At 39.7% G+C, this 218,093-nt stretch overlaps 2 protein-coding genes across 2 annotated transcripts; both read left to right on the top strand.

Annotated features, from left to right (window-relative positions):
* The first annotated feature begins 2,581 nt into the window (after positions 1 to 2,581).
* Positions 2,582 to 106,002, top strand: MRPS28 (mitochondrial ribosomal protein S28). Its single transcript, XM_068525343.1, has 3 exons — positions 2,582 to 2,819; positions 20,410 to 20,591; positions 105,520 to 106,002. The coding sequence occupies exons 1-3, from the start codon at positions 2,604 to 2,606 to the stop codon at positions 105,686 to 105,688; spliced, it is 567 nt and encodes a 188-aa protein (XP_068381444.1). The 5' UTR covers positions 2,582 to 2,603; the 3' UTR covers positions 105,689 to 106,002.
* LOC137751138 (cytochrome c) lies at positions 98,976 to 99,514 on the top strand. The gene has a single exon (XM_068525574.1). It carries the CDS (start codon positions 99,044 to 99,046, stop codon positions 99,359 to 99,361), a length of 318 nt encoding a protein of 105 aa, XP_068381675.1. The 5' UTR covers positions 98,976 to 99,043; the 3' UTR covers positions 99,362 to 99,514.
* Positions 106,003 to 218,093: the final 112,091 nt, after the last annotated feature.

The raw sequence follows: 218,093 nt of genomic DNA, 5'->3' as shown, positions 1-218,093 counted from the left end.
GCCTGCATGTGCCTATCACCGGCCAGGATTTCACTTAAATAAAACGCTACTTGGTGACTTTCACTTTAACCCGCTTCATCTCAATGTGCTTTGAAGTTTTCCCCTTGGTTTCTAGAATTATTTCTTTTCTCATTTTCCAGTTTGACTATTCTCTGGTATTCTCTTCTTCCAACTCCTTAAATGTTATTGCCTATCTCTAGTCATCTTCTACCCAATCTCCTTAATGATTGTATTCATCTCTGTGGTTGAAATGACTGTCTTTACAGTAATACTCATATCTTTCCGGTGTATCACTAGCCCTATCTTTATTCCAGGTTTTCATGCATGTTTGAGAGGCATGAACTTCTAAATCACCTTCTGGTCACCTCCACCTAGCCACTAATAGCCACTATTTATTGAGCTTTTAGTAGCTGTTGGGCATTTCACACCCATTTCCTTTAATTCCTCACTCAAGGATGTGGTGCTGTCACCATTTTATAGATGAAATCACAGCCAGCAGACATGGAGCCAGAACTTGAATTATTTTTTTATTCACTTGTCATCTGCCATTACTAATATTTTTAAAAAGCATACTAACAATTTGCAAGCTATATGGGAAAAAAGAAACTTGTGTTTTTAATAAATCAAGAAGGAAAGTGTGGTTCAAGGCATAGAGCAGGATCAGAAGTGCCATGATGTTGAAATACTGCCATTAGGGTTGTTTTTACAATTGGCACTGATACAGGCAAGGACAGTGTGCAGATTCACTCAGTCCTTCACCCTCTCTCTCATTTGATGATTCTGATGCTCTACCGAAGGCAGAGAACTAGGCATACTTGAAGTCAGCTGATGCAAACTTACTCTTATCCATTAAAAACATCAGGATTTGTCCCCAAATCCGTTACCACAATACTGAAGGAATGTATCATCTGGCTGAGGTAGGACACGAAGATAATACATCTACTGAATTTTAGAGCTGGGATATTAGTAATCCCATTTGTTCTGTAGATGCTGATTTAGTTAAGTTTACAAAACACTTCCTTAAATTTAAGACAGAGGCTAATAACTTGGTTTTACGTGAGGAAACCAAATCAGCAACATTCAATTGGCTTGCCTGCTATCAGTACTGGAGGTCGAACCAGAACTAAGAACACTGGTCAACACTCTTTACAATTTACCACACTTTTTCCTGAAGGGAAACAGAAGTAGCAAAAGCCATAAAAAGTAATGCAAAAATATCTTCGGCAAGACTTCATTAATGGTCAAGGGAAAGAAACGGTTTATGTACCAAAAGGGAGAACTCACCTGGAGTAGAATTTATCTTAAGCTCTCCACCGAATTTAAGGACTGCAGAACAGGTGGCTAGTAATAAGTTGTGTGTGATTCATACAGTCATGCACCTAAGTCATGCATTCTAAGGTTAGTGCAGTTCTAGGGTTCTCTCTACTGTCTACGCAATTGATGAGAACATCAGAGTTTTAAAATCCACAGTCAAAAGCATTATTGGGAATTCCCTGGTGGTCCAGTGGTTAGGACTCTGCGCTTTCACTGCTGAGGGCATGGGTTCAATCCCTGCTCGGGGAACTAAGACCCCGCAAGCTGCGCAGCGCAGCCAAAAAAAAAAAAAAAAAAAAAGTCTCAGTCAAAAGCATTATTAAATTAGGGGCTGTGGTCATACATAAAAATTCCTTCTGTCCAAGTACTTGCAAATGAGCCGGAAAAGTGCTTGCTACCTCCCTCCAGATAAATAACTGCGCATTAATATAAAAATGCTGGGTAGAAGTTGGGTGGACAGCTTAATTCATGAACACTTCAAGCACGGAGTTAGGCTCGGTTTTGAAGAAGATGGGCAAATTCTGGCAATTAACATGGGACGGGTAGGGAGAAATGCGTGAGAGTGGGCCTCTGGTGGTGTATGTTTTGGCATTACGAAATTCCTTAATTCCCTAGGAGAAGGGATTGTAGCTAAGAAGTGACCAAAAATGTCTCAAGTTAATATTTTTGTACCGTGGATGGGTTGACCACAGGATAGGCGAAGAAAGACAAACTTAGATCCGGGATTTCACAAATGTTTGAGCCCTACCATGTGCCCGCTGTCAGGGATTCAACAGCAAAATTCCTGCCCTCAGAGTTTACAAACCGAGAGAGCAGACGCTAAACAAAATTACTACTAAGTAAACTACGTGGCATCTTGTCTGGGATTCCAATTCTAAATAAGATAGTCAAGGAGAACCTCGCATTTGAGCAAAGACCTGAAGAGCGGTGGCGAGCAGAGAGCCTTGGGGCCATCTGGGGCACACACGCAGGCGGCGGGGCCAGCAAGAGTCGCCTTACCAGAATTTACAGCAGCATGAGGCCCAAAGGGCTCCCGCGAGGGCGAAATTGCTCCGAGTCAAAACCCTTTCCATGCAAAACTTAGCGGGTCGCTGCTAGTAGGGGACTTCTAACCACCTTTAGTCCCCCAATTTTAGCTTAAGTCTCTCTCAACCCACACTTCCCCCTTACACCGATTAGGCCACGCCCGCCGGTCCGCAGTGCTCCGCAAGTGGGCGGGCCTCTCATTGCTCCGCCCCGTGACCTGCACGTTCGCGGAGAAGCCAAAGGTCAGAGGTTGTGGAGCCGTCATGGCGGCGCTGTGCCGGACCCGTGCCGTGACTGCCGACAGTCATTTTCTGCGAGTGCTTCTCTTCTTTCGGCCCTGTCGAGACGCAGGCACTGAAAGTGGCTCCGGAAGCGAGAGTTCTGATTCCACGGAGCCTAGGCCGCGCCTAGGCGGCTTCGCGAACTCTTTGAAGCGGCACTCAGAACTGCAGCGGAAGGCGGAGCTCGAGCGGATGAGAGTGAGTTGCGGGAGCTAAGCCAGCGACGCGTTGGCGGGCGGGGCCCGCCGTTGTAGGTGGAGCCGGGAGCCGGGACGGAGCCCGGCGTAAGGGGTGGGCCCGGCAAGGTGGGTGGGACCGAGAGGCAGGGCGGGGCCCGGCGTAGGGAGTAGAGTGGGGGGCGGTGGTGTGGCTTGTCCCATCTGCTGGCTACTTAGAACAGAGCGTGTGGTGGTGTTTTTCCTCCGTTTGTTGTACTTTTGTACAGCATCTACATGCTGGGCGTGCGCTGTCCACACTCCTTGGCACGCGTCTTCCTCAGGCGAGTGCTGGAAGGGAAACCAGCAGCGAGCGTTGCCAGTGACGCGCCTAGGGCGACTCTTGGGACTCCGAGTAAAGTTGGATCCACTGAGAGAGGCAGGGCCCTCTGCTCCTCTTGTTCTACCCAGCAGCTGCAGTGTGGACCTTAGTGTCTGGCGTACCAGGCTGATCATAAATATTTCTTAATTCAGTTGGAGAGGTGAATCAGAGAATTACTGTCACTATGAACTTGAGCAAGTAATGTAACCTGTCGATGCTTCACTTTCCTTTTCTGTAAATGACCTTTTTTTTAAAAATCCATCTGTCCGAGGCAATAATTTTGTAAAACGCGATAGAATTACTAGATAAATAAAATGGAAGAAATAGGCGTAAATACAAGTCAGATTTTTTGAGTCAGCGGACATGAAATTGGATGTCTGGCAATATTAAACTGTATAAAAATAAACTGTCTCAATTTCTGTACTCATCGCTTTGGGAACCAGTAGCAAACAGTTTACCGATGGATAGTGTCGTGGGTTATAGAAAACTGCCCAGCATCTAGCACAGTGCTTGACTCTTAGTGGGCACTCCGTAAGTGTTTGCCCAAGGCGTGAATGAATGAATAGAACAGAAAGTGCACACTTGAACTTCAGGACAATCTGAGCAGTCTTTGAATTGAGATCTTTGTGTGACTGCTCGCAAACGGTTGTATAAGTGAGGGTAGGGCAGGCTTGAGCATGTGAGTTAAATGTGCTACTCCAGAGTAATAACTGAGCAAAAACAATTGTCAGAGTAATAAGAAAACTGAAGATACCACATTAGCTTTATTTTAGTGTTTATTGGAAGTTTCCAGTACTTTTGTGACATATTTATCATGAGGAATATGAGTAGTTGTTAGGTATTGATGTAAAGATTCAACTTTGTGAAAAATCTTTCACTTTACTCTTTGAAGTTTCTGGAACTATTTAATTGAAGAGTATCCTGAGATTACAAGATGAATAAAGTTCGTCTTTATTGTGTGATCAGGATTTTTGAAAAAAAATTGTAAAGTATAAAAATAATATTGCAAAAGGGGCATGTAAATAGCACTGAAGGTTACTATGGGAAATATAAAAGCCCCCTTTTTCTTTTCCTCACTTTCTCAAAGCTGGAAGGTGTATTTTTATAAATGCATACTGCTAGAGATTTTATGTATGCATATATGAATATAAGCTAATTATATATATATATATACTTAAAAACGTACAAGTTTTGAACTACATTATTAATGTTTAAGAATGTAAGCTCTGGATTCAGACAGACTTGGTCTGAATTCTAATTCTTCTGTCATTTACTGGCTGTGTTTCCTTGGAAAGTTACTTGATATCCGTATATCTTCTTTTCCTTTTTTTATAAAAGGAAACCCTGTCATGGAATTATTATGAGATTAAATGAATTCATTATTTAAACACTTAGCACAAGTACCTGATAATAAGCATTCAGTATATTTTCATTGCTGCCGCTGAAAATTGCTATTCTCGCTTAAGTGTAACTTTGACTATTTTTCCTTATCATTACATATGTATAATGTAGTGTACTTACTGCTGTCCCTAGGTATGCACGGGGGTTTGGTGCCAGGACCCTCTGCCATACCAAAATCCCTGGATGCTCAAGTCCCTTATATAAACGGTGCAGGTAACCCTCTGCGGCTCCCGCATCCGTGAATACAGAGGTCTGACTGTATATCTCATTGAAAAAGTACTTGTTTGGTATTCCATGGTGTGGATATAGCATAATTTATTTAACCAGGCCTTCACTAATGAGCTTCTAGGTTGTTTCTGGGTTTTTTTTCCCTTAATACAGACAATGGTACAGTGAGCATTTTACATTTTTTTTGCTTATTTATGGGATATATACTAGGTCAATGTGTACACACAATTTGAGTTTTGATACATACAGACTGCACCACACTTCCACTTACAGTGCATGACAGTGCCTGTTTCCTCACCCACTTATACGTGTGGGGTATTATAAGTGGATTTTCTTGGTAGTGGGCAGTCAAAACAAAATACAAAAATTGGGAACTGGAGTTGTTTATCTCTCACCTCTGATACCAGTTTGTAATTTTTATCAAAATAACTGCATGTTCACATTTTTTGACTTAAGAAGTAAATGCTATCAATTTGAACTCATAAAATACACTTATACCATCAAAATACTACACTTAATGTTATATATATTGGGGTTCTATGTAAGATTTAATTTGTAACATGGTTTCTGCTTAAAAAAATGTTTTTAGAAGGTAAACAGTTTGCTGTTCCCTAAACAAAGCATTATTTCTTTACCTTTGCTCTTTCCCCTAGAATTAGCTTCCCTGCCTGCAAATTCCATAGTAAAAATCACCTCTTCTTTTAGGCCTTTGTCATTTCACCAACCAGGTGAAACTCCTTCTGAATGTCTTGGGGCTTTGTTTTATGCTACCTTTATTTTACACACACAACTCTTAAGTTATATTAGAGCCATTTGTGAACTTGTTTTATCCCATCTCCTAGATTGTAATTCTTGAAGGTCGGGGTAGTTTTTTATTTACCCTTTTCATTCCTTGCATAATGCCTTACACATTAGTAGGGATTTAATATATATTTGTTGATATGAATTGGAATAAGATTTACACAGTTTGATGTCTGAATAACTATAAATGAGAAATAACATCTCGTGTTATTGGATTAAAATATACATATACATAGGAATGAAAGTTGACATCCTACCCATTGGTTTAATTCTTACTCTCAAAGTGCAGACATGTATCTATATGTGCACCTCAGAAATAAGTGATATTCAGTAAGAGCCAAGCAAGTTATCCTTAAAAGGGACTTTCCCCTGCCGGCAGGAATTTAATCAAGGACAGTTCATCATGAATTCCCTATCCTAAAATTTCAGTGAGGTTACCAGTTAAAGGAATCTCAAGTTTAAATGACCTGAAAGGCCATTTACTCATCCATGCTCACTTATCCATTATCTTTTCCTTGATTCATTAGCTATAAGATTGGTTTATGCATGTATCTCTTTAAGTGTTTGTTTATTTTTCTTTAGGATGGGACCAAGTCCTTTTCATTTTTGTAACCAACGTAACACATACTTATGAATACAGGACCTGGTAGATGTTTGCTAAATACATTTTTAAAGTCAAATACCTTTTCTCTCTTTTTTTTTTTTTTTACTATTTTAAAAACTTTAACCGTTTTATGTCACTTAGACGATAGAGATTTGTAGAACCTGTTAAGCCGATGGGGAGCTATAGTATAGTGAAAGGTCCACCTTATAGCCACAGGGTGGCAATAGTTGAGCAAAGAATTGGTTTTCTGCTTTTTGAATATTACTGTTTCTTAACAGTAGAGGGGGGCATATTACTTTTCAGCACATTGAAAAAATGGTTTGCAAGAGTTTTTGAGGCTACACAGAATGTTTTATTTTTTTAAGATGGAGAATAACATTGTTCTAGCTTATTTATGTGGAATACTGATGTTATACTTTATAGTTTCATTTTAGCAATATATTAGACAGATTTTATGTAAATATTTTTAAATGTTATTTTTTACTTTTTCATGAATATTTCTTATTGGCACTTTTTATTTCAAAATGCTGGAATATTCCAGAAGATAGAATATTTAAATCAGCTATTTTGTCCTTTCAGAATACTGGAAAAATCCAAAAAATAGCTTACTTGAAGGATTTGTTTCAATTCTCTTATTTTTAGTATAAGTTTTAAGTCTTCTAAATTCGTAAAATAGCAATGTTATACAGCTTTATTTAACCCTTTGTTTTCTCACTAGTTTTATATTGACAACTTAAAAAATTACACCAATGTTTTAAAAACTAATATGTAAAGGAATGATGAAAAATATTTCTGGTTTTAACCATGGTGCTCCCTGGTTTTTACATTAGAGACTTTTAGGAGAGTTATCTCTAACTGATAAATAAAACCTTCTGAAATGTCTAGTTTCACAGTAGAGTCTAACATTTTCAAAGCAGGTTTAGAGGAAATGACCAGCTAATATAAAAACAATGAAAGAGTGTATTGAGGTAGATATAAATCTCTAGGGAAAGTAGGTTTTTTTTATCAACAGCTATAATATACCTATAAATAATACTGTACATTTCCTACAAAGAAATGATGAATATATTCTGTATGTATTTTGTTTTGTGGGTGGTCATATGCTCTGATCATACGCAATCAGACTCTTCGGACTTCTCAAGTCAGCGTTAGCTTTCACTAGTTGTATATCTTTCTTAACTCTTATTTTTGCTCAGACATCTCACTCCCTTCTTTTAATGTGTTTGGATTTTGCTTTATTTTGTCTTTTCTTTTAAAGGTTATATTAAGATTTTCTCTTTTGATTAATTTTTCTAACGTGATTACAACTCTTAAGTTTGTTTTTATCTATAGGCATTAAATAACAGGAAATAAAGGAAACTATCACATTTGAGTGGAGCCTGGTTTGTAGGGATTTGGGAATAAAATTAAACCATGACGATTCAGTTTGTATTTTCCCTGTCTTTGTAAATCATTGGGCACTCTGCTGTTGGCAACTGGCGAACAAGGAATGATAGACTCCCAGTCCAGGAGTCAGTGACTCAACAAGTCCTCTGGCCTGTGGCCAGCTACCTAGGTGGAGATGGTCAGGTCCTCCCAAAGGAGATAAGTGCACACTGGAGCAGTGTTTATCCCAGAGAAATGAAAACTTATGTTCATATAAAAACTTGTACAGAAATGTTCATAGCAGCTTTATTTGTAAGAGCCCAAAACGGGAAATAGCCCAGATGTCCTTCAACTGCTCAGTGGTTAACAAACTGTGGTATATCTCTCGTATGGAATACTACTCAGCAATAAAGAGGGACCGGTGGTTGATACAGGCAGCAACTTGAATAACTCTCAAGGGAATTATGCTGAATGAAAAAAGCGAGTCCCAAAGGGTTGCCTATTGTGTGGTTCCATTTATGTGACATTCTTGAAGTGACAAAATTACAGAGATAGGGAACAGATCAGTGGTTGCTAAGAGTTAGGATAGGGCAGAAGGGAGATGGGGAGTTATAAAAGGAAACACAAGGGATCCTTGTGGTGATGGAACTTCCTATAACTTGACTGCGACGGTGTATACATGAACCTTCACATATTGTATAGAACTAAATACACACACACAAATGATTATATCTAAAACTGGTGAAATCTGAATACTATCTGTGTATTATATCAATGTCACTTTCCTGGTTGTAATATTATACTATATGGTTTTACAAGATGTTACCATTGGGAGAGCTGAGTAAAGGGTGCAGGAGCTCCCCATGTGTTGTTTCTTACGATTGCATGTGAATCTACAATGGTCTCAAAATAGAAAGTTTAATTTTTTTTTGAAAAGGATCATTTCACTAGTCTGTCAGGCCCAGTACTAGTAAGACCAGTGAATTCCATAAGCATGAGCCCATTATCCCATTATCCCATAATTTGCTGTAAAATGATTTCTTTGGTTAGAAGCAATGCTGTTTGGAATACCGTGACAATGAATATGAGAGTCTATAAGTTCATGGATGGTGGTTTTGGTAGAAGCTTTGTGGGCAGGGAAGGCAAACCCATATTCAGAATAAGTGTCTATTCCAGTGACAATATATCACTGTCCTTTCCATTTTGAATGGTCCAGTGTAATCAGCCTGCCACCAGGTGGCTGGCTGATCCTCCCAGGGAATGATGCTGTATTGAAAGCTTAGTATTGGTTTCTGCCATGGCAGATTGGTCTTTTAGCAGTGGCTGTAGCCAGATCACTACTCACAGGGTGAGTGGAAGTCAGTATTCCTGAATCCATGCATAACCTCCATCTCACAAAAATTCAGGGGCTTGCACCTGGTAAAATGCCGTCGGTCAGTGTTCTGGGACATGTGAGATACCTCCCCTACCCCTAAGACGGAAGCAATCCCTGCTGTCGTGGCAGCTTTGTTCTTGAACTCACTGGGGAGGTGAGCAGGAGTGGCTGGGGAAAGAGGTTGACTGACCTCCACATGACTAGTTATCTTATCCCTTGATTATTAAGATTCTTTTCTGCAGAAGAAATTATTCACATTTATTTTCTCACTCTGTGTCCTATCTCAGTCTGTGTCCTATATTCTATCTTCCTATCTCTTTCCCAGACCTTCTTGTTATCTATTTCCCAATCATGTTCCTGCTAGATCCCTGGCCATCCAGCAAAATCATTAGTCACTTCACACAAATCAATATAGATCCTCACCGTAGGCCATCTCTCTTTCCAGGCAAAATGATCATTCAAGTATACTGCTCAAAGTCCTTTACTGCTGTCATTCAAAGGTAGTCTAGCTCTGCACTACACTTCACCTAGGGAGGTCTGTCAAAGTCTCATTCTACGTGTATATACTGCCACTGCCACATCTGCTGGGTTGTAAAACTCAAGTAGTAGAAGAGCTTACCTGATAGCCTAGACCTTTTGCAGAGCCTTATATTGTTCTGGGCACCACTCAAAACTGGCAGCTTTTTGGGTTACTTGGTAAAAGAGTTGAAGAAGCGTGTCCAAATGAGGTATTTGTTGCCTACAGAATTCAAAGAGACCCTCTAGGCATTGAGCTTCTTTCTTAGCAGTAAGAAAGGATATCTTGACGTAGCCCAGACCATTGGCTCCCTAGGGATTTCACTAAGGCCCAGTGTTTTTGTGGGATTTATTTCCCACCCACGGGCATATATGGGTCTTACCATGTGTCAGGAGGAGTTGCAGCTTTCTGCTTCCAGATCGAATCAGCATATGAAATGGAGCAGCATGCTGTCCAGTGGAATGGAGTGGCAATCAAAGTCTTTGTAGACTAGACTGTGGCATAGAGCTAGAGAATTAATGTAACCTGGAGGTATATAGTCTTTACTAGCAGGTCTAGAAAAGAACGCATTTGTTAGATAATTATTGCACACCAGGTGCTGGAGGAAATTTGATTTGCTCCAGCCATGAAATGACATCTGGAATAGCTGAAATTGGAGTTACCACTTGATTAAGTTTATGATAATAAAGTGTCATTTTCTAAGACCTGTCTGCTTTCTGCAAGGCCTCATAGGCAAGTTGAATGGGCGTGTGGTAGGCATCACCACGCTGCATCTTCCAGGTCCTTGATAGTGGCACTAATTGCTGCAATGCCTCTAGGAATGTGGTATTTATTGCCTTTGATTTACTTGCTTGGTAGGTAGGGGAAGTTCTACTACCTACCAGACAAATTCATCTTTTACTTGGCCTTCTGTACCTTAATAGCCTTCACTCTACAGATCAGGTAACCAGTGTGGGGATCCTGTCGGTTGCTGAGTATACCTATTGCAATTGTGCCTTCTGGAACTAGGGAGAGAACTATAGAGCAGGTTCATGGGATAGAGCTGAGCTAAAACTCCATTTATCACGTGATCTCCATAAGCCCCTGTTCTGACTGGCATTGAGTTGGTTCTTGAAGAGTTAGTGTCAGTTCAGATAATCCCTGAAAGGTCTGATGATTTCTCCTTCCTCAGTGAACAGTCATTCTGGTAAATAACCACAGCTCCTTTTGGGAAAGCTAGAAGGAAGATTGGTGATATAAATTTTTGGTTTGGTAGCGGGATCTTCCCTCAAGGGGACACAACCTCCTCTTCATTCAGAAGGCTTGGTGTCTGAGAATTGCTTCAACTTTGGGAATTGGTTGAGGGGCCTTGATATTCATATGTGGTGTTCAAGTCAGACTTCTGTTCTCTAGAACTGGAGTTTTCCCATCTATTTTATTTCTAAGGACACCATAACCAACCAGCCAACACCAAAGAGCTCTACAGGTCAGATTAGTTGGATTGCTTTTAGGCTCTGCTGCATTATGATAACCATGCCCACCATGTTGTTGGCTAGTAAGTGCTGGCTTGACTCCTGCCACATGATCTCCATTGAATTCAGGGAGCTCTTGTTGGCAGCAGTTCTCACTGTCAGTCCTGGCCTACAGAGAATCGCTACCACACAGCTTTCAGGAATGCTGGTGCTCCCTTCACACAGGTATTTCTCTTAACCCTGGTGAACTGAGTATCTTATAGATCCTCTTGGGGGCCATAGTAAGGAGTGGTGAACAGATCATAAACAATAAATCCACTCCAGCATTCCATTCTCTTCAAGCCTTTGGATACCTTTCTTTGTGGTATACTAAGGAAGTTCTGGTATTTCAGCTTCATCTAGTATAGTCTATCACTCTCAGCCATTTAAGCTAATATATTGTATCTGAATCTCTGCTTAGTGAGCCTATATTGGTAAATTTGGGTCAAGGCAACACTGTCTTCCTCTCACCCTGATCCGGTCTCCTTAGGATCCATTCCCACATATATCCTCAGTTTCTGTTGATATGAATTAGCAAAATCATGCAAATCACTCTGGTTATCCAGCCTCCTCTCGTAACTATGTTTCTCCCTATCCGGCATAATTATTCTCCTGCTACTATGATATACCTCTATTATAAAGGTTTCTAAACTTTTTTTGATAATGCCCCTTCATTAAGAAATTTTTGAACACATGTTCCAATATTTACTTTATTTATTTATTTATTTATTTTATTTATTTTTGGCTTTGTTGGGTCTTCGTCGCCGTGTGCAGGCTTTCTCTAGTTGCAGCGAGCCGGGGCTTCTCTTCGTTGCGGTGCGCGGGCTTCTCATTGTGGTGGCTTCTCTGGTTGCAGAGCATGGACTCTAGGCACACGGGCTTTAGTAGCTGTGGCACGTGGACTTCAGTAGTTGTGGCTCGCGGGCTGTAGAGCGCAAGCTCAGTAGCTGTGGCACACGGGCTTAGTTGCTCCGTGGCATGTGGGATCTTCCCGGACCAGGGCTCGAACCCGTGTCCCCTCCATTGGCAGGTGGATTCTTAACCACTGCGCCACCAGGGAAGCCCCAATATTTACTTTAAAAAGATTTATGTACTACAGTACTACAGTACTATTTGTTATATACATTTTAAAGCATTCACAAAAAACAACAGTTTAAAGGGTGAAGTAAAAAACCATCACTAGAAGTTCCAGAAGTTTCTTCTTTTGTTCTCTGGGTTATCATGGAGATAACTGTTCTTTCATATTACTTGCCTTCTTTCCTTCAGCCTGCTCTCTAGATCTGTATTCCTTGGTCCCAAGTCTCCTGCATCTTTCTGTGCACGGTCTCCCTTTAAGCTTCTCACAAGTGTTTCTTGCTTTCTTCCTCGATTTCTCTTGATAACACTACTTCTCAGATGGGTCTGAGAAGAAAAGGAGTCGTTTTGGTTCTTGCTTCTCTACCATTTCAGACCACTGTTGTGTTAGAAATATTTAAGGAAAGATTCCTTGATAGAAATCTTCTCAATTCTTTTGAGTTTTTTTCTTCAGCATTTGACTCACAGCTTTTCCCTTTTCCCCTTCTTACTTGCCATCTTCATGGACTTCAGCATGTACATCGATGGCTTTACTAACACTTGGGCAACAGAGATGCACATCGTATTCTAAGTATCATATTCCTAGACCTTCACTTCTACTTTCTGATACTTGCAGATATACCATAATTTGTATGTATGCAAATTCATTATCACTTGGAACGATATCTTCAAGTTCTCAAACTCCTGAGCCCTCTTGGACCACAGTTTTACCCTCTTCACCTTCTCTGTTTCCTGAATCACACCTTTATCTACCAGTCTACCAACTTTTTTTCTGGGTCTACCTTTCTTTATACTCAGTCTGGAACTACTTGGTAGCCGTTCTATCTTGGAATCTCACTCCCTTAATCTTTTGTCTTGCCTTCCATCCTAGATCTCCCTAAATGCAACTGCCATTGCTCCTATACCTGGCCTGCCGTGTGCTCCTGAGTCTGCCTTGTGCAGGGTTTTTCAGTCTTGGCACTGGTGACACTTTGGACCAGATAATTCTTTGCTGTGGGGGCTGCCCTGTGCGTTGTAGGGTGTTTAACAGCATCCCCGGCCCCTACCCAGTGCATTCCAGTAACATCCCCAGTCATGGGAATCAGACATGTCTTCAGGCACTGCCAGATGTCCCCAGGACAGAGGGGGGATTTGGGGGGTGGGGAGAGGGAGGGCAGGCAAAATTGTTCTGTTTGAAAACTACTAGGATTATCCATAAAACTTGGTGGTGACTGCGTCTATAAGAAATTGATTAATTTTTTGTTTAAAGCTACATTTTAAGAGGTGTTTGCCCTGTCAGAGGCACAGTTTGAGAGCTTTACATATAGTCATGTGTTTATTGAATCCTCACAACAACCCTGTAAAATAGGTATAATTATTAACCCCATTTTATAGGTGAGTAAACAGCAGCACAGAGAGTCTAAGTGCACTGCGCCAACCACAGAGCTGGTAAGTGGTACCGCCAGGACCTGAACCATGTGGTCTGACTTCAGAGCCTTTAGGCGCCCGCCCTCCTACTCCAGGCTTTACTAATTGCTCGTACCTTGCCAAAAACCTGTCATTTCGATTCTTTTCTTTCCTGATGGGCTAAGTCACCTATTGCTGCGTAACCAACCCTCCTAACTTATTTCTTTAGACAATTTATTCAATTATTATTATGTTTTTTAGAGAAGAGAAAAAAAGTTTATCGTATTTATTTTGCCAGGGCAATAAATGCCTTATTATTAGGTATTGTGCACTTGGCCTTTCTGCCAGGTGTTCTGTGCTTGACAGAAAATTGCCTTCCCTGCCTGTATTCTTTTAATTATTCCCTTTGTTTTCAGCCTCTCTTATCATTCCAGCTTTCTACAATTCCTGGCCTGACGGAGTCCAGCACCTTTATGGGATTCTTCAGAATAGACTGACTTATTTTCATACTGCATGTGTTTTTAGCTGCAGTTTCCTTCACTCTGCTTCACTAGTTAACCACCCTTCTACATGTCTTCAGTCCATTAAAAAGTTGTTGAAATCTCTTATATACTTTTTGTCTCCATTTTCTTCTCTTTAATACTGAGGGTTTGTAATTTTTTCGTTCATTCTTTACCATCATTGAATGGAATTTCAGGAGGGAGAGAGAGAAATGTAAGTACTCACTCTGCCATCTTGAACCACTAATCCATTAATTTTACTAAAAGAGCATTGTTATGAGCATAACATTTACCGGGTAGGGTTGAGGAAACTGAAGTTGTTGCAGCACAATTAATAGAAGGGAGTCTTTTTTTTTTTTTTGTAATACATAAACATTTATTTCATTCTGATATCTTTTTTTTTTTTAACATCTTTATTGGAGTATAATCGCTTTGCATTGGTGTGTTAGTTTCTGCTTTATAACGAGGTGAATCAGCTATACATATACATATATCCCCATATCTCCTCCCTCTTGCATCTCCCTCCCACCCTCCCTATCCCACCCTTCCTATCCCACCCTTCTAGGTGGTCACAAAGCACCGAGCTGATCTCCCTGTGCTATGCGGCTGCTTCCCACTAGCTATCTATTCTACATTTGGTAGTGTATATATGTCCATGCCACTTTCTCACTTCGCTCCTGCTTACCTTTCCCCTTCCCCATGTCCTCAAGTCCATTCTCTACATCTGCGTCTTTATTCCTGTCCTGCCCCTAGGTTCATCAAAACCTTTTTTTTTTTTTTTTTTTTAGATTCCATATATATGTGTTAGCATACGGTATTTGTTTTTCTCTTTCTGACTTACTTCACACTGTATGACAGACTCTAGGTCCATCCACCTCACTACAAATAACTCAATTTCCTTTCTTTTTATGGCTGAGTAATATTCTATTGTATATATGTGCCACATCTTCTTTATCCATTCATCTGTCGATGGACACTTAGGTTGCTTCCATGTCCTGGCTATTGCAAATAGAGCTGCAGTGAACATTGTGGTACATGACTGTTTTTGAATTATGGTTTTCTCAGGGTGTATGCCCAGTAGTGGGATTGCTGGGTCGTATGGTAGTTCTATTTTTAGTTTTTTAAGGAACCTCCTTACTGTTCTCCATAATGGCTGTATCAATTTACATTCCCACCAACAGTGCAAGAGGGTTCCCTTTTCTCCACACCCTCTCCAGCATTTATTGTTTGTAGATTTTTTGATGATGGCCATTCTGACTGGTGTGAGGTGATACCTCGTTGTAGTTTTTTTTTATATAAATTTATTTTATTTTTGTTTATTTTTGGCTGCGTTGGGTCTTTGTTGCTGTGCGTGGGCTTCCTCTAGCTGCGGAGAGCTGGGGCTACTCTTTGTTGTGGTGCGTGGGCTTCTCACTGCGGTGGCTTCTCTTGCTGCGGAGCACGGGCTCTAGAGCACAGGCTCGGTAGTTGCGGTGCACGGGCTTAGTTGTTCCGCGGCATTCGGGATCTTCCTGGACCAGGGCTTGGACCAGTGTCTCCTGCACTGGCAGGCGGATTCTTAACCACTGCGCCACCAGGGAAGCCCCGTCATTGTAGTTTTGATTTGCATTTCTCTAATGATTAGTGATGTTGAGCATCCTTTCACGTGTTTGTTGGCAATCTGTATATAGAAGGGAGTCATTTTTAAGTTACTTGTCAGAGAAGACACATGATGAAATGTTTTTCTTGCTAACTAATATGAAGTAAAGTACATATAGCGTTTCATTATTTTTGTTATTGTTTATGTTTAAAAAGGGACTGGGTAGGATTTGTCTTCCCTTTTCAATAGTTTATTACTTTAAAAAAACATTTTTATATTTTAGAATATTTAGGAATTCCTACTACTCAACTTGGTAGGTATCCAGTCTTTTTATTTACAATTGAGAAGACAGATCTACAGAGGTTAAAAGACTTATTACTCAAGATTTTTTAGTTATTTAGTGGCTGAGTTGGTCATAGAACCCAGATTTCCTAAATATTTCTATTATTCTACTGTACTGTGTCCTTACTTTTAAGTTTTAAAATAATGTTTCTCTCTACTTTCCACCTTTTGAGGCAGTTGTATTTAAATCACTGTTCAGCCTATCATGTGGCTGTGAGTAGCAGGTATGGTAATCATGTGTGAAATGAGGTGGTTGGACTCGCTGATATCTTGTGTTTCCTTTAGTGCTAGTAGCCTCTGATTCCAAGCTATATATTAAATGTCTTCATATGCATTATGGTTTTTTTTAAGTTTATTTCTTTTTTTTAAATCAATTAATTAATTAACTTATTTTTGGCTGTGTTGGGTCTTCGTTGCCGTGTGTGGGCTTTCTCTAGTTGTGGCGAGTGGGGGCTACTCTTCGTTGCGGTGCGCGGGCTTCTCATTGCGGTGGCTTCTCTTGTTGCAGAGCATGGGCTCTAGGCGTGCGGGCTTCAGTAGTTGTGGCACACAGGTTTAGTTGCTCCGCGGCATGTGGGATCTTCCCGGACCAGGGCTCAGACTCGTGTCCCCTGCATTGGCAGGTGGGTTCTTAACCACTGTGCCACCAAGGAAGTCCCTGCATGATAGTTTTATACATACATACATATGTACATAGGCTTTATATATTAAAAAATTTTAAGTACTGCATATTCTTTGTGTTCTAGATTTTCTAATATAAATAATATAAAGAAAAAAGTTCTATATGTAAATTTTTACAGTTAGCATTTGATATATTTCTTTTGAGGAATTTGTATCTATATAATATTACTGTAAACATGTGTAAATTTATGTAAGTATGTATATGAATATGTGCACCGTGGGAGTTCCCTGGTGGTCTAGTGGTTAGGATTTAGTGCTTTCACTGCCGTGGCCTGGGTTCAATACCTGGTCGGGGAACTGAGATCCCATAAGTCATGTGGTGTGGCAAAAAAAAAAAAAAAAAAAGTGCACCATTATTTTTAACTACCTACCAGATAGACAGTGTTCCCTAAAATTTTATGGGTATCAGAAACCTAATAAGTGTGAAACTAACTTACTCTCTTACTTCTGCTGCACTGCTCTCCCACCTCGTCAGTGGCTCCCCTTTTCCCTTGCTTTCTACAGCCAATTGGGTATCAAGTGTTTGCTGTACTATTTGGTAAATAGCTCTGTATCCCTTCTTCTGTATTCCTATGGCCACTGCTTCAGTGTAGGCCCTTTATCATCTCTGTCCTAGTTACTGGAGGAGCTTCTCAACAGTTTGCCCCCTTTCCATTTTTTCCCCCCCTTTCTCTGGTCCATTTTGCATACTGCTGCCAACGTTTTTTTTTTAAAAACAAAGAACAAGTACTGTCACCCCATTAATGAAAAACTTCTTTTAATTTCCCACGGCTTATAGGATAATGTCTAACCCACTTAGCCTTTGGTATAGGACTCTTTACAACCTGAATGAGGGTAGCAATTGTTTTCAGCAATTTTTGGACCCTAATGTCTTGTCGCGTTCGTTTAACTGTTTCATATATTTTCATATCAGGGCTAGAATGGAGTCTGGGGTACATGACAGGCACTCAGTATTCAACACATATTGGATGAACGAATGGATGAAAGTGGAACTATTCCCTATATCTGTAATTCATTTACCTTCCCCTGTTCTATCTGGACAGTGCTATTCAACTTTCAGGCTTCAAAGGGAAAAAACAGTACAGCAGAGTAACAGGAATACTTAGGAAATCTGAGATTTACGACCAATTCTTAAAGGAAGCAGTCAACCCTAAGGCACCTGCTTTACCTATGACAACTTTATGAATGAACTTTGTAGCAACATTTTCCATAACCAGGATTAGACACTGAGGTCTATGATACACCCAGAAGGTGACAGTGTGCCTGGAGTCTTTGCAGTCTGCAATAGCATGAGAGGGGCTAACAGTGTTGGTTGTCATCATGGGTTGTGCTACATTTATTATTTTTAGAAGCCATTTGACAAGTAAATGGGGAATCCAGAGATGATTCTAGACCATGTTTTTTGAAGGAGGGCTTTGTCTAATTATTTGTTATAGTTTCCAAAAAGGTGTAGCAAGCATACAGTTTAAAAGCAAATTCAGGTATTGATCAAGGTGTCTTATACTTGTGGTAAAATCATTTCACTCACTGAAAACACATTGACTTCCATTGTAAAATATAACAAAGTGAAGGCAAAAATAATGGAACAAAAAGCAATAACATTCTATTTTACTTGATTTTAAAATCTCCTTTAAAAATAATTATTCATAATTTTATAAAATTTATAATGTAGTAAATATTTCACAACACATTTACTAAAAATCTCAAGAGATCTTATTAAATAGTCAAGAACACTCTATTTTCTAAAACCTAGAGGGAAATACCATTTACTATCATACTAATCTCAGCCCTTCACAGTTGTAAAGGATATTGTTGTTTTAGGAAGAGGCCCTAGTGATGGCTGAATTATCTTCAATAAATATTCAAGTATTTGATCTACTATTGTATCTTCCTCTCATCTTCTGCTGTTTTAATGACACCATGGCTTTAATTGAAAGTCTACCTGCCCCCTGTCCCCCCCCCCCCCAAAAAAAAAAACAGATGAAGAAGAAGAAGAATAGATATCAACCACAGAAGTGGAGTAATGGGAAAGCAGGTTATAGGGGAAAATGAGAAGGACCTTCCCAGGTTGTAAGCAGAATGAGACCCCCAAGTTGGTAACCTGTCTGGTCTTGCCTGGAACAGTGCTCTTCCCAGCTGCTCTGGATGGTGTAGTGGTTCCCAGCAGAGGGTTATAGTAGCTGCACTTGTCTCTGACAGCGTACTTCGTATTACTCTCTTTGCATCAAGAGGACAATTCATAGCTGTTTCTGTGTTGAGCCTGTAAGATGTGTTTCATGCTTGGCTGTCTGCAAAAGAACTATTTTAAAGGTTCTTGTTTAAGGAATTAAATATTATACTGTGTAGAATCATAAAACTAGTATTATGGCTCAAAGTGTAATATTCCTAGCTACCTTTTCAGCTTTATTTGGCATCTAGGTCTACTGACTTGTCTTTGGTTTAGATCAACCCTTATGTGCTAAGGATTCCTTCCCATTGGGTTTCAACCGACTGAAACAAATCTATCACCATACCCTCCCTCGAACATCTAAGGGACTTGGCATCTGTCAAATGATTTGACTTTCTTTTTCTTGAAGCAAAGGTCATAAACTTTTGGTTCATAGGTCAAAATGTGCTCTGATTTATAAAATGAAGACTTTTTTTCAATGTATAAACACTTAAAATTGGAAATTTTACGTTAATACATGGATTTCTGACTTTTCTTGGAAAATCAAAAGATGTGGCAACACTGGACTTGAATTGCAACTGCAGCTAGAGCTGAGCAGTAGCTATATTTTTAGTTTGGCATGTATTCTTCTGCTTAGTAAGCTCCTGGCTGGGCATTTGATTATTTTGTAATCCTTGGAGTATCCCATGCATTAACATTGTCATAAATATGGTTTTGTAGTTTTTAAAGTAAGTGTATTATCAAACACTTAGTAATTCTCCCTTAAATGACAAATGTAAAATTCATTCCAGATACAGGATATACGTAGGCAGATCAGATTGTTAATATTCTTCTGTGATGAGCTCTCACAAACAGAAACTCAGCTTCCCTTAGTTTGATCCGAAGTGCGCACACACCACACCACACACAAATTAAAGATGAGTAGAAGGCACAAATCTGTATTCGTGGATTTCTGAAAAAGCGTGTGTTTGGAAAAAATTTTGGTAAGTTAAAAAAAAAAAAGAAGTAATCGGCTTGCATTATATGTTCAGCCCTACCTCAAGTAAATTCAGTACGTCAAACGACTCCTAGAAAGTGAGTAGCACAAAACAATTAAAGCTGTCTTTCCTTTAAAATTTTACTTTAGGAAAAAGAAGAAAATTATAATGTTAAAATACAACATTAAAATGATAAAGTCAAGTCATTTGAAAATATTACGTAACAAGAGCGCCTGTTCAGACTGCTAGTTAAAGGACCCTTAATCATTTTTATCTTAATGCTCACTTAAATTTGTATTAAAGCATAGTCACTTTCATTAAACCAGTATTCGAAGGCATTTTTTTTTTTTTGCAGATGGTCAGTACTAGGAATGAAGCCAGTTGCCTTCTTGGATGCCCTCCTCGCACACTCACCTCCCTACCCCCTCCTGGCCCCAGGCCTGAGGCTTTGTCTAAGGGCGCTCCTTATCCCGCTCACATTCCAGATTCCGCCCTGGGCCACCACATGTGCGCCATCCCCCACCAAGCACAGATGCCTGCTTTTCCCTGGCTCCTCTTCAAGAAGGAAAGGAAGGAAAAGGAAGTTGAAGAGCGTCCCAGGCTTTTTAAAGCAAAATTCCATTTCAGCATTTTTATTATTGCTACAAACGTAAATATACAGCAAATTGACTTTTAAAAATTTCCCCTATAAGACATTACTGTACCTACCATATTATACCTTAGCATTGAATTATATGCATATAAATATCTCTTTTCATATTTAGGGCTCTCCAAAAGATGTGGAATCCTTCGCTTCTATGCTGAGACATTCTCCTCTTACACAGATGGGACCTGCCAAGGATAAACTAGTCATTGGACGAATCTTTCATATTGTGGAGAATGATCTTTATATAGATTTTGGTGGCAAGTTTCCTTGTGTATGTAAAAGACCGGAAGTGGATGGAGAGTAAGTAGAATCATTTCTAAGTGCTTTAAGCGTGTGCATAAAAGTTGAAATACCTCAAAAGTATTACTGGATTTTAATTGGTGACTTTTTGAAAAGACAGAAAATATGTTTATTTCTCTTCATCATGCTAGTTAGTCAAGTTAGGCCAAGTTCATGTCATGTCATATTAGTCAAGTTAGGCCAGATCCATGTCTTCTCAAAGCAGTGAGAGCAGTTTCGGGGAAGATTTGAATGTCCATCCTGATAATAAACCATTTCATGCCATAAAATTAAAACCAGCTTTGGTTAATTTGGTTAATACGTGCTGCTCAGGCCATTTTACGTGTAACTTTTTTGCCTCTTCTTTTCCACAGTCTCCATCTGCTTCTCAGAGAAACCTCTGCTTTCTGTTTCTTCATGTTCATTTCTCTTACTTTAGCAAATTCTGATGCTTTATCATTTTCTTTTCTTACTATTTTGCATCTGCTCTCTGGAATATAATTTTTCCTTAACAGAATTCATTCTGTTTCTGGTCTGTGTAGATAAAGATAATTAATATAAATATGCCTTATGAAAACCACTAAGGTGGGAGACCTGGGAGTAGAATATAAAGAGTGAAAAGAGAGGTGGAACTAAGACTCTGAGATTGGAAAACAGTAGTCGTCAAGATAGAAATGAATTTTTTCCACCAATTTTTAATGTACCCATTTTTTTTAGATTTTAATATTTCTGGTACCAGGATGCATCTTATAGTTGATGCAATTTAATTGGCAATTTAAAAATTCTTAATAGTACATAAATTATGGTGACTCATAATCAGTGGCATCTTAGATAAGATGAATTACAGTGATTAAGAAGTTTGTGATGTTTAAGAATGAGTCAGACCGTAGATATGAGTAAGGAAAGAGTCTACTCTAGCTCTAAGGGAGCAGTTACAAGAATGGGTTGCCTCTTTCCTGAGAGCTCTGGATACCTAAAGGTCTTCTTGATAACTGGGCTCACCCAGTTAGGAGACAGGAGCTCCTTCTACCTGAATCTGAATAGGACCTGACAAACTCAACTGAATACACATGTTCTCAGATCAGTGATATGTGAGTAGATACTTAACAGCCAGCTCTCCAATAAATAAAAGGCCTTGATTTGCCGATTTCTGTGGTATGAAATAGTTCCACCACGGCCAATGTTAAGTTACCTGTGTGATGTCATTGAATGTGGAGTTGGAAATATGAGTGCACAGTCAGCTTTCACAAGCTGGTGCAGTCTGGCTCCAGCACACCTACTGCAGGTAGTCAGAAGCTAAACAGTGTCTCAGCAAGGTGAGTGATGTAAACCAGTGATACCTGGAAGAGAAAATGGGTTCTGTGCTACGTGGCATGAGAGGTAATGGCTAGGTCTTGACTTGCCCTGGTATATTAAATAACATACAAACTTAGTCAAAAATAGTAAAACCTAAAGAAATTTCTAAGTAAGACGTGTCCATCTAGATTTTAATACCGTAATCTATGGCTACTGTGTAATGGGGTATTGAAGGGATTAAATTAGACAATGTATGTAAAGATTTAGAACAGTGATTGGTATATAGTAAACAGATGCTACTATTATTATTCTTTAAATCCTGATGATTTAGGGTTTTTGTGACCTAATGATGACATCCCTCAAGAATTTCTATTGAGGGTTTATGTACCAGGCAAGTTGTGAAGATATGTGGTCCTAAAATTATCCTTCAAGAGAGGCAACCTAAACTCTTTCATACTGTCAGCAGGAGCTGTAGCAGGTCATTTTTCATTAATAGAAAATATATCAGTAATTTGAAAATGAAGTACTGCTTTGTTTTATATAAAGAAATCCTCTCCTCTCTTCCCTACAATTGATAAGCTTTACATCATGCTGCCATGGGTGCCTCCCAGTTGCAGTGGCCATCCTTATTCTTACAAGCTGACCTAACATGCAGCCAGAACATCAGGTATTAGCTTTATAAAGAGATGTATTTTACATATAACTCTGCTGAATTATGGATATTTCACCTGCTCAGTCAAATTTATTATAAATCGCAAATGCCAGTGGTATACATGTTTCTTTATATTTGTGGATGGAATTTTGTTTGTGATATTTCTTTCACGGATATTTATTTCTTTGTGGATATTCTTTTATCTAAACGTTCTTCCCCCGTTTTATGTTATATTCTTGAGCATAAAATTTCAGAATGCTTTAGGTGTCTAGAATTTCTGATTTGATTCTTATGCCTTATTAACTAGATCACAGAATTTTAAATATCAGTCTTTTTGACTAGATATTTCTCTAATCAGTTCTATAATATGATTTGAATTTATTTTATGTGTAGTATAGCTCTAAATGGTTAAATACTGGAATCTGTTGCAACATTAATTAATTTTAATTAATTTAATTAAATTTCAGTTTAATGAATTGAAAAATTAAATTAACTGTTCATTGAAAACTATGCACGTACCACATAAGCACACATCCTATTAACAGAAATTACTATATGGTTGAAACCCCTATCTCCACATGTACTCTCCTCCCAGTGAAGCAGCCTATTTAACAGAAGTGTTTGTGGGGGGAGAGCAGTGGCTCATAATAATTTTGCAAATAAATTCTCTAGTATAGGGGGCAGTCACTGTATTAAAGTCTTTTTTTTTTTTTCCTTAGGAGAATTAAATGCCTATATCTCTTTGTTCTCTAGTTATCTGCCATAGTTACCTTCACTGCTTCCATCTACCTGCCCAGTATCCAATCACTCTCACCAGGAATTCCCACTTAAACTCACAAAATCAATATATTCATGATTGAGGATCATGAAAAGGGAGGAGCCATACTGGCGCAGGAATTGATTTGTTCGTTCGTTCGTTCATTCATTCATTCTTTCATTTATTCAACAAACGCTTACCGGACCTCTTCAATTTGGCAGGCACTGTTGTAAGGGCTGGTAAAGAAGACAGACTAGCTCTCTGCTCTCATAAAGTTGGGGGAACTTAGTCTATTGGGGGAATGAGGAACAGATAGTAAACTAGTGCACAAATCAATTTTAGAAATTGATAATTAAATGAGTAAGAAGGGGTAATATGGTGACAGGATGCCTGGCGAGTAGAAGATAACAGTAGTCAGAGAAGGCCTTTGACCTCTACTTCTATTGCTAAAAGTCTAAAATGCCACCAGATTGCTTCTTTTTAAAAAAGGTGATAAACAACTGATAAGAATCCTAAATTGTTTTGGTTAACTGAATAGTCTAATTAGCTAAGTTACAGCCTTTTAATAAGTTCTGTAACTTTTTTGTTTTAATATTTTTGATTATTGTTTAAAAGAACCAAGTTTTCAGTCTTTGACCCAAGAAACTATAGAGTTATGCAGAAGGACTTCAGAGATTGCCCTGGGAGTAGAGAGGGGAGTTAGGCCCTAGTTCAGAGCAGCTCTACATTCATTGTTTTATATGCTACAGTTCTGGGAGTGTTTTGTTTAAGGTGTTGCGGGGGAGTGGTGGTGAGTATTTGTATCACAAAAAAAAAAGTTTGAAAAACACTTTTAAAAGAAAAATTAAGTCTAGAAAGATGTTATATTAATAGTAACAGTTAGAATATAAACTATAGTATTTAAGCATGAAAGGTAGTATTGTGATCTACTTTGAGTGAGTTGCAAAATAGAAATATTATAATTACATTCAGAAATTTTGGAGGTGTGGATGGGACCTAACTCTTACAGTACCAACCTCAAAAGTTTTAACCATTATATGTTTTTTGTTTTTTTTTTTTTAATTAATTTATTTATTTTTGTCTGTGTTGGGTCTTCGTTTCTGTGCGAGGGCTTTCTCCAGTTGCAGCGAGCGGGGGCCACTCTTCATCGCGGTGCGCGGGCCTCTCACTATCACGGCCTCTCTTGTTGCGGAGCACAGGCTCCAGACGCGCAGGCTCAGCAATTGTGGCTCACGGGCCTAGTTGCTCCGCGGCATGTGGGATCTTCCCAGACCAGGGCTCGAACCCGTGTCCCCTGCATTGGCAGGCAGATTCTCAACCACTGCGCCACCAGGGAAGCCCCCATTATATGTTTTTAAATATCAGTTTATGACTTGGAATCAGAAGTCAAATTATGACAAACCATAGTGACGCCGGTATTAATTTCTTTGGCAGTTGTCATTGAATTAACTGACTTGCTAAGTTAATCAAGATTCTCTTCTATAAAACCCACTGACTCATACCAGCACTTAGACAGTTAGGAATTAGTAGTCCTCTACTATAACTGGGAACTTTTGCTTCTTTCATTTGAGGTATGTGTTTAGCAGAAGCTAGTTGTGTTTATTCCAAAACCCATTTGTATTATTGCTAGGTAATTTATTTGATTATTGCATAAATTAATAAAATATGAGCACAGAAAGGGTTTTTGTTCTTATGCAAGCTAATTTTAATGTTTTAGAAAGGCTCCATAAAGGATAGTTTTTTTTTTTAATGAAATTGCTATTGAATTAGTTTGAGCAAGTAAACCATAAAGATGCGGGGCGGGGGGCGGGAATCATAAAAATCTGGAAGGAATTGCTTTCCAAATGTCTTTTCTGTCCCTGCATTACTTTAAAGTGACTGACTCTGGCAATTGCAGACATTGCAGTCTAGGTATTGTTTATTTAAGGAGATCAGTGCAGAGCTCCAGTGAGTGAGCCTCTACTTAGCAAGAAAACCTGGCTCTGTGTCAGAATGTTTGCATTAATTGCTAAGTTAATATCTTTAGAGTATATGTGTATACTTTTTTTTTTTAATTAATTAATTAATTAATTTATGGCCGTGTTGGGTCTTCGTTTCTGTGCAAGGGCTTTCTCTAGTTGCGGCGAGCGGGGGCCACTCTTCATCGCGGTGCGCGGGCCTCTCACTATCGCGGCCTCTCTTGTTGCGGAGCACAGGCTCCAGACGCGCAGGCTCAGCAGCTGTGGCTCATGGGCCCCGTTGCTCCGCGGCATGTGGGATCTTCCCAGACCAGGGCTCGAACCCGTGTCCCCTGCATTAGCAGGCAGACTCTCAACCACTGCGCCACTAGGGAAGCCCCTGTGTATACTTTTTTAATGAGTCCTCACTTTGACCTACTTTTCCATGAACCAACCTATGAGTCAGAGGGCTTCTACTGTGACTTAAATATATAAAGCACTTTTCCCTTTCGACATTTTTGTGTGTGTGTTATTAATACAACACACAATTTCACAAAATTTGTCCTAGAGTGGATTAAGATCATTTCCTTTCTATATCTGATAATCCCAATAGCCAATTTTTTCAAAACTTATGTTGGCACTTTATGTACATTGTCTGATTTATTCTGCACAAGAAGCATAGAAAGTAGAAGATATTTTCCCCATTTTCCAAATGAAGAAAATGAGTCTCTGAGCATAAATAAGGTGGTGCAGCCATACAATTATAGTTCACAAGGCAGGGATTCAGTCCTAGGGCTGTGTGTATCCATCACCCAGGAATGTTCTTTCACTGTACTGTGCTACTCTCTAAATCCTACAACATATAGCTACTGAAGTGTCATAAAAACGTCCTAAAATAGCCTCACATATGAACCAGGTTTATACCAGGAACCCTGAAAACAGTATGGTGGTGAAGCTCTAGAGGGGTCTGTTAAAGACTGGTAGGTAGCCTGTTCTAATATCCTGGGTTATGGTGTCCATGGTATAGTATATTTGAATAGTATTACCACCAATAAGCTAATGACCAGAGGGCCCAGGCTTTGTTTCATAATGGATGTGAATCATAGTCGTGGTGAGACCTGTAGTCACAGGAACTGGTTAATGTCTGACGATGATTAGTAGCTTAGAGTCAGGATGCCTCTTGTTATTTGGGAATAATATATTTCAAAAAAGTTTATTTTACAAATAGTAGAAAGTTGACCCTATGCATGTAACACTTAATTTTTAATTGATTCATTTTGTAAAATATGTCATTTATTTTCTTGAACCTTGTTAGCCCTAAAGTTGTTTAACCTGTTTTTTGTCTTTGTTTTGAGGACCCAAGGTCATAATTATAAACATTAATTCCTGTATTGTATCTCAACTCAAATATATAGAATTATTGTTTCTCAGCTACATAACCCGCCAGTTCTGTAGTTTTTGTGTTTCACCTTTGGGTGTCATCTTTCTTATTCTACTGTTGTATCTGTGTCTGCATTTTTAGCTTTCTTAGACTTCCTAATTTTCCTCTCATATCTGATGCCTGAGAAATTGGTCACCAAAATTGTGCTTAAAATAAGAACAACTAGAGTTTGAGTAAGGACCTCACGGCCTCTTACGTAAGTAAAGTGTATGTACTCTAGTACATGATCTTCAACATATATTTTGACCGCTCCTAAACTCCCCTGCTTAATTCTCATTGGGTTCTGTGGAGACTTGGTGTCACCAGCTAACTGACTTCCTGATAAGTGAAGTGTAACCACGTCGGGGTCTTGCCTGTGTTGACTGCCTGTTCACTGATGCCCGTGATAGATAGGGGTTGTCACGTATCAGAAAAGTGTTTGCTGAACCAATCAAGGTGCTGAGTGTCTTGGACAAGAACAGTTGTCGTGGTTGAGACTTTAACACCTCCAGTGGGAACGGTAGCGAAAATAAGATAGTATTATTGGATCTCAAATACTACTTGAGATGGTGCCAATTCTTACAGTGAATTTGTAAGTAAATGAGTAAATCTCTTAAGAATATTGTTAAGTGCAAAGTATTGCTTTACGGCATTGATTAGTTTGGTTGGCTTGGAATGTACCTGTCGTGCATTTTACCAGTCTCAAGAACTAAGCCGCTGATTTTATTAATCTTATTTTTAAGTAAACTGCGCCATGGTACAATTTTTCACTGAGTCAGCAAACACTTAATGAGCAGCTCTTGTGTGCCACCTCTGCGTTTTATGCTAGAGATGTACAGATGAAAGACAATCCCTGCTTTCAGGGAGTTAGTGATTCAGTCGGGGGATAGAGAAGTAAACCGATATACATAGTACCGTATGAGTTCTATTTCCTGTGTCCTACAGGAACAGAGAAGAGGGCATCGATGATGGAGTCAGCTTGTGTCAGAGACGGTTTCCCAAAGGAGCTAACAGCTGAACTGAGTTGTAAAGGATGGGTAGGAGATACAAAGTGCAGAAAATGGGAGGGAGCTGTACTTGACAGAGTTTTCAGTGAGAGAGAGCCCGGCTCTTCCGGGAACTCAAGTGGCTTAGTTGGCTTAAGTTTAGGAGGAGTGAGGGGGAAGAGTAGGGAGATGGGCAGGAGCCAGATCTTCAAGGGGTTTATATACCATTCTAGAACATTGGGTCTTTATTCTGAAAGTGGTAAAGACACATTAAAGTATTCTAACAGGTAACATGGACCACACTTGTGTTTCAGTGAGATCATTCTGGCTGTGGTATGGTGTGGAGTATGTATTAGAAGAATGAAACCGGAGTTAGGGAGGCCAGTAAGGAAGCTTCTGGAAAGAAATGATAAGAATGTGAATTAAGTCTAGGGGCCAGGAAAGGAGACTTTTATTAATAATTTAGGAGATAGAAGAAACAGGTCTTGGTAACTGGGTAATGGTGGCTTGTGAATCAGAGGGAAAAGTTTCTGATGGTGTTTGATTTCAGACATGAATGACTAGTAGATAGTAAATTGAGTTGTATTGGGGAGGTGGAGAAGGGAAATGTATTATATTGATACTTTTGCCTGCTTCAAAAATAAAAATTAAAATGCCCAGATTTAGATTAGTTTGATTCTCCTTTTCCCACTCCTGGTTATAATACTTCTGATTAGCATCAGTTAAGGAACATTCCTCTTTTTCACTGAAATATAAAATCCCTGTGGTTAAACCATGCATATCTTTTTGGTTAAAGAGTCTTATTCTCTAAATCTTTTTATTTCATTATGTTATATTTAATTTTGATTTTTTTTAAGAATTGTATACCTTTCTATAAAATCCTAAAGTTCAGTTTTACAAAGTCCATTGATTTCTTAATGTTTCATGAAGATTGCCTCTCTTAAAGCATTATTTCTACGCTCAACATCTCTCTCAACACACATGATTGACAGCTCTGAAAATCGAAGGGTTTCAAAACAAGCATGATTGGCAGTTCTAAGGTAACTAGCACATGCACTGAATATTATTTGGACTTTTGTTTGACACTAAGGTGGAATAAACAAGCTAATTTCCCAGTCTTTGTTTCTATTTCAGGTTGTGTGATGTATAGGGTCACATAAAGAGTGGGATGGATACTAAATGTTTCAAAAACTAAAGTTTTCAAGGAGTATTGGTGGGGGAAAAAGAAAATAAGAATTTGAATTAAGTAGTTCTTTTTATTCCAGAGGACATGATTAAAAAGTATGCATGTTTTTAAATAGATTGGTGATTGAAAATCATTTTATTAGGTTTTCCTTAACAGATCTCTGATTATTATTATTTATTTATTTATTTATTTATTTTTAGGATAAAGGAGCATCTGCTGTATTTAACTTTTTAATAAGAAATCTTAAGAATATTATAAATATTCTTATAAATACTATAAATCTTAAGAAAATTATAAAATATCTCAGGAATGATATGAGTTCATGAAACACATGTAATTCAGACTGAATAACATTAGACGAAAAAAGGGGGGGGGGATCATAGATACAGAGAGCAGATTGGTAGTTGTCAGAGGTGAGGTTGTGGGGTGGGTGGAATGGTGAAGGGGGTCAAAAAGTACAAATTTCCAGTTATAAAATAAATAAGTCCTGGAGATAAAATGTACAGCATGGTTACTACAGTAATAATACTGTGTTGCATATTTGAAAGTTGCTAAGAGAGTAGATCTTAAAAAGTTCTCATCACAAGAAAAACATTTCTTTTGTAGCTGTTTATGGTGATGGATGTTAATTAAACTTATGGTGATTATTTCATAATATACACAAATATTGAATCATTATGTTGTACCCTTGAAACTAATCTAATGTCAAATGTCAATTATACCTCAATAAAAAAATTTTTTTTTAATGAATAGCATTAAAGTTTCCCACCCACCCTCCCCACTGGGATATATGGCATAGCAGTGCTCTTTTGGATTGATTTTTTTCTATTAGATTCTACTTTGATTGATGTACAAAATTGATTTACTTTATGTGGCATATTCACATACATACAGCTATATTAACCCAGAGATTGTGTAAATTTACATGTCTAGTAAGTTTGCCGTATATGCCTTCCCAGGACTGTAAAGGTTAAAAGTGAATCTGGAAACTACTATGGTGGCTGCTTGTTAAGAAATGCAAGCAATTAAGTGTTCCCACAAAAGCTTTGAAGTTAATATCTTAATAGGACAATGAGGAGAAAAAGTCAAGGCTGCACTCCTACAATTGATTCAGGCTGTAGTTCTATTGACTTAAAAGTAGATTTTAGAAAAATTAAAAGTTATCTTAATAGAAATTGTGAGTTCTATTTTAGTATGCAGAATTTCGTATTAATTTAGATTGCCACTTGATAACATCTAGAGACTTTCAGGGACCCAGAATTTCAACATGTACTTTGTGATTAGTAATAAGAACAATAATAGCTAACATTTGTTGAACACTCTGTGCTAGGCACTTTGCTAAGAGATTTGCCTCTGTTTTTTAAAAATCTTTTTATTAATCTAAGGTAGATACTGTTAGAATCCTCATTAAAAAGCACTGAAGAAACGAAGGCTTGTAGAGATTTTAAGTAAATTACCCAAGGTCAGCAGCTAGTAAATAAGCAGACTGGTGAGAATGTTAGCTCTAAGTCCATATTGTCAGCCTCCACTTTATATATACTCATCAAACACACTTCCAGAGTGAGTGTGTATGTGTGACTTGCTAATTTTCTCAGCAAATATTTATTGGGTATCTTAATTACAGTGTGCTGAATGCAGTTTAGAAGAACTGTATGGCATCTTTAGGAGGAAAGATGCATAGAGCCCAGTAACACAGAGGAATATATGAGTAAATGCCTAAATGAATGGTGTGGTTAAGCACAGAAGTGTTCAAAGGAGAACTGGAGAAGCGAGAGTTGAAATGGTTTCGTGAACAAAAAAAGAGGGCTTCTCAAGGAGATGGAACTTTGGCTAGATTCTGAAGGGGAGGGGGAGGGGCACTGGGAGATGGATAATGAGAGAACAGTGGTGGGGGAGATGGCATGAGCAATGGCACAGAATTGAGAATGAGCTTGGGGGGATTGTATTACAATCTACATCTGTGTAACATATTACTCCAAAACTTAGTGGATTAAAACAATAAACATGTATTATCTCACACAATTGCTGTGGGTCAGGAATCCATGGGTGTCTTCACAGGACAGTCCTGGCTCACGGTTTCTTATGAGCTTCAGTTAAGATATTGGCCAGGCTGCAATCATCTGAAGGCTTGACTGGGGCTGCAGAATTTGCTTCCAAGGTGGCTCCTCACTTGCCTGGCAAGTTAGTGCTGGCTGTGGACAGGAGGCCTCAGGCCTCATCACATGACCTCTCCATGGGCTGCTTGAGTGTCCTCATGACATAGCTGTTAGCTTTCCCCTGCGTGAATAATCTAAGAGCTTGAGGTCGTTGTGATGTCTTTTATGACCTAGTCACACATTGTCACTTCTGCCGTATTCTGTTTTTTAGAAACAAGTCGCTAAGCCTAGCCCATACTCAATGGGAGAGGAGTTAGTCCCCACCTTTTAGAGGGAGGTATATACATAATATGTGTACATATTTTAAAACCACCATGGGTCAAGAGCCCATGGCTTCGATGAAGTTTTAAGGAGTAATGAAATATTTGCTTTGCTAGACAGACAAGGATCCTTATAGAAAATTCTGAATTCAAGCTGAAAAATTGTGATGGTGGAGATACAAAGGAGTTGTATTTGGGGATTGGTGTTTTTGAACAATGACACTGGTAGTGATGTGTGAGATGGAATGGATGGGCAAGGCCAGTTCTGAGACTATCATAGTAATCCAGATAGTGGCTTACTAGGGGCTGGCCTAGAGTGAGAAGAGATGGGAAAGGAAAGCTTGGAGAGACTGTTTAAAGAAATGACTGATAGGCTTTGGTGACTGGGGCTTGAGGTTTCCAGCCCAGTGAGTAGAAGAATGGAGGTCACAGCAAAAGGGAAGTTGGGTGGAGTTGCTGTTCATAGGGCAGGACATGGAGCTCAGGTTTTTAAATTAATTTATTATTATTTTTTTTTAATTAATTAATTTATTTTTGGCTGCGTTGGGTCTTTGTTGCTGCAAGTGGGCTTTCTCTAGTTGCAGAGAGCAGGGGCTACTCCTCATTGCGGTGCGCAGGCCTCTCATTGCGGTGGCTTCTCTTGTTGCAGAGCACAGGCTCTAGGCGCGTGGGCTTCAGTAGTTGTGGTTCCCGGGCTCTGGAGTGCAGACTTAGTAGTTGTGGCGCACGGGCTTAGTTGCTCCGCAGCATGTGGGATCTTCCCGGACCAGGGCTCGAACCCGTGTCCCCTGCATTGGCAGGCAGATTCTTAACTGCTGTGCCACCAGGGAAGCCCGGAGCTCAGTTTTAGACATGTGGTTATTCTGTAGATGTTTGGCCATGTGAAAGTGGATTTATGAGAAATTAGGCTGTAGAATAACAGTAGACCTGAAATTAGCAACTTCATATTGGGCTCTAAGTTTCTATATCTTCTGATTTTATCAGCAAAACACACGACAAAACAAAAAAGAAAGGCAACAGCATCAGTGCAGATTTGTGTTTGTGCCATGTTAAGTGAGAGTGATTTTTTTTTTTTTCCCCAAAAAGAAATCTTGTGGTGTTCGGGTTCAAGCATCCTGTTGGAGCTGAATAGCTTTGTTTCTAAAAGTGAAATGCAAATGTAGAAATAGCAGATGGGATCCTTTCAGAGAGGTAACATATCTTGCCAGGTGTATTCAATATAGGTTCATATTATATGACTTCAACCAGAGTTCTGAAAATTCTTTCATTCATTTCTAGTAGATTCTTCATTACTTTACCTTTTTCAATCTCAGTTCTCTTGTTCCTGTCTTCCACCTCCTTAGCAGATCACCTTATCTTCTTCTTTATTAAGTTCATACATTAGTTTAATCTGTATGAAATTGCTGGTTTTTTAAAGTAAAAAATAGTTGAATATCTGAAATTTCAAATGCTTCAACCTACTCCCTGGCTTTCCTATTGTCTACCTTAAATTTTCTCTGTATCATCTTGTCTAGATTCTGTAAAATTTGAAACATTTTACCCTTCAAGCTGTTATTCTGTTCCTCCCTGTCCCCCAAATTGCCCTTACTTTCTACATTTCCATTTCTTCCTCAGTTTAGCCCACCTGACTCTGCCCTCACCATTGTACTAATTGAAAGCACCCTCTTAAATTCATCAGTGACCTTCTGGTCCCCTGCCCAGTCGTTTTTGCTCAAGCTCTCTGTAATATTCAGCACTCTTCGTTGGCTGTTCCCTTTTCTGAAATTGTCATATACCTTCTTTTTCTTGGTTCTCCTTCTATTTCCCTGTTGTTTTTCTACACTCCTCTAAAAGTGCTTTATAAAATTTTTGAGGATGAAATGGTAGGAAGGAGATACATTCTTGGAATGTGCAGGGAAGTTGAGCGGGGCAAGTATCAGGAAGAACATGGGCCCGGAGGGCAAGAGGCCTTGGTTCTAATCCTACATCAGTCAGTGTGTACAGTGAAAGTTCCTTTACCCAAGAGTCTAAACTTAGGCTAATTTAACCAAGAGAATTGTTCAAAAAGGAGTGCTTTCGAGCTCCCCTATTAAAAAACCCCAGCATTATAATAATTGAAAAATACTTTATAAGCCTGTAAATGACACTTACGTCTTCGTTTATATGTATCCCTTCTTCTTTTATTTGGTAAATTCAGTTTCAACATAGTCCTGTACTTGAAAATATGATGCTTTGCTTTTAGCTTGTTTTAATTTTTAAGAAAAGATTTTTCCATAAGTATACTACAGTTAGATTTCTTCTAAATTTTTAATTCAGAACCTTAATTTTGGACCTAAAATAGAATACTTTGTGTTTCTTTTAAAAATGCAGATTAGCTATTAAATAGGTATAATTAGATCCTTAATTAGTACTGATTGAGCATATTATAATGTTCATGTGGATTTTATGCTATTGCCTGTGTCATTTTTGAATTTACTAAGCAAATGATTCTTTCCTTGATGTATTTTCCTTGAAAGCATTTTCTTTTATATACAGTACTTTTTTGAAAATGTGGTTATCAATTATTGTTATGATATATAATGGAGAGAGCTGTACTTCTTTCAGTGTGGAATATATGTTATTTGGCTTCCAAAAAATATATTGCTGTGAACGTACATATTTTGAGACTTAACATTTTTGAGTTAACCTTACCTCAAAACTTCTACTTTATTCACCATCCATTTAGTTTTGGCCTTTACATTAATTTTTTATTTACTAGAAAGATATATGCCAAACTATTTTTGAAAGTTAACAACTACACATCAACTCTTGAGATCTCAGTCTTTTCCAGGAACTAAGTATCTTTTCTTAATTGCAATTGCCAATATTTTAGCCTGTTTGCTGAATGTAATTTATTTAGAAACTTTAATTTTGAATTTTGCTTGTTTTTCAAGTACTGCACCTTCAGCATGAATTTTTTAACGTTGTTTCATTTATTTCACTGAAGGAAACGAAACATTCTGACGTTTGAAGGAAAACGTTCCAAACGTGGCATCTAACGCTTAGTATATGCTAGCTTGTGGTATAAAATCTGTGTGTGTTAGTAATGGTGCTGATGATGTTGGTGATGGCTAACAGCAACAGCCACTTCCTAATTTTTAGCACTGTTAGGACATTCTCCCTCTAAAGCGGTGTTAAGTCACTTTAAGAAAATAAACATATGCTATTTCTTTTGGCAAAAATAATTTAAAATATCTGGCATAGTGCCTTGCAGATTATAAGTTCACCATAAATATTCATTGCTTACTTTTTTGATAGACAGGAGTCACAAAAGCATTTAGCTAACAGTAGGTATTGCAATTATTGGTTGACGTATACTGTTATTAGTTGCCCTTTGGTGTTATAAAGGAAAAAAATTGCCTTCAATGAAGAGTATTAAGTATTCCTGTTTCAGCAGAGAACTGAGATCATCCTAATTTTAAGAAGAAAAATAAAATTAATGTTGAATTAATGAGAATTTATTACCTTCCAGAATGAAAATTAGGATGTACTTGTTCTTGTCTTCATAGTTGTCTAACATTATCATAATAGCCAACGATTATTAGCTTTAGCTCTTGTTATGTTGAGTCACTTTTCTAAGCACCGTAGTGGTTTAAGCTCATTGGTCCTGAAATGAGAATTCCTGAATTTGAATCCTGGCTGTACTACTTATTAATTGTGTGATCTTGGGCAAGTTGCTTAACTTCATGGAGCCTCAATTTTGTTGCCTTCAAAATAGATGAATGAAATGATTACTGCAAATGGCTTGCGTGAGAAATAAGGTCATCATCGTCATCATCATCATGAACAGCTGACATTACCTTTTCTACGTGTCAAACAGATAACGATACCTTACTTACGTATCTTACTATCTACTTACTATCTACTTTACAGAGGAAGAAAAGTGAGCCCCAGAGAATTAAGTGACTTTCCAAATCATTTAGACTTGTGTCAGTTACACTTAGCAGAGAACTTGAAGACTTACGGATTAAACATATAGAGGCTTATTTTTCTTGCATAAGAATCCTGGCTGCTGGAGCTTCCGGGGTTGCTTCAGCAGCTTGACAACATTAGGGCTGCCTTCTCCTTGCGTCACAGGTACAATAAAGCTGCTGATTCTCCCGGGCTACATGTCTGTGTTCAAGAGAGGAAGAGAGTGGGGGAGGGTACAGTCAGCTTCTCTGTCCCTTTTATCAGGAAAACAAAAGCTTTTTTAGAAATCTCTTCCAGACTTCAGCCTACGTTTCCTTGATCAGACCTGTGTAAGATGGCTCCTCCCTAACTGCAGAGAAAGCTCTGAAAACCAGCGTTTAATCTTTTCGTTGTGGAGGCTGCAGGGGAGGAGTAATTCCCCTCCCGTTAACCTAACCAGAGGGCCCTGCTGCTTTGCCTAAGATCCAGTAACTCTTCAGTGGCAGAGCTGAGATTCTAACCCAGGTGTATCTTGCTCCAAAGCCTGTTTCTCCTACCCTGCCTCTCAAAGAATCAAGACCCCATCACAAACATTTTGAATAACCATTTTCCAACTTATGTATGCAGGCACAGTTTTTCTTCTTGAAATTTTGTATTTTTCAGAATAAAAATTTATTTACCTTTTTAGGCTGGCTGAATTTTGAAGGTATAGGTTATGTGTCCCTCCCTATCTTAAAATAAAAATATAAACCAAAAATTAGTGACTGAATGCTTTTTCTATTAGAAATGATTACCAAGATATGTTTATTTCAGGGAATTTCTGATAACATTTTTCAGCTTTCTATAGTAAAAAAACATAATACATCATTAAGGTAGTGAGGTTTTGCCTCTTTCCGTTCTAATTATTATGTTTTAACTCATGGTAAATGAGTTTGTTCTATGCTCATTTCCTAAGGGGTGGTTATCCACTGATTTCATTTTCTGGAATAAAGTTATGTCACAATTCTTGGAAACTGCATATTTATTTTTTTGTTTTGTTTTTTCAGAGATGGGGGTGGGATGAGGAGTGGGTGAAATGAAGGTCATAATCCAAAGTCTCTATTCAGCCCTCAAATATATAACTGTAACTTACTCTTATTTTGTCTTTTTAATATTTGAGATAAGTTACATTGAATTTTCTAGAGAAAAGAAGGATAAGATACAGTAACATTTTGAGCTAGGCAACATTGTCCACATTTTGTAGGCAAGCAGACTAAGCCTAGAGAAGTTAGGAAACTTCTGCAGTCAGTGAACTAGTGCACGGTAGGTTTGGATTGGAGCCCAACCTGTTGCTCCATGCATTGAGAGGATAGAATCCTCAGCAGTCTGTTCACTTAGGACAGATCGTTCTGTTTCTTTTAAAATATTTAAATGACATGTTTATCAAATAAAACATGGTAGGTATCACTTTTTACATTTGAACAACTTTTTGTTGCAATAAGCTTTTGTAAAATAATCAAGAAACATTATTAAGTATAAGCCATAGTTTAACTTAAGCCATACCTTTTGATTTCTGTTGTACCAAATCACTTTACCAGAGATGTTATCAAGTAATATTTGTCTCATGTAAGCTAAATTCACCCACATTGTCAATGGTAAACCATCACTGACTAATAAACAAGTGAACTGTTCCCGTATTGACCTTTATAGTCTGAATTGCAAAGTATGTCTTTTTAACTAATGACGTTGTGATGTGGTCCGTCTACATTTCTGTGTACATTTCTCTCTTTTCAGGTTCATTTTTTTGAATTGGATAATTAACTAAGCAAAATATTTCGAGTTGCATTTTTTTTAACTTATTTATTTATTTATTTATGGCTGTGTTGGGTCTTCGTTTCTGTGCGAGGGCTTTCTCTAGTTGTGGCAAGCGGGGGCCACTCTTCATCACGGTGCGCGGGCCTCTCACTATAGCGGCCTCTCTTGTTGCGGAGCACAGGCTCCAGACGGGCAGGCTCAGTAATTGTGGCTCACGGGCCCAGTTGCTCCGCGGCATGTGGGATCCTCCCAGACCAGGGCTCGAACCCGTGTCCCCTGCATTGGCAGGCAGGCTCTCAACCACTGTGCCACCAGGGAAGCCCTCGAGTTGCATTTTTTATTATTAAAAAAGGAAAGTAGAAAAAAGAAGTATTTATATACATCTATAATCGTAAATATCATCAAATACTGTGTTCTTTTACATTAAAAATTTATGGGTTACTGAAAATGCATAAATTTCAATTTATGCAAGTATTCTTTCCCACTTTTCTATATACTCTTTTGTTTATTATAAAAAATATGCTACTGACCAAACCAAATCCAATTAATTCTGTTGGTTTCTTCATTTTAGATTAAAACTTTAATTCATTTATTTATTCTATTGATATATATTGATCACCACAATGTCAAAGCTAATATTCTTCAGTGATCAAGCCAAATTACTAAAATTACACTTATGTTGGAATTTCTGTTATTAATTTTTTCTTTTTGTTTCAACTTGTAAAAGTAATGCAGTCTCATAAAAAAGCTACGGGAAATTCCCTAAGTAGGAAAATTTTACATCTTCATAGGTCCAATTTTGTAACTATGTATGGTGATGGATGTTAACTAGACTTCTTGTGGTGATCATTTCGCAGTATATACAAATATCGAATCATAATGTTGTTCACCTGAAACTAATATAACATTATATGCCAATTATAACTCAATAAAAAAAAAGTACTGCTAAAACTCTAAAAACAAAAGAAACAACAACAAAAAGAAAACCTTCATAGATCCACCAGTCATTTTGGTGAATTTCCTTTCAGTCTTTTCATCTAGACACAGGTTTTCGTTTTGGTTGTATATGGTTTTAATCTCCCTATGTAATTTTGAATCACGAGTTTCTCAATTTTGTAACATAGCCTTTTTCGTTATGAAGGATGCTTTATATATCACTAAATATAACACAGTTTCTTTAAGCAATCCTGTTTATTAGACATCTAGGTTGTTTCTACTGTTTTAACTCTTATAAGTGGCACAGCCATGAACATCTTTGAGGGTAAGACTTCTAGGACTATTTCCTGAAGAAAGATTAAGTGGAATAACTAGGCTTAAAGGTTATTGATATTTTTCAGGCTTATACAAACAGATTGAACATTTCATAGGTTTTTTATTAATAGTATTTCCTTTTTTGTAAATTGTTAGTTTCTTTGCTTCGCTTATTTATCTTTTTGGGATTATGGTGTCTTCCTGATCTATGTATATGAGCTCTTGGTATAATTAAGGTTGTTCTTCTTTTTATTTAAAAAATATCATTTTATTACAAAAGTAATTAAAGCTTATTGCAAAATACAATAAATTCACATAAATTAACAGAAATAAAGATCATCTAGTGAAAACATAATGTAAAAAAATTTCTTAACAAGAAATCATATTTTTGAATACTATTTTATAACTAGGTTTTCCCTCCAAATAGTTAGGTGTCTAAATATGTCCTTATATATAGAATATATAGTATTCTATTACTGTAATTAATTTAACTATTTATATATATTAATGTTGTTCCCAGTTTTCACTATTTTTATAAACACTTCAGAGACAATTCTGTGCATAAATCTTGATATGATTATTGGATTATTTCCTTGAAATAAATTCTTTGGAATGGGAAGACTGGAAAGGATGTATATTCCTTTAAAATTTATACATATTTCCCATTTGCCACAAAAAAACTATTTGTCCCTAACACTAGTTGTTATCATTTTATTTTTCATGTTTGCCAGTCTAATAGACAAAAATACTGTCATTGTTTTAATTTGCATTTCTGATGACTAGCAATGGTTAACATCTTGCCATTTATTTAATTCTGAAATGAGTGTTGTATTCCAGTTTCATTGGCCTGTTCCAGTTGCTCATTAGTCTTTGGATTTATCACTTTTTTATTAATTTATACCCTTTGTCATGCTGTTAAAACTATTTACTGCCAGTTTATTGTTGGTTACATTTGCCATACAACATTTTTCTATTATCATATAATTGATTTTGCATATTTTTTCTTTTATAGTTTCTAGTTTGGTTGTCATGCGTAGAAAACCCATTCCCTCCAAGGAAATATTGGCATATGTTTCCTTCTAGTATTTTATAGTTTTACATTTCAGTCTTTTTTTTAAACTATTTAAAATTTATTTTGGAATAAGTCAGGACTCCTACTACCCCACCCCAACCGTAATGATTACTAATAGGCACTGAGCTCATATTACCTTCTTTTGTTGTTCTTAAGACACATTTATTTGAATTTTAACCTCTCTTACTTCCTTGAAATCACTATTGTCCAGATGACACTTGTGACATAGTTGTCATTGCCTGCCCATATGCAAAATTAGTCTTGACTGTTTGTATTATTAACTTATGTTTTGAGCTATGTTCTTGATAGACTGTAAACCACAATGTATTGTGTCATTCTCAGCATTTTTTTTTTCTTTAGTAAAATAGAATAGGAGATATTAGAATGCACTGCATATAGCAAGACTAATTATAGCTTTTAGGAAACTTATTTCAGTTATGTGTTAATGTGTGTGTAGAAGGTAATCTCTTTATGGGGGTGCTGGGTTGTGATGGAAACCATGTTTCTTACTTTGTCAGCCATCGTTGTCCAGAGATTGTAATGGTGAGGATAAAGGCATTTATGGAAGATTATAACCACTGCTGACAAGAAAAGACAAAGTGGCTGGTGCTGGAATGGGATAAAAGCTCAGATTTCTGTGCACCTGGATCTTCTGAGGATCTTCACTCTCTCTTCTGCTCCTAATTATACTTTCCCCCTGGCCACTTGTCTACCTGCTGCTGTTCCCAATGTTGCGGACTTTCTCCTTGGCAGAAACACCCAAGGGAGTTAGTCGTGCTTGGCCAAATTTTCTTTTAAGCTCTGCTTCACACTTAGTAGTGATAGATACTAACTTGCCTTGCCTTCCTATATAGGAAGCACACCCGATATGTAGAAGCAAAGCCCCTCACTATCCAGAATATACAGTTTACCGCATAGTTTGTAAAGTTGTTCCCAAATTGTTTACCACAAACCCATTGGACAATAACTCTTTATCATCTTTACTATATGGTTGTAGAAGCTGGCTTTCATTTTCTTTTCCAAATCAGCGTATTACCTTTACTTTGCCCTGTGAATATCCATCAGTTTTCCATCTTAAAGATAGTTTTTCTTCCTTCTAATGACTGAAAGTTTGAGCTATCACTTGATTAGATAAATTCTAATTTGGTTTTTGAGAAAATATACTTTGTCCTTTTTAACTCATGTTTAAGGTTTCCCACTATTTTAGAGTGTTTGACATGTATCTATAACCCATGTATAATATCTTCATTTGGTTTAAATGATACAGGGAATATTTACTGCATGGTAACCCTTTTTAAAAATAGCAACTTAAAGCTATCTTTCTGTGTTGTGAACTCTGCATTTGAATTTCATGTGCTAATAGTATGTGGTTTTTAAAAAACATATTTATCAATACTTGGATTTTTTTCTTCAGTTACCTATTAGCAGAAAATAAGGAGTTTGTATTCACAATCTGTTTAATTATTATGATTTTTAAAAGCAAGAACTTTCTGATGGATGGGAATATAAAATGCTGTAGCCACTTTGGAAAATAGTTTGGTAGTTCCTTAAATACTTAAACAGAGTTACCACATGACCCAGCAATTCCACTCCCAGGTATATAACCAGAAGAAATGAAAACATATGTCTACTCAAAAACTTATAAACAAATGTTCAAAACAGTATTATTCATAATAGCCAAAAAGTGGAAAGAACCCAAATGCCCACCAACTGATGAAATGATAAACAAAATGTGTGTATGTATGTGTGTGTGTGTGTGTGCGTGTGTATGAATATTATTCAGCCATAAAAAGTAATGAAGATACAACTTGCATGAACTTTGAAAACATTATGCTAAGTGAAAGAAGCCAGTCACAAAAGACTACATATTGTATAATTACATGTACATGAAATGTCCAGAACAGGCAAATATATTTAGAGGTAGAAAGTAGATTAGTCATTGCCTAGGGTTGGGAAAATGAGGGGAGGGGCTTAAGGAGTTGATGGTTAGGGTCTGTAGAGTTTCTTTTTGGAGTGATGACGATGTTTAAGAATTGATTGTGATAATGGATGCACAGCTCTTTTTAGTGAGTACAGTACACTTTAAAGCCACTGAAGTGCTTACTTTAAATAGGTGAATTTTATGGTATGTGAATTATATTTTACTTTTTTAATAGAGTCATCTTCATTATGATTCATGATTACATTAGAAACTGACATGGATCTCTTTAATAATAATAAAAAAATCTAGGTTTTCATAGGCTTCTGCTTTCTTTTCATTCAGTTATGTAGTTAGAAAATCCAGTATTTACTTGAGAAGGGTGGAAAAGTCCAAGTAATATCTTAGAGGCGTTACGACAAGTGTTGACCTCATAAGTACTCTGCAAGGGCCTCTGGGAGCCCAGGTCAAAAGACCGTATTGTCTTATGAGAATTGCCCGTACTCAGTGTCTTCTGGAATTCCTTATAAATTTCAGTGGGCACCTGGCCAACAGAACATTCCATTGCCCTACTGGTTTTCAAGGTGTGGTTCTGGGGCTACACGTTAGAATTTGCATTTCTAACCTCCTGTTCCCCTTTGATTTACCCTAACGGGCAATTTTTAAAAGGAGTCACGTTGTACCCAAAGTTAGATTTTCATGCTGGCCATGCTTTTTTTTATAAAAATAGTGTATTACTCACTTGGCCAACTCTCCCTGCCAGGTAAAGGACCCAAAAGCCTTATGTCACCTGCCAAAAAGCTAGGTGAGGCTCCTCCTCTCTCCCCAAATCAAGTTATTTGGAATCCCGAGCAAATGCAATTGCAGAACAGTAGTCTTTCCCGAAAAAGAAATGGCAGAGTAAGGGAGTCAGGACACTCAGTTTCTGTTTTGGTTTGTGAACTTGAGCAAGTCATGCATGGTCTTTGGTGCTCAGTCCCATCGTCTTGTAGATCTTTTTACAGCCTTACCAACTCTAAAATCTATGATTTTAATTTGGGGGGAAATGATCTGATTACAGCTGTCAACAAATAGGCATTTGTGCTCTTATTCATGGTTTCCCAAATTGCAGGCATGCTGATTTTGTAGGCCTAATCCCACTGCCCTCCTCTCCCTTATCATGGCTTCTAAAGGAAAGTCCATTGTTTGTTTATATTAAAGGCGGCATTTTCCCAAAGTTACTATGCAGTGCAGTTCACCTCATTTCTTAGCCCAAACAATACATGTGGTGCCACGGAGTCTACTGTCAAATAGCTTTAGTTGCTCCTTTATAAAACAAGCTAAGAGTAGCCCTTGTCACTGCCATGTTAGTCAGAGTATCTCAGCAAATAACCAGAGACTTTATTTATAGCAATGTATGTTTTGGATTTATAACATTTTATCTGTTATAGACATAGTATATTATTTGCTTGGTTACTTTATAATTGTGATAGTTTCATGCCACCCACCGTAGGTTGTTCTGCAGTGGTTATTCTAACCACAAATTAAGGAGTTATTTTTCTGCGGTTCAGTTATACACAAGAATTATATTGCAAGAGTTGCTGGAGCCCAAGTTCTATAAACAGTTTTTTTGGAAGAAGTCTTTGTCTAACAGACTGACTAGATTGCTGGTACTCAGAACATTAGAGGACGGAATTTAGATGAATAAAATGTAACTTGTCAATAAAATTGTTGAATATTGTGCTATAAAATGTCAGGTGAGAATTTGCCAACTGCTGTCTGTGTTGGTATATGGCAGCAGTCTTTTCAGTAGGACAGAACTGTAGGAATTTTCCTGTGCCTAGAACAGTGATGGTTTATACTTTGGGGGTCATAGGCCCGCTTGAGAATATAGTGAAATCACATTGTGTGTCTAGGAAAGTTCACACACGTGTATACATACACACATTTTGCATGTAATAGTACAGGGTTCACAGATTCCCCCAACACATTCATTAACCTTTAGGGACCCATGAACCTAGGTTAAAAATCCATGATCTGGAAGTCTGGGAGCAAGGTAGACTTTATCTTCTGGGGTCACTAATGGTGATAATTTGGAGGTGGAGCCATATGTTCTTCATGGCAGTGTATAAGGCACGCTGGATTTGTTGAAATGTAGAGGCTCTTGCTATGATAAGCGTCATAGGAATGGCATCACACGTGCCTGGCTCTTTGGTTTACTGCTGTGTCCAAACATGTATAATAGTAGGTGCTCGGTAAATATTTATTGAATGAATGAAGAGGTCCAAGGAGAAATGTGTTCTGTGGAAGAAGAGCTGACTCCTGTTTCCAGATTTCACTGTATCTTGTTTCTACCCTTTCTTAATAGCTGATAGTTCAGAAGCAAAATAAGACAAAATGAGAATGCATCTAGTAACATTACAGAGGATGCATTTGAGCACAAATTTAGTTTTCCTGTTTACTTCTCACCTTGCATAACCATAATTTGTTTTTCTTTTGTTGGAGATGACCAAATTTTTCCCTCGCTCTGTCTTTTCCATTTCAGACATTACTTTAGTAATTAGAGAAAAGGCAGGATTCATAAAAAGTTTTTGTACTGTTTCTAGTTATTTTGAAAACCTATAGGATTTCTTGAAATATACTTTTGGCTAAATTTTTAGTTTTATAAATAATGGAAATTTTGCTGTGTGAGATTTTAGTCCAGATTTTTAAGTTCTCTTTCTATATATTTAAAAAAATAATGGCCCAAAGGTAGGCTAAATATTTGCTTTCTTTTTTGAAATTCAAATAGGTATCTAAGATTTCTGAGTTTTTTCTGCTTCCCTAGTGAATGACTTCAAAAGACAATCCTTCCCATATAAATGCCTTCTTTTCCCTTACATAGGTTCAGTACATCATCCTCAGTCACCTTTTGAGAAGTAAATGAAGTTACATTGACGTTTATACATAAATTACCCTGTTGTTTTTGTTGTTTTGTACCGGAACTAAGAAAGAGAGCTCTTAAATTGATTGACTTAATATAAAAGTCTGGTTCATAGTCTAAGTGATAGGAATAACTTCTAAACAGGAAGCTAATGTTTAATGACCATTTGCTATGATCCAGGCAAATGCTTTACGTGTATTAACTCATTAACCTTACAGTATTATTATTCCTATTTTATAGTGTCGGCAGCTGAGCAGAGAGAGGTTGAGTAACTTGTCCAAGGCCCTGTGTCACTCACTTACTCATTAGTAATTTGCAGAACCTGGATTCAAACATTTGGAGTCTGACTGCAGAGCCTATGCTCTTAACCACCTCTAGACTGCCTCTTAAACTCTACAATCAAGAATGGATAAATGCCGGAGGTAGTCAAGGAAGGCTTCACAAAGGAGATCATATTTGAATTGATTCCTAAAGAATGAGTAGAAGGTCCTTAAGTAGAGAAGAAGGCAGAATATATGGATGCCTAGTAATATGAAAGGGTTGTGTGTTGTGAATAAGGCTGGGAAGGGAAAGTCGCAGGGGATGAGACTAGAAGGAGATTGAACTCAGATTGTGAATTGACTTGTATTCCGTTCAGAGAGTCTTGGACTTTCCATAACACAAACCCAGAGATTGATTTTGGGCTGGTTACTTTAGAATCAAGAGGGGAGTTTGTTAAAAAGGCAAATTCCTAAGCCCCATTCTAGGAGATTCTGATTTAGAAAGGTTAGGATGAGGGGTAGGAATCTAAGTGGTTCTGATGTACAGACATGCTTGGGACCTCTGCTGCTGGGAAGAACTATTAGCGGTTTATAAGCAGGGGTGTGACAAGGACAAGATTTTGCTTTAAAATGGAAATTATTGAAGCTAGTACAAAATATATTGGACACTTAGAGGCAGAAGGGTCAATTTAGGAGGCTATTCTAAAAATTCAGAAAAGAGATAGTAAGATCTTGAATTAAGGGTCTTCCCTGGTGGCACAGTGGTTAAGAATCTGCCTGCCAAGGCAGAGAACATGGGTTCGAGCCCTGGTCCGGGAAGATCCCACATGCCGCGGAGCAACTAAGCATGTGCACTACAACTACTGAGCCTGTGCTCCAGAGCCCGCAAGCCACAACTGCTGAGCCTGTGCAGCTACTAAAGCCTATGTGCCTAGAGTCTGTGCTCCGCAACAAGAGAAGCTGCCGCAATGAGAAGCCCGCGCACCGCAACAAAGAGTGGCCCCCGCTCACCTCAGTTAGAGAAAAAGCCCACATGCAGCAACGAAGACCCAACGCAGCCATAAATAAATAAACAAGCAAACAAAGATCTTGAATTAAAACTATGGTATTGTAGATGGAATTGAGGGTACTGATTAAAAAGATAATTCAGAGTAAGAATCGATAGATAAATAAGCAGGAAGGAGACAGAGAAGAGATAGAGGATTATGCCAGGATTTATAGGCTGAGCAAATGGGTGGACAGCTATGCTTTACCTGAGAGATGAGCAGATCATTTTGCTATACTAACTTTTACTTATTTAAATATCTGTGCAGTCAACATGATATAAATAGTATGTATCAAATTATGTGAGTTGAGGCCAGGCAGACTGTTTAGTATAGGCAACACAAACTCAAAATATTTAGTAAAGGCTCCAGGGAGAAGGAGCTTAGCAGTTCTGTCAGTAGTCTCTCTCTCCTAGCCAAATGCAGAGAAACTGGAGGGTCAAGTTCAAACATGACCTGTCAGCTTCTTGGGGCAGTGCTGGCCACACTTCTGTCTGCTGTACACTCTTTTGTTACTTGAGGAAATCTGCCCTCCACCTCTTTGTCTGAGCCCGATTGGTATCCCATCCCCCTACCCAAGACCTCAGGCAGTGTCTTCAACCTTGATTATCCAACTTGACACCTGCCTCCCGGGCACAGAGCGATACGAAATTCCATCAGAAAGCATGTTGCTCTTGCACAGCACTTGTTTCTTGCTTATGCTGAGTGCCTTTTACAGTTTCCAACACAACAGCACCTTTAGCTACCCCTGACCACCCAAGCAGTGGTCTGTGGGCAGCCATGTTGAAGCAGTGTGGCCTTTTCCACCTGATTAGACCGGAGTAGGCACCTACACCAAGCTGGAATCAAACCAAGTTCTATCCCCTGGATTTTGGAATTGTGAACAAGGGAAAGATAATTAGTCTCTTCACATATCTGGGGCTTTAACTTGTAAATTCAAAGGCTTTGAGTAGCCATATTTTATGCCATGCAGACTGGAGAACACAGAAAGCTGGTTCAGAGGAAGAGAGAATTATGCAGACGTGTGGAGTGAAGACAGGTGAGAATCATGAGAGGGTTCACTGCCTGAGTCTCTCATGGCTTCTCAAAGTTTCTCGACCAGCCCTTCTTGAAGTCTGCTCCAGGGTTTCTGAAGGCACCCCTATATCCTTATAATGAATTCATTTTTTCTCTTTCTTCTTAAGCTAGTTTAAGTTAATTTCTGTTTTGGGGGGCTAAGAGTCAGTATCTACACATCAAATGCTTCTTGTTCTCGTTCTCTTTCTTGGTTTTTAAAAGATATGCTACCAGGATGTGCTGTCAGGCACACTAGGCTACCATATTTGAAAGTATTTGGCTTTCAGACAACATCCTTGGATTCAGTGATTCAAAATACAGATCAGGCCTTCATATTTTCAGTTCAGCATATGCATTTGGATTGAACATTACCAGAATTAGCCATTTAAAGTGGGAAACACAGTGGTGTGGGTTCCAACACAAGTTTTTAAATCCAAGTACATATCCAGTATATCTCTAAACACTTATACTTCAGGGTTCTGGTTTTTAGTGTTCTTTTCCTAACTTTTTTCAAATAATTCTTTGATTCTTGCCAAGTTTTATAGCCAGTTTTTGAATATAGAGAAAAATGGAATTTATTCAGTATCTTAGTCTCTTCGGGCTGCTGTAACAAAAATACCATACATGAGGTGCCTTGAACAGCAAACCTTTATTTCTCACAGCCCTGGAGACTGGGAAGGCACATAATCTAGGCACTAGCAGATTTGGTGTTTGATGAGGATCTGCTTCCTGGTTCATAGCAGCCGTCTTCACGTTTTGTTCTCACATGGCAGAAGGTTCAGGGGAGCTCTTTGGGGTCTCTCTTATTTTTTATTTATTTATTTAATTAATTGATTTTTTTTTTGGCTGCATTGGGTCTTTGTTGCTGTGGGCGGGCTTTCTCTAGTTGCAGCGAGCGGGGGGCGAGCGGGGGCTACTCTTCTTTGCGGTGCGCGGGCTTCTCATTGTGGTGGCTTCTCTCGTTGCGGAGCGTGATCTCTAGGCGTGCGGGCTTCAGTAGTTGTGGCTCACGGGCTCTAGAGCACAGGCTCAGTAGTCGTGGCGCACGGGCTTAGTTGCTCCGCGGCATGTGGGATCTTCCAGGACCAGGGCTCGAACCCGTGTCACCTGCATTGGCAGGTGGATTCTTTACCACTGCGCCACCAGGGAAGTCCCTGGGGTCTCTTTTAGAAGGTCACTAACCCCGTTCATGAGGGCTCTGTCTATCCTTGTGACCTAATCACCTCCCAAAGGCCCCATCTCCAAATACCATCATCTTGGGCATTAGGATTTAACATATGAATTTTGGGGGTACCATAAACATTCTTTCTATAGTGTTCAGGAATCAAGGGTGCTTTAAATGCATGTATGCAATTTGTCAAAAGTTTTTTTTTTTAAAGGACATTTACATTGGACTCAAAGAATCATAAATGTATATCTTCAAGATGGAAAATTTTAAGATGCCAAACTAACTCAAACAGATAATACCTTGGGATAGCCTAGTCAAGGAAGCTTCCTAATAAATATAAAGTAAGATAGAGCATAATTTATTTTATTTTATTTTATTTTGGTGGGGAAGTGTACCATGGTTTATTAATCAGTGTCCTGTTGATGGGCATCTGGATTGTTTCCAGACTTTTTTAAAAAAACTTTTTATTTTATATTGGAGTATAGGTGATTAACAAGTTGTGATAGTTTCAGGTGCACAGCAAAGGGACTCAGCCATACACATACATGTACCCATTCTCCCCCAAACTCCCCTCCCATCCAGGCTGCCACATAACATTGAGCAGAGTTCCCTGTGCTATACAGTAGTCCTTGTTGGTTATCCATTTTAAATACAGCAGTGTGTACATGTCGATCCCAAACTCCCTGACTGTCCCTTCCCCCCATCCTTCCCCCCGCCAACCATAAGTTCTTTCTCTCAAGTCTGTGAGTCTGCTTCTGTTTTGTAAATAAGTTCATTTGTATCATTTCTTTTTAGATTCTGCATATAAGGGATATCGTATATTTCTCTTTCTCTGTCTGACTTACTTCACTCAGTATGACAGTCTCTAGGTCCATCCGTGTTGCTGCAAGTGGCATTATTTCATTCTTTTTAACGGCTAATATTCCATTGTATATATGTACCACGTCTTCTTTATCCATTCCTCTGTCAATGGACATTTGCTTCCATGTCTTGGCTATTGTAAACAGTGCTGCAGTGAACATTGGGGTGCACTTATTGTTTTGACCAAGAACATAATTTATTTTAATGAAAACATATTGGTCACATTTTTATAGTTAGCATACATGATTATACTGTGCTAATCAAGTATTTTTCTTATGAATTATAAAAAACTAAAGCCAAACAAACTGCAGGCTGTTAAATAAATTAGTTTACAAGAATTAAAGTGCTTTATTAGTATATATTATGTTGTTATATAGTACAATTGAACCACTTGGCTAATTTATATATTTTCATGTTATTTTCTAAGTTCCATTATTTCTTCTTTGAGGCATGAGTTGTATAAAAGTGTATTTTAAATTTCCAAACAAGTAAGAATGTTTTCTTATTAATTTCTAGCAAAGTTGTATTGTGACCAGAGGAAAAATACCAAATTTTTGAAATTTGTTAATACTTCCTTTTTAAGCCCAGTATTTGGTCAATTTTTGTAAATGTTCCATTTTCAAAACAGTTTTAATGGTGGATTTGTCTTTTCTGCTAGTAATCCTTTAAATTTTTACTGTATATAACTTGAGACTGTTTTACCTCTTTCATACAAATTTAGAATTTTCCTATCTTCTAGGTAATTTTCTCCTTTTTTCCCATTATGTAGTGACCCTTTGTGTCTATAGAAATGTTAAAAGAAGCTAAAGTTTTGCAAAACCCAGCTCCAGTGCTCTGTTTATTCTTTGAGTTCCAGCTCTTTTTTCTTTTTCTGCCTTTCTATAATCAGTTCTAAATTGCTGACTCAGTGATACAATTAAAGAAAACATTTTTTGGTATTTTAACCACTGTGTTTATTTCTTTTTAGCAGGAGCTTTGGTCAGTTTACTTATCCTAACATACCGCTGGATATGGAAGTCTGTTACCTTTATTTTTAATTTAATTGTAATCAAGGTCATTCATGAATATTTGTCTATGTTTATACAAGTTTAGATTTTGAAGAATAAATTAAATCAGAGACATATGGAATGAATTTTTAAATAAGTGCAAAATTTTACTTAAACTTCTGACATGGTTCTTGCTTGGTATTGATGTTCCATTGACCAGTACCAAGAGAGATTTAAATGTGGGGAGGCATTCTGAAAGTTATTGAAATGGGGGACATTTTTTTCTTTTTGTGATCATTTATATGCTTAAAGCATCCTCAAGGCAGTTATTTTTCATTAAGTAACTTCTCTGCATTCTCAGAATCATTGCAGATATAATTAACATGTAAGATTAAATTCATAAGCATGAAACTAATTATGGTTGTGTGGTAATGAAAGCAGTTAAACAGAGCATTTTACTTTTTGACTCCTACTAGACTAGAAGTAGTCAGCAAATGCCTGTTCTTCAAAAAGGATATACCTTAAACATTTTAATTAATTGTATATTGTCATTTATGAGGCTACTGTGGGTATATGGTTTGATTCTGTACCAGAATCTTCTATTGAAAGGACTTCTTTCCTTTGCTAAGTGTAAGAATAAGGATAGTACTACTTAGCAAGTTGTTACAGATGCTTTCATAGGAATATTAATGAAACGGTACAGTGTAGTGTTTATGAGCACGAGATGGGAAGTCATATTGCCTGGGTTTACTTATTTAACAGTGTAATCTTAAGCAAGTTACTTAATGCTCTGTCCTTTAATTTCTTCACTGTAAAAATAATAGTACCTTAGATAAGTCACTTAGAAGAGTATCTGGACCCAAGAATAGCAAGCACTTAATTAAAATTGCTATTGTTTTCCCTCTTAGGAATAATTTTTTTTTTTTTGTATCTTTATCTTTTTTTTTTTAAACATCTTTATTGGAGTATAATTGCTTTAGGAATAATTATTAGGCTGTACATTGATGTAGATTTTGGGAAAAATTCAAATCATATACCTTTTTTTTAAAAATTTATTTATTTTTATTTATTTATTTATTTTTGCTGTGTTGGGTCTTCATTTCTGTGCGAGGGCTTTCTCTAGTTGCGGCAAGTGGGGGCCACTCTTCATCGCGGTGCGCAGGCCTCTCACTATCGCGGCCTCTCCTGTTGCGGAGCACAGGCTCCAGACGCGCAGGCTCAGTAGTTGTGGTTCACGGGCCCAGTTGCTCCGCGTCATGTGGGATCTTCCCAGACCAGGGCTCGAACCCGTGTCCGCTGCATTGGCAGGCAGATTCTCAACCACTGCGCCACCAGGGAAGCCCCATCTACCTTTTTTAAAGTTTTAATATTAATAAGCTTGTGTGTCTTATATATAGCTTATGTCACATGTATACCATCCATGAAGCTTGAATTTATTTACTAGAGACCACTACAGACAGCCTCTGGGTATGTGAAATATCCTCCTGGACTCAAGGATTAGCGATCTCAATCATCTGGTAAGAATTTTCTCTAGAGTCCTGAAAAAGCAGTTCTCTCTCTGTAGGAGTGGTAATGGAGTTTGTGATGTTAGTACTAGTTAGAGAATTATAGTAGTGGTTCTAATAGCAATAGGAGCTAGCGCTTAGTATAGGCAGTATTTATTGAGTATTCACATAGTACCAGGTCCTGTCCTAGGTGCTTTACATGTAGTTTATCTTCACAGCAACCAATGAAGTGTAGGTACTATTAATATATCAATAATTATTTTTTGGATAGAGAAATGGAGGGACATCCCACTTTACAGATGCAGAAATTAAGATTTGGAGGGGTTATACAAAGTCACACAGCTAGTAATTGGCAGAACCAGAATTTGAACACAGTCCTATCCCAAAACATGTACATAAACGCAGATGCATTTCTGCCAGGATGTTCTTGGCCCAGGGCAATGACATTTCATTCATCTTTGGCACTTGTCCCTTACTTTAGCTAGGTTTCTTGGCCAGTTACCAAGCAAACCAATCGTAAGCCTATGGTACTGTCTATTCATAGTCTCCAATGAATTGTCTTAGAATTCTGTTTTATCCCCGGGTTGGGTTCTTTATTGTTATACTCCCATTACCTTGGGAAGCAGGCATAAAGATAGATGTGTATATACTTGGGACAATATGCTGTTAATATACAAGCAAAGAAATGCTCACTGCCAGCCTGGCTGATGCCTCGGATCCCTACCTGGATCTTGCCTCCTCACCTGCTCTTTGGCCCTCTATTCCTGTGGTCTCTAGTGAGTCCTGGCCTGCATTACTTTAGTTCCGTACTGTGAGCCAGTCCCAATTTCTCTTTGCGCCTAACATAAGCTTTTGAAAAAGAAATATGAGAAATGTGACAGAAAGCAAAACTCCAAAAGACCGGTAATGCAATCAATAAGTATATTAATATCAAACCAATGGTGATTTTTCTACTCTTTTCTAGGCGCTCTAAATAATGCTTTCTTTGTATTTTAATGCAAAAATCACTTTATTTGGGCAAGTTGGGGTAGGAGGAGTTTAAGCAAGTGACTTTCCAGTTCTCTCTTGACCTGTTCTGTGCCTACGGAGACAACTGCTGGCCACAGGGAAGAGTGTGGAGCATTCTTCCGCCTTCACTTCCTCAGCTCTTTAGCCCCCATTGAGCTGTGAACAGTGGCTGAGGACAAAAGCTGTATACACTGTACAAACAGAGCACCAAAGCAGCAGTACACTGAGTCATTCTTCGCTCTGTGTGAGAACTGAGGGGGACTCTATTCATTTCCTTTGTGCTGGTGTCTGTCAACAGCGCTGTTTGAGGCAAGGCCTATTGTGCTGGCCAGTGTTTCTTATTGACCTAAGTCTGTGCCTGCTATGTTCCCAGGGTCGAAGTTGCGAGTGAGAGAATGTTTGAAAAGGGGTAATCATAGGCTAAATGCATTTTGCTGCATTGTCATCTGACCTATTAAATCTAAACTGTGGTCTCCGTTAATGCAAACAGGTAATTATATAGTCACAGCTGCAGCTATTGACATCTGGTTACCACCCCCATAGGAAAAAAATATGTGTTTTTTGTCTGTGTCTAGGTTCTTATATGCTGGACATTAATGATTTTTAACTGAAAACAGATAATGGATTAGGAGGACTAAAAGAGCTGCAAGGTGGGTGCTTTAAAATAGCCTCTGCCACAGCTGTTTGCATATATTTTCCTTTGATGACACAGTGCATTCCCATGACTCCAGGCTGAGTAATCTCCATTCACTTTTAGTTTTTCAGGTGTGAAAGGTAAAGATAATTTTTATGTTTCCATCCCATACGATTCCATCATACTAAGTCACTTTGAAAGGTCTACCTCTGATAACTTCATCTTGATTGCTTGCCTACTGGTTTTATCCATTGTGTTTCACTGTCCTGATACCCTGGTATAGGACAGTATTTGCAAGAGGTCCACGTTCCCCAGTCGGTACGATTCTAAATACAAGTACCTTGGAGTGAATTGAGGCTTTATGGCTATTAATTATGTTAATAAGTGCTGTCTTTTCGAGTTCCTTTCAGTATTCACAGGAGCCAAAGTTATGAATAAATCAGTCCTGGTACATCACATCCTCAATGTCCTTTGGAGACAAAATACGTTTATATTAGTAGAAGAAAAAATGTTAAGAAATATGTTCCCACCAACCATGAAGATCCATTTACCACGAGAGCACTCTATACCTGTATTTCATTCACCTCCATAATTCATTATTTAACAGTATTTTTAAAAGCCTAGTAGGTGATTGACTCTGTGGTAGGTATTGGGTTACAATTTAAAAATAAAAATCTGGTGTCTTGGTTTTTCTGATTCACACTATTACTAGTAGCATTATGAAGTCTATCAGGACGGAACTGAGGCAGGAGACAGAGTAAAACAGTTTTAAGACGTTGTAACTTTGAGGTTTTTCTAATGCTTTGACATTTCCTGTCTCCTAAATGTTTTGCTGCAGTATGTCTCTAAGTGGGTAGTTACAAATCCCGTTGGGACCTTGAGGGGAAAGCACTCAGGATGCCTAAGCGCTTGGATTATGCTGCCTTTTGAGCCAGAGTGCTGTGGACTGGGCTCAACCCATGCCTCGTTGCTGTGCACGGCTCCGAGTGTGTTAGGGCTGGGTGCAGCGCGATGTTTGAGATTGCGGTGGTTATTCAGAGGATAGAAATTCGTCACGACCTCCTGTATCCTGGTACTGGAGATATAATGATGAATAATAGAAAACTCTTAGAGTCAGGGAACTCAGATTAAATGCCTTCTTTTTTTTTTTTTTTTACCATCCTCAATACAAGCACAGTTTTAAAAAAAAATGGCATTGTGATTGAATTTAATAGAATAAATGATACAATAAAAAATCAAATACTAAATATATTCTGCATTTGAAAACGTGGGGCAAAAATGAAGAAGTAATCTTTTTACTTTAAAAATTATATTTCCTGTTAATGTTCCTAAGTAAAGTTGGTATATTCTACATGGAACAACACTATGTGAAATTAAAATATTTACTAAAATGCATGCTGGTCACTATCTTAACTCTCAGAAATGAAAACTATTTTCAAATTCTGGCGATGAAATTTTTGTTTTACAAATAATAATTTAAAAAATTTTACTACTGTTTCATATATAGAATTATTTTGACAGATACCAAGTGTAATCACTTCAAAAGGCTTTTCATATTTGTAAGAAATAACAAACCATATGCCATCTTGTAGAAGCCTTGATTTGGAAAGAACTTGGCTCTTGGCCAGCAATTAATTAAGCCACTCTTTTGTTTGACCATATTGTGGTGTTGTATAGGTGTGAAATTTTCTGTCTTCACCAAATAGGAATATTCCTGTGTACCCATGATAGGTATTAGGGAAAGCAGTCAACTTTTGCTGTTATTTTCCTACAGAGTAATGGGAATTATAAGTACAAGTAACTGAAGCACAAGAAGAATTGGGAAAACTATTGGGATAAAATGGGAATATGAATTTGGTACTGGATAGCTGAAAAGTGACTCCTGTCACTTTGGTCCCTTTAAAATTGCCTCATTGTTATCAGGAAGGTGGAAGCTGAACATCTGTAGATGTCTATTGCTACGGAATATAGAATGAGAGAAGATTACTTAATTATCTGTTGTGTGTAGTGGGTTACCCTGTTGTCAAAAAGAGAAAATAATTAGCCTGACCAATCAATTTCCTGCATTTCTCCTGAATCCAATTCAGATATTCTTAAACTATCTTCAAATACAGATCTTCTCTGATATCAGTTTGTAGGGGCTCAGTTAGGTTACTCAGTCTTCCTCTCATCATGCGACTTCACTTGCTTCATTAGAGCAGAATTAACTTTTTATTCAGGATATAGTAGTTAAACAGAGTTATGGGCTTGGGTCTAAAGATTGCAATCAGGGAAGGCTGGCCTCAACAGAGAGCTTCCTTTCACCCATTTTGACCATTGTCACTGCTTCCCCTCATTCATCCTCATTGCTGTTGATCTTAGCAAGAGACCCAGAGACACTATTGCTTTGCTTACAAATAAGGTTTTATGTTTGATCTTTTTCATTTTGTAAAAGATAAAGCACCTAAGTCTTAAAAGGGTGCTTTCTTTTTTTAATGAACAGCAGTGGCTCTGGGAGTTTCAAAAGCTCTATAATGTTTTGTTCATATGGTAAAAAGGATTCACAACAGACATTGTGATCCGAATACTTGTTTTCTTTCTCTTAATGGAAAATTATTTCCCTGAGGTTAAACATGATTAAACTGTAGAAGTCTTCTGCACTTTACTCCAAACCCTAACAAATAAAACCAAACTCCACATATATTTTGGAGTGGCTTCCTGAACCCTAGCCTTAGATACTGAGTTTCTCCTTTACGGTAAGTACTGGTAGCAATTTACTGTACCGTGGTTACCTGCACACACCCACCCACGCACCCTGCTGTGCACTGCTACAGTCTGGCACTTATCTTTATCTTTGGGAAGAGTGAAAGCATATGAAAGTGCTTCGCAAATAATTGTAGGTGGGTGCAGTACAGAGAGGGTTAACCATCCCGCATTTTCAGTGGCTTAATTAAGCTCTGGCAAAGAGCCAGGATCAGTAGAAAATGGGACAACCGCAGAAACCAGTGGGTTTCAGCATCTTGGCAAGGTCTGGAGCATTCAGCAGCAGTCTGTGCTTGTGCCTACCTGTTGTGGGAAAGTGAGAGGCTGTCCAGACAAGGGACAAAAGCAGCCAGGCATTTTCCCATCCAGCTTTCCTTTTGTATTTGTCTCTTTAAAAAGGAGGCAAGAGTACCTGTGATCCAGCAGACTGTAGTGGTTCACTGCACTGTGCTTTGCACCGTGTAAGGAGGGGCTAGTTTAAACCCCCTGAGGGAAGCCCTGTCACCTCTCTGAGGCTGCACCGTGTGGAAAGCAGTCTTCCCTGTAAAACAGGATGTTGTCAGGACTTGAGGTTTGGGAATGATCCATGGGGAGATTTGGCAATGTTGAGAAGTTTCAATCAGTCAATGTTTATTTAGCCTCAGTGCTTTTTCAAGAAAAGAAAGTACTAGAGTTTTATTGTAGTTGTTATTGATAACATTAATATTGATCATAAGATTATGAACCTTTGAAATAAAATATCATTATCAATGTGTATTATTTTAAAAAACATACCCTAGTTTTGTGAAGTGTACAGATCTACACTTTATCAAGGATTGTAATTAAATACTTTCTACTTCTCTTTTTAGCTAAAATACATTGATTTGCTATTTGAATGGTTCATAACTCTTTTAGGACTAAAGCTTCTAATCTTTCCTTTATACCAAAAACCCATATTGTAAATGTGCTTGAATTTCTTTCTGCCAAAAAAATTTTCTGGGCAAAATTATTTCAGATAGGGGAAACCACTTTGCATTAGAAACCTCCTTCTGTCCCATTTATTTAGAATTGTACCGTTTCATCTTTCAGGGTGAAACCCAACTTTAGAAAACTAACTATAACAAAAATATAACAAAGTCTTGTATATCTTAGAGAAAGCTGTGTTGTCTTTTTACTTAGAAAAGCCAATTTTCCTATAATTATTAAAAATAGGTTTTTCAGCAATAAAAATAAAGTATTGATACATGCTAAAAAATTTAAAAATAATAAAATAAAATTAAAATTAAAATAGGTAGAATACACCCCTGGGAGTAACAATTCTATTTTTTTTCATTTTCTATAGTCTTTGTATATTAATAACAGTATTTTGGAGCTGATTTGGTTTTACAATTAAAGTCAGATTAACAATAGAATGTCATTAGTTCAATAATCTTTGCTGCAGTTAAAATAACATAATCCTGTACACTGTAATGTTTTATAAGCTCACATGTGAAAACAGGAAAGAATTTCATTTTAAAATCTGTTGTGTAGCTCCAGCTGTTAAAGGGCTACTGCCATTGTCTCTATACCACACATTTATTTTGGTACTCATTCATAGATAGGCTTGTATTACTTATTTAACTCTCCAAACTAGATTGTAACCCCATATCTATCTTTAAGGCAGTGTTGTACAAAGGCTTAGAGTGAGCCCTTATTAACTGCAATTGTGTAATTTGCTTGATTCAAGTGAGTTGAGCAGATCAAAACTAGTTTGGGTATACTTGGGGGTTAAACTTGAAACATTTCTTACAAGATCTAAGAAAAATTCACCCTGACTTTTTATACCAGCAGAATCCAGTGTCTGTAGTTTTGAGCACACGTCAACGTTTGTGAGTGTTTTAGCTGTGTGGACAGAGTGAAGCAGCGGGGCAGCTGCCATTCTCTACATCAATTTGTGTTGATACACACCCATCAGCAAAGTCTCTGAACTCCCTTTTTTTTTTTTTTTTTTTTTTTGTAAATGTCTTTAAAAACTTGTTGGTGTACCAATCAAAATTAGTTAGCAATAAAAATCATTTTTAAAATAGCCTTTGAGTTCCTCTGAATCTCAACATTTTCTCCTTCACTCACGGATCTCTTTTCATATTATGCTGTCTGGGGGAGATTTGCAAAAGTGATGATAACATGTTTCTCTTCTAGCTCTTGCTTTGAAAATATTGCAAAAGATAAAGACATTGTAATTCAGCATGGATGAACCCTAAAAACATTATGCTAAGTGAAAGAAGCCAGTCGCAAAAGACCACATATTGTGTCATTCTCTTTATATGAAACGTCCAGAATAGGCAAATCCACAGAGACAGAAGGTAGATTTGTCATTGCGAGGGGCCAGGAGAGGGGGAAATGGGGAGTTTCTGCTAATGAGTGCAGGGTTTCTCTTTGGGGTGATAAAAATGTTTTAAAATTAGGTGTGACTGTAGTGGCACTAAATGAATATACTCTGTGAATATATTGAAAATCTGAATATACTCTGTGAATACACTAAAAATCACTGAATTGTATACTTTAAATGGGTAAATTTTATGATATGTAAATTATAGCTCAAAAGCTGTTTTAAAAAGCTGTAATAATGGGAAATATTGTAGATAAAAAATTTATTAATATTCTATGCTTATAGTTAACCTCTCCCAAAGTACCCCACTGTAGCATAGTAAATATAAGTTGTATGTGATCTAAACCATTAGCCTAGCTTGTAATAATACTCACAATATAGCAGTTAATCTGTACAGTCGTGAAAGTTGACCATTTAAAAGACTTTTTGTGTTCTTGGACCACATCATTATCAGCAGAGTTAAAATGCATTCATTCAGCAAATATTTGTTGACTTTCTACTATATTCCAGGTACGGTGCTACACGTTAAAAACACAGAGATGACCAGAGCATAGTTCTTGCCCTCCAGAGTCTCACCATTAGGAGCGTGGACAGGCAACAGCAAAAGCATACCTAACGTGTGTCAGTGTCATCACACTCGACATCCTAGAGTGGGTTTTGGGAATGCTGTGTCTGCGTTAAAGCACTTGGGAAGTTTCTTTTGAGAATAGGGGTTTGGTCTAATTGGAGGAAAAAGACAACGGGCCAGAGAGATGAAGGCTTCTAGGCAGAGCGAATGAATGGCTCATGCCAAAGCCCAGGGGACAAAGCAAAAACAAAACAAGCCCAGACAATTCAAGAACTGCAAGTGGCCCAGGTCTCATCTGAGGTCAGAGTTCATGTGGTGGGAGCTGCCACATGAGGCCAGCTGCGCCAGGAAGGCAGGCAAAGGTCCTAGTACCAAGGGCCTGATAGGCTTTGCTAAATTCTCAAAAGAACAGCTCTTAAAAACTGTTCATTTGTTATAAATTTGTTAATTTATAATCACAATTTAAGTGCAGAAAGGAAGTATTCAGTTCAGCCTTTCATTTTTTAGACCAAGGGCCAGAGAACTTTGTTCAAACTAGGACTGACAGCTAGAACTCTTTGAGTCCCGTTCCAACAGGTTTGGTCCTATATCACTTGCCTTTGGAAAATCAGAGGCTGAAAGGTTTAGTAACCCTCAGTAAATGTTAGCTATTCTTAATGTTCAGCAACATTTCTAACACTGTCCAGTAATAACTAAGAAGTACTGAAAAAGTGTCATCTTTACACATAGAAAGTCAACTTTACCCATAGAACAAATGTTTCGACCAAAACCTTTGTTTTGAAATTTGATTAGAAGCATAGATTTATAAAGTATATGACTGTTTTTGTTTTAAGCCACTAAGTTTTGGAGTAGTATCTTACATAGAAAAAGATGACTGGCAGAGATTCTAGTACCTGAAAATAGAATACTGATACAAAAGTAACCTAGAAGTGTGACTTTGGCTTTGGGACCAGGCAGTGGATGGAAGCTGTATGAACCTTGCCATGTTAGCAGGAGCCTAACGGGCATCAAGGAGACTGTCAGTGAGGGATTAGATGTTACTGGAAGTTGAAGGAAAGGGTATCTTTGTCGTAAAGTGGAGGAAATTTGGCCACATAATCACAACAATGTGGAAACTTGAAAATGTACCTAATGAACTAGATGACCTAGATAAGGAGCTTGCCAGGCAGAGGTTGAAGTTGCCCCCTGGCTTCTTCTACCCTTTATAATAAAATAAGAAGAGAGGAGAGATAAGCTAAAATACAAGATGCTAACTGTAAAATCAGCCAGGACTTGCTGGGCTCAAAAATAAATTTATTTTCTCATTCTTTGCCTCTCCAGATAGTAGATGATTCTAAAATTAAGAAATGGCTTATGGGCAAAGGTGAAATCCAAGGGTGCTGTCAGGGAAACATGGTCTAAAGATGAAGTCAAAGATGTCACTGTAAAACCCTTTATCCAGACCTCAGAATGATTTAATAAGGAGGTATCTTATACACCCTTTCAAACAGACAAAAGGCCCTCTTAAAATCTAAAGGGTGTGCCTCACTGATCTTCTTTCATTAAATAGATTAAATAGACCTTCTAATATTCTTAAGGACATTATTCGGTAACAGTTTTAGAGAAGGGCTTATCTCAACAAGATTTGTGGGTGTGACTTTGCTTTGGTCTAATGGAGTGAATTCCAGTATTACTCAGAAAACTCACAAAATTTTTAAGAGAATTGTATTGGAGAAGACACTGTTAGCTGTGACTAAAAGGGACAGAGACTGTCTAAAATGAAGAGGTATTTGGACTCCTGGATTTCCAAGGGGAGGAAGCAGGCTGAGAAGACTACTATTCCACTGCAAATGCAGGCTACCTTTTATGAAAAAGGAAACATAGTTCAGAGGATGGAACCAAGAACCCAGAGGGCAGAGAAGAGCCCTAGAGAGTCATTCCCAGTTAGTGGGACTAAGCCTTAATCAAGCAACTGGCAAGATTGACTGGATTTCGGAGTTGTTATGGGCCAGAACCTGCTATGTGCCTCCTTTTTCCCCCCTTTTTAGGACAGAGGGTCTAGAGCAGTTATCTTATGCCTGTCCCACCAGTGTATGTTGGGTGTTTATGTATAGAGGCATGTACTTTGTTTTTTTAGTTTATAGGGCTTCATATCAAGGGGAATGGCAATAAAGGATCTGTTCCCATGGAACCACACTAAAGGTGTCTCATTTGCACCTGGACTTGATTTAGATCATGAGATCTTGGACTTTGAGCCTTAGCCTGATGCCACCTTAGTAAATGAGACTTTGTGGAGATCTTGGGAGGAGGGAATGTGTGTATTTTGTTTGTGAGGGGAATGTAAATAATTTGTGGGCAGCATCAGCCTGTGGTGATTTTTAAACATATCCACAAATTCTCTGGTGCTCCTCCAATCTAGAGGTGGAGTCTTAATTCCCTTCCTTTTGAATATAGGCTTGCCTTACAGTACTCACTTTTCACAGATGGAATGCGGTGGAAGTGACTGAGGAAGTGGCATGATTTCTGAGGCTAGGTCGTAAGACGATTCTACCTCGCTTTCTCTTTCGGAATTTAGCCGCTGTGCTGTGAGGGATCCCAGACCGCATGGAAAGGCCAAAGGTAGGTAGTATTCTGGGTGACAGTCCCAGCTGAGGCCCCAGCCACATCCAGTGTCATGTGCCATGCCTGTGTCTGAGGAAGCGATGTGGGGAACCCTGGGTGAGAACTGCTAGCTAGTTTGGGGCTGGTAAGTTGCTTGGTCAGAGTGGTTATGAGTTTTGTCTTGTTTGGCAGTTAATCTTTTTTTTTTTCTTTTTTCAATCCTTTAATTGAAGAATACCATTCATAAAGAAAAGTGTACCGATCCTATGTATACAGCTCAATTATCCCGAAGTGAACACACATATGTAACCATCACCCAGTTTAAGAAATAGGAAACTACTAGGGACTTCCTTGGCGGTCCAGTGGTTAGGACCCTGTGCTTGCACTGCAGGGGGCCCGGGTTCGATCCCTGGTCTGGGAACTAAGATCCTGCGTGCCAGCATGGCGTGGCCAAAAAGAAAAAAAAAAAGAAATAGGAAACCACTGGTACCTCAGGTGCCTCACATGTGCCCGCTCCCAGTCACTACCTCCTCTCTCCTTTACACAGGTCATCCCCATCCTGACATCCAATGCCAGAGATTAATTTGGCTGCTTTCTACCTTTATTTAAGTGGAATCATAGAGTAGGTGTTTTTTTTGGTCTGGCTTCTTTTGCTAGCCTGTTGAGATGACCATATTCCTGTGTGTGACAGTAGTGTATGCATTTTTGTCACTGGACAGCAGTGTACTAATGGAATTGAAACCTTACTGTCCTCTGCGGCAGCAGGAGAATTACGCACACCGCTTGTGTCATGAAATATGCAAGCGGAGTGGCATTGTATTTTTTTAAAGCAAGAGAAAACGGCTGCAGCCTGCTGAGTGCAAGCAGCTGCTGCTTGATGTCTTCCACTGTGAGAGCACCTTTCTGACAGGTTCTCAGGCTCAAGTCTGAGGTCAGAACAGGATTAGGACAGGAACCCACTTTGCACTGACAGCTGCTCCGTTAGTCAGTGCACTGACTTCAGCTCCATGGCTTCCAAGGAATGTTTAATTAATTTTCTCGCTACCAAAAGTTATCTCGGAGAAAGCTGTAATCATGTGTTTTAACTGGTTTTTTTTTTTTTTTTTTTTGTAATCGGTTATCATTTTCTCCCAAATCCGATGAAATTTTTGTCCCTAAAGCTCTTGGATGCTTTACCTAACACAAATTTATCAAATGTATCCAATTGTGAATGTTACTATCCAGTCTTCTCTTTATTATTATCCAGGAATAGATCATTTGCCTTGCAGACCTAGGCAGCTCTCAAGAGACACCCAGTCATCCATCGTATTGAACAGCTGGTTCCCTGTAGCAGAGAAACTGCTCATGGGAAATAAGGAACTCTGTTGAGGGTGTGGGACCCTTCCTATGTGGAGGACCCAGATCCAAGGATGTAGGAAGAGCTGAGCTAGTGAGGACAGGGGTACATCTGCTGTTGCTCTTTCTCCGATGGTGGCTTTGTTATGTGGAGATGAAATTCCAGACCATTTGGATCTTGGCACCAGAATGCTTCATAGGAAGAACATTTCTACCTCTGCACGAAAGCTAATGTCATTCTCTTGCCAGATAGAATACAGTGACGTTTCTGTTCCCAGTGGAAATACGTTTGTTCCTATTCTCTGTTTATTTGGTACACAGCTCATTGATGATGAGCTTAATTTTGGAAGGCCAGGGTAGGAAGAGAAAGAAAATAGGCTTACTAGAAAGTTAGTTTCTTTCTAATATACCATGTTAAATCCATCATGATGATACCCCTCGATCTATATGAATAAAATTGTTTCTATCTATCTAGCTATGATCTAGAAACCACTGAGAATATTCCAGCAAGTTTTGAAAGGGGGTGTTTTTGAATGGTTTGATTTAAAATATGGACAATGTAATACATAAAATTCACTTAGGGGAATAGGCAGTTATTTTCCAAAGTTGATAAAATAGGTTCTGTGAGATCTGTATTACTACCAAAAGTTCAATATCTTATGTACCAAGATGTTTTCAGCACTTGGAATTCTTCAGCTGCATTTAACAGAAAGACCAACTTTAACTGTCTTAAACAATAAGGAAATTTATTAACTAAAATAACAAGGAATTCAGAGGTAGGACAGTTGTAATTTAGTTGTGATAAGTGCCCTGGGTCCTCCTCTTTGTAATTCTCTAGTCTAGACTAGCCCTCCTCTCCATATAGGTTTGTCCTCAGGCTGATCCCTTTATGGTTGCAAAATAGTGGTGACAATGCCAGGTATCATGTCCAGAATTGACAACTTAAAGATGTAGGAAAGGGGGTATCTCTTTCTTGTGTCTCTTTTTTTTGTTTGTTTGTTTGTTTATTTATTGGCTACGTTGGGTCTTTGTTGCTGCATGTGGGCTTTCTCTAGTTGCGGCGAGCGGGGGCTACTCTTCGTTGCGGTGCACGGGCTTTGGGTGGGGGCTACTCGGCTTCTCATTGAGGTGGCTTCTCTTGTTGCAGAGCACGGGCTCTAGGCACGCGGGCTTCAGTAGTTGTGGCGTGTGGGCTCAGTAGTTGTGGCTCGTGGGCTCTAGAGCGCAGGCTCAGTAGTTGTGGCGCACGGGCTTGGTTGCTCCGTGGCATGTGGGAGCTTCCCGGACCAGGGCTCGAATCTGTGTCCCCTGCATTGGCAGGCGGATTCTTAACCACTGCGCCACCAGGGAAGTCCCCTTGTGTCTCTTTTAAGAGTAAGAAAACTTTCCCAGAAATTCCCCTGCAGATATTCGTCTGTATATTACTAGTTGGAATTTCATCACATGCCAAGATACAAAGCAATCATTGACAGGGGGAGAGACCACCATGACTGATTCAGACTTGTCAGGATCTGCTAGTCTGGCTGCAAAATTTGCAGGATTCACTGCAAAGGGAAAATGTGATGCCCAAGCCAGGGGCAAGGAAATTAATCTTCCCTTCCCATGGTCCCACAACCCTAATTCACCATGGAGGGCAACCCCAGGAGATTGCTGCCTGTGTGCCAGGATGTACAGGGGAATTATGCCCTAATGTCCTGAGGCACATTGTATATAAAGAATTAACTTCTATACATGTAGCTGATTCACTTTGTTATACAGCAGAAACTAACACAACATTGTAAAGCAGTTATACTCCAATAAAGATGTTAAAAAAGAATTAACTTCTTATGATCCCTGGGAGAATTGATAAAATAGTCATTCAAACCATTGTCTGTAGGGCTTCTGTCTCTGGCTGAAGCCCAGTTGAGAAAGGCTGCTAGAGGGTCCACTGAAGACCAACGGCTTTGTTACTGTTTCATCCAAACTACCTAAAAGTAAAGATCAACACCAAAATATTAGATAAGCAAATGTCCTATTGGTAATATAAGAGTATTGTATGAAATATGAAAACCTTTTTAGTTGTACCCTTGGGGTGAAGGAGTGAGATCTAAAAGATGAAATATGGAAATACTAGTCAAACTTTATGGTCACATCCAGTATTTTATTTTTAGCTGGTGATTCTGTTAAGCCAGCCTCCCTTGCATCCCGGAGACTTGGTGTTTATTGGCAAATCGTTTTCCCATCAACAAAGTCACAAAAAATGATTTTCTGTCATGTGAGGGGAGCAACAATTACTATGAACCAACCTTCAAGTAGGTATATTATGCCAAGAACTATAATATACATATTATGCTATATAATATTTGGTCATAAGAGATACCTGGGAAGGTATAATTCAAGATAGTATTTAGTGAAATATAATCATGGTGACAGCACCAGTCCCTTTAAGTGTTAAAATTTAGAGCTCTGTTTTTGCTTCCAAGGTTCAGGCAAACCACTACTTTATGCTGTATGATTGATGTAATTGTCTTTACTCCACTAATAATTGTCAGACACATCCCATGCTACTTGATTTCCCACTCTCTACCAACTCATGATAACAAAATAAATACCAGCTACCAAAACCTAGACCAAAGTGTCACAAGAAAAGAGAACTACAGACAATATCTCATGAACTTGGATGTAAAAATCCTTAGTGAAAGGCTAGGCGTCCAAATGTAATTTTTTTAAAGGAGTAATACGTCCTGACTCAAGTAGAGTTTTTTCTGGGAATGTAAGTTCACTCAGTGTAATTTATCATATTAATAGAATAATATTATCAGACACAGAGCATTTGACAAAATTCAACACACATTCATTAATTAACATTCAGCAAACTAGGAATAGAAGGGAACTTCTTCAACCTAATACAGGCATCTGTGAAAAACCTACAACTGAGATCAAACTTAATGGTGAAAGGCTCAGTATTTTCTAAGATCAGAAGTAAGACACGGACATCCATGGATGTCCCCTTTTCACCACTTTTTTTTTAAAGTAATTTTATTTTTTTTAATATTTATTTAATTTATCTATTTTTATTTTTGGCTGCCATCGGGTCTTTGTTGAGGCACGTGGGGTCTTCATTGTGACACGCGGGATCTTTCGTTTTGGCAAGCGGGCTCTTCGTTGCAGCGCATGGGCTTCTCTCTAGTTATGGCGTGCCGGCTCCAGAGCGCGTGGGCTCTCTAGTTGAGGCACGCAGGCTCAGTAGTTGCGGCGTGGGCTTAGCTGCCCCACGGCACGTGGGATCTTAGTTCCCCAACCAGGGATTGAACCCGTGTCCCCTGCACTGGAAGGTGGATTCTTTACCACTGGACCGCCAGGGAAGTCCCCATTTTCACCCCTTCTATTCAACATTATACTGCAGGTCCTAGCCAGAGTAGTAAAGCAAGACATACAGGTTGGAAAGGAAGAAGTGAAACTGTCTTTATTTGCAAAACTCACAGTCATACATGTGGAAAACCCAAAGGAATCAGCAAAAACCTAGTAGTACTAAAAGTAAACTTAGCAAAGTTGCAGGATATAAGATCAGTATACAAAAACCAGTGTATTTCTGTATACTAAGAAATAAACAATTAGAAAATGAAATTTTTAAAACTTTATTTACAATAGCATAAAAATGTCTAGGAATAAATTTAATGAAAGATGGATATACAAAACCTCCATACCAAAACACAAAAGATCACAACAGGAAATTCAAGAAGACCTACATAAATGGAGGCATCAGTATTGCAAATTAATCTATCGATTCAATGCAATCTCAAAGTCCTAGCAGACTTTTATGAAGAAATTGATGAGATGATTTTTAAATTTATTTGAAAAGGCAAAAGAACTAAAATAACCAAAACAATCTTGATTGCTTCTTATCTGATTTCAGTACTTATTATAAAGTTACAGTAATGAACACAGTATGGTACTGACATAAGAAGAGACATATAGATCAAAGTTTGAAAGGGTTTGTTGGTTGGTTTTCATGGAGATCTTGCACATGTTTTATGTTTATTCCTAGATATTTGATCTTTTTGTTGTTGTTGCTAGTGATATCTTTTCATCTACTATGTCTTCATACTAATTTTTGTTTGTATCTATGACGACTGCTTGATTTTTGTGTGTTAATTTTGTATCTAGTCACTTTACTAAATTTATAGTTTGTAATACTTATTACTTTGATTATTTTAGGTTTTCCACAGCATAACCATCACTGTGAACAATGAAAATGTGTCACCCCCTTCCAATTTTTATGTTTTTCTGTTTCTTTTTGTTTTCTAAATACATTGGCTACATTGGCACTTCTTGTTATTAAAGTACAAGAGTACCAAGTTGCAGGTTTTCTTTTTTGTCTATTAAGCTGATTTTTTTTTTTTTTAGAGCTCCTGACTTATTTATTTATTTATTTATTTATTTATTGGCTGTATTGGGTCTTCGTTTCTATGCGAGGGCTTTTTCTAGTTGTGGCAAGCGGGGGCCACTCTTCATCGCGGTGTGCAGGCCTCTCACTGTCGCGGCCTCCCTTGTTGTGGGGCACAGGCTCCAGACGCGCAGGCTCAGTAGTTGTGGCTCACGGGCCTAGTTGCTCCGCGGCATGTGGGATTCTTCCCAGACCAGGGCTCGAACCCGTGTCCCCTGCATTGGCAGGCAGATTCTCAACCACCGCGCCACCAGGGAAGCCCTATTAAGCTGATTTTTTAATACTTAGAGAGCATTCTGAAATTTTAAATTGAAATGATGCCTTTTAAGAAAAGCTTCTAATTTTAATTAGAAAGTAATCATTTTGTAGATCTATGATTAGTGACTTGCTGATACATTTTTTTTCTTTTCTGTAAAAGTAACTGGAAAATTTAGAAATTGTGTAAGAACAAAGAAAGAAGAAAATGAATCCTGTCATTTGCAAGTGGTCATTGGAAATATAATGGTGTGTAGCATTCTAGGGATTTGTTTCCCAAGTAGGATATCTTGAACAGAGAAGGTGTATTTTAATATGTATTGAATGATATTTTTAAAAGCTAGCTATAATTTTGGCAAATTGGTTCTCTTCCTATAAGATTTTGAACCTTGGAGTAAATATTAAATTGGATTTCTGTCAAAAAAAAGTAAGACTCTTTTGGCTAGGAGGATTGTTTGTATTTTCATTAGTAGGAAAGAGCTTATGTTCCAATATCTATTTCTTCTTCACTTCAAGCAAACACATATTAAGAGAGTAATCCAAGAATGCCACAGTGTAGTATATCAAAACATGACTATTGTCATAGAATTTCCTAAGTTTTTTTTCAGGTGGAAGCAAGGGTGAGATGAGCCCAGAAGAGAGGTAACAGATTATTCCCATAGTCAAGGTGTGATTTAACTTTGACTTAACGATTTAACTTTGGACAGTGGTATTGGGTATATAAGGGAAAGAATGGGCTCATGAAATATTTAGAAAATAGTAAGCCGTGGAATTGATATTTAAAATGGAGCATTGGGGTCAAAAAGGCTTTTTAGATTTCTACTTTAAGAACCTTGGATAAGAAAAATTTGGTCTTGAAATTGTGTTAGACCTTTTTGGATTGGTCCCTAACAAAAATTAGATTTAGTAGTTTTAGGAAGATTTCTCACTAATCTCTTTCACTCTCATTGTAAAGTGCGGCTTTACAGTATGTACCTTGTAGTGTTGTTTGAAGGACTTAATAAGTTAATATTAAGAATATTGACTTATTAAGAATATTGTACTGGGCACATATTAAGTGCTCAGTAAATGTTAGCTGTTTTTCTTCTGATTTGCACAGGATTACTTGTATGGACTTGCTTTTTCTTTTATTCTCTCCCACCTTTTTAGACTGTATAGTTTCTTTCTATATAATTTTGAAAAATTTGAAGTCATTCATTATATTGACAATTAATGGGGTATTATATTTATTCAGGTAACATAGAAGTAAAGGAGGAAAGCTCTGGAGCTGCACATGTCCATTGAGTTGATTCCTTGACATGAAAGCAATATTTAAATCTGGAGAAAAGTTGGATAGCCAGTAGAGGAGAATGTAACTTTTAAGAACATGCCACAATGGAAATGTAAACTGCTGTAAAAATACAGCATTCTTGTAAAAGAGTAAAGGAATGGTTAACTTTGTTAAGTATATCTTAATAAAACCTCTTTTTAACTGAAAAACTATGGGACATAAAACAGCTACCTGAATGTCCACCACCTAGAATTAACAAAACACTGGTTTTGGTGGTGGTGGTTGTTCTTCTTGTTATTGTTTTACTTCAGATTTCTTTTTAATCAAGGAAACAAATCAATAGGTTAAAAAAAATTGAAGCCCCCTCTTGTGTAGTTGGGTGAAGCTAACTGAGACAAACCCAGGCAAACCCCAGAATTCTAATGGCTTACCACTATTTCTCACTCATATAACACTGCCATGTCACTGTTCCTGGGTAATGGCTGGCGATGTAAAGACCCAGACTCCTTCCATTTTATGGCTCCACCATCTGCAGCACGTGTTCCAAGGTCACAGTGCTCATGTGGATCAAGCTGATGGAAAAGGAAAGAGAAACTGTGGAAGCCATTCCCGTTGATTAAGTTCCTTGGTCTTTGTGTGACCAGCCTCATTTCTGCTCATATTCCTTCCATTGGTGAGAAAATGTCACATGACCCCACCTCGACGTAAAGGTGCCGGGAATATAATCCTTGGCCTCCCAGCAACAGCATGAAGAGGGTTCAGAAATCTGTGGTGAATAGCCAGTTTTCTCTGGTATATTTACTTTGTTTAACTCCCCCATACCATTTACCTTTCTCTCCAGGGGTAACTATCATCTTGAATATATAACATATAATATATACTTTTTAATATTTTTACTCTATGTGTAAGTAGCCATAAAGAATATATGATATTGCTTTTTGTGTGTATTTTTAAACATGTTATTTTATTTTAAAAATGTTTTATTTTATATCATCTTGTAACATTTTGACTCAACGCTGTATTTTTGACATCTGTCCAAGAATCTACATTGAGATCTAGTTCATTCACTTTATCTGCTATATAGATTCTACTCTATAGATATACCTCAATTATTGTTTATACTTTTCCCTATTGATGAAACTTCAGGTGGTTTCTAGTTTTTAATATTATAAATATTATGAGTATTAGCATTCTTATCTATATCTCCAGAGACAAATGCATTTGTTTCCTTATATTATCTGAAAGCTTAATCATTGGATTGAAGACTGTATATACCTTTTCTGTATTATTAAAATATTAAAGTATTATTAAAATACTGCCAAATTGCTTTCTAACATTATTATTCCATTTTAAATTCAAAGCTTATGGTGGTTCCCATTTTCCCTCATATTCATCAAACTTTGGGGTTTTTTTTTTAGACTTTATTTTATTTTGACAGTCTAATAGATGATATATTTTTATTTGCTTTTTCCTCATCACTATAAAGTGACGTTGAACATCTTTTTAAAATATTGACCAATCAGGTTTCCTTTCCTATGGGTTGACTGTTCATATTCTTCATCCATTTTTCTATTTGACTTTTTTTCCTACTGATTTATGTATTTTTATATATTCTAGATATTCTTTCTTATATATGTTACAGATTACCTCTTTTCAAAATGTCTTATGTTGTACCTTTTTCACAGTGACTTTTGTCACTCAAGGGTTTTAAATTTTCGTATAGTCAGCTCTGCCCATCTTTTCCTTCAGGAATGGCTCTCGCAGTCTTAAAACACAGCCTACACATTCTTTGCACATTCTTCCCATCAAGGAGGGTCTGTATCCCCCCCCCTTGAATCTGGGCTATATGATTCCTTGAACAATAGATTAGCAGAGGTGACATTGTGCCAGTTTTGGGGCCCAGGCTTTAGGAAACTTATAACTTGCAATTCCTGTCTCGTGGGATGTTTTTGAAATACAACCACCATCCTGTGAGGAAGCCCAAGCCCCGCACAAAGTTACATGTGGACGACAACGAGCAGTCAGTTGTAACTTGCCATCTCTGTGAGTGAGCCGTCTGGGAAGTGTCCCAGCCCAGTCACCCCAGCAGACACGGTGTGGAGCAGAGGTGCGCTATCCCTGCTGAGTACTGCCGAAATTTCAGATTCTTGAGCAAAATAAATGATTGTGGTTATTCGAAGCCACTGTTTTAGGATAATTTGTTATCCAGCTGTAATAGTTGTATTCTGTGTGTCTTATCTGGAAAAGCCTTTTCTACCCTGAGGTCAAAAAGATATTTCCACTGTTTCTGTGCAATGTATTCAAAGCTTGATTTTTCACACTTAGTTTCTGTAATATATCGGTAACATTGTTTTTATTGTGATAGTATACATATAACATAAAATTTACCATTTTAATCATTTAAAAGTATCCAATTGGATGGCATTTAGTATGTTCACATTGTAATGCAACCATCATCACTGTTTATTTCCAGAACATTTTCATCACCCTAAAAGGAAACCCTGTATCTATTATACAGCTTATTTTTGTGTATGGTTTGATATGGAGATATACGTAATTTTTTTTTCCAGGTGTAAACCAATTTTCCCAATACATTTTATTGAATGGCCCTTCCTCTTTCTTACAAGATTAAAATGTTTTCTCTATTATATACTAAGTTCCCTATGTATGCTTAGGTTTGTTTCAGGACAATTTATTCTTCTCAGTTCTCTTGCTGAGGGATTTTAGGAAAGTAAATTTATATTTATAAACACACTGCCTTTTGGGTAGGCTTCTTTCCGACATCCCTTTAGTAGTTCTCTCTGTACAGTTAGGTATATATATTTTTCTTTAATACAATAACAGATCTCTGAATGGCTTTCCATGTAAGCAGGATGCTAGGACTTTCCAAAATTACATACTGGCTTTGTTGAAACTTATCATATGTTTTGTATAAAGTCATATGTTCCTATGCCAATCAATCTAACTATATTATTAATAAACACCCCTTGTTGATAGTAATAGTTAGTTGATTTGAAATTTTGTATTTGACAAGATTGTAGCTTTAAATAGGATTAATCTTAAGTATACGTATCTTACTACTCTTCCACACTGACCTAAGCAAGTGTGGTCATGCCCTATTCTTGGGTTCCTTCTGTAGATAATGGTAACCTCTAAAGAAATTTGAAGCAGGTAAGGACTAGCTACTTCCTTTAACATCATTATCAAGTTATAATGAAAGCAAATCTCAGACCCAATTCTGCTGCACATAAAGACACACATAGAGAGGTTTGTTAACTAAGTATTAACAAGCAGGCACAGGGCAGGACTTGGAACAGGAGGAAATCCCTGTTCTCAGTCCTCCGAGGGGCTCTGCCCAACACCTTGCAGTAAAGGGGTCACTTAAAGGGGAATTCTGTCTCCTTCATACCAGCAGCAGGCAATCAGAATCCTCCACGTTTCAGGCTGATAGAGGAGTGTTTGATTTAAAGGAGGGCATCGTCCATCAAGGAAAAGTATCCATGCCCAGTTGGTTCCGAGGCTTTTTTCGTGAAAGGATGGAACAAGTTGTTAAAATACTCTTTAGCCAGCCCGTATTTCTTGAATGCTTTTTATTTCACAAATGGGAGCCCATTTTTAATATTCATCATGCTAGTTATGGGCCACTGTATTCACCAGTGAAACCTTTTCTGACATTCAGTAGGGTGATTAGCAAAAAGTCAGTTGTCCACTGAAATACAGATAATAGAGGCACTTATAGGGGCCACCTTTAGAATATGGATTTTTATTATGACTACAATTGACCATCCCCTGAAATGTATGTAAGTATATTTTAAATATTTCAAAGTAAATTGCAGACATCATGATCAAGTATGGTATACAATATTTTTATTAAAGTAAAAATGTTTTCTAAAAAGGAAATATAAATATCAGTTCTGCTTATAAACTCTATCTAGACTTTTAATCCATATTAAATGTATTCAAAGAGGGCCATTTTAATGAAACAGAAACACTCTTACAAATGTTAGTTCCCATCAAATTATTGTCAGTCTCAAATTCAGTTGTACCCTGGGATGATTCTCAGATTATTTTGAAGCTTTATAACAGTGTTAATGTTAGAAAAATCAGTTGTTGTTTGTAACTCTTAAATTTTTGGACACAAATCTTTAAGATTCTTTATTGCTTAATTTATTAAAATGAAAGTAGAAATCAGTACTGTTTATGTAATAGTGAGGATTTGCCTCTGTGCATAGAATGCTGAAGAATCTAAAATTTTAAATATCAAAAACAATGTAATATCTCATAAAGAAAACAATTTGGAAACAGAATGCGTTATTGGTAGAAATTAGTTGTATTCATCCTTTCCTTGTTCTCGTAGCTATTGTCGCACAGCACACTCTACAGCAGTATGACAGGCAGGCAGCTGCCTACACAGCCATTGCCAGTACTAGAGATTTTTCTAGGCCTTTAGCACTCTTCTTTCATCTGTAAGGACAGGCAAGGCAGCTGTCTTTATGTATTGGTGTAGCGTTGGTTGGCATGGTTTGCTAAGGCAGCTGCTAGCCTGACTTCACAGCTGGGGAAATAGCACTTGGAATTAACAACAAAATTTAACAGAAGTATGAAAAAGACAATTGGCGGGGGCTGGGTGGGGGGGGGGGTGGGTGGGTCTTTTAATCTTAGATCTTGGCCAATTCAAATGGAATAGGGCTATTGATTTCTCCTAAAAATATAGATAATTAATGGAAGGATATTGAAGTAGTTTTCATTGAGTTTCCTGCTAGCCTTTTATTTCCCCCCCAAATCTCCCCTTCCTGAGTTATTTAGGACAGGGACATACAACTGTTTGTGTTATTCAAAAGTAGGCCACATATTCAAAATTCCTTTTATCTGTAGACAGCACATGAGATTTTATCTTATATTAGCCATAGTTATTGATAACTTGTTAGAAACTTTAAAAATATTTATTAATTTTTTTAGTATTTTTAAAACAATCTCAAGACCAGTCTAATTAACTTCAGGTGATAAAAGTGTACAAATAGTGGCCTAGTGTTGCCCAGAGATGCGTTTTGATGAAGTCAGTGAACATGCTGGTATTCTTGAGAACTCTTGGATAAATTCACATTGACCCGTAACAACTCTGACTTCCAGGCTTCTGGTACTGGTCCTCTCAGCTTTGTTCACAGAAATTTCATGAAAGAAACTAGTGTCACAGAACCAGATGGATACAAGTATTGCCTGGAATTGGTTATTTAGCCAGAAATTTGGGGATAATTCCGGGATTTTGAGACTCATCTTCAAAATCCCAGAGATGTCGTGCCTTCACTTTGAGCAGAGTCAGTTCTTGAACCTGAGCCATCCTGAGATAGCTGCAAAGCATAGTTCATGCTGGTGACAATTTGTGGCTCTCTTGAAATTGTGACTTTATTTTTACCCATCTTCCAAATGTGTTGCTTCCTGAAGTGCAGCCTGGCCTGGCCAGGGAGAGTCGGTGCAGTCTCTGTCACCATAGCTCTACCCGCTTTCCTACAGGATTAAAATGCAGTCCCTGAACATCCTCAAGCAAATCAGAAATGTTCTCATTTTTACCCCAAAATTTTAAGTTCACTATTCTCAGACACCTTGTCCCCTCAGTAAGAAACTCTGTGTGCACTAGGGGGTCTACGTTGAGTCTCAGACCTCCAGGAGCTTTAGCTGATGTAGCTTACTTACTAACTTCTTCAACAAATTTCCTTGCCACCTGACCACATTAAACTAAGTTCAATAAACATACTACGCTTTTCCTTCTTCCATAGCAATGGTCAAAGTAATTAGCATGAGCATGAATATGAAAAACACTTTTCATCTTAATCCCTTTCTCCCTACTGTACAATACTCAAGTTATAAATTCTTAGGATGGATGGTACAATGGAAGATATATGAATCTATCTTCTCTTTAGATCTGAATAAATTGTTGACGGTTTTCTCTTTCTTTTGCAAGTAACAATGAACTTAACTTTTCAACATTTAAAACCAAACTTTCCAAATTCATTTCCAGCTCATCAGTTCATGCTAGCTAGTTTGACTTAAAGAAAAATTTGAGCCTAAAATCTTGGAAGAGCTGTATTTCAAGCTCCTGTTGATTTAGGAGGGCTAAGAGCAGGAGGTTTGACTGGGTGACTTCTCAGAGAGCTTCAAGAATGTAAATTTTATACTATATTTAGTTTGTTTTGTTCTGCAGATAGCTTTCTTAATCAATAATGGCTTAGTGTGGGGAACTGAGTGTTGAAAGTCTCTGGCTTTAAGATTGTACAAATGCAACAACAAGGACCTACTGTATAGCACAGGGAACTAAATTCAATATATTGTAATAACCTATAATGGAAAATAATCTTGAAAAGAACATATGTGTGTGTGTGTGTTTGTGTGTGTGTATATAAACTGAATATATACATAACTGAATATATATATAACTGAATATATATATATAACTGAATCACTTTGCTGTACACCTGAAACTAACACAACATTGTAAATCAACTATACTTCAATTAAAAAAAAATATTGTACAAACTCAATATTTTATATACAGAGAATAATAGAGGATGTGGAGAATAATAGTTACATCTTTGTGCTATTTGGACCATCTTTCTTCAGTTGGTGATCTGGAAGAATAGAGGGAGCAATGGATCAAGATGTTATACTACCACATCTGGAATTTAGGAAGAGCTGGAATATTTGAGGATTTTCATGTATTTCGCCAAATGATTAAATTTATAAAGTAACAGCCAAAGATTATGTCTTACCTCTTCTAAAGACACATATTTTTCTAATGTCCTACTAATCTGATTTAACATTTTAATTTTATATTTAAGCATAGGATTATATCACTGATTTCTCTATTAGTGGGGGGAAGGGATTATACATACTTACAAATGATAGCTTCTTTTCAGGTATTTCAATACCTAGGTCCAAATAATAATGAAATATAATCAATGTTATATGCTTCATTGCTTTCTTCATGTGTGAGAAAACTTTCAACAATTCTTTCTACCCCAAGGGTACTATAGATTGCTTGTACTGTCAATACTTTTCTCCATTTCTTTTGTCCAGTACAATACACCTCCTTGTCCCTTTTTTTGAGAGTGGTGGTAGAATTTCACCTGTCATTTAAAATGTAGATGATGCATTGTTTGGGAAAGTTGGCTTTGAAAAAAGTAGTTTAAATCTGAGTGAATTATCACCTAGGTTGTGTGTGTACCTAGACCAGCAACCTGATACTGTGGGAAAGCTATACACCACCTTTGGAGACGGTGAAAAAAGAAAGATTCTGCTGTATAGTTTCTTTTGCTGTGACATAAAGGCAGGGCTTCTTAATCACTTGCCTGTTGTTCTTTCCAAATTTATAGTATATACCCCATCCTGCAAGACTGCTGTCAAGGCAAAATTTATAAGAGAAACTTTAAAAATCATTTATCTAGAATAAGACTCCTGTAATGACAGCTCTTCAGAACAGAGCAGAGAACCTGAAAGTAATGTGGAATTCTAAAAACAGTGGCCACAAAACCTCTGTAAAAACCTGGTCTCTTCTTAATACCTTTCTGCCCAATATGTAATCCCTTAATTTCACCCCAAATGTAAAGAATCAGAATATCTGGGGATGAGGCCCAGAAATCAGCCTTCAACACGTCCCCCAACTACTTCAAGCGCTAACTCAAAATGAATGTTTGTATACTTCCAACCCTCTTAAAGAGCTTCACCAGGCCTCATTAACCTATATTTCTTAATAAGAGTTTTTGGTTTCTCAGCTAAGAAGATCAGAAGTGGTTTACTTCTAAAACCATGTGGGAAATTGAGACAAGTACCAAGTCATCTTAATGATGACTGAGACCAGGCTGGGCTTTTTGTTTGTTTTTGTTTGTGTTTTTGTTTTTTGTTTTATTTCTTATTACAACATTGCTTGTACAATAAAATTTAAAATGCAGTTATAGTCTCAGTGACCTAAAAAAGGCAAGGAATTACGTGTATTGTAGGCAACTCTGACTAGCTATACTTTTTGCTTTAAAATCACCATGCAGGCAAAGTATTTAAAAAATAACAATGGGCTGATAGATGACATGGAAAATGTTTGATTGCATGACTGCATCATGATGAGACTTTAGGAATCAATATGCCTCTCAGCAAGCAATGACTTTGTCAAAGGAGTATTGACCCGCTTTGAAATGTGTAAGAATGTGGTGTGACCACAAAAGATGTTTTTTTCAATGTGAGCAAAATCACTTTGAAGGGAAGGATGAAAATCATTCGTGAAACCAGGTAGCTGAATCCAGTCTTAAGGAATTTGTAGGGAAACTCTGCCCCGATCTTTCAGTAAGTATCTCTGAAACTGTGATTGCTGGTGCCTGTCTATAGAAACTGTAAGCGGAAGCAGTAGTCACCACAGACATCCTGCCACCTCTCTCCCCCTTTCCACAGGCAGAGAATCCTCCATTCATAGATTTTACGTTAAATGTTTGGTTTCACTTACTTAATATTTGTGAATGTATATAAAGATTAATTTTGTTTCTTTTTCATTTATTTATGTGATCAAATCAAAGTTCCTTGAACAGGAAACCTATTTATATCACTGAACTTTTAGTTCAGCTTCCCTAGAAATCAGGTTATGACTTGATAGTCTACTGTGCATTTTTGACAGATTTGCAAAAAAAAAAAAATTGTCCAGTTATCTATAAATCCTCTTACGTCAAACAGTTGGTTTGGATCTAACTTGTGTTAACAAATGGACTTTGCCAGTGTCTTGAGGAGAGGGGAGACACTGGTAACAAGTAAGGTATCTTTGATCTGGTGGTGTCACTGCTGAAACTTCAACCATAAGGTGTCCCATAATTTCAGCATTCGGTCAATCTACTTCTCTTGACCCTATAACGTGGTAAAAAGAGCACAGACTGGAGTCAGAGAGATCAGGGTCTGAACCCCCGCTCTACTGTTTACTAGCTGTGTGACTTTGGGAAAGTTTTTTCACTTGGAAAATGATGATAGTAACACCTACCTCTAAAGTTGTTTGTGTGAGAATAAATGAAATAACATGTAAAGTACAAGAAGTACAGTGCGTGGCAAATAACAAGACTTAGTTAAATTCCACTTAAAATAAAGTCCAGTGTTCAGCATAGGCCTTTGTTTCTGTGGCACACCCTCCACCTGCGTCTTGGTGATACGGCATTCACATTTCACTTGATAGACAAGCATTCCTCTGCAGTATGTTTATTCAGTAATTAAACCAGAAGGAATCTGTATATCCTTTAAAAGTTGTATTATTTGTTGACAGGTCTTCACATATCTAGATAACTGTTCTGCCTTTAATTTTATTTATGAACATATTTGGTCATATACTAGTGAACATAAAGAAGAGATGGACCAGTTAGCTTCTAGAATAATACCACTTTAAAAATATCACATGAAAACCCTGCTTGTGTACAGTGAGGGGAAATCCAGATCACAAAGCAGGACACTTTTTATTGCTTTTCCAGTGATGGTTTTTAAATACCATGTAGTAAAGTGGTGTCAATTAACAGAGTACAGCTCTGTCTGTCTCATTTATTTAACAGCTGCTTTGCAAACACTTTTTTTTTGGTGGCCATTTTAAGCAGATAATTTTATTTTTTTCAAAAGAAATACATAGGTTACTGTAGCAGAATCACAAACAAGCTATGTAATTTAAAACTGGTTTATAGAATGTATCGCAGAAAAAGAATGATATAGCTCAAAGGATAAAGTCCACACTTTGTCTGCTTTCAGAGTTCATAGATCTTCTCTTTGTAGCTTCCTGGCTCCTGTGCAAGATGTCAGAGGAGAGTGAACAGATTAAATGGAAAGTAGTAGAGAATTCCTTTTATCCTTTTAGAATAAAACTGGAAAGTGATTTCCTTATTAATCCAGTTTTGTAGTATAAGGTAAGACAGGTAAAAAATGCTCTCCATATTATCTTTGACTTAAAGAATAGAAAACTTCATTATTTTCCATTTATTCCATTTCTACCAATCAGTACACACACACACACATAAAATTACAGTTGTTTCTTGTTTATGTTGCTTCATTGTTTTAATCTACTAAAAGTTAGAGATACATTTCACATGGACTGGTCTTTCAGGCTATGAAATCAGTGTCAGCTCTAACTATCTTCATTAAACTTTTTGAGCTACAATTGGGTGATTGCCAACTACTACTTAAAGTGATAAATCTAAGAGATTTTTCCATTCTCAATCTTAAATTATTGTAGTGATTCCCTCTTCCTGTTTGTCTCTTGCTACAGCTTTCATGTGAAATTTTACATGATTCTCAATGGAACAGTTTTTGAAAACCTGGGAAAATGTTAATGTATCTTTGAGAAGAAATGAATTACCCTTTATTTATTTAATGATAATAAATTAAAATTTTCCATCAATTCTAAGAAGAAATAATTCAGGGACTTTTTTCTGGTTTAAAACTAAGGGCATGTTTATTATAAAATAGAGAAATTTATTATTATACCACCATGAGAGAATACTATTGTTAACATTTTTTATTTTTCCTAAGCATGCATACATTTTTAAAAGGTGGATTACCATTATATATCATATTTTATAACCTGCTATTTTCACTTAACTATGTAGTGAAATTTTTTATTATATATTCTCTTAAACTTCATTTTTCTTGGTTGTATAGTACTCCTTGAAGAGTTGTATCATAATTTATTTAACAGAGCCTCTATAATTGGATGTTTATCTGTTTCTAAATTGTTTCTATTTTAAATAAAGCTACAGTAAACATCTGGGTGCCCATCTCTTCTCACTTGTTTTGGATAAAATCCGAAAAGTGAAATTGCTGGGCCAATTGGTATAAACACTCATACTGCCAAATTGCTCTCTAGAAAGGTAGTACTCATTTAAAATGCCAGCTATTCCATTCCTTTGCAAAAATGTGTAGTCTGTTTTCAAATATTAACCATACTGATAGCAAAAGTATCTAGGTTTAATTTGCATCTATTTGATCACTAATGAGATTGAGCCTTTTTTTTTTTTCTTTTGTTTAGGGAGCAGATAGAAATTGTGGGTCTATAATATGTAATTTTCCTCTGGTCAATTCCTAGTCATATTCTTTGTGCATTTGTCTCTTGGTGCACCTTAATTTCTTTTACCTCTTTAAGCCCAAATATTGATTTGAGGTGAAGGTAAACATAATATAAAAGTCTTTCTTTGGCATGAAACACCAAAATGTAATATTCTTATGGAAATAATAGCTTTTGTTGTAAACTTTCTACAGGGAACATATAGTTTACAAGTTTTTTATTCTCCTGAGTATATTACCGTTTTTTAGTTTTTATTTGGATTTTTCACTCTCTCTATATAAGTAAAGTTCTCGAATATTCTCAGAATTGGATAACTTCTTTTTATTAATATACCTTTAAGGATCTTCATCTTTAAAGTCAATACTCTTCAGATGATCACAAGTCTAAGCTCATAGGGAATCAGGATTTGGACTTAATGTGTTTTCAGGATTTGGATTTAAAGTAATAATAGTAGATGGCAGATGTAGTTGTTTGTCACTTTAAACAAACAAACAAATAAAAGGGAAGAGGACGGGAATGAAAGACCGTTTCCTTACCAGCAATCACATAGTTTATTGTCTAGGAAATTAAAAAGAAGAAGAAAACAGAAAGTAAGAGAAAGAAAAAAGAAAAGAGCCAGTTTTGTGTACTGTCGAGCACACAGATGTTCCTCTTGGCAGCCTCACAGTACTAGTCAGGATCGGGGTTTGTGCAGACATAGAATGTGAGGCTTCTTTGTTGGAGACAAAGTGTTGCCTGTGGTGGGAATTGCTGCAGTGATGGGAAAGTATCGTAATGTATTGTTGGACCTCTGTGATTTTCAATAGAGACAGTACATTAAAGTAGCTTTGTGGGCAGTGGATTGTTTGAGCCAAGCCTGGCTAATAACACACTCATCTTGGCAAACTCTATTGAAAAGGTAGAGCTGGCATAGTTTTGTGGTCGTGGAGCCTGTCCCATACTTGGGCATCAGAATTACTTTTGCAAGCACTAGTTTGATCTGACAAGAGAGTTTGTGACTGTAAAGTTAGAACTGTAACCAACTTTTCAAATGGAACTATTTCTTTTTTTGATAATTACTAATAAACTAGTCTACTTCGGAATTGTTATAGAAAATATCTTTTTAATTGAGTTGTTTCTCCTCCACCCACTCGTTCATTTGGGATGAGATTTTGTTATAAAACAGAAGATGCACGATTTACATGTTTTACATTTTAGCAATCTCTTTGTGTATAGCTAGAGTGTGTTTTTGTTTAAATATAAATACTATATTGTGAAATGGTTAAACCATATGTTTAAATCTAATCACTAGAAAGCAAAGGTGAGTATTTAATTTGCCTGCCACTATTATCTGTCCTGATTTTCCTTACAGTTTACTTGAAGTAGAACAATTACCCTAGATGTTAACTGTATTTTAAGGTTAACATTTAAACTTGAAGGATTGATAATTGAATTTTTTGTTGTTCCTTCCTTCCCCCCTTTTATGTTAAATATAATATTGGATGAATTTTTATGGCCTTTTAATTGCTTGTATAAAATCTGAACAAGAAGGGAAAGGAGATTTTTTTTTTACGTAGTAAAGACTGGTACCTTTAAGAAACCCCTAACTAGACAGGGTTGTTGAATGAGAGATTGAACTAGTATGTTCATGGAGGTTCATGGAGATTGAACTAGTATGTTCATAGAGCTTGTCAGACCATATATACCTAGTCAACTGTCTCTTTTGAAAGAAAAAAGTGAGACCCAGAGCAATTAACCTGGAATATTCTCTTTGTTAATGAGGTGTCAGAACCTGATTATAACCCTCCTAATTCTCACATCTAAGTTCTCTCTTATACATCCTTTAGTCTCCTCAAATCAAAGAACCTTCATTTACTACTATTGAAGGATTCATCAGCTATGTTCCTTACCTTCAAGAAACATAGGCATACACTCATTAAAACTTACTGATAACAAAAGACTTAAATAGTTCAAGAGAATAGTAGAAGCTGTATCTCAGAGCACTACTTTAACGGCCAAAGGAACTGTGCAAACAATAACTATTCTTGAAACTCAGTAAAAGGATATATGTCTTCAGGCTGGGGGAGTCCAAGGAAGACCTATTTCATAGAGGTTGGGTTTTGAGGTAGGTCTGGATTTTCTTGTCTACCTCACTGTTGAACTCCCACTCATTCTATAAAATTTAACATAACCGTCAGCTCTTCTCCTTATGGTTTCCTGACATTTTTTTCCCTAATAGAATTCTTTGTGTTTACATATACTACCTCTAGTATAGTATTCCACATTTCACTGTAATTATCTCCCCTGCTAGACTCTTAACTCCTTGAGATCACAGATTTATTCTTCATATCCTGAATATCTCATTGTTATATAGTGGCAATAAATGTGTGTTTCAAATAAATTTAACATTTGCTTGTACTCACACAAGTAGGAATTCATAATAACACATTGTTATGGACTGGACTGTGTCCACTCAAAGTTCATATGTTGAAGCCCTAACCCCCATTATGACTATATGGGATATAAGGAGGTAATAAAGGTTAAGTGAGGTCATAAGGGTGGGGACCTAATCCACTGGGATTGGTGTCCTTATAAAAGGAAGAAGAGACATGAGAGTACTCTCTTGCTGTGTGCGCACTGAGGAGGGGCCGTGTGAGGACATAGTGAGAGGGCAGCAGTCTGCAAGCTGGGAGAGAGTCTCTTCCAGAAGCCAAATCAGCCAGAACCTTGATCTTGAACTGCAGATCCCTAGCCTCCAGAACTATGAGAAAATGAATTTCTGATGTTTAAGACACCCAGTTTTGTTATAGCTGCCCAAGCACACTAATACACTTATATAAACCAGCAAATGTAGGAGTAGACATTGCTTTAGGAAATTTCAAGTCTTGCCTCCCCAGATTGCACCACGCATCTTTGAAAACTTTGTCAACTGCTGTCTGTCTTCATAAAGATCCAACTCTATTTCCAAGGCAGTTTGCCACCCCAGAGGACGTTACAGCCAGGCTCTGCCAATTATAACAGGAAGTAGGTGGTTCTACACGTGCATAAATTGTTTGTTAAAACAAGAAGAATGCAAGCAGTATATTAAAAGGTTCAGCCCAGCTCTACTGTGATCCTGGATGAATTATAACCAAGACACACAGTATTATCGGTAGGATTAAATCCAGCTGCTTTGATCCTGGAATTTGGTGTGCCAGCACAGCTATATCTCACTGCAACACCCTTGCCCATGGATAAGTGTCGTAATTAGCACTTCAATCCTCCCCACCCAGAGTCTTTCCATCATCATTTCCTACAGTTCGTTTTCCAGAGAGTAGCCAGAGTGATCTTAAAAACAGAAATTTGATCATGCATTTCTCCAAAGTAAACCCCAAACCTTTTCTATTGGGGTCTGAAGCACTATGGGTGGCCTGCCTCCTCCCTTCCTCTCTGCCCTCTCACTCCTCCCAGTGTCCCTGTCACCCAGTGCTCTCCAGCCAAGCTGGCCTTCTCTTGCTTCTTTAAACATGCCAACTTGTTCCTTTGAGTATTTGAACTAACTGTGCCTCTGCCTGAAATGCCCTGCCCCCATCTTTACACAGCTGGCTCCTTTTTTGTCATTCAGAGCTCCACTTAAATGTCACTTCTTCAGAGATGCCTCCCTTCACCACCCAGTCAGATGTCACCCCTGTCTGTCATATCACCTTATTTAAATTTTCTGCACAGCACTTCCTCCTACCTGATTTGTTTGTTTATTGTCTTTTCCTCTCTACCACAATGTAAGCTCTCTGAGTGCTGGAACCCTGTCTTTCTTGTACATTGGTTACTCCAGCACCTAGAACAGTGCCTGCCACAGGTGGGCCTTTAAGAAATATTTGTTGAATAAATGAATGAATGAAGCAATGAAGCAATGAAAAACTGACAGGTTGGAACCCCAGACCCAGGGCAAGCACTCATGCTGGGCCCACCTTTCTCAGGGCTCATATTCTGTTCCTGTATCCTTCGTCACGGGGGTCCTACTTTCAACAGAAAGGCCCTCTAGGTCTAGAAACACATTTGGTCAAGAGTCCAGCTGCTTATCCAGTCGATTAGCAATCGACAGCCATCTAAAGTTAAACCCAATCTCTTTGAACGGGAGATCTTTGAAAACTTTTTTGTCAACTTCTGTCCATCCCCAACAGGAATCAACCGCCTGCCAAGTCAGTTTGCCAGCCCCAGTAAGCCTTACAGCCAGACCTACATTGATTGTGACAGAACTAGTTATATGCCTGAAAAATTTCTTTGTTAAATCCAGGCCTGTCCTGACTAGACTTTCACTGAGCATTTCCTAAGTCCTGTATGTACATTCTCTTGTACAGTCTTCTCAGCAATCCTAGGAGGTAGGTACTATGGTGATTCCCATTTTACAATAAAGGTAACCTTGCTCAAGATTACATAATGGTCATAGAGTTGTTCGCATAAAACGAGTAAATTGGGGAACAGAATTGTTCTTAAACACTGTCAGTTTGTTATCCATGGTCCTAGTTATCACTAAACAATAAACCAATAAACCATGGCTTTCTTTAGCTATTAATATGACATGATATATGCTTTTTGAACAGAATTGTGCTGTTCATTCACCCTTTTCTGGCAAGTTTAAAAGCTCTAGGATCTTGAGCTTTTTTTCCGCATTTTGTAGGCACTGATTTAGGAAGTCCATTTACATGGGCAAGGAAAGCTATATACAGATAACCTCTATAAAGTAGAATTTGAGAGGGGAAATGAATGCTCATCAAAGTTGAGTTTCTTAATCCCTTTTTAGTAGTGAAGGAAAAAATTTTAATCACTATTCTTCCCTGTTTTGCTTTACTTTAAAAGCATAAGAATTTATTCAGAGACGCTAATATTAGTCAAAATGCTATCCTAACACAGTTCTTTTGGAATTTTAGTATTTTTTGAATCTTGTTTCTGGGTAGTAAAAGCCTTGAAATAATATCATTATCTAATCCCAAGGAAATAGCCACAACCTCCTACTAAATAAAAATAAAAGCAAAAAGAAAAAAAAAAAAGCTCTTATTTACAATTTTTAATCACAAAGAGATGCTCTGATTTTGATTCGGAGACTCCAGAGTGTGTAATATTTCTTTTTTTTTGTTTTGCAGAATTTTATTCCAAAGATATTTGACTCTTAACAGTATTTTACTCTCTATTAGCATTTAGAATAAAGTCACCCTAGAGATACCAATCTGCTCCGAAACAATTTCTTTTCTCAAATCAGAGGCAAAAAAAATCATCAGCTGGCTGAGCAGAAGCCCCCTGGTCACTGTGCAGTCGCGCTCCTGTACTGATAGGAGTGACCCAGCGATCGGGGAGCACTGGCAGCATTCTGTAACACTCTGTCAACATGTAGGCTGCTGCTCAGGATTTGAAGTAAATCAGTGTGGCCTTGAGATTGGAGCCCAGGTAAGCTGCACGTATGTCTAGTGGTGGAATGCACTGTGGTCAAATGTAGACTCCCAGTGTACAACTCCAGTTGCAGAAGTTTTGTGTAGCACATGAGAATGTATATTCACGGTAGTCTTCCACCAGTGTTTATCAGGTGCCTATTATTTCTAGTGCAGTGCAGTGCTACAGAGTGCAAGTTCAAGAGTATCACATTAACATAGATTTATTAAAGAGAGCACCGTAAGTAACAGAAAGAGGTAGCTATATTTGACCTGTCACTTTTCTCATTTGTATCCAAGCAGAGGGTGATTTAGAAATGGCCTACCTAGGGAAGTGACAAATAGAAGGGGTAAAGCATCTGTTTTTCCTGGTCAATTAACTGTGTATTCTATCTGAAACAAAATTTAGTTTGTCATCTAGCCAGCAGTCGTGTCAGGAATCATCTTTAGCTTCAGATTTGAGCTAGATGAATAAGTTAATCGTGCCTAGTGGATCTTGCTATCCAGAAATAAGTCAAGGCACCAACATGGTCTGAAAGAGTTAAGTGCTGAAAGGTAAACTAAAAAGTGATCGGATTTTAACTTTCTTACTGCCTATCTGACCTACTGTCTGACTGTTTGGCTGCTCTTTTTTTAACTTGCTTTCCAGCTTTCATGTTTCCTGAATGGTGGAAGACCTAATAAGCATTCTGAGTCATAGAATCATAAAATTTTAGAAATGGGAGGAATCTTAGAAGTCATCTGATTCAGCCCTTACTGAATTCCAACTCCATCACTGCCACAGTGCTCATCCGTCTTGAAAATTCCCTGTGATTTCTTCCATGAATGCCCAAAACACCCAGTTCCTCTTCCAGCCAACTCTGTTAGAAGTTCTTCCTCATATTAAGCTGAAATCTGCTAAATCTGGCATTCTGTAACTTCTAACCATTTTTCTTATTTCTGCTTTTTGGAGGCATACAAAGTAGATGCACAAAATAAATATTGTGACCTCTTTAATAATATCATTATCTAATCCTTGCCTTTCAAATTCTTCTGACAGGTATAAGGTCCTTTTTCTACTTTTTTTTCAACCTGTTAACTGCTCTCCTTCCCTTAATTTTTCATTCATATAATACAAGATTCTTTCACTGTCTTCTTTCCAAACAGGTGACAATTCCCTAGAGTGGTCAGAAAAGTGCAAGGAGATCGGGATTATTATGTGGGAAATGTGGAATCATATACTTGTACTAATTCAGCCTAAATTACATTAACTTTGGGGGGAATAAAATCACATTGGTGACTCTTATTGAGCTTTCAGCGATCTAAAAGCACCTTATCACGTGAAATGCCTTTAAACGACTTGCTTTTCTGAACTTATGTAGTCAGTTTTCTGTTTTTTTTTTTAATTTCACAGAACTTCTCTAGGCTTCATTGCCCTCAGTTTTAAAAGGGCATGAACCAGAGTGTTTAATGCATATACCCAGATTTGGGGGTGCAGAGGACAAATATCAACCCGGGACTGTAAAGTGCCAAGTCGCAAGCTCTATTCCAAGCCCTAAGGGTCTCTCTTAAAACCAACGTGAGGGCTTCCCTGGTGGCGCAGTGGTTGAGAACCTGCCCGCTAATGCGGGGGACACGGGTTCGAGCCCTGGTCTGGGAAGATCCCACATGCCGCGGAGCAACTAGGCCCGTGAGCCACAACTACTGAGCCTGCGCGCCTGGAGCCTGTGCTCCACAACAAGAGAGGCCGTGACAGTGAGAGGCCCGCGCACCGCAATGAAGAGTGGCCCCCGCTCGCCGCAGCTAGAGAAAGCCCTCGCACAGAAACGAAGACCCAACACAGCCAAAAATAAATTAAAAAAAAAAAAAAAAAAAAAAAGAATTGCAACATTATTTAAAAAAAAAAAACAAAAAACAACCAACCTGACTTCAGCCTTGTCAGCATGTGATAGGAGTCTTTGTGCTCCATTCCCTGCTTCCACTACCCCCGCCCTAACCGCCCCCCCCCCCCCCGCCCCCCGCCAACCCCAGACACTGAGTCTTGTCCTGCAGAGGAGGCCGTTTGAAACACTCTGGATTGCATGAAACCTGCAGGCATGTATTTGATTCTTTTATGAAAGGTTTTTCTCTCTGACTCTTGCCAGCCCACAGAGGCTACTGAGGTAACAATCTCTTAAGTATTTGGCTTTCCAAAAGAGATCTGGTAAAGTCTCATGTCTTATTGAAAGGGCACAGAAATCAGGACTGACCTGCTAAAGTAGTCCTACCTCCCACCGAGGGAATTGATGGAAAATGGGTTTTCACTCCATTGTTGCCTCCATGGGTTGGGAGGGAGCAGGATAGTTTCTCTCTTTCTTGTTGGTACCCCCTTACCCCAGTTGAGCAGGTGTTTGTTGAAAATTCAGTAATACTTATTTAATAAGTAACTAATTCAGAGAGACAGAAACAAGATTAAAAGAAAAAAGGAAACTCTGAAAATGGGTTGGTAACAGTGAATTTAGAAGTCTTCTGTTCTCTTAATGTAGTCAAAACTACAGGAGTTAGGAATCTGGAGACAGTTTCTGCCATTGAAGGACATTATTAAGGACATTTTAGGGATGGGATCGGGAGATGACATCTGCCATAAGATAATTTTCAAGCTAAATTTGACAGTTGTTGTATATGCCAGCAAGTGTTAGGTTTTCAAGAGCCATGGAAGTGATTTTGAAAATCTTTTGGTCATGAAAATATATCCTTAACTGCAATAATCCTTATATGGCCAACCTAAAATGATCCAGCCCTTTGTATAGATGGAAATACATATTAATCTCTTCAGTTTTCATAATAGAAAAACAACTTTGCTCATCTCATATTTGATATTTAAAATGTGCAGTTCTAACTTTGACCTTCTATATAATGTCTGTACTGCATGCACGTGTTAGGGAAATTAAAGCTTGAATTGAGCAAGATTCAGCTTGGCCCCCAAACTGCCATGAACCATTCATTTGGAGTTTGATTGAGACAGAGACTCAGAGAATGTAACTTATGAACACTTTAACCAGTACTTTTTGAACTAGGCCCATTTGAGGAGTTTTTCCCCAAATATGCATGAATCTCCAGCTCTACCCTATTGATTTTGAGGGAGTAGGTCTGGGTTGGACCCCAGGCATCAGTATTTTTTTAAAAAGAAAACACTGTAAAAAGCTTCCATAGGCAATTGATTGTGTTTTGCCTCTCTGCTCTTGACTCCCTGCAGACTCACCAAGTCTGTCCTTATAAAGTAACCCCTGGATTTTATTACCCTCCTCCCTCAGCCCCAAATTCAGACTTAAAGAACACCTTCAATGAGTTTTGTTTTCCTTTTGTTTCTTTTATATATATTGACGGTCGCTGTCAGACTTATCCATTTGAACAGTATTCTAGTTATCTTTAATAAAATTATATTTGAAGTTACTATCCTTTCAGTTATCTATTATACTTTATATAAGTATCAACGTAGTGAATTTCATAATAGCTACTATTTATTGAGTTCGTATATATGTGACAGGCACTTTCCATACCTTATGATGTGTTAGGCATCAAAGCAGCCTTGCCAGGTGTTACGTATTGCTTTACAGATAAGTAAGCCGTCCATACGAGGTAAGTTTCTTGTACTCAGTCACAGTCAACTCTAGACCTTTCCATAACTTTTTAAAATTCACATCTTTATTGGAGTATAAATGCTCCACAATGCTGCATTAGTTTCCTCTGTACAACAAAGCGAATCAGCTATATGTATACACATATCCCCATATCCCCTCCCTCTTGAGCCTCCCTCCTACCCTCCCTATCCCATCCCTCTAGGTCATCACAGAGCATCCAGTTGATCTCCTTGTGCTATGCAGCTGCTTCCCACTAGCCATCCATTTTACATTCGGCATTGTACATATGTCAGTGCTACTCTCTCACTTCATCCCAGCTTCCCCTTCCCCCGCGTGCCTTCAAGTCCATTCTCTAAGTCTGTGTCTTTATTCCTCCCCTGCCACTAGGTTCATCAGTACCGCTTTTTTAGATTCCACATATATGCGTTAGCATACGGTATTTGTTTTTCTCTTTCTGACTTACTTCACTCTGTATGACAGATTCTAGGTCCATCCACTTCACTACAAATAACTCAATTTCATTCCTTTTTATGGCTGAGTAATATTCCATTGTATATATATGCCACATCTTCTTCATCCATTCATATGTTGATGGACACTTAGGTTGCTTCCATGTCCTGGCTATTGTAAACAGTGCTACAGTGAACATTGTGGTACATGACTCTTTTTCAATTATGGTTTTCTCAGGGTATATGCCCAGTAGTGGGATTGCTGGGTCATATGATAGTTCTGTTTTTCGTTTTTTAAGGAACCTCCATACTGTTCTCCATAGTGGCTGTATCAATTTACATTCCCACCAACAGTGCAAGAGGGTTCCCTCTTCTCCACACCCTCTCCAGCATTTATTGTTTGTAGATTTTTTGATGATGGCCATTCTGACTGGTGTGAGGTGATAACCTCGTTGTAGTTTTGATTTGCATTTCTCTAATGATTAGTGACATTGAGCATCCTTTCATGTGTTTGTTGGCAATCTGTGTATCTTCTTTGGAGAAATGTCTATTTAGGTCTTCTGCCCATTTTTGGATTGGGTTGTTTGTTTTTTTGATATTGAGCTGCATGTGCTGCTTGTATATTTCGGAGATTAATCCTTTGTCAGTTGCTTCGTTTGCAAATATTTTCTCCCATTCTGAGGGTTGTCTTTTCATCTTGTTTATAGTTTCCTTTGCTGTATAAAAGCTCTTAAGTTTCATTAGGTCCCATTTGTTTATTTTTGTTTTTATTTCCCTTACTCTAGGAGGTGGGTCAAAAAGGATCTTGCTGTGATTTATGTCAAAGAGTGTTCTGTCTATGTTTTCCTCTAAGGGTTTTATAGTGTCCAGCATCGCATTTAGGTCTTTAATCCATTTTGAGTTTATTTTTGTGTGTGGTGTTAGGGAGTATTCTAACTCATTCTTTTACATGTAGCTGTCCAGTTTTCCCAGCACCACTTACTGAAGAGGCTGTCTTTTCTCCATTGTATATTCTTGCCTCCTTTGTCAAAGATAAGGTGACCATATCTGTGTGGGTTTATCTCTGGGCTTTCTATCCTGTACCATTGATCTATATTTCTGTTTTCGTGCCAGTACCATACTGTCTTGATTACTTTGTAGCTTTGTAGTATAGTCTGAAGTCTGGGAGCCTGATTCCTCCAGCTCCGTTTTTCTTTCTTAAGATTGCTTTGGCTATTTGGGGCCTTTTGTGTTTCCATACAAATTGTAAAATTTCTTCTTCTAGTTCTGTGAAAAATGCCATTGGTAATTTGATAGGGATTGCATTGAATCTGTAGATTGCTGTGGGTAGCATAGTCATTTTCACAATGTTGATTCTTCCAATCCAGGAACATGGTATATCTGTCCATCTGTTTATGTTATCTTTGATTTCTTTCATCAATGTTTTATACTTTTCTGAATACAGGTCTTTTGCCTCCTTAGGTAGGTTTATTCCTAGGTATTTCATTCTTTTTATTGTGATGGTAAATGGGATTGTTTCCTTAATTTCTCTTTCTGATCTTTCGTTGTTAGTATATAGGAATGCAAGAGATTTCTGTGCATTAATTTTGTATCCTGCAGCCTTACTAAATTCATTGATTAGTCCTAGTAGTTTTCTGGTGGCATCTTTTAAGATTTTCTATGTACAGTATCATGTCACTGGCAAACGGTGACAGTTTTACTTCTTCTTTTCCAATTTGTATTCCTTTTATTTCTTTTTCTTCTCTAATTGCTGTGGCTAGGACTTCCAATACTATGTTGAACAATAGTGGTGAGAGTGGACATCCTTTTCTTGTTCCTGATCTTAGAGGAAATGGTTTCAGTTTTTCACCATTGAGAATGATATTTGCTGTGGGTTTGTCATACATGGCCTTTATTATGTTGAGGTAGGTTCCCTCTGTGCCCACTTTCTGGAGAGTTTTTATCAGAAATGGGTGTTGAATTTTGTCAAAAGCTTTTTCTGCATCTATTGAGATGATCATATTGTTTTTATTCTTTAACTTGCTAATATGGTGTATCACATTGTTTTGCATTTATTGAAGAATACTTGCATCCCTGGGATAAATCCCACTTGATCGTGGTGTATGATCCTTTTAATATGTTGTTGGATTCTGTTTGCTAATATTTTGTTGAGGATTTTTGCGTCTCTGTTCATCAGTGATATTGGTCTATAATTTTCTTCTTTTGTGATATCTTTGTCTGGTTTTGGTATCAGGCTGATGGTGGCCTCGTAGAATGAATTTGGGAGTGTTCCTCCCTCCGCAATTTTTTGGAAGAGTTTCAGAAGGATAGGTGTTAACTCTTCTCTAAACGTTTGAAAGAATTTGCCTGTGAAACCGTCTGGTCCTGGACTTTTTGTTTGTTGGAAGATTTTTAATTACAGTTTCAATTTCATTACCTGTGATTGATTTGTTTATATTTTCTAATTCTTCCTGGTTCAATCTTGGAAGGTTGTACTTTTCCAAGAATTTGTCCATTTCTTCCAGGTTGTCTATTTGATTGGCATATAGTTGCTTGTAGTAGTCCCTTATGATCTTTTGTATTTCTGCAGTGTCAGTTGTAATCTCTCCTTTTTCATTTCTAATTTTACTGATTTGAGTCCTCTCCCTTTTTTTCTTGATGAGTCTGGCTAAAGGTTTATCAATTTTGTTTATCTTCTCAGAGAACCAACTTTTAGTTTTATTGATCTTTGCTCTTGTTTTCTTCATTTCTATTTCATTTATCTCTGCTCTGATCTTTATGATTTCTTTACTTGTGCTAACTTTGGGTTTTCTTTGTTCTTCTTGTTCTAGTTGTTTTAGGTGTAAGTTTAGATTGTTTATTTGAAATTTTTCTTGTTTCTTGAGGTGAGCTTGAATTGCTATGAACTTCCCTCTTAGAACTGCTTTTGCTGCGTCCCATAGGTTTTGGATTGTCTGGTTTTCATTGTCATTTGTTTCTAGGTATTTTTTAATTTCTTCTTTGATTTCTTCAGTGATCTCTTGGTTATTTAGCAATGCACTGTTTAGCCTCCATTTATTTGGGTTTTTTACTGTTTTTTTTACTGTTTTTTCCCTGTAATTGATTTCTAATCTCATAGCACTGTTGTTGGAAAAGATGCTTGATACGATTTCAGTTTTCTTAAATTTTCCAAGCCTTGATTTGTGACCCAAGATGTCATCTATTCTGGAGAACGTTCCATGTGCACTTGAGAAGAAAGTGTTTTCTTCCGCTTTTGGGTGGGATGTCCTAAAAATATCAATTAAGTCTGTCTGGTCTATTGTGTCATTTAAAGCTTGTGTTTCCATATTTATTTTCTAACTGGATGATCTGTCTGTTGGTGTAAGTGGGATGTTCAAGTCCCCCACTATTATTGTGTTACTGTCGATTTCTCCTTTTATGGCTGTTAGCATTTGCCTTATGTATTGAGGTGCTCCTATGTTGGGCGCATAAATATTTATAATTGTTATGTCTTCTTCTTGGATTGATCCCTTGATCATTGTGCAGTGTCCTTCCTTATCTCTTGTAACAGTCTTTATTTTAAAGTCTATTTTATCTGATATGAGTATTGCTACTCCAGCTTTCTTGTGATTTCCATTTGCATGGAATATCTTTTTCCATCCCCTCACTTTCAGTCTGTATGTATCCCTAGGCCTGAAGTGGGTTTCTTGTAGACAGCGTATATAAGGGTCTCCTTTTTTTATCCATTCAGCCAGTCTGTGTCTTTTGGTTGGAACATTTAATCCATTTACATTCAAGGTAATTATTGATATGTATGTTCCTATTACCATTTTCTTAATTGATTTGGTTTCGTTTTTGTAGGTCTTTTCTTTCTCTTGTGTTTCCCACTTAGAGAAGTTCCTTTAGCATTTGTTGTAAAGCTGGTTTGGTGGTGCTGAATACTCGTAGTTTTTGCTTGCCTGTAAAGCTTTTGATTTCTCCATCGAACCTGAATGAGATCCTTGCCGGGTAGAGAATCTTAGTTGTAGGTTTTTCCCTTTCATCACTTTAAATATGTCCTGCCACTCCCTTCTGGCTTGCAGAGTTTCTGCTGAAAGATCAGCTGTTAACCTTATGGGGATTCCCTTGTAGGTAATGTGTTGCTTTTCCTTGCTGCTTTTAATAGTTTTTCTTTGTATTTAATTTTTGATAGCTTGATGAATATGTGCCTCAGCGTGTTTCTCTTTGGGTTTATCCTGTAAGGGACTCTCTGCACTTCCTGGACTTGATCGACTATTTCCTTTCTCATGTTAGGGAGTTTTTTGACTATAATCTCTTCAAATATTTTCTCAGACCCTTTCTTTTTCTCTTCTTCTTCTGGGACCCCTATAATTCGAATGTTGGTGTGTTTAATGTTGTCCCAGAGGTCTCTGAGACTGTCCTCAGTTCTTTTCATTCTTTTTTCTTTATTTTGCTCCCCGGCAGTTATTTCCACCATTTTATCTTGCAGCTCACTTATCCATTCTTCTGCCTCAGTTATTCTGCTATTGATTCCTTCTCGAGTATTTTTAATTTCAGTTACTGTGTTGTTCATCACTGTTTGTTTGCTCTTTAGTTCTTCTAGATCCTTGTTAAACGTTTCTTGTATTTTCTCCATTCTGTTTCCAAGATTTTGGATCATCTTTATTATCATTACTCTGAATTCTTTTTCACGTAGGTTGCCTATTTCGTCTTCATTTATTTGGTCTTGTAGGTTTCTACCTTGCTTTTCGTCTGTAACATTTTTTTGTCATTTTTTATTTTTATTTTTTATTTTTGATGGGTGGGGCTGTATTCCTGTCTTAGTGGTTGTTTGGCCTGAGGCATCCAGCAGTGGAGTTTGCAGGCAGTTGGATAGAGTCAGGTTTTGGTGGTGAGATGAGGACCTCCGGGAGGCCTCATTCTGATGAATATTCCCTGGGGTCTGAGGTTCTCTGTTAGTCTGTTGGACTTGGTGTCCCACCACAGGAGCTCGGGCCCAACCTCTGGCCTGGGAACCAAGATCCCGCATGCCACGTGGTGTGGCAAAAAAAAAAAAAAAAAAGAAAAAAGGAGCAGTACCATAACAGAGAATAAAAAATAAAATTAAATTAGGAAGATAAAAAATATATTAGGAAAAATAAAAATATAATTGAAACAACTGCAACAAGGTAAACAAAACCACAACAGAGAAAAGAAAAAAAAAAGACCTTGGCTGTGGGGGCAGAGTTTAGGTGGGGTTGGCTCTTAGGCAGGGGCGGGGTTTAGGGTGGGGTGGGACCTAGGTGGGGGTGGGGTTGACGTTTGAGCGTGGGGCGGGGCCTCTGCTTAGGACCTATGCGGAAGGGGAGAGGTAGCACGTCCAAAGGGGGGCCTACATAGTGTGGAGTTACAGAGTTTGGAGGTAAGGCCCTGGGTGAGGGTGTGTGGGTGGGGTTTAGGCCCAGAGCGGTCGGAGGGTGTCTCAGAGGGTGTCTCCAAGTGTAGAGGTAGGGCCCTGGGTGGGGGTGTAGGGGCGGGGCTTGGCCTCTGCACCAGGAGGGAGACTCCGAGGGCAGAGGATTAGGCCCAGGAACCCAACAGGTCTCCCCGGTGCCTAAGTGGACAGGGGAAGCATTGGCCGTGTTCCCTTCTGTTCCTCCATGCCCCCCCTCCCTTACTGTCCCCCCCAGGGTCTCCCCTGTTGTTGCTGGGCCCCTAAGCATGGGTGGGTCCTGCTGGGTGTAGGAACTCCCTTCCCCCAGCCGCCCCTCAGGGGTGCCGATCCGTAGGTCTGACCTTTATTTTTGCTCCCCCTTCCCTCCCTCCCACTCCCTCAGGACCCACGCATTTGGAGGGGGCCTCGGTGGGCAGAGGGTCAGGCCTGGGGTCTCAGCAGGCTCCCAGGGGCCCAAGTGGGTGGGGGAAGCCTGACCACGCTCCCTTTTGATCCTCTGCCCTCCCAGTGTTCCCCCAGTTTCCCCCTTCAGGCATGGGACCCTTTCCCCTCCCCCAGCCTCCCCTCAGGGCACCAGTCTCATCCTGCCTCCACTTGTCCTCCCCCCCACGCCCCACATTCTACCCTGTCGCTAGGGGTTCCTCCCGTCCCCTTAGGTGTCCGTGGTCCCCCACTGGTGCCTGGTAGGTGCCCTAGTTGTGCGGAGACGCGAATTCTGCGTCCTCCTAGTCCGCCGTCTTGACTCCACCCCTCTATAACTTTTTAAAGCCCATATTCCTTCCTCTGTTCCACACTAACAAAACTTATCTCTGGCAATAAATGTGTATATTTTCTTTTCTCATAAAACAAAACTTGTATACCACAAAATGTATCCTTTGCTTAGATGCTGTAATTCTGGCTCCAACTTTGATCTAATGTTAGTCATCAGCGTATCTCAGGTGCCTGAAAGCATTTATTCCTTATGTTTCCTTTGGAGTTTTTGGCCCCTCTAAATATAAATATGTGTATATTCTTTTTTATGATATATGTATATTCTGACCAGCAACAAACATTTTGGTTTTTTTAAAAATAAATATAGGCTTGATATAGTTATTAGGTTATAGGGTTTTCCTTTCCCTAATTTCTTGACAAATCTTATTTTGTTAACTCTAAGAAAAAGTTATAACTATCATTATTGATGCTATATGTAATATATTACATTATATACATATTCCACATTATTAAAAAGTGAAATTATTTATTGGACATTTAAAAATGCTCCATTTTCACATTTCATAAAACAAATCAATGTTTGAACAAGAGACAAAACTTCCGTTTGTGGCACAAAATACTTAACTGGCAGGGCAAGGTTAAAAAGAATTTGGTTTAAGGGAAAAACAAAATCATACGTTTATAGTAGAGTTGCAGAAAAAGATTAAAATTCTTATCCATGATGATAGCAATTTGAGGAAATACATTTTAGTATTATGAACATTTTAAACTTTAACGAGTTGAATTACTGGAGAGCTACAGAACTTTATGAGCACTCTCTACCTTTATGTTGTTGACCATGGCTGCTGTGCTTGATAAGACAGTATAGATAGTATGTGGTGAGTCAGTCTTGACAGGCATCTTACAGATTGAACAGAAAGAAGCAATAGACTAGAAACACTGTCAAGGAAACACAGTGATGGTACTTTGAAAAAGGGAGACAAATCTGAAATACACCACAGAGTTGCATATAAAAGTTCATTTGTTAGTTGAATATTTAAGACTATAATAATATTTTATATATCTAATAAAATGTCTTAAAATTTTGCATTTTGTATGTATATTTAATCAATTTTGCACTTAATAGCTCTCTATACTATATCTGTTTTCAAACACTTAAAATTGTATAAAAGTAGAATAAAATCACAGAACTCCAAAAGACCTTAGGTCTCTACTAACATTGTGCTTTTCAGAGATGAGGAAATTGATGCCCAGACAGTTCATTTAAAGAAGAACAAAGTACATATATTCCCTCATGCTCACATGCAAATGCTCTCCCTCACACACACACACACACACACACGGACAAAGTATGGGCTTCACGTAGAGATCAGCGTTACTGTGAACATTTGTATGAATTAGAAAAGACAAATAGGTGGTAATTGAACCATTAGAAACATTTTAGCTTTCTCTCTTCAGAAAACAAAATTTTACTTCTAAAGTCTTAAAACTTTAACGAATTGTAAGAAAATCAGAAAAAGTTCTAAACTATTTTAACTTACTGGGATGAAAACATAGATGGTTAATGATTTCAAGAGAACTATTTTTAAAACCTCTGAGAACTATGATTACAGCAAGACAGCTAAATTGACTAGCAAAGTCAGAATTCCTTACAAGATTCTCTTTGGGTACTGAGGTTCAATCCAAGCCTTGTATTTGTCGGCTTTGTATTATTTAATATACGTATATCAAAGAACTAGTCAGAGAGACTGTCTCTATTTTAAGTCTACGAGAACCGTCACCAGCATGCACTGACAGATGTTAAAGAATGTCTGTGGAAAGAATGTCAAAAACCTCTCCAAAGGAAAGTCTTTAAACCATGTCCTTAATACAGAAATGCAAAACCAGATTTAATTGCCCTTTTCCTAAACAGCTCAGACATGCAGGCTCATTTACTGCAGCATATGGTCTGCGAAAATGCACAGTGGAAGAGAGCAGTGATGGTGAAGGCTGGCATTGAATCCATTTAGGCTGGAGTTCACAAAGATCAGTCGGAGGCAAGCACTTGAAGTTAAAGAAACACACCAAGCAGTGAAAACACAGGCTATTTTCATTTTGAACATGCTCACTGGAGACATCCTATTTGCTTTCAAGACAGCAGTATTCAATGTTTTATAATATGAAATACAGCATTTCTGAAAAACTAATATCCAAAGTTTTTTTTTCTAATTAAAAAAGGTATGAAAAATAGACAACCTTGCATTAAGCCATGGAGACCTTTTTCTGATAATTTATTATCTGTTACCACTGAAAGTAGCCATTTTTCTAGTGGGAAACAGTTAAAACAATGAGTTGGGTGGCAGCAACATGGTTTACATTTTATTTCAAAGGGAAGACATTATGAGACCATACGAAGTGGTAACTTCTTATCACTCCTAAAGCGATTAAGCTTACAGTTCTTGCAAGAAGTCAGAGGTAACTGAGAACTTAAGAAAAGGAAGAGGAGAAAAAAAATCTGTGAATCCTCTTATACAGCTTTGTGGTGTTGGCAAGTGACTTCCATGTATCTTAATTTTCTATCTGTAACATGGAAGAAGCTATCTTTACAGAGAATTTTGTTTTAACCTCTAAATATCTAAAAGACAGTTCAGTTGCTGTGTGTCTAGTACAGTGTCACACAGATTTGAGGAAAAATACAAAAAATAACAGAAAGGAAAGAAACATTTGAGGACTTAGGAATGGCAAACATGGATCTGATCGTTTATTATTGCTGGAATCTAATTAGTAATAGCTATTTATTATAACAAATTTCAGAGTTCTATTTTTCCTGTAAAACTAGCCTTTCTTCCAGTGTTATATATTGTAGGGACAAGTATGCTTACTATTTTTATTGTCAATTTGAAATTGTCTATAACTGCACTAAATGGCTATTTAAATTTAATTCAAATTAAATAAAATTTGAAAATTTGGTTCCTCACTCACATTAGTCATATTTCAAGTGCTCAATGACCACCTTATATGGAATGTTTCTGTCATTACAGAAAGTTATGTTGGGCAACAGTGTTTTGGTATTATTGGTATTTTAGTTAAGTTTTTATCAATGCATTTCATTGAAAGGTGAGAAGATAAATCATATATTTTTAGATAGCAGGTGTAGAGGAGATGGATCTCCTCCCAATGCAAACAATGAGCCAAAGTTTAAGCTGTAAAGAAGATACATTTAACCCATGTAGCAAGACACAAAAATGAAATGGTGGTATTGTTATGGCAGTGTGATTTTCTGAAATAGTGAGCAACTCTTGCTAACATTGTCGACAAAGTCAGTCTTCCATTAGTTTACACAGTAATCACATTCTTGGAAATTTAGTGTATACTTAAACTCTTATTTTTGAAAAACCAACTCTTTGTATTTAGCAGACAGAGTTTTAGGCTTAGATAATTATAAGCAGGTTTTTCACCCACAGCAATGTCTAGCACAGATCCAGGACAACTCTGTTGTATGGAAGAGTTCTGTGCATTACAGAATGTCTCCATCCCATCCACCCCTACTAAATGTCAACCTCATCATTGTGACAACCATACAGTACTTCTGAACATTTCCAACACGTTTTGGTATAATTATTTGCTATAAACAAACATTTATGGTATAAATATTCAAGATGGTGGGACCCATTCAGCTTCTTAAGAGTCATCTCAAGCCTGTTCCTTTGTTGGATACATTTTATTGATTTATCTTTTTATTCCATGGTTATTTTATTTATTTATTTTTTAATTGAAGTATAGTTAATTTACAGTGTTGTATTAGTTTCTGGTATACAGCAAAGTGATCCAGTTATACATGTATATATATTCTTTTTCATATTCTTTTCCATTATAGTTTGTTACAAGGCATTGAATATAGTTCCCTGTGCTATACAGCAGGACCTTGTTTATTTATTTTACATACCGTAGTTTGCATCTGCTAATCCCAAATTCCTGATTTATCCCTCCCCCCTTACCCCCCTTTTCCATATTTTTTAAAGTGAAAATATTATGCTTCTCTGGACCTAATTCTCTTTTTAACACCTGTCCTTAATCATTCCTAATAGTTTTAAACTTAAGGAAGTGACCAGGGTAATGAAAGAAAAATTCCTTCTTTACATATGCCATGGACTTTTGTCTTATATCCATTAGAAAATGAGGCCGTGGTAGAGGTTGGGTCTACCGCTTACCAACTGTGTGGCTGTGAGCAGTGGCCCAGTGAGCTTGTTCATTGAAGTCCTAGGTTTCATTAAGAAACACATTGGGGGATTAGAGAGTGGGACGTTCGGCTTGCGAGCGGGAACGGCTTAGTCGTACACGGAGAAAGAACGATTTAAAAATGTGTGATGTTGAGAAGGGCAAGAAGATTTTTGTTCAGAAGTGTGCCCAGTGCCATACTGTGGAAAAGGGAGGCAAGCACAAGACTGGGCCAAATCTCCATGGTCTGTTTGGGCGAAAGACAGGTCAGGCTGTCGGATTCTCTTACACAGATGCCAACAAGAACAAAGGCATCACCTGGGGAGAGGAGACGCTGATGGAGTATTTGGAGAATCCCAAGAAGTACATCCCTGGAACAAAAATGATCTTCGCTGGCATTAAGAAGAAGGGAGAAAGGGCAGACTTGATAGCTTATCTCAAAAAAGCTACTAATGAGTAATAGTTGGCCACTGCCTTATTTATTATGGAACAAATGTCTCATGACTTTTTATGTGTACCATATTTAAATTGATCTCATACACTAGAATTCAGATCATGAATAGCTGATGTAATATTTCTGTCCTGATTTAAATAAGATTGGCTTGTGGCTAAATGAATATGGTCAGCTTTTTGAATTTTGATAGTAATTCTGGTTCAGCAAGTACTATCACTGTTTTCCCCTTCCAAAGAGATGATTAAACTTGAATACGGAATGTTAAACTTTTCAGGGATATGGTGAATGCCTTCTCAAACCCTATAGGAGATTGGTTTTATATTTAGATTTCTATAACTGGTTATATTAATATATTTAAATATTGAGAAGCTCCCTTCACTGTCTCATAGACCAGCAAGATTCACCTGTGTTTCAAGTTGTGTTCATTCACCTGTTAAGGCAAGGGCTGAAGATACGCTGACAATGTCCACTTTATCTTTTTGGTCTTAACTATGCCAATTTAATTAAAATTCTCCATCTAAAAAAAAAAAAAGAAACACATTGGGAATTAAACAACAGACATAATTATCACAAGGCCATGTTGTTGTGTAGATGGAATGAGAACCCATTTCTTTTACCTCAAGAAATATAAACAGACTTAAAATCTAGCACAAAACTTTTTAATCTTATAGGTCTGTAGATGACCTTCAGGTAATCTGTGAACTTCTTAAAATTGTAGCAAAATTATGGGTATTTGTGCACTTTTAGAAGGAAAAGTCCATTGATGTAATCAAAGGAATGAGGAAAAACTAATTAAAATTTAAAAATAATAAAACCTCATTATAGGAAGAAGACATAGAGGAGATAGTGTCTGGTATATAAAGAAGGGGGATGGTTGATTAGGTTAGAAGTTAAGTCTACTATTGAAATGGTAATTTTTTTTTAATTTTTGAATTTTATTTATTTTTTTTATACAGCAGGTTCTTATTAGTCATCAGTTTTATACACATCAGTGTATACATGTCAATCCCAATCTCCCAGTTCATCACACCACCACCATCCCCACCCCCCCGACGGCTTTCCCCACTTGGTGTCCATACGTTTGTTCTCTACATCTGTGTCTCAACTTCTGCCCTGTAAACCGGTTCATCTGTACCATTTTTCTAGGTTCCACATACATGCGTTAATATACGATATTTGTTTTTCTCTTTCTGACTTACTTCACTCTGTATGACAGTCTCTAGGTCCATCCACGTCTCTACAAATGACCCAATTTCATTCCTTGTTATGGCTGAGTAATATTCCATTGTATATATGTACCACATCTTCTTTATCCATTCATCTGTTGATGGGCATTTAGGTTGCTTCCATGACCTGGCTATTGTAAATAGTGCTGCAGTGAACATTGGGGTGCATGTGTCTTTTTGAATTATGGTTTTCTCTGGGTATATGCCCAGTAGTGGGATTGCTGCATCATATGGTAATTCTATTTTTAGTTTTTTAAGGAACCTCCATACTGTTCTCCACAGTGGCTGTATCAATTTACATTCCCACCAACAGTGCAAGAGGGTTCCCTTTTCTCCACACCCTCTCCAGCATGAAATGGTAAATTTTAAAGGAAGCTAAACAATGCTTCTTGGAAGAAAAAATAATGAACCTATTGAAATGATCATCTTCCCCTTCCAAGAAATAGTATGTGCTAAAAATAGATTCATTGACGGCTTAACTCCATCAAGAATTAAGGAAGAGTGATAGGAGATAGGTAAAATTAGACAGCTCTACCTGCCCCTCAATCCTCAGTGTTCCTTGAACCACTGTCAAAAAGAATACTAGAATAGATAAGTCACTATGACTGACAATATATTCTACTTGTTTTCATTTATATTGTGGTTAATGCTGGGAAGTGTGGACTGTTAAATGTGTAGTTTTCTGAATTTTACTTGCTTTTGTTCAGTGCTATTTTGCCTCACATCTTCAAAGGAAATTCAGCATTCATTTCAAAAGAAATTGTTTTCTTTTTTGTAGGACATTTATAATGTATTTATATATATTGCATGTTATATATATTATATAACACATTTTAAGAGAGGAATGCTTATACCATTAAAATAAGTAAGATTTGAATCAAAGCAAATTATTGAAAGAAAACCCACCCCCAAAACATACCTTCTACAGAAATCCTTCATTGGTTTAATTATTACTTGGAATTATATCTGGGACTGCTCTTGTACTCCCCATCACGCCAAGGCTGAAGCATCAGGTGTCACCGGCTTTGTTTTGATGGTGATGGTGGTGGTGGTGGTGGTGATTGATGATGGTAGCTAACATTTATTGAGCATTTATAAGGGCTTGGCAGGTGTTAACTCATTTCATGCTCATAGGAACCTAGAAGGCATAATTATTCCCATTTTACAAATGAGGAAACTGAAACAGAGTCAGAGTTGCATATTTATGGATAGAGCTGGGCACACATCTGGCCATCTGGCTCCAGAGTCTAGAGTCTTGACCACCACATTGCCTCTTCTGGATATTTATACGTAGGCCCAAATCTTTGAATAAATAGACCATTTAAGAACTGCATGAACAAGCTGGGGAAAGAGTTTACTGGCATTTTCATTTTAAATCTTGTTATGTGGAACAATGGAAACCCACATGGGAAGACTAAGTGGTATTAAGTGATTGTCAAAGACTGCAGTACTGAAGGTTCACCTCAAATTTCATTGGCAGAAATGGAGTTCTCAGAAATACATTAGTTATTTCTTTACTTTTCCCTTTAATAAAGTGTTTCAAAGTTAAAGCGCGGATAAACTCCACATTAATTGTATGGCTGCTATTCCTGTTGAGTGAGGACTTTGCTAACCTTTCCATGTCCCGGGTCTCCCAGAAAGGACAGTCTGTGTCTGGGAGAGGCAGCCCCACCCCAGCTGTCAGTAGGCTTTGTTCAAGGGACTGTTGTTAGGTGCCTTTCTCCATTATATATTGTCATTGCCTGACCTTTTTTTTTTTTTTTTTTTTTTTTTTGATCTGTTTAAATTACTCACCCTAAAGTCTGTTGGCTTTTTCATCACTTATAGAAAACATCTGTTACCCTCAAAGGCTGTTAATGGTGGCCACAAAGTCCTGTCAGAGGTCCTCATTTTACTGGCCCTTTGTATGTGTGTAGGATGCTGTGTCTTGTACACAATAAAGGTAATTCTAGGCCAGATTTTTCTCAAATGCTGATCAGAGAAGACTGCATCCAAATCACCTGGGGAGCTTGTTAAAAAGGGAAATTCCCAAGTCCCACCCTACATTTGCCAGCTCACTCTCTGGGGTTGCTTCCCTCATTTGCATTTTTAATAAGCACCCCAGGTGCTTCTGATGTACTGGAAAGTGAAAAACCACTGTTCAAAAGGCTACGTTAAATGAAATGTATACATCTCAGTACTGTAAGAGAGGCAGATGTGATTAAAGCCCTGCCCGTAACGAGCCTGTAGTCTGCTAGGGAAGATGACACATAGAAATAATGCACAGTGAAAATTAAGTACCATAAAAGTAGAAACAGCTACTTCCAGGTAGCAGAAGTCAGAGAATCTTCTAGAGGTTTTTTTGTTTAGTGCAAGGTATGTACATGTGGGTGATTCTTCATTCATTTAGCACATGTAAAGTCCTGCAGTTCATTTTTCATCTCCTTTACCAACTCACTGGATAACTTCTAGAATTTGCATAATTTTTAGAGATGAAGACAAAACTTTCATATTATTAAAGGCTACTACACCTAAAAGAAGTTTTCCTTTCCATAAACTACCAAGCATACTGTGCACTCATGGTATTTCTGATTTTATTTTTTAACAGGAGATTGCTAGCATTTTATGACACAGAACCATCTACACTGAGAGCTTCCCCTTCAGTGAGACTGTGCCCAGAAATTGTGTCCCAAGTGTTTGTGAATGTTCATCCCTTTTCATAAAAAGTCACTGTTCCCTTTCATCGTGGTTGTTTATAGGCCAGATATGAATAATGGAAGGAGAAGAGAACTAACTTTATTAACTACTGTGCACCAGGCACTGTGCCAGGCAAACTTCAGAGAGGTTAAGTAAATGAGCCAGGCCACACAGCTGCTAAAGCCAAGAGAATGGAAAGCCTAGGTAGTCGGTGAGGTGGTGGCTTTTGCCAGCAAGCGTCTTGTTAACTTATTGACAAACATTTGAGTACCTGCTGCATTGGCACTGGAAGGATACAGAGAGAAATACAGTGCCAGATCTTGGGGAGTATTCGATCTAATGAGAAATCAGAGATTTACACAGTTAATCAATACAGGTGAGTGAAGGGCACTGACATTTGCACTTACTGGGCTATGTGTTTTCAATATATAATATTATCCCATTTAACCATCCCAGCAAACCTGCCAAGTGGTCGAAGTCTGTTATATAGATGAGGGAATTGTGGTTCAGAGAAAGCAAGTTACCCAAGGTTACCCAACTCGTAAGTAGCAGGGCTCAGATTTGCATCCAAGTCTGTGACTGCAAAACCTCTGTCTTCCTTGGGAACTCCAGTGACAGAATCTGCATTCTGATAAGGGGAATGTGGAGGCTCTCAGGAGCTGCCTTTGATGCATTCTACCTGGATACTTAGGAATCAATAGGATTTATTTAGAAGGAAAGTCCAAGCAGTGCTACAACAGAAGCAAAGGTGCAGAGGAGTAGAAGTGTGTGGGAATGGACGTTAGGCCATTTCCCCGTAAGCAGAGCAGATATGGAACCATCGTGAGAGGCGGACTAGGAAGGTGGGCTCCGGGAAGACCAGGTCCTACCTCAAGCTTTAGCTAAGGATGATGAGACCTGAAGGGCTAAGCTCAAGAAATATCTGTTAAAAAATGAACAAAACTTGGTAACTAATTGGATGTTGCAGGGTGGGGGGCAGGGAAGGGGGTCAACGTGAATCAAAGCTGATTAAATGAATCACTGGAGTAGTGCTGTAAGGACAAATGAAAGAATACATTAGAACACAGGTTACAGCTCCAAGTAATGCAGAAAATAGTGTTCAGCTTTACCTTGTCTGTGAACTTAGCTTGTTTTTCCAGTGGTTAATTCATACGGAGTGTGTTCTATAATTGCTGTTTTCTAAGACTATAAAGCTATGCCTTAATAGTCTAGGATATCTCTTTAATTTTTTTAAACAAAGACAGAAAGTAAGGTCTATGCCGTCAGATACACACTCCCATGTACATATATGTAAACATGCATATAAAAGGACTAGGAAATGTGACTGACATCATGATTTTACAAATTTTACAAAAGGACATTTCCTTCTGTAACCAGAAAGAAAAATAACTTAAAAAAAAAAAGCCAAATAGCCTAAATGTTTACTTGATGGACCACTTATAAATTCCTCCAGAATACCTAGTCAAACATTGTTCATTATATGGTCTACTAAAATCATTTTCCAGTGACTTTTTTGGAGAACTCTGTTTCTTCATTTTCTGTTTATATAAAATTGTTTTAATTTTAATTTTAAGACTAACTTAGAGTACTCGAGGTATATATTTTTAGATTTTTAAAGATTTGTGGTTTTCATTCAGTAGCCATATTTTCACTCTCCCGTACCTTTTCATAATGTTGATGTTAAATTCTTAAAATAATTGGTCAAGGAAGAAAGACAGATGAGTATCAGTTTTCATTTGGTATTGTGAAATACTTGAATAATTTTTTTGACCAAACTGAGCCATCATGCATGTTATGGCCAGCATTATACTTTAGTTACAGTTCAATCAATCCCCAGTACTAAGTACTTTGCACTTAGACTGTTTTCCATTTTGTTTTTGTAAAATTTCTTTTACTTTAAAAGAAGATTTTAATTTTAGAAGACAAAATGTTTCTGAAAACATTTTTTCCCCTTGATACTTTCTGACTTTAAAAATAACTGACATTAAAATAAATGTCAGTTTCAAGAACCAACTTGTTTGAATTTCAGTTTGGAATACGTTTTTATTTAGGTTATAAAATCTTTAAAGGCAGCTTTAAGATGAAAATTCTGATACAACTAAATTACTTTTCTGTCAAAAACAACTATTTCTCATATACTAGTGTTAATTTTGTTATCTTGAGCCAACACAAATTAAAAATTAGAATTTGGGTTTTACTTTAAAGTAGTTGTTCATTTAGTGATATTCAGAATTAATGGAATTTTTTTTTCTCACTGTTTAGGAAATACCAGAAAGGAACCAGAGTCCGGCTGCGGCTGTTAGATCTTGAACTTACATCTAGGTTCTTGGGAGCAACAACAGATACAACTATCCTAGAGGCTGACGCAATTCTGTTAGGAATCCAGGAGAGTAAAGACTCAAAATCAAAAGAAGAACATCGTGAAAAATAAATGAACTTTGCTTAGTGTATTCACTCCTTTTTTGTTGAACCCAGGTATTCATCACGATTGCCATTAGACAATTATGAATAAATGATTGGAGAAGACATAGTAAATGCAAGCTATAATTATAGCTCTTATTTGTCAGAATTTTCTTTAGGTGTATCTCTCCTCCCCCTGTTTTTATACCCATTCTTTCCTTTGATTGGAATAGTGTAAACTGTACTTAGATACTCTGTCATTCAATACATATGTTTTGAGTGTACTCTTTGTGCGTGGCACTGTTCTAAATACTAAAGAAACAGCAGTAAACAAATTAGACAAAATTGCTTGCCTAGTAGAGCTTACCTTTGGCTGGGGGAAATTGATAACAAATAAGTAAAATATTGATATATAGTATGTTAGACAGGGATGTGTGCTGAAGACAGAAATAGAGCAGGAAGGGCAGAGGATCTGAGTAGACATTTTTCCAAAGAAGACATACAGATGGCCAAGAGGTACATGAAAAGGTGCTCAATGTCAGGGAAACGTGTCAAAACCACGAGATACCACCCCACACCTGTTGGAATGGCTGTAATGAAAAGGCAAGAAATAGCAAGTGTTGGCGAGGATGTGGAGTTTTAAAAGGGAACCCTTGTGCACTGTTTGTAGGAATGTCAGTTGGTGCAGCCACTATGGCAAACAGTATGGGGGTTCCTCAAACAATTAGAATTAGCACATGATCCAGCAATTCCACTTATGGGTATTTCCAAAGAAAATGAAAACATTAACTCAAAAATATATGCACCCCCATGTTCATTGCAGCATTATTTACAATAGCCAAGGTATGGAAGCAACCTAAGTGTCCATCAATGGATTAATGGATAAGGAAACTGTGACACACACACACACACACACACACACACACACACACACACAATGGAATATTATTCAGCCATTAAAAAATAAGGAAATCTTGCCATTTTTGACAGCATGGATTGACCTTGAAGGCATTGTGCAATGTGAAATAAGTCAGAGAAAGATAAATGACCGTAAGATCTCACTTATATGTGGAATCTAAGAAAAAGAGCTCATGGATTCAGGGAAGAGATTGGTAGTTCCAGGGCAGGGGTTGGTGGTGGGGAGAGGGGGCAAAATGTGTGAGAGGGGTTAAAAAGTACAAACTTCCAGCTATAAGATACATAAGCCATGAGGATGTAATGTACAGCATGGTGACTATAGTTAATAATACTCTATCGTATATTTGAAAGTCGCTAAGAGAGTAGATCTTAAAAGTTCTCATTACAAGGAAGAAAATTTTAAACTATGTATAGGGATGGATATTAACTAGACTTATTGTGGTGATCATTTCCCAATATACACAAATATCAAATCATTCTGTACACCTGAAACTAATGTATTTCAATTATATCTCAATTAAAAAAAATAAAGCAAAGAATGGGTTTATGAGGTATCAGAGTGATAGATTGAAATTTAGGTTGTGCTGTCAATAGAAAGCCTCAGAAGAATTTACTTTTTTTTTTTTTTGATGTAAAAGATTTTATTTTTCCACTGATACGGTATTTAGAAAAAGCTCTTTAAAGAGCTTTTTTTTTTAATTGAAATATAATTGACATATAATGGTATATTAGTTTCAGGTATATAACAGAATGATTCAATATTTATATATATTACAAAATGATCACCACAGTAAGTCTAGTTAACATCCATCACTGTATGTAGTTACCAGGAATTCACTTGAATAATAACTGAAGGATTGAAGGAGCTAGTCCCATGAGTCCCTGGGAAAGAGTATTCTAACAGAGGGAACAGCTACTACAAAGGACCAGATTGTGCTTGTCCCATTTAAGGGGCTTGCGAGGAAGCCATCGTAACTGAGCATAAGAGGAATAGGAGATGAACCTGAAGAAGTGAGGGAGGTCTTGTTGGTCCTGGTATGAACTTTGGCGTTTATTTACTCTGATTGGGGTGGAGGGTCTTTGCAGGATTCTCAGCAGAGGAAGGGTATAATCTGACTGACAATTTCACTGGATCCCTTACTAGCTGGGTAGACTGAAGACGAACAAGGGCAGCAGCAGCAAAATGTTAGGAGACTTTGCAGCAATCCAGGCGAGAGATGCTGGTAGCTTGGACCAGTGGAGTAGCAGTGGAGGTGGTGAGAAGTGATTGCAATCTGGGTATATTTCGAAGGTAGAGACCGTGGTATTTCCTAACGTATTGGATATGGAGTGTGTGATAAAGAGAGGAGTGAGGGATGACTCCAAGGTTTTTGGCCTGTGCAACTAGAAGAATTGAATTGCCTTTAATTGGAAAGGGGAGAGCAGGTTTGAGGGGGACTATGAGGGCTCCGTTTTGGACTCGTTAAATTTGAGACGCCTATTAACAATTTAAGTGGAGATGTTCTGCACGCAGTTGGATACGTGGATCTGGAATTCATGGGAGAGGTCCTGATGTAATATAAAAACTTGCAAATCATAAACATTTTATCATACTTCACAAATTATGTGGGTCAAGCACCCCAGAACAAAGATGACCCATTAGACGAGTCCTGTATTAAGTAGGAATGGCCCGTCTCTGGTACTCCCACCAAGCTCCATCATCGGAGATTCTCAGTGTATCACCTCAGCGTGAACACTGTTGGTGGATCGTGAAGGTACAGCAGCTAGAGGCTGTCTACGACATACCCTCCACAAATCAAGACTCTCACTCTTTTTTAAACCACTTTATTGAGGTATGACATGTAAAAAGCTGTACACACTTAATATATACAATTCAAGGAGTTTGAGGAGAAGTCTACAGCCATGAAACCATCACACCATCAAGACATAGACACATCCATCACCTCCCAAAGGTTCCTCCCACCCCCTTTATTTATTTATTTTTTTTTTTGAGGGAGACCTGAATAGTGTGTTTTTATGCCTACCACAGTTGCCAAGCATGCAAGAGTCAATGTATAAAAACTACAGTTCTGATTTGTCTTTTGGTTTTCTGAGCAAGAATATAAACTTGAAATAAGTGAATTATCAGTCATGACAGGTTTATCATATCTTTGTAGGTGTCTAATTTTATTTGAAATATAGATGTGTCATAAGTTTCTCAGCCCTTCCCAATTTCGTTTTTATTTGACCTAAGATTTAATTAATTAATGTGGCCAACTCTTTAGTTTTCCATTATGTAGAGAGCTACGGTGGTGTAGATTACCCTAATTATTCGTATTTAGCTTTAGAATATATACCCTCCAGAGAGTAGGCATAGAGGGAACTTACCTCAACATAATAAAGGCCATATATGACAAACCCACAGCCAGCATCATTCTCAATGGCGAAAAACTGAAAGCATTTCCACTAAGGTCAGGAACAAGACAAGGTTGCCCACTCTCACCACTATTATTCAACATAGTTTTGGAAGTTTTAGCCACAGCAATCAGAGAAGAAAAAGAAATAAAAGGAATCCAAATCAGAAAAGAAGAAGTAAAACTGTCAGTGTTTGCAGATGACATGAGACTATACGTAGAGAATCCTAAAGATGCTACCAGAAAACTGCTAGAGTTAATCAATGAATTTGGTAAAGTAGCAGGATACAAAATTAGTGCACAGAAATCTTTTGTATTCCTATACACTAATGATAAAAAATCTGAAAGAGAAGCTAAGGAAACACTCCCATTTACCACTGCAACAAAAAGAATAAACTACCTAGGAATAAACCTACCTAAGGAGACAAAAGACCTGTATGCAGAAAACTATAAGACACTGATGAAAGAAATTAAAGATGATACAAACAGATGGAGAGATATACCATGTTCTTGGACTGGAAGAATCAACATTGTGAAAATGACTCTACTACCCAAAGCAATCTACAGATTCAATGCAATCCCTATCAAACTACCAATGGCATTTTTCACAGAACTAGAACAAAAAATTTCACAATTTGTATGGAAACACAAAAGATCCCGAATAGCCAAAGCAATCTTGAGAAAGAAAAACGGAGCTGGAGGAATCAGGCTCCTGGACTTCAGACTATACTACAAAGCTACAGTAATCAAGACAGTATGGTACTGGCACAAAAACAGAAATATAGATCAATGGAACAGGATAGAAAGCCCAGAGATAAACCCATGCACATATGGTCACCTTATCTTTGATAAAGGAGGCAAGAATATAGAATGGAGAAAAGACAGCCTCTTCAATAAGTGGTGCTGGGAAAACTGGACAGCTACATGTAAAAGAATGAAATTAGAACACTCCCTAACACCATACACAAAAATAAACTCAAAATGGATTAAAGACCTAAATGTAAGGCCAGACACTACTAAACTCTTAGAGGAAAACATAGGCAGAACACTCTATGACGTAAATCACAGCAAGATCCTTTTTGACCCACCTCCTAGAGAGATGGAAATAAAAACAAAAATAAACAAATGGGACCTAATGAAACTTAAGAGCTTTGGCACAGCAAAGGAAACTATAAACATGATGAAAAGACAACCCTCAGAATGGAAGAAAATATTTGCAAACAAAGCAACTGACAAAGGATTAATCTCCAAAATATACAAGCAGCTCATGCAGCTCAGTATCAAAAAAACAAACAACCCAATCCAAAAATGGGCAGAAGACCTAAATACATTTCTCCAAAGAAGATATACAGATTGCCAACAAACACATGAAATGATGCTCAACATCACTAATCATTAGAGAAATGCAAATCAAAACTACAGTGAGATATCACCTCACACCAGTCAGAATGGCCATCATCAAAAAATCTATAAACAATAAATGCTGGAGAGGGTGTGGAGAAAAGGGAACCCTCATGCACTGTTGGTGGGTATGTAAATTGATACAGCCACTATGGAGAACAGTATGGAGGTTCCTTAAAAAACGAAAAATAGAATTACCATACGACCCAGCAATCCCACTACTGGGCATATACCCTGAGAAAACCATAATTCAAAAATAGTCATGTACCACAATGCTCATTGCAGCACAGTTTACAATAGCCAGGACATGGAAGCAACCTAAGTGTCCATCGACAGATGAATGGATGAAGAAGATGTGGCACATATATACAATGGAATATTACTCAGCCATAAAAAGAAACAAAATTGAGTTACTTGCAATGAGGTGGGTGGACCTAGAGACTGTCATACAGAGTGAAGTAAGTCAGAAAGAGAAAAACAAATACCATATGTTAATACATATATATGGAATCTAAAAAAAAAAAAAAAAAAAAGGTTCTGAAGAACCTAGGGGCAGGACAAGAATAAAGATGCAGATGTAGAGAATGGACTTGGGACACAGGCTGGGGGAAGGGTAAGCTGGGACGAAGTGAGAGAGTGGCATGGACATATATACACTACCAAATGTAAAATAGATAGCTAGTTGGAAGCAGCTGCATAGCACAGGGAGATCAGCTCGGTGCCTTGTGTCCCCCTAGAGGGGTGGGATAGGGAGGGTGGGAGGGAGACGCAAGGGGGAGGGGTTATGGGGATATATGTATACATATAGCTGATTCACTTTGTTATACCGCAGAAACTAACACACCATTGTAAAGCAATTATACTCCAATAAAGATGTTAAAAAATAAAAATAAATAAAAAAGTATATATATTTTTCGATGAAGCAAATCCTTTTTTTAAAATTGTGGTAAAATATACCTAATGTACGATTATCATTTTAACCATTTTTAAGTGTGCAATCCAGTGGCTTTTAAGTATTGATACATGCTCATTGTTGTGCAACCATGACCACTATTGATCACCAGAACTTTTTCATCATCTCAAACTGAAACTCTCTATCCATTAAGCAATAACTCCCTGTTTCTCTCTGCCCTCATCCCCCATAACCATCATTCTATTGTACTTTTCTGTCTATAAATTTGACTACTCTAGGTAGTATTGTACAATAAGTGAAATCATACAATATTAATCCGTTCATGTCTGGTTTATCCCACTTAGCATAAATGTTTTCAAAGTTCATCCATGTTGCAGCATGTATCAATTTCATTCCTTTCTAAAGCTGAATAATATTCATTGTACGTATATACCACATTTGTTTATCCATTCATCTATCAATGGACATTGAGTTGTTTCCAGGTTTTGGCTGCTGTGAATAATGCTGCTGTGAACGTTGTGCTAGAATGTATTTTTTTAACTTACAATTGAATGAGTCTGTGACCTAAACAACTTATGGCATGCAAGAAAAATATGCTATCCCATAATAAGTAATGGGCTGATTCAAGATAAGCTGGTTCATTGTACAGCATCTTCACAGATTCCTTTCTTGCACTCCTTTCAGGTGTTTGATGAAATCCATAACCACTCCCAGTGCTTTGCCAAAAAGAACTGGCCTCTTTCTGTATTTGCTGATTTGCCCTTTTCCACGCAAATGTTCTTTCTATTTCCATGGTGTTTCAAACAACCAGGAAAGACTTTAGAAATCATCTAGGCCAGGAATTTAAAACATTTATGGGCACAGAAACCCTTATTTAAATAAAATTTTACTTAGTGTGAAAGATTGAATTATTGATCTCAGTTCTTCCCTTCAGTGTAGTAATACTGTAAATGCATACTCTCAGCGTGGTCTTATGATGATGAATTATACTTTCCTATGCCTTGACTTTGGACTTGGGCATATGACTTGCTTTGGCCAGTGGGATCTTAGTGACAGTGAACAGAGGCTGAAACATGCTTTAGTGTTTGGCCTTGCTCTGTGGCACAGATCTTCAGAGCAGAGCCAAGCCTAATGGACCCACAGCCTGAAACAGAGCCATCCCAGACTTGTAGACCAGTGAGGGAAGTGAAAGCTTATTGTAAACCACTGACATTTTTGTGGCTGTTTGTTAAGCAGCAATAGCTAACTGATACAGAAATTAGTACCTAGAAGTGGCATTGGTCCTGGGATTGGGTGGTAGGCAGCAGGAAAATTGTTATGGGGGACTAGAAAAATAGCAGCCTGTGTTAAGTAGTAGCAAGACATTTGGTAAAGCTGTCACCTGAGGTAACTTAGAAGATAGAAAACGTACCTAATTAACAGAGACATTTGGGCAAACAATTTCGAGGCAGAATGTTGGAAGCATAAGCTGCATTTAATAAGGTACTACAAGAAATAGTTGAATTCAGGAAAAATTTTATCAAACCAAGGGTGTAGACATTAAAACATTGCTCAAGCAAAAGTGAAATCCACAGTGTTGACATGACCTCAGGGTTAAGACCAAATCTAGAATGTAGCTAAAACATTTTGAAAGGACTTTTGAAAGGACTAAAATATGTCTAGCAGATTCTTTCAGATGGACAGAAGAACTCACAGAAATCATAAGGGCAAAGTGTCACAGAAGCCTGAATGTACCCAAAGTGAAGTAATTAAGTTTAGAGAGATAAAGGCTTACCTCAAAAAAAAAAAAAAAAAAAAAAAAAAAATTGTGGGTGTGCCTTTTGCATATGAAGTTTATTGGAATCAAATAAGCAGAAAGCTCAAAAAGTTTTTTGGGGAGATATACGTTTTGACAGAAGTGCTTCCAGTCTAGACTAAAAGAGACTGAAACTGTTCAAGAGATAAAAAGATTTCATGAACCCCAACTCCTACAGCCAGGAAGGGGTCTTTAAAAATGGCTTAGCTGATATGTTCTTATGTTCTTCTTTTGTTCTCTTCACAAGGTGGCAAGGAGTATGACAGAACAGAAAGAACCTCTTGAGAAGCCAGGAACAGTGGAGAAAGATGGACTTGAGAGCCAACCCTGTGAGGCAGAATAGGGGTCTAATCGAGGAACACCCCTTACCTTAAGATGGGATTCCCATAACATTTACCTAGTAGGATTTTAAAATTGCTGTGGTCCAGTGATTGCTGTGTGCCCTCTATTCTTTACCTTTTCAAATTGGAGTATTTATTGCAGTCATCATGTTCCACCATTACACATTAGGTGTTATAGTAATTATATATTGCTAAGTAAAAAATTACCCCAAAATTTAGCAGTTTAAAACAACACACATTTATTATGTCACAGTTTCTGTGGGTCAGGACCCCAGGCACAACTTAACTGGGTCCTCTGATTCTGAGTCTGTCACAGGCCTTCATTCAAGTTGTCAGCCAGGGATGGGGTCTCATCTGAAGGTTTGACTGGGGAAGGGTCCTCTCCCAAGCTCACTTACATGGTTGGCAGGATTCAGTTTTCTGAGGGCTCCTATATAGAAGGCCTTAACTCCTTGGTGGCTTTTGAGTGGCAGTCACCCTCAGAGCTTCCTCTACATGGCACCTTGCTTCAACAAAGTCATCAAGATAAAAAGAGATCCATCTGCTGGCAAGATGGAAGTCACCGTCTTATGTGACCTAATCACAAAAGTGACATCCCCTTAAAGTTGCCATATTCTATTGGTTTGAAGCAAGTTACTCAAGGGAAGAGGATAACTCAAGGCTATGAATGCCAAGAGGTGGGGACCACTGGAGTCATTTTAGAAGCTGCTTGCCTTAGGTATGTGGAAGGCAGATAATTTTCTATTTAGTTTATAGGTCTCTGGGTCAAGAGTAGCAGGGTCTGGACTTCATAGAGATGACAAGATCCTGGATTTTTTGCAGATACCATAATTGGCTAAGGCTTAGGGGAGGGGGCGGTCATCGGACAGAAGTGAATAAGTTTTTCATGTGAGTAGGATGTGAATAGTTGTAACCAAGAGGACAGATAGATTGGATTATTCACCCCAATTCTTCACTCCCCTGTAGTAGAACTCTTGCTATAGTCTCATGATGGATAGGGTGTAGAACACTTGCTATTGGGGAACTTGTTTCTATAATTGATATAAGCTAAAGATATAAGGAAGTTCAGGAAACATTTAGACGAATCTATGAATGGTAAAACCAGACTTGAGTAATAAAGGAAACCAGGGAGTTTGAAATGAATCCCAAAACTTCTGAGGCCAACATTAATGGAATACTAAGAGACTTTGAAACCACAGGCTGGTTAGACCATTGGGCTGACCCAGTATTGCATTTCTTATATTCATATCATTTGGTTTTAAAAATAAATACACATTTTAGTATAAATTCCTAAGGGAAACTTGTAGTTTATTTGAAAAGACTGTAACTTCCCCGCATGTTTCTTTTAAACTAATTACAAAGAACTCAGAGATGCTCTAAGCCAAAGGATGTAGGAAACTCTATGAATGAAAGTGTGTGATTTTATGTTCTCACACCTGCGTTCTATGTGTGGGAAATGGAAAACAGGATTTTGAACATAGGATCTTAGCCTCCAGGTAAGAAATTATATGGGACCCTGAAATCATCCTGTGGACAGATGAAATCTTTAGAAACCAAAAAGTGGCTCAGATTACTACCATTTGCTTCACAAAATTGCCTGCTTGAATAAACAATCCAACTTTTTTTTTTTTTTTTTTTTTTTTTACCATACTCTATAAGTCTCAAATCATTATGGTTTGGGAAAAATGCACATGAGACTGTGATAGCAATAATTACTTCAAATGAATAAAAGAAAGCAAGATATTGTGTTTTTTTTCCAGGCAACATTTAAATGCAGAATCCTTCATTTTTAGATGCAGTAAATACCACAGAAGCCAGTAGATAAAAATGATGTCCTAACTCCCAAAACCATACCAAAGCAGTGGGAATTCCACTCAGGCGGGCAGCTGAGACAAGGATTGTGGGTAAATGCTGCAAGCCTGTCGGTGGGAAATAATGGTACGTCTGAGTTATGTTGCTGCATAACTATCTTTTAGATATATTTAGTGATGACCAATGCACTAGTACATTTCCAAACTAGAACCACAAAATAGATTACAATTTAAGGTAATCCCATGCCCGTAATTTTGTTTTTTAAAAATATTTTGGTCCATTAGCCATTTCTATCTTTGTTAACACCTCTCCCTTCCCACTCATCCTCTGGTGCAGGTGTTAACAAAATTTGAAATGACTGATGGCCCAGAAAAAGTCCCGGAAAATCTACCAAGTGGATATTATAATCAGCCTCCACATCTTCTAACTTAAATGTTCCTTGACAGGTGTGGAGCAAGAACTAGAAAAAACAGAAAAGACATTCTTCCACAAAGAGCAAGAAGGAAAGTGATTATAAAGTGGGATCCTCTGGTAAACCACAAATTAAAGTCTTACTCATGTGAGGTGAATTAACTTTGCAGTGGCTGTCTTCTAAATAATTCTCTAAGCCTAGGAAGTAATCCGTCATGGCTGTTTACGGTGCGGATTGGATGACCACTTGAGTCTGTAATGTTTAGGGAAGACTCTACAAAGTTTCCATGGTTATTCAGGGAAACAGACTCTGAACTCACCTATAACAAAGAACTTGAGCTCATTAGACAAGACTTGCTCATCCTTATAGGACCCTAGGGTATGTTTTGGCTTATGTCCCTAATGCCCTGTCCCAAGACAGAGACCAGCTTCTGCTTTCATCAGAGTGTTCCTTCACACAGCACCTCAAGCATATCTAGAGAGCGCCAAGTCAAGGTCCAGGGAAGCAAGGCCCAAAGAAAGTTAGGTGTCCTCTCTCCCCTGTGTCAGGGCCTGCTTGTCAGGTTTATTTCCCATTCCAAAGCCATCTTCCTCCCGGTGAAAGACAGAGACTGTCCACAGAAATATGCCTCTTCCCTGGAGCCTGGACAGGATTTGCATATTGGGATAAAACACTGTAATCTTCACATCTGTTGCAGAGCGATATAGAGAGGCATGGTCATTACCTAATGTTCTCCAAACCTCATGGCTTCATCTGTGGTGACCTGCCTCCACTTTCCACCACAAAATCTCTATGCAGTTGTAATAGGGAAGACTCCATATTGGATCCATTTCTTTTACTTTAGCCTTTGTATTCTATTGCTTTTACTACAAGTTAATCACTAAAGATATGTTGCCTCTGGCTTAAAGTATACACAATGGCCCATCTCTGGGAACCCTGCCTCCCGTGCCTGAGTGTTAAGCGAAAAAACTTTTTTTAGCTCAGAGGAGACATCCTGATCAGGCCCACCTGTGAATGGCTGCAGGGAAAGAAGAAATTAACACATCCTCTTCAGAGTCTGGCCAGAAAGAGGAAATAGTTGCAAAAAACTTATCGCCTCTTTTTGCTTTACCTCCTCACCTCCCCCTCTTTGTTCTATAAAAGAAACTAGCATCCAAACCCCAGGCAAGATGGTTCTTTGGGACACTAGTCCACCATCGTCTTGGTCTGCTGGCTTTCCAGATAAAGTCACTATTCCTTGCCCCAATAACTCACCTCTCAATTTATCAGCCTGTCATGTGATGAGCAGTACGAGCTTGAACTCGGAAACACAGTGAGTTCATACTAGCATTAGCAAAGGTGCCAAGACACCACATATTCCTTATGCTGTTTCTACTGCTCTCAATTTTCTCCCTATCATCTCTCCATCAATATACATTCAACACAAATTGCTTTCCCCAGTATAAGCCAGGTTTAGTACTTAAAAATAAATTTAGAGATATATGGAAAACATAATCTACTATTTTTCTGACTAACCATTTCTAATGGTGTGTTCACATGGTTGACATTTATTAGAAAAATATTCTTTAAAAATTTCATTGATCAAAAATATGGTAAACTCTTGCTTAATCAGAGAGATGTCAGTTGCTAGGGAAAATGTAAATGTCTACACAACAAAATCTTGCCTACAAAACTGTAAAATGGATTACTCAGTCTCCTGCCCCCAAAAACATTTCCTGCTTTTTAAAATAGAGAATACTGAACAGGATTTAAAGTTTCCCTTTATGACTCAGGGCCACCATTATGGAAAACAATTTCATAATGATGTGATTTCCCAGGGATTATTAAGGTGGGTCGAGTTGCCAGTTCCTACTGAGTGGCCCAGGACCATTGCACTCATTGAAGTTTTTTATCGTGTTACCTATCACCTCCCTTGCTATCAGCTGATACTCTTTACTTATGTCAATTTACCTGCTTCTTCTAGGAATCCCCATGCTGCTCTTAATCTAAATTTGGGAGATTTCGATTATACACTAAATGACTCTCAATGACTATCCGTCAGTTCTTCTATTTGTTTTAAACATTTTTGCCCCCTCCTTTCTCTGCTGTCAGCTGTCACTTTTATTGGTGTCAGTGTGTTTTTCTGTTTCTAACTTAGATGCTTGTTTTGCAGTAGCCTGGAAGAGGGTTGAGAGCAATTTTGTAGGATTGTAGAAATGTGCATACATTTTGTGATGTCTATTTTCTATCTGAAGCCTTTTAATCCATTTTTTCCAGAACCACAGCTCTGTTTTAGACGCTAAAAACTGTCATCAGTCTATCATTGAAATGACAGATTTTAGAAGAAAAGAGAAAACAAATAAGAAAATAATTGACTAGGTTTTAAATCAATTTTGAGTGTCCTGATACAATTTCCCAGGCCTGAAGTATCTGAGTAAAGAAGTGGATGGAAGAATGGTTGGATTAATTATTTCTACTTTGAAGCCTATTAGTACTTTGTAGATTTATCTCTTAGAGAGTTATTTACACTTTCTTAATAAACTGTTAATATGTCCAAGATAGGGATTAGGTTTCACTCCTTGTCATGTCTTCTGTGCCCAACACAGTGTCAGACACAGAGAAAATATTCATCTACATCTGTTTAATGTAATTTAGTTGATTCAGTGGCCATCACTCTACAAAATCCTCCATCAACAGAGAAAGTTTAGGTGTTCTGCAAACTCTGCCCCCCAAGGTGGGAAGCAGATAGTTTTAGCAATAAGACTGGTACACATAATCCCCTGGATTCCCGTCCATTTTTCTCTTCCCCACCCCTACTCCACCTCCACTGCCACCCCGTGCTTTCTGAGCCACCTCTTGGTTTTAGAGGCTTTGAACAGAAGCTCTGAAAGGTGATGCTATATGAACAGATTTTGGGTGTCCATCTGAGTCTGGTTCACATCTCCTGGTAATTTTCTAGCAAAAAGCTGGTTGCTGGGCCCATGTCTCCATGTTTAGCATTTTGCTGGCCTGCAGGGCAAGGACAGAGAAGGTGACTGTGTGTGTGACTTGAAAGGATGTCTCATTATTTCATGTTAACTGGGCTCTTTTACTTCTGCACTGGCACAAACATTAGAGTATTCACTATATTCATTGCAACCAGGGAAGAATTTCTTGAGTCTAAAGGTTGTGGGACGTTTGAGGAGACAGAAAAGGAGAAGGCCCAGAATTCATTCTCTCTTGGAGCATTCTGGTGCGTTCATGAATTGCATGCAGGTCTGGTAGACCTTCAATGTCCACTGCTTTCCTGCCTCCGAGTACTTTTCCCTCCATCACTCAGAGATGCTGTTTACCCAAGAGTTGACAGGCAGCTTTTTCCTCAAGGATGCTGGAAAGATGGTTCCATTGAAGCTAAGCATTTGGCTCCCTGTTCGATACCACAAAAAGTGGACAAGGATGCCTCTTAATCAAGTTTGTCCTCACAAAGAGATAATCTCTGCCCTTTGGTTTGAGAACCACTCCTATGCCCCCATTCTCATAGTAAACAATGGCTTGTTAAACTTTTCTCCGTGTCTATACACAAAACAATGTCACTCAAGCAGAGTGAATAATTGCATGGTCTACACAGTATAACTTCCATCTGTTCCATCTGTGTTTCTTCTAGCCCAAGTCCCACAGATTAAGCTATGACATAACAGGTGAAATATTTCTATTATTTACCTAAAAATGAAAATGCAAGCAGTGGGAGCTATGAAAGAGGCCTGGCTAGACTCAGACTTCTGACATCAGACAGTCTTCTTACATATACTCTCACAGGCAAGTTCTAGGGATTTATTTGTTTATTTACCTATCAGGACTTAAGAACAGATAAGTTGAACTGCTCTTTTTCTGTGTCCATTCCAAGTTGTAGTTAAAACAAAACAAAACAGCAATGACAATAAAAAAACATTTTTTAAGCGACTGTGTATAGTTTTTTGGCACTAATATAAGCTGTATGCTGGAAGGTACTCATTTTTCTGACCTCAGGTTCAACTCTATGAGTCTGATCCCCCAGGGAATAGATAAGAGAGGGCACCTTGTTTTTGTGGACTTGAAAGTGACTTTAACTATAAGTACATAACTTCTGGATGGATATTCTGGCCCATCAGGCTTTAAAAAAACTTGTTTTGATGTTGAGTTGTATGAGCTGTTTATATATATGTTGGATACTCACAAGCCAATTGAAAAATGGGCAGAAGACCTGAATAGACATTCTTCCAAAGAGGAAATTCAGGTGGCCAACAGACACATGAAAAGATGCTCAACATTGCTAATTATCAGGGAAATGCAAATCAAAACCACAATGAGATATCACCTCACACCTGTCAGAATGGCCATCATCAAAAAGAACACAAATAACAAACGTTGGCAAGGATGTGGAGAAAGGGGAACCCTCGAATGCTGTTGGTGAGAATGTAAATTGGTGCAGCTACTGTGAAAAACAGTAAGGAGGTTTCTCAAAAAACTAAAAATAGAACTACCATATGACCCAGCAATTCCGCTCTGGTGTATATATCCAAGAAAAAAACAAAAAAACATTAATTCAAAAAGATACATACCCCTCAATGTTCATAGTAGTATCATGTACAATAGCCAAGCTATGGAAGCAGGCTAAGTGTCCATCAACAGATGAATGGATAAAGAAGATGTGGCACATATATACAATGGAATACTACTCAGCCGTACAAAGAATGAAATTTTGCCATTTGCAGCAACATGGATGGACTTGGAGGGCAAGTCCCCTCATCCCCACAGTGTGTAGCCTCTGCCTGGAAATTCAGTGTCCAGCCAACCTCTATCTCCTCGCCTCTCTCATCCCACTTCCTGCCTCCCTGTCATTCAAGCCTCAGACTGTCTGGCTTAACTAGCCTTCCAGGTAGGCAGGACTCACCTATGGGCATTTCCATGGTAGTAGGTTCTTAAAAGAAACAAACAGAAGAAGCAGCAAACAGTAATATATTCTCCAAGCAGGTAGTGTATTTTCAAATTTTCTTATGACTTGTTGGATTCCTTTCCAGCTTTTCATGATCTTTTCACTTTGGTTTGCACATGTTTTGATATCCTCAAAATAGCTTATCTTGAAATCTTGCCTTCCATTTTGTAGAGAACCCAGAAGGAGAATGGTGCCTTTCTGAAAAGCCAAATAACTATGTGTCTTGTTGTAACAAACAGAATCGTTATTTGGGAGCAAAGTATCACCATAGTTAAATGCTCTCCAGTTGCCTGCTCCACCACCAGAGTATAAACAGATATTTTATGGTCTGTATTTACCTCTTTAAAATGCAGCTCTTTAAAACACACACACACACACACACACACACACACACACACACACACACACACGAAAGAATTAAGAGGTTCTCGTCTCTAACTTTGGACAATTAGTAGTATTTCCTCCCTGTTTAGGGAGACAAAAGGGGATTAGAACCTGGCCTGTCACTCCGGAAACTTGATCAGTTGTCTGGACTTCATGGAAGCCCGCCTGGACTGCGTGGTGGAGGTCCCCATTCCTGGGAGAATTCCTACTCCCCAGAGGCTTTCAGTGAGGAATACTCAACAATGAGAAACAAGTAGAAAAGCTTAAACATCTCAATGAGCAGAATCCAGTATGGGGATCATCTCTGACAGTACCTAAGTCTTCTACATCCTCGGAACAACAGCACGACACTTGGACTTTCCAGGGCTTCCTTGAAAGATAGTGTGGTCATCACATTCCACCTGGTACTACTGTGGAGACCGGGGCGCAAGGATGAACAAAGCCAATACAGTCCTGGCCCCCTGGAGCTTAACTTCAGTGGGGAAACAGATATTGTACACATACTCTCAAAAATAAATATATAAGCAGAAATTTGGTAAGTTCCAGAAAGAAAAAGTTCTGTTTGCATGGGAAGGTAACTGGGTGACTTGGTTTAGATTGGAGGAGTCAGGAAAAGCCTCAGCAAGGATGGGGGAAACTGCGTGCAAGCACATATATGAAGACCCAAGGGCATGTGAGAGCTCGGCGAGATGCAGAGACAGAGACATCAATGGGCAGAAGTGTCAGGATCATTATGGGGCGAGTATTTTTTCAGGAGAAAATCAACAGTGATGGTTTTACAAACCTGACAACCTTGAAACAGCTTCTTTGAAGATTAAAAAAACCCACAAAATTTTAACAATTAATGCAGTAAAATTACCACTTGGTTAAGGGTGATCTAAAAATATTCGTGTGAGCTGTATTCATTAGTTCAACCCTATGTAAGAGAAAAGGCAACAACAGTGGCTGAAACTACAGAGAGGTTTCTTGTTCTCAGTGGCTGGTTGTTTGGTAGCTCAAGGTCTCTGTGATTCTTGGCCTTTTCCTCATGACTACAAGGTAGCTGCTTATGCTCCAGCTGCAGTCACTATCTCAACTCTCCAGGCAGGGACAGGAGTGACGTGTACATCAGGAAAGCAAAACTTCGGATGGTGCTCGTCAGTAGACATCACATAAATTTTTTTTAGTGTCATGTGGCTTCTCCAAGTTGCCAGAGAAGACTGGAAGTATTTTTAATCTGGGCATCAAAATTGGGTTCTATAATTAAGGAAAAAAGGGAATATGGATGTTGGATGGGCCATTAGTTGCCTTTGCAACCTACAGTTTTTTAGCCTACTCTGTAGGTGGAAATCCTTTTTTCTACACCCATGCAAAATTTGTCACATGTATTTCAATGAGTTATGACTTTGGGGCATGTGTTCATCATCTTCTCTATGACCCCTGACAGTCTGAAGGAGTCTTTTGCAGTATTAACTGGACTTCAGCCAAAATGAATCTTCTCCAACGAATCATTCGATTAACCTTTGTGTTTAACACAAATTTTTTCCCTTTAGGGTTGTATTTTGTCCAGTTCCCTAAAACCAGAGCATCAGATCTGCTCTACTCCCCTGTTAGAGGCAGACAGACATGTGTTGGCTTCTGCAGCCTGTCTGCTGTAGTTTGGGAGTGAAAGAAAACCAAGAAATAAACTTTCTGAGTGGTTTAATCAATCCAAGATGCATGCTATTCAGATCATCTGTTGCTTTTGTATTTTAAAACTCTAGATTAGCTTTGCCCATCAGTATTTTCTGAGATCTTTGTTAAATTGAACATTCTCCTGGGTTGAACTTGAGGAACCAAGGAAATGATTGGGTCTGAGTGATGGAAGGCTCCAATAGGTATCTGGGACACCACGACTTATATCCTCATGGTCTCATGTGTTATTTCAGCCAGTGTTGGGGTGACAAGTCTATGTAGGTTTTGGTACATTTTTTTTTTAAACATCTTTATTGAAGTATAATTGCTTTACAATGGTGTGTTAGTTTCTGCTTTATAACAAAGTGAATCAGTTATACATATACATATGTTCCCATATCTCTTCCCTCTTGCATCTCCCTCCCTCCCACCCTCCCCATCCCACCCCTCTAGGTGGTCACAAAGCACCGAGTTGATCTCTCTGTGCTATGCGGCTGCTTCCCACTAGCTAGCTATTTTACATTTGGTAGTGTATATATGTCCATGACACTCTCTCACCCTGTCACATCTCACCCCTCCCCCTCCCCATATCCTCAAGTCCATTCTCTAGTAGGTCTGTGTCTTTATTCCCATCTTGCCACTAGGTTCTTCATGGCCTTTTTTTTTTTTTTTTTTCCTTAGATTCTATATATACGTGTTAGCATACTGTATTTGTTTTTCTCTTTCTGACTTACTTCACTCTGTATGACAGACTCTAACTCCATCCACCTCACTACAAATAACTCCATTTCGTTTCCTTTTATGGCTGAGTAATATTCCATTGTATATATGTGCCACATCTTCTTTATCCATTCATCCAATGATGGACACTTAGGTTGCTTCCATGTCCTGGCTATTGTAAACAGAGCTGCAATGAACATTTTGGTACATGACTCTTTTTGAACTATGGTTTTCTCAGGGTATATGCCCAGTAGTGGGATTGCTTGGTCATATGGTAGTTCGATTTTTAGTTTTTTAAGGAACCTCCATACTGTTCTCCATAGTGGCTGTATCAATTTACATTCCCAGGTTTTGGTACATTTTGTGCTGACAATGCCCCTTAAGCACATAACCACATGTGGTGGCCAGCCTATATGTTGGCCCTTGATTATCTCCACCTTCTGGTATCTCAGTCTGGTATAGTTCTTCCCCACATTGTATCAGAATTGGTCTGTGTGGCCAATAACATAGATACTATTGGCTAGGTCATAGAAGACATCATAGCTTCTGCCTTATTCTCTCTCTTGGAACTCTCATTCTGGGAGAAGCTAGCTGCCATGCTGTAAGGACACTCAGGCAGCCCTCTGGAGAGACCCACGTGACGAGTAAATAAAGCCTACTGCCAACAGCCAGTGAAGAACTGAGATCTTCTGCCATCAGCTGTGAGAGTGAGCCTTCTTGGAAGCAGATCCCCCAGCCCTCATTAAGCCTTACGATGACACAAGCCTGGGTCAACATCTTGAGTGACACTGAGCTATAATTACCCAGCTGCTCCTATATTCCTGACTCACAGAAACTATGAAATAATAATTGTTTGTGGTTTAAAGCCACTAACTTTGCGGCTTATCTATTATGCGGCAATAGGTGTTATATCACATATTTTTGCTTTCTACCCTGGGGCACCGCAGATACTGATGACTGTTGGTTTGGCCCAAGCGTACACATAGATCAAGAAGTTAACACTCCCGATGATGATCTTTGACTAAAGAGATGGGAACTGATGGACCTGCTTCCTATCTTTCAAGAGGACGATTCAGGAAGGCATTAAGTGGGTTTCTCAGGTGGTCCCTGAGAAGAATCAAGCCCTGTTTCCCACAGTCGTGTGTTCCCCTCCTTTGTTGTCTTACTTTCCCTGATCCCTCTCTCCTCCTTCCTAGGATCACCTCCCAAATGACCTATCTGCACACAAGCCCTGGTGTCAAGCTCTTCCTTCAGGGAAACCCAAGCTAAGACGAGGAGAGTGTGAATAAATACCACATGCCCCCCGAGCTGTTCTAAATGAGAACGTGAACGTTTGACTTAATGGATGAGAGCAGCAGCCTAGCCTAGCTTGAATGGAATATACAAATAAGGAGCTTATTTCATTGGAGGACTTCTTTAGCAGTATAATGATAAACTCTTGTTTCTTTTTCTTCACTTTAAAAAAAAATGGAGCATTTTAGATGATGTCAGCTTTGAAAAGTTCCTAATTAGACATTTACATGTCAAGGGCCCTTATAAACCCTTTCTCTTGGCATTAATGAGGAATAAACTAGCTCCTGAGGCAAAAAAGCTACATTGTACATATTGCATTCCTCAGTCCTCAAAACAAGAGAGCTCATTCTCAATAGGCATGATTGCCAAGTTCAGGCACAGTTAAGAAGTTTCTTAGGGCTTTGGTGTCTACAAAGGGAGTACCTCCAGCCTACCAGCCTACACGGTGGTCTGCTGGAAGAGCAAGGGCTCACTGGGAAAGTATTTTCCTAAGGATAAAGAATTCACACTTCTTTTGCTGTGGGGTTGGGGGGTGGGGTATCTTTCTTGGTCTCTGTCCACATACAATCATTCTGTATATGGCATGTTTTGGGGTGACAGTGGAATGAGTTTTGTCGATCTCACACCAGCATGGAGCTCCAAGACAGTGAGAGACAAAGGTGGGTCTTTTAACGTATGTTTTGGTCCATTTGTCTCTTTTCCATGAAAAGAATTGTCATCATGAACAAGGATTTCTTTTTCTTAACCAGAAGAATTCTTTTGCATTGACCTAATTTTATGAACCATCTGAAGTCTAAAGGACTACCGTAAAGCCATTTGACTTCCAAAATGAAGGGAACTGTAATGGTTGGGTTCCTTTGGCTATGACACCATTCTTTACCTGAGAGATGGTCAACAAAAGGAGGACAGAGCATCATTCCGAGTCCAAGTCCCTTTCCAACTGATTCAGACCCAGGCTTCTATAGCACCCATTTACTTTTCATAGCCCTAACCCACCTTACAAATTCAAATTCAGATCTGTGATAAAGCTAACAGCTCTTCTGGCCAGGGGCAAAATTTTACTATAAATTTGGGCTTCAACATGAAGATTACAGAATGAGAGAAAATCAAGTGTAATGGGACTGAAATAGGGACCACAATGGAGGACAGTGGACTTTGGAATTAGAGGAACTGAAATCCTGGTGAAGGGGTATCGGTCATTCGTTCAACATTTATAGAGTGCCACTAAGTGCCCAACATTGTGCTGAACTGGGAAGGTGAGGAAGGCACAGATGCTACCCTCAAGGAACCCGGCCTTTTAGGAAAATAAATGAGATTTTTGTTGGTATCACTTTTGAAATTTTTCCAATGGGATGTTTGCAGACAAGGGTGCTAGGTAAAGTCAGACATTGATGCAATAATGACAGTGCCCATGATTCCTGTTTCCAACCTCCTCTTTCCTGGTGGAATAACTTTACAAGACAATGTAATTGAAAGCTTCTTGTAACGTGCTTGACAAATGTTAAGTTTCCACCAATCTAAGTGCATATAAGAGCTTAAGTTCCCCAACTTCAAGTTATTTTCCCTCACGACACAAAAGCCTAGTTTCCCTGAACTTGCTCTCTCCTCCATATCATTCAGTGTTTTCATCATGACCCCCACCTTCACGTGTTCCTTCTGAGGGCAGGGGAGAGAGGGCTGCCCTGCAGCTTGTCGGTGAACTGAGCCCCATTGAAAGCTGATCCTTTTGACCACAGTATCAAAGCAATCCAGCTGCAGATTAAGGAAACAGAAGGCTCTGAAGCTTTGATTTAAGAGTCAGGTCATGGAGCTCTTTGAAGAGCTTGAGCCTCTGGAGAAAAAAAAAGTGTGAGGCAAGTTCCAAATGCACATGCATCATATTTAGATAGAAGAGGTGGGAATGTAAAATAAAGTGACGTAAACAACAAGGTCATACTGTATAGCACAAGGAACTACATTCAATATTCTGTGACAAACCATAATGGAAAAGATTATGAAAATGAATATATATATGTATAACTGAGTCACTTTGCTGTACAGAAGAAATTAACACAACACTGTAAATCAACTATACTTAAATAAAAATTTTAAAAAGTAAAAAAAAAAATAAAGTGACAGATTCTTTAGCAAATATAACAGAGCATACATATCTTAATGAGCGTTATATCCTTCAATCCAAGTTACCATGGTAGACAAAATACTCATTTCAACTCTGTTGCTATTGCTCAAAGCAATTTCCTTTCAGAAGTGCTTGCAAAGTTGGCAGAGTATCCTTTTGAATATCATCAGTAGAAGGCATTTAATCCTTTGAGAGAGGATTTAATTTTTTGTTAAAGAGTCAAAAGCCATTTAGAGCCAAATATGATGGGAAAAAGCTAGTGATTAAGCTGAGTAGTATTGTGTGTGACTATAAAATAACAAGGCTGATTCTGGTGCATGGGCTGAAGCTAATTCTGAGGCAATTCCACAAAAGCACCCAAAATGTATTTTTGTAACAAGTTTGCTAGAGCTGCCATAACAAAATAACACAGATTGGGTAGCTTAAATAACAGAAATTCACTTTCTCAGAGTTCTGGAGGCTGGAAGTCCAAGATCAAGGTGTTGGCAGGTTTGGTTTCTCCTGAGGCCTCCTCTCTTCTTGGCTTGTAGATGGTCATCTTCCTGCTGTGTCCTCCCACAGTCTTTCCTCTGAGCATGCATCCCCGGTGTATCTTTGTGCATCTAGATTTCTTCTTCTTACAAGGGCATTAGTCAGATTAGATTAGGGCCCACCCTAACAGCCTCCTTTAACTTAATCACCTCTTTCAAGACCCTATCTCCAAATACAGTTACATTCAGAGGTATGCGGGATTAGGGCTTCAGCATTTGAACTCTGGGAAAACACAATTCAGCCCTTAACAACATTCATCACCGACTTCATCCAAGTGCTCTAATCTGAAAGACAGTGTCATTTTTACATGTAAGTACTGGCATGCTTGTTAAAACTAATTACGTCCATCTATGGATGAGTGGATAAACAAAATGTGGTATATACATACAATGGAATATTATTCAGCCTTTAAAAGGAATGAAATTCTGACACATGTTACAACATGGATGAAACTTGGTCATTATGCTCAGTGAAATAAGCCAGACACAAATATTGTACGATTCCACTTCTGTGAGGTTCCTAGTCAAATACATAGAGGCAGAGAATAGAACAGTGGTCACCAGAGGCTGGGAGGAGGGGAGGATGGGGAGCTATTGCTTAATGGGTAGAGTTTCAGTCTGGGAGGATGGAAAAGTTCTGGAGATGGATGGTAGTGATCGTTACACACAAGGTACTTAATGACACTGACCCACACTTAAAAATAGTTAAAATGTTAAATTTTATTCTTTAGTTCTTCTAGGTCTTTGTTAAACATTTCTTGTATCTTCTCTATCTGCGCCTCCATTCTTTTCCTGAGATCTTGGATCATCTTTACTATTATTACTCTGAATTCTTTTTTGGGTAGATAGATTTTATGATATTATATATATATTTCCGCACAATAAAAAAAATGTTTTTAAGTGATTACTCTGTAGTTGTTGGTCAAGAAATAGAGCCAAGGTTCTCCAATAAATGTGGCTTAATGCCCAGTGGCCACTGTTTCAATGGCCTATCTATTGAAACAAAAGATAAATGTAAAAATCTAGGGGCATAGATAGCCCAGGAACCCAGGGAAGTTGAATTATTATAATTTAGGGTGCCATGCTTTATTTATTTCTGAGCAATAGTTGTCTCAATCACGTATAGTAATAGCAGTTTGGTAACCTCTATGTCTAACTTAATAAACAGTGCCGTGAGGGTCCACATGGACCTTCCTACCAGGAGTGGGCCATGTCCCAGGGTTGGTGTACAATATTTCTGCCCCTGCCCAGGACCTAATCTAGTTAAACCATAAAACACATTAAGTCTGGTTTCCAATTCCCTTTCTGTCCTCCTCATCCATCGGCTGAAATCTTATTTCCCCTTCCCACTGGGCAGTAAAGTGCCTTCCGTAGTTAAGGTTTGAATCCCTAATCCTCTTGCCATTGATTACCTATCCCACCCCCAGGCTGGCCATCCAGGAAGCCAGGCGTAAGCAACTAGAATTATCCTGACTTTCACCTCTTGCTCTGTCCCATCAAAGCTTCCAGTGATCTAATAACAGGTTTTCAGAGGGGCTGGGGATCGTGGAAAGAAACACTCTCTACTATAAAACACACAGTGATTTGTAAAAGGATTAAATTGTGGAAAAAATGCATTGATTTCATCCATCACTTAGGAGGAAAACAAATTCACACTAAGATGTAAATGACCGAAGGATTTACTGGCAGAAGGAGGCAATTCTTTAGGCCAGTGTTATAGCCGTCATTTCGTGTCCTTCTTGGCCACTCTGGGTCCTGGGGAATCATTTTTCTTTTCCAGGCATTGAGGTCAAAGAGGAATTTTATTAGAACGTGGCAGCCATTAGTTCCTAGCTCTTTCCCACAATCAACCCATCCTACAGAAATGTCATTAGAAAGAGAACAGGAAATCATTGCTTCTGTTGTCCATTTGCTTGACCAAGGTAAGCCTTCTCAATTGGATTCTTCTTCTTTCACATATGGAGAAACATTATTAGGTCCCTGATCAATCTGGCCTCCCTGGACTTGTTTTTTTAAATAAGTGAAAATTGTACCAAAGTGACATTTCACTGACATATTAGCCTGAACCAAAATTGCTCTATTAAAGGAATGATTCTAGCTTTGTAAAAAACGTTTAAGTTACTTCTAGTTACGAGTGAAACTTTCTAAAATACGATTCTCTGTAAAGTGGAGCTTATTTGCTCTTCTTGAAAGGAGTCTAATGTTTGAAGTGTCAGAGGCATTGTTACACAACAATTCCATCCTGAAGAAGGTCTCATGGTATCAGACCCTGAAGATGACTTTAAGCTTCACTTTATGGTATGTGCCAAATAATGAATATCAAGTTATGTCTTCTAAAATGTAAAACTATTCTATGGCAGCAACAAGGGCATCACTTTTGTTCTCTCCTTGTTACTCCTACCCCATTTCCACTAATATCAATGCATTAGCCAATATCTAAGCATTTGTTACTGTAGAAGGTACCACAGTGTCCCTCTCTCCAGTTTTATTAAGATATAATTTACATACATCACTGTGTAAGTTTAAGGTACACAGCATAGTGGTTTGACTCAGATACACCATGAAATGATCATCACAATACGTTTAGTTAATATCCGTTACTTCATATGGATACAATTAAAAACCAAGAAGAAAACGAAAAAATTTTTCCTTGTGATGAGAACTCTTAGGATACACTTTCTTAACAATTTTCATATATATCATTCAGCAGTGTTAACTATAGTCATCATGTCGTACACGACATCCCTAGTACTTATTTATCTTATAACTGGAAATTTGGACCCACAGCTTTGAATTCTGGAGCTGTGCTGAATCACTGGTGCTATGGACAAAACTGTGTCCCCTCACCCCAAATTTATACGTTGAAGCCCTAACCCCCAATTTGAGTGTATCAGGAGATAGGGTTTTTAGGAAGTAATTAAGGTTAAATGAGGTCCTACGGGTGGGTCTGACAGGACTGTGGCCTTATAAGAAGAGGAAAAGAGAGTCGTTATGATGGAATCAGTCAGACCTGACACTTACTAACTGTGCAGCTTGGGCAGCTTTCTGAACCTCCAGAAGCTTGTTTTACCATTCACAGGATAGGTTGTCCTGAGTAAATAAGATGATAATAAATGCACGTGGTGGGTACCAAGTAAGTGGAGTTGCTCTGTGCTTGTTAGGAGGTGCAGAGTCTGGGTCCTCTCATAGGTGGGGAGCAGCGGTTTACTCAGGCCCACCAGCTGTGCCCTGTTCCTGAGGTTATCACAGAAGTTAGAAAGCCCACATATCACACCGCCGTGAGTGGTGACCCCTTTAGCCCTCAAGAGTGAGTGATGCTGAGAGGGGCAAGGACCTCTGGTCTTTCCCAAGAGCTCAAGCTCCCTCTCCTGAAGCAGAATGAAGGCGATGGTGAAAGAAGCCATTTTTCAGTGGCTGCTGCTGAACAGACCGAGAAATGTTTGGCAATATACTAATTCCTGGACGGGGAGAAGTAGTTTAGTCTAGGCCAGGGCCAGCTTGGGTTGATCAGTGTGCGCTCCTGTTCAGACAGTTTGGAGTGAAATGACTTTAGAAGTAGTGGTTAGTATCTAAGCGAATTGGGTGAAAAGTCCCCTTTGAGGTACACATTAAATAAAAGGGAGAGGCTAATACTTAACCAAAATGAATTTAGTTATCTCTCGAGGTCTGCCCTAAACGACTATGTCGGGTTCTCTCCCCAGGGTTTCATCTTGGCCTCTGGGTTTCAGACGAGTTGCACCAGGCTAGGAGGTTGCAGGGCATCTGGTGTGGGCCAGGAGCCCTTGGGGCGCCCCGGGAGGAGACTGGAGACCTGGGGGAACCTCGCGAGGGGATGGAGGCCATGGGGAACCTCGGGAGGGGATCAGAGGCCACGCGGGGGCCTGGGAAGGGACGGAGGCCATGGGGGAGCCCCAGGAGGGGATCGGAACAGCGGGGGCGCCCCGGTAGGGGATCGGAGGTCGCCAGCCGCCGAGAGCTGCGCAGGGCTTTGGGGCTGTGAAAGAGCAGCGGTTGCTGGCCGGCCCCGCGCCCCGGCTCGGCAGTCGCGGCCGCCCCCCACACGCGGGATCACAGGGGAACTGACGTTTCATTTACCGACTGAGCGACTCTGAAAAAGGCCCCTGTGCCCAATTACCGCGGCGCGCCGTCTGCTCGGCGGCGGGCTGAGCCGGGCGGGCGCGGGCGCCCCGCGCGGCGGGGGAGGGGTAACCTTTCCCGGGAGCCGCCGGCAGCGGGATGGTGGTGTGAAAAACAGCAGCCACAATGCGGAGTCGTCACCCCGTCACCCCTGACGGCATGGGAAAGCGCCGGCTCCGCCGCGGCCGCCCCCGCCCGCCCGCTCGCCGCCCCCGGGCACGGCCGCCAAAGGATGCTTGTCTTCCTCCCGCCTCGGAGTTCAAGCGCCCATCATTTCTCAGGACCTTTTTCCTTTCCCTTCTCTCTCTCTCTCCCTCTCTCGCTCTTTTTCTTTTCTTTTTAAAGGAATGTGCCAGTGGCATTTGCGAGTACAGAAAAGTTAACAAACGAGGCTTGGTTTTCAATTTCTCCCGCCCTGGTCCCCGGGCTCGCACTATGCAGTTCCCGGGGGCGGCCGCTGCACCAGCACGACCTCGCCGCGACCCGACCGGTTCCCGGCCTGCGCTCGGCCTCCTGACGCCCGTGCTCAGATCGAGCTTGGTCAGAGTCAGTTCTCAGCAGTTAGAGGCAATATCTGAGTCTCCAGCTTTATTGATTTGTACCGAATGCTTTCATAGTCATAAGGAAGAGCTGCATTCCACCAGTCCCTTTGCACGTAGGCGGGAGGCACCCTAGTCACCAGATCGGTTAACCTGTTTACCAGACACCTGACAGGAAGGTGGCCTGGGGAAGGGGACAGGACAATGGCCTGTACGTCAGGAGCCTTGGGTTCTGTTTCCAGCTTTACCGCAGACTTCACCACCTCTGCTCCCGGTGCCTCGCTTTCTTCATTGAGAGAGCCTGGATAAAGCCGCTTTGAGAAAGCTCCATGGAGGATTAGCGAGATAATATCTGTGTAGAGCTCTGCGGTTCTTGAAGGAAAATGCTGTGTAAATACAACTCGCTGAGCTTGTTATAATCATCACCATCCTCGTTGCTGTTAATCTTGACTTCCCTTCCTTGTCAGTTTCGGCATCGTTACATAACCCGGTGTGGATAAGCGTGCACCTGCGTGCCTGTGTGTGTGTTTGGGGAGATGGAGTGGGATCTGGGTTCAAGATAAACGTTGACCCCCTAAAAACCAGTAAAGCCAGGTAAACAACAGGCTGGGAAATCCCTAAAGCTTGACAGATGAAAGTAATGTCTCAGTTGCATCTCAGCCGGTCCCTATTTCACATGTTTCTGTCTTTCTGTGCTACATTCATTTTCAGAAGGCTCCACTGAATGAACAAGAGCATCAAAATGAAAGTTAAGGTTTTGTTTCGTTTTTTTTTCTTTCTTTCTTTTTGCTTGCTTGTTTGTCCATATGCAGTGGACAGGTCCATTTTTAAAAGATTGTAGGAGACATGAGCAGAATTTAAGAGATAAATAATTGCACTGAGTGAAACATTCACCGTACATTACCTTATTCCTTGTGGGCAATGAGGAGTTAACCTGTTCTCTCTGTCCAGTGCTAAAAGCTTAGTGTTGGGCCGGGGACAACGAGACCCTCTTATCCGGAGAGTATTCCACTAAGCCTGGGAGAGCCTCTGGCAGGACATTCAGTAGTTACCTTGCTTTCAGCCACCCTGCACTCCTGTAACCCAGTGTCCTCCCACTCACACCCCAAGGCCCCCACATCAAAGTGGCCAGGGGTAAGGTAGAAACTCCTGGGCTGATAGTGCTTCTGGAGTATTTTCCTCCTATGGTCAGCGTGGCTGGTGCTTGCATTTTTATTTATTTATTTTAATAGATACAGGCTGATAAATCTGTTAATGACAGAAACTGCTACACTTCAAATAAAAACGTTGTGTTCTAGATTGGGGTAGGGTATTAAAAGGTACAAATTACTATGTATAAAACAAAATAGCTACAAGGATATATTGTACAGCACAGGGAATATAGCCAATATTTTATAATAATGGTAATGGAGTATAATCTTTAAAAATTGGAATCACTGTGTTGTACCCCTGAAACATATAATACTGTAAATCAACTATACCTCAATAAAAAAGGAGAAAAGAACTTTGTATTCTAAAGATTTAGGCTGAAAGGGTTGTTGACTTTTGCACAGGATTTTACCCTCCTAAAAATCAAATAAATCAACTTAATGCCTCCTATGTAACAGATGGAACTATAGACACCTGACAAGAAACACATATCTCCTTTTACTCTATTACATGTTCTTGAGGGGCCACATGATTAGCAGTAACTTTCATTTTTAAAAAGTCTAAGTTGGGTTCAGATCCCTGAGTCCCACGTGGCAGAGACAGGCATCATGAAGCATCCAGCCCATTAGTGCACTCATGAAGCCCTTCCGTGTATGAAAACTAAACATTCAGGGAAATCACTAAATATACTATTGCCATAAACAGATACCACTCTGTCCATAGCATCTGATTTACAAACAAAGCAAAACAAAACACCTCAAATGAAATTGCAGGTAAGTGCAAGACCCATAAATTATTATGAGTTTACCGAATTGATCAGAAAAGTTAAAAGATGTAATTTCTGCGTCTGGTTCTGCCCCTTGTGTTACTGGCCTTGCATAAGTCACTTCACTGCTCTTTTCCCGTTACTGAATGTGAGAAAGCAGGACTGGTCCAAATAATGCTGGTGGTGATGAGGACGAAATGCTTTATGTTCTCTTATAAGGAAATGCTCTCACTCAAACAATGACTCCTACCTGAACATAAAAGTTCTCATCAAATTAGAAAGCACTTAAAAAAAAAAAAAAAAATGAAGCTCAAGAAGGCCACACACTAAAGATTATATACCTTAATATTAGGATTTTTCCATAGCCTTCCACTCAGAGCCTATTTGCTTTTTCTTGAGGTACAATTCTAATGGTATTGGGTTTTTGGTTCTCTACCTCACAATAGACAATTAGAATGGGGAAGATAGGATACTGGCTGTAACTGATAACCTGAAAGAAAGTTTAAAGTCCAAAAGAGAAGTGACAAGTAATTTAAAAAACAAATAGTCATCTGGAGCCTTTGTGAGTGTGCCCAAGCTTTTCAACACAAAATATCTGGAAGTCATCAGTATACATCAATATAAATGAAGATAATTATGAACTTTAATCATTAAGACAAGGTGAAATGATGCTTATTGCACTCTGTTTAGAAAGGCAGGGATGTAGATAGTAACTTTTATAAAGGTTTTTATTTAAAATAGAAAGTTTCAGCACTTGAAAGAATAGGCTTCAGTTTGTTGTGAAACGTATTGTACAAGCAGAATTCCTTACTCCTCAAGAATGTTAGACAAACGAAGCATTGCAATGGGAAAAACTAATAGCACCTTAGTTTTACAGATTATTCCAATGGATGCCCTCCCGTTAAACTCAGATTACAAGGGGTGGTTGGTTCAGTGCTGATTACAGGAAAGATTATCATTTACTAAATAATTCAGCTCACATCCTCTTTTCCTCTGGTTTTCCATCCAAGAAGCATCAAGGCCTGGTTTTTCTTAGTTTGTGAGATCCTGATCCAGAGGCAGTTGGCTAAAGATCATGAGTTCTAGGCATGTTAGATTTGGGTCACCACATTGTCTATGTAAGTCATTATGGGTTGGGGTGCAGTTTGATAAAATCACAGAAAATATCTGGGAAATGAAAACTCAGAACTGACCACAAGAATTACACAGAAAGATATACTAGCGGTACATGGAGCACATCAGACCACTACTGGTAATGGTCCAATAATTATGAAAAAAAGAAGATCTGGGTTTCTCTAGAGAACTCAAAAAGAAGGAAACAAGATCATAAGAACTTGGTTCCTCCTGAGCCATACAAAGAGGAAAAGAACTTATGTAAATGGAAATAGAGCTTCAGACATGAAATTCGGATATTACGATTCCGTTTGGCTTAATTTTAAGGATAACTAATGCTTGTTTTCAAAACTGATTTCGAAAAACTTGAGTTTGCAAAAACCTGGAAAAATTTTCATCTGTCATGTAATTTAAAAGGGGAAAAAAGCTCACAGCTTGCCCTAGAGTAATAATCACAAAGTTACCTTAGTAGATTTGGTAATGGCAAGGGTTTCTTTCCTTTCCTTAAAGAAAGATGAGGCAAACCACAACATGTAATCACTGGAAAAAGAGTTATGTGCTTTCCCTCTAGTAGATACTGTCTATTTCAAAACACACTCAATGTTAAGTCCTCATCACAAGAAAAAAATTTTTGTAACTCTGTATGATAACGAATCTTAACTAGACTTACTGTGGTGATCATTTTGCAATATATACAAACATTGAATCATGTTATACACCTGAAACTAATATAATGTAAATGTCAGTTATACCTCAATAAGACAAACAAATAAAAATCCAGTGAGAAAGATATTTATTATCTTTTTTTAGATGAGGAAGCTAAAGCTTAAAAAGGTAAGGTAAATTGCCCTTGTACACATGGGTAGTAAAAGTGATGGAGTTGCTCTTCAAACCCAGGTCTGCGTTTTCTTTTTCTTTTTTTTAACTGAAGTATAGTTGATTTACAGTGTTGTGTTAGTTTCAGGTGTACAGCTGATTCAGTTTTACATATATATTCTTTTACAGATTCTTTTCCTTTATAGGTTCTTACAAAATATTAAGTATAGTTCCCTGTGCTATACAGTAGGTCCTAGTTAGTTATCTATTTTATATATAATAGTGTGTATATTTTAATCCCAAACTCCTAATTTATCCCTCCCCCCCCTTCCCCTTTGGTAAACCATAAAGTTGTTTTCTATGTCTGTGGGTCTATTTCTGTTTTGTAGTTTCATTTGTATCTTTTTTTTTTAGATTCCACATACAGCGATATTATATGATATTTGTCTTTGTCTGACTTACTTTACTTAGTATGATAATCTCTAGGTCCATCCACGTTGCTGCAAAGGGTATTATTTCATTCTTTTTTATGGCTGAGTAACAGGTCTCCATTTTTCTAAAGGCTGTGTTCTTCCATGTGCCTTCCCGAACAAGTGAAACTCCATTTGCTTGTACTGGCACCCAAGTCTTTAGGCATCTACAAATATATGGACTATGTTTTGAGATTCAATATAAATGAAGTGTCAGAAATTTGGAATTCTTTTTTCCCTCTTTTTTCAATAAAGACTCAAACTTTTCAAAGTAAATATCAATCTAGAGATTTTGTCAGATTCTGCACCTCCTTTGTTATTGCTAAGTTGCTTAAAATGCAGTTAGAGACGCCTGATGAACATAAGTGCAAGTTAAGAGATGTGTTCTTTCTGCAACTCAGAGAGAGGGGAATAGTCCTATGTAATCGGACGAGGGGCTGGTATTGTATTCTGACACAGAAAAAGGATTTGGAGCCTTTTGTAGTTGTGTACTTTCTACCCCTTTGTTTAGCGGTTTGAGAAATTCTGAGACGTACAATAAGGTAATAACACAAAGTTTAGGTTTGTGGAAAAGAAAATTAGGAAGCACTTAACCCATGGTAACAAATTTCCTTTTTTTTCTTATTTTTTAAATTTACGTTCCCCATGATTTCTTTCCAGATAATAGTGTTTGTTCCTCAGTGAGCTAACATTTTAACTATTCAAACTTTAAAAAATAAATAGGGAGAAGGTGGCAGCCTCTGGGAGGTCTCATGCCAGTGGGGGGCTCCTCAGAACTACCACTGCCAGTGTCTTTGTCCCCGCAGTGGGCCACAGCTGCCCCAAGCCTCTGCAGGAGACCCTCCAATAGCAGCAGGAACACTGTGACCAGACTCATGTCAACCGAAGTCAACTGACCAGGAACAAAGAGTTTTCACGACCCTCCTCAGACCCTTCCTGGTGCCCAGATATCTGCCGTTGTTAGTCACATCCTGAACTTAACCCCCTCCTGCTTCCCCCTTCCCTCCCATAAAAGAAGCTTGATTTCTTTCCCAGATTAAGAGGGTTCTTTAAGACATTAGTCCGCCATCTTCTCGGTTTGCTGGCTTTCCAAATAAAGTCACTTTTCCTTGCCCACCCCTCCCCCCCAAATAAATAAAATATAAATAGGAATACAGTTCTCTTCCTACCTCTCTCCCCTTCCAGTGTTGGTGGGTGGAGAGGGCAATCAGAAAATAGCTTAAACGTTTTATTTAATATAATGTTCATATTTTTAAAAAATTTGTAATGTTAAAACCTCAAGAGCCAGGCATAAGACATACATGAAACAGTACATTTTAAAAGGTTTCCTTTGAAATAAGAGAATTTCTGGGTTCAGGGCTCAAGGTTTCCATGTATTCTACAAGAATCCAGCCAAAGATAGATGCATTTGTCCTGTTTACATCTTTCTAAATGAAACTGAACTGTGTCTTAAGTAGCAGGATAAGAGAATTTACATAACTTGGTGTCCAAATATGCATCTTGGAGTTGAACATTCCAGAATGAATTTACCTTGGAACTATTATTGAAGGGGGATCAAGTAACGCCCCTCTCCATTTTTCTCACTTTTACCCTCCAAAGCGAAAGAGAGAAGGTAGGATTAGAATATGTATAGGGTCCATAAGCCCAATAGATGGTTTTTGGTAGCCAGTTCTGAGATGACTTTCTAGAAAATTGTAGCTAAGAAGCTGCCAATTATAGAAGTTGTTGGTCTTACAGCAGAAGGACCCCAGTCGGCTTACTTTAGAGGATCCTCTGAATGTGAGGGAGCTGACGAATACGATTTAGAAGCAGATTTAAAACATGGAAACGAAGGGGAGGAGAGAAGATGGCGGAAGAGTAAGACGCGGAGATCACCTTCCTTCCCACAGATACAGTAGAAATACATCTACACGTGGAACTGCTCCTACAGAACACCCACTGAACGCTGGCAGAAAACGTCCGAGCTCCAAAAAGGCAAGAAACTCCCCCCGTACTTGGGTAGGGCAAGAGAAAAAGGAAATAACAGAGACAAAAGAATAGGGACGGCACCTGCACCAGTGGGAGGGAGCTGCGAAGGAGGAAAGATTTCCACGCACTAGGAAGCCCCTTCGCGGGCGGAGACTGCGGGTGGCAGAGGGGGGAAGCTTCGGAGCCACGGAGGAGAGCGCAGCCACAGGGGTGCGGAGGGCAAAGCGGAGAGGCTCCCGCACGGAGGAGTGGTGCCGACCAGCACTCTCCAGCCCGAGAGGCTTGTCTGCTCCCCCGCCGGGGCGGGCGGGGGCTGGGAGCTGAGGCTCGGGCTTCGGTCGGATTGCAGGGAGAGGACTGGGGCTGGCGGCGTGAACACAGCCTGAAGGGGTTAGTGCACCACAGCTAGCCGGGAGGGAGCCCGGGAAAAAGTCTGCAGCTGCCGAAGAGGCAAGAGACTTTTTCTCCCCTCTTTGTTTCCTGGTGCGCGAGGAGAGGGGATTCAGAGCGCCGCCTAAACGAACTCCAGAGAAGGGAGCGAGCCGCGGCGATCAGCGCGGACCCCAGAGACGGGCGTGAGACGCTGGGGCTGCTGCTGCCGCCTCCAAAAAGCCTGTGTGTGAGCACAGGTCACTCTCCACACCGCCCCTCCCGGGAGCCGGTGCAGCCCGCCACTGCCAGGGTCCCATGATCCAGGGACAAATTCCCCGGGAGAACGCACTGCGCGCCTCGGGCTGGTGCAACGTCACGCCGGCCTCTGACGCCGCAGGCTCGCCCCGCCTCCTCCGTACCCCTCCCTCCCCGCGGCCTGAGTGAGCCAGCGCCCCCGAAGCAGCGGCTCCTTTAACCCCGTTCTGTCTGGGCGGGGAATAGACGCCCTCAGGCGACCTACACGCAGAGGCGGGTCCAAATCCAAAGCTGAACCCCAGGAGCTGTGCGAACAGGGAAGAGAAGGGGAAATCTCTCCCAGCAGCCTCAGAAGCAGCGGATTAAAACTCCACAAACAACTTGATGTGCCTGCATCTGTTGAATACCTGAATAGACAACGAATCATCCCAAATTCAGGAGGTGGACTTTGGGAGCAGGATATATTAATTTTTCCCCTTTTCCTTTTTTTTTTGTGAGTGTATATGTATATGCTTCTGGGTGAGATTTTGTCTGTATAGCTTTGCTTTACAATAGCTTTATTTTACTTCACTATATTATAGCCTCTTTCTTTCTTTCTTTCTTTCTATTTTTTCTCCCTTTTACTCTGAGCCGTGTGGACGAAAGGCCCTTGGTGCTCCAGCCAGGCATCAGGGCCGTGCCTCTGAGGTGGGAGAGCCAACTTCAGGACACTGGTCCACAAGAGACCTCCCAGCTCCACGTAATACCAAACGGCAAAAATCTCTCAGAGATCTCCATCTCAACATCAAGACCCAGCATCACTCAATGACCAGCAAGCTACAGTGCTGAACACCCTATGCCAAACAACTAGCAAGACAGGAACACAGCCCCATCCATTAGCAGAGAGACTGCCTAAAATCATAATAAGGCCACAGACACCCCAAAATACACCACCAGACGTGGATGTGCCCACCAGAAAGACAAGATCCAGCCTCATCCACCAGAGCTCAGGCACTAGTTCCCTCCACCAGGAAGCCTACACAACCCACTGAACCAACCTTAGCCACTGGGGACAGATACCAAAAACAACGGGAACTACAAACCTGCAGTCTGTGAAAAGGAGACCCCAAACACAGTAAGATAAGCAAAATGAGACGACAGAAAAACACACAGCAGATGAAGGAGCAGGGTCAAAGCACACCAGACTTAACAAATGAAGAGGAAATAGGTAGTCTACCTGAAAAAGAATTCAGAATAATGATAGTAAGGATGATCCAAAATCTTGGAAATAGAATAGACAAAATGCAAGAAACATTTAACAAGGACGTAGAAGAACTAAAGAGGAACCAAGCAATGATGAAAAACACAATAAATGAAATTAAAAATACTCTAGATGGGATCAATAGCAGAATAACTGAGGCAGAGGAAAGGATAAGTGACCTGGAAGATAAAATGGTGGAAATACCTACTACAGAGCAGGATAAAGAGAAAAGAATGAAAAGAACTGAGGACAGTCTCAGAGACCTCTGGGACAACATTAAACGCACCAACATTCGAATGATAGGGGTCCCAGAAGAAGAAGAGAAAAAGAAAGGGACTGAGAAAATATTTGAAGAGATTATAGTTGAAAACTTCCCTAATATGGGAAAGGAAATAGTTAATCAAGTCCTGGAAGCACAGAGAGTCCCATACAGGATAAACCCAAGGAGAAACACGCCAAGACACATATTAATCAAACTGTCAAAAATTAAATATAAGGAAAACATATTAAAGGCAGCAAGGGAAAAACAACAAACAACACACAAGGGAATCCCCATAAGGTTAACATCTGATCTTTCAGCAGAAACTCTGCAAGCCAGAAGGGAGTGGCAGGATATACTTAAAGTGATGAAGGAGAAAAACCTACAACCAAGATTACTCTACCCAGCAAGGATCTCATTCAGATTCGATGGAGAAATTAAAACCTTTACAGACAAGCAAAAGCTGAGAGAGTTCAGCACCACCAAACCAGCTTTACAACAAATGCTAAAGGAACTTCTCTAGGCAAGAAACACAAGAGAAGGAAAACACCTACAATAACAAACCCAAAACATTTAAGAAAATGGGAATAGGAACATACATATCGATAATTACCTTGAATGTAAATGGATTAAATGCTCCCACCAAAAGACACAGGCTGGCTGAATGGATACAAAAACAAGACCCATATATATGCTGTCTACAAGAGACCCACTTCAGCCCTAGAGACACATACAGACTGAAAGTGAGGGGATGGAAGAAGATATTCCATGCAAATGGAAATCAAAAGAAAGCTGGAGTAGCAATTCTCATATCAGACAAAATAGACTTTAAAATAAAGACTATTACAAGAGACAAAGAAGGACACTATATAATGATCAAGGGATCGATCCAAGAGGAAGCTATAACAATTGTAAATATTTATGCACCCAACATAGGAGCACCTCAATACATAAGGCAAATACTAACAGCCATAAAAGGGGAAATCGACAGCAACACAATCATAGTAGGGGACTTTAACACCCCACTTTCACCAATGGACAGATCATCCAAAATGAAAATAAATAAGGAAACACAAGCTTCAAATGATACATTAAACAAGATGGACTTAATTGATATTTATAGGACATTCCACCCAAAAACAACAGAATACACATTTTTCTCAAGTGCTCATGGAACATTCTCCAGGATAGATCATATCTTGGGTCACAAATCAAGCCTTGGTAAATTTAAGAAAATTGAAATCGTATCAAGTATCTTTTCCGACCACAACGCTATGAGACTAGATATCAATTACAGGAAAAGATCTGTGAAAAATACAAACACATGGAGGCTACACAATACACTACTTAATAACGAAGTGATTACTGAAGAAATCAAAGGGGAAATCAAAAAATACCTAGAAACAAATGACAATGGAGATACGACGACCCAAAACCTATGGAACGCAGCAAAAGCAGTGCTAAGAGGGAAGTTTATAGCAATACAAGCCTACCTCAAGAAACAGGAAACATCTCGAATAAACAACCTAACCTTGCACCTGAAGCAATTAGAGAAAGAAGAACAAAAAAGCCCCAAAGCCAGCAGAAGGAAAGAAATTATAAAGATCAGGTCAGAAATAAATGAAAAAGAAATGAAGGAAACAATAGCAAAAATCAATGAAACTAAAAGCTGGTTCTTTGAGAAGATAAACAAAATTGATAAACCATTAGCCAGACTCATCAAGAGAAAAAGGGAGAAGACTCAGATCAATAGAATTAGAAATGAAAAAGGAGAAGTAACCACTGACACTGCAGAAATACAAAAGATCATGAGAGATTACTACAAGCAACTCTATGCCAATAAAATGGACAACCTGGAAGAAATGGACAGATTCTTAGAAATGCACGAACTGCCGAGACTGAACCAGGAAGAAATAGAAAATATGAACAGACCAATCACAAGCACTGAAATTGAAACTGTGATTAAAAACCTTCCAACAAACAAAAGCCCAGGACCAGATGGCTTCACAGGTGAATTCTATCAAACATTTAGAGACGAGCTAACACCTATCCTTCTCAAACTCTTCCAAAATATTGCAGAGGGAGGAACACTCCCAAACTCATTCTACGAGGCCACCATCACCCTGATACCAAAACCAGACAAAGATGTCACAAAGAAAGAATACTACAGGCCAATATCACTGATGAACATAGATGCAAAAATCCTCAACAAAATACTAGCAAACAGAATCCAACAGCACATTAAAAGGATCATACACCATGATCAAGTGGGGTTTATCCCAGGAATGCAAGGATTCTTCAATATACGCAAATCAATCAACGTGATACACCATATTAACAAATTGAAGGAGAAGAACCATATGATCATCTCAATAGATGCAGAGAAAGCTTTCGACAAAATTCAACACCCATTTATGATAAAAGCCCTGCAGAAAGTAGGCATAGAGGGAACTTTCCTCCACATAATAAAGGCCATATATGACAAACCCACAGCCAACATTGTCCTCAATGGTGAAAAACTGAAACCATTTCCACTAAGATCAGGAACAAGACAAGGTTGCCCACTCTCACCACTATGATTCAACATAGTTTTGGAAGTGTTAGCCACAGCAATCAGAGAAGACAAAGAGATAAAAGGAATCCAAATCGGAAAAGAAGAAGTAAAGCTGTCACTATTTGCAGATGACATGATACTATACATAGAGAATCCTAAAGATGCTACCAGAAAACTAGAGCTAATCAATGAATTTGGTAAAGTAGCAGGATACAAAATAAATGCACAGAAATCTCTTGCATTTCTATACACTAATGACGAAAAATCTGAAAGTGAAATTAAGAAAACACTCCCATTTACCATTGCAACAAAAAGAATAAAATATCTAGGAATAAACCTGCCTAAGGAGACAAAAGACCTGTATGCAGAAAATTATAAGACACTGATGAAAGAAATGAAAGATGATACAAATAGATGGAGAGATATACCATGTTCCTGGATTGGAAGAATCAACATTGTGAAAATGACTCTACTACCCAAAGCAATCTACAGATTCAATGCAATCCCTATCAAACTACCACTGGCATTTTTCACAGAACTAGAACAAAAAATTTCACAATTTGTATGGAAACACCAAAGACCCCGAATAGCCAAAGCAATCTTGAGAATGAAAAATGGAGCTGGGGGAATCAGGCTCCCTGACTTCAGACTATATTACAAAGCTTCAGTAATCAAGACAGTTTGGTACTGGCACAAAAACAGAAATATAGATCAATGGAACAGGATAGAAAGCCCAGAGATAAACCCACGCACATATGGTCACCTTATCTTTGATAAAGGAGGCAAGCATATACAGTGGAGAAAAGACAGCCTCTTCAATAAGTGGTGCTGGGAAAATTGGACAGGTGCATGTAAAAGTATGAAATTAGAACACTCCCTGACACCATGCACAAAAATAAACTCAAAATGGATTAAAGACCTAAGTGTAAGGGCAGACACTATCAAACTCTTAGAGGAAAACGTAGGCAGAACACTCTATGACATACATCACAGCAAGATTCTTTTTGACCCAGCTCCCAGAGAAATGGAAATAAGAACACAAATAAACAAATGGGACCTAATGAAACTTAAAAGCTTTTGCACAGCAAAGGAAACCATAAACAAGACCAAAAGACAACCATCAGAATGGGAGAAAATATTTGCAAATGAAGCAACTGACGAAGGATTAATCTCCAAGATTTACAAGCAGCTCATGCAGCTCAATAACAAAAAAAACCAACAACCCAATCCAAAAATGGGCAGAAGACCTAAATAGACATTTCTCCAAAGAAGATATACAGATGGCCTACAGACACATGAAAGAATGCTCAACATCATTAATCATTAGAGAAATGCAAATCAAAACTACAATGAGATATCATCTCACACCGGTCAGAATGGCCATCATCAAAAAATCTAGAAACAATAAATGCTGGAGAGGGTGTGGAGGAAAGGGAACACTCTTGCACTGTTGGTGGGAATGTAAATTGATACAGCCACTATGGAGAACAGTATGGAGGTTCCTTAAAAAAACTAAAAATAGAACTACCATACGACCCAGCGATCCCACTACTGGGCATATACCCTGAGAAAACCATAGGTCAAAAAGAGTCATGTACCAAAATGCTCACTGCAGCTCTATTTACAATAGCCAGGACATGGAAGCAACCTAAATGTCCATCGACAGATGAATGGATAAAGAAGATGTGGCACATATATACAATGGAATATTACTCAGCCATAAAAAGAAATGAAATGGAGGTATTTGTAATGAGGTGGATGGAGTTAGAGTCTGTCATACAGAGTGAAGTAAGTCAGAAAGAGAAAAACAAATACAGTATGCTAACACATATATACGGAATCTAAGGGAAAAAAAAAAAAAAAAAAAAGGCCATGAAGAACCTAGTGGCAAGACGGGAATAAAGACACAGACCTACCAGAGAATGGACTTGAGGATATGGGGAGGGGGTGGGGTGAGATGTGACAGGGTAAGAGAGTGTCATGGACACATATACACTACCAAATGTAAAATAGATAACTAGTGGGAAGCAGCCGCATAGCACAGGGAGATCAGCTCGGTGCTTTGTGACCACCTAGAGGGGTGGGATGGGGAGGGTGGGAGGCAGGGAGATGCAAGAGGGAAGAGAAATGGGAACATATTGTATATGTATAACTGATTCACTTTGTTATAAAGCAGAGGCTAACACACCATTGTAAGGCAATTATACTTCAAAAAGATGTAAAAAAAAAAAAAAATGGATACATGTTTTTACTGCTCATTTCCCTACATCTTAAAGTTGGAGCCTCCAGGACTCAGTCCTTATACCTTTTATCTGCTTATGTACACTCACTGCCCAAGTGATCTCATATGGTCTTACGGCTTTAATCCCAAGTCTGGATTTTTAGCCTGAGCCCTTCCAGAGCACCAGACTTTTAAATATATGTATGTATATGTGTGTATATTTACTCAACATCTACTCCATTATGATGTCTGATCAGAATTGTAAAGCATAGTTGTGAACGTCTGATCCCTTTACCTCCAACCTCCCACCTTCTGTCCCCACTTCATTGGGCCACTCGCTCAGGTCAGAGATCCTGGAATCACCCTTGACTCCTCTCTTTTTTATGTCCATCCCATTTCTGATTTCACAGTAAATCCTTTTGGCTCTACCTTCAAAACATATCCAGACTCCAACCACTTACCACTTCTGCTTCTATCATCTTGGCCCAATCCGCCATCATCTGTCGCCTGAATTACTGCAATATCTTCCTAACTGGTCACCCTGTTTCTACCCCTGCTCCCTTAACAGCCTATTCTCAACAATGAAGCCAGAGTGATCATTTAAAAACTAAAGTCAAATCCTGTCATGCCTCTGCTGAAAATGCGCCATCTCACTCCATGTAAATCTTGGTGTCCCTAGAATGGCCTAGAAGGCCCTACAAAGTCTGCCCTGTCACTACTCCCTTAGCTCCCGAACCTCACTCCTACTATTTTCTCCATCAATCCCTCCATTCCAGCCACTCTGAACTTGCAGTTCCTTAAACTCACCAAGGCCACTGCCCTCAGGGCCTTTACACTCCTCAGTCCCTCTGCCTGGAAAGATTTCCCACCCCTGCCGACTGAGATATCCATAAGCCTTCCTCCCTCATCTCTTCAAATACTAACTTCTCAGAGTCCCACTGTGATCACCATAATTTAAAATTTCAGGGAATTCCCTGGCAGTCCAGTGGTTAGGACTCCACGCTCTCACTGCCGAGGGCCCAGGTTTTATGACTGGTCAGGGAGCTAGGATCCCACAAGCCATGCAGCATGCAGCAAAAAAATAAAATAAAATAAAATAATTCAGCCCCTGCCCCACACTCCCCATCCCCTTCCCTGTGTTAGTTCTCTCTTGACCTTCTGTTATATCATATACTTATTTACTTTGTTTATTGTCTATCTCCTCCCCACCCCAACCTTAGAATATAAGCTGCATGAGGGCAGGGATTTTTTTTCTACTTTGTTTTATTCACTGTTGTATCTCCAGTGCTTAGAACAGTGCTTGGTACATAGTAGGTGCTCATTAAGTATTTGTTGAATGAATGGATGAATGTTTTAGGACCAGTAAACTCTCCAGCTGGGCACCAGCACTTCATGGCAGTTCTGTAATTTCTCTCAATACTCCTCCTCAAAATCAGATTACTCAGAAAGACCTCTTAGGCTAAACTTGTTGTGATAGTAGAGATGAGATTTGTCTAGGGAAACAGTGATTATAACACATATTTGCAAAGGGTCTGGCACTGAAACATTCTGTGGACACTATGATCATCTTCTGTTCAACAAATATTTAATAGGTATCTATTATGTACCTTGGTGCATATAGAAAAGAAAATAAAGAGACCCTGCCTTTCTAGAAGCTTATTTTTAGTAGGATTATCACTATCTATAATACTATATGAGGAGATAAACACCAAAAAAGTCATAACAACACAGAGCTCTTAGGATAGAGCGGATGGAGAAAATATCTTCGATAGCAGTGGTCATGAAAAGCTTTATGTAAGAGTAGATATTTGAGATGGGTCTTGAAGCACAGTTCGGATTTGACAAGCAGAGACAGATACTGGGATACAGAGAAGCTATTCATTGAATTCGTGAAAGTTTACCATCCTTAGAAGGTTTTTCTTTGGTAGGGGAGGGAGTAGTTCTGTTATGTTTTCACCATTTTTGCTTTATCCTAAGTTCAGTTTGGCCAAAATGGGGTTATCTCTCCTGCAGAGAAGGCTTTTTAGGAAAAGGAGTAGGGTTCCTTTTAATAACATTAAGTATAAAGTAATACTTGGACATTCAGAAATTCAATTCAACAAATATTTATGCGGTGCCTATTTGTACCAGGCTCCGTATGGAAGAGGGGCCTTGAGGGAGGTAGGAGGAAAAGGAGGGTGGGCTAGGAGCCACAGGATTGGACAGGCTGCCTTTAGAAGAGGGAGTGACCTTTCGTAGAGTTGTGAGGGTGCAAGACGTATGGGAGGCAATTAAAGTGCAAATGCATGGTGTGGAAGGAGAGATAAGGAAGGCAGACTGCTTTTCCAAGAACTATGCTGGTGTCGGGAGAAAAGAAAATTAAGACACTAGTAGCCGAAGGAGTTAGCTGGATTCATTGCTGGCATTTTTCTGGAAGCATTTCATATATATATGAAACACACATATATATACGTATATACATCTGTCTGTTTATCTATCTATCCATCCACCTACCTGTCTGTCTGTCTGTCTATCTACCTACCTACCTATCCATCAAGGAAGACAGGGGATGGAAGGAGAGTGAGGAGGAGGAATGGAAAATGCAGTGTCTTAGAATATCTGATCTTAGAGATGTCTTACCTTCCCCTGAATTTAATTCAAGTCAAAGCAGGTCAGAGCAATGAAAAAATTTACCAGATGCTACAACTATATAAGAGTTGTTTTCACCCTTTCCCTGTGGAAGCATCATCAGAGTGTTTTAAGACTGGAAGGGGTACTAGGGACCATCTAGTCCAATCTCCTTCTCGTAAGTGGGAAAACTGAGACCAGAGAGAAGTGACTTTTCCAAAGTCAAATAGCCAGCTTGCTGGAGTGGCCTCCTGGTTTCTGGTCCTAACCCGCTGCTGTTTCCCTTCACTGTGCCCAAAACCTGTAAGCCTCATTTCTTATTTTTCCAAGCGATAATAATTTTGCCTTCTACTTCATAAAGTATATATTTTTATTTTGATGTTCATAAAGATCCTGTGATTTTACATAATTCCAACATATTGCTGCATTAGAACCCAGTTAGAGAAGGCTCACTCTACACAAGACATCGCTTCTGCAGAGTTGTCACTTGGTGATCCGGGTCCTTATTCTCTACCCGAAAATAAAGAATTCTTCTCTACTTAGTGAGATTTCAGTTTTCATTAAGGCCTAATCTTGCTTCTTATGAGAGAAAGAGAGCCTCCTCCTCTCTCTATGGGGCGATTTGTTCCCGAAACATTCTCTCACCTCAATGAGAAGCCCACGCACCGCAACGAAGAGTAGCCCCCGCTCACCACAACTAGAGAAAACCTGCGTGCAGCAAAGAAGACCCAACACGGCCAAAAATAAATAAATAAATACATACATTACCCAAAAAAAAGAAACCCTCAAAAGCAACATTGATAGAGAACAAGCTAGTGGTTATTAGCCGGGAGAAGGAAGGGGGGAGGGGCAATATAGGGGTAGGTGATTTAGAGGGACAAACTATTATGTATAAAGTCAATAAGCTACAAGGATATACTGTACAACACAGGGAATATAGCCAACATTTTATAATAACTGTAAATGGAGTATAACCTTTAAAAATTGTGAATCACTATGTTGTGCACCTGTAACGTTTAGAGTACTGTATATCAACTATACTTCAATTTAAAAAAAAAGATTTTTGCCTGTTTAAAAAGCAAAGCAACATTGACCTGGATGTAATTTTGATTCTGCCAAGGCAAGTAAGGCTTTAAGGACTTGGAGATGAGATATTCCACTTCACTTCACCCTGTTTTCCAAGACGACACAACTGAGACCCAGTAACTTGTTCAAGGTCACTTGGCTAATTCATACCAGAACGAGGACTAGACCGTGGGCCATCAGAGTATTTTCACTGAATCTCCCCTTGGAATTCTATGGTCAAGTGTTGGTTGGAGGCACCCTGAGGACACAGCACTAACTGCCTGTGGTCCAGGCACGAGGTCGAGGAGGTGGGGCCTGCTGAAGAGCCCATCCTTGCTCTGACTTCATGAAGCAGGAAGACTTCCTCCTTAGGACTAGAATCTGAGCTGCTCCTTCTTTTGAATTTTGAATCCCTGCCTTTTTCCTTTTAAAGAAAAGAGAACAGGAGCTGGCTGTGTGCCTGTTCCGTGCTGTGTTAGGTGTCAAACCCATCGCCAAGAGTAAACAGCTACAGTAGGTGAAGTGGGGTTAAAATAGTCCAGGCAAATCCCCACACCCCGGCACTTTTAATGGTTGAACAGAAACGTAGAATGGAAAACACGTTGCCTAATGCTATATTAACTGCCTAATGCTTTATCTATAGACTGGATGCTTATCGTTTCATCTAAGCGTGGAAGATAAGTGTCTCTGAGCACAGAGTACAGCCTGTGCCCGGACACTCAAAGGCCAGTTACTACTAAAGATTATGTAAAAAGGCTGTTGGAGCTCAAAAAAGAAAAAAAAAAAATCAAATCAGAGTTCCGTTTGTTCCTGTTGTCAGACTGAGATAGCAGCCAACGAAAGACGGAAGGAAAGAAAGCTTAACACCCTGTCAGATAGCACATGGGTGCATCGGTGAGAGCCAGACCGCTTCAGCTTTTATTTAGCATGAACCACGCTACTGTCAGCATTGGTACCTGAGGAACAGGTGCTCTCACCAGCCTGTGCGTGGCTGGATTGGGCAACTGCTGTGAGTTTTCCAGATTCATGCTTTTCCAGTGCTGAACTTCTACAATATCTTCCTAATTGGTCTCCCAGCGTCCAATCTTGACACCCTCTCTAATCCGTCTTCCACTCTGCAGGCAGAGCTACCTTTTCAATTAGGAGGATGGGATTACCAAATGCCCACTGCTATATATAAACAAGATAACCAACAAGGACATACTGTATAGCACAGGGAACTATACTCAAGATTTTGTAATAGCCCATAAGGGAAAAGAATCCGAAAAAGAATATATACGTGTATATATATGTATAACTGAATCATTGTGCTGTACACCTGAAACTAATACAACATTGTAAATCAACTTTAATTTTGAAAAAGTGTAATTTAATCAGTTTAAAACATCAGTGGCTTTTTACTGCTCCTAGGAGAAAACCCAGACTCTTTAACATGACTTGCAGAGCCCTCCGTAAGGCCAATCCTGCCTTCCTCTCCATCCTCACCCCTCACCCTGCCGTGTCATCCCCCTTGTCGTAGGCGTGTCCGCCACCCTGGCACCCTCTCCTGTTCTCAAATGCCCCATTCTTTACTGCTTCTGAGACTTCAGCAGGCACTTTTCTTTGCCTGGAAGCCACTCCCACCTCCTGGTTTAAATAATTCTTTATATCCTTTAATTCCTGAGAAAGAATTTCTCCCACCCCCTGGCTAGGTCTGTTATATGCTCTCTTAGCACTTAAACTTTTTCTTTATGCATTTATGAAGCATTTATGTAGCACTTATGAAATTTATAATTAAATAGTTGATTGGTATTTGCTTAATATAGGTCTCTTCTAAGAGACGATATATACTCATAGCGAGAGCTTATACTCTTTGTCTACAGCATCAGGGGCAAGATTCTGGGTACACAGTAGCTCACAGACTTTGTTGAATGAATGGGAAGACATATTCCGCCTTGCCACCGCTAGTCAATGTACTTCTTGAGGTCAGGAGACCCCTTCTACCCTGGGCCTAGCACAGGACCCAGTATATCAGAAGGGCTGAAGAGATTTTCCTCAATGAATTTTAAGTCAACAGGTTACTGATTTGGAAGTATAACTCTTAAAAGTTTCTCCTTGAGAGCTGCTTATATCTTAGGACATCCAACTTAATAAATGGAATCTCATGGTGACTTTGAAAAAATTACTGGTTCAACCTGATCTGTTGGTGCCAGTTCTTAAATTTGTCTGTTTTGCTGGTGTAGCTCTTTATTTGTGTTTGCATGGTTAATATGGACGGGGGGAGCATGTCAGGGGAGGAGGAGAGCTGAGAAAGGGCACAGGAAGACCTTCACAAGGTAACTTGGCTGCTGCACAATTCTCTTCCTCCCCTCTAGCTCCTCCCACCTCCCCCCTCCTCAAGCCTCTAGGACTTCCCTTCACTTTCTACTTAGAGCAGAAGCTACTCACTAAGAAGGTATATCAAGATGAAGCTCTAACTTACTTATTTCCACTTGGTTGGATTTTCATCCAATATTCTCTTCTTTCTTCCTTTTCATTTCTTCATCTTTGCCTTCATCCTATTGTCTCAGAATAAGTGGCATTTTATTCTTTTCCAAAATTTATTCTCTGTCTCCATCTTAATCCCAGCTCTCCTGTCTCCCTTAAGACTTTGATCTCTTTATTGTGACTTACCTCTTTTATTTTCAGTTTCTCCCTCTCCACTGGTCCCCCTTCATTGCCTGTACACGCACTCTGTTCTCAAAAATCCCTCAAGCCTTTACTTTTATCACGATTCTTTTTCCCACCTCCAATTACTCTTCTATCTTGATTTCTTGTTTTACAAGCAAATTCCTCGAGTTGTCCACACTTAGAACTGCTGCTTTCTTTACCCCTGCTACTTTTATACTCATTGCACTATTGTTTCTGACGTCTCTACTTTAATAAAAAAAAAAGTAAAACAGAAGGTCCATAGTGACCTCCAAATAGCTACATTTAATAAACACGTGTGTGCATGATATTGTTGTATACCTTGTGTAAGGGATCATATTGGGTATACAATGAGGTAGAGACATCATTCTGGCCCTCTTGGAGCCCAGAGGCAGAGGAGCTAATAAAGATTTACAATACAAGAAATAACTGCTTTATGGAAGTACCCACAGAGTGTGATGAAATCAGGAGGCAGTCTACCTAGAGGAGATGATAAGTGATTCATTAAGAAGTCAGTCCTTGGGGCAGCAGGAGGGATAAATTGGGAGATTGGGATTGACATATACACACTACTATATATAAAAGACAACTAGTAAGAACCTACTATGTAGCACAGGGAACTCTGCTCAATACTCTGTAGTGACCTATATGGGAAAAGAATCTAAAAAAGAGTGGATATATGCCTATGTATAACCGATTCAGTTTGCTGTACAGCAGAAACTAACACAACATTGTAAATCAACCGTACTCCAATAAAAACTAATTAAAAAAAAGAAAAATCAGTCCTTCAGCTGAGAGTTGTTAAGAAGAAAAGGAGATTGATAAGGTTGAAAATTCTAAGTGCTTTAAGGGAGGAGAGCACAGACACAATGATACAGGAAAGCAAGAGAACTTCCAAGGGGTGGAGACAAAAGAGGTGGTCAAGGAATTCTTGAAGGAGGTGATCCTTGATCTGGAATTCTGAAACATGGATCTGATGTGGACATCTTGGAAGTCAGATGGCTAAAAACCACGAAGGAGTCCATGTCTAAAAGACTGCGATATGGAAGGCCAGAACGAATGTCATCTCCAAGTGGGAAGGCTCCATTGGTTTGAAGGAATCAGGGGTAGAAAGGCAACAACATCTGTACAAATGGCCTTTCCAGGGGTTTATCAATTAGGTTGTCTCTACCTTTAATCACATGTAGTAAGTGTTTTTAGATGGGGAGCTCTAAATTCCCTTCCCTTGCAAACTGTCTCCATCTGCTGCATGTGATTTAATCTGCCCTAAATGAGGGAGGAACAATGTAACCAAACAGGTCTTTTTCCCTCTCTTGTTTCTGTGTATTTTACTCATAAAAAGAACCATTTAGTATACCTTTTCCCTGCTCTATTTCTTAAACTCTCCCTCGCCTCTCCCCTTCGGGTCTGTTGGCAGAGAGAAAGGGAACAATATTTCATTTGTGAGTGAAGAGAGGACACGCGATAGAACGGTTTAGAAATAGAAACAATGCCCCCCAAATAAAGGACTTGTTCTTGGCTTCTCCCTCTCTACACCCCACAGAGTTTTTTTGAGCGGTGTCAGGACACTTGGCCTTCATCCACTGACCCAGGGAGCCAGGAATGGTTTCTGTTGAGTGGTTTTAAAGTTTTGGTCAATGTTACTATCCATTAGAACATTACACATTAAAAAGCAGGATTGCCCTAGGATCCAAATACAGAAAGCTGACATAAGAGTAAAACCGAGAAGGGAAAAATAATTTGGATTTTTGATCAAGAGTGGGAGCCTTGCTGGGTTTTTTTTAGACATATTGTGACCACTCTGGGATCAGTAAGGAAAACATTATCGAGTGTTGAGTGAGGCCTAATGCCTGTGGGGAGTACACAAAGGACAAGGGCCTGCCTTGGGCTGGCAGCCGCAGATAAACAAGACAAAACAATAAACAGTGGAGGTGAACCAGGCAGAGAAGGAAGAATTTAATAACCTAGGGCTCTTTTGCCAGAAGAGAATGGCTCCCTTCACAGGCACCTGCCAACTCCTTTTTAGCCAAGCACTAGAAATAGTGGGGAAGGAAGGCCAAAATATCTTCTTTATGCCTTAAAAGCCTCATCCAGACCACGCAGTTTACTGGCTTCATGAAAAACATTTCATTGTGTGTCACGTAACATGCTGTTTGAATGAACTAAAAGCTCTGCAAATACCTTATAAATGTAATTTAATTTCTCTGATAATCTAAATGAGGGCAATACCATTTGTCCTCAACATAGCTGCAGACTTTGCTAGGTCAGGGACTGAGTCACTTGGCCTTGTGTGTGTGCTTATGTGTAATTGAGATGTAATTAACACATATTAACAGATACAAATCTTTGGTGCTCAATTTGATGAGTTTAGCAATTGTGTACGCTCATGTCATGTGACCACCACTCAAAACAAGATATAGAACACTTCCATTATTCCAGAAAGTTCCCTCGTGCCCCTTTTCAGCCTTTCCTCATGCCCCCATCCTCAACAAAACAACCACTTTGTGATTTCTGTCATCCTAGGTTAGTTTTGCCTCCTCTTGGATTTTATAGAATGGAATCAGATGGCATGTAGCCTCTTGTATCTGGCTTCTTTCCCTTATTATGATGTTTTTGAGAGTCATCCACATGGTGTGTGTATTCGTAGTTTGTTCTTTTGTGAGTAGGTAGTATTCTATTGTATGACTATATCAAAATGTATTCATTCTCCTGTTGATGAACATTTGGGTTGATGGACATACCTCTTATCAGGAAGGCTCTTTTTGTGGACATATGTTTTCGTTTCCATCAGGAAATACCTAAGAGTGAAATTGCTGGTTCATAGGGTAGATATAAATTATGTCACAAGAAACTTCCAGTCTTTCAAAGTAATTGCAATGTTTTACATTGCCACTAGCAAGGCATGAGAGTTTCAGGTATTCTATATCCTCAACGATACATATTATCAGTCTTTTTTGTTTTAGCATTTTATTGGGTGTGAAATGGTATCTCATTGTGGTTTTAACTTACATTTCCCTGTTGTGCATTTTTACATGTTTTTATTGGACAGTTGTATTTTTTATTTTGTAAAGTGTCTTTTCAAATCTTTTGCCCCCTTTTAAAGTGGATAGTTTGCCTTTTCATTGATAATTTGTAGGAGTGATTATATATTGTAGCTATGTCTTTTATCAGCTACATGTATGCAATTACTTTTGCATTTCTGTGGCTTGTCTGTTAATCTTCTTTTCTTTTGTTTTTTTTTTTTTTGGTGGCACCACATGGCATGCAGTATCTTAATTCCCCAACCAGAGATCGAACCTGTGCCCCCCTGCAGTGGAAGCACGGGTTCTTAACCACTGGACCGCCAGGGAAGTCCCTGTTAATTTTCTTAATGCTGCAGAAAATGTTAATTTCAGTGTAGTAGTCTGATTTATCATTTTTTTATGGTTAGTGCTTTTTGTATTCAGTCTAAGAAATCTTTGTCCACCTCAAAGTTGTAAAGATAGTCTATGTTTTCTTCTAGATGCTTTATGATTCTAAGTTTTATGTTTAGGTCTATGATGGATTGCAAATTAATTTTTGTGTCTGAAATGAAATAGACATCGAATTTTTGCCAATATTCAACTGTTCCAACAACATTTATTTAAGAAGACTTTCCTTTCCCCATTGGATTAACTTGGCATCTTAATTTGGAAAACAATTGACCACATATATGTGGATCTATTTCTGGACTCTGTTCTGTTTCACTGTTCTCTTTGCCTATTCCTATGTTATCATTTATGTGTTTTTTTCTAAATTCAGAACTGCAGCTGCTCACATTTCCCACACGCCAAACCCAAGCATAGGGCCATTAACAGTATCTTACATTTGTCTAGGGCTTGATACTTTTCAAAGCTTTTCCTATACTTAACAATAGTATGTTAGTATATTAGTAGCATTAATGGCTATTAAATGCTTATTATGTGCTAGTATTTCTTTCTGCTCCTCCTATACATTTTCCTTTAATCCTTATGAACCCTTTTACATAGTATTATCTCCACTTTATTGATGAAGAAACTGAGGTGTAGAGTAGTTGAACTACTCTACCTTACCTAATATTACATAGCCAGTAAGTTCTATATCTGGATTCCAAACCAGTTCGATGGTCTTAAGAGTTCTTGCTACTACCCTCTACCGGCGGTACAATAAGGTATTGTAATCTACTTTTAGCCAAAATGTGCTCCTTGTAGACAATTTAGAAAGTATATTGTTTTCAGGTAATATCTTAACTGTATTTTTACATATTTGGCAAGTGCTTGTGCTGTCGTTTCCATCCGTACACTGGTAGAAACCTTTGAATTGGTGGGCAATACCTATTAGATGGGAAATCTAATTGCTTATTAAGTAGCAAAGAATAAACAGAGCAGCAAATAGGAATTGATGAAAAGTGGGAACTGTCTACATTTCTCACTAATCTAGCTGATGGTGTTGAGTTGGAATGGCTTCCGTGAGTGTCCTTACTTAGCCTGGCTTGGTCCCTATTTCCAGTGCCCCGCACCACCGGTTGGTGGTTCAGTGGGCCCAACAAAATGAGTAAATTCTCTGAGCTCCCCCTTGCTTTCTTGGGTTCATAAATGACTCTGGTGAGGTGGGAGGTGGGGATCGACTCTCAAGTTTTAGTAAAAAAACAAAAAGCAAATAGAGCACCACAGACATTTTCAAGAGGAGCTTTCTGCAGTTACTGAAAGCATTACAGTTAAGAGCTTGCCTCCTTGCGTTCTTTGTAAGTTTGGTTGCCTAGAGAAACAGTTTGGCTTCCTTGGGGTTCATCGCCTTGAATAAACAGGAGCTCTGGTGGGATGGCTCACACCGCTTAATCAATCCCAGCAGCCAAGGAGGGCAGGGGTCAAGTGCACAGGAGGAGAAAAACCAATCTGGTCAAACTAGTTTGACTTTTTAAAGGAACCTGAATCATATATTTCTTTTCACTTTGATAACATTTCTGAACTGTCGTTTAAATGCCATCTTAGACTGAGGAAAGTCTTCTGAGCTATCTATCAGATTGGAAAAAAGTAGACCAGATACTGGTTTAGAATTTCTTCAGCAACAGTGACAACAGCTGGATTTCCATTCATTCATTCATCCCTAAATCAACAGGAATTTTTAATGAACTGGCTTGTGGTAAATGCTGCCTGGTGAATATTTATTATCTCTGCATTATTGTCCAAGTTATTTTCTTCTGTTCTTAGAGAAACAACAGGTAGCAATAACAGTTGTAATTCAGTTGCAGGATAAAGGAAGGGCATGCCAGTTAGGAGGTTTCAACTATAAAGTATACCTAGGAAGCAGAATATAATTATTCTTCTGGTTCTATTTCAACATTGAATTACCTTAGAATAGTATCCCATAGACTTTGATAACATATTTGCTTTTATAAATCTTCAATATTTTTTCACCAAGTAGATTGTTACAGTATCTTTTGGGTAAATTTGAGTACATTACAATAATTCATTTTTTTTGTGACATGATGAGTACTTGAGGGTGTTACAAGGTATTTGCAGACACTTTATTTTTTAGTTTAAATATTAACAGTATTCTCAGTTTCATAAGCTGCTCAACTGTGTATGTGAATGTAAACTTGACTGATAAAGATACCTGACTTTTTTTTGGCCGGGGGGAGGCAAAAGTGATATTAAAATTTCTGCAAAGTTTCTCTTAAGTTTCATCAAATAACAGCATGCCAGGTCCGTCGGACAGCATTACTGGTTTGTGGAAGTGGCCCAACCCACTCATATCGGCTCTCAGTCATTTCCCAAAATACTTTTCGGTTTCTAGTTAAAGTACTGTTGCTGTGCCAGGGCCCTGAATTAAGGCAGATATCTGAGGCCAGGACCAAGGACTGCCAAGGCTAGGCTGGGAATGGAACAAAGGGAGAGACAGACCCGGGAGCTGGCAGGACCTCGGAGTGCTTAGAAACTAGCAGTTAAAGATGGAGCCTGGGGAACAACAGTGATTTCAGCGAACACGCAAATGCAGAGGTGCCCCTGGCCATGCATGTCAGGAGAACAGTCAGGAGGCACTAGCTGTCAGGGGCCCTGGAAGTGGAACCAATTTCCTCCTCTGCCAGGAAGCCTTTCCTATGCGTCTCACAGTGTCTGAGGCTGCTCCCACCGTGTGCTGAGCAGGCAGCCACGTGGGAGATGGCCAGCGAGTTCACCTCCAGAGAAGGGACATATATGGACCTGCCTGGGTCGCAGGGGGCAGATCTAGGTGGGCAGTGGCATAAGTCTTCTTGTTCCTGGCTCTGGCTCCTTCCAACAGACTAAGATGCTGCTTCTGTTCTGGGAAGCTTTTCTGGCACAATGGTGCCCCTCATCTTCTTCCAGCTCTAAGTAGATTAGTTAGTTACAAGGCAGGAAGTTGAATAGCTTCAGGCTTTAGTCTCCTGGTTATTCTGGGGCTGTTTGATGTTAGCCCTTCTTTCAGACGCGGGCTTTGAAAAGAGCTTATTCTTTTTCTGGGACAGAGAAAATGACCAGGACACAGCAATATTTTAAGTTCCAAGGACCCTCACATCTGTTTGCTCTCAGGCATTCTGTGTACAAATATATATGAAGATTTAAAAAATTTTTTTCTTTCTTTATTCTCTCTCTGTAATGTATTTTTGTTTCTTCTGTTCCCTCTTAGCTCATTTTTATTCCATTAGGTTATAATTGGGTTGATACTTCAAGTATGCTTATTCGGCCTGAGGGGCAAATACAGGATTAAAAACACAGGCAGAGCCTGAGAGCCACCATAATTGTTTACTTATTTACTACTTAACACATAATATCAGGCTTGTTACTGTACTTCCCAGCAGCTGGAGTGATATATCCTCAACCTCTACCATAAAACTTACTGCTTGCTGCCTAATGGGCAAATCCAGTCTCAACTGTAGAATCTTAAAAAAAGGAAAAGTGCAAATTTAATGCTTTGAAGAGTATCCAACTAAAGTAATAAAATCTTACTTAGGACGAATTCTTAGGGGATCTGTTTTACTAAAAAGAGAACAAACTTCATAATCGGCATGTCAATTGTACTTAAATGGTATATCAAAGAAAATCACAACATTAAAAACTTCATGCTTTTACTTGTTTTACAAGTTCAGTTTTATATAATTCATTTGCTTAGTAAATTCCTTTTTCATCCATAATACAAAAATAAAAATCATTTCTGTTTCTATCCACATTATATTTAATCTGATTATAAATGTAATTGTGTCATTAGTTCCTGTATGTGTACTGTACCCATTATCAATCAAGGTTGCCTTTACTAATAGGTATAATGATATTTTTGCGGATGATCACACCCTCCTGAATATCAATTGAATCTTTTTGTTGTCCACAAAAGATACATGCAGCCCTAGGACCTTGGCTTGGCTGCTAGAGGCCGTAGAATGTGTCGCTCACACAAGCTTGAATTTGATATTGCCTTTTGTAGAGATGATGGGTTTATTATAGTTCTGAGTTTGATCACCTCTGTTGTGTGACATTTCCCTTGAACTTTCAGAGAGTGCCAGTCTTTGTTCAGTGGGGGACCAGCCTGTCACTCTGTGGCTCAAATCGGAATAAGACATTTTAGAAGGAGAAGGAAGAAAAATCACACAAGGATGAGGATTCAGAAAAGAAGGAGTAACTTGTGGGTTTGGGGCAATGTACCTGCCTTGGTGTGTTCTAGGGTAACCTTGAAAGTCCACCACAAAAGCGTGTTTCCCCAAAGCCTCCAAAGAAGCCTCAAAGCACAATCAATTTCCCTCTTATCCAGAGAGACTATTACGTCTTTCTAAGGAGGCAGCATATGGGAGCTGCTGGGAAGGCCTTCCAGTCCAATTAAAAGGCAGATAGATCAGAGAACACAGAACTCCTGAAGCTGTCTGATCTTTTGCCTATGATTTGTCTCAAGTGCAATTGACAGCCCCGACTTGCAATTATGATGCAGAGACTGGTATAGCTGGAGACTGGTCCAACAGAGAGGGAAGGTTTGACCATTTACACGCAGTTCATTATTAAGGGCTGTCAGATGTCAGAATGGGAATTGGTAATACTGTGGTTAAACGCCCACCACATGTCTAATTTGAGTTGTGCCCACTACCTCCAGCACCACTTCAAATTAAGTCCACATTAATGTCTGATGACTCACAGCTGTGCAGCATACAACTCTGTGAGCTCCGGGGGGTGGGAGGATTTGCATATCAGTTAGTGCCAGATAATGATTATGAAAGATGTGCATCTCTCTTTGTTGGAATAGGCACCGTATAAGCCAAAGCCATAGCTATTATTATTATTTAAAAGCAACATCATGCTTAAGACAATGTTGATCTGTAAATTAGCTTCTCGGTGCAATTAATCCAGTTTAAAAAAGGCAATTCCAGGGGAAACAATATACATGTTGCCAGTGGATGCCAAATAGGCCCCAAAGAGATCAGAGTATGGCCAAATGAGAATCGAAGCACGCCTGTCTCTATAATAATGAGAGTTTATATTTGGGGCTGCCAAAATACTTTTTTTTTTGGACGATGATAGTTTTGAATGTACTGTTCCAAGTCAGCCCCTGAGCGGCGGCCTTGGTGCCCACCTGCCCAGCATTTGGTTAAGGGAGTTCTCTGGGGGTCTTCCACTGTGCCAGTGATCTCACAGCAGGCTTCCACCCATCCAGACAGGCAGACAGCAGGTGTCACTCGGCTCAGAGAGGCACTCTGAGGGTGTCCATGGACTTCGGAAGCTTTGAGAGTGATGGCTGATTTCCAGCAATCCAGAGGGCTGTCTGGGGAACCCCTCATGCAGAAATATTTTGGGGTCCTGGGCATACATATGGTTGTGTGATATGTGGTCAGCGGTAAGCGGGAGGGAATGGAACTTGGTGGTGGCAGCAGGAAGCCACAGGGGCTTGTTGGCATTCCTGCCCTTGGCCATTCCGTGGGCTGGCTTGCAAGCAATGCCCAGTTTAGAGCAAAGCTAGGGTTAGGCACTCTTTCTTAAGAAAAATAAGCCCTTCTGAGAAGACCAAAATGTAAATTCTTTATTTACAAAAAGGATGGTATAGGCTCTTTACTTTCATCGGAAACTATACCGTCTCACCATTTATACTCAAATCGGCATGAGATCATTTCATAGAAACAAACCAAAGCTTAAAAAGAAAATCATGCTCACTCTTGGTACCAGAGGTGATTTGGTTTCTGTTTTGTTTGACTGAAAACCAAAAAGATATTTTGAAAGAGAGATTAGGGCAAAATAGAACTCTGACAAGATTTAAGCATCTTCAACACTGACCAAAGAAGCATTTAGGAAACCCAAGTGGATGTGAGTGTGTCACATGCTTGAGTTTGCTGCTAAACAGACAGCAGGGGCTGTGGATCAGAGACCTCACTTGGGGCCAAGAGACTATCTGACTGTTTCCATCGCAGTGCCTAAAAAAAGCCTGCATGGTGAAGGGGGTGGGTGGCCCTTTCAGCGGGAGCAGGGGCCAAGGGCAGGCCACGGCCTGGTCATTCTGGCTGGTGTTCTCTTTCTGTCCTCCAAGTGGGTGATTAGGAAGCCCAAACATAACGATCTGTTATGGACGGAGATCACAGTGTCTGCGGTTTCCAGAAGCTGCTGCTGACATTGTCTTGACAAGAACTCCAGCTCAGGGGTCACTTGAGTTGGAGCTGTGGGCTTTGTGTCCTGAGAAAACTCCAGACCCAGGGACCGGGGGGCATAAGGCAGAGTGTGAGGTGGCTTCCTTTCATCAGGTTTTTGTGTCTGAGCTGGACTGGTGCTGCTCTGTTCATCACTTATTTAAAGCAGAGTTATTTTCTGCGGGTGCCCAGAGACTTGGTCGTGACTGTGGAAACTGCAATGCTCCCTAAATAACAGCCAGGCGTAATGGCTGTACAGTAATAATTCTGCCATTGGGGGCCTTTCTGAACTCTACTGCGGGTGGTATGACTAACGCTTTTATGATGGCACATCTGTTTGCAAGGTCTTTTTTCTCTTTGGTCTAGTCCTCTGATTCCTGTTTTCGGAAACAATGAACAGCCCCACCTTTCTGCTTTGATTTCAGTTTCTCTACATTTCAAAAGCATAAGTTTGATGAGTTTTTCTATAGTCAATGTCACACTTCCTAATGGGCTGGGTGGTAAGTGCCGTCAAACGATTGGGATAGGGGCTTTCCTGGTGGCGCAGTGGTTGAGAATCTGCCTGCCAATGCAGGGGACACGGGTTCGAGCCCTGGTCTGGGAGGATCCCACGTGCCGCGGAGCAACTAGGCCCGTGAGCCACAACTACTGAGCCTGCGCGTCTAGAGCCTGTGCTCCGCAACAAGAGAGGCCGCGACAGTGAGAGGCCCGCGCACCGCGATGAAGAGTGGCCCCCGCTTGCCGCAACTGGAGAAAGCCCTCGCACAGAATCGAAGACCCAACACAGCCATAAATAAATTAAAAAAAAAAAAAAAAAAATGATTGGGATAGAAATTACATTTGTGTCGTAATGTCTACCCGGTCTTATGAAAAGGGTTGCATGCTTGAGAAAGTATAAATGTTCTCTCAAGATGATACAAGCTGATACTTCCACTAAGGGAAAAGGTGGTCTCCAGGAGACGCAGAATGTTCCAGGCAGGTTTGCTCTGTCTGCTCGACGTGGTTCTAGCCCGGGTGGGAACTAGTTCTCTGGTCCTGAAGAATGAAGTATGCTGAGGCACTGTTGGAGTTTCATTCCCTTAGTGGGTAGGGACGGAGCCCAGGCCTCACCATTCCCTCCTTTACTCGTTGGATGGCCTGGAGGAAGTTCCTTTTAACTCTTTAGCATCTCAGTAACTTCGCTGGCAAAGTAGGGGAAATAATAACAACTTCATAAGTTTGTTGCGAGAAGCCAGTGACGCAGTACATATAAAGCACTAGCCCAGTACCAAACACATGGCAAGATCTCAACTCATGTTGCCCTTCTTTCTTCTGTCTTTTTTTCTATGACTTCACATTACAGGTATCTTAATGACAATACCTTTCATTTTAGTTATTACACAACAGTTTTCAAAACAGTTTCATACAGATGATTTTTGATAATGTACTTCTTAATTTTTTAGCACACAGGACAGTTTTGATGATTTATATAACTATCTGTTTCATATCTGTCTTCTCCTTAGAATATACTAGCTCTTGGAAGACAGGGGCCATGCCCGCCTTGTTCACTTCAGTATCCTTGGTTTCTCCCATCACCTGACATAGAGGACACACTCAACATTTGTTGGATAAATACATTAATCCTTATGAACACCCAGACTCACATGTGAATGTGGGAGAGGGAGTCCCATTGGCAAGGTAGGTAGTTGGTGGGCAAAAGTTTGTATTTGTCCTTTCTCCCAGGACCCCTGATTCCTGCTCTAATACTCACCCAATAATCCTATAGCTTTTCAGTAGGTGTGATTTCCCTGGCAGGATTTCCCTGGCATGGCCTTGTCCAGGACTTGGATACCTGAAGTGAGATCAGGTTGGATGAGAGAGGAGAGCAAGGATGAATAGTGTAAAGTCCGTTAAACCAGAAGCCTTGTAATTTCTACTTGAAAAAACTTGGGACAAATTCACCATGAACCTTAAATATCAGCCTCATCTGGGTCATGTCTTCTTTAGGCTCCACCTCTGCTGCATTCTCTCTCATGTCAGGTTTTGTGAATGTGATATTTCCTTTAACTTTTCTATCCTCCACTGCTACACTCTCCCTCCTTTGCCTGCCTGATTCTTGTTTATTCAGATCTCAGCCTAGAGGCTACTTTATGTACCATATAAGTTTAGGTTAGATACTGGTTTAAGTGCTTCCAAATCTTGTATTTCACCATCAGTAAATGTTATCATGTTACACTGTAATTTCCTTATTTCTCTGCGTCACTCTCAAACCCATCCTAAGAGGGGAAAAAACTATCTATCAGGACCCAGCACAATGCCTAGCGTAAAATAGATGCTCAAAAAATATTTGTTGACTGAAAGTAGAAAGCAGAAAGGAAAAGTCCCATATAATCTCCTCTCCCCCCTTGATAACCACTTTTATTATTGACAAGGCAGGTCAAATCACCAACTTAAGGACAGTATAGCTGGGTGGGTCACCTAGACACTTACCATACAGATACATGAAGATTAGAGGAAATATTTTAAAATAATTTAAGACAGCAGGCTTTTGATCCCATTTGCAAAATAAGCCCCTTACCGATCTTCCCCGTTGTGGACTGGCTTTTTGAAAATGAGTTGATCGAAGTTGGTTTGCCTGTCTTGAATTCCTTATTGCGCCTACATTCATTATTTGGGTTTCCGGTGTCTCCATCACTTTGGCTCCATTTATAAAAGGAAATGAGCCACACCCTCTGGGATATCTACAGCTTTCTCTGGTCTCCAGCCCAGGTGGGCAGCACAACACACGTGCACCAGGTCTTAGAAAGGATATTTAGGAGCCTTTCAGTTAAATGAAGTGTGAGAACTTCCAGGGTTTCTGGGATCTAAGCAACCAGGAACAATTCCTCACTGTTTTCAACTAAGACAAACAGAAAAAAAAAAGTAGGGGAGGAGGAAAAAACTCTGGTCTCTGATAAATAACCTTTCCATGTGAAGTGCACAGCAGTCTGACATAAGTAATTAGCTGTCAGGTGCTGGGCTTTGCTGGCAGAGGCCAATTTTCAGATTAGTGTTAATTGCAGGGGCCCCCCCCCCATGGCCTTTGCTCCCGCCCCCTCACCCCTTCAGTGGACTGCCTTCCCCAGCTTGCTGCCAGTTTGACTGGAGCCTGGGGTCATGGATCTGGCAGGGTGGAATCAATTACTGGCCAATGAAGATTTTCCCACAGGTCTGGGCTTGGGAGAGGAGGGCTATTCCTGCTGCCTAGACAGCTGGCCTGACTGTCCACTGGGAAAGGAGCCTGCAGAGGGAGAGAGGGGCCACGTTCAGCGATCAACCGCCGACAGCCCATACGTTATTGACAGGATTTCGCGGAGGTGACGTTGCTACTTCTGCTGGTCGCTGGTCCTCTCTCTCTCTCCTGGTTTTGTGTCTGCACCGACTACTGGTTTATCCCGACATCTTGCTGTCCTGAGGAAAGCACAGACCCAGAAGTATTCCAATCCAATTTGTTAATGGGTCTCAACTCAAGAGGAAAAAGAAAAATGAAGATGGCATGGTGTTATTATAGTCTAATGGCAACATTTGGACATGTTATTTGAGTAATTAAAAAAAGTTAAAACTTTTTAATTATTAGGGTTGTGATTTGTATAATTTTGGTTCAGCTGGGGTTCCCACATATGATTCATAATAAGACCTCGATTTTATTGTCACTTCCAAAATTTCAAGTCATTTTGGACTTTAGTCAACCTAGCATGCATTTGGGGACTGCATTTGAAAATCTACCCCCCAGGTTTTCTGCTTAGTAATAATAATAAAACCTACATAAAGATGTTTTGCTCTCAGTTGCCTGCTGTGGTCTATGCCTTTAGCTGAAATTTTGAGCGAGAAGAACCATTTGGATGCTGGAAAACTGTGCCTTATCTTTTTTCTTCTGCCTGTGATTCTTTATTATGCATGTTAATTCAAACAAATACTCCAGCATCGTTTTAACAGTATTTTTGATCTTTCGAAAGCCAAGAGTTTATATTAGATAATGTGCCCAAATCCATTTGTCAATGATGTATACATTTCAGAGAAATTTCGGTTTTTGAAAGATGCATTTAACTATTCAACTTATCATAAAAAGGAATTAAAACAAGTACACTGAAAGAGTGATATAAAAACTAGTGCCACACTATAAAAAATGAAAATATTTATACATAAAAATATTTTCTTAATAACATCTTATTTAATTTCCCTTTTACTGTTTTTCTTTTTCTTTTAGGAAACTAACTTTCAGACTGAATTCTCTCTCTCTCACTCTCTCTCTCTGTTTTGTATTTAAAACTTCTATGGATCTTAGAGGGAGTTGAGCTGCATAATTGAAATAGTCTTTTATTACAATGACTCAGTTCAAGATTACACAATAATCTTGTTTATTAATAAATGAGCATGGGTCAGAAAAGTCAAAAAAAGATGTGAGATGTTGCAGTTAAACAGGTCCATACTCCTTGGGTGACAACTTTTAGACACTAGGCCTAAAAGGTCTCTCGGAAACATAAAAATTGGGATGAGAAATACAAGTCTGAGATCCACTGGGCCATACACCCTGTAATCAAAGGAACAGGATCCTGGGAGAACTCCCCTTTCTCCCGATCAGGATGAGTGGGTCCCTTCCCTGCTCTTTGCCCTGGAGGAAGACTGGAGGAGGGGGCATAGGAGGTAGAGTTAGGAACCCAGAATCCTCCCTCCTATTCTGAGCATGCAGCTGACTTGGGAGGGCTAACAGGTGACTTCTATTAAGCCACACCTGTGACAACATTGAAGGATCCTAAATTCCACAATGAAGGGTTTGTGAGCAAAGTCTTATTGTGCAACGTCCTGGTTAACTGCTGTGGAATCTTGAGTCTCTGGTAACTGAAATTGACAGTGAAGTCAACACTTGTTTTTTAAGAGCCGCTACTAAATTATTCTGCCTGCTTTTCAGCATGCAGCAGTGTTGTATTAATCAGGATATTTTCCTATTTTATTTTTGTCTTCCAAATCCAGCACATGGAAGGCTATCAATAAATGTTTGGTAAATCTTTTAAAAAAGAGGGAAGCTCTTTTTTAAAGAGGGATGAATTGGGAGACTGGGATTGACATATACACACTACTATAGATGAAATAGATAACTAATAAGAACCTACTGTACAGCACAGGGAACTCTACTCAATACTCTGTAATGACCTCTATGGGAAAAAAATCTAAAAAAGAGTGAATAGATGGATATGCATAACTGATTCACTTTGCTGTACAGCAGAAACGAACGCAACATTGTAAATCAACTATACTTCAAGAAAAATTAATTTTAAAAAAAAGGGAGAAAGAGTGGAGCGAGAAGACAAAATGACATCAGAAGGTAGAACTCACATGCTCAAGAATTATGGAACGCTGCAATAACTGCATGTGTAGAGTAAGTCATCATCAAGATTGAGTGTCTTCATGGTCCTTGTACTCCTAGTACTGCCATTAGACATAGACATAGAACTTAAGCCTAGCTCAGAAAGATCCATCACAGATGTAGTGATTCAAAAAAATAATAATAATAAAGTTAACCATCAGTTGTATAACTAATTATGATTTGTTTCTATGACTTTGTGAGACTTTTCATATAAATTGAATGGGTACAAATTACCCCATGACCTTAAGACTCAAGAAATATCACATTTATTTTCATGACTAAGTTAAAATAAATAGATGAAGTTTAGCCCTGTAACAATCTAGTTGGACATACCTCCAGTTTCAGTTATTGTTTTAGGGTTCTCAGTTCCTCTCCTTGAGATCTTACAAGGTTTCTAGGGCTTTTGCAATCCAGGGAAGAAATGGGGAAGGGCCTCTAGTCTTCAGCTTAACATGCTTGCTGAAGAGAAGCTCATAACTGAAGTTCCTTCATCTTCTCAAAGGAAAATGACTCCTTCAGTGTGAGGCCAAGGGAGAGTCTCAGACAATAATCACAGCCCCCAAAGCCACAGAGCCTGGTGTTGGAGTCTCAGACACTCATCTCCTCTGGGAGAGGGCCTGCCACCTCCTGGGAGCAACGTTTGAGGTGGGCCCAGGGTCCATCAAGCTACTCATTGGACAACTTCTTTACATTTCAAATGATGGGGTGATATAAAGAGACATCTCCACCACCACCACCCCCACCCTTTCTGGGATCAAGGGCTGTTACTTACAGAAAACATACTAACCTCTTCCTCAGAAGAGGAGGTAAAGTCCTTGAGCGATGTTTATTCTTCTTGATATCCTGTAACTTAAATAGTATGACGTAAAGTTAACACCACTTAAATACCATGATATAAAGTCAATACATCTTATGTTTCAAGATAAAGGGAGAAAAGAGAGAAAAAACCCCAAAGGTATGTATACGTATTCATAACAAAACAAGGAGGAAATACTCATGAAAATTACAGTCCTCATTTCTGAAACTGGTCACCTAGTCATGCTGGTGTTTATAACTACCTTCTTCTACTACCCATTCTGTATTCTCTTTACCTTCAGCAAGCACCTTGGCTGGTCATGGTTCTTTACGAGGTGGAGTGACCCAAACCTTCATTCATGATGGTTCTGGGCCAGTAGTAGTCTCGCCTGGATCGGGCTGTTGTAGTTTTCCATTGACTTTAATCACAGGGCAGGATAATACTGAGAAGTCCCAGGGGATCTCCTATATTCCAGATAGACTCTTCCTCACCTCTGTTGTGGAGTAGCAGTCCCCTTTCCTCTTAGTGGCCAGGACCAGTCACACCAGCCAGCACACTAACTCCCTTCTTTGCCTGTTGATTCAGAGGCACAAGGAGCCCAAAGCGGTGGGGCTGCAGTCTTAACTTCCAGTTCAATAAAATCATTGTTGTGTCTCCTGGTGGAAGCATTCTTCCCTTTAGAGCTAAAACCTATAGGCCAGCAGAGCCTAAGGCCATGGGAACAGGAAGCAAATATTTGGCTAGTGGGTCATTAGGGGTAAGAGTGAGTGGTGCTACTCCCAGTTCCACCCTTTGATTCTTGGACCCATGAATCCTGGCTATGGGACAGAACAATATACTCGATGCTGATTCCGAGCACACACAGCCTTCTGCAGAACCTCGCCCCAGCCCTACAAGTTACTGCTACCTAGCTGGTGCTGTAACTGAGTCTTCAAAAGGCCTTTCCACTGTGTCTGGGCCTGCTCGGCCCCTATCACATATACACCACTTCCATTTGGTGATGGAGTGCTGCTGTGCATGCCCAATTTGATGGCTTAATGGGTCAGATAACACCCAGTCCACAATGGGCAGCTCAGGTTGCCTGGTAACTTGGTGGCCCATGGTTAAGCGTTGAGTCTCTATGAAGGCCCAGTAGGAGGCCAAGATCCATTTCTCCAAAGGAGAGTAGTTATCTGCAGAGGATGGCAGGGATTTGCTCCAAAATCCTAAGGACCTGCACTGAGATTCACCTGTAGGGACCTCTCAAGGGCCCTAAACAGCCTCCTGTCTGCCGCTGACATTTCAAGCACCATTGGATCTGCCGGTTCATATGGCCCAAGTGGCAGGGCAGCTTGCACAATGGCCTGGACCTTTTGCAGAGCCTTCTCTTGTTCTGGACCTCACTCAAAAGTAAGACATTTTTGGATCACTTGGTAAGGGGGCTAGAGTAACACACTCAAATGGGGGGAATATGCTGCCTCCATATCCCAAGAGCCCCACGAGACTTTGAGCCTCTTTTCTGGTTGTAGGAGGGACCAGATGCAACCACTTATCCTTCACCTTAGAACGGTTATCTTGACCTGCCCACACCACTAGACCCTTAAGAATTTCACTGAGGTGGAAGGCCCTTGAAATTCTGTCTAATTTATTTTCTACCCTCTGACACACAAATGTCTAACCCATAAGTCTTACAGTAGTTGCTACATCTTGCTCACTAGGTCCAATCAGCATAATTTCATCAATACAATGAGCCAATGTGTACCTTGAGGGAGGGAGATCCCTGTGAACTAGATTATGGCATAGGGCTGGAAAGTTGATATGACCCTGAGGTGGGACAGTGAAGGTGTATTGCTAGCCTTACCAGATGAAAGCAAATTGCTTTTGGTGGGCCTTATGGACAGGTATAGAGGGAAAAGAACTTCCCAGGTCAATAGCTGCATACTAGATACCAGGGGATGTGTTAATTAGCTTAAGCAATGAAACCACATCTCTTACAGCAGCTGCAATCACCTGGAGTCATCACCTGGTTGAGCTTATGATAATCAACAGTTACTGCCCAAGATCCATCTGTCTTCTGCATTGGTCAAACAGGTGAGTTGCATGGGGATGTGGTGGAAATTGTTACCCTCTTATCTTTCAAGTCCTTAATGGTGGCACTAATTTCTACAATCCCTCCAGTAATGTGGCATTGCTTTTGGTTTACTATTTTCCTAGGTAGAGGCTGTACTAGTGGCTTCCACTTGCATTTCGCACTATTATAGCCCACAGATCAGGGAACCAATGTGAGGATTCTGCTAGCAGCTAAGTGTGACTATTCCAGTTATGCATTCCAGAACTCAGGAAATAACCAAGGATGGGTTCAGGGACACACCAGGCCCACTGTGAGACAGACCTGAGCTAACATTCCATCAACCACCTGACCTCCATAAGCTCCTATTCTGACTGGTGGACCACAGTGCCATTTTGGGTCTCTTGGAATTTGTGTCAGTTCAGAGCCAGTGTATAGTTCCTGAAAGTTCTGATTACTTCCTTTTCCTCAATGCAGAGTAATCCTGATAAGACTGTAGGTCCCTTTGGGGAAGGCTGGGAGAAAGATGGACAGTATTCATTTTGGGCAGTGTACTGGGGTCCTTTCTTAAGGGGACCTGGCCTCTCCTTCATTCAAGGGATTCTGGGTCTCTATACTGGCTCAAGTCTTGGAACTGACTGAGGGCTGTGACCCTCAGTTTTTATGATTCAGGTTAGACTTTTGTTTACTTGACTAGAACTGTTCTGCTTACATGGATTGAGTAAGAATTTGGTAGGCTTCTGTATTAGTTAGGGTTCTCCAGAAAAGCAGAACCAATAGGGCAGTGTGGTCACATGGAAAGAGGGTCTTCAGCACATCCTGGAGATACCCTTGGCTTGCATGTGACATGCATGCTGGGCGTGAGGGAGTCCACACGGGGCCTGTTGTGGGAGGGTGAGATGGCCGTGCAGCAAAGACTGGGCAGGGCCAGGGACGGCAGGGCTGGAGGAGCAGATGGAGGATGGGGCAGAAACTCAGAGGGGTCAATCACCAACGAAAGCCAAGGGGAGGACAAGTCAGCGGGGAGAGGCCCCATGCCCTGAATGGGCTGATCAAGAATAGACTGCGAGTTTATCAGCCGCAGGATGCTAGCGACAGACACCAGCTGAATGCTCAGGGACCACTCAAGCCAAAGATTCCCCAGTGGAGTTCAGAAGAGCCAGTCTGCAGCTGGTCCAGAGAACAGCAGGCCAGTCCTCAGACCCAGACCCCGGCCTCCATGAGGTCACTGGGCTGCTCGGAACACCTAGCCACCTTCTGGAGAGGATTGAGGGAGGAGAAGTATAAAGGGAGAGGCTGAGCATCCCCTAATGAACTGTCTAAGCGTATTGCATCGGATTAAAGCTTAAGACAGAGAATTAGTTGTTGTTTTCTCACAGCCTAGTTGGTGGGCCCAAATCAAATCAAATGCAGAGCAAAAAATAAGCTAATTTTCTCTGCATATCTGAGTTGCAGCGTGAGTACATCTGCAGTCCCTCTATGCCTGTGACTGTTTTCTCTCAGTAACTGAAATCCTCTAAGCTGTGACCGGGCACATCCACATTGGTTGGGAAAGGAGGAAGCACTGCTGTGGGACCGTGAGCATGGCCTTCACCTCTCGGGGCCTCGCTTTCCTCATTTGTAAAATGACAGCATGGGTTAAGATGTTCTGTAATGGTTTTTCCAACCCCCAAATTCTATAACCAAATAAGAAAAGAAAAATATGTTCATGGTACTCTGTGGACTATGTTAGTGCTTTCCAAACCTTTCCGCCGCAGTTTTCTAGTGGCAGAGAAGAGAGAGCTTGCACCTCCCAGGATCGTCCTGGGTACGGCTTAGAGTAGCCTGCTGAGGTGTTTCCAGAAAATTCCATGTAGTCCTGTGTCTTACCTTTAAAAATTCATATAACTTTTGTATTATGTTTCATAATATATTTGTGTTTGTTTTAATATAAAATCAACGCTTTAAACTACTTACCATTGACCAGAACTGATGGACAGGAAGATATACCACGTTTATCTTGTAGCTTCAACTACTCACTGGTTCACTGCTCATAGCTTTCAAGCACTGGTCCAAGTGCTCCTGGGGAGCACTGATTAGAAGTCCAGGATGGGAGCACCATGAGGATTGACTTAGGCTGGCACAGTGTCCAATGTAGAAGTTCTAGATCTAGTGACCAGGTCTTCAATTTCCTCATGTCAAACAGAGAGTCCTAATCAAAACCACCATGAGGTATCACCTCACACCCACCCGCATGGCCACTATCAAAAGAACAGAAAATAACAAGTGTTGACGAGGATGTGGAGACGTTGGAAGCCTTGTGCGCTTTTGGTGGGAATATAAAAGGATGCAGCCGCTATGAAGAATATTATGGAGGTTCTTCAAACAACTAAAAAGAGAACTACCATATGACCCAGCAATCTTATCTCTGGATTTATAGCCTAAAGAACTCAAAGCATGATTTTAAAGAGATAGTTACACACCTATGTTCATTGCAACGTTATTCACGATAGCCAAGAGGTTGGAAACAACCCAAATGTCCATCAACATACGAATGGAATAGAAAATGTAGTATATACATACAATGGAACATTATGTAGCCTTAAAAAAGATGGAAATCCTATCACATGTACAACACTGATGAACCTTGAAGATGTTATGCTAAGTGAAATAAGCCAGTCACAAAAGGACAAATGCTTATACGATACTACTTATGTGAAGTATCTAAAGTAGTCAAAATCATAGAGACAGAAAGAAAAAACGTAGTTGTCCAGGGCCAGTGGGAGGTGGGAAGGCAGAATTAGGAGGGCATAGAGTGTCAGTGTTGTAAGATTAAAAAGTTCTAGAGATCTGTTGCACAACAATATGAATTGTACTTCTGTACACTTAAACATGGTTAAGATGTCAGATTTAAGTTTTGTGTTTTTGATCACAATAAAAAAAAATAGTGACCTTATTTAGGTGGTAGGGTTTTCTTTGAAAAAAGAGCAAGCAGAGATACTGGTCCACCAAATGTCAAGGTGAAATATTCTTACAGCCCAAAGCTGCTTTCCTTCCCCACTCCCTCCATCCCTGTGAAGCCAGAGGACGTGGTCTTCCTCCCTTTGAATGTTATAAGTATGCGCGTGCTGTCAACGGAGGCCGGGTTAATGACTTGTGGAAAATTTACTGCCAATTTTGCCATTTCCATTTTCCAATTTCCTTATTTTTGTTGATTAAATTCCAATCACTTTAAAAGATATTGAGGATGAATAAGAATGTATCAAATCTTCCAGAATTCTTTTGGGTAGTGTCAATGCGTTTATTAGGGACGTTAGGGAATAAATGGATGCGTGTGCACACACACACACACACACACCCCGACACTCACATCCACTCTCCTATGCCCTTTCCACGGCCCCAGTCTCACCCCACAGCAAACATGATGAATTCACATCCTGAGGCGGGTGTACCACCAACAAAATCTGACCGGAGGAAACAATTTCAATTCAATCAGAGGCCTCCTGCGGTTGAAGTTTACAAGGAGCGCTGCCAAAGCTCACTCTCTTGGCGGACAAACTGTGCAGACTTCGGGCCTGCTGGGAGGGTGAGGCGTTCCTTACTTTCAAAAGAGGGTCGATCCAAGATGTTTGTATTATTTCAATACTGTTTTTCCTATGGAGCCCGGGATTGGCGGGGTGGTGGTGGGGAGTTCTTTCCTTGTTCCTGATATTTTCCAGAGATCAAAATGAAAACACAATGCGCTAAGAGTAATCAGCAAGCCTTCAGAAGAATTGCATGTACTTTTGATTTCTATAAAACCCACACAACACTTCTGTAACCTTTCATTCTGTGCAGAGGTACACAACCCCGCCGGAGATTTAGATCCCAGCACAGATATCAGCTTCCTAATCCTTCCGCATTCTTAGCAGGTATCTTGGAGGATGTCAACACCAGTTAGTGTTTATCCTGAATCATAGGCATTTGATTCTCTACCAGACGGGGTCCTGAGAAGTTAATAGCAGTCAATTGCTAATCTTCGGGAAGTTTCTGTGTGAGAGCGACAACGTGGGCCCAGACACATTTATAAGACATTAGGCTCTATGCTTAGTACTAAGCATACAGAATTGTAACAGCAAGGTTCCAGTCTAGATGGGGAGATGGACAAGCAGAGATTGACAATACAGGGTGGTAAATGCCCAGAGAGGCGATGTCTGTTCTGTTTTCTTTGGTAGCAAGGAACAGAGTGCCACTTCAATATCTCATATAAGGACAAAAGGAATCACAGAGAACCAGGAACAGTTTTACCTGTGGGCCTCTGGGAAGTTGGAACGCCGTGTGAAAACGGGAAAGAGGTGCAGGATCCCAGGCAGCTTTCGTAACCCCGTTACTCAGAGACACCTGTTGGGGTGACTCAGTTCCTCTCCACTTCTCCCACTTCTGTTCCATAATTTCATTTTACTCCTGTATCTTTTCCCTACCACGTGGCTCCTACTTATGCATCAGGGCTGCTTACTGATAACTTCCTCTGACTGCCTCAGGAGATCTGAATACCTCTTCTTTCAGCTTCTTCCCCCTGACACCAAGTGCCCAATGTGGTGCTCCTTGTCTAATAAAATCACCTCATCTCTGTGGGGTACTGTTTTTATTCCAGCCCACATATAGACCACCTATAGATCAAGTCTCCTTGATCCGAGGCTTCTGTGCTCCTGTCCACTGTGGCCAAGGGCTGAGCATCCCGCATGATTAGCTTTGTGTGAGAGGCACATGGGGCAACGCCCCACAGGGAGCTCCTGGGCAGGCAATTGGAGGGGACTGTCATCAAAGCAATCACTGTGGACATGGGCATAAACCCCCAGGGCTGTGGGCACACAGAGGAGGACGACCAATCAGCCAGTAGGCTCAGAAAAGGCTTCGCACAAGAGGCTACCTCTAAGCTGAACTTGAAGGGGGAGAGGAAGTTTCTCCAGTGGGGGCCCCTGGGGTGATGGGGATGGAGGTGGAATAACAGCATCCTTGACAGAAGAAACTTTAGTTTAAAGGTCCCAAGTGGGGTGTGTATGTGTGTGTGTTGCTATTCTAGTTTGTTTGGTTTTGGGTTTTTTAATTGAAGTGTAATTGACTAACAATGTTATATTAGTTTCAGGTGTGCAGCATAGTGATTTGATATTTTTATACATTACAAAATGATCACCATGATACACTTAGTTGCCATCTTTCACTATACAAAGTTATTACAATAGTATTGACTATATTCCCTTTGCTGTGCATTACATCCCAGTGACATTTATTTTATAACTGGGAGTTTGTATCTCTTAATCTCCCTTATCTATTTCACTCATTCCCCCTCCTCCCTCCCCTCTGGCAACCACCTATGTGGTCTCTGTATCTAGGAGTCTGTTTCTGTTTTGTTATGTTTGTTCATTTGTTTAGTTTTTTAGATTCTACCTATAAGTGAAATCGTATTGTATTTAACTTTCTCTGTTTGACTTATTTCACTTAGCATAATACCCTCTAGGTCCACCCATATTGTTGCGAATGGCAAGATTTCATTCTTTTTTATGGCTGAGTAATATTCTATTGTGTGTGTGTGTGTGTGTGTGTGTGTGTGTGTGTGTGTGTATCTCACATTTTCTTTACCCATTCATCTATCAATGGACACTTACGTTGCTTGCGTATCTGGCCATTGTAAATAATACTGCAATGAACACAGGGGGTGCATATATCTTTTTGAATCAGTGTTTTTATTTTCTGCGGAAAAATACCCAGAAGTGGGATTGCTGAACTGTACAGTAGTTCTATTTTTAATTTTTTGAGGAATCTCCAAAATGTTTACCATAGTGACTGCACCAATTTACATGCCCACCAATGGTGTATGAGGTTCCCTTCTTTCCACATTCTCACCAACACTTGTTATTTCTTGTCTTTTTGATGATAGCTAATCTGACAGGTGTGAGGTGATATCTCATTGTGGTTTTGATTTGCATTTCCCTGATGATTAGTGATGTTGACCATCTTTTTGTATGCCTGTTGGCCATGTGTATGTCTTCTTTGGAAAAATGTCCATTCAGGTCCTCTCCCTATTTTTAAATTAGGTTGATTTTTTTTTCTATTGAGTTGTATGAGTTCTTTGTATATTTGGATATTAACCCCTTATCAGATATATCATTTGCAAATATCTTCTCCCATTCAGTAGGCTGCCTTTTTTGTTCTGTTGATAGTTTCCTTCACTGTGGAAAAGCTTTTTAGTTTGATGTAGTCCCATTTGTTTAGTTTTGCTTTTGTTTCCCTTGCCTAAGGTGACATATCCAAGAAAATGTTGCTAAGACCCAACGTCAAAGAGCTTACTGACTATATTTTCTTCCAGGACTTTTGTGGTTTTAAGTCTTACATTTAAGTCTTCAATCCATTTTGAGTTTAGTTTTGTATGTGGTGCGAGAAAGTAGTCCAATTTGATTCTTTTGCATGTAGCTGTCCAATTTCCCAACACCACTTATTGAAGAGGCTGTCTTTTCCCCATTGTATATTCTTGCTTCCTCTGTAATTGACCACATAAGTGTGGGTGTATTTCTGGGCTTTCTATTCTGTTCCACTGATCTATGTATCTGTTTTTATGCCAGTACCCTACTGTTTTGATTACTGTAGCTATGTAGTATAGCTTGAAATCAGGGTATGTGATACCTCCAGCTTTGTCCTTTCTCAAGATTACTTTGGTTATTCAGGGTCTTTTGTACTTCCGTACAAATTTTAGAATTATTTTTTTCTAGTTCTGTGAAAAATGTCCTTGGTATTTTGATAGGAATTGCACTGAATCTGTAGATTGCCCTGGTAGTACGATAATTTTAACAATATTAATCTTCCAATCCATAAGCATGGTATGTTTCCCCATTTGTTTGTGTTGTCTTCAATTTCTTTCATCAATGTCTTACAGCTTTCTGAGTGCTGATATTTTAGTCTCTTATAGGCAACATGTATATGGATTTTGGATTTTTATCCATTCAGTGACTCTATGCCTTTCCATTTACTTTAAAGTAATTATTGATAGGTATGTACTTATTGCCATTTTGTTAATTGTTTTTCTTGGTTTTGTACATCTTTTTTGTTCTTTTCCTCTTCCTTTGTTATTTTTCCTTGTGATCTGATGACTTCTTTAATGTTATGTTTGGATTCCTTTCTCTTTTTTGTAAGTGTATCTTTATAGATTTTTGATTTGTGCTTACCATGAGGTTCATATATAACAAACCATATATATCCCATATATATATATATACACACACACACACGACTATTTTAAGTTGATGATGTCTTAAGTTCAAATGCATTCCAACAACCCTGCATTTTTACTCCTTCCCCCCTCTATCTTTAGTGTTTTTGACATCATATTTTACATCTTTTTTTTTGTTTTGTGTTTATCTTAACTACTTATTGTAGATATAGATGATTTTACTACTTTTGTCTTTTAAACTTCCTGCTAGCTTTATAAGTGGTTGATCTATTACCTTTACTGTATTTTTGCCTTTACCAATGAGGGTTTTCTTTTCATAATTTTCATATTTCTAGCTGTGATCTTTTCTTTTTTGCTTAGTGAAGTCCCTTTAACATTTCTTATAAAACTGGTTTAGTAGTGTTGAACTCTTTTAGCTTTTGATTGTCTGTAAAACTTTCGATCTCTCCACCAAATATGAACGAAAGCCTTGCCATGTAGTGTATTCTTGGCTGTAGGTTTTTCCCTTTTGTCACTTTAAATATACTGTGCCACTCCTTTCTACCCTGCAACGTTTCTGCTGAAAAGTCAGCTGATAGTCTTATGGGGGTTCTCTTGTATATAACTAGCTGCTTTTCCTTTGCTGCTTGTTTAAGATTCTCTCTTTACCTTTAATTTTTGCCATTTTAATTATAATGTGTCTCGGTGTGGACCTCTTTGGTCTCTGTGCTTCTTGGACCTGGATGTCTGTTTCCTTTCCCAGGTTAGGGAAGTTTTCAGCTATTATTTCTTTAGCTAAGAAGAAATAACTTCTCTGCCCCTTTCCCTCTCTCTTCTTCTTTTGGCACCCCTATAATGTGAATGTTAGTATGCTTCATGTTGTTTCACAGGTCTCTTAAACGATCCTCAATTTAAAAAATTCTTTTTTATTTTTTCTATTCAGCTTGGGTGATTTCTACTACTCTGTCTTCCAGTTCATTCCTCTGTACTATCTAATCTTGATAGTTGATTCCTTCAAGTGTATTTTTTATTTTACCTATTGTATACTTCAGCTCTGTTTGGTTCTTCTTTATATTTTCTAACTTTTTGTTAAACTCTAAACTTTTTGTTCATCCATTCTCCTGAGTTCATTGAGCATCTTTATTACCATTACCTGGAACTTTATTGAGTAGACTGCTTATCTCTACTCTGCTTAGTTCTTCTGGGGTTTTGTCTTATTCCTTTGGAACATATTCCTCTGTCTCCTCATTTTGCCTAATTCTCTGTGTCTATTCCTATGAATTGGGTAGGTCAGTTATGTTTCCCATCTTGGAGAAGTGGCTTTATGTAGGAGACATCCTATAGGGCCCAGCAGCACACTCCCCTCTGGTCATCAGAATGATATGGTCTAGGGGTTCCGTATATGTGGACTGCATGGGCCCTTCTGTTGTGGGCAGGTTAACTACTATGGGTGTGCTGGTAGGCAGGGCTGGCCCCCAGCCTTGTTGGCTGCCAGGCCCTGCCTTGAGTGGTAGCTGCTGGCCGCCGGTGGGTGGGTCTGTGTCGCAGCATAGCTGGCTGTGTGGCCTGGGGGGGGGTCCCAGGGCTGATACTAGCCCACTGGTGGGTGGGGTTGAGCCCTGGCACAGCTGGCTGTGTGGTCTGAGGGTCCTGGGGCTGGCTCGCTGGTGGACGGGAGAGCCTCCAGGGCTAATAGGCTAGAGGGAGGACTCCAAAATGGTGCTTGCCAACACCAGTGTCTTTGTGGTAGTACGAGCTCCTCAAATTTCTGTCGCCAGCATGTATGTCCCCAGGGTGAGCTCCAGTTGTCTCCTGCCTCTCCAGGAGTCTCTCCAAGATCAGCAAATGGGTCTGACCCAGGCTCCTTTCAAATTACTGCCTCTGCACTGGGTCTCAGATCATGTGAGATTTTGTGTGTGCCGTACAAGAACAGAATCTTTGTTTCCTACCGCCCTCCAGATCTCCTGTATGTAAGCCCTGCTAGCCTTCAAGGCCAGACCTTCTGGGGGTGTTTCTTCCTGGTGCAGGACCCCAGGGCTGGGGAGCCCAACGTAGGGCTTAGATCCTTTGCTCCTTGGTTAGAACCTCTGCAATTGTGATTATCCTCCCGCTTGTGCATTGTCTACCCTGGGGTTGTGGATCTTGACTATACTGCATCTCTGCCCTTCCTACCCATCTTGTTCTGGTTCCTTCTTTATATCTTAAGTTGTAAAAGTTTTTTCTGCTAGTGTTCAGGTTGTCCTCATTGTTAGTTATTCTGTAAATAGTTATAATTTTGGTATGCCCATGGGAGGAGGTGAGCTCAGGGTCTTGGCCATCATCTTGGCCATCTCCCTGTTTTGGTTTGGTATTAACTCCAGCTGAGAATCTCTGCCTTTACTTTGTGAAATTAGTCACCTAATTGGATTTATTATGTTTACTGACACATTTGGATTTGTTCCTACCTATTATTCTGTAATCTCTATTTTACATCTATTTGGATTTTTTCAGATATAATAAAGGAAAAAAAATTCTGATTATACAGCTGCCCCTCAGTATCCATGGAGGACTGGTTCCAGGACTTGCTTTGGATACCAAAATCCTCTGATACTCAAGCCCCATAGTTGGCCCTCCATATCTGTGTGTTCCATATCCATGGGTTCAACCATCTATGGGTCATAAACATAGTACACAGAGGGCCAGCTGTACTTTGTCCCTATCCCTATCTTCACTTTGCAATGTGCCATCATTTACTAGAAATCACCCTGGAACAAAACGAAGATTATAACAAGCCATGATGTAAGTGGGGGAAACCCTGGGGTCTGAATAGGCATTAAGAAATTAACTTGTAATACGGAAGTGAAAGGCTTGGACTTTTGGTTTTAAAAGCACAAACATTAATCTTTTATTTTTATCAAAGTTATACATATGCATAGTTAAAAAGTCAACTAGGTCTATAAGGCTTTGTTAAGAGAAACACCAGTCTCCTACCCCCAAAGCAAGCACTCTCCTCTTCCAGCTGACTCTTTCTGTGTTTGCCTCATATCTCCAAATAACGTGAGCACAGCTACACCTTGATTCTCCCTTCAGTTTTATGTATATTATACGTTAACGTCCTATTACAGAAGGTGAGAATTTAGTTCTCTTTTCTCCCCCCTACTCCATCATCCCACAGATGCATTTCTGACTTTCGCATGCCCACCCTCTCACAGTGGCTACATTGCAATATAACAAGCATGTGTGCCATTCATAGTGGAGCCATTTACCTCTGATTAATTTTCCATATAATTTCTTATTTTCCCTGGATTACCAGTGTTCTGTTTTTCTCCTTTGCTTAGTTAAAAATTTTTTTTGGAATGCATTTAGGAATTCAACCACACAGTCGTCATCATTTATCTAATTGCTTCCCCAAATGTTTATTCACATTAGGTATTCTATTGAGTTCAACGTCTTGAAGAAGTTTCTCCTGGAGCCTGACCTGCTCCCATCTAGATGGTGCCCTCTGTGACTGGTGCTCAGTGATCATCCCAGATCTGCCTTCATCCAGAATCCCCATCTCCTTTCTGTGTTGCAGATCCTATTTCCCATCTCCCATTTTTCCCTTTTTTCTCATTTTGCTCTCTTGCTCCACTACGTTTTCTAGTAGCTTCCTGAGAAAAGATGAGTGGGAGGTAACTTTTAGTGTTGTATTAGTCAGCTTGGGTTCCCATAACAAAATATCACAGACTGGGGGGCTTAAACAACAGAAACTCATTTTCTGATCATTCTGGAGACTAAAAGTCCCATATCAAGGTGCTGGCACACTCTGTTCCTGGGGAGAGCTCTCTTCCTGGTTTGTAGGCAGCCACCTTCTTGCTAAAGAAGAGCTGAAGATGTGGTTTTATCTAGCCTTTACTTATATGAAACCTTTTGGAAATAAAGGGCACCCTTCTGTCTTATGGACATTGCAAACTTGCTGTAGCATTCTTTGCTCACTCTGAGTGTTTTCCTTTTGTTTTTTAATAAAGGAGAATCAGTTTTCTGCTATATGATCTACGTCACATGAAAAATTAGAAAGGAAATCCACTCTGTGCTTTCTCTTTATAGGTCATCTCACTTAATCCTCACACCACTCTATAAGTATTATAACTATTATCTTTTTACAGACAAAGGAACTGAGCCTCAGAGAGGTCAAATTAGTTGCTTAAGATCACACAGCTAGTTGGCGCCATAACCAAGTATGAAGCCAGATCTGTTTGTCTCTCAAGGTCCATTGATGCTCTGGTTCATCTTCCCCCACACAGCTAGAAAGGATAAACTAGGACCATTGCTATATGTTTATGTCCCTAATCCTTTTAATTCTCATTTTTTCAATATCTTCCTTCTGAACTCTTCTGTTTTGAAGCTTGATCTTATCTAGAAATTAATATTAAGTTGCTTATCCATACCCTTTAACCATTATCAGATAGGCTTTTAATACAGTGTTTTTCAAGCTAAAGGTCCTAACTTATTAGTGGGTTATGAAATAAATATAAGGATTGAAAATAGCATTTAAAAAATGATATTGTAATAGAATAAGAAGTATTCCTGTTCCTTTGAATATTTATATGAATATTCATTGCATGCAGAAAGGGATAAACACTGTTATACACGTGTATATTTGTATTCTGGGTTATGAAGTAAAGTGTTCTTCGTATTCCGGGTCATGATCAGAAAAAGATTCCTGACTCATTCCACATTGCCTTTCACAAATAGTCCAAGCCATTTTTTAGTATATATATTTTAAAACATATTTTGAACAAAATATACAATTTGCATGGGATGAAAAACCATCATGATCTGCCCCCTGCCACCCTATTGGCAGCCATTTTGTCCATAAACACTTTATATTTTAGACATACCGAATTAATTTTACAAAACGATATTATTGACTTGTATATCCAATAAAATGCACTCATCCTAAGTCATAGCACAGCACTTCCATCATCCTTAAAAGTTCCCTGTGCACCTGCTCTCCAATCCCAGCCCCAGGCCACCACTGAACTGCTTTTCTATAGCAGTGAGGTAGTCTTGTCTTTTCTAGAGTTTCATATATATGATATAACATATGTAATCTTTGTGTCTTTGTTCACTTAGCATAGTGCTTTTGAGACAACAATGTTCTTACAGGTATCTGTAGGCCATTCTTTTTACGGATAGGTAGTAGTATTCCATTGTATGACTATAGCAGAATTTATCTGTTCACCTGAAGGTAAATGTTTGGTGTGTCTCTAGTTTTTGCTTATTATTAATAAAGCTGCTATGAACATTTTGGTAAAATCTTTTGTGTGATCATTTTGAAGTGGGGTAAATACCTCAGAGTATAATTGCTACATTGTGGTACATCTAGGTTTAACTCTATAAGAAATTAACAACTTGTTTTTCAAAGTGATTATATTACTTTATATTTCCACTTGCAATGCCTGAGTGTTCTAGCTGCTCCATATTCGTGGTTATGTCAAATTTTTAATTTTAGCTATTCTAATAGGTGTGTGGTGTATCTCATTGTGGCTTTAACTTGCATTTCTTTGATGACCAGGAATGCTGAGCATCTTTTCATGTACTTATTGGCCGTTTGTTTATTTTCATTTGTGAAGTGTCTGTTCAAATCTTTTGCCCATTTTTTCCTAGGGTGCGTTGCCTTTTTATTACTGAATTGTGTTTGTATATTCTGAATAGAAATTCTTTGTTGGATACGTGCATTGTAAACATTTCCTTCTCATCTTTGGTTTGTCAATTCATTTTCTGAATGATGTATTTTAAAGAAAAAATACTTTGAATTTTCATAAACATATCAATTTAATTTATACATTGATAAGTGTATCCATTTTTTATCGTTAGTGCTTTTTATATCCTCAGAAATCTTTGCCTATCCCAAGATCATGAAGGTTTACTTGCATGTTTTCTTTGAGACATTTTACAGCTTTAGATATCACATTTAGGTCTCTGATCCATTTCAAGTTAGTTTTTGTGTATGATAGGAGTTATTGATCGAGGTTAATTTTCCCCCCATGTGTAGTTGTTCCAGCACCATTTACTGAAAAGTCTGTCTTTATCTCCATTGAACTATCTTTTGCACGTTTGTCAAAAATCAATTTTTCGTACGTGTGTGCATCTATTTCTGGACTTTCTCTTCTATTCCAATGGAAATAGACAATATTCTATATGTCTATCCTTACACTAGCACTACTCTGTCTTGATTACTGTAGATTTATAGTAAGGCTTGAAATCAAGTAGTGTAAATCCCCTAATTTTGTTCTTCTTTTTCAGATTTGTTTTGGCCATTCTAGGACCTTTCCATTTCCATATACATTTTAGAATCTATTTGTCGTTTTCTACCATAGACTTGCTGGGGTTTAGACGGTAATAATTGATCTGTAACTACAAATCAATCAGGGGAAAGTTTATATCTTATCAATATTGATCATTCAGTTCGTGAACAGGGTATATCTCTTGATTAATTTAGCTCTCTCCTTTCTCTTAGGAATGTTTTATAGTTTTCAGAATAAAATATTGCACTTATATTATTAGATTTGTCCCTAAATTTTTAATGTTTCTCTACACTATTATAAATTTTAAAACTTCACTTTCCAATTTTTAAAATAGACTTTATATTTTAGAGCAGTTTTAGGTTCACAGCAACTGAGAGGAAGGCACAGAGATTTCCTGTATATCCCCTTCCCCTACATATGCACAGCCTCCCCGCTACCAAAATCCCACACCACTAGTAAGATAACAACATACAAGGTCGATATTAAAAATCAATTGCATTTTTTTATTGGCAAAAAAATAATTGACATGATCCATGAAAGAAATAATTTATAAGCTGGACTCTATTAAAATTGAACACTTCTGCTCTGAGAAAAACATTGTCAAGAGAATGAGAAAACAAGCCACCAGGACCACTGATTCTAGTAAACTAGATTCTAGATACTACTATCTTAGTAGTGGTGTGTTTACTAGAATCAGTGAATCAACATTGACACACTATTATTACCCAAAGTCCACAGTTTACATTATGGTTCACTACTGGTGTTGTACAGCCTATAGGTTTTGACAAATGTACAATGACATGTATTCACCTTTATTGCATCATGCAGAGTAGTTGCACTGTCCTAAAAATCCTTTGCCTTTACTTATTCATCCCTCCCTCCCTCCTTAGTCCCTAGCAACTACTAATCATTTTACTATTGCCATAGTTTTGCCTTTTCCAGAATGTCATATAGTTGGAATCACACAGTATATAGCCTTTTACAGATTGGCTCTTAACTTAGTGATATGGAGTTAAGTTTCCTGCATGTCTTTTCATGGCTTGATAGCTCATTTCTTTTTCAGCACTGATTAATATTCCACTGTCTGGATGTACTACAGTTTATTTATCCATTCACTTATTGAACGACATCTTGGTTGCTTCCAAGTTTTCACAATCAGGAACAGAGCTGTTATAAATATCCATGTGCAGGTTTGTGTGGAGATAAGTTTTCAACCTATTTGGATAATACAAATATGCATAATTGCTCATCATATGATAAGAGTATGTTTAGTTTTGTAAGATACTGCCCAATTGTCTTCCAAAGTGGCTGTATCATTTTACATTCCTATCAGCAATGAATGAGAGTTCTAGTTGCTCCTCATCCTCACTGGCATTTGGTATTGTCAGTATTTTGAATTTTGGCCATTCTAATAGATGTGTAGTGGTATCTCATTGTTGCTTTAATTCATAATTCCCTAATGATGTAGGATGTTGTACATCTTTTCATTTGCTTATTTGACATCTGTATATCTTCTTTGGTGAGGTGTCTGTTCAGATTTTAAAATCCGGTTGTTTATTTACATATTGTTGAGTTTTAAGGGTTCTTTGAATATTTTTGATAACAGTCTTTTATCATATATGTGTTCTGTTAATATTTTCTCCCAGGCTGGTGGCTCGTTTTCTCATTCTCTTGACAGTGTTTTTCTCAGAGCAGTAGTGTTCAATTTTAATAGAGTCCAGCTTATCAATTATTTCTTTCATGGATCATGCCAATTTTTTTTTGCCAATAAAAAAAATGCAATTAATTTTTAATATCGACCTTGTATGTTTTTATCTTACTATACAGTTGACCCTTGAACAACATGGTGATTAGGGGTGTTGACCCACCACGAAATCCCAAATCCACATAAACTTATAGTCAGCCCTCCTTATACTCCATTCCTCCATATCTGTGGTTCTGCATCTGTGGATTCAACCAACTGGGGATCGTGTAGTAATTGTAGTATTTATCAATACTTTGAAAAACCAAAACTCTGTGTAAGCAACATGTGCAGTTCAAACCTGTGTTGTTCAAGGATTAACTTTACTCCCTTATTAGTTCTTTTACTATTTATTGTATTAGCAATTTTTTTGGTAGAATCCTTAGAATTCTATAAAACACAATCATGTCATATGTAAATAGAGATACTTTGGCTTCTTTCTTTACAATCTGTACACTTTTTTTTCTTACCTTGTTGCACTGGCTAGAACTTACAGTACAAAATTGAATGGAAGTGGTGAAAGCAGATATCCTTGCATTATTTTGAATCTTAGGGAAAAAACATTTAGTCTTTCACCATTAAATATGATGTTAGCTCTAGATTTTCTCAACACTATATCAGGTTGAGAAAGTTCCCTTCTATTCCTAGTTTTTTTGTGATTTTCTTTTTATTATGAAAAGATGTTGAATTTTTTCAGGTGCTCTTTCTGTATCTGTTGAGATGATTATATTGTTTATCTTGTTTAGTTTGTTCATATAGTGAATTATATTGACTGATTTCCAAATGCTAAAACAGCCTGGCATTGCTAAAAAAAGAGTCCCAGTTGATCAGGAGGTATTATCCTTTTTCTGTGTTGCTGGATTCAATTTGCTAATATTTTGTTAAGGATGTTTGTGTCTATATTTATGAGAGTATTAATCTATAACTTTTTTATGTGATATAGGTCTAGTTTTGGTCTCAGGGTAATCTTGAACTCATAAAATGAGTTTTAAAATGTTGCCTCCTCTTTTATTTTCTGAAAGAGTTTGTATACAATGGGTATTATTTCTTGCTTAGATGTTTGGTAGAATTCACTGGTGAAGTTGTCTGGACCTGGAGTTTTATTTTTGTGGAAATTTTGAAATATTAATTCAGTTTCTTTATTTGATGTAGGTCATTTCAGATTAACTGATTCTTCTTTAGTGAGCTGTGATAGTTTGTGTCTTTCAAGGACTTTGTCTATTTCATCTAAGTTGTGAAATTTATGGGTATGACATTGTTCATAATATGCTGTTATTGTCCTTTTAATGTCTGTAGGATCTGCTCGCATCTTCATTTCGGACATTGGTAATTTGTGTTATCTCCCTTCTTTTCCCTGTTTTCAATTTTACTGATCATTTCAAAAAATATGCTTTTGATTTTATTGTTTTCTCTATTGCTTTCATGTTTTCTATTTCATCAGTTTCTGCTGTTACATTTATTATTTTGTCCCCTTCATGATTTGGATTTATTTGCTCTTTTCTTTAAAAAAGTTTTTAATGTGGAAAGTTAGATCACTGATTTGAGATTGTTCTCTTTTTCTAATGTAAACATTTAATGCTATAAAATTTCCTCTTGCTACTGCTTTAGCTGCATCCCACACATTTTGATATGCTGTGTTGTCATTTTCATACATTTCAAAATATTTAAAAATTTCTCTTATGAAGTTTTGCTTTGACCTGTGAATTACCTAGAAGTGTGCTTCTTAATTTCTAAATATTTGGTGGTTTTTATATAGCTCTTTGTCATTAATTTCTAATTTAATTCCATTTGGGTCAGAAAAATATCCTATTAACTTATTTATTGCTGCTTGTTTTCTCTTTTCAATTTTTTTTTTTTTATTCTTCTCTTTTTCTCCTGGACTGGCTTGCTTTGCTTCAGAATGCTTATGGCATAAAAGGACTGCTCCAATCCTAGTTCTGTATGACCTCTCAGCTCTAGGGCCCAACATCAGGTAATTGCTGGAATCCAATTCTAAATTCTCTCAGTGGAGTGTCTGATTGGATCAGCTTGCATCAGGTCCAATCAGCTGTGGCCAGGGTAGTTGCTGGCACATAGAATTAACAAGGAAGTCTGGTTTATCCCTTTAGCAGGACTGTGGATAAAACCAGTTTAGAAAAAAATGGCACACAGACTGGATAGCACTCCAAAAGTTCTTGTACACTTATTCAAAAAAAGCATTTGTCAGATTTTAGAGTTGATGGGAAAACAAAAAGTCTTAGAATAAAATTGTAACACAGACCTTCAAGGAGCATGGCTCTTTCAATGGTTCCCTGATGGTTAAGTTTGATTTTTCATGTTGGAGTAAGCAGTAGTATTACAGGGGCAATTGAGAGTCATAGAATAAACATGGTGCATTCTTCTTGAACCTTTAATTTTATTAGAAATTGTGGGAGGATTTTATATTAAGACAAACATGCATGTATGATAGAGTAGACTGAAAATCAGTCAAGATTTTTAAAGACATGGAATAGAACTTGAATTTCATGCTGGTGGATGAGTCCTTTGTGGATAAGATCCTGTAGGTTCCTTATTAGAAGCCATGGAAAACTCCATGAATAATGTCAAGAATTCTATGTAGAACCATAATCCTCACCCTTGTTAGCTTTTTTTAAAAAAATTAATTTTATTATTTATTTATTTATTTTTGGCTGCGTTGGGTCTCTGTTGCTGTGCACCGGCTTTCTCTAGTTGCAGCGAGTGGGGGCTACTTTGTTGCGGTGCACGGGCTCTAGACATGTGGGCTTCAGTAGTTGTGGCACGTGGGCTCAGTAGCTGTGGCTCGCAGGCTCTAAAGCACAGGCTCCGTAGTTGTGGCGCACGGGCTTAGTTGCTCTGCGGCATGTGGGATCTGCCCGGACCAGGGCTTGAACCCGTGTCCCCTGCATTGGCAGGCGGATTCTTAACCACTGCAACACCAGGAAAGCCCCCCTTGTTAGCTTTTAAGTAATATTTTCATCTTTATCAAGTATAGCCTGTGTGAATATCTGACATTTAATACCATGCTGGATTCTCCAGGGCTTCTTGATTCATAGGCACAGAGGAAAGGATACCAATCATGAGATTAATCTCAGCATTTTTATTGCATACCTGTGACATACTAGGTTAAGAACGTTTTCCAAATATAGTTTCTTTTGCATTTGTCTTGCTAAGATAAATGGGAAGGAAGTAGGGAAGACGGGGTGGAGGTAAATGGAAATGACAAAGCTATTTCCAATCTTTTTTTTTTTTTTTAAATAAATTTATTTATTTATTTTTGACTGTGTTGGGTCTTCGTTTCTGCGCTAGGGCTTTCTCCATTTGCAGCGAGCGGGGGCCGCTCTTCATTGCGGCACGCGGGCCTCTCACTATCGCGGCCTCTCTTGTTGCGGAGCACAGGCTCCAGACGTGCGGGCTCAGTAGTTGTGGCTCACGGGCCTAGTTGCTCCGCGGCATGTGGGATCTTCCCAGACCAGAGCTCGAACCCGTGTCCCCTGCATTGGCAGGCAGATTCTCAACCACTGCGCCACCAGGGAAGCCCTATTTCCAATCTGTAAAGAGAAAAAGGATGGGGATGTGAGAAGAGAGTGAGAGCATGTTCAAGAAGCAATACTTAGCACTAGGCACGCAATCTAATTAGGGTGCCCAGGGGCAATGACTTGACAATCACCAAGGCGAGTAAACACAGACAACTCCTGGCTCCAAGCCCACGTTCATGACCTCACCCCATACATTTAGTTCCTCTTCCTGCTCAAGTTTGTAGCTAAGCAATCATAAAAATGGCAACAAAATACCAAGAACAACTGGAAAAGGAAATGAGAATTTATTATTAGCCTCAATTTTCTTTGGGGGAAATAATGTAGATTACTCTTATGTGTGAGAGGAAGGCCCAGATTACATGATGAATCCCATTGGGACACGCAGACTGTGCAGTGGTACAATGTAGTCACTTTAGGTGTTTTCCTCTCCAGCTATGAAGGCATGAATATTGAATGGAGTTTGAGAGACAGTGAAGCTTTTTATAAATGTTAGACCTCTGGGATGTTGAAAGCGATGCATTCTAGAATATGAAGCTTCATGAATAGCAAGCCTAGAAACACCTGCTCTGCTCTGTGCTTGATCCCTAATGCTCTACCCTTAGAGCTGGGTCAGCCTGATTCTTTGAACCTTGTGAAATTGTGAATATCCCTGGGAAGGGTGTTAACTTTTCTTGTCATTGTGTGGTTGTGAAAGTAGAAAGGAGAGTAGAATACGGCAGATGATCTTGGTTCTAGTTACAGCTCTGCCGCTGGATTTCTGTGACCATGGGCATGACAACTCTTTCAATTTCCATGACCTCATCTGTACAGAAAGAGGCTGAACTAGAAGATCTCTAATGTTCCTTTCAGGTTCCACTTTGTATGAGCCAATGAGGGAAGACTATGTGGGCAGGAGCATTTAGAGTGGGGATATGGGTGAGCAAGCAGGTTTCTACCCTGGGGGCAAAGGGCCCAGAACAGAAAGTCAGGCACCCAATGCCAAATTTTCTTATGCTATTTATGTCAAGGAAAACCCCTGAGGCTATATATCTAAATGACCATAACAGTAATAAAAACTATTGTTAGTGCCTGTTCTGTGCTCCTGCTGTCTTATTACCCTTTACCTTAAGTACTCATGATTGAGGAGAATTGCCGATGTGTGGGACCGTGGCACACGCATCTCTGAGTAGTTCTTCACTGCTACTTGAATCCTAAATCCTATAAACATCCTTGAGAATCAGCTAGTGCTGACCTGCCCCTATGGTGCGGTGGGACAGATGTGTTTATAATTATCCAGCCTATTAGTCTTACCTCATCTCAAGAATTTGCCAGGCAGAAAAGGTGACAATGGACCTGCATTGGGATGAAAGCAAATTCAAGTACAAAGAGTCAAGAAGGTATGGGATACCCAGATGGAGGTGTCCAGCAGGCAGTTGGAAATATGGGTCCAGGGCCAACGAGAGAGCTGGATGTAGGAGTTATTTATACGCAAGGTGTAGTTGGTGGCCATGACTTTCTAAAAATTTTTTAAACATATTAATTGTGTATTTTATTTCTTATAATCTACAGCATAAATTAGATGGTGTGACACAGAACTAGAAAAAAAATATTTGAAGGATTTATGTGTGTCAAAGTCCTAAATGTGACTACTTCTGGTCAAGTGGCTCAGGAGGGGGTTAGGGCTGACATTAGAGTGTGTCTTGATGAGAATATTTTTTGATTCTGATTGTGTTCCTCCCACACGTCTCCACTTGTAGAACAGGGACAGTTCAGTCTCAGTCTCACTTGAATTGAGACAGAGTTCCCTAGGCAGTAGGAGGTTTGGGGAGGGTCTTCAGGGTCCGCAGAATGGAGGTGCAGGGGTGAGAGGTAAGCAGGATGTGGGGGGGGGGGACCTGGTACCAATTTCTTCCCTCTCCTCAGGAAGGTTAGTTGCTGGGACTCCTCCCCTATTTTCCTGGCCTTTCCCAGTCTGTCCCAGTAAGCTCAGGGTCTCTTTGCAAAGAGGCTGGAGCTCTCTGGCTAGAGGTATCCTGCTGACTTAGAGACACGCGGAGATAATTAACTGGTAGATTCTGCCACAACCTACTGACCTCCGTATGGGAACTGCTGTAAAGATAAAATGACTTACTGTTTTTTTTTTTTTTAATTTTTCTTAGTGTCTCTGGTACCTATAACTTTGTACGCTATAGTCATGAAATTTGTGTTTATCATTAGTATTCCGGCGGAAAACATCTTTTCTTCCCTCTTGATCCTGCCATGGAGCATATGTAGTCAGGTTATCACCTTTCTCAGAAAATGCTCTCTGTAAACGCCCAATGTTGGCGAATTAGGCTGGGCCGTTTCCACACCCCTTTTTCCCCAGTAAAAAGGCGGGCACCGTCTTCTACTTCCTACTCCAGCTTTGGGGAGGATGGTTTTATGCCACGGATACCTCATTTGTCAGTGCTGTCTTCTGAATCTCCCTCCTCACATCTACTACGACAGAACTTGAATAATTGTTTTCATTCAACCATTTAGCCCATTACTTCTTTGACCAGAAGGCTAAACCCAAGTATCTCTGACTCCTGTGCTGTCATTAACATGCTTCTTGTTTAACTCAAAACAGCTGTTCCTCCCCCTCCTCCCATCCCCAATCTTTCCTCCTTAGACAAACTTTGCTTATCCAGAAACTTTGGGAAAAAAGTATTTTTGAATAAACAGGAGTTCTGGAAAGATAAGGATTTGCTACTTTCAGTATGGAAACACCTTTAATTTTAACCATTTGAACGGAAATTTCTAAAATACATTGTTCAGTATCTTCTTAAGCAAAGGACACAGAACAGGATTTAACTTTTTCTTGATGTCTTGGGATCATTACAGTGAACCAAGGTTTTGTACTCTGCTGCCATACTGTGGAGCCCCGAGGGTCTTTTGGGGTAAAAGGGTCCTAGATTTCTGAGATTCTGAAGTTATTTTGTGAACTTTTTTTTTAATTGAAGTATAATTGATTTACAATGGTGTGTTAGTTTCAGGTGTACAGCAAAGCGATTTGAAGAATCTGAAAAAGAATATATATATTCCTTTTTTACATTCTGTTCCATTGTAGGTTATTAAAGTATATTAAAATTTCATAAACTTTTAAATTGACTGTCTCTGTGGTTTTTATCAGGCCATTAGCTACTGCTTCCCATTATCAATGTAACTATTTTGAGAAATTCTTTTTAAAACACTCTAATTTTCAATGTTTACCGTGAGCACAGAAGACCAATGCACTCACACGCACATATACAAACTCAAGCATGTGTGCACACGTGTGTTGTATTAGAACTGTGTGTAAAAAAATTGTAAACAAAGACCTGAGAGTTTTCTATGAGTAAACTGAATAGATTGTGAGTCCTCTATTGGTTTCCCAGAGGCCATTTTTGTTAATGTTTTTGCTCATTTTAGAAATAGAAAGTTGCAAGACAAATCAATTGGACATTGGTAAAAAGTTACTCCTAGATTTCTAGGAGCCACCTATTTTTCTAGAAACTTCTTCCTCAGTTTCATTCTTTGTTATCTCTTCATTCTAGAGTAGGCAACTGTCACTAAAAAGGGATTCCTTTTATGAGAGGTCCCCCATTCAGTCGTCCCAACTTCACATACAAACTATTTCACCGACTGTCTTTAAAAATATTATCATGAAAATATTTATCAGAAATCCACAGGTGCAAAAACAAATTGCAACCCCTAGAGCTAAATCTCTTCCTTATTGTTCTCTTTGGCAGAGTTCTGTGGAAAGCTGAGTAAATGAACAGGGCCGTTTCACAGAGTGTAACCCATATCAGCCCTATTGAGCAACGTCTTGAACGTCAGTCCTTTTCAACTAAACGGAGGTATATTTTCTTTTATATTGTTGACTTTGACACTGCAGCTTAGCAAAGAACACTTGTGCAACATTTTCTGCATCAATTGATCATCCGCTTAGAGCAGACATGCATTTTTCTCATCATTAAAGGGAAACCAAACCCATCAACGTAATCCCCCATTCTGCTTTGTTTCTCTCTGGTCCTTCATGCTGTAAATTCTGAAATATTAATGAAGGGATGTGAAAGCAGTGGGCTCTGTTCTCACACCCAGATCCAGTGGGAGAAGGGGCAGGGAGTGGGAGGATGAGAAATGTTCTCATTTTGCAAAACAAAGTGTTTCTCCAAGTTGGGCTGTTGCTGAACTATCTGCCTCGAACTCTCCCAAGGTGCTCGTTTAAAATACAGATTCCTAGGCAGGTTCTACACCTACTGTATCAAAATTTCTGGATGATGGGGCTTTGTGGTTTGCATTTTAAATCAACCAGACAATGTCTTCGTTTTTTGCTGACCTACTATTTTTTATGTGTCTGACTCTTACGTAAATACTAGAAACAAACTCAGTTAAATACTTAGAGAATACTAATCATAATTAAACTTTATTATTGTAAGCATAATACCTTTCATTTATATAGCAGCATTTAAAAAAATTATTTTATTGAAGTACAGTTGATTTACAATGTTGTGTTAATTTCTGCTGTACAGAAAAGTGATTCAGTTATACATATATATATTCTTTTTCATATTCTTTTCCATTATGGTTTATCACAGGATATTGAATATAGTTCCCAGTGCTATACAGTAGGACCAGTTGTTTATCCATTCTATATGTAATAGTTTGCATCTGCTAACCCCAAACTCCCAATCCATCCCTCCCCCACCCTCATTCCCCCTTGGCAACCATAAGTTTGTTCTCTATGTCTGTGAATCTGTTTCTGTTTCATAGGTAAGATCATTTGTGTCATATTTTAGATTCTACATAGAAGTGATATCATATGGTATTTGTGTTTCTCTTTCTGACTTACTTCACTTAGTATGATTAATCTCTAGGTCCATCCATGTTGCTGCAAATGCATTATTTCATTCTTTTTTATGGCTGAGTAGTATTCTACTGTATATATGTAGCACATCTTCTCTATCCATTACTCTGTCAGTGGACATTTAGATTGTTTCCACATCTTATTATAAAGATAAGGCTATTATAAATTATTATATAGCAACTTTTTTACCCTTTCAAAGTGTTTTCCTATATGTAACCTTCTGAGGCAGGCAGGGGAGGTATTATTACCCCCATTTTAGAGACATAATTGAGTTCCCTGTGGCTTAATGGCTTGGCAAACTGTCCTGGGACTTAGTAGCCTGAAGTCAGGACTGGCTTGCAAGTCTTCTAGCCTTATTTCACTGCACATTTGGTATTGTAAGACCCAAGACACAGAGAAAGCTTATTAAAGTGTCCCTTCATAAAAGAGCTGGGCTGAAATCAGTGCCTTCTGAGCTACTCCACATGCTGTTGAGGATGCTATGCATTTACTCCTAAAAGATGAAAGCCGAGATGGAGCCCTGGGCACCAATGAGTGATGGGAATCTTCAAAACAAAGAAAATCTCATTCCTTTTTTGTTCGTCCCCTTCAATTTTCTGATCTTTTCCCTCCACTCCTTCTCTCTTGTAAAGACTCAAACTCTGAAATAATTATATGAAATTAAGTCGGTAAAAACCAGGCTTGTTTCCTTAAGATCGACGTGTTAACATTCAGGGCAGTTTTCTCAGGACTAAGAGAGACTAGTATTTCTGAACTTGGCTTCAGAAGTCTTCCTCTTCCCCAGGCAGGGTAGAACCTCCACCCCCCAAAACTGTGTTTCTTCATTCCACAAGCCCTCCCTCCACGATGCAGCCTGACTGGGAGCCGAATGAGTGTAAAAATGTTTTTAGGTGCTCAGGATAGTGGTTGCTCTGGTCGTAACTACCTACTGCAGAGAGAGTGAGACTGAATTCAAACGGTGGGTTTCTTTGCACCACGTTGGACACTGAGGTTTGATTCTTCAGGATGGCATGCCCCAGACTCTGGGAGTCTGGAGGAGGTGAGGGAAACACTTTCCAGCTCTACCTGCCTGTTCTTATCTCTGTATCAAGATAAGCAAGCTAGTTGGCTGTAAGCCAAAATAAATTTTGTCATGCAAAGTGTATTGCTCTTTAAAAAAGTAATAACGGTAAAAAAGAGCAACCCTGCCTGTCACTTTCCCACTGTGTGCAGAAAATAAATGAAAGATGGAAAGATCCCTGGGCTTCTTTGTATTGGAAAATGACTTGTGTGCTCAGTGCTGAATTTCTGTGTTCCTGAGGCTGACCTGGAGGAGAGGAGTGGGGTCAGGTTCAGGAGGTGCCTGCTTGCCTTGACACATCATTCCCAATTATGACGCCTTTGTTAAACCCCTTCCCTTTCGCCTCATAGGGCTTGTAAAAGGCACCCACAAACCTCTGTCTTCCTGTGCCTCCCTGCCCCGAGGTAGAAATCCTCTTTTTTGCAGGAAGTGCAGAGCAAAGTTCAAAACTTTCTCCATCAAAAGAAAGTGCGCCTGATCCAGTGTAACGTGATTATGTGACAATTAGGCCAAAAAAAAAAAAAAAAAAAGGTCAGGGCTACTGCATCGCTGGCTAGTGCTGGCTCCTTGCAATCTTCACCTTTCTAAGAGATATTTATCATTTCCCTATTCAGTAGAAAGACGCACCCCCAAACCGAACACTATTTAGGGTCAAAGCAACTGGTAGCTTTGAGCTCTCTGGGACGGAGAATTTTAAAGAGGTTGTGATGAAATGTCCCCACCAGATGCAGAGGCCATTAGATGAGCTTGAGGGAGAGAGGACAAAGAAAAAGGCGAGGGTTTGCAGACCCTGGGGCAGGCCCTGTGGCTCTGGTGATCTTCCTTATGACTGCCAGGCTTGTTTCCTCGCTATAAAACAAGCTCAGTTCAACCGATGTTAAAAGAGGGTTAAAAGGGGTCATAAATCTTTCTGGGCATTGAAGATCCACGGAAAACTCAGCCTGATGTCTTTTACATCTGTTTCGGGTTCTCAGCCTCATCTGACTCAGCTGCCTTTTCTCCAGCGATAACTCACAAGCCCCATTCAACCCGCTGAGTGGCGGGTATAGGGTGTCACCCCTCAGAGCGCTGAGGATGAGGGCTGAGCGTCCGGGGCAGCAGCCAAGCCCCCAAGGCTGGCCCGCTGACACCGTAAGTCTATACCCAGGGGCCGGTGGAGGGGAGGCCGCGGAACCGACAGCGTAAGTGGGCAGCTCACACACACAGCCTGGAAAGGGGAGCCGGCGGCGGGTGGGAGAGCGCTGGCTGAGGTTGGTCACACGGAGATAGAATTTCAGCTGAACTAGATCAGAGCTGTGGGAAACCACCTCGTTCACACACAGCCGTCTCCTAGGAAGATGTGAGAGGGCGGTTGTGGAGACAGAGGCAGGCAGCTGCGGTGCAATCCCGAAGTCAGCTCAGCTCGCGGCAGCTCACAGCTGACTTTACCGTCTCCCTCTCCCCAGCGCGCGGGCCAGACTTCGTGGACTCTGGGGTTTTAGACTGAAAGGCTCCACGGTGTCAGGCAGAGATGGGGCGGTCAGCATTGAAAACACACCCTGGGTTGGGGAGTGCTGAAAGGAGGGAAAGCATGCTGCGTGTCTTTAAAGGAGGGAAAGCATGGTGATGGAAGTATGGGAAAGGCAGGGAACTTTTAGGTCCACACTTGTACAAGGCAAACTCCAGAAGGGATTTTGGTGGCTTTAACCCGTACCTTTAGGGTTTGATGTTTGATAGCATTTCATTAACCTGCAACGCGACCTTTCAGTACCATAGCTGTGTTTGTTGCTACAAACTGCTCCTCTAATCTCCTGTCTCTGCTTGATAACCTAAAGCCATTTCAGCGACCCAGAATACCAGCTTTTTTAGGGGAGGCATTGGAGGAGTGGAAGATGGGGGGAAAGTTTTCAGATTAAAACGGGAACACTTGCGGTCCTACTAAAAAGGGCAAGAAGTCAGCATCTTTGAAATCCACCCCATCCGCAGAGGCGGGGGAATCCTCTCCAGGAGACAGTGGGAACACACTTGTTCCTAAGCTGGCACCAGAGTGGCTTTCTCCAGGGCAGCGAGGGCCTGGCACTCTGTCCAAGCCATTTGAATCCAGGAGCCTTCAAATGGTCCTTTTTTCTTTTCCTGTCACTCAACAAGAGGCTGGAGGCAAAAATTCGGCCAGCAGCTTCCCCTGACCCAGGCAAAAAACAACCCGAGGCTTCCCAGAGCTCCTTAATCTTCTGGTTTGCACATCAATTTCAAGCTCACTGCTGCTGATGAGAAAATGACCTCGAACCATTGCTCACTAAATAGCCCATGTTTTTTTACCATGCAGTGTGCTTCTTGTATAATGCTCCTTTTCTTGGACTGAGAAGTTTCTCGAGTTTGCACAATGTGTGGGCCCAAGGGAACAGGCCAGGGTGTCCCCAGTGGGATGGATTGTCACCCCTCAGTAAAAGAGAGAAACATCCAGAGCAGAGACAGAGTTTGCTGGGCAGGATCCGACTCAACGTCTGATTTCTTAGGCACTCGCTGCTTTGTTGGATTTCTCGTGATTCGCAAAAAAAGACAATTAGAATCCTAACTAGAACTCAGGCGCTGGTTTTGATTCTCCTAGGTTAGGTGGATATCCAAAAGGGTGCAGGGAAAGATTGCAGGGAGTCTGTGATCTATAATTAAAAATGTTATATTATTTCCCCTAGCCCTGGGAAGAGAGTTCTTACGTCTTCAACAGATTTTCAAGAGTCCAAGACCCTCTCTGATTTAAGAACTACTGCTTTATATTGAAGATTTTCCAAAGGTAATTTCAGTTGGGGGGATGGGGACATTGGCCTCCCTCAATCATAGGTTCTACAAAGTAAAATATACTGCCTACTGTATCCTGTGCCACAGGGGAGCCTAGCTGTTTGCTTCATGTAACTCAATGAAAACAATAACTGAGAGGACACACAAGCAGGCAGGGTGTCTGCAGAGCCGCTGCTGACGTGAGTACGCGGAGCGTGCAGTATGCCTCTCCCTGGGATGGATCCATCCAGTTGAAACCCTGGTCCCAGAAGTTGTGGTCTCAAGGCAGTGTTCCGGGAAGATTATATTATTGAAGAGAGAAAACATAAATGAGACCCTTAAAGAGCTTACAGTCTAGTTCAGACTTGCTAAACCTCTTGGAAAGGGAAGTTAGATAAATACAGAGTGAGATTTGGATCCATCCCATGGAAAGAATGTGCACTGGCTTGCGGTGGGACAAACCTCTTTCTGCCAGGGCAGGGAAGGATTCTTGAGGGAGAGGTGGTTGTCATAAGACGTCTTGAAAAATGACAAAGATACCAGAATCCCACAGTCCTCTGTCCCGAGTTCCAAATTTGATGTTTGGCTGCAAATTATGGGCATGCTTTGCTGTAAGAAAATCCAATTTTTATAAATAAGCTGATCTCTAAACACAGACAAATTGGGGATGGTGATAATTTTCATCAAATAGTACCTACTCTTGATGCCAGATTCCTATGAATGAAACTTTACATACTGTATTTCAAGTAACCTTATGACAACTCTGTGAGAGAGGTGCTATTTCTCCCATTTTTCAGATAAGGCACCTAAAGCTTAGAAAGCTTAAAGCACTTCTTTGCCCTTCCTTCTCTACCGAGTGGCAGAGAGAACCAAGGCCGAAAGCCAGATGAGGCGATCTCCAAAGGCCGTGCTCTCACAGTCTCCACTAGGTAGCTTCTCAGTGCAGTAGAATCTGATGCTTTGCCGGAAATGTCAAGACCCAAATTCATCTTACACACAACTTGATTTTCAAAAATCAAGGGAAAAAAAGAAATGGATATTTACCCAGTGCCTACTATCTCCCAGCTACTATGCCAGGGGACACAAGTTTCTCATTTTGTCAAAAATGAAACTTGATGAAAAATTCAATTCTTGTGGAATATTTTCAAAATACATTTATCAGTTAAATTTAGGTCTGTACATGCAAATTGTCTCTCACCGAGAAATCACAAACTGGTCAAAACTTTCCCAGGGCAGAGGATGGCTTGTGCTATTTTACTCCCTTTGCCCAGAAGAGTATCTGCTATAGGTCAATAAGTAATTACTGAATAAATAAGCAAGTATGAGGATGAACTATTTTGAGGATAGTGATTAAGAAGTCTTATTCCTTAAAATGGAAGCAGGACATGGGCACTGGACATGAAGATATGGGCATAGCTCATTATGCACCAAAAGTGAGCTCATATACAGTAGACTAAGAACAGTGAGAGAGAAAATAAGATGTGGAGAGCTCAATTTTGCAACCTGAAAAACTATGCTTTGTTTTTCTAACGTTTAATTGTTTCTATTCAGTTTGAGGAAATGAAACTCTTTTACTAGTGGGAACTTCTACCCCAACGAATATAACACCTACCCTTTTCAGAGATCTTAATGAACAAGTCTTGTGATTTTTTTTCATTATAGCACTCGGGTCTATATGATATTCAAATATAATCTCTACCTTCTCCCCTTTCTCAGCATGTGTGTGTGTTTGGTAAATATTCATGTGTCGGGGTCTTTGGTATTGGGGAATTAACATTTCATTTTTTGGCTGGGAGCAAATAGTTAATCCAAATGTAATGCCGTTGGTGAATCAGAGCTTGAAAGAATGAACCAGTTTTGAGAACAGAAATCATGGGCTTGAATTGCAGCTTAAGAAAGGTCATTTCTGTTGAGAAGTATCCAAAGCAAGTGCTACCAAGGGGAACTATGCCCTTTCCAGACTTGAATATACACTTAAAGCTGTGGATAACCATCCTTCTTGCGAAATGCAGGGATTCGTGTACTTAGAGACAGAGGGTCCAGATGCTATCTGAAGACTGCTTGCAGGTCTCTGGTGTGGTCAGAGTTCACGGAAGGTAAAGTTATATGGAAAGTTAGCTGCTTCTGGCTTTTAACTCATTCCCTGCTTGCCCTTATATCTTCAGGCCAGTACAGAACTGTAGAGTCTGGAGGAGGCAATGCAGTAGGGAAGAAACTTTGTATTCTATTACAAGTTAATTGCTAAAGGGATGTTACCTATAAACTGAAATTATACATAATGGCACAACTTTGGGAACCCCGCCTCCCATGTAATGAGTGTTAAGCTTTGTTTAGCTCACAGGAAACATCCTGACCAGGGCCACCTGTGAATGACGGCAGGAAGGAAGAAATTAACACATCTCATCCAGAGGCTGACCAGAACCAGGAAATGTTTGGCTTTATTCCCTCCCTTTTTAGTAAAAAAGAAGCCTGAATTCTAACTCAGGCAAGATGGTTCTTTGGGACACTAGTCCACCATCTTCTCGGTCACAGGCTTTCCGAATAAAGTCACTATTCCTCACCCCAACACCTCGTCTCTTGATTTATTGGCCTGTCATGCAGTGAGCAGTAGACTCAGTAACAGCAATAATCATTAGGCTCAGAGCTCTTCAAGAAGCTTATCTCACTGCATGCTCCACAGGTTATAATATGTATCATGACGAGTTTGTTCCAAGGATTGAGCCATCCTTCTCTCCTTCCTTCCTCCCTTTCTTCTGTTTATTCACTAATTCATTTGTTCACTTAACAAACATTGATTGAGCCTCTCCTTTAGCCTCATAGAGGTCCCCATCTAGTTGAAAGGAACATAAGAGTAAGCTTTCGGAGTCCAGGGTGCATTATAGTGTTAGAGTTATGCACAGCTTAGTTGAACAGGGCAGAGGGGCACCCGGCCACTGGCAGTCAGGGGTAAGGATATTTTTCCAGAGGAAGTGATCTTGAGCCGAGTCTCAATGAGCACAAGAAAAGTTTGCTGGGAACAAAAGAGATGGTAAGGCTATCCAGGCTGATGGAACGTCATGTGTGAAAGCATGGAGGGGTTGGGGGAGAGAGGGCAGGCAAGGGAAATTGTGGCAGATGTTGAGAATGGATGTAATCCTGCCTGGACCCTGGGTTGTATATGGAGCCATGATGGGAGATGAGATCAGATATGAATAAGATTTGCTAACATTTATTGAGCACCTGCTATTTTCCAGGTGTTGTTCTAACAGCTTCCTTTGTTGACTTAGTTCATCATTACAACAGCCCTATGAGGTGGGTATTAATATGTCTTGTATTTTACAGATTCACAGGGAGATCAAGTATCTTGCTCAAGAGCACACAGCTAGAGAGAAGCCAGGATTCACCCCAGAGTTTGACTCCAGAGCCTGTAGTCTTAATGGCTAGGCCAGGCTGCTGCTCTGACGGACTCAGGTTTGCCTTGACAAGTGACCAGGGAGACTCTTTCCTACCCATTGGTCCAGGTGAGAGTGGAAGTTACCATGAGTACGGATATAGTTTTCTTATACCAGTTTTTCCTTCCTTAGATCAAAGTGGCTCATGCTGTGTTAATATCAGAAGGTCAATGCTGAGGGTAGGGACCATGTCTGTTTTATTCATCAATGCATATTCAGTACCAAGTACAGCATCTGGTACATAGTAAGTACTCACTAGAGATTTACGGAATAAACAATTAATTCATTGGTTTTTACCTATTAATCTTATTATGAAGAACTGAATTCAGACGTATGTTCTCAATTAATTTAACAAGAGCAATGCATTTCACTAAAACCTTGTCACATATCATATATATAATTGGAAATCTGTGAAATAGTCAACCCCAAGACAAAACTTACAGAGATTAGTTTCTTCCAAAATTATTAATCAATGGCATGTGTGTGTGTGTGTTCCACTTGTGTCATATGTATTTGCTTTATTTAATATGTGCATTCTTCAATTTGCAGATTGTTCAATCTTCCTACTCCTCTTCCAGTTAACAAGTCAAAAGGTGGGCGCTGTGTGCCTATGATTTTCATAGAATCCATGCTATTTCTTTTGATCATGCTCAGAAGTTGACTGCATTAGACTTTGGACCTGCCAAGGATTGGGTAATACAATTAGGTTATACCGAGGTCCAGGAATGGAATTTGTCTAGTGACATTAACACATTGATTGCATCCTATATATTTCAGTGTCTTAAATGAAGTGGCTCTTTCCTTTGCAGGAAGAAAAGAGCACGGTAGAAATAGAGAATTGTGTTTTCTGTTTGGTCAGCAAGGCAGGCAAGGCCTTATGTGCTCTGTCCGTCAACACTGATAAGCTGAGACATCGGGAGACGAGGAGGATCTCCAGCTGTTCCACCTACGCTGGATCCCAAGTGCCATCATCCCTCTCAGGAAACTAAGGAAGCCCAAACAGAGAAAGAGGAGTGCCATGAACAATTAATCTTCTACTCAAATGGGGTTTTAGAAATTATTTGAGTATCCATATATTTTGAACTTCACACGACCTTACTTTTCTGGGCTTCCTCCTTGGAGCACAAGAGTACATGTTTTGAACATCTCAGTTGGTGCAGCTTCTCTAGAAAAGCCTTCATCAAAAAGAGCCAAAATTAAAAAAAAAAAAAAAACACACACAAAAAAACAGTCAAAACTAGAACAAGATAACAATAAGTTTTTTACCATGAAATAAACATTTTTCTTTGATTTCCTAAGTGTATTTGTGGTTTCAATAGTATTTGATGCATTTTAGCCAATTATGAAAAATATAAATGATTATAACATGATTTATGTGCTTTACTGTTTACAAATATACAAATGTCTATTACAAGATGCACATTTGTTCATTTGGCTCTCATAAGCTCTTTCTGAAATGAGGAGAGGTATCATTATTCTATTTTGACAAATGAGGAGACTGAAGTTCCGGGAAGATACTAGGTGAGGGGATTTGTCTAGGGCCACCTCATGAAAAATAATGTAGCCCAAACTTGAACCCAGTTCAGATTCTAAAACCTACCCGCCGCTGATCCATTCTGTGGATAAATCGAGTGAAGTAGGGAAGTTATTATTGAGTGTCCGCCATGGGTTAGGTAATTTCAAACACACTACCTCATCTAAAACCTGCAGGGTAGGAAACTATTATCAAAGATAAAGAGACTAAGGTTCAGAGCGGACCCATGACTTTTTAGATGCTTAGTAAATGGCTGAGCCCTTTCAGTGAGAAATGATAGATAACCCTGGGAAGAGAGGTGTTGTTTCACTGTCAGGTTACTGACATTTCTTGAGAATGCAAAGCCAGGCAGAATATCTCACAAAAGGAAGCTTATTTGTAAAAGGAGAGTTTGGGCACTTTTTTTTTTTTTTTTTTTTGGCTATTTTGAGGAATATTTTCTTTTCCTTTTCAGCAAGTCTTTATCAGGAACCATATCTTTGCTCTGTCACCTTCAAACAGACTTTAAAACAATGAGAACCACCCTCTGCAGGATATTGATTCTGATGGAACAAATGTTGATTAAGCAGAATGGTGGCTTTTTTTAACTGGAGGAATTCCAGATCTTTCCTTAGTCCTGTCTCTCCAGGGAAATGAGCTCTATCCTCAAAAATCTACAGAAAACCTGAGTCAGAATGAAGATTTATGATGGGAGATGCTGGCCGGAAGGCAGCTATCTAGTAGGCTATCTAGAAGCTCATCTTTGTGTTATTAGAGAAACACTCTCTCTCCACAGGATGTAGCCTGGTTATCACATAATCTTCTCAAGTTTCATTCCCATTCTGCTTACAAACGCCCCAAATATAAAGAGATGCATTTCATTAAGACAGCCTTCTAAGAGGCAGTTTACCCCAGCTGTTGCAGTCTATCTTAAACACCTACCTCTTCAACCTCGTGTGGAATTTACATGTCGATAAGCGCTATAAAAAAGGGAACTTTAGAAATCTCGGCAAAGGAAAAACACCAAGGCTGCTTGTGAGATTTGAAGTCAGAAAAAAAGAGCCCAGGAAGCTTGACGTTCCAGAACCACCCCCACCTCCTCCTCAGACTCGAGACCTGGGATAGGGCTCGCTTGCCCTGAGGCTTGAGGCGGACCCCAAACACCAGGGGCTGTAAACACTTTTCTAGTCACATAAACAGGAGGAGATTCTTTGCCTGCCACTTTGGCATTTTCCTGTCAGGAGCTGGTGACAAAACAGAAGTGATAGATGTAGGTAGAAACAGGAGAACCAGCCTTGGAAGGTTTCGGGCTCCCCCATGAACTCTCTTTCCTCGCACGTCCCCATTAGTGATGAATCCTCAGCACCCGATTTCCCTGCGTGCCTATGTCCACCTATTTGCACTCCCAGTTGGCTGAGTGGGATTTGCTAGCAAATGACCTGTGAGCTTTCTCTCACTCCTGGGCCTGTAAGCACAGAGAGCCAGGGGCTCTTGAGGGGGGGGGCTACTAAGTCCAGAAGACTTTCAAGGTCGGGGGTCTGGGAGTTAGAATTGAGTGTTCAATGGGGAAAACAGGAGGGTTGGTCCCAGAGCCTTGCCAGGGTCCCGAGCAGCCTGTCTTAGCTGATGGGGGGTGGGGACGGGGACTCCTTTGTTGGAGAGGAAATAAACCTGGGACTCCAGCCTGCCTGATCCCGCAGGATGGGCTGCTGTGTTTGAAGTCAGGACTGGTGCGTTCAGGAAGCTGGCTGCATCGGGTTCCCATTAGCTCAGACAGCAACACAGTGGGTTCACACCGCGACATGGTAACAATTAGGCCTTCTGCTACTGGTCCTTACCCTGGGGTGAGGCTCTTTTCTTCCTCACCCATGTGACTTCAAGTCGCCCTGGTTTCCTTATGTCTCGATTTCCTGCAGATTCCCGTTACTTCATGTCTAATCTTCTGAGACCACTTATTAGACCACACAAATTGCAACAATTGTCTCCAGCACGCAGACCCTGTCCCAGACCTGCGTCTAGGAGAAATGCGTCTAGGAGAAATACTGCATCTTTCTGAAATGTGAGAGTTACTTCCTATGTAAATAGTAGGATTATCCAAAATCAGAGTTCATTCAATATTGAGGGAAAATAAACCAATTATACATGCATACCCTGAAGCATGCTAAATTATTCCTCCCCACCCATGTTATTTAAAAGTCTGGTTGAGACAATTATCTCCATCTTCAATGATGAGACCGGGAAGACACGAACAAATGACTATAATGTGAAGTGGAAAACTAAAAAGATAAAGTTATGATTTTTTCAAGAAAAATACTTCTATATATAGAAAAAGCCAGGTCATAGAAAAAGCGTTTGGGGTTGTACCTTGAAAAACTGCAAGAATTTGGAAACTTGGAAGTTAGTGAGAAGAAGAAAAGGGCATATTAGGAGAACAAACAAAGGCTTGAACACTGATAGATGCTGTGGGAAGTAAAAGAGTATACAGCTGCCCCTCAGTATTCTCGGGGATCGGTTCCAGGAGCCCCTGTGGGTACCCAAATCTGAGGATGCTCAAGTCCCTTATATCAAATGGCAAAGGACGATGAATACAGTCAACCCTCCGCTGTATCTGCGGTTGGTTGAATCCGCGAACACAAACCCTGCGGATGCAAGTCCCACGAGTATGGAAGGCCAACTGTACAAGACAAAGTTCCTGCCTTCAAGAGGCAGGTCTCTAGGGGCAGGACAGGAATAAAGACGCAGATATAGAGAATGGACTTGAGGACATGGGGAGGGGGAAAGGTAAGCTGGGACGAAGTGAGAGAGTGGCATGGACATATATACACTACCAAATGTAAAACAGATAGCTAGTGGGAAGCAGCTGCATAGCACAGGGAGATCAGCTCGGTGCTTTGTGACCACCTAGAGGTGTGGGATACGGAGGGTGGGAGGGAGACGCCAGAGGGAGGAGATATGGGGATATATGTATATGTATAGCTGATTCACTTTGTTATAAAGCAGAAACTAACACACCATTGTAAAGCAATTATACTCCAATAGAGATGTTAAAAAAACAAGAGAGGCAGGTTTCAATTCAGTTAAAGTGATAAAAGAAACACAGATAAGAAATAATTTAGAGGACAATATAAGGCATGGTATGGGGAAATCACTTCAGATATAGGTAATGTTTAATTGCGGTATGTAAATGATAAGTGCTGTTTCAAGTAAGGGAATCGTCAAAGTTCAAAGAAAGAGCTGGGCCAGACTTGAGGAGGAGTGGGATATAGTTGGATGCTTAGGGCTGAAGGAAGGGCATTAATAGGAAGGAAAAATGAATGCAGTGAGAATCAGGCAGGCCATGTGCTGGAGACCAGTGGTTCTCAACCCTCAATTGTATCAGAATCCCCCACAGGGTGTCTTAACATACGCGTCCCTGGGCTCCGCACTGGAGATTCTGATTTAGTAGGTCTGGTGTGGGGTGTGAGGAGTTGCATTTCTAGCAAGTTCCCTGGTGCTCCTCGTCCAGGAAATCATCCTTTGAGAAGTACTGCTGTACACCGACCTGCATGCCCGGCACACAAGCACTTATTTGGGGGAAATACTGGGATATCAGACCATCCAGGGAAATCCACTCAAGAAGTATTAAAAATGAATACGCTGTTAACTCTATTTTCCTTACTGATGATTCTCTATCTGAGTAGAACAATAAACTTTCTTGGTTTTTTTTTTTTTTTCCTTGTCGCAGATGGCTTCTTGGTTTAGAATGAATTATTGTGAAAAAAGAAAATAATGCTTTTGTGCCTAGAAACTACTATGGGTGAAGCTGGATAACATTTCCTAAAGGACAATTTTCATGATCCCTTCTACAACAAACATATTTCTTAAATAGCTTTGCCCCTACCAAGAAGTGTGGTCTCTTATGGGATTGGTGTTATGGAGCTTTACATACTGGATGGCCACTGTCACGGGCAACCCTCCTTAGAATCCAAATATTAAAAATAGGGGGCTTCCCTGGTGGCGCAGTGGTTGAGAATCTGCCTGCCAATGCAGGGGACACGGGTTCGAGCCCTGGTCTGGGAAGATCCCACATGCCACGGAGCAACTGGGCCCGTGAGCCACAATTACTGAGCCTGCGTGTCTGGAGCCTGTGCTCCGCAACAAGAGAGGCCGCGACAGTGAGAGGCCCACGCACCGGGATGAGGAGTGGCCCCCGCGTGCCGCAACTAGAGAAAGCCCTCGCACAGAAACGAAGACCCAACACAGCCATAAATAAATAAATTAAAAACTAAAAAGAAAAAAAAAAATAGTGACCAAAGCTACCTTGCAAAATCATGCATTTTTATTGCTTTTCTCAAAAATTTACATCATTTATTGTCTCAAATATTATATAAACAGATGTTATAATCCCCATTCCATGATCTTTTTGCTTTTGCATATTTAAATGAAACCTTACCACCATTGTTTCCCCTTATGTTTACAGAAAAAAATTTACTCCAGGTTAATGTGGAAAAAAAGACTTCTAAATTTTAAAATGTTTAAAAAATGTCTTCCTTCTGTCTGAAATAAAACAACTTCATAATCTTCTTTCTATTGCATGGAGTTAGTTATGAGTTTCTCCTGGATTTTGTTGGCTTGACTGAGGTAGGAATAATTTCCTGTATACTTTACTTAGTAAAAAGTCTCTCTTACATATATTTAAAGATCAAGTTCAGCTTATAGTATGCTATACTTTGCAGACAGAAATGTGCAGTGTACTTTCCAATATTTCTTTTACTCTTTTGACAATTTAAGATAAGAGTTGTGTAGTATGCAAACAATAGTAATTAGACATCACCATAAACACAGTTAATGGCATGAATTATATTTATGAAGTACTAAAGTTATACGAATACCAAAAAAACATAATGATTATACTGTTCAAATTTTGAATTGAGCAAATAGACAAAATAACTAGGAGGGGAATTTATTTTATAGCAGTGAACAAATTTATCTTTTCTCATGATTTAATACATGAAGGATTACTAAGGTATATCAATTTTTAAGGTATTTATGTAGGAAAAAAATGACATACTTTCATGTAATTAGGGGCTGTAAGTGCTCATTTACTCCTAAAAGTTTAGAAAAGGGAATTTTGCAGTGCAGATAAGAAAGAGGTAGGAAAATATTGCATGTGTTCAGAGCTGAAGAGGGCCTTTGAGGGGCCTGCCTGGGAATTCACAGTGACTTGTTGACAGGGTAAGATCAAAATCCTGAATTTGTCCGAATTCCTGACTCCTTGACCAGGACTCTATACTGTGCTAAGGAGGTGCTTCTTTTTAGAAAAGAAATATTTTTTAAAATTTATCTTAGTTTTATTACCTACTGCCATTTATTACCACCCTAGCCCGTGCATTAAACAACTTAGTAAAACAGTATCTTGAGTGAAAATGAGTTAAATGCAAGAAAGAAAATTTTATTTCTCCTCTAACTCAGTGGTAAAGATGTAATTTAAAAATTTCTTTTCTTGGTCAGGTGTATTTTTCTGTGAAGAATGTGTATTAAGTTGAGATCATGTTTCGTTCGGTTCACGGATGACATCTTGTACACATTTTCATTTGTGTGTTACTGCTAGCGCATTTGTACGTTGTGTTTGTTAGCTGCAGACGTGGAATTTTCCAGTACAGTACAGAAAGTTGTCAGTGCCAGGTGTCACTCTGGAGAAAGGAGACTAGATGTTAAATACATTGGTTAATTCATTTAAATGATTGCCCTTTCTCACACTCACCCTGGGAGAACACACTTCTTGTTTACATTGTACTCTCAAAACTATGTTAGAATTCCTCCAGTGTTTGCCCTCAAGCTAGCTAATGAGTCTCCCCTACCTTCCCAGCCCCTGCCCCAACCCAAGAGATTTGGTCTCATTATTTAATTGTCACTTTGTTTTCGACCCAAAGTACGATACTCAGTTTGGTCGACTACCTCACTTATCGAACAATGCTTAAATGATTTTTGGTTCTTCCTAAAAAATCGAAGCCACCAAAATCAAATCCATGTGGAAAGAATGATGACATGGTAAAAGTGAGAAGATATGAAGGACAGTGCCATGAGGAGGTCAAAAATGCTGTGGATAACAGCGGCATCCCTGGAATAGATTCGGCCTTCCAAGGAGATTGTATTGACCACGTTAGTTCTGATGTTTGTGAAAAATGGTTCATCCCTCCTGCCATACCTTGTGCCATCAGTGTGACACACTTTGTCTTCCCAGCATGATCGTTAAGTGTGGCACCAGAACAAAATCCTGTCTGGGCTTCAATTGCTTAGAAGTCTCAATTTTAAATATCTGTATAACAAAAATAAAAGGGAAATATCTAGTGAGTAATGGACAGGGGATATTGGAATGGATATATTTTAGTCCTAGAAACTCTCCCTGTTTCTTGTGCTTTCCTTCTTACTCTCCTCACTTCCCTAGGCTGCGTCCCCTGTTCTATCCCTTAGATTCTCTCCTCCTCATTCTCAGTTCTCTGATTCCCTTGACCTTGCCCCATACTGACCCCACCCTGATCCCTTGACCACCGCTTTCACCACCCCTGCACCCCAGCTGCAGAGCCCACCTGGACAGATTCACGCTGCCTGTAGGGGGCTGACTCCTGTTCTGCCCTTTTCTTGTCCTCAGTGTCTCTCCCACACCCCACAGTGTCTGTCCCCAAACTTCACAGCTCCCCTTAGGTCTACCACTCCACTCCTTCCCCTTGCCTGGTACTTCCCAGAAAAAAAAAAATATATATATATATAGATAGATAGATAGATAGATAGATATAGATATAATAAAAGAAATTTTTAAAAAAGAAAGAAGGAAAGGAAGGAAGGAAAGAAAAGAAAGAAAGAAAGAAAGAAGCAAAGAAAGAGGAAGGAAGGATGAAGGAAGGAAGGAGAAAGAGGGAGACAGAGAGGGAGAGAGAACAAAACACAACACAAGGGCCAGGGGCCATTACTCCTCTTGAATCTTCATCTTCTAATCTCTTCCCTCTAGCTTTTCTCCACTTTCATTTCGGAGGAAACTGTGTCCCCTATTTCCTTCCAAGGCTGTCCTTACCACCCTCAACGCCCTCCCCCCACCCCCAACCCTGCGTAGGCTTAGGCTTTATCACAGGCTTCTGCTCTCCTTCTGGAACTTTCTTTGCCAACTATCTCCTTTCTCCTCTCTCCCCTTTACCTACAGTTTCTCATCTTTCCTCTTCTCAAAAATAAAAACAACTTCCTTCACCTTTCCTTTCTTCTCAAGCTACTGTCTGACTCTGTCCTTCTGATTCCACCCACATGTCTCGAAAGAAGAGTCCCCACTTTCCTCCGTGCTCTCTTACAGAGCCTCAGACTTCACCCACCTCGCTCCTTGTTCAAACCTGGTCTCAGTTATTAGACCAGTGAATGAGGAGGATTGCTGGTGTGCATCTGGCTCTGCCACTTACTAGCTGTGTGGCCTTGGACAAGTTACTTCACCTTCCTGTGCCTCAGCTTCCTCACCTGGAAAATGGGGACAGTAATACTTTTGTCCCTTAATAAACTTATGTTTATTAATGTAATAATTTGGTTATAGACCCTGGTAAGGATAATACATAAGGGGGACAAAGAGAGTGACCTACTAATCAAAGAAAGATGATTCACACTGGGCCATCTCCCTAGAATGCCCTTGTCTCCCATCTGATACCCAGGGAAGTCCTTGTGAGTCATTCTAGTTTTGGTTCATAATCTATTTCTTCCTTAGATCTTTCCCCGACTGTCTGCTCTGCCATTGGAAATGGCTTCTCTATCCTTGGTGCCCAGGATCTAACCTTCTTAGCACTTCTCCTGTGGTTCGGCCTTGCCCTACCTGCCAGGTAGTTAGTTATGAACTTGTCCATCTCCTCTACAATGCTGCAAAGTCGTGAACACCAGCGCTGTGTTTTACTTGTTGTATTAGTGTGCTAAGGCTGCTGTAACAAAGTACCACAGGTTGGGTGACTCAACCAATAGAAATCTATTTTCCCACAATTCTAGAGGCTGGAAGTCTGAGATCAAGGTGTCAGAAGGATTGGTATCTTCTGAGGCCTCTCTTGTTGACTTGTAGACAGCCGTCTTCTCCCTCTGTCTTCACGTGGTCTTCCTTCTGAAGGTGTCTGTGTCCTAATCTCTTCTTCTCATAAGGACGCTAGTCATATTGTATCAGGGCCCAGCCTAATGACCTCATTTTAACTTTACCTCTTTAAAGGCCCTGTCTCCAAATACAGTCACATCCTGAAGTACTGGGGGTTAGAACGTCAATGTATGAATTTTGATGGAGTCACAATTCAGCCCATAGTACTTATCATTGACACCCCCAAAGAATCTAACATGACGCCTGTCACATTTGTATGATGTGAGAAGAAACCAGGGAAGGGGAAACAAGGCAGGATGCAGAGAAAAACAATTCCTAAAACATGTTTCTCTGGAAAATCGTGGAGAAAGCAAGGAAGGTTAGTCATCACCTCTAATGTTTTCCCTTCAATAACACGTCCTCACACCGCAGGGTTATTTCACTAGAGTTGGGTTTCATTCTTCTTGCAAAATGATACCCCTGGGAAGGATGACATAATAGAAAGGCAAGATGGAGCAAGACACATTCTGCTTTTGTTACTCACTACTATGAAGCCTTCAGGGCCTGGCACGTAGTAAGTACATGTTAGCTATTGTGGGTTGTGTTGCTGTCGTCGTCATCAACACTGTCGGCTCTAAGCTCTATGAGGAGAGGGTCACTTCATCCTCCTTCATCGCTGTACTCCCTGGCCTCACATGGTGCTTAGCAAAAAGTAGAAGCTCAATATATTTTTTCAATAATGGAAGATACTTCACCTCTGAGGCTCTCTTTTCTCATCTCTGAAAGGAGCTAATATTTATTGAGCCCTTACTACGTGTGAGGCCTTGTGCATGTGTTTTACGTGGATCATTTCATTTTCACCCTCACACCAGTCATTTGAGGTAAGTGCTGTTTTGAATCCACATTTTCCAGATGAGAAAACTGTGGCACAGAGAGGTAAGTAACGGGTCAGGGTCACACAGCCAACAAACGGCAGAGCTCAGGTTCTGTCGGACTCAAACCTGAAATGCCAACCAACATGTTATAGTGCCTCCTTCACATTCAGAAAGAGGGTGAAAAACTCCAACTTTACGGGCTTGTTGAGAGGATTAAACAGGATTTGTCAAGTGCCTGATACGTAGTGGGAGTTCAGTAGATACCAACCCCTCCGCCCCACTCTGCACAATTCACCTTGCTGAGCAGACAAGGGCTCTAGGATCTATCTTGTAACTAAAAACTCTGCCCAGGTCCTCCATTAGCCCAACCCCACTGCAGCCACTGCCCCATTCTTTTGCTTCCCTTCAGATCAGAACTACCCTGTACTCAAGCGATGCCTCTACTTCATTTTCTCATCACCCACTTTATCTTGAATCCACTCAAATCAGGCTTCTGCCCCCCGCCTTCTGAAACTGCTCTTAGCAGGATAACCAAATACATCTGATGAGCGAAATCCACCAGCCTCTTCTCTGTCTCATTTTCCCCAGCCTCTTAGCATCATTCAGCAGAGCTAATGACTCTCCTTCTCAAAATACTTCTTTTCTCCGAGCTTCTTGGCTTTGGTTTCACTTCCCTAGATGCTCCTCCTTAACCACTTTGCTGTCTCCATCACCTCCATTCTACATCTAAACGTTGAAGTATCCCAGGCCTAAACTTCTTTATCTACATTCTCTGGCCAGGAAGTCACATCCAGAGTCATGACTTAAATGCCATCTGTAAGTGGATGGTTCCAAATTTCTGTCTGTAGCCCTGACTTCTCCCTGAAGCTCCCGATTTCTGTATCCAGCTTCCCATATGACATTGCCACTTGCAACTCTAATGGGCATCTCTAACTCAGCATAAAACACAATTCCTGATTCTGTATTCCCTTTTCTTTCCCCATTCAGACCTTTCACATTCTTTCCCACTCAAGTAATGGCTCCATCCGTTGTTCAGGATAACAATCTAAGTCACCCTTAATTCCTTATTTTCCCTTATCCTACTTTCAATCCATCAACAAGTCCTGTTGAAGGCTTTACCTCCAAAATGTATCTCAAATCCATCTGAAATTTCTCCTTGGAACTGAAATAAAACCCAGAGCTGTTGACATGGCTTACAAGGCTCTTGGTGGTCTAGTGCTGCCTGCCTCTCGAACCTTCAGTGTGGTCACGATTTCCCCTGTTCATGGTGCTTCAGGTCCACTGGATTCTATTCCTTGGACACAGCAGACTTCTGCCTCAGGGCCTTTGCACTTGCTATTTCTTCTGCTTGTAATTCTTTATCCCAGATCTTCACATGACTGGCTTCTTCTTATCATTCAGGTCTCAACTAAATGTCATCTTCTCAGAGCAGATTTCCACGAGCACCTTGGAAATTTCCATGAGCTTTTCACCCACAGCTTCATGTCTATTAATCAGGAAAGTGTTTGGCTGTAAATAAGGATAAACCTAACACAGGTCTAAGCCGATATATCTTTGTGTCACATATTCAGACATCCAGGGGAGTTAGATCAAAACTGTGCAAGGCTCAATGATGCCATCAGTGATGCAGGCTCTTTCTCACTTTCTATTCTGCCAGCCTTAACATCCTGACTTCCTTCCTTGTGGTTATTACTTCAAGGTTGCAAGCCAGCTGCTGCACCTCTGGGCATTATGTCTGTGTCCCAGACAAGGAGAAAGGAAAGTTCAAGGATCAAAATCTTTTCTTATGTGGCTCTGCATTTTTTTGGGCAGGGAAGCCCTCCTCAGGGTATTCTGCCTGAAGTCACGAATATGAATCTTACCCTTCCCGCCAGCAGTAAGGGATGTTGGTAACACAAGCATTGTATCTTTCCAGCATGTACACTAGCAAATGCAAAGGAGGAGGGGGATGGGGATAATCTGAGGCAGCTAATACTAGTCACCTTTTATGTCATATCACCCTGCTTCCTTTTTATGATTATCTGAAATTACCTTGTTATTTATCGAGTTTCTTACTTATGGTATGCTTTTATTTATGGTAAGCTACACAAGAATCTTACAACCTTATCTCTTTTGTTTCTGACTGTGACTAGAACAATCTCTAGCACATAGTAGGCATTCAGGAACTACCTGTTGGCTTCCCTGGTGGCGCAGTGGTTGAGAATCTGCCTGCCAATGCAGGCGACACGGGTTCGAGCCCTGGTCTGGGAAGATCCCACATGCCGCGGAGCAGCTGGGCCCGTGAGCCACAGTTACTGAGCCTGCGCGTCCGGAGCCCGTGCTCTGCAGCAAGAGAGGCCGCGATAGTGAGAGGCCCGCGAACCGCGATGAAGAGTGGCCCCTGCTTGCCGCAACTAGAGAAAGCCCTCGCACAGAAACGAAGACCCAACACAGCCATAAATAAATAAATAAATAAATAAATAAATAAATAAATAAATAATTTAAAAAAAAAGAACTACCTGTTGATCGTTGAATAAACAAACCAAAATAAATAAAATGTGCCTCCATATGATAAATGGATTTCTATCATACACAAAGATACAAAGCACTAGATAAATCAAAGTTTAATTGCGAGCGTCCAAGGTAGATTGACTGGCATGCCATCAGGACAGTGTTGAGTGAGCTGTCCTTCTGATCTGAGGAGTAACAGTGATTCTGTTCACCGCAGTTGTATTGATAGGAGTGATGGTCCACACTCCCTCTCAAAGTTGCCTTTGCTCAGCGGGCAGAATGTCAGTGGGTTAGAGAGAAGCTAAGTGACTTCCCACAGGATTCAGCCACTGGCCATGTCCTCTGGATTCACTGAGCTTCCTGGACACACACAAGCTCTAGAATCTTATGTAAACTATGAATGGCATATATACAGGCTTGGTCAGTCTCGTGCTAAGTTTCTATCCTAGCCCAAGGTTTTCTTTGAAAGAAGGGATTTAGTGTTTCAAGCTCAAGGTTGAACATGGTCACTGCTGGAATCTAGATGTGCCTGGTAACAGCTGGTTGGTTAACACAGTGGTCCCTTTTGTAGGGGGCACTGAATAGCCTTGTGGGGGGTCCCTCACCCTAAGGAAGAATCAGGCTAATAAGTTGAGCTCAATATCAACGTCTCAATGATCCGCAGAGAGAAGAGACTCTGAATACTGTCCCTTGTCTTAGGAGCTGTAACTAAATATGGGAAGAAGTATTTTCACTACAAATCCTCCAAAGACAAGGAACAAAGCCACATTGCTTTGGGGGCTGTGAAACAGAGGTGACACACGGGGAGGAAGAGGTGTGCTTTCCCCTTCTCCATGGCTCATATTCGTAGCTTTGATGCATGGAGGGAGTCAGAGAACACAGAACTGCTTCAGCTTGTTGGGGTCCCCAGTGTGGTAGCCCCATTCCAGCCACTTCTTTTTTTTTTTTTTTTTTTTAAATTTTTGGCCACACCCTACGGCATGTGGGATCTTAGTCCCCAGATCAGGGATTGAACCCGTGCCCCTTGCATTGGAAGGCAGAATCTTAACCACTGGACTGCCGGAGAAGTCCCAGCCACTTCTTCTTGACTACGTTGAAGACATCTCCAGAAACTCTCAGATATAAGCCGGAGAGACCTGGTGGGGATGGAGCTACTACAACAGGAGGAAGGTGTCTGTGGCATTATTCACAACTAGAACTCATTTTAAACATCAGCCCCAGCCCCCATGTCAGTCTAATGAAGTCCAGGGAAAATGGGCTACATGGGTTGACTGAACAAATATTTGCTGCCTGACACTGTAGAGATGCTGAGAGCAGGAAACAGATACAGTCCCTACTTTCATAGAGCTTAACCCAGTATACAGGGAGAGAGAGAAAATAAACAGACTTCAACCACGGAATTGATGAGAGGGCTAAAAATTGGACAAAAAGAAAAATTAACAGCAGGTATATGAGAAATCTCTGTACCTTCTAGTCAGTTTTGTGAACCTAAAAAATGATCTAAAATATATTATTTTAAAAGTAAAAAAAAAAAAAATTAATTGAGACTATGGAACTAAGACTCAGAAAGAGAAGTTTGTGTAAAGTTACTCTTAGGAAGAAGATATCAGCTATTCTCCATCTCCATCTCCACGGCTTTAAATCATAACCAGCATCGCCAGGAGCCAAACCACACCACCTGAGTCCAGCCCTTTATGTTCCCTCCCTGTGAACCTAGAGCCCGATTGCCTTTATCACGCAAGCGACGGCCTGGCTTTGTGATTTAGCGTGTTGTCCTGCGGCTGGGCTGTGAGCGCCTGCAGCCCGGGCTGTGCAATGGCGAGCCCACTGCAGGGGCTCAAGAACCATCCGTTGACTGTCTGACAGTGAATGAATGAAGCGGAGTCACGTTGCAACAGGTGAGGTTTAGGTCGGACATAAATGTTTCTTGTCAGGTTCCTGAAAAGCTAAAACAGCTGTGAGGAGTTCACACCGCTCAGCTCAAGGAGGATTAACCCTTTGGCTACAGCAAAGTCCCTGGGAGTGGGTCTGCTTCAGCCCTACACAGGCTGCAGGGCCTGGAGGTCAGTCCAGCTCACCGGCCACATGGGGCCTTTGCAAATATGTCGAGTTATAGAAGCCTAAAAACGAGGGTGCCACAATACATGGGACCTTGATGAATCTTAGGTCAAATGCTAAAATCATTCTACCGTTTGTTACCTTGACAAGAAAAAGGAAAATGTGTGTGTGTGCGTGTGCAAGCAGTTTGTTAAGTTCTGTAAAATGTTGGGAATTTTTGTGAAGGACACATTTACCAGGCTGCTCTTTTCTTAAAAAGGAATATATGTCTTAAAGTCACCCCTTTAAGGCAGGTAAGGTCCTGACTTGTATGAAAAGACTAGTTGACAGCTTTGGGGAATACGATTGCCTAAGAATGAGGGGTGAAACGCACTGTTTATTGGGTAAAACTGAGAAAGCAGGGTTGAAAAGAGCAAAGTGGGACTTCTCTGGTGGCACAGTGGTTAAGAATCCACCCTCTAATGCAGGAGACACGGGTTCGATCCCTGGTCCAGGAAGATTCCACATGCCACGGAGCAACTAAGCCCATTCACCACAGCAACTGAGCCTGGGCTCTAGAGCACACGAGCCACAACTACTGAGCCTGAGTGCTGCAACTACTGAAGCCTGCGCGCCTAGAGCCCGTGCTCCGCAACGAGAGAAGCCACCACAATGAGAAGCCCACGCACTGCAATGAAGAGTAGCCCCCGCTCGCTGCAACCAGAGAAAGCCCGCGTGCAGCAACAAAGACCCAATGCAGCCAAAAAAAAAAAAAGAAAAGAAAAGAAAAAGAGCAAAGTGGAAAAAGGGAGGACCAAACACAAATGAGAGCACGCCTCACCCATCGTTTGCTTTGACTGAGATCCTCAATAGAAATACATTCGCTATTATGACCCAGCCCGCAATGATAACCCATCACCTACCTACCTACCCACCTGAAATAAAAGAATCTGAAAAAGAATATATATAGATATATATATCTGAATCACTGTGCTGTACACCTGAAACTAACAAGACATTGTAAACCAACTGTACTTCAATTTAAAAAAAATTTTTTAAGGGTTAAAAAAAAGAAGTTCCGCAAAACAATAGTTACCTTTACTATGTGCAGTGCACTCTGATATTTTCCTATCTTCTTCTTTTTTGAAAATGCTGGTTATAACCTATGAAATTGAGTAGACTGTGGCCATCCGTTTTGAAACTCCTGATCCCAGGCTTTAGATGTGTGGTTCCCTGGGGCCGACCCTGCCTCTGTAAGGTGAGTTGCTGGAGCACCTCAGGGCCTAGAGTCTGTGCAGGGAAGGTTGATGCCCCTCGTCATGCTGCTCCCGGCAGGTTTAGCCTGTTCACCCCGTGCTCCCAAAGCGCACTGGGTGAAGAGTCAAAGGACGGACTTAGTAGCCACCTCTGCCTGTCCCTCAGCCTCAACAAGCCTCTGGCATCTCCACCTACAAAATAGGCATTCAGCAAAAGCTCATCGAGGGGCTTCCCTGGTGGCGCAGTGGTTGAGAATCTGCCTGCCAATACAGGGGACACAGGTTCGAGCCCTGGTCTGGGAAGATCCCACATGCCGCGGGGCAACTAAGCCCTGAGCCACAACTACTGAGCCTGCGCGTCTGGAGCCTGTGCTCCTCAATGAGAGGCCGAGACAGTGAGAGGCCCGCGCACCGCGATGAAGAGTGACCCCCGCTCGCCGCAACTGGATGAAAACCCTCGCACAGAAACGAAGACCCAACACAGCCAAAAATAAATAAATAAATAAATTAATTAATTAATTAAAATAAAACAAAAAGCTCATCGATTCAGACTCTGTGACAGAATGGAATTTGTTATCCTTCGGTTTGGGGCCATGACAAAGGCTTGTCTAAGAAACGTGAAGTTGATCAAGTTATGTTCTTGAGTCCCACCCAGAAAACGTCAGTATCTTTTCATCGTACTCTAAGATGCTAGCAGAGCTCAGGGCACCAGGAAAACGAACTCCATCCCACCTCAACCTTTACTCTGAGTCCCCTTTTCTCAGATAGATAATCCGAATCAAAAGGATGTCACTGGAGTCATTTCCTTGCTTATTTAGAGAGGCAATGCTTGGCATCAGAGGGGCAGGAAGGAGACCTTGCTCCTCCTTGTCTGAGGTCTGAGTCCTGATAATCGGAAAAATATCTGATCGTCACTATGTTACTAGACAGTGCTATGCTGAGAAAAGTGAACGTTGTAGTGTTAGATGTTAGTGTTATTAAGTAAGAGATGCCCTTAATTTCCCCGAGTAAGGAAACAGAAGGTCTGGATCCCTTGCTGGTGCAGAAGCCTAAACTTGAAGGGCAGGATTCATCTCACCTTAGCTCTGGAAGGAGGCCAGGCACCAGCTGTTTCTAGTGCCTACGAGGGTCTGGCATACTGGGGAGAGTTCAAAAATAGTTGTAGGGCAAATGACAAGGGACTTACTGGAGTGGACCCTTTCCCGGGAGGCCAGTGCCTTGAAGTTTTTCCTTTATGTGGTTCAAGGGCGGTTGACAAGAGCCAGAAAGTCCACTCTGTCCTCCTACACTGTGATTCTCCTCAGAGATGGTACCAGCCCCTCAGGACCTGGCTTTGTGCGTGTACTGCTGTGCCACGTGGCAGACCAGGGCACCTGATGGGATTGGTGGTCAGAGAAAGGCACGAATGTGAGCTCTGCCCTTTTCTTTCTGGACTCTGGATTGGGGGGAGGGGATCCCCTATAGACCTCCCACTAGAGGCACAGAAGACAGATTGGAGAAAGACTCAACCCTCTGATAGCACAGGACTCAGCCAAGGCAGCCCTTGGAGAAGGAAAGACGGGTATAGTGCTTCGGGTTATGAGAATGATGAGGCTTTGGAGAGACCCCAAAGAGGTCTGCTCTCGGTTGTATGGTCATTTGGCTGATTTTCATTTCTGATCTGTGGTATCTTCAGGCACCCATTCATTCTATTACCAGGTATAACAACTCCTGGAATTTCTTTGATTGCATTTCATTCCTAAAGTGC

The sequence above is a fragment of the Eschrichtius robustus genome, chromosome 17 (genome assembly GCF_028021215.1).
Source record: "Eschrichtius robustus isolate mEscRob2 chromosome 17, mEscRob2.pri, whole genome shotgun sequence".
NCBI classification, from domain to species: domain Eukaryota; kingdom Metazoa; phylum Chordata; class Mammalia; order Artiodactyla; family Eschrichtiidae; genus Eschrichtius; species Eschrichtius robustus.
The sequence above is the reverse complement of the archived record's forward strand: the minus strand, read 5'-3'. Positions and strand labels throughout refer to the sequence as shown.

Coding starts and splice junctions, on each gene's coding strand:
- MRPS28 (XM_068525343.1), top strand. CDS start 2,604: ATGGCGGCGCTGTGCCGGACCCGTGCCGTGACTGCCGACAGTCATTTT. Junction 2,820..20,409: donor CGGAGCTCGAGCGGATGAGA/GTGAGTTGCGGG, acceptor TTTCATATTTAG/GGCTCTCCAAAAGATGTGGA. Junction 20,592..105,519: donor AGACCGGAAGTGGATGGAGA/GTAAGTAGAATC, acceptor CTCACTGTTTAG/GAAATACCAGAAAGGAACCA.
- LOC137751138 (XM_068525574.1), top strand. CDS start 99,044: ATGTGTGATGTTGAGAAGGGCAAGAAGATTTTTGTTCAGAAGTGTGCC.